We start from the raw sequence: 288,358 nt of genomic DNA on the forward strand, positions 1-288,358 counted from the left end.
CTGAAAGAGATTACGGCATTTTACCTGCTTATTGACAGTGCCACTTGGGAGAAAACACTCAAGCCTCTCCCATTGCAGGCAACAAGTCCCAAAATAAGGATCAGCTTATTCCTGTCCATGAACAGTGCAGTGTGGATAAACTGGTCAAGCCTCTGTTATTGCAGGGCCAGAAGTTTCTTTATGCTGAAACCGACGGAAATCACATTAATAACGATAGGACGCGCACCATAGCACCTCGTCCCTTGTTGCCTTGCCAAGTAACAACAGGGTCTTCTATTTGATCTCACACATAGCAATTCCTGGACGAAAATAGAACAGGAATACGAACTGCAGAGATTTATAAACTTTCATGCCAAACAAAGGGGTGATTTATCAGACCCCCTGTCACGACAGACGACAAGAAAGGTCTTGAAAAAGGTGGAAACTATCTGTTTTAACCACCGAAATGCGTCGACGCCTAATCTCCAGTACAATTCAAGTCTCCATCACCAATGTTTATATATAAAATTTGTAGCGATAAAACATAGGTGCCAGCATCTGGGAGCCACGAATGTACAAATTGTATTTTACAATTCTTATGTTTTACAGTTTATGTCTGTCTTCCCAATAGTGCAGGTCATAATTGATTGTGTAGTTTGTTTTGCTTTTTAACCATTGACTAGGGAACTAGAATACGTCTAGTAATGTTATTATTTGTTTTTAACCATTGATGTATAATAAATGATTTGTACTCCATATATTTGTGGTTGTAATATAATTGATTGAATTGTGAATATTTAGGCTATGTTTTAGCTAAATCCTGTTATACTTTCAAGGGAATACTTTCTTTGACTGGATATATAAAAATACATACATAAATAACACAGGATAAAATACTCAACTGGTGCTTCTAAAATACGCCTACCCCAATGTACCTAACCTAGGTCTAGTACCAGGGAAGACATAGGTGCTGTCTTTTAGCTAAATTTAGTTTTGCCAAGAATTGCCTAAGGTTTCTCTAGGTTCTAATAAGCTCCATACCTTAGAATGAGAGAGGTTGATATCTCTGTCTCGGGACTCGATTTCCCAACACCCCGCAAGGGGAGTCAGAAACACTGGAGCTGGATTCTCACTCAGCAGGAGGATGACAGCTTCTTGGTCAGTGCATCAGCTGGAGAGTTGTCTTCCTTCGGCACTTGCTGCAGCGAGCTGCGTTGTGCAAGTAGGTAGTCAAATTGCACCGCACCACACCGTGCTTTGCCATAGCAAGTGAAGGTATATTTATACCTTGAAGGTGTTTAGGAATGCCAGCTTTGACGTAAAGTCAGGCATATGAACGTCATGAATGAACCCCTAAGTAATAGTTGTTCATGCATAATAAATGAGTTCTTGGAGAAATCAATATCCAGGCAAGGGGAAGTCCCTTCAGCTTAAGAGTCTGGTTTTCCAAGAAATCGTTGTGACATAGATGAACGGATGGAAGTAGCCATGCCTGTATTTGGGTAGCATGGGCTATGCCTAAATAAGGACTGGTTTTCTATGCCTATATATGGGCAATATGAATTGTACCTATATAAGAGCATGAATCAGGAAATTCATTTGGAATCTAAAATGACATACAACAGTTCAAGCACTCTAGATCGAAAGCTCCTACCTCCAGAAATGGACTTCTCCATGTCATCATTAGTGAGTCCCACCCACTGGTTAACATACTTGCACATTCTTTTTCCATATAGGTGGTACATAGCACAGAGTCCCTTTTGCCGGGGGCTTTTTTGGTTTTGATTTCTTAGCCCCATCCTCCTTTTATATTGACACTGAAGAACACATAGGGGCTAATGGTTTAGCACCTCTATGAGAGGGAGTGGGGAAATTGGAAAAGAGAGATAGGAAAGAGATTACAGGTAATTCTTTATCTGCCCTTATGGCAAAAAGGTATCTTACCCACATGCACACCGATCCCATTGCTCTTGGAAAGTCTCTGGTTGGAGCCATGAAGGTAGCAGAAAGTCTGGGAGGCTAGGTTAGTGAGCCTCTTTCTTCCTCACACTCATCCTCATTGGGTCTGTGCTCTGGTCATAACACTACTGGCTATCTGCCCTTCCTGCACTTCTTCCAGGGCCCATATGCTCTATACCATGGATTGCAATCATACCTCTCCTTTTTGGGACTCCTCTATTGTCTACCTAGACACCCCAGTGTAGTTCATTTTCTCCTACAAAAACATCTTTTTCTTTTTAGCCACTGCATAGTAGCAGAAAGAAATGAAACATGCACAGACCTCTAATTTCACAATTAGCCTTTGCTAATGCTGCATGACCTCATCAAAGGGCTAAATGCTGAACCACACCCCATCCCACTTACCCTGGAGAAACCTCACCCTTTCCATTGGCGCCTGGGATCATAATTGGTGGTCGGTCCCACTTTCTTCCGATCTCGTCCAAGTGTGGCACTTCCTAGTCAGTGTACCAGATTCTGTTGAAGAAAAGTAGGTTTCAGCCCAACTTGAATCTGAACACATATATTAGGCAAGCAAATTAATAAATTGTTATGCAAAGGGTTAATGTTTCCCTCTCAAAGTTACTGATTATCCAATGCTGCCTCCGCTTTACTGGGACTTTCAGTTGTCCAATCCAGAGCTCTTCTGGGATGGTGCCAAGACCAGTCACTCTCCTACTTGGCACATGTTGACAAGTGTCTCAAAGTAGCAGCATTACTTCCAGCAGAGTAGTCACCAACACAAATGATTGGCAAGTGCAGTGCTAATCACAATATCAATCCTTTCGGACACACCATGAGCAAGTGCCATTGCTTCACAGGTTTCTTCTTGAGTGGCACAGACCACTTGCAAACAGAAGCGCGGAGAAGCGTGGCTCAATGGTTAGAGCGGCAGACCCTGATGCAGAGGTCTGTCCCGGAACCAGGGTTCAATTCCCGCCTCGGCGGTTCTTGGACTCAATTTCCCTCGACCTGATCATTCTCGCCTCGGTGCATAGTCTAATCATGGGTCCCACTCTATGACTCTGGGCAATAGCTTGCTTAATCTCCACAAAGGCCCCAGCAGCGCTTGGATGCCTGGCTTCACCTTGGGGATGCCCAGGAGTGGACATTTCACGGGAAAGCCAGGATGGGTTCCACAGCAGTATGAATACATCGCTACGAGACCTCTGGGTAGAAGTGCGCTATATAAATACAAACACTCAGACTAGTGTCACAACTGCTACAGCAGAGTCTAAGGGGTGATCTGCTTTGGCACATTTCAGCAGAGCTGGAAATCCTCCTTTTTGGTGACAGAGATATGCTCCAAGTCAGAAGCGTGCCACTCACATTCTTCATGAGTCTCTGATGGACAGTCAGTCAGTCAAGTTTGCTTTATTCGTGGTAAAACTCATAAAAGCATACAGTATATAAACAGATGTATTAGTTGCTAAAATATTTACAAATCACAAAGTTCATCATATATATTAATACAATTTAAAAGCATTACAAGAAAGCATACTGACTACGGTTAAAAAAAAACATTAAAATAGACAATAATTATATTGATGCCCACAAAAACACAGTCTGAACATTTAAAAAAATTTCTACAGAGACACACAAATTAAGGAAGACAAATCAATCACATCAAGGGGGTCAAGCCCACCACAAGTTTTCTTCTAATGGCCCATGCCTACCCCAAGTATTTGGCGACGGCAACTGTAATAACCAGCAAGGTATTAGTGCAAATTATTCTTAAGGCCACCTTGCTGTCCCTTGTGCCTAGCAATTTGCACATTGCCTTTAGCCAAACACGTCGGGAGGTTAAATAGGCCCTACAAACAAAAAGAAGATGGGCGATGGTCTCACTTTCACTTTTACACGCCGGGCATATTTTAGAATTACCTTCACCCCATCTACCGGTTACTGATCTTATAGGGAGTGACCCTGCTCTGAGCTGGAAGTAGAGCTTCCTATCCTCAGGCTTTGTGATGTTGTCCCAATAAGGCTCTAAGCTAGGAGAAACTTTTGTTTCCAGAAAGCGACCCTCCATAGTGGAGGGATCAACATCATTCCAGTTCCGGTAGGCGACCATTTCCCAGTACCTTTCTTTTAGGGCGTCTTTGGATGGGAACAGAGCTGTGTCGGGGTTCTCCCACAGCCCCTGCATACCCATTATCCCCAATACTTTGTGGAGTTCTTTGAGCCAGGATATCTTGTGGAATATGTCAGTTTTGATTACATCCAGGAATCCCAGAGCATAATGCGTAAGTTCAGGAGTAACCCAGATACGGCGCCAATATAAAATAGGTCGTATGCCATATCTGAGAGAGATTTCCTGCCTAGATCATAACGCAGCAGTTGCATTGGGGTACTTTTAGGGAGGCCAACAAGATTACTCAGGAATTTATTTTCCACAAGCGTTAGTGCCGCTAACTTATCATAAGCCCATATTTCGGCACCATAGAGGGCCGAACCAAGGTCTTGCACCTAATATACTTGCAGTGCCGGTTGTACCGGCTTGGTCAGGGACTTCCTGTGCTCCCGACTTATAGCTCCCGCGTTTTGGTGGAGTTTTAATGCCGCCATTTCTATATGTTTCTCCCATTTTACTCCTTTTGACACATGGATACCTAGGTAAACAAAGTCCGATACCATTTCCACTTTTTGTCCATCCATAGAGAAGTTCCCTCTGAACCTGTGGTGGGGGTTAAATACCATACGCTTTGTCTTTGTGACATTAACTTCCAACCCCCGGTTAACACAAAAAACCTCAAAAATCTTCAGGGCTCGCTGTAAACCGCTAGGGGTTTTAGATATAATGAGCGTGTCATCTGCGAATAATACAATTAGAGTTTTCACTCCAGCCAGGCTAGAAGCATCTACTTTTCCCAGCAACATACGCTCAACTACCCCATTAATGTATAATGAGAAGAGCGTGGGGGCCATAGCACAACCTTGACGCACCCCACGCTCTACCGGGAATTCAGAGGTTACTTAGCCGTGACTCCCCCACTGTATTTTTGCATAGTTTGACTCATGTAACCTCATCACGAGTGTTAGAATCTCTAGCGGCATACCCATCTCGCTTAACACTTTCCACATCTGGGATCTAGGGACTAAATCAAAGGCTGCACGTAAGTCTATAAACGCTGCATATATGCTGCCTTTTCCTAGTACTACCGTCTTCCAGTATAGTAATGTAAATCTGAATATCTGGTCTGTGGTACTAGTTAATTTGCGGAATCCAGCCTGGAAGGGGGACAAAATGTTTTTCTCTTCTACCCAGGCCAATATTTTCTCTAGGGTCATTTTTCCAATCACCTTTTCTATCGTGTCTAACAGGCTAATTGGCCTGTAGTTCCCAGGCTGTGTTTTGTCGCCTTTCTTGTACACCGGGATTATGACGGCCCCTTGCCAAGACTTTGGTACTGGTGCCCCTAGTGCCACGGCATTGGCCAGCTTTGTTATATAAAGTCTCCAGTGCTTTTTATCGTGACGAAAAACATCCGCGGGGACCCCGTCAGGTCCTGGTGTTTTCCACCTTGAGACAGAGTCAAGTGCCACTGCTGTGTCATTAATATTAAAGGGTGCGACTAAGTATAAAATGTTTTTCATAAGTTCTCTGTACATGTCCTCAGGACGGCATGCGTATTGGGGGCCAAAATGCTCTTCCCACATACTCTGCATTACGTGGTTTGTTGGTGGTTCAGGGTGTCCTCCTTTCCCCCACTTAACAATACTCCAAAAAAGTTTGGGGTCACTAGCTGATTTGAGGTCTTTCCATCCCATTGTTTCTTTGCTCTGTGAATGCTTTTTTTGTAATCCTGCCTTGCTACCCTCACAGCAATAGGGTCTCTTCTTTTAATTGCAGTTCCAAGGATTTTCTTGCAGTTCTGCAATCATCGTTATACCATCCCGTGCTCTTGGGGCATTTATTTTTTCTCCTGGTTTTGGGAGCTACCTTAAAAAAGTGGCCCTTTATGTTTCCAAAGAAGCTATTGTGCAGATTAGTGATGTCTCTCAGGTCTTTTCCTGTCACATTTTCTGCCCTCAGTATGGTATCCATGTCAGATGTGGTTTTATTCAGCTCATCACTAATATTCTCCAACACTGTGTTGTTCGTTACAACTTGGGGCCACCTCACTCTTCTCATATCATTTGTTGGGACAATATTGGCTATAGCCTCCTCTCCATGGTCGAACTCCTCTAGCTCCCCTTCCCAAAATTGATGAGTAATGCATAGGGGGTTGTGATCGCTCTCCTGCCTGGGAACAACCATCATATCTTTTATCAAGTGCCAAATTGCCATGTTACAGATAGCATAATCAATCCTACTTTTTGAGTGGCCTTTATCAAAGGTGTTTTCTCCATGACCATCACTCACCTTTCTTCCGATTAATGCTCTAAGTCCTCTTTCATTACATATTGCATTTATCTGGATTATGCTATCTGTCCATCTGTCTATTGGTTTTAGATCCAATTTAGGGATCCCCCACTGGGAATCCTCTTCTTCCCCTGGATACCAGTTAGGGAGACCTACATATAGAGATGAAGAATTGTATACAACATTGACAGGACTAGGATCTTATGATTTGCTTGACATACAGGGGCTGGGGCAAATGACCAGTTCCGTCCAGAAAAACTTAATTCACAATACACTTACTACCAAGCAGTGGGCCTTAGACCGGTTTCAACCTTAAAAATACACCCATGCAGATTTAGTAATTGATACTTATACTGTGCAGAGTCAAGAATATGTAGGCTTAAATCTACCTGGCCATAGGAAAAGGAAAGTAAATAAAAAGGAAAGGAGAGTTAGAAGGGAAATGGAATCCAGCTCTAAAAGGCAGTCTAAATTGCTGGCTTTGTGGAACTACTGTCAAATATCTTATCTATGTAAGATATATGTACATTCTTTGTTTGAAAATGCTAAAATAAGAACAACTGCTGAGGCTGTCAGATACTGTATTAGTTTCAGAGAAGACAGTGAAATAACAATGATGATTCCTTTTTTAGATCAGGCATATGAAGCATTATGTGCGTAAATGTATGTATACAATGGGAAGCAGTACAGAGTTTATCAACAAAGTATTGGACCCTCCTTTAAGAACCAATAAATCAAGCTGCATAAATATAAAGAATACTATGTACCTCGCAATTCAGACACATTGGAACTTTAGTACATTTCAGAAAGCAATAGATTAAGCAAAAGAAGAACAGAATATAAAGGCAGATGGGTGAACAACACAGGTTTTATTCAACAGAGTGTCGAACCCTCTTTTAGAAATGAACACAGCCAAGTAAATTTAAAGAACTTTATGTGCTTTGCACATCTGGTTCGTCAGCACTGTATTACATTAGAGAAGACATAGATTGTGCTAAAGAAACCTATAACATAGAGCCTAATGGTTGAGCATCACATATTTTATTTAGCAGAGTACCGGATCTTCCTTGAAAGATGAAGAAACCAACTGTACAAATACAATGAACTATACATGCTTGTATATCCTGCACATTAGCACCTTAGTACATTAATGAAATTATAGATTAAGCCAAAAAAAATTAAAATACATTGACAAATGGCTAATTAATATATGTAAATTACTGTAGAAAAAGAAAAACGAACTGCATTACACCTAGTAGGCGAATGTATTGAATCTCTCACTGTAAACACGATGCCTATATTTTTGCACATTTAGCACATGAGCAAGTTATCTTTTAACAAGAATAGACTGAGCTTAAGTAAATAGTAAAACAGTGGTAGCTGGATGAACATGGCATAAGTCAGAAATATGCAGAATTGTATTCCTTTGAGTGTTTGTACTGAACAGGCCATTGCAGGTTTGGATGGTAAATTTTAAATACTGAAATTGTAAACTGCGTATAATTGTAAATGATATATATTATGTTCACACATTTATTTATTACAACATAGCATTTACTACTACTACACCCTGACACGTAACCTTATCACCTTCCCCTATTCACCACCAGTACTTAGCACAGTCTTGGATGTGTTCAGCATTGTCAACTAGGGAGAAGCCTTCCCCATCATTACAACAGCAACAAAGGGATCTATGGCTTAGTGAAAACATAAGTCTGACAGGGAGAAGGGGTGAGTCCGCTGTTTCTAGGCAGGGCATGCCTGTTCATCTGTCCCTGATTTCTACTCAAATAAAGCCAACATCAGCCAGGTGCAGCTTCTTCATACTTTACGGTAGCTATGTTTTGGAGTCAGCATCATATCATCGCTACATGCTATGACAGCTATCACTTTGCACAAAGGATGTGCAACTGTAGGAGAAAAAGGCTTGAAATGTGGAGCTTATCCCCTCTCCACAATAGTGAATAACTGCTGTCACATGCAATGCTTTTTTCCTGATGCTTCTCGCAGCTGATTGGGTAACATTGAAGGTGGAGTGGATAAATCATTGCACGGCTGACTGGGTTTGCCATGGATTTACCCACAGCTGAGAAGGCTGCTCTCCTCTTTCTCTAGATTGTCTCCTCTTGCTGTTTTACTTGATTATGCTTGCCTTGCTGTTGTTGCTACTGAAAAGGTTGATAGTAGTGGTTTTGAAGCTGCTGGCAGAATCATGAAAAGAAAAGCTATATCTAGATCTGTTAAAGTATTTGCGTCTCTCCAACTCAACAAACTAGAGAGTATTTACTTCGACCTCCATCGTCTTCATGAAAGTCAAACAAGAACATGGCATGCTGGTAATGTGTTGTAGAGTACCAGGTTGAAGGCCTGTGAGGCTCAACCATTAAGATGTCCTCTTGTAACCCCTTGGCCGCGGTGGTAATTCCGCCACGGTGCTAGGAGGGAGGGGGGGGCCACGTGGCGCCACCATGCTTGTGACGGAACCACTCCGCCACGAGCCGCGGTGGCGCTGTGCTTGTGACGGGATGGTTCTGTCACGGCCCCGCCCACTTAATAGAACGTGCCGCGCAGGCGCGAAATCAGCACCATGCAGGCACAGCGGCCGGGCCGTGACAGAACCATTCACCAGCACAGCCCCACAGTGGCTCGTGACGGAATGGTTCCGTCACGAGCGCGCAAGGGGTTAAAGGCCATGGAAGTAAACATGTGCTGCTAAATCAGATACATAAAAAAGAGATGGCTACACTGATCTACGCGTAGATTCGGTACACATGTTCGCAACCTGCCTGAAACTTGCACCTTTTCAGGGAAAAATACAAGGGGGCAGATTTATGAAGGCCTTGCGCCGCCGTGCGTCACTTTTTCCCATGTTAAAAATGACGCACCGGCGGCGCAAGGCCTTCATAAATCTGCCCCAAGGTTTTTTAATGAAAGTCCTCTCTCAAGATATCCAGCTAACTCCTACGATCATTCTGCTAGGGACACAAGATAAGGTCAACAGAGAGAGAAGAGAAGCACTTGTTTTTGTAGCTATGACCATACTACATATTTGTATAGCTTTGTCTTGGATAGATTCAAACCCTCCACTGTTTTCCTAATGGCTTGCTCGTCTCGTAACGACTTTTCATACCGAGAACGCTATCTTCGCTAAGAAGGGTATCCGGAGAAAACAGAAGGGTCTAGTTATTGGGGAACCTTTATTTGCTTGGCTCATAATCCTGGGGTGCCCAACAAATAAAATTCCCTCCTCTATATGTGAGGTTTGTTGACAGGAAAGATATGCCCTAACTGATTGCTTTAAACTCTATGATAGGGATATCACTCTTCCCATGCAAACATTTGCTATGTATTGTTTTACAACTCATTACTGCTGCTAAAAATTAGCTTTCTCGCATGTGATTATGTTTTAAATCATATATTGTATTGTTCAAGAAAGGACATTATTAGAATGTATGTAATAGGTTCTTTTTCACCACGAGACAATTTTGCTGTCATTGCACATAGGGTGGGGATGTGGGGGGAGGGTTGGGCTGGTTGTCTGTTACGTGTCTTCACTTTTGTACCCGCTTTTTGTACTTTCATAAACAAAATAAAAAATTAAAATAAAAAAAATAGAGATGTCATTGTTTGGTGAGCCACCAGATGAGTACCTCTTCATTGAGTACCACAATAAATCATGCTTCGTTTCACTTGGTAGTATAGGAAGCAGCAAAACACAAGATGATGGATGGAATGTTGCACAATGGCAAAACATTCACCCCCAGTCACAGATCTGGGTTTAATCCATCGTTATTTTGCTCACCAAGCCACCCCAGTTCAGACATGGCCATATGCAAATCAGTCTTGGCCCTGTGCCTCATGGAAACAGTCCAGCCCGAACTGCCAAGTCATGTCTTCCCTGGACCGGAATCAAGCACCCTATGACCGGTTTCTGGCTATCAGCCATCATCAGTTAGGATAGCTTGACTCCAGTGGCGTAGTGAGCACGGGACCCACGATGGATTAAACCCAGATCTGTGACTGTGGGTGAATGTTTTGCCATTGTGCAACATTCCGTCCTTCATCTTGTGTGTTTTAATATAGGAAGCAGCTCAATTTGTTACACAAAGAGTAATCATAACTTCTGTGAGATTACAAATTGTCACTAATCTTGTTTCGCAGAACTAGTCCAACGATGCAAATCCACCTATTTCTCTAAAACATGGTGTGAGCAGTCGGCTGATTGCAACTTGTCAAAAACGCCTATGGGGGAAAAAGGAATGGGACCTAAAACCCTTAGGGGCCTATTAGGATGGAGGACGGACCTGCGTCCGTCCGCCATCCTCGAGGTGGAGGGACTGTCCGCAGGGCAGCGGCGGTTCCTCCGGTGCAATTAGGATGTGACTGCCACCCTGGCGGTCACATCCCGTATTTTTAACCTTGCGGCGGGTGCTGCCTGAAGCAGCACCCGCCACCAGGTTAAAAATCCATGTTTTACATTTACATGCACAAAGCGGCAGGCACCGCGCGGTGCCTTCCGCTTTGTGCATGTAAATGCTGGGGGGTACCATAGGTACCCCCTATGTGCACCGCAACGGGCCCCCAAACACCAAAGACCACATGCTTTTCCACGGCGGAAAAGCCGCCGTGGAAAAGCATGTTTCTATGCACATCCTAATTTGGCTGACGGTGTCTTGCAGACACCGCCACCAAATAGCCCTCCACACCCCGCGGATCAGCGGCGGACGGACCTGCCGTCCGCCGCTGGTACCACCGCAATCTCACCGCCATCCTAATCTGGCGGTGGGTGATGTCTGTGGCCGCGGTGGTGAATCCGCATCCTCCAGGCCGGCGGTGGCTTCCGCCGGCCCAGGGGATGCGGATTCACCGCTATCCTAATCGGCCTCTTAGTTTGGTAACTCACCACCTCCTGCTTTCACTGGCATAGCTAGGCACTTCGCAGCCGGCCCCAAAACTCGTGCTGCACGGGGCGGGCCACCCCCTGCCCCCTTGCTACCCCACTGCCTGCTTTGCAGTTTGAGTTATGAGCATAGTCAGACACTATTGTAATAGACCTTCACCAGAGTTCAAACATAACTATCTTACAACTCTGGTGGTTCTACCTTTCAATCCTGGCCTTCTACTCATTCATTTGGTTGCACTTCTCTTTAATTCTGTTTTACTGTTCAACACAATAGAACAGGTCGTATTTCCCTTAGTGTTTAAATTGTTACACAGCACAAGGTAAGCTGTAAGCACTGCGTTAATTTTAAGTGCTTTATTTCCAGTTTGTCTTAGATGAGGTCCAGTCAGTTACTCTCTCGGGATTGTTGTTTCTGCTTTCTGTTCTTGCTCACAGAGCTCATTTTTTTGTGTCTCTTTCTTGATAAGTACTTTATAGAATCCTGTTACTTCCCAGAAATTATTCTTCGCGACTTGTTTGATGATTCAGATGATAATGTCTGACAATAGTTCGGCATGCTGCTGCTGCTGTCGCTATTATTGCTCTGAAAGTTTCTCTTAGTAATAATTTGCATGCATGCTTGTCTTTCTCTAGACGGTTAGTGAAATTAATTCCTCGTCAATTGTTATCAGAACCTCTTTTCTCTTTAAGAAACTCATAATTCACCGACTTCAGTATGGCAAACAAAGCTGAACTGGGCAGTGGGCAGATGGAATTGTGTAGTGTTCTGTTAGGTTTACTGTCTAGTCTTTCCAGAACCTTTATCCTCTTTGTTCTTCTCCTTCCATCCCTGTATTCTATTTAGAATGTAGTTCAAATTACCAACTGTATTACTGATGATCTGCTGGCTGTGTGAGCTGCTGCGCAGCACTTGTTCCAATAAACCTACTTTACAATCAACCCATCTGTGAGCTGATTACTACAAAAAACGTGGCGACGATTTTTGAACAAGTGCCTGCTCTCCACGCGTGTATCCATGAAGTGAGATTCGGCCAACCCGAAGATTCAGCCGTTCATAAAAAACAGAAGACGTCGAGTGCCTTGGAGAACCGATTCACTCCTCGAGAGGACGTCAAGTACCTTGGAGAACTGGTATACCCTCACTACCTTTCCTCAACCTCACCGAACATATCACAGAAGGTACTGTACCTCTTTTTATCTACTCACTGGAAGCGGCAGCAGTCTCCTTTCGTCGCGGGCATCGGCTTGCTCGCCTACGTCAATTGCGCTCCAGGCGTATCTGGGCTACGTACTTGGCGTATTGAATAACGCCCAGCCATCACTTCCAAACGCAACCAGCGTACCTTGCATCGTGAAACGTCACTGGAACACAACGTCCTGACGTTGAAACGCAACGTTGGAAGCCATTTTGCAGATCATTTTCGGTTTTTTTTCAACGTCTCTTTATTGTCACACCACTAACGTGCAGTTGGAGAAAAGTAAGTTTTCGACGCGCTACTCAATGCGCAATATTACAGTTACCTCGTGCGGAGCTGCTCACGGGGCCATCACTGTTTAACTATCACGAGGTGAGTGACGGCAGAACCCCTAACAGAGTCGCTTTGTCTGGAGTTTTCTTGTTGTCACGAAGCGGGGAACAGTTTTTGTTTCTCCTACTTACTTTTGCCATCAATTACTCTTTTGTTCTTCCTTGACTGTGCGTCCCTCCAATATTTTTGGTGTGAAATCCTAAATCTTCTCTACAAACATGAGTCTACAAGCTGTTTCTCCTCCACCACCGTTTCTTGACCTTCCAGGCGACCCCCCCATCGTCTGGAAAAAGTGGTTTGACGCATTCACCACTTATTTAGGGGCCATTGGTGCATCCAGGTACAGGGCAGAAAGGAAGAAATATCTCCTGTTGAACAGTCTGGGATTTGAGGGACGTTCAATTTTTAAACATTTACCCCCCCTGGTACTTGCTCCTAATGAAGAAGATTTAGATGACTATAATCAAACTGTTAAACTTCTCGAACTACGCTTTGATGTTAAACCCAGTTTAGTTGTTGTCAGGCATAAATTCTTCAAATCTGAACAGAAACATGGGGAAAAGGTGGAAGATTTTATCTCTACTCTCAGAATATTGAGTGCGGAGTGCGAGTTTGAAAATTTTAGGGACCAAATGATAAGAGATCAGTATATTTGCAAATGTTTAGATAAGAACATCCAACAGAAGTTGCTTTCGCTAGATAATCCTTCTCTCGAAGAAACTGTACGAGTAGCAAAAAGTATTGAATTCTCCAAACTCTCTGTCAAGGAACTAGATGGTAGACCTTTCTCATCCATTACTAAAGATGAAACGGTGGTCAGTTCTGTAAAAGTTGTTGATAATAAGATGAGTGCTTTTGGTCGCGCTGACAACAAATTTTTCAAACAAACTAATGTATGTTTTAAATGTGGCAACTTTCCTCATTCAAAGTCTGGTCGTCCTTGCCCGGCCAGAAGTGTTACATGTAGACTCTGTGGCAGGGTGGGCCATTTTGCAAAAGTGTGCCAAAGTGTGAAAAGAAACTCTTCTTTCCCTCAGTTTAGCAAACAGTGGAACAGTAACTATACTCCCACTCCTGTTGCTTATGTGTCTGATTTTCCTCAGGACGACACTAGCATACAGGATGATCTGAGGGACATGGTTGCTGTGGTTAGCATTGACGATCCCGAGTCAGAGTGTGTGGATCCTTACTCTGATTTTGGTATCGGGGATAAGATTGTTTGCCTATTAGTAGATTCCGGGGCCAGGATAACCATGCTAACTCAGGAACTTTTCGAGGAGGTTTGGGGTGATCGCAAACTCTTTCCTCCGGACAGGCTGCCTCTGAATTATGAGGGCAGGAAGATTGAACTATTGGGATATTTTGAAGATTCAATTGAATTCAGAGGTAGGAACATTTTTGGCAAAGTGTATGTCTCAGTCAAAGGGTTGAACATCCTTGGTTGGTTCCACCAAGGTTTGTTTAAGATGGTTCTCCGCCCTGGAACCAAAGATTCCATCTCCATTGCAGTTGTTCAGACCGACGATCTCTCCCCTGCAAACAATATCCCTTCCACTCAGAACGATGATTTTGTCTGCACTTTAGCCAAAGATTTTCCTTCTGTTTTTTGCAATAAGTTGGGAGAGGTGAAAGGATTCATGCACACCATTCGTATCAAGGACAACGCCATCCCTATTAAACACAAACTGAGAAACGTCCCATTCAGTGTGCGAGAACAGCTCGAGTCAGAACTTCATGACCTTTGCAGTAGGGGAATAATCGAACCCATTGAATCCTCCCTATGGCTTTCCCCTCTAGTGGTCGCTAAGAAAAAGAATGGGGAGCTTCGTGTCTGTGTCGACTTACGCAGCCTAAATAAGAATATTTGGGTCGATTCCTTTCCTCTCCCTAAGATACCCGACATGTTGTCCCTTATTGATGGTTCCAAGTGGTTCAGCAAACTGGATTTGGCATCCGCGTACCACCAAGTGGTTCTGGATCCTGCTTCCAGACACTTTACTGCTTTTGTATCCCCTATAGGTTCCTTTCAATACTGCCGTATGCCCTTTGGTTTGGCCTCTGCGGCAGCCGTCTTTCAAAGGATCATGACCAATATTTTGAAAAACATCAGTGGGGTTGTTGTTTTCCAGGACGATGTACTCATTCATGGTAAAACATGTGATGTCCATGATGAAATTCTGAGAGAAGTTTTGAAAGCTCTGAGTAGTGCTGGTGTTGTCTTAAAGAGAGAAAAGTGCATCTTCAGAGCGCCAAAGGTAGAGTATCTTGGACATGTGTTATCTGAGAATGGAGTGGAGCCCAGACCTGGTCTAGTCAAAGCTATTGTCGATAGTCCTGCACCCAAAGACAAGAGTGGTTTGAAGTCTTTCATTGGACTTTGTGAGTTTTACGCTAGGTTCATACCTGATTATGCCACAAAGGTGCAGCCTCTGTCCAACATGCTTAAAAAGGAGGTTCCCTTCCTATGGGATGCCAGTTGTGAAAAAGTTTTTTCTTGGATTAAACAAGAACTTACCGGGTCTAAAGTCTTAAAGCCCTTTAATCCCAATTTGTTGTGCACTATCACTGTAGATGCCAGTGGGTTTGGTTTAGGGGCTGTTCTTACTCAGGAGGTTAGTGGTGTTGAGCATACTCTAGGATATGCCTCGAGAGTTCTTCGCCGAGCTGAATCCAACTTTGCAGTTATTGAAAAGGAACTCCTGGCTTGTTGTTGGGCAATAAGGAAATTTAATCCGTACATTTGGGGTAAGCATTTCCGCCTGAGGACCGATCACAGTCCTTTAGTCTCCATCCTTACTGGGGTTCGGATTAAAGAGCATTCCCCTAGGATTGCCAGACTTTCAACGAAACTACTCCAATACGATTTTGAGGTCAGCTACATACCTGGCAATAAGAACGTAAGGGCTGATTACCTTTCAAGGAATCCTGTTGATTTTGACTGTGACAGGGGTTGCGAGGAAGATTACGATGAGGAGGACTGTTTTGTGGCCTTTGTTGGCATTGACGATATGCGCTCTATTAGTGAAGGAGAGTGGAGGGAGCATTTGTCTAGTGATACCCTGCTCAGTGAAGTGATCAAATTTGTCAGAGGAGGGTGGCCCAGGGAAAAGAATGTTCATGTTTCTCTTCAGACCTTTGTCAAAGTCTCTGATGAGCTCTCTATTGAGGGTGGTATCCTCATGCGTGGCGACTAATTGGTTCCTCCCAGTGATCTTAGAATTAGGATTGTCAAAGGTGCGCATGAGGGTCATCTCGGCAAAACGTTGACCAAAAGAAGGGTTAGGGAACACTACTGGTGGCCCAAGATGGATCAGGACATAGATACTGTTGTTGCGGAGTGTGTTGTCTGTTCTGGTGCTGAGAAGTGTTTGAAAACACGTTCTCCCCCTCTTCAACCTATCACTTTCCCTGATAGGCCGTGGGAAAAGATAGGTATTGATCTTGTGGGTCCATTCTATTTACTCCCTCCTGCCTCCAGATTTGCGATAGTTGCTGTCGACTACTATTCTAAATGGCCAGAGGTCCGTTTTGTAAGTGAGGCCAACTCCAAGAATGTTATTGACTTCTTGAAAGACTTGTTTTTGCGTGAAGGTTTTCCTTCCTCCATCGTAAGTGACAATGGCTCGCAATTTGTCAGTCAGGAGTTTGGTTCATTTGTTGATTTGAGTGGTATTGATCATCTGAGGAGTGCACTTTATCACCCTCAGACGAATGGTCTCGTTGAGCGCATGAACAGGGTGCTCAACAATTGCATTCAGTGGGCCATTGCTCAGCACTGTCATGTCCCCAACGCAGTTAGATCCATGTTGTGGTTCTATCGTACCACCCCCCACTCTTCCACCAAGGTTTCCCCTTTTGAACTGCTACGTGGGAGAAAGCCATGTTCGAAGGTTTGTCCTGGGTGGATGTCACGTTGGGTGAAAATGAATTCCATTGACAATGTGGATGAAGTTGCCAGGTCTAATGTCTCGCATGCCCAGTCCAAACAAAAGAATGTTTTTGACTCCAGGAAGAAAGTGATCTCTCAGCCATTCGTGGTGGGTGAGAGAATTCGGATCAAGTTTCCCACTCACTCCACCAAGGGTAGTCCCAAGTTTTCTGAACCTTTTGTCATTGACAAAGTTTGTGGCAACTCTGTGAGAGTTAACATGAAAAACTGGTGGAATGCTGCCAGGGTTGTTAAAGTGGGCAAACCTGTTGTTCATCTCCAATCTCCTCATGATATTCCTGTGTTACCCTCTTCTCCTTCTGTTCCTGTTCTACCTTCTCATGATGTTCCTGCGTTGCCCTCTACTTCTTCTTCTCCTGTCCTACCTCGTAGGAGCTCTCGTACTCGAGTCACTCCTGCCAGGTTCCGCTAGCTTCCTTGTTCTTTCTCCGTTCCAGTTCTATTTCTATTCTTCCCTTCTTCTCCTTTTGTTTTGTAGGAGAGAGGATAATGTAGTGTTCTGTTAGGTTTACTGTCTAGTCTTTCCAGAACCTTTATCCTCTTTGTTCTTCTCCTTCCATCCCTGTATTCTATTTAGAATGTAGTTCAAATTACCAACTGTATTACTGATGATCTGCTGGCTGTGTGAGCTGCTGCGCAGCACTTGTTCCAATAAACCTACTTTACAATCAACCCATCTGTGAGCTGATTACTACAAATTGCTACATTTGTGTTTGCTTTTAAATGAATGTTATAGGCAGCCAGTCAGCCTCCTTCGCCATAGATGCAACTTCTTGAAATGCGTATAGTACAAGTTCACTAAATTGTATACTTTTGTATGAAAATGTGGCTCTGCATTTGGCTGACTTGTCCTTATTATCTTATTAGTAGTGTTTTTGAGAAAACTGAATGTTAACTTGAGGGATGGGGCGAACAGTTTTTCTTGATGGATTCCCGAATAGAGGAGACGTTCATCATTTTAACTGCTTTCTAAACTTCACTGCAGGTGAAATTAATTTAATGTTTTATCAGTAATTTTTGGGCGAATTTCTGTATTTGTGGAATTAACCTCTGTTATATATTTATGTATTTTGGACAAACACGGGGGAATGAGCACAGTGAAGCTATTGACATGATGTGATAAATATATAAAATTACATTTTCAACCTAAATGCCAAGGTGATTATTTAAACTGACAGTAAAGAATGAACAAATGCACAACATAGGCTCTAAAGGTTCACCTTAGAAGTAGAACATGCTGGCTAAGTGTACGAAGCTTACCCAGAACTCTTTGCCACATCTCCACATTTAGTTCTACATCTATAGTTGCACTCACATCTCCCAGGGTTTCCACACATGGAAATAAATGCATATTGCTTATTCATGTCTACTCATCCTACACTAATGTGTATATAAATGTGTGTTCTTCAGCATGAACAGAGCAACTGATACATGCGTAAACAAGGATTACATTCCTTTGACCTTCTTCTGTCCTGTTCCCCTCCCCATAAGATAATTCTTGGTGTTCGTTTCTGATTTAAACAAGATGATATATATTTTGGGGAAAAATATGCAGACAACCAATGAAGAACTGGAAGACAAGATGGCAAAAATCTCCATGGCTACCATGAACTTTCCCTTAGTACTGAGGTAAGCAGGAATAAAAGAGAGCCAAACGCTGAGGAAGGCGAGCATGCTGAAAGTGATGAACTTAGCCTCATTGAAGCTGTCAGGCAGTTTTCTGGCTAGGAAGGCCACTATGAAACTTATGGTGGCTAGAAGCCAAAGGTATCCCAGCATGCACCAGAAAGCAACAGGAGACCCTTCGTTACATTCCACTATGATTATTCCAGGCTGGGAGTTAATGTTATTTTCTGAGAAAGGAGGAGAGTGAATCAACCAAGAGGCACATAGAAGAACCTGAAAGAGTGTACAGACAATAATTAGTGTGAAAGATAATTTTGGTCCAGTCCATCTTCTTAGTCTACTGTAGGGTTTTGTGGCATTAAAGGCAATGACCACCATGATGGTCCTGGCCAAGATGCAAGAGACACACAGAGCAAATGTGATTCCAAATGCAGCCTGACGCAGGAGACATTTTGGAGGTGTCGGAAAACCAACAAACGCCAATGAGCAGAGAAAGCACAGGGTGAGAGACACAAGCAGGAGGTAGCTCAGGTTGTAATTACTTGCTCTTATAATGGGTGTGTCCTTGTATGTAATGAACAGTCCCAGAATGACAGCAGGGATCACTGATGACAAAATGCTTGTTGCCGCCAATGTGACCCCAAAGGGTTCTGTGTAGGAAAGGAACTCTGTGATCTTTGGGATGCATCGGTCTCGTTTCTCATTGGACCACTGATCCCAAGGACATTTGAAGCATTCAACGGAATCTGAAAGATAAAAAGTATAAGAAAAACATGAGTGTCTTTTTCATGACCAGTAGCATATCATTCTTTAAGGCTCCTTTTTTGCAGGTTCCCTTACCACTTTGGTTAGTGATCTCCCCTAGTAGACATGGGACACACTGGAAGCAACAAATGGGCTTTCCTGGTACAATAGCTTTTCTGAAACCAGTGGGGCAGCTGGGACTGCACACGGAGATGGGCACCTGAAGTAAAAAACGCACACTCAGACTATAGATAAATATCAACCTGTTGCTCAAATGTAGATACACGCTGAAATACTTTTACTGCACTAGAAGTGCTCATTACCTCATACCAGACAGCACCAACCAGATACATCCTAACGCCAGATTTGACTGCCACATACAATTTAATGCCACCCCAGGCCATACTATAAAGCATACCATTCCACAGAACTTCACTAAACCTCTAAGCAAAAATAGACCATTCCATTAACCAACCATACAACACAAATATTCCTTCAACGCATCACATCTGAAACCTCAGTCCACAGCACCATAACCAAAAAAACAAAACATTCACCCATGAGCATATCTCCTCGAAATACACCTGGTCTAACAACACCACCACTGTACATGACATCTCGCCAGCTCTCCATTTATCTTGGACTCTGGGAAAGTCTGTACATCAGCCCTGATCATTCCAGCTCCAGTAAGTATACTGGTATAGATGGCACTGGCTTGTTATTAAATTCCATGACTTTGGCTCTCTTATTTCAGTCCAAAAAAGGGAATTGAGGTCAATCTGCTGAACTCTATCGGCACTTAGGTTAATTAGATCAATAATAAAATTAAGAACTTATATAATTTGATTGTGCGCAAACACTCAGATACACAGCAATACTCTTAGGAATTGCATGTTGTGAGAAATTGAGTTGTTGGTTAAGTTTGGTGTTAAACCTGCCCAAGCAACAGCCCCATTTCCTATCAAAGTAAACCATAGAAGTCACTAAATTAACTGTGCTTAAATCTCTTCTAATTTGGCACAATAGCAGCAATGCTTAACTTAGAGGCAATGTGTAAAGTAGTTATGCTGCACACGAACAGCAATAAAGTTGAAACACAGCACCAGAAAAAAACACAATAATTCAGAAAGTAGATAACATTTTAATAAATTATTTAACACAAAAAAGTTAAAAAACCCAATCAGTAGAACTGGAGCCATGCAGTGTTACAGTTTAAGGTAAAAACTAGCTTCTAAAAGATCAAAGGACCAACAGTGGACATCTAGTCACGTCAGAACTAGGTCAAAGTCGAAAAATATGGCCAAATGCAATGAAGTGCAATACTGATACAAGAGGTGGATTGGGTCCGGTCAGTGCATACCTTTGCACTTAAAATACATTTTAGCATTATTGTCTGTGAAGTTAAAACTCAGTGGGGGGAAGAAATTTAAATAAAAGTTGTCTAAGATGTTAAAGTTCAGTGGGGCACGGCTGCAGGTGGTGTCCAAGGAGAAGGTATCATTGTAAGGGAGATGCTGGAGGAAGATGCAGAGAAGATTTCCATGTTCAGACTTAGTCTCATTTTTGAAAGTCAGAAAACTCCTGTGGGACGAGGCTAGAGATTGCAACTGACGAGGGCTCCACAAGGCCGAATACCCCCTTTGCAAAAGACAGCTGAACAGGAATTGCTGCAGCAGAGAAGAACATCACAGGAGGTGATGAGAAGACAGTTCGTTGGCGATGCACCGTGGGTGGATAGACGAGCAGGGAGGGCCTGGTCTTCTCTCAGTTCTTAGAGCAGTTTATAGGCAAAATGTTTGTCCCAAGTTTTGGATTTTGGCTATCTGGGCACCTTGAGAACCACTTTCAGGGGTCCAGCACTAGAGATGCCCAACTTAGAGGCTCAGGACTCAATCAAGCTGGGACTAGGTTCATGTTCAATATAGTTTGAGCCTTTTCTGTCCCTGAGGCTCTGAATAGGAGGCCAGCCAACTTGCCCTTAGAGTCACTCTGTTGGTCCTGTGTTCAAGTAGTGGAACAGGGCTCAAGTAACATGACAGGCCTCTGAGGCTTCAAGACAGGCTTCAGGCGACAGGGCAGTCCTTCCAGGTGCAGCGACACAGTCTTCTGATGTGCAGAACAGGCCACCACAGCCAGCAATACTCCGGGAGTCCTTCCACAGGTCTAGAAAGTGAACTGAACAATAGGTTTGAAGGTCCCATTTTATCCCTTAAAGCAGGAGAATTATCTAGAGAATTCCATTTTAAGTGCTTGAGGTTTTCAGCCTTCCCTGACCTGACTCCAGCCTGACTGCATAAACAATAATGTAGTGTGAAATGCTTTGTATGAAGGCAGGACACAGCCTATTGAATTAGACATAGGGCTGCGCTTAGCTGTGCTCCTCCCTTTCTCCAGTGATGTCACATCCAGGCACACCTACTCCCTTTATTGTGTGGCTGTGTGGAAGGAATATGCAAAGTTTAACCGCCAACTATACTCATGTGATCCAGGAACAAGCAGCAGGCACCAAATACTAAGAGCAAGAAAATACCAGCTTTCTAAAAATGGCATTTTCAAAACTGTGACTTAAGTTCTGACTTTACTATGAAAGAGGATTTTAAATTACAATTTTTCAGACACAAATATGAAAGTCCCACTTGCTACTAATCAAACATTAGTACATTTTAAATGTAATAAGGCAACCCAATGTTATGCTATGGGAAAGGTAGTGAAAAGCAAACTTAGGAGTTTTTCATTACCAAGACATGAAAAACTTGAAAGTACATGTCCAACCTTTTATTTACAATGCACCCTGCTCTATGGGCTGTCTATGGTCTACCTTAGGGGTGACCTATAAGTAATAAAAGGGGAATCAAGTCTTGGCAAGGGGGTTATTGTAGGAAGCTTTCTCTGTATATACTATACCTAAGTAAGGTATAGTGTGCACAGAGGTCAGTGGAACCCCAAGAGTAGGCAAAGGTAAAAATAGATAATACCTCACTCTCTATTTGTGGTAGTGTGGGAGAGCAATAAGGCTTTATCAGAGGGTAGTGTTAAGCATTAATTGTACACACTCAGGCAAGAAAGTATGTCACACACTCAAAGCCTGAACTCAGAACAATTTATTTGTATGAAAATATTATTTAGTTATTTTGTTTCTAGAACCACGCCAGGCCTGGTGCAGGTAAATGAAATAATACTTTTGCAGTTATAATGCAGTTGAATTCAATTGAAATGCAGTTGGATGCAATTGGTTTGTTTACGGGTAAGCCAACAGTCAAAATTACTTTCCAATTACTTTTGATATTTCTTTGTATGTTACCTTTCAAATTACTTGTTAAGTTACTTTTTTCTACTTAGTTTGATATGCCTATATATCACACTGGGATATTTCCTAGAGAAAATGTAAGTAATTCATTTTTTGTATTTTTGCAGTTTTTCAAGGTTTCATACAAACCAACTCACACTTTTTAACAGAAAAGCAGTCAATGCAGTCCAATGGGGAAAACAGTGTTATCGGTTTAACAGTAAGTACATAGTTTTTAGGGTTGGTATTCTGGGGTTAGAACCAGGGTTCCCCCAGGGTGGAGGATGCATTTTCAAAGCACCCTCAGTTGCACTAGGGCAGCCGAGTGTGGGGTGCTGAGGCCTAATGCTATCCAATGTGGGATAGTGGCTCTTTGGTTGGTGGCTGCTCACGGGCAGGCCAGAGGGTTGTGGGAGCAAAGATCCTGGCGTTAGGGTCAGGGCAAAGCTGGATACGATTTAGCACACAAAGTACACTCACAACGGCACAGGGGAGGCTGGGTGCAGGGTGTTGTTTTGGCATTGGGTGCCCTGTTGATTTCAATGCGGATTCTATGGTTGCAACAAACACTGCAGGCTCGGGAACGAAGATCTTCTGGAGGCGACCACCAGTTGGAGAGGTAACTTGGGATGCTTTGGGATGCTGTGACACCATAGGTTGTCTTTTGTCATTGGGTTGTTCTTACCGGCTCGGTCGTGGCCAGGGGCATCCTTCGGAAAGAGGCCGCAGGCATTGGTTGGAGACTTGAAGCAGGTCAAAGATCACCAGATCCCAGGTCAGGATCGCCAGGAGACCTCCTTCTGGTGTTGGACAGCTCAAACTCAGGACATGGGGTACATTGACACATTGTAACAAATTTCATCAGATGCTAACATTTGTAAATAATAAAGTTAGAAAAGTGGATTCTGGTTGTTAGTCAGTTTGTGCCCTGTACAAGCAGGAACCCCATTTCTAACATTGGTGGCCAACAATGAAGCTAAGACTTGCCTGAAGTACAGTGATTAGTGTACACTACAACCATACCGCAGACCATTACACAACCACATACTGTTCTTGTATGTGCAGATTTTGAGCTCCATACTACATCATGTCTCTGTTTAGAGCATCTTCAGTGGCATCCTTGGATTTAGTACTTGAGGAGAATAGGCTGGATCTCTACACGCTTCCTCAATTGAAGGCAATTTGCAAACACAACAAAGTCTAAATGAAGAGCCTCACCAGGAAAGTGGAGCTAGTAAAGGCGCTGGGGTACTGGGTAGCTGCCAGAGATGAGAATGAGATCATAGAAGAGCAAGTTGTGGATATGGAGGTGGGAGTCCTGTCTGGGGACCAAGTGAAGGTCCAGGATCTGCCTGAGGCAAGGTTGTCTCCGGGGCAGGCAACAGTGTTTCTCCCAAGAGTTTGTCCCCAGAGAAGCTGGAGGACAGGCAACAGGCCAGAGAGCATGTGCTGGAGCTTGAGAAGCTCAATATTGAGAGCAAGAAATCTGAAACGGAGCAAAAGTAAAAGGATAAAGCCTTTGCTCTGTAGGAGAAGTTGCTCTCAGCTAATTAGTTGAATTTGAAGGAGCTGGACCTCAAGGCCAAGCAGGCAGTGTCCAGCACAAATAGTGTCAGCGCACGTCAAGTGCAGTCGGATGGAAGGTTGTACATTCCCAAGGATCTAGAGAAGGGTTACAGATGGGAGGATGACATACACACGCGGTTTTTGGGGTATGAGTCAGCTCTCCACATGAACCATTCCCTGACATACACTGTGGGCGAGTCCTTGGAAGCACTTTGAGGTAGAGGGGACGGACTCTTTGACAGTCCTAGGGCCAGTCCAGGGTCTCATCTAATCTACCATGAAGGACTCCCCGATTGCTAGGTATTGTCTCATTCCTGAGCAGTACATGGTAAAGTTTAGGTCCTTCAAGAAATCTGATTCTCACACTTGGGTTGAATGTATAGATTATTTTAGCAGAACACTGGATGGTTGGGTGAAGAGCAGTAAGGTAACAGACTATGAGGAGCTACACAAATAATTCCTTGGGAGCACTCGTCTAGTCTTTGTTTTCCATAGCTGTGCCAGCACTTGATTGACAAGAAGCTGACTGACCCCAGGGAGCTTGCTCAGGAGGCGGACTGCTGAATGAGCAGCAGGGTTCCCAAGAGGCATGAGGGATACTCTGCCAAGGGTAGGCAGGGTCCTCATCAGAAGATTGGGCGGTACAAGGATAAACAGAAGGAGTTCTCTAACGGGCCCCAAACTAGGGGCATACTTACAAGCAGCTAGCCCCATTGAAGCATCACCTTTTTGATGCTACTATAAAGTGACACTAGAGTCCCTTTTTCACTGTTAGCGCCAATTTCTTTTAGCACCAGGTTCCCTAGGGGCATTTTTTGGTAATGATATGCAAGGGAATGGATACCCCGGAAAAACCATCACAAAACTGAGCATAGATGTTTTTAGAAGGACTTTAGGAAAAACAGGCCCCATTAGCAGCAGTTTTTTACCGCTACAGAAAAGCATGCGTAAAAATGAAACATGAACACTGGTATAAAAGTATAACATACCCAAATCACTTTGGCAAGCTCAACTATGCCCTGGCTCTACTATTACAGTTCGCAGCACCAAGGAGATTTCCACCACCACCACCACTACGCAGAGGCAATGCAGGAGAAGGGAGTGGACATTCTGCCAGAGGATTACCCTCATTGACCTCAGGGAGGAAGACATAATTGCCCATTACAGGCTCAGGGGGGAGTCCATTGTCCTGCTGTTGCACCATATAGCACCAAGAATGCAATAACATCGCAGCACTGCACCAACATACCTCCGTAGGCCAAGCTACTGGCTGTCCTGCACATGCTGGTGTCTGGAACTTTCCAATCCACAACAGCCGGAGTGGCAGGAGTATCTCGGGCATCCTACTTGAGATTCCTCCCCTCCGTCCCGGATGCTATTATAAGCCTCACACCCCAGTGCCTCTATTTCCGCAACACAGTGCAGCAACAACATGTGAACAAGTACGGTTTTGTGCCATTGCAGGTTTTCCACATGTGTTGGGGCAATGGACTGCACCCATGTGCAGCTTTTGACTCCAGCGGCAACATCACACATCTACCGAAACAGGAAGCACACTGAGTCGGTGGACTAGGGGGACCAACTGGCATTTGTGCAAATTCAGGACGGTGAGTGTAAAAATTCAGGACAAAGGGTCAAAATTCAGGACACAATTTCAGGACAGGAGGTCAAAATTCAGGACAAAACTTCAGGACAATTGGATATGTTTTACAGACACATCAGAGGTCGCGCAATAGTATATAAGTAAGCCCAGTCATATCTAGACATATTCAGCCATTCAGCCATGTATCCTTCCATCTATCATTTCACTCATCCATCCCTTCATCCATCCTTTCACTCGTCCAACCATTATCCATCCATCCACCCTTTCACCCTATCCATCTGTACACTCATCCATCCACTCTTCTACTCATCCATCCATTCACTCATCCATCCAGCCATTTACCCTTTCACCCATCCAGCCATCCTTTCTCTTACTCATCCATCCACCCAGTCACTCATTCTTCCACCCATCCACCCTTTCAGTCATCCATCATCCTCCCTTTCTCTCTCCAACGACTCTTTCACTTAGCAATCCTTCAATGCATCCACCCACCCACCCATCCATCCATCCATCTACACATCCACTCATGAATCCATCCATTGACCCTATCACTCATCCATCCTCTCTTGTCCATTTATCCTTTCACTCCTTCACTCATCTTTTCATCATGTTGTCCATCTACCTTCCCTTTCACTCACTCATCCATCCTTACATCCACCCTTTCACTCATCCGTCCATCCATTCGCACTTGCACTTATCAATTCATCAATCCATCCATCATTTCACTCATCCATCCACCCACTCACTCACTCACTCATCATTCACCTTTTCACTCATACATCCTTTCACTCATCCATCCACCCTTTTACCCATCCAGCTACCCTTCCACACATCCAGATACCCTTCCACCCATACATCCAGCTATTTTCCTTTTCTCTCTTCCATCCTTCCACTCACTCATCAATCCATCCATCCTCTCCCATTATCCATCTATTCACTCTTTCATTCATCCATTCACCCTTTCACTAATTCATCCAGCCATCCCTTCATTTACTCACTCGCCCACCCATCAAGAACTTCACCCTCGCTGCAGAAGCATCCCAGGACTCGGACAGAATCCACCCAGGGCAGAGACAGGAGCCATCACAGGTGGGGGTGGGGGGGGGCAGGAGCCACCACATGGGGGAGACAGGATCCACCAGGGTGGGCACAGGGGTGGGCATGCAGTATTCTAGTATCATCTTGGTCTCTTCCAGGGTGGGGGAGGGCTCCTCACCCCCTCCTGGACAAGACAACGAGAAGACAGGCTGCGTTTCCAAAATGTTAATTTTGCCCCCCCTCATCCCCACCACGCTGATGTACAGTACTGAAAGGAGATACTCCAAGAGAACTGATTTAACTAATTGTCCTCCATACTTTGTTAATCAGTGTGGGTGCGATTGTGCCATTTCTTTATTTCATTACAATATAGACTGCATGTTTGAAGAATCGAGGTTTGTTTACAATTTAGTGAATAATTAAGCTCTGTGAAGAGAACCACGTGCTGCCTCGGCCGGTTCTAGGATCTGTGGGGCCCTGGGCAGAAAGGGAATGTCTCACACCAATTGCAGATACAAGATGCATTCAGCGCTGTTCGCATCTGAATAGATGCCCCAGCTCCTGAAGCTGCAGCCCCCCCCTCAGTCACCTTCAAACACCTCTTAACAGCTCATCAAGGGCTGGAGGTGTGAGAGTTGCCATCCCGCTGTGCCTTCCAATGCTGCTGTTACATCGGACATCAACAGCATCAGAGTCAAGGAGGGAGGTGGGGGCCAGCTGTGAGACCAGTTAAAATTACGGACAAATGGTGTCCGTTAAAGAATCCTTCACGGACAACGGACAGACGGCCGAAATTACGGAGAGAAGTGTGGCTCAATGGTTAGAGCAGCAGACCCTGATGCAGTAGTCTGGCCGGGACCAGGGTTCAATTCCCGCCTTGGCGGGTCTCGGGCTCAATTTTCTCGGACCTGATAATTCTCGCCTCGGTGCCTATTCTAATCATGAGTCCCACTCTGCACCTCTGGGCAATAGTTTGCTTAATCTCTACAACGGCCCCAACAACGCTGAGGATGCCTGAATTCACCTTGGGGGTGCCCAGGAGTGGGCTCCTCACAGGGAAAGGCCAGGAAGGGTTCCTCGGCGGTATTCATACAAGCGCCGAGATGCCTACAGGTAGTCGTGCGCTATACAAGTGCGTATTCATCATGCATAATTAGTTGGTGTGGGCCTACATACTTGTACCATACTACATAGCATATGTGCAACATATTCCTGCAAGTCACTCATGTTGAGATCACCCACGCCAATGTAGGCAACATTAACCCTGGGCGAAGTAGTACTACGCTACGCTCGCATAGTTTGCGAGGTTTGCGCTACTTCACACTAGGTGAATTGCATGTAGCACCGTGCAAATACGTGTAACATAGCTAGCAGTCATTTTTTGGTTGCTCGCGGTCCTCAACGTCAAGTTGGCGACCGTGAGCGAGCAAAATGACATCCCGGCGAGGCTTTTTCCTCGTTCGTGATCAGCAACATCAAGATGCCGATCGCGAGCGTGGAAAATAAACCTCCTGGGGAGATTCTCAATGCGGGGAGGTCAGTTTTCTCATTGCGAGTAGTTGCATATGTTCGTGACCGCTCGCGATGAGAAACTATCATTCCGCGTTGAGAAAGCTGCTGCTCGAGTACAAATCTACTCGAGCGGCCGAAAACGACCGCTTGCACTGTGCAAGATGCGGTTTGCACTGATTGCACAGTGAGGACAAGCATCCCGCACTGTGCAATCAGTGCGAACAGCATTTTGCACAGTGCACTACGCAGTTCGCGTAGCTATGCATTGCTCGCATAGTGTGAAGTGCACTTCGCGTAGCTACGCGTAGCGCTGCTACGCGAACTATGCCCAGGGATAGGCTGTTTGAAACAACAAGGGAACCCATTCGGTTATCCGGGGACCGTGGGTAGCTTTAATCTAGAAACAACAGTGGTCCCCAAGAATATGTAGATTCAGAATCAGATAAAACAATAGTCCACAATGGGAGCTATATTGGCCACTGTCCAGCCGGACAGGGTATTTTATTTTTTACAATAGAACAAATATTGGGGTGTGGAAGGGCACAGTCCTGTACCGTTTTGGGAACAAACAGGGAAAGTTTTTAGGCAAGAAGGAGCATAGTTGGCCACTTGTAATTCAGTAGAGATTGAAAGTAGTGCCAATACAAGTGCTAGACACAGCGTAAATCAGACATAATAGTGAGGCTGTGAAAACACTTAAAACAAGTCGACGTTTCGATCCCTTATGCTCAATATTGTGGGATCATCATCAGGACTAACAATACATACATTTGCTTGCCTGGTATATACATTTAAACACACAACCGCCTATAGGGAGAAAAAATTAGGGAGGAAAGTTGGGAAACAGAAGAAATAGGAATGAGCCCACTGTATTAGACTCTGAAAAAACTGACAATGCACTATATTCGGAACCGACTTATCGTGTTTGCTAAATCCATGCAAGTGATATCAATAGCCTTGAATCACGTGAGTAGTGCAGTCTGTGTCTGTAGCCTTGAATCACGCGAGTGGTGAGGCAAGTGACATGTGTGTGTGAAAGATATCACTCTACTTTAATTACTGAGAATAGTAAATTTTAAGAATTACTTAAATACAATTCGGGCGTGTGCACTACATAGCCATTTCCATGCAAGGTCCGCATTTATTCAGCATTTGTGGGCATTCGTGTCCGCTTTTGTATCATGCACATTCGTGCTCATTCAGTCAGTGCCTCTCAGTGTGAACGCTTACCCATATGGGTCGGGGGGTTTTTTCAGGGAAATTTAAGTATTGGAATGGATCCTCGTTTTGTTTGTCTCCTGAAAAATGAGGGTGGGGAAAGGCCATAAGTGAAGGGTTCTTTGCGCTGATTTTGTGAGAAATCTCATGCAACTATCAGGGCTGTTACCTGTTTAATACAGGTTGTCACGTTATGTCCACCACATTTCCATTTGGAAGGAATTTTTCTACGGAATAAAAAAGGGGGCTTTCAGTGAAGGGTTTGTCATTTAGACTAAAGTTTTTAAAGGCGGAAGGTCGGGCTTACCTTGCGGCGGAAAAAAGGCCTACGAGGTCAGGTGCTATTCCACAACGAGTCTGTAACAGAAACTCCGTTTCAGTATAAACTTACACAAAAACGGGGGGCCAGCATAGCACAATTTGCTCGTTTAGCTTACCTTTGGGAGGGAAATCCTCCGCGGTGTCTGTTGCCCCTGGGTGCTCTGCCGAGTCGCAGTCACTGGGGACAGTTGGCGAGAACGCTAGATAAGCGTGCACCATGGAAATGGAGGTAGGACAAGGCGCACATGGGCGCCATCTTGGAGTGGGGTAAAGTTCGTTACAGGGGATTCTACCGGAGTGAGGGTAGCGGGTTTTGAGTTGTATCGACGCAGTGCGAAGGTGATAAGGTATATCGGCGCAGTGACAGTGTGATCAAGATTATCATTAAAAGCATAAACACGAAATATTTACATTATATACAAATCATTAATTTTCGTTTACATACTCATGTGCAAAGAATTAGTGGCCAGTGGGGCAGAGCCGCTCTCTCATTATTAAATGCACAGTTTCCAGTCCATCAATATTTCACATTCGAGTGTTCAAGACATTTCAAATTGAACCTTTCATAATAATGTGGTCCAGTCCTCAGCGCGATTTAGGCCATCACGGATAGTGTTGAATTGGATCATAATTCTCAGCTCCTCTCTGTTGAGCATCTGCGTCAGGTTTCCGCCTCTTGGTGGCGGCTTGACGACTTTCAAAATAGTCCATTTAATGTCATTTTCATTGTGCCCTGCTTCATTGTAGTGATCCACAAGCGGTGCATTGATGGTGCGGCACCTGATTCTGCTCCGATGTTGGCAGATGCGAGTCTTCACTTTCTGTGTGGTCTGCCCTACATACATTTTTGGACATGGACATTCAATGGCGTAAATCACATTCTGCGTGTTACAGTTTGACAGTGAACGCCTCTCATACGTGATACTATTGTGGGTGAAATCTATACCCTCCACCGTGAAGTCGCAGACGTTACAACAACCACATTTAACATGTCCTGTAATTGGGGGCAAGCCCCACAATAGGTCAATAGTAAGATTCTGAACTGGGGGTGGCAATGCTGCTCTTACAAGGTGGTCCCTTAAATTTTTACTCTTCTTGAAAGCAAAAAGCGGCTTTTCAATATTAAGGATACCTACATTTAGCGTTGGCCAATGTTTTAGGACTGACTTCCTGATTTTGTTAGAGATTGGTGAGAAAGTTGTTACACACGCAATAATCTCTTTTTGGGTTTTATCCTTGGGTGATAGTAATACCATGCACGTTTTAAGGATTGTTTTTTGATCCTTTTTGGGTAGCCCCTGTCTTTCAGTTTGTTTGAGAGGGTTGTGGATTCCCTGAAATAGTCTTCTCTACATGAGCAGTTTCTTCTAATCCTAAGAAATTGCGAGTAGGGTAACGCATCCCTCAGGGCTCTGGGATGGTTACTTTTATAACTTAAGAGGGTGTTTCTCTCAGTGGGTTTTCTGAACAGTCTCGTGAGGAGCTTGCCTTCTGAATGGTATATGGTGAGATCTAGAAAGGGTATAGATTCCTTGTCCCACATTAATGTAAACGTTAGGCCACAACAATTATTATTGAGCCAGTGGAGGAACTGGGTTAGTGTTTCAACTGGTAGGCTCCAGATCAGGAAAATATCGTCTATATAACGCCTCCACATCTGAATCCCGGAGTTGAAGGGGTTAGAGTCTGACAGAATGGAACCAGTCTCAAGTTGATCCATGAACAATATGGCTAAGTTCGGAGCAAAAATAGCCCGCCATGCTGGTCCCCTTGATTTGTTGATAATAAGTATCATCAAAGAGGAAAAAATTCCTAGTGAGACAGAGTTCTAGTAGCTGTAATATAAACAGGGTGGGGACTCTGTGGGGACGGGGTCGTGTGTCAAGAACCTTCTGGATGGTAAGTAATGCTGTGACTTGTGGGATATTTGTATACAACGATTCCACATCCATTGTACATAAGGTCTCAAGATGGGGATCGAAATCGAGATGTTCTACTAAATTGATCATTTGCATGCTATCTCTCACATAGCACTTAGTGGATTGCACGAATTCTTTAATGAAAAAATCCACATACGATCCTAGAGGCTCCAGAACTGAACCACATGCTGAAACAATAGGTCGACCTGGTGGATTTTGGGAGTTCTTGTGTATCTTCGGTAAGGTGTATATTACCGGAATACGTGGTGACTTGGTGTTGAGGAAGTGGAATCCTTTCTTATTGAGGAAGCCATCTGATAATGCTTTTGATGTGACTTTGCTGATAATGTCTTGAATTTGTTTAGTGGGGTTACCCGGGAGTTTCTGATAATGGTCAGTATTATTGAGTTGGCGCAGGATTTCAAGTTTATAATTGTCTATCTCTTGGAGGACGATTCCACCGCCCTTATCTGCGCTCTTTATGACAAGATTTTTATTGATTTTCAGTGTTGAAATGGCCTTCTTCTCATCCATGGATATATTATACGGAATGAAAACCTTAGTTTTTTCAAGGGTATCAAGGTCTGCTAGTACAAGTTTCTCAAAAGTGGTAACTTCAGGGGGGATCATTCCTGCTGAAGGAGAGAATGTGGATGGGGGGCGAAATGGAGTATTGACCATAGGAGCATTATTGGGGTGCAGTTGGAAAAAAGCCTTCAACCGAATCGTTCTAAAAAATCTGAGTAACTCGGTATGTAGTTCCATAAAGTTTGGAACAATAGTAGGCACGAATGATAAGCCTTTTTTAAGTAGCTCAATCTCTGCGTCCATTAATGTGTGTTTTGAGAGATTAAAGATAGGAATTACCTCTGAGGTAGTATTTGTTACCATTGGTAATAGTTGTTCCTTGTCCTCCTCTCGCCTGGTGGGTTTTGCCATCTTTGCGTGCGCTTTACTTTGCCACGTTGGGGAGTGTTGGGCTGGCCTCTGCCTAAAAAATTGGGCTGACCACCACCTCTTTCATTCGGGATACTTGGTCCTTCGCCTGGGTCTGAGCTTTCTGATGAATCAGCCGAGGTGTCTGAAAAACCAACAAGGTTTTTGCGGCGATTAAATCGACCCCAGGGCCTGTTTGATTGAGGATGGGAATAGGCTCTATTAGAGTAGAAATCTTTTTGGAGATCCCATTATCCATCTATTCACTCTTTCATTCATCCATTCACCCTTTCACTAATTCATCCAGCCATCCCTTCATTTACTCACTTGCCCACCCATCAAGAACTTCACCCTCGCTGCAGAAGCATCCCAGGACTCGGACAGAATCCACCCAGGGCAGAGACAGGAGCCATCACAGGTGGGGGTGGGGGGGGGCAGGAGCCACCACATGGGGGAGACAGGATCCACCAGAGTGGGCACAGGGGTGGGCATGCAGTATTCTAGTATCATCTTGGTCTCTTCCAGGGTGGGGGAGGGCTCCTCACCCCCTCCTGGACAAGACAACGAGAAGACAGGCTGCGTTTCCAAAATGTTAATTTTGCCCCCCCTCATCCCCACCACGCTGATGTACAGTACTGAAAGGAGATACTCCAAGAGAACTGATTTAACTAATTGTCCTCCATACTTTGTTAATCAGTGTGGGTGCGATTGTGCCATTTCTTTATTTCATTACAATATAGACTGCATGTTTGAAGAATCGAGGTTTGTTTACAATTTAGTGAATAATTAAGCTCTGTGAAGAGAACCACGTGCTGCCTCGGCCGGTTCTAGGATCTGTGGGGCCCTGGGCAGAAAGGGAATGTCTCACACCAATTGCAGATACAAGATGCATTCAGCGCTGTTCGCATCTGAATAGATGCCCCAGCTCCTGAAGCTGCAGCCCCCCCCCTCAGTCACCTTCAAACACCTCTTAACAGCTCATCAAGGGCTGGAGGTGTGAGAGTTGCCATCCCGCTGTGCCTTCCAATGCTGCTGTTACATCGGACATCAACAGCATCAGAGTCAAGGAGGGAGGTGGGGGCCAGCTGTGAGACCAGTTAAAATTACGGACAAATGGTGTCCGTTAAAGAATCCTTCACGGACAACGGACAGACGGCCGACATTACGGAGAGAAGTGTGGCTCAATGGTTAGAGCAGCAGACCCTGATGCAGTAGTCTGGCCGGGACCAGGGTTCAATTCCCGCCTTGGCGGGTCTCGGGCTCAATTTTCTCGGACCTGATAATTCTCGCCTCGGTGCCTATTCTAATCATGAGTCCCACTCTGCACCTCTGGGCAATAGCTTGCTTAATCTCTACAACGGCCCCAACAACGCTGAGGATGCCTGAATTCACCTTGGGGGTGCCCAGGAGTGGGCTCCTCACAGGGAAAGGCCAGGAAGGGTTCCTCGGCGGTATTCATACAAGCGCCGAGATGCCTACAGGTAGTCGTGCGCTATACAAGTGCGTATTCATCATGCATAATTAGTTGGTGTGGGCCTACATACTTGTACCATACTACATAGCATATGTGCAACATATTCCTGCAAGTCACTCATGTTGAGATCACCCACGCCAATGTAGGCAACATTAACCCTGGGCGAAGTAGTACTACGCTACGCTCGCATAGTTTGCGAGGTTTGCGCTACTTCACACTAGGTGAATTGCATGTAGCACTGTGCAAATACGTGTAACATAGCTAGCAGTCATTTTTTGGTTGCTCGCGGTCCTCAACGTCAAGTTGGCGACCGTGAGCGAGCAAAATGACATCCCGGCGAGGCTTTTTCCTCGTTCGTGATCAGCAACATCAAGATGCCGATCGCGAGCGTGGAAAATAAACCTCCTGGGGAGATTCTCAATGCGGGGAGGTCAGGTTTCTCATTGCGAGTGGTTGCATATGTTCGTGACCGCTCGCGATGAGAAACTATCATTCCGCGTTGAGAAAGCTGCTGCTCGAGTACAAATCTACTCGAGCGGCCGAAAACGACCGCTTGCACTGTGCAAGATGCGGTTTGCACAGATTGCACAGTGAGGACAAGCATCCCGCACTGTGCAATCAGTGCGAACAGCATTTTGCACAGTGCACTATGCAGTTCGCGTAGCTATGCATTGCTCGCATAGTGTGAAGTGCACTTCGCGCAGCTACGCGTAGCGCTGCTACGCGAACTATGCCCAGGGATAGGCAACATGCACAAGTGAACTGTGCTGATGGAGTATCACTGTTCATGATGCTCTGGTGGAGCAGAGCCCCAAATCATATCAATGTCACAATGCAAATTGTGTCTGCATGGCCTTTTTACTGCAGGTTTCAATCATGATATTCCCTTTTGGGCAACATGCTTGAGCTTGCTGTTTGATAGGTGTATTAAAACTACAAATCTTCTGAATGATTGATAAGAATTGATGCAGATTGTAAATTGTATGCTGCATTGCTACTTGAAGATCGGAAAGAATAGGCCTTTGAAAGACAACGTATCCCCTGGTGTCAGACAGGTTTTCTTGATGATGAGGGTACAACTGATAAAATACCAGCCCAAGCAATGCTGGTTGAGCCCCATACCACTTCTGGCAGCACTCAGTTATAGGTATGTTTCTTTAGATTTTCAAATTGCCTTTGAAAGCATAAAATTAAATTTGCTATGGAGTCTGCTGCATTGAACAATTTAGGACTATATCGCAAACATGTCATGCAAAGTGGGTCACTGTCAAACTTGGGAGATGCAAATGTATTTCAGACCCAATAAAAACAAACAGGGACCTAAATTAAGGTTTTGTACAGTCCCTTTGGTTTTTAATTTGTATTTTTCAGATTTAGGAACAGCTTTTAAGAAGAATATATCATAATTCATTATTTGAGATTGAGGGTTGATTTTTTAAAATTTAAGTGAGGCCACTAGAGTTCGAAAAATGAGGCACATTGAAATCAATGATTTTTTGCAACACCAGATCAATCAATCTGAACCATGTCTCATTATTCTTTCTCTAGCTGGCCCTAAAAATCAACCAAAGCAACTTTTTGAAGCTAGCATTTCTCAGGGTTGGAACAATAACATGTAGGGAGGCTTTTGAAAACTGTTTTAACTACAATGATGTACAGCTTTGGTGGGGTGTGAAGTTCATGCAGATTGCGTAACAAGAATATCTGATTGCGTTAGTGGACCCAGCCAAATGTCAAGTATGCCATACTTCCCTAATGACATTAGTGCTTGCCATGGGATTGGCCTAAGTATTGTGATCACTTGAAATGCATTTTTTTGCTATGATTTTTGAAGTCAATGTCCACCTAGGAATGTGTTATGGTCCAAAATTTGTGACTAGCTCTGAATTTATGCTCAAACCGGCTCTTTGGGTGTTATTGTTCTTCTTAAATTGATTTTATTATCTTATTATATTTAGTATTGTATTAGTTTAACCTAAACTTTACAATAAACGGTATCTCAATCATCAACTCAGGCAATAATTCTCTTGTAATGCAGTAGGAATATATCTGGAGGTCATAGGGTAATAAGATAACTTAAAACTTGACAACGTGCTCAAATTTAATGTCATCAGTAAGTGAAAGGAAAGGAAGTGATGCATGTATGTTTGTATTTGGACAAAAAGTGAAAGGAATCTATATGTAATTTTCTCCGGGCTCTTCATATAAAGATGTCTTAATGCAGCTGTAGAGCACCCTAATAAATGTGTCAAGGTGCTTATTCCTAGGTGTGGAAAAAGAAGAAATGTATTCTTTGTCATATCTAGTCAAAGAGGCTCTTCATCTATTTCAATATATTTTTGTCTCACTTCACTGTTTTGAGTGGTGTAAACAGTGTTTCTTGTCTGTATATTCTAATTGTGACCAATGCTGTGCAAATTGGACTCAACCTAATCACAACATAGCTGCTGGTGCAGTTTTTCATTGAATGTACCAAACCAAAGTACTACCCATTGCTAACCTAGGAATAAGCTGAGATTAAAACAACCTGCAGGCCTCACCATCACGGCATGGTGCTAATACACGACCTTTGAGGTTTTATTGTGTCGATTTAATAATACTTGGTACAAGAGGAGGGGAGGGTCTTTGAACAAGTTTTGAACTATCTCATTCACAATGAGAAGAGATATAGCCATGAAATTCCAAAGGAAAGTTTTGGAAATGAGGGGATTGCCACCATCCTTGTTCATTGGTGTCCTCTTTGAGACAGAATTACATTCAAGTGTATACATGTTATCTACAGGTGTCTGGTAGCACTTGGGATAAATCACCCCTTTACCACAGGCATATTATGCACTCTGTTGATTTTGAGCTTCTGTCTATGCCCAACCTCTAGGCACATTGATAGAGAATATTGCCATTTTACAATACCAATGATACCTACGCACTTCTGTAGCTAATTAATGTTTCAATGATTTTTTAAATACACACCATTAAAAATTGCTGGTATCAAGTAATATGACTAGAATACTTGCTATATGCTTACAATTGTTCTCTCCTACCTGCATGTTCCCTGATGCCCATTGAATAGCGCTGGAATTGATGCTCAAGGTCTTTCCTGAAGGGGCATTGGCATCATAGGTGCCAACCTTCACATGCCTGATGGTGCCTTCGGGATCCCGCTGCCAGTTTACAATATCAAACCGTGCTGGGATGTTGCCATATCTATCAAAGAACAAGTCTGTGTCTTTATGTTGCAAGTGAACCTTCTTGATGTAGTGAAAGAGCTGGAAGACGAGAAACGCTAGAATCAGTTTGAATATGTTTCTTTCTTATATCGCATGTGCAGTCTGAAAGAAATAATACTTTCATTTACATGTCTCCATTCTGGTACCCCCAAATGTATATTATATGGACAATAGACAAGATCAAATTAACATAACTCAAAAACTTTTACTAACAATAATGACACTTGTGTTCAAACAACCTTATGGATACTCATTAAATACTTGTGAAATGTTTTACGCTTATATGATACATTTCTTCTTTGGATGTATATGTTGGTATTTTAGAAAACCAAACCTACTTATAGGTTTTAAACTGGAAAACCTCAGAGCTTACTGAATTTTCACTAAATCGTCTATAAAAGGCCTTAGATAACGATCCTCCCGCTGTACACAGACACTTAACTAGTATTGGTGAATGCAATATTTCTAACTGAGCATGCTTTTACATGGCACCATGTTCAATCAGAAGAAGGTCTTATATTAGGGGGAGGAATTGAACATTAGTCACAAGTTTGTGCCAGTCACCCCGAGTGCGTTCTCCAAAATGATCAGAATGTTTGTTGTAGGCCCTTGAGTTTTGAAGGGCTGTATGAAAGAACCAGCCATTACCACACTCGCATTTAATCTGCGGTCATTACAACAAACGCTGCACTACCATGTATATGCCTTTACCACGAAGGCCTTTACACTGAATTTTCATTGTAAAGGCATGTGCTGGGTGAAAAATTAACAGGAAAGAATAACCACAATATATATATATATATATATATATATATATATATATATATATATATATATATATATATATATATATATATATATATATATATATATTCACTGAAAAAAACATAGGTTTCAGGCCTTATATAGTTAGGAATTAGCTTTTAAAAAACCTTTGAAATTCACTCAAAAAACTATGGGGCAGATTTATAAAGGCCTTGCGCCACCGGTGCGTCACTTTTAACATGGGAAAAAGTGCACCGGCGGCGCAGGGCCTTCATAAATCTGCCCCTATAAGTTTTAGGGGTGTTATAGTTAGCTGGACATTTCACTCATACAAAACCATTGAAATTGCTCCTATATAGTTAGTTGTACTAACTATATTTCGCGCACCCGCAATCCACTGCTGATGATGTCACATATTAGATCATTCATGACATGGTCAGTGACATCACTGATGACATCTCAAATGACATCACTGATGACATCACTGATGACATCATCCACGTGACAATCACATACACCTTTTCATACACTATTAAAATCTTTCATCACTCTTTCTAAAATACAGAGTATCATATTTGAATCCATAGTCACAGCAATACAAGTATCTAAAAATCCACTCAGTGATTCATAGATGTATACACACATCTAATCACTTACCTGTAGATTCACTCATACATGCTGTCAATGAACAATAGAACACTATCAACAATACTTATACACCTATATCGACATTAAACAACAGCACACATCCTATTCACATAGGAAGTCATCCCACTCACTTATGCAAACAAGGGACCATCTCACTCTCACTTTTGAATATGCACGGTTCCCTACCCTTTTCTTCAAATGACTGAAATGTCTCCAGGCTAAGATAAGAAAATTGCACTTCTTTATAGGATTAAGTGATTTAAGACAGGGTTTTGTCTAAATATTGGATTTTTGTGCACTGTGTTACACTTTGGATCTTTGTTAGTGAATTGAGGTAGAGGTATATGCTTGGTAGGCCACTTGGCGATAATACAAGTTACTGCTTGGCGTAGCATGGCCATAGAACACAGCACGGGCACTAGTCCGCTAGTATGGTAGTAGATGAAAAAGGACTGAAAACGGCACTAGAACGCTGCGTCTTTCATGCAAGTGGATTTTCAATGCTCTAGCTTGTGGGAAGTGGAACGTTTGCTGTGGCTTATTGGGAGCAGTAAAGCTATCACCAAGCCGCAACAAACGGCTAGGTCTCTGGTGGGCTGCCCTGGACATAGCAGGAGCCAGCACTATAGGGTGATGGTCCCAGGGTCATGTATGGCTCTAGGAAGGGGGTCGCATGGCACTCCTCCTTTCTTGGATTTTGCCCCGGGAGGTGGAGGTACCAGAGCCTGTGGGGGGTCCACGCAGCCCTCACATCCAATGTTACAAAGCCCCAGGGAGGTGGCTACCCCCACACTCAATGTAAAGAAAGGCCTAGGGAGGTTGCCGTTTTCGGGCTGCGTGGGGGTCTGCGCACCCCCACTCATTCAATTTCACACAGCCCTGGGGAGGTGGCGGTCCTTGGGGCTATGGGTAGGGCCGTGTGGGCACCCTGCATCAATTTATAATTCTTTGACCTGGAGAGGTGGCAGTCCTCAGGGTGCAGGTGGGTCCAGCTGGCCCACCCACAACCATATTTCACTGTACCTCGGGGAGGTTGCGAATTATTTATTAAACAGTTGCTCTGGGGAGATGGCAGTCCCTGGAGCATATGGGTGCTGTGTTTGCATCCCCGCATAATTGGAAAACAGGACTTAACCTACCTAGGGAATTCATTTAAAAGAAACATGGGAGGCATGTTTCTTTTTTAAAAAAATGTTGATGCAAATCCGCTGATCCACCTGCGAACAAAACAATGATTTCAACCCGCAGTTCTAGGGGTAAGGGAGCCCTACTCTGCCCCCTTTCTATACTTTTTAAAGTTTTTTGTGGGACTCAGCTCAAGTTGAGTCCCAGGATGGCTGCCAACACTTTCTGACTGAAGTGTTGGCGGCCAATAAGATTTCAACACGGGGACTGTTGGATCCATGGAGGATCCGTGTCCCTATATTTACAAACTTGTTTCCCAGTTAATATCTCTCAAACTCCATAGCAGATTTGCACCAAATCACAAAAAGCATAATATGGGGACCACAGCCTACCTTTCCACCACATTTGATGTAATTCCGTCCAGAGGTTTGGGCTAAAAGCTTGTTCAAAGGTCTTATGGGAATTGACATGTTGAAAATGTGTTTTGGGATTCCCCTTCTTTCTCAGCCTCCATTTGATGAGCCATCCCAAAACTTTCCAGACAGTGCCTGATTTGTCAACTAGCACCAAAGATGTAGGCAACTGAAAGTCACCTTTGTGATCAAAACTCTGTCCGAACTATAACTACCAACTGGTGACTGATATATATATATGTGAGTGTGTGTGCGTAAAAAAACACTCAATAATTACCTGTAGTTATTTTTAAAACTTTTACCACGCAATGCCTTTAATATTCATGCCATTAAAACAAAATTAGCTGTAATGGCATGTATGTTAAAGGCATATTCGGTGTAAAGACATGCATGCTAATGGCATTCATAGTAGTGTTGCATGCGTGGTAAGGCTGTTGTTGTAAGGGCATGCGGAGATCTGGCTTCCTGATAAAGGCTATTTCCCGCTTTGAAGTGCACTGCTGAGCAGGCCATTAAAGTGCGCAAATCACCTCCTAATATTATTCTACAATCTTTAGCGACTTGGTAGAGCTGACAATTGGTTGCCAGAGAAAGAGATCTACAGCTGGGATCTGTTTGGCACTTACCCACATACCAGAGCCGCAGGTCATGTTGCCCCAACACAATGTTTACCCCTTTGAAGAGTCACAAGACAAAAAATGAATGTGAAGAACTATGATGGGTAAATAACATATTACTGTATTTTTAAGCATGGGATAGATGGCTAATTATGGGATCAGTATGGAACACTATTGTTTGACTCTATGCTTGGTGTCAGCAAACATTATAATATCCTTAGTGCCTAATTTGAGCTGGTGGGGGCCACCAACACTCATTTATAAGGACGGACACTCATTTTTCCTTGTCAGACATTTCCAGAGAGAACAAGAGGGTAGAACAAACAAAAGGAAAGAAGGAAGAAGACAAAGGCAGAAAAACCATCATAAATGGGAAAAGCAGATACCTGTGCAAGCTAGATAACGGGGCAGGGGATGTCTGACAGTGAATTAAAGAGGCATGAGGTAGGTTCTAACCTATACAGCCTTGGTATTCAGTGTGGGGACATTTAAAAATGCCGGCCAAAGGCTTCTATGCAGAGCATTGGGTGTTAACAATCATTCTTTTACAAATGAAGTACTGAACATCCTCAACAAATTCCATGCACAGGATACAAATGCTATGCCAGAGACCAATCAGTAAAGATTCTGTATTGAGAAATGAGGCTATGTTTCGTGTAGGGCCAGTATGTTCTCTCCATATTTTATGCCACTTTCCAGGCTTATCCAGTGTCAAGGTCATGCTGCCTAAGAGAGGAAGACAGCATTAAAAAAAATTACCTGGTCAGTAGTTGAGCTGGAGGTCTAAGGGAAAAAATCAAATGTTTTTGAATGTTACGAAAACGTTTGAACCAAATCTCTGTCTGGTCTTGCATTGTCTTCGAGGAACGAAATTCTGGTGGACATGAAACTTAACTGCAACCACCTCTATTTATGAACCATTATTCAACCTGGGCGTAATTAGTGATATCTGTATTTTTTACGGTTTAGTTCTGTTTTGTTCTATATTTTAGTCTTTCTATTGTTATCTATGTTTTGTATGAGGATGTTGAATTTAGACTGAATGTATGGGTTTATTTTCAATTGCATGTATGTAGGTATTGTGTTCTGATCTGTGACTTTCTGAAGGGTTCTGTCATAGGCAGGGAGCTGCCAACGCTATGGGGTGTTCTTAAATAACATAAATGCCATCTTACTATTGACAATTGCTGTTAGGTAACAGGGTGGGGTCCAAACTCACACATCCACAGCACATTGGATTAGCATTCAATCCTTATTGCCACTCTACACTACAATTAGTGTTATATTCCAATTAGTATTGTGATATGTTGCTGCTGGCCTCAAGGAGAACTGGGGGCTTATAAGTAAGCTAAGCTTTCAGAAGACTTATAAGCTATATAGAAAAAATTTCAATAAAGTCGAATCCAAGTTAAAGTCAAAGAAAAAGCACACATAGAGATAACTATGAACATATACTTACAAAATAAAGATTGTAAGGCAACATATAAAAACACAGATAAAGACAAATTAAGATAAAAACCGTGATGAATGTAATAATTATAGATTTGCTGATAAAGTTGAATTTAAAGTCAAAGAAAAGGATGAAAAAAATAGGTAATTAAGGATTAGGCGAAAATATGTTTTGGGGGGATTTCCTGAGCAGCTTATAACTGGACATGGCTAGGCCATAATACAAATAGTTCCCTTTCACTTCCTATATCTAATCTAGGGCAGTTCTAACCTCACAACTACTCTTTTTAGTCTTGTATGTGACCAAGGGACCCAAGTTAGATGGGTAGATAGTTAGTAGCAGCAATGAGGAAAGAGAAGGTTTTGAGACATATTTTGGTAGAAGCATTCACATTTTTGGATTAGAAGAACACTAGACATAATCTTAGTTTGCAATTCCTCAATTGGTTCAACCAAAAAAACATTAAAGAAGCCACCACATAATTTCTACACCAGTAGCTACCAACACAATTATAGATATATGATTGTACTCAGTATAGAAATGTCAACTCCGTATACATCTGTTATGACATCATGAGTCACAGACAGTTCCTTTAGGACACAGATCATGTAATAGAAAGAAGAGTGTCAGATCAAGTTTTGTAATAAGTAACTAGCAAAACTGTTGCTGAAAGTCAGCACTCAATAGTGCGATAGCAATCATAAAAAATAATCAGGTGACACAAGGCACAGGGCGGGTTTGGGTAGTTTTAAGAGGTGTGGTGACTGTGCTTTAGACTAAAAGTATAACAAATTAATATTCATGTCAAACCTACAGTATTATTGGGAAAGATTAAATTGATTTCGGCCTCATTAATTCCAATTAAAACATCCTTTCTTCAATGCAAAAACTAAAACAATATAAAAACCTCTATTACTGCAGTTGTATTATCACATGCAGTTGCTCTTATGTATTTATGTTTAAAACACTGGCAAACATAGTGATGTATGCAACTTTTAATCCATCTTATGAATGTAGAACTGCTCATTAATTATATGTATACTTTAATTAAAGGTTGCAACTTCATCTCCATGTTGATAACTTGCTGATTTTTCCTAGAGATTCTTGAATGATTTCTATGGGTTTGACACTGGGAGGCTAAGAAACCTTTATGTTAACAGTAGAAACATTTACATCAAGATTACCATTGGTATGTCCTGCAAGATTGTAAAATCATATTTAGTTACAATAGTGTTCTCAAGAAACGTAGAACGCAACCATTCTATGTGCTGCCAGGATGATCTTTGTGGCAACCCATAGAATGTCTGGTCCCATGCTGGCCTATAGTCATGGCATCCTCTTATAAATAGTCAAAATATTGTCCCTGGTAATGTGCACAATCATGTCCTTTGCTGGTGTCAGCTAATTTCTGCAAGGGGGCATCGTGTGTTGTCCTCCTTACTGTACTTTTGAAACATGGCTAATGTATTCTATTCTTTAAAGTAACACATACCTGCCATGGATGGAAGTCAAAGATATCTGCACATTTTTCTTGAATGAAATAGCCCTCATTTCCTGTGCATGATCTCAGGTCTTTTAAAGCCTGAACTGTGGCATACACTGCATTGTAGATATTGTAGGTGATTCTAAAGTCCATCATACTTTTGATTGGAAGGCTGTATAATGTTTCGTCCCCTGTGCATTTCTTAGTTTTGTTGTCCACAATCTGGGGATCTTCCAAGTCCAACCATTGGCAACCAAAAGCTTCCTCCCAGAACTTTCTTACAAAAATATCACCTGAAAATGTAGATGGGTGAATGTTCATGAAATGCTCCTGAAAGCCCACCATCTCTCCACTATGGATTGCAAATCCAATGGTGCCAGTTAGGACTTCTGAATATTTATCTATGGAGAGGAGAGAATATGTTGACCAGGACTCACTGGCAATCCAGGTTTTCCCAGTGACATTCTGTCTCACCAACTCATCCAAGAGGGAAGCCATGTATGAGTAAGTTGGAGTAAGGACAATTGCCTTCGCAGTCGAGTTTCTGATAACTTGGACAACATGAAAGACATTTGTGTCTACTCTACTTGTGAAGATGTTCTCAGTGAAGGCCACACAAGCTCCAGCCTTGATTATTTCATGCCGAACCAGATGACTGCCCAGCTGCCCGTAGTTGTCCTCAGTGGCTACAATTCCAACCCAAGCCCATCCAAAGTGTATCACCAGCTGTGCCAGTCCATGGGCTTGAAAGTCATCACTGGGGACTGTGCGAAAAAATGATGGAAACTGCTGCCGGTCGCTTAGGAGTGGACTAGTAGAAAAATAGCTGATCTTTCGCAAAACAAGAAAAGAAAAGAAAACAAGCATATTACTACAAGGTGTTTCAAATGTGAATATTCTTCTCAAATGTTGAGCTGCAATGATTGGCGGCCTGGGAACCCATTACATGTTTAATTTAACCTTTGGTAGAATACTGGTCTATCTTGCTCAGCGCATGTCACATACTTATGATGCGTAAGGTACTTTGATTGGCGTACCAAGAAACACCGGTACTGTGTATTTACTAAATATCATAATCGATACAAAGTGTAGCACCCCATCTTTTGCAAACTGACACCCTGAACTAAAGTTGAGTATTCTGACAAAATTACTGCATGGGAGACTCTTGACCCCAAAATCTCAGTTGTCAGAGATATCAGAAAAAAATAATTGTAATATCTATAATGTTGTTCCGTATAAGCTAGGTCACATATGTTCGATGCACCAATCTCACATTTATTTTCTTATATTTATCGTTTTCCTATAAAAAATCCCCTACACATGATACACAGTTTTCCAGAAATGTTTGAGGAAGCAACAAGATACAGTGGTTCGCTTGCACAATGGATCAAGGTGAAGCAGTGTCAGTACTGCTTTAATCAGGCCGGAGTGCTACCAGTTTAGATAAATATGCATAATAAAAAGACAAGCCCTAAAGAAGACTCTGGAATGGTCACTACACTAAAACACAATGAGATGGAAAACATCAGATTAAAAGGAGCTCTAAAAAAATACTTTTAAGAACAAGCAGTTATTTTGGGAAGGTAACTCTCCAGTAAAACTAGAATGAAAGACAGTCTCATTAAACAATAGTAGACAGGAGCATGTTCTCAACTTTTAAAAATAGGTTCATGATTGACACATTAAGTCAGGAATCTTGAAGCAAATACAATAGACAAAGAAGCTGATGTGAAATTGAGAAATACACCACAATCTTTGTAAGTTACCAACAAAGACATCTGAAAATAAATTATTTCAAAATCAGAACATGCAGACTTGTTTGCCTAAGATTAATTCAGCCTATGATACAGACTTGTCAACAGAATTCCATAAGTGATATCGCAGAATATGAAGAGAAATTGGGAGGTATTAGGGAGGTGAGTGTTCAGTGCTAAAGGTGCACTCTCATCACAGCAGCTATCCCCTGCTGTATGAGGACACGAGATACAAGAAGTAATTTTTAACACTAAGGAAAGGCCCACAGTTTAAGTCCTGACTATCGGGACAACAGGCATTTGGGCCCCAGAGAAGGCCAGTTGGCCTGGGTCATTTTGAGTACCTGATGTACTGGTAGGGCGCAAGGCCCTAACATGAGGCATACTGTGTTTGTGCCTAAATATGAGGTATGCATAATGTCTTATGCTATGTTGATACTGTGTGCCCTCTGAGAAGGGGTAGGATGACCGGCTGATGCTAATGCCTAATATGTTTTATGCATAATATGCTGATGCTATTTGTACCTATACCAGTAGTTACTGGGTGTTCTCACGAAGCATGATGGTTGCCAAATGTGATATATGCTCATGGACTTTATGCATAATGTGTTTATGCTAGTGTGATATAATGCTGAGGTCATTATTTTACCAGTAGTCACTGGTTGCATTTTATATGTGCTACTAGTGCTTTCTAAAAGTTCTAACAGTGGCCTGATTGGCCGTGTCCTGTATATAATCCCCTGTGAATATTGCCTAGTGTCAGTTAGCACAGTGTATATGTGTGATTATGATTCTAATGTGTTGTGGATAATACAAAGGCTATTTTTTATATAGCCTTGTGTAGAGTTTCTTTTGTGATGTGCCTAGTGGGTTGCTGCTGTGTGTGTGTGTTGTGCAAACGCTTTACACATTGCTTCTGGGATAAGCCTGACTGCTCGTGCCAAGCTACCAAGGGGGTGAGCAGGGGTTATCTTCAGTGTGTGACTCCCTTGCCCTGACTAGAGTCATGGTTTCTGCCTGGCTCAGGCGCATGCCCTAGCCAACCAGAAATCCAATTTCTAACTCAAATTATACCACCCCGATTTCAAATCCTTTAGGTTAGACAAAATTGGGTCCTCGAAATATTATGTAGCCAAAACCTCTGGCCTAATAAATGTGTTGAAGTATGGAACTGCCAGCAATGAGGTCCCCAACTGGTGTCAGAGTTGGGCGAACAGAGTTTTGCTCTGGAGCTCCAGGCGGTCCCTTGAGACTGTTCTTGAATTCCATGGGAAGCTCCAGGAGAAAATTAATCACAGGTCATCCTTGAGTGCTAAAGACGAGATGGTTTCGTCTTCATCATCATTGGAGCTGCCTGAGCTGATGACAACACCATCTCATCTTTAGCACTCAAGTGGCTACAGGTGCATTTCCAGAAAGTGTTTAAAAATTGGTGTGAATTTTCCATTACCAGCTGTATATCATAGTTGACCTTTTTTGAATACTGTGGATTTCATGGCACTTTATGTGAATTCCCAAGTTTCAGTCTGCAGGAAGCCACAATGGGAGGTCTTCATTCTTTTTCTCCTCAGATCCATTCAGTCACGGTGTTCTAGAGCGGCTGTAAGTAAGATCAGACGTGCAAGCAAGGCTATCACCAAATGTGCAAGTTACTGTACATGTGGAGTTTCGTTCTGGGTGGCCCATTCTTGCATGTCCTCACTTTGCACTACCTCATTTAGCCGCACAACATTTTAACCCTGGATGATTCCATTGCACAGCACACTTTTCGTAACTCGACCTCACTGTTTGTCCAGCATGGCCTCATTTTGCACCACTTAGATTATATTTGAAAACCTTCCATGTGAAGACCGGTGTAAGTTGGCTAATGTATTATATATCCTGTTTACATTGATATTTTCACCGTGAAAATATATACCTCAGAGGCGTGGCCAGTATCTGAGCAAGAAGGATGTATCCTGCTGGAGCTGCAGCCGATCAAAAACAGCAACAAAAAGCTGAATTGGGATTTCCGAAACTAAGGATGATGATTCAAGAAACATGTCCCTTTCAAAGTTTTATTTGTATATAAAAGTTATTTACCAGTAGCAACGGCTGAGAGCAATAACTGGGCGACTACAAGCGCTACAAGTCGCTGAGGAGCAGTTCAGAGAATGGGCTTCACAGAAAAGCATCCAAGAATATCTGTGAGTGAGGGGCATGAAACACATCAGTGAGGCAGAGCTGAGACTGGTAGAGCCTCATAAGACTGTGGACTAAGAGTAGGCGCTCTCAGCAACAGAAACAATGTGCCGACGACTGATCTCTGGATAACAAGCGCTTTAAATCATTATTAAAAAGCAGCAGAAACATTCCTTATCTTAACACTTTCCAGCTTTCACATAAGCATTGATCACAGGTGAGCAGCATTTGTTTTTAAATGACAATGCACTGAGAATGGAACATGTTGAACCCGACAGTCCAAATCCTGTTTTCTAATGTGCATTCTGGCAAATGTATGGCGAGGGCCAGCCTTAGGGCAGTGCAAATGATGCGGCTGCCCTGGGCGCTGACTTGGAGGTGGGGGCGCTGACCTCAGGTGGGGGCGCTGTCTAGCAATAATGTACGATTTTAAAAGCAGCTGGTAGCAGTGTTCCTTGTGCGTACAGAGTTTGGGCAGCAATACAAATGCCCAGATAACTCTTGTGATTAATGTGCCTGCTAGAGAGAGAGAAATCAGCTTTTTTGTCTAGTGCCAGTTTTGACTCGCCATAAAGTGGCGCAGAGGGTTAATGTGCCTGCTGCAAAGAACAGATCTGTATTTAAAGTGGAAAGCTGAGATTACTCAAACTAGCTTTCACCAGCGCTTTAAAACAAATGAAATGTATGGGAGAGAGGGGCTTTGGAGAAATGAAAGACCCTTTTCCCGGGTGGTAGTGAGGGAATCTGAGGAGGAGGTCATGGGGGAGGAATGGGAGGGGGGTAAATACGATTGTCACACAGGATGCCACCAGTGGTAAAGCCGACCCTGTTTATGACTTACAAGACTACAGAACTACAGAGTAGTCTGCCTGTTAAAGCAATTGATCACTTTACTCCATAAATGCTGCTCACCTGTGATCAAGGCTTCTGTGAAATCCGAAACGCGCCAGGAAAAAACATATAGCTGCTGATTTAAATGTTGAATAAAAGCACTTCTTATCCAAGCATCATGGAGTAGACTTCTTTGAAAGTCACTTTTAAATTAATTTCTGCTCATCAGCTTAGTACTTAGTGTCAACATATATAAGTGTCAGGTGGGACAAGTGCTGGTAACTTCACATCACTATTGTGGGTGATGAGGCTTATGTCCTCACCTGCCTCTTATGTTTCCCAATGTTCTCATCTGCAGTACTGATAGCCACTTATTTTGAGTGCTGTAATCAAGAGATACCGATCTTAATTTTGCAAGTGAAGTCCAGCATCATTGCACCTGGAGACGTCTGCTGGTGGAGGCTCTGCCCTTGATTACCACTCCCGTGCACACTCCTTCGGTCTTATCTTTACTCCTCTGTACATTAATGTTGTACTGGGTTGGCTTGACCATGTGCAGATCCTGTTCCTTGCTGTCAGTCACTTGCTCTCTGTTGCCCATTTAAGCTGTGCGAAGAGAACAGCTTCGCAATTTCATGGAGTTTCTGTTTCTCGACCTAGCATGAATTTACCAGTGGGCAAACCTTCGCACAACAAAAAGGTTTTGGCGGGAGATGTTTCTCGGATACACTAAGGGAGAATTCTCCCACAAAACACGTTTTGCTGACCTTATCTACCATAAAATCAGATTATTGCCAGATTGTTTACCAGCTTTTCATTTTAAGATGAAGTAGGAAAGGGTGAAGATGGCCAAGACCCAAATTGGCACAGCACCTTCACATGTTGCCAGGAGCTGGACAGCCACCCCACTTGCTTCAGAATGGTTGTAAAGGTGGTGAACCCCTCTGGACCTGTTCTGCGTGTTAAACTGATGGCGTTGCTAGTCAAAGGCCCTCATAGTGGCCCACCTCTAAGGTAGAAGATGCCCACTTCTGCGCTCTGGAGTATGCTGGTTCCAACGAGTCCTCAAGGTGTTTACCTTGAGTGATGGGAGGGGCACCGTTAAAGGATTGTCACCAAGGGTGTCGCTTGGGGATCAAAGGGAGGCGGAGAATAAAGTACAACTGACTACCAAATCTACTGAAACTGGACACACCGCTAATGGAAGCATGACTATGAAAGGATGAGACAGGGAGATCTTCTTCACCTGAGGTTTACAGGCACTTGTTTCCCACCAACAGAGGTCATGTGACCCACCTTGATTGGTGCACTGGTCTTGGCCAATTAAGAAAAAACAAACGATTGAGTTGTGTATTTAAATATCGGTCTTTAGTGCTCACTCAAAGTGTCAAGAGGTCTGAGAAGGCATCCTTCCCAAGACGAGAGCACTGGATCTCTTTGTTGCAATTTCACATTCTACGACTGAGATACCGAGCACCATATTTTACATGTGTTTGCCACAAGAATTTAATGATGAATATTGAACTCCATTGATCTGTTAATGTAGGTTCTTCCTACTGTCAATCATTAGTCACTCGAGTCCCACTGCTTGTGCACGGCTTCTAGTTTTGTACTTTCGAACTAGCCTGAGCCACATAAATCTGATTGTTAATTGAAAGTGATCACATGAATGGCTTACCTGAGGGTATCTGTACAGACCCAGAATGTGCGCTAGAAGCATTGATGGGGTGGATCCGGTGTCTCCTATGATGACCGCTGGTGGCAAGCCTGTCTGACACCGGTAGTTAGGGACCGGCTCCTCCTGACCTGATAGAATCCACAGAGTCCCTTTGAGTGACCACTGGAGCATCGAGCATGTGTCGTAGATCTGGAACCCCAGGGTGATGTTGGGTAATAGGGCAGAGGTGTTGTTAATCTCTTCAATCGCAAAGACCATAGCCTGGACCCACTGGTAATTTGGAAATGCAAACCTGGAATAAGAAGTAAGACCTTGAATTTGAAGAACATTCAAAACTGTCACCAATTGGGGAGGTCCCTAAAAAGTTACTTTATCATATTTCCTAATAATCCTTGCCGTCCCCTGGTTCCTAAAAACCTTAGAAATATCAAGTGAAGACATGAATCTGGAGGGATGATCGTTTTTTACATTTCCTCCTTTTTATCTGCCAGCAGAATGCATGGTTTGGAAGGTAGACATTTGGTAAATTTATTTCGACTGCAATGTAAGAGATATTGACCAAAGAATCAGGGTCCACTTAGCTAAGCTCACAGTTGTTTGAAAGTAAACTCAGCAGCATCACAAATATGTATCACAGCAGGGCATCTGGAAACTCTGCCCGCATTTCACACCATGTTCGCTACTGCCCAGTGTGAATATAGACCGATGGCCACAAGGTATATTAGTATTAGAGATAAGACTTCTGCAACATAACCATTCAGACACTGTGGGTGGTGTCGCAGACGGGACAGTATATTAGCAGCCTGGTCGCTATTTTACATGCTGGACTAGCTTGGTGAGGTGGCAAGACCTTCTCCAAGTGTGGACCAAAGCTGTGGAATGACCTCGCTAAGAAGATACAGGACATCTCAAGCTTGGTATCCTTGAAGTATGCAGTAAAAAGTTTGTACTTTCCAAGTTCTAGTTTGGATTCTGGTTCCAGTGTTACTCCTTTCTGTTGCCTTTAGTTCAGTCCTCGTTCACCACCCCACTTCTATGTTTTTCAGACATCTTTAGCCTCTTCTCTGAACCCCAATTTTTACTTATTTCTATTTCACTCTGATTCTCTTTTCTCTCCCTCCACTCCTACCATCATTTGGTATTATTTCTTCCATTATATTGTTGTGTCCCTCAAAGCGGTACCACCTTTGATTTCTTTCCTTTGCACTCTTAGATGGCTTTCAGCCCCTCTTTTGATATTTAACACCTCTGCCCGCCCTTTTCCTGCATCGCTTCTCATTTTAGTCTACACCACTGATTTATATGGAAATATAGGTGTGCATGCACTTGCTCTTTACAGTGCATGTTTCTTTTCCACTAAATGTATTGAATTAGTGTTCAGAAATTGAGGTATCTTTCCCTTTCAAATTAAAGCAGTGTAGGTACTCAGTAGCGGATAGTACCTGCCTCATATATGTGCTGGTACACTGTTCTCGGGGTTCTTCATCCAAGCATATAGCCCACCCTTTAAGCCTGCACAGTATGTGCGAGAGGCCAGAATGGGGACTTGGGTAGCAGCTGAGCATTCAAGGTCATCCTACCAGGGTTTTTGGAAAAGTGGTACAGTCCAAAGACTGCACTGGAGTTTTGTGCTCTTTTTCAGCTACTTTTGTAGCCCAACATATATGTAGACTGCCACTTTGGGTGGCAGTCACCATTTTGTCTTGGAGGCATGGTGACTGGGACCCAGGCAGGAGCATCTTTGTCCCCTCCCTCCTGTGCCGAATTTAAGTCTATTGGAGGGGGAGGGGGGGGCGAATTCCATAATATTCCCTCTTTTGGGGCACGGGTTAGTTTTATCGGATCAGGTGAGCAGGCGAATCTATGTGTTTAGGTTGTTGCTTGTTTCAGCTGCACAGGTGGTTGGCTGAGAAGTTGCCATGCTTTACAGAAGTTTATTGTTTGTCAGCAGCAGCTCAGGCTGAAAGTGAACGGGTAGGAAGTACAGGCCTGGACAACACAGGAAGTTCAAGGTTAGGTAGGAAGTTGAATGAGGTTCAAAGGTTAATTGAGGTAGGAAAAGGGAAGGCATTTTAGAGGTCCCACTTACAGTTGATCAGTTCTGATGCAAATCTGTTACTGAGTTTTTTAAGTTGTTATGGAGGGAGGATTCATTTAAGGGTGGGGGTAGTTTAACATGGCTGATTCAAGATGTATAGTGAGGTTATAGTTTGCCAAAGTCCAACCTTTTATTGTAAAATTCACCTGTTTCAATAAAGCAGCCCTTTTCACACAACCCTGCTGGCAGTGGTTTCTATTTTGTCACCCTCGTCCCAAATGCACGCTCTAACGTCAACCATAGGCCTACCTCGCGCCGCCACTTTTTACCCATAATCCCCAGCACTGCCCTTGTGTGAGGGCGTGTTTGTCACCCTCCCAGCTCGTGCCTTCTTTGGTCCCTGACAAGTATGTGTGCTGGCAGCTGACCGCGCAAGGCCCGGTCATGGAGAATTTGATGGGCAGATTTACAAGCCCCTTGCGCCACTTTTGCGTCAATTTTCCCATATTAAAAGTGACGCAAAAGTGGGGAAAGTGGCTTGTAAATAGGCCCCTTCATTTTTATGGCTCTTGCATGCTTTGCACAGAATGTCCCTTGGTTCGTCAAAGGAAAGTAGCAACTATTTGTAATTATTATGTCTTTCGTAATGTCCTGCTTCCTTTAAGATATTACCAAATACCATGGCCTACTTTCTTTTCTATTTCCCACCGTTATTGCTTTTCTTTCTGAAGTGCAGTTCATAATACACGTTTTGTTAAGTAAGATGGTTTGCTTACGCTTGGCATTTGGCGGGCACAGGCTCTTCCCGGAAGGTCAGTTCTCGTTTCACTTCGTCGATATGGACGGGGAAGATGCCACCGAGCACGATGTCTCCGCCTCTGGTGAACCCGCGTTCTCGGGCTCGGAGGAGGTGGCACGCGGGCGTCCTGGCTCTGGCAGCGGACGCCGTCATCAGCACGCCGAGCAGCAGCCTCAGCACAGCTCCCGGGCAGGAGGGGCGTTTGATGACCCTCTGCACTGCCAGGCTCGCGATGGAAGGTGCGGGCTCCCGGTTCAGCGCACACCTGCAGTGTCCATTTGTGGTATGTCCCATGCTACGTTCAGGACAATGACGTGATTAAATAGAGCACAGAAGCTATAATGACATATAGAAAGCTTAATTTAGGTGCAAGTAATTTGGAAAAATCTGTACGATTACTCCTTATGTTTCGGCAGCTCGTTAGTGCCTAGTATCTGATTGTACCTACAAGATGCGCTATCATTTTGCCATCATTTCAGCAGTGGCATAAGTAAATGTGCCACGGCCTTTAAAATACCACGCAGAGCTTTTCAGGTCAGAGCGCTAGTCTGGCTCTCATGATGTGAAGGTGTGTCGAGGCTCTTTAACCACTTTTAAAGGCCCTACTTCCACAGGCTAGGCCACAGGGGACGGCGGCAATTGTTCAAATGCGCACAGCTGCCCTGGTTGGTAATCACCACCTTGGGGACTTCCAACCAGCGGGGCAGCCTCAGCCTCTGGAGCATAAAAACCCTTTAAAATCACTTTTATTAAAACATCACAGAGGTTAACAAAGTAACATATTGAACAATTTAATTACATATTAACACAACTAACAGCAGGACCCAGATTCCAAGTACATCCATTTTATTGGACGTAGAGGCTACATGCATACTGGATACATGTATGGATCCAAGGCACGCCAGAAGGTATCATCAAAATGTGAAGACTGAATCATGCTACTATTCATGACTTCACTGAATGACCATCTCTTTAATCTCAAGTAGACCTCATCACAGCAATGCCACCATAGTGAAGGTTAGTGCTGCTTTTCTTAGCATCAGGATCTTTTCAGGAGACCTCAGGCCTAGCGGCTAAGATGTCTCAGCTTACCTTTTCTGCCATCCTATACAAGTCCTCGATGCTGTGATTCTATTTGTGCATCAGAACATACATTTCCCTGCAGATAGAAGAACTCTCGATTTAATGAACAATGGATTCTATGAATTGGATGGCATGCCTGATGGAATTAGAGTAGTTATTTGCCAGAATATTGATGAAAAAAATATTAACTTGCACAATTGTCATTGATTAAATATTGCTTCTAAAAATAGTGTTCCATTGGGTAATTGTTTTTCTATTAATCCCTAAAGGGCAATATTTTTGTAAACAATATTGCTGTAAATTACCTTGTTGTGCATGATGTACCCCCTGATGTTGCTTACTAATGAGGGGTAAAGTGCCTGGGCCTCCACTTTTAACCTGATGACATTGACATACCCTTAATTACTATAGTTAAGGTACCTAGTTTACGGTGCAAAGTGTACCCAGGGATTTTAAGTTTAATGTTACCAGGGGCTGCAGCACACAGAGTGCCACCCACTGCAGTGACAGTGCAAACTGGACAGCAGGCCAATCATTTGCAGCCATGTTGTTCAGTTTCAAAATTGAAAATTTGAGTAGAGTCCTCGTAGCTTTGGCATGATACCAGTCACTACAATGCTCCAGTGCACTAATGCTCATAGATTTTAAAAAGCGTTTGGATGTACCATGAGGAGGTGCTACAGATGCTGGGGTTTGGCCCTAGGTTCCTGTCATACGTCCATGCAGCCCCAGGCTCAGGTCCATATAAACCGGGTCCGTTCCCATAGATTTTTTATTCGCAGGGACTCTAGGCATTGCTGTCTCATGGCACCCCTCTTGTTTGTGTTGTCTAAAGGTAGGGTTTTGAATGTGCCAGGAAGTATGGTGCCTTGCTGTGTGTGCGTATGGTATTTGTGGTATGGGTGTGACACAGTGCTATCAGGTCGGAGGATTTACCCTATAACCTCCGTATGTGTGCGGGTGCGAACCCACACGGATTACAGAAAAGCAAAGTCCTGAGCATACGTTTATGTAATAAAGGCAATGATTATCGAAGTTTCAAGCATTTGAAGAGTTGTCATTTAAAGTCCACTCAAATAATCAATGTTTTTAGTTTAATCTTAATCTCAAAAGGACACAACCATCCAACACGTGTTTCATCACAATAGGGAAGTATCCTGTGACTTCTTCAGGACTGGGAAGGATACAAAAGGTAATATTAAATGTAAGGCCTGAAAAAATGCTGGATGCGCTGGAGCAGCATCTGATGTGATGGAATAAGACACCATTACATGTGGAAACCCTAGAGGAACAGTGTAGAGGCATTTATTAGTGACTTCACACAAGAGAAAAAAATAACACAGACCTCGTAAAAGTAAGTGGCATTCTAAAATTTTAACGGGTATTTGTACCTAAACTGACAAAAGGATTCTTAAAATAACTGATTCCTGAGGGAGCGGCATTCGAACAACAACATGGTGTGATGCTCGGTGAAGTGAAAAAACACGGTGACTCTAAATGGCAAGGACGTTCATGACATAAATCCTACACAAATGATATTCTAAAATAGAGTACCTGTAAGGAAAACATTTCAGAAAAACAGTATAAGGTACACTTAGTGCAAGGTAGTGGCCGGTCTGACCATAAAATGTACAACAATATGAAAATACCCAACAAAATGTAAAGGTGGAGAATTCGCTGCCTAAATGGTGAAGATTAATAAAAGATGATAACTGAACTGTCGGTTGGTGAAGTATCTACCAGGGCTGGAGTAGGAGTGTGAGTCTCATTAATAAAATGGTGCAAAAAGTAAGGGCACAAGAAATGCAAAAGAAGTAACAAGTTAAAGAAGGTGAAAATACTGTAAGGGGCTACCTGTTATAGGAAGTGTGCCCCTTTGCGATTAAGATTAAACTAAAAACATTGACTATTTGAATGGACTTTAAATGACAACTCTTCAAATGCTTGAAACTTTGAAAATCATTGTCTTTATTACATATACGTGTGCTCAGGTATTTGCTGCACCCCTCTTGTTTGAGCTGGCCATCGAGACGCTGGTGCTGAGGGTATGCTGTGATGTTGAGGTGTGGGGCCTTGATCTGGGGTATAGACGGAGGTCAGGATTTCACTCTAGGAAGACAGCATACTGCTGTTTTTGACCCGTCCATTCACTACAGGCCCACATTTGAGTCATATCCTGGAAACGTTTGTGAAGGTATCGGGACTATGAGTTAATTGAGCCAAACATCTGATGTTGATGGAGCAAGGTCTCAGAGAGAAGAGACGTTCTCGGAGATATCCATTCGTTTAACTTACTTACAAGTTATTAATAACGTTTTGGGGAAATTAATACGCATTTACACAAACACATTTGGGTTAGCAAAGCTTGCACATGAACATACTAACACTGATAACATTAAAGAAGGACTAATACCACTTTAAACAGGAAATCTGTTTTGTGCATGCGTCAACTACATCTACGTAGTATGAAGAGGTAACGCTTGGAGGGGAATTTTACAGCATGAGCAGAAACTATTGACATGGCGTCTAGAAGACTCACATGCTTGGCACCTGCTTATTTAAAATTAGAGCAAGCTATTGTACTAATGCTAACGCGGGATAAGTCTAATTAATAAATTGGGATAGAGTGGAGGTGGGTGGTATACAGCGCATATACCTATTTAGAGAAATTAACGTCTGTCTTTTGACTTTTATTATTAGTGCGTATTTGAGCCTTACTCGCATAACTGAATGACGCGAAGTCTGCGCATGCCCACTGAAGAAAGTCATGAAGGTCAATGACACAGCAATTGAAAGAAAGCCAAGGATCGAGTGCAATAGCCTGGGAACAGATGGTGAAGAGTTCAACAGAGAAATGTCATATTCATTGTAATGTTTTAATGTTACCATATGGATACATGTAGTGGATGAAAATAAAAAATATGAATAAAAAGCAAGGGGTTGGGTTTGCAAACAATGGGACTGAATTATGTGACTTGTATGCATGGTGTGATGAAGACCCGCCTTTGCTGGACCAATCGAATTTCGTATTTTTACGATATTGAAACCTTAATGGGTGGAACATGCAAAACGAAAGGTATAATTAAGATAGCTTTAGTTAGTTTGTCAGATGGAGCCTTGCCGAATGCTGAGCAGAGATGCTGATGTTGTGAAATGCTGATGAAGAGCTGATTGCAGAACCTGAAGCAGAAATTTATATCCTCATTTAATTAGGATTAGATGTGAAGATCGCATAAGAATCTCGAAGAGGAAGAGTGTCAGAAAGGGGTGCGGCACAACCGTTGGTATCTATCCTGTCAGGATTCCTGTCCTGAAGTCTTTGTCTCCTGAATCTCTGGGGAACCCCACCAGCCCTTTGGCCAGGGGGTTGGTCTTCCATACCATCTGTGGTAATTATATTTTTGAATCTTTTTTCTCTGTCCTCTCCCTTTCTGGCACAAGTCATTGTGCGAGTCAGAGAAAAATGCATTGTAATTTATTCATTTAATTTTCTCTCCTATAAATGATGGTTATTGCATTGTATTGAGATTGTTCACATGTAACTACAATTTAGATAAAGGTTTTGAAAACTTCTTGAGTCTTTCGTGATTTATTTAAAAGTATAGAAAAGTTAGTTAGTTAATTATCGCCATCACCCAGTTTCAACTAATGGTCCATCGACCAGAGGAAAGAACTTCTAAGCAAAGTTTGTCCAGAGCATCACCTCGAAGCATCATTTACACGGTCCATATTCTTCGTGGTTCCTTAACAGTTGTGTCCAGCAGTATACATCAATAAGTATATAAAGAAAAGCAATTTTCAAGTTCTTTAATTGTTCCCAATTCAGCTTGATAACACAGCCGACGTGTGTTTCGTCGAATGACGACGTTTTCAAGGCTTAATCATGTGGTAGTTGATAGAATATGTGGTATAATGAGCTGATATATTTCTCATCCAGGAATGAGTGGACACAGTTGTATTAGGCCTTCATAAAGAACCAAATATTCTTGTATACTAGAACAGTGTACAACTGAAGACCAGGACCTTGATAAGTCACTAGCCCTTATTATCAGCAGCTTCCGGAACTAAAAAAAAACGTGTCCGTCTCGACACAAGTTCATCTTTGGACTGAACCACTCTTTCCTGGATGAGAAATAAATCAGCTCATTATACCAAGTACTCTTTCAACTACCACATGGTTAAGCCTTGAAAAAGTCGTCATTCAACAAAACACGTGTCAGAAGTGTGGCTCAATGGTTAGAGCGGCAGACCCTGATGCAGAGGTCTGGTCCGGGACCAGGGTTCAATACCCGGCTCGGCGGGTCCTAGGCTCAATTTCCTCGGACCTGATAATTCTCGCCTCAGTGCCTATTCTAATCATGGGTCCCACTCTGCAACTCTGGGCAATAGCTTGCTTAATCTCCACAACGGCCCCAACAGCGCTGGGATGCCCAGGAGTAGACATTTCACAGGGATAAAGCCAGGAAGAGTTCCTAAGCGGTATACGGACAGCGCCGGGACACCTCGGGTGAGGTAGCTGTGCGCTTTACAAATGCCCTCATTTCATTTCATTTCATTTCAGCTGTGTGCTCAAGCTGAATTGTGAACAATTAAAGAACTTGAAAATTGCTTTTATTTGTATACTTAATGATATATACTACTGGACATAACTGTTTAGGAACCGCAAAGAATATGGACCTTGTAAATGTTGTTTAGAGGTGGTGCTCTGGACAAACTTTGCTTAGAATTTTATGTGCCGCTTGGTCACACATGTGACACTATTTTGGTGACATAGTGTCCTCTGTTCCATTGAGCACACCTAACCAAAAAGTGCACATTTGGACTCTTTCATGAATAACTTGTAGGTGCTAACAATTCTATTCCATTGCCATATTTTGCTTTTTGTTCAGAGAAAAGAACTTGTTGATCTGCGAAGGGTTAGTTGTAAAATTAAACAGAAGTTTTGAATAAACTCATTCTAAGCAGTTTGTGAATATTTATAAAACTTGAACCCCACCAGCGGTTTAACCACGGTGTGTTTTATGGGCCCAGGTGAGTATGTGGTAGTGGAGTATCTGTAGTTGGTGGACCGCTGGATCATTGTGAGTGACAAGACCTGGCACCCTGAACGAGGCCCCCTTCCTTATTGCATTATATTAACTGTCATGCCTCTGAAACTATAACATAATTATTACTATTATGAAATCATTCAAGTATTTACAAATTGATTTTTTTAATTTAAGGTCTGTGGGGCCCAAATGTACACTTAGTTTGTTTCTGGTACAGGTGTGATGTATGTATTTGTGGGGCAGTATGAATCTGGTTTTGAGTCTGAGTGAATGCTGTGATAGAATGGCTGGTAATTGGGATCTTTATTTAGCTGTATTTGATTACATTTGCAGCGATGTGTTAGTCATTTTAATGTATCATTATTAGGGCTCCATGTTTTATGGTATTTATTTTTTTGCCATTTCCGTCTGTATTTATCCGCATTTGTTTTTGCCACAAACAAAAGACGATGCTACAGCTAGTATTTTTCCACATTTATTTAAATTGACAATGCACACATGCACTTGGTTTTTTATTGGTCAACACTATACATTCATCTGAAAACCTTGCCATTTCCAGAATGTCCCAAAGATGCTTAAAAGTGCTATCCCAAGCCATTTGTCTCAGAGCCTTGCAGTTTCTGTCATAGGCAGAGTGCCACACCCGTTCCCGCATTGAACACCATACTGCCCCACTGAGAGGAATTCACACTACCTTCTACTACAATCCAATTTGATCTGCTATAAACACCTGGATGCGACTCAATTCAAATTATGCCCTAGGCAAGAGCAATATGCTCCCTAAAGGAAATAGTAACAACACTCTGGAATAAGCAAACCTTCATAGGGAATGAAAGATTAAATAATGAAATATAAGCAGGAACAACATGGTTAACTTAACGTTTTTACACTCAATATTCAGAAATCAGTGAGTGCTTATACCAGAAAACTACAGGGCCCAGAAAGGACCTATTTCAATGTCCACGAATTATATGCTTACAAAACATAAACAGTATTGTTTAAAAAGACCAAATTTGTGAACAAAAAGCCGCTGTACACATTTTGTTTTCCAACCCACACATCAACCAGGTATTGCCATAACTCCAAGTTTGGCGCACTTCCCCACCAGGGGAAAACAGCGCTTCACTGGCAAACTCGGTAAAGTGACACTAATGTTGTTGGAGTTTGAATAAAACCGATCCGGCCACTTCAAGAACACTCCGTCTTGCTCTACTTAGTTATTGATTTTTCATATTTTGAACCTTTTATTTCTGTGGCTGCACTTTGGAATAGAAAAATGTCAAAACGTCATTTCCATCAAAAGTGGTTTACTTTTTTGGATCCATTTCACAGGGGAACAATGAACGTCAGGAAGAAAAAGAGGGTCAGAACCATTTCTTCAGTCACGGTTTTTGGTAAGTGATTAGGAGTTAGACAGACAGAGATAGAATAAAAGTAAGAAAGAGACGGGGGGCAGCTGCCAGCAGCAGAGCAGAAGTGGACACCTTCCTTGACTTGTCTGGGCAGGAAGCAGGAAGCAAGAGACAGAGACCTTTTCCTTCTTGCTCCCCGCCCGTTCCTGAATAGCCACTAATGCCGAGTCCTCTCTGCAGGCCTTGGATATTTCTTATTTCCAAGTATACCACCTGTATGTGCGTGCATCGCAAGCTGCCCTTGTAAAATCCAGTCTGCGAGGAAAAGACGGGTGCTGGTGCAATCGTCAGAGGCTAAGGGTGAAAGAACATCAAAGCCTCATTAACAACTAAACGGTCTTTCAAAGACCTGTGAAGTACTCGAGTGTGTGCCCGGGAAGCTGTCCCAGCCCGGGCTGACACCTCTTCACCCTCTAAGGAGGGGGAGAACCCAGATGGTCAATAACAATATGTACTAGTATTTTTCCGTTTTATATATAAATACAAATGATGGAAAACTTGTTTTCCATCTGTATTTATATGTAAAAATCCGTTTAAATGGAAAACCAGGAGCCCTAATCATTATCTATCAATTGTCAGTACATGTCTTATCGGAACTGTTCTCTTTGTTTAACAAAAATATGAACAATACAATGGATGTATTTTCCATCATGGTCTAGATAATTTGTTCCTTGGTCCAGTCAGAGTGTCATTAGTTGAGTATATGATACATTGTACAAATTGAAATATAGAGGTAGAGTACATTCTCTGTGTGAATTTTGAAGCCAGGTCTACTGACCCATGCCTTAGTTTCCACTATCTAGGAATACACATTGGTCTTGAACCCAAACAGACCGGGAACTTGAGCCTATAGCCTCTACTCCTTAATAAAACAGAATGACCTGAATACATGATTCAAATTGCCCCATAATGTTCTAGGATGGACCCCCTTTTTAAAAATGATGGCACTCCCTTACCTACTGTATGTTCTGCATAATTTACCCTTCAAATCTGGTTCCCTGGTCTGATGACCAAAATGCACACAATTTATGGTGAGGCAAGCTCCCAAGATTACCCTTTTGTAAATGTGTACAGTCCACGTTTGATTGTGCATTATCAATGGCAGATATCTGAAAGCCTGTGCTTTACTCTCTCCTTCTCCCCGACCTGCACACTGTCAGGTATTCTGATGTACCGCCCCCTGGTTCTTGTGGGATGTTTATTGAGTCCCTCACGGACATTTCAGCAACCATGGCTTGCTCAGCATCTAACTGTATGATCCACAGAGATCTTAACCTCCATTTCGGAGACTGCACTAAAACAGACGGACACAATGTTACTCAGAATCTACAGGCCCTGCAGCTACATCAAAAGGTCACTAGCCCCACACGAGAAAAGCCACATTCTAGACCCGGTATTCTCTAACCTGGAAGATTTAATAACTGACCGTCCGACCCCATTTCCTTGGTCAGGCCACTTTATTATTCCCATTACCTAGACCTCCTCATCTCCAATAATCCCTCACCAAGCTTCAAAATACTGGGATCGTATGTGGCCCAAACTTGACCCGGAACTCTGGGCAGATACATTGATCAACCTTAGCCCAACAAGGAACATAGACCCCCTGATTTCCTCACAGAACTTTAATGACTGGATTACAAACCTCCTTAGACTCCATCATCCCACATAAATGGAGTACTAACATACTAAGAGAAAACTGATCCCCTTGGTTTACCCCCAAAATTTGAGAAGTCAAACAAAAATGTAAAAGGCTCGAGTGGGCCTGGAGGAAAGACTCCAGTCCCGGGAAGAAAGAGATATATAAATAAATGATTATACAATATCAAACTGAGATTAAAAGAGCTCAGGCACAATATTATGAGGGGAAAATTAAGGGGTCCGCCAATGTACCTAAGGAAATCGCTAGGATTATGAACAAACTGATTAGTCCCCCCCAGCCTGACACTTTATCTGATTCCTCACCACTAAGATGCACAGAACTGGCAGAATTATTCAACAATAAGATCCTGAAGATTTATAACGCCTTCCCTCCGGTCACGATGTCTGAGAACTTGAACTCAGCTCAAGTGACGGTTGAGAAGCACTCTGCAGTTCTAGAAGAGTTCCCCCTGATAGATCTTCCTACGCTATCCCAACTTTGGAACTCTATTAAATCAGCTTCCCCCTGTGACCCAGCCCCAGTACATTTGTTGAACAAAGTAAAAGGCACTAATTTCCCCCCTCTGTTAGATTTTCTTAATGCCTCCACCCGTACCTCCTTAGTTCCCAAAACATGGAAACATGCTATGATCAAAGTACTTTAAAAAAAATGAATTTAAATCAAGAGGCGTGGAGCAACTTCCGCCCAATCTCTCTTCTTCCCTTGACTAGTTAGATTCTGGAAAAACATGTTAATAAAACACTTTACAATTTCCTAGAATCCTACGCTAGTCTGCACACCTCTCAGACTGGTTTTCGCCCCAATCATGGGACGGAAACCGCCTTGCTTACAGTGCTTGAAGAGGCACACCAACTACTCAATCTGAGAGGTATGGTAGCAATCATCCTGTTGGACTTAAGTGCCGCCTTTGACACTGTAAATCATACAACTTTCATTGACTGACTGAAAGCAATAGGAGTGGCAGGGAATGCTCTCTTCTGGTTTCAATACTTCCGTATGGAGAGAACTTTCCAGGTGTTTGATGGTACTGAGTCCTCTAATTCTATTTCACTGCTGTGTAGGGCCCCCAGGGCACCTATTTGAGGCCCACCCAGTTTAACGTGTACCTAAAACCTCTGGCTGACCTGGTATTGCCTTTCGGAGTGCAGATAGTGACGTATGCAGACGACACACAGCTTGTAATGTCCCTCAACCACCCAAAAAACACAAGATCGACCTAGAAACCTGTATAAATGCTGTAGCCAATGGATGGATCACTCCTTCCTCAAACTGAATGGGGAAAAACTGAGTTAATGATCTTAGGAAACTCCAATAACTGGCCTCCACAACTGCAAAGGTCCAGCAGCTTAGGTGATCCCCCCATTCCTAAACATGGAATCTAAGGCCTGGGAATGTGGCTGTACAAAGCCCTAAATCTTGAACATCAAGCAGTACAGGTTGCGCCCACCTGCTATGGAATTCTAAGATAACTACGGAAAATTCTGCCTCTGCTTCCTGACTCAGCTCGCAAAACACTAGTCCAAGCTCTGGTACTGCCGCAACTGGACTACTGCAACTCCTTATATCTGGGTAACCCTAAGGCTACTACGAGGAAACCGCAGGTTATGTTATGTTATGTTAAAAGCATTTTTATAGCGCACAGCTGCCCCAGCCAAGGGGCGTCCCGGCGCTTCATAGAGAATAACAAACACAACACAGCAGCTACGGATAGAAGTGCACAGAAAGGAGGCTAAGCTGAATGAGGGAAGAGATGTGTTTTAATAGCCCTCCTAAACTTCAAGAGCTCATCTATTTCACGGATATGGGGCGGGAGGGAATTCCACAATTTTGCGGCCAACACCCCAAAGGACCGACCTCCAGCTCTGCACAACCTAAACCGAGGAACAGCTACCAGATTCTGTCCCAAGGATCTCAAGGTTCGGGCCGGCACATAAGGCATCAACAGATTGTGGAGATTCTGGGGGGAGGCCAGCTTGAGGATCATAAAAGAGAGGCATAGGGTCTTAAAATGAATCCTCTGTGCCATAGGCAACCAGTGCAGCGAACGGATGGTACTTTCCGCAGAGCAGAATCTAGGTAAGCTCACCAGGGCTCTGGCTGCGGCGTTCTGGACACATTGCAACCGAGCAACCTCTGCCTGATTGGCTCCCAATAGGAGCGAGCTGGCATAATCAAGCCGTGGTACAGAACTGTGCAGCCAGACTCCTCTACAATGTCCCCAGGAAACAATCAGCCAAGCCTGCACTTAGGGCTCTGCACTGGTTTCCAATCTTAGACCGAATAAAGTTCAAATCCCTCTGCATGGCTCATAAAACTTTGTGGGGCACGGGACCAAAAATCCTTCAAAACCTGTTGTCCTTCTACCTACCAACTCGAAACTTGAGATCTTGCCTCACCTGTTCTCAGTCAATGGCTCTTTTATCTGGAATACACTTCCAATCCAGCTCCGCCCCTTGAACAATCACGTCGAATTCAGGAAGAAGCTAAAAACTTGGCTCTCCATGAACTTGCAGTGAGCTTCTGTTTTGGATGAAGGCTGGTGCAAAGCACTGGAATGGCTACGGGTAGCCATGTGCTATATCAAGAATGCACCAATAATATTAATAATAATATCCAAAACTATTAGTAGGCACGCAAATCTTAGTCATTAATGACTAGCTGACAAGAGGTTAGGAAGATCTGGTATTCAGAGGGGAAGTGCTATTATTGTGCACAGGCTGCATTCTCGCCTTTCGCTATTGTGCCCTTATTCCACCGTCCCTACCTGAGGTCACTAGAGAGGTGCTCCAGGCTTGAAGGTCTGCTCCAATGGATTGGGTGGGAAAAACGGATGACTCTTGAGACCCCCCTCTGGGAAGGCAGATGGTTGATATATGCAGAATGCCTGGAGGGATTCCATAACTGGGACCTGATTGGTATATCAAGGGTGGGGGATGTATGGGGAGGTGTTCAGATGAGGTCCTTCCAGGAACTCCAGAAGGACCTCAAATTACATAAATCATATGCCCTGTCTTGCCACCATGGCTCCTTGTTAGGCCTTCCTGAACGTAGTCCTCTTATAGGCCCCATGGGGAAAAGAGGGATTTTACAGATCTACAAATCAGTGGTTATCAACTACCTGACATTATGATGGGCCTTAGAGCATGCTGGAAGAGGTGGATGGGCCTTTTAGACAACAAAGACTTGAGGCGCACCTGTATAGCTGGGTGTACCCTTGTTTTTCCTACCAGACTGTGCCTTCCTCAGAGCAAATACTTACACATCATTTATCCTACACCCAAGCGGCTGTGGCAGGTCCACAGATTATCTGAGCAATCTGAAGTTTTTCAGATGCCAAGAGGTAAATGGAGATTTCCTCCACATGGTTTGGACCTGACCAGTTGTACCAGATCCATCGTCACTTCTAGCACTATTAGGAATCTTGAACAATCTAAGTGGCCCCAAAAGGAAGCGTTCTTTGATGGGGTTTGGAACTGTGATTGTGAAACAAGATATTGCTAGGAATTGGAATTCTTCAAGAATTCTCTTGAGTGGCGTGCGGTAATTGACTGATGTGCAAAGCAGGATACATCCCTATACATGCAAAATAGCCTTTACTGCACAACCAGAACTATGCAGTACCATTACAATACATGCAATACAACTAGCGCGCTGTTACCTCGCCTTCCATTACCACGCAAGTCCTTACTATGACTTGCATTAGTGAACATATTGTTGGATTTAAATCCAAAACCTTCCCGACTGTTGCACAGACTAGAGTTGGAATAGCAATTATACTATTCCAAACTCCAGCGCTTCCCAAAGGCTAGCTGTTGTAATGATGTGCGTGGTAATGGAACGCGTGGTAACAACTTGTTCGTAGTATCGCCCGCATTGTACTGGCAGAAATTGCAAAAGCATGTGTGATGGTGTCATACATCCCTATGCACGGCATGAGGATATCCCAGGAAACATGGCAACATTTACATGGTACATGGGATTACAATTTTGTTGGCACCACAAAATGAGCGGATTGTGTTATTGTGACTCATTGTATGTGCTGATACTGTTTATGAAAACCTATAATATTTTGTTATCAAAAAAGCAAATTTCAACAGTCAAAATAATCCCTTTTGACAGTAATAACCATTACTGTTAATTTATACTAAGTCACCCCTAATTAGGTCTTACTACTTATAAGGCAGTAGGACTTAAAAGTAGGACATGCAAAATGTTAGTGTTTACATATATCCTTGCAGTGAAAAGTAACAAGAAGCTATTTTCACTGTAGCGCTGTTGGCTGTTACCCAAGGAAGCTTTGCGGTACACTATTTCATTTAATAATGTAATTTCTGACTAGGAAACAGCTGCACGTTTCATGCTTGGACTTTTCTAAATATTTATAAAAAAAACAACTCAGTGGTGCAGTCAGTTTTGTAATAAATACTTTGAAAAAAGTACTTTTAGAAGGGTGAATTTTCCGCGCCTAAAGCCTCTGAAAGATGATTTACATGAGCACCAGCTGTCACCTGACAGTTGATAGCCCACTTGAGGAGGTGTGAGAACTAATTCCAGAGCAGGTAAAAGGTACAGGGTGTCGGGAGGTATAGCAATTTCTCTGGCATGGTGACCGTCAGAACTGTGCCAGGGAACCTGATTAAATTCAAAGAGGTCTACCCTGTCACAGGCAAATGTTAGCTGATAATTGGGCAGGGCCCTTCTTTGTTGTGCCCCTAGAACTGGTTTAAAGTGACCACAGAAAAGGGGTTGCTCATTTCCCTGGCCACATCTCTGTGAGGGTGCAGGGGGTCAGCAAAGGGGTAGGATGTTTCTGTCGTCTTGATTCTGAGTAGCAAGGAGCACTGTGTTTTCTTGCAGTAGGACACACAGGAAATGCTGCAACAATGGGTAGGGTTACACTTCGGAGCATTTACCCCATTGGTAAGGGAGGAGCTTGGAGTCACTGCCACCCACACGCTAATGCCGGGCATAAATATAACACTCACATCCCCCTCCTCAGAACACGTTCTGGACCTGCGGAAAAAAAGAATTAGATTGGACATGTTCCTGTGACCGGAAAAGAGCCTTCTAGAGTAAACCTGTTCTCCCTTTTGTGCCCATGAGTAATAATTGGACTTCAGGGGTAATGAAGCTGACCAGTACAAGCTACAAGAGACCTTTTTCTGCAACAGCCCAGTTAATAGATGCAAATGGACCTGCCCAGTATCCTGCTGCTGGACTCTGAGTCTGAGTGAGTCTTGACCCTTAAGTGCTGCCCAAAAGTCTGGGACCTTTAACTGGTGACAAAGTGTGCTCTTCCTTTTGCCTGAAACATGGAACTTAGAAACATTTTGGCTCCAAAGACCTCCAGAGGACCTGGATCACCCAGCCAAGCTGATTTATTGATGGTGAATTGCTGCCACATGGCCCTGCAAGAAGATCTGAGTTTCAAAAAAGTGTCTAAGCCCAAAGGTAGAAATCTTGACTAGGTGAAAGCACCCAAAGTGTTTGATTGGAGAGATCTTCTATGGGTGCAAAATAAAAATGTCTCCCATTCTGATCTTTCCTGCCAAAAGTCTACTGCTTACTAGGGGCATTAAATCAATCAATAAGGTTTTGTAAACTACTAACCTGTGAGGGTCTCAGTGTGCTGGGAGGGGGGGCGGCTCTGTTCAGTTCTGGGGTCATCAGAAGAGGCAAGTCCCTAGCTCCTTCCTGAATAGTGTCAGTGTGGGAGCTTGCCGGAGGTGGAGGGGGAGGTCGTTCCAGGCCTTGGCTGCGAGGTAGGAGAAGGAACTTCCTCCTCTCCTGGTCCTGTGGATACGTGGGACAGAGACCATAGCGAGGTCGGCTGATCTGAGGTATCTGTTGGGCGCGTGGAAGGAGAAGCGGTTGTCCAGGTATGTTGGTCCGGTGTTGTGAAGGGCCTTGTAAGCTTGGGGAGGAGGTTGAAAGCTATTCTTCTTTTGACCGGTAGCCAAATGGAGGTTGCAGAGATGTTTGATGATGTGACTGCGGCTGGGGTTGTCGAGGATCAGTCTGGCTGCAGTGTTCGATATGGTCTGGAGTTTGTGAAGGACTTTCTTATTGACTCCGATGTAGAGGGCGTTACCATAGTCCAATCTGCTGCTGATGACAGCGTGCTTGACAGTTATTCTGGATTTGGAGGGGATCCATCTGAACATCTTTATTAGCATGCGGAGGGTGATGAAGCAGGTCGAGGAACATTGATCTGGTGGTTCATTGTGAGCAATGAATCTAATATGCTGCCAAGGTTTCGTATGTGGTCCGGTGAGGTGAGGGGATTTCTAAGGGCAGGGGGCCACCAGGCCTTGTCCTAAGTGAAGGGGGTGGAGCCGAGGACGAGGACTTCTGTTTTATCAGAGTTGAGTTTCAGGTAGCTGTTCTTCAACCACGCAGCGATGGCTTTCATCCCTTCTTGGAAGTTGTGTTTGGTGGTGTTGGGTTTGTTGGTGAGGGAGAGGATGAGCAGGGTGTCGTAGTACTGTAATGGAGGTGAGTTTGCAGAGTGGTGGAGAAAAGACATCCTTGATGATTTCACAGGTAGTGCCTGTATGATTCTATGAGTGCCATTACCAAGGACACACTGCAAATACCAGGTGGTTTTTGACAAAGTGTAAAACATATATATAGACATATCTTACATAAAATCTCACTGTAGCTATTTATTAAGATACTAATTTAACTTTCCTCTTTGTATAATTGGTTGAAATACCTGCATAAAAAAAGCATTTTCCTTCTTCACAGCAACACCAAAGGTCACAATGACGTCAGTAGTCACAAACACAAACAACAAAATGTAAAACACATATTTAAATATATTTTATACAAAGTTTGAGTCTAGCTGTTTAGTAACATAATTGTTTCAGTTAATTTTAACAGCATATTTAATATAAACAACAATTTCAAAAATAATTTTCAACATCTGAACTCACGAATAGAACATAAGTAAAAAACACCCATAACACTACCCATTCTTACACAAACTCAACAGGAATGAGTAACTGCTCCCAAACTAGTACTATGCACTCTCTATGAAAAGAATATGCATGTGGGATGATGTCTGTGGTGTATCATCTTAAATCCTAACATATAAAACAACTCTAACTGGCAATCAAGTAGAGGGAAACTGGAGGACCATCTACATCAGTGGAGCCAGCAACAACAATTCCCAGCAAGAAAGTCCCCTTAGAGATGCAGACTAACTACTGCAACAGATATGGCTCCAGAGTTTTCAAGAAAGGCCAAGTATTGCACAGACTGTATGTTGTTATAACTGCTGGTGAGCAGTGTGTTACAGCTATTCACCATGTTGCAAAAAATCATACATGCTAATTTGTTTCCCCTTTTATAGTTGTTGCACATTTCTCAGTGCACATTTGTCAAATTCTTCCTGTACCAGTTGCCGTTTTTGTAACCATAAAAAAGAACCAAAAGAAATATTTAAAACAAAACAGAAAATCATGTCACTGGGAAATAAAGGAATGTCATTGGAAATACACTTTTCAACTAAAACAAGAAAGAAGAACATGCCCATTTATCTATCTTGAACATTCTGTAAGAGGAGTTCATAGTGAGCAGATTGATTGATTGATTGAGGGGGCAAAAGAGAGGTCTGTATTCTCAATCCCAGAGGACCTATTTCAGTTTAGGTGATGCCCTTTGTTTTGAAGAATACCCCTGCCACCTTACAGATGTTGTTCAACAGGATCCTAGCTGGGAAGAAGGCATTCTGTGCCACCTACCTTAATGATATAGCTGTATACATCTCCAGTTGGGAGGTACACCTGTACCAACTCCAGGGATGCTACAGGCCCTGCACCAGGCAGGCCTGACTATCAAGGACTGTAAGTGTCAGGTGGGGCTGGGTTCCATTGTTTATCTGGATCACAAAGTAGGTGGAGGCAAGGTGCAGTCCTTCGATGCCAAGTTTGAGACTATCATGGGTTTTCACCCCCCTTAAAACACAGACTGAAGTGAGGGCCTTCCTTACCCTCCCATAATACCATAAGAGGTTTGATAAGGGATATGGCAGCATTGTTGCCCACTTAACTGAGCTGGCTTCAAAGACAAGCCCAGACAGGTGATCTTGACTGAGGCCTGCCAGAAATCATTTGATGCCCTCAAGGAGGCCATGTGTACAGTACCGATAGTCTAGGCTCCTGACTTCTCTAAGCAGTTAATAGTGCAGAGAGGCACATCAGAGCATGGCAATATATCAATAAAGACCTGCTCTGAACGTGGACCAATATTTTTCCAGGAACCCATAGGCAAGGTGCTCAGCTGTAGTACTAGCAAATAGCTTAAAAAAAATGCTACTCGGAACTGGGTTTTACTGTCCAATTCTCAAATGTTTGTCAATCAACCCCACTTAAATCCACATATGTAAGTGCACAAGAGAAAAAGGTGTGCGAAGGTCTGAATGTACCTCACGTAAGCACCACCATGGGAGCTGCTGGTAGGTACTCAGCAGTCTGCTCACTTATTTATCATCATTGGTAACTTTAAAGAACAAAAAATGAAATCAGTAAAAAAATGTGAAACAAGGAAAACCTAGTGGTGAAGAGGGATGCACCGCAAGCACTTGTCATGTGCTATCCCACTGTGATCCCATGGTGAAAAGAAAAAGAAAGTTGTCGCTTCTCCAAGCTAAAAATGAAAGAGGACCCACTGGCAACAATGGCAATTTGAATAGATGCTGTGAGCCTACTCAGATTAAAAAGTCTATAAAAAACACACAATGTTGCAAACCACTGCAATTAGGGAAGGCCAACATGTTTCATTGCCAAAGTACTTTGCAGCAATTTCGTCAGGGCTCAGGGTCAGTCTTCACCTCAAACTGCATTTAGGCAGTTTGAATACTTCTTTATAAATTTTGGTTTGTAGAGTATTTAGTAGACCAATCTCCCCTCCAAGCCATGTTACCAGCCCATACGATAATGTGGGTAAAACCTGAGCGGCCATTATTTTTAAAAGATGGGTATAATTTGGACCATCCAGTTTTGGCAAGAGACGCCTGTATCCGTAGATTAACGTCTGGGACTTAGCTTTTAACACCGCAGAGTGTTGTTTTTTTAAATTATCTTTGCCAATGGTGACCCCCAGATACCGATAGTGCGGCTGTTCCCCTATTGCAAGGTGGTTACATGTCCAATTGTATTTGATTGATTTTCGCTCTACAAGACGTATTACTTTTGTCTTGTCTCTATTAAGTTCCAGATGTTCTTCCTCTAAGTAGAGTTGTAGAGCATTTATCAGCCTTTGCAGCCCGATTGGAGTTTGGCTTAAAAGGACAATGTGCTTAAGTGAGGTACTTTCAGACCTTCATACACCTTTTTCTCTATGTGCACTTACATATAGGGATTTAAGTGGGGTTGATAGACAAACTTTTTAGAATTAGACAGTACAACCCAGTTCCGAGTAGCATTTTTTAGAAGCTATTCGCTAATACAACAGTTGAGTACCTTGCCTTTGGGTTTCTGAAAAAATATTGATCCAAGATCAGAGCAGGTCATTGTTGAGATATTGTTGTTATGAGTGGAGGGCCACCTACTTTTTAATTCCCTCTGTTGCTCCTTATTGTATATGACATCAGTGCACAGCACAGGGGCAGTCATAGCATAATTAAATGAGGACAGCCTAGAACAACCAGTAGACTTCATAATCAGGAGTTTGCCTTCACTGGAACAGAGGTGAACTGCGATGGAGAGGAAGGTTTTTGCTGTGGTCTGGGCACAGAAGAAGCTGACCATATTTATTTGGGACACACTTCTGGGTTCAGATAGACCACAGATCCCCTCGGTGGCTCATGCAAATGAGGGGTGAAAATCCCAAACTGTTGGAGTGGTCTATCTCCCTGCAGGGAATGTACTTCATGGCAGGACAGCATGCTGGGTCAGACCACGCCAATGCTGATGGTCTATCCACGTGCATCCGCCTTAGTGATGAGAACTCGTAAAGGGTTAGGTAGCTTTTGCAAATTGCTTCCAATGTCTTTGCCAAGCCGATACTCCCTGGCATCTTGCCTGTTACCCAAACTTATTTTAAAGAATCTTGACTATTGCTTTTAAATATCTAAAGAACCTCGCTTCTCTCCTGAGTTTCTTTTTCCACCCTGTCCTGCACTAGGTAGGTACAAGGCCTTTTCTTCTGTTTAGAGCTAACCTTTTTTAATTGCATTAGAAGCAGCACGTCTAACATGAACCAGGTCTATAGGCACTTGTGATACATATTTTTGATTTTTTCTGCTTGTTTTTCACTTTCTTTTAACTTTTGTAAAGGTTTTTTTTATCAACCATACAATAATATACAATGGATACAATGGACAATGGGTTAGGTAATTCTTCCCACTTTCAGCTGGGGGGGACAAAATTTAGGACTGTCAGCTTTAGGGTGGTCTTACCTCCAACGTTGTGCCTTCCTCTTCCATTTTCCTGACCTTGTGTTTGTTGACCGTAGGACTCTGAGCACCTTTAGCACTGCTAACCAGTGCTAAAGTGCATGTGCTATCTCTTCTAAACATGGTATTGTTGACTCATACACAATTGCCGCATCTAATTTGTTATGTTATGTTAAGTTATGTTATGTTAAAATGCGTTTATATAGCGCTCGGCTACTCCAAGAGAGTGTCCCGGCGCTTTCCACAGGCAACGAAGTGTAAAAACAACATAACAAGAAAGACAGGTTCCAAAGAAAGAAAGGCCCACCTAAGCAGAAAGATTAAAAAAGCCAAGTCTTCAGATTTTTCCTAAATTGAAGCAGATTGGGGGTACTGCGAAGTGCCAGTGGGAGCGAATTCCACAGCTGGGGAGCCTTGAGGCTAAAAGAGCGCCCCCCAATGCGGGCCTTCCTCACACGCGGAACAACAGCAGTAAAAAGGGATTCAGAAAGGCAGCGAGCGAGCAGGACGATAGAAAGCCAATCTCTTCTGCAGATATCCCGCACCTGAGCCAAACAGAGCTTTGTGCATCAGTGTTAGGGATTTGAACATAATCCGCTTCCGGATCGGCAACCAATGAAGCGTCCGCAGCAGCCCAGAGGCCCGTGCTCGCCTATGCAAACCAAAAATCGCACGGGCTGCAGAGTTCTGTGCCACCTGCAGACGCTGAACCAGGTAATCTGGAAGGCCTAAGAAAAGGGCATTGGCATAATCTAGCCTGGATCCGATGAGCGCCTGCACCGTAATCCGCCTGTGCTCCGCAGATAGTAGAGGGAGAAACTTGCGGAGCATTTTAAGAACACCGAAACAGGTGCCGGACAGGCCGAGAACGTGCGCTCTCAATGAGAGCTTATTATCCAGCTTAACACCAAGGTTCTTGGCAACCAAGGAGGATTGCGTCGGAGGACACATGGCAGCCGGCCACCATTGCCGCCACTCGGGATCGATGGCACAGCCGAAAAATAGAACCTCCGACTTACTGGAATTGGCCTTCAGACTATTCCGCCGGAACCATCCAAAGACCATGTCCAGACAGTCCCGAATTCTCTCCCCATCAAATGGCTGATCTTTGCCACAGGTGAAGAGGAGTTGCGTGTCGTCGGCGTAGGACACGGTCTGGGCTCCGTAAACCTCCACCGCAGCCACCAGAGGGGACATAAAGATGTTGAACAACGTCGGGCTCAACACAGAACCCTGTGGAACCCTGACTCCCAATGGCGGCATCTCGGCGGAGCTCTGGGACACCCAGACCGTCTGGCGACGGCCATCCAGAAAAGATGTAAACCATCTGAACACCGTCCCCCTTAGGCCGATGTCATAAAGCCTGGCGAGAAGCGCCTCATGGGGGACGGTGTCAAAGGCCGCCGACAGGTCCAACATGACTAACATGGCCTTGCCACCCACATCCAAGGTCTCCCTGATGATCTCTGAGACCTCCACCAATGCCGTTTCCGTACTAAAGTTCGGACGGAAGCCGGATTGGGATGGATGGAGCAAATTGTTGGATTCGAGAAAACTCGACAAGACGCCATGAACATGTTTCTCAGTGATCTTAGCCAAAGCCGGGAGAAGTAAAATTGGCCTATAATTGGCCAAAACCTCGGCATCAAGACCAGGCTTTTTCAGGAGGGGGATCACCATCGCCCTTTTCCAGGTGCGTGGGACACTCCCCTCCCTCAGGGAGGCATTAAGGATCGGGTTGACCAGAGGGTTCACCACTGCCGCCATCCCAGCCAAAAATTTGGCGGGGCAAGGGTCAAGAGGCGAACCAGATTTAAGACTGGCCAACAACATCCGAGATGCATCACTGGAGACAGGTGGAAAGTCCGCCAGTACTGCCGTTGACATGGAGGATGTTCCGAGTCCTGCCCCGGGGCCACAACAGCCCTCCTCTGAGCTCTCCAAGAAGGAGGCCCTAGTAAAGTGTACTACATGTGCTCATGGCCTGAAAATTATATGCTATTAGTGGGCCTGAGCACTGATTGTGCCATCCACTTAAGTAGCCATTTAAAAATGTCACAGGCCTGCCATTTTAGATCCTCTGTGTGTTGTTTAAACTGGCAATTTGACCTGGTAACATAAACCTTTTGCCAGGCCCAAACCCTTCTTTTTTTAATACATATAAGTCACCCCTAGGGAAGGCCCTGGAAGGCCCAGAGGGCAGGGAGCAATGTATTTAAAAAGCAGGACATGTATTTTCCAGTTTTACATGTCCTTGTAGTGAAAACACTTCAATTCCTTTTTCACTACTGCAAGGCCTATGTCTCCCTGGGCATAACGTTGGGATTACCTTATTTTATAAGTGTAATTTTAGAAATGAGAAGATATAACTGGTTCACGTTTGGTGACTCTGGAACCCTAATTTAAAACCCTAAATTATGTTGACTTTGAATTTTAAATTACAGTTCTGCAAATGCACTTTTAGAAAGTTGCTGTTTTTTGCCTTAGCCAATTGATGCCTGCAGCCTGTCTCCTGTCACGTGACTCAGTATAGTTGGCAGTTGGGCTTGGTGTATTCCTCCTAGACAGCAGCACACGATGGGAGCTTATGTGTGACTAAGTGGATCATTACTGGCAGGATGGGAGGGAGAGGCTGGTCCCCCCGTCAGTGGGACTACTGTGTAGAAAAGGACTTCAGACACCACCACTTTGGTACACTGCTGGACCTGTAGATACTCTGCCGGAAAGAAGGACAGCTATGCTGCTGAAGAACAGTCAAACTGCTGGACTGCACTCTGCTGGACGCTTGCTATGCTGTGCTGACCTTCTGTCCTCTTACCTGGGTGTGAAGGACTGGACCTGCATCTCTTGAACCCAGAACCTACAGTGACTCCAAGGCCTAGTTGGCTGACCTTCTGATCTGAAGCCTCATAACAGGCTTCCAACTACCTTTCACCTGCACCTGGACTTTGCCATCTGTGAGTCTACTCTGCCACCCTTATCGTGGACCCTTGGAAGTGAGCCTAAGGTGCTTGCCAGCGGAACTGACACATCCTCTCTGGTGAGGGACATATCCAAGCAGAACCAACACATTCCCTCTGCTCAGCTGCACATCCCCTAACAGAACAAACCCATCACCACTACTGCCTATTGCAAAGACCTGTATCACCCATCGCAGTCCTCAGAACCAACACATTGCCCAACCGCATGCACAAATCCATAGCCCAGGTCCTCGCATATCTTATCGACGGCAGCCTCGACGCATCACCAGCTGAGTGCTGCATCCCAGACTTCATCCTTCACATTGCAAGTCCCGTCGATAAGATCCTCGATGACACAACAGGACCTCACAAAGCAGAATTGCTATATCTCAGACCCAATGGATTGCTTTGACTGTGCAACAAATCTTTGACAGAGGTCCACGCAAAGCTCCACAACAAGGATTTAAGGTACTCTGTTCAGCTGGCCTAACTAGGTCCCTGTAGCCAGCACATGCTCTATCGCAGTCAGCATGAACTTGTGAATTTGTCCTGGTCCGGCTCAACCAGATATCTCCAATTGGCGCTTTGTGCTCTTCAGAGCTATTTTCACTTCAAACTTTAGAATTCGATATCTCCAGTTCTATTGAATTAATTTTTGTCATTTTGATTGTATTTGATTGATTAAAAACGTACTCTAAATGTCTAAAGCTCCTTTTGGGCTCCTTTTGTGGTGTGTTTTTACTGTTTAAAGTGTTGTGCAAATGCTTTACACATTGCCTCTAAATTATGTCTGACTGCTCTGTGGCAAGCTACTAAGGAGATGAGAAGAGGTTTATTTGGGGTTTGTCAATGCCTTACGTTTGCAAGAATTGTGGTTGTTGCCTGACCAGGGCTTACATCCCAGTCAACCAACAGCCTAGTTTCAAACAAGAACATTACTTCAAAAACGATCCTTTGGCGGAATCTAAACACATAGTTGTTTTTAGGCAAACACATTTTAGGTCACTATTTAGCTGTGGAAATTTTCAAATTACTAATCAAGCACTGTCCTGTCTGGCAAATGTGCTGTTTTCACTGGTCACTCTTTTCATATTAAACTACACTGTTGTATCTATTAGTGCCTTATAGAAAAGCAATGGTTACACATTTAGCAATGCAGGGTATTATTTGGGAGCAAGTAACTTGAAATCAGTAGTTAACAGACAAAGTGCACTGTTAAATTGTTCTATATGATACAGAGGATAAAACAATCATTATTCTTGTTAATCCAGTTTTGTATGACCTTCCCCATACCTACATTTCCTTGAAAGACTCAACTGGATGACACAACATTCATGGAGTAGATGGTAGAAATTCAAAGATACAGTGCAGGACAAAGTGGTAAAATACTGTCAGTTGCTTGCTACAGGAGTCATGAAATATTTGACTTCCAAACAGTGAGTAAGGGCAGCATGTTGCATTTTAAAATATTACTTTATTTTCATAAACGGAATATATCTGTTTGTTGGGCTTGATAAAAGGCGGGTTTTAATGAATCCGGGCTGGTGATAACAAGCCATTTTGAGGGCAGACATAGGTCAAGACTATCAAAGAAAAAAGTTTAAAAAATTGCCAGCTTCTTGACTTCCTTAGTTCTAGTCCTTCACATCTGACATACATTTAAAACTGGCACCTAAAGGCTGTAGAATGTGTGCATGTCACTTCATCTTCAAATTGTCTGGGTTAAATGTGCAGACCTTGATCTCCATTAAATTGACAGTACAAGCAAATAGTTTTTACAGCCCCTTTACCTTATTGCTCTTTCTTGCATCCCGTCCCATTAGGTATTCCTTTGTGTTCATCTCTGACCTAAATAGGATTATATAACACTTTGGGAAATATATGCAGGAAACTAAGGAAAAACTAGAAGACAAAATAGCAAAAATTTCCATTGCGATCATATACTTTCCCGTTGTGCTGAGGTAGGCTGGAATAAATGAGAGCCAGACACTTAGGAAGGCGAGCATGCTGAAGGTGATGTATTGAGCCTCGTTGAAGCTGTCAGGGAGCTTTCTGGCTAGGAAGGCCACGATGAAACTGATAGAGGCCAGAAAACCAAGATATCCCAGCATGCACCAGAAAGCAGTAGGAGATCCCTCGTTACATTGCATTAGGATAATTCCAGGCTTAATGTCAATATTATATTCAGAAAAAGGAGGAGCCAAAAGCAACCAGATGATGCAGAGCAGAATTTGAATAAGTGTGCTGACAGAAATAACTGTATAGGACAACTGAGGTCCGACCCATTTCCTTAAGTCACTATTGGGTTTTGTGGCATTAAAGGCAATGACCACCATTATGGTTCTGGCCAAGATGCAAGAGACACACAGAGCAAACGTGATTCCAAAAGCTGTCTGGCGTATGAGACATTTTTCTACTGTGGGATAACCAATAAATGCCAAGGAGCAGACGAAGCACAATGTTAGCGACATGAGCAATATGTAGCTGAGATTAGAATTACTTGCTTTGATGATGGGGGTGTTCCTGTGATGAATGAAGAGTCCCAGGATGGCAAAGGGGATCCCTGATAATGACATGCCGATCACTGCTAAGGTCATACCAAAAGGTTCTGTGTAGGCAAGAAACTCTGTGACTTTTGGGATACATCTGTCCTGGTTCTTGTTGGGCCACTGATCCCAGGGGCATGGCATGCATTCAGTAGAATCTGAGAAATGAAAATGATGAAAACATACATTATTAGAGCTTTTTCCTTAACTAAAGGACAGCATTCTATCAAATGCCCACTTTTGCTTGGTCTCTTACCTAGCTGGTAAGAAATCTCCCCCCGTAGGCATTGGACACACTGGAAGCAGCAGATTGGTTTTCCAGGTATGACACCTTTTCTGAATCCAGTGGGGCAGCTAGGAGTGCATACTGAGACAGGGATCTGGATGGAGAAAACAAGGTCAAATGAAATTAGAGTTACATTTTGAACCTTTAAAGTTAAGTTGAACATTTTGGATTTAACTACCCAAAAATATTATGTGACTCAAACATTCATATGAAAATTAAATGGCAACAGTCGGGAGGCATGACAGAAGTCCCAAATGCGACACATTATGAAGCTCCAGGATGCACATTCTCTTCTAATGGTGAGAGTATATTGCAGATGCTAACAACGACAGATGCTTGCTGAAGGGAACCAATTTAAGTGGGATTAACAAAGGAGCAAACAGAAATTTACATCACTGCATTTCACAGGAAGTGGTATCACTGGGTTCCCCCCCAAAAACATTTTGACAAGAAGATAGACAAGAATACCTCAATTCTCAGTATATTTTCAAAGGAAGTGATGTTACTTCAGTTCTCTGAATGTATCTCTATTGACAGTAACTTCAAGGCAGTTGACAGTGTTCATCTGTAACTGAAACAACATCTCGGCATTTCCCACCAGCCAGCTCTACCAGAAGTAACATCAGTGTGTTTCCCTGTATCCATCTCTGCATGAGTAACATGAATGGTTTCCAACCAGAATCACTTTTAAAAGAAGAAACCAGACAAGCAGACTTCATTCCCCAGCATCTTTTTCTCTAAAGGAAGTGAAATCAATGTGGTTCTTGCATAAATAGGGAAGCAATGGTTCTTCTGGACAATGTATGAATTCTTAATAGTCAGCATGCACAATGGCAATTAACACTGGGAATAGGATGTCAAAAGAACAACTTTAATACAGAAGATAATCAGGAGACCAAATGCTGTTTGCACAAAATAGCGTCTGTATTGAAAAAGCATATAAACTGTGCTCTGTGACCCAAGTGAAAAATAGAACCAACACATTAGTGACCAATTGTAATATACAGCAAGGTTTTTAAATATATGAAAATAACCATTTCTGAATAAACAATTTCCTAGAACAGCCTCCGTATTAATTTAGAGAGGCTGGAAATAGTTCCTTTAAAATGTGAGCTGACAACGTTTCGACCCAGCAAACAATAGGGAGTCTCATCGGGATCTAAAAAGGAAGAACACCTTGATCCACCAGTGAACTAGCAACAGATACTCCAATACCATATACTCACCTTTGCCCATAAACACACATACATGCACAATCCAGTAAAAATCGCTGGAGTCAAAGTTTTTGTTGATTCTTACTTCCAGATTACTTACCTATCATTCCTAACTAATATTTCACTGATTAAAAGTTCTTTCCTCTGGTCAATGGACCATTAGTTGAACTGGTGAAATGACATACATTATTTCTCTTTGCAATGAAATGACCACAGACTCTGGAAAATCTGAATTAATTTCAAGTGAATCACTTACAATGTAGAGTACAGTTTCCGTCACTTATAGGAAGGAAGATTCAATTAATCAATCATCAAACAAATATATATCACTCTCTGCAATGACTTTGCTTAGAAAGGAGAGGATAGAGAGAAAAGTACATTTGCACATTCATGAAAGCATAGTACCTAGGATGGAGTGAAAAACAATCCTCTGGCCAAGGAGCTGCGAAGGGTACCCTGGGAAAGATCAGGCAACAAAGGCTTCAGTACAGGAATCAGAGAGAATAGATGACATCTCTAACACCGAAAGCACCCCTCTCTGATACTCTCTTCCTCCTCGAGATTCTTCCGTGATCATCTTCTAAATTAATTAAGTTAAAGTTGATGGTTCTGCATTTGATTCTTCGTTAGTCCGACAGCATCCCGAGCTCTTTAGCATTCAGCTAAACTCTGTCTCCATCTCTCTCAGAATCATCATCTGCATCACATCTGCGTCTCTATCGGCATCTGACTAACTAACTAAAAGCTACCTCAATTTTACCTTTCAATATTCATGTACCACCCATAAATGTTTCAATATCACAAAAATACTAACTCTGATTGGACAGGCAAGGGGAGGTGATCATCACACCATGCTTATTTTTAAGTTTAGTCTTTCAGTCCATTTTTCAAAGATCCCACCCCTTAATTTTTATTCATAAATCTTTATTCCCAGCCGTATTCACATTTTATTAAACACAAACGTATAATTTTCATTTGTTCCCATTCATTTCAGAGGACTTCGGTGCTGGTTCCCAGGGTATGTATCTCTTGCGTCCTTGGACTGTGTTCAAGAGTCACATCACTTCTTCTGGCTCAATCACACCAAGCATTTACTGAGGTCAGGTGGGTTATAGACTTTGGATTTGTACCAGAGGCCCAAATACAGACTAATAGGAAAGTCAAAAAGACAAATATTAATTTCCATATGAAATGGTTTCACTGTATACGACCTATCTCCACACTAACCCCATTTACTTATAAATGCTTTCCCCGCATTAGCATTATTAAAACAGCTTTGTTTAATTTTAGCAGAGCAGATGCCAAGCATGTGAGCTTTCTAGCAGCCTTTATTTAGTTTCAGCAGAGTAGATGCCAAGCATGTGAGCTTTCCAGCAGCCATTTTAATAGGGTCTGCACAGGCGCAGGAAATTCCCTCCAAGCGACAGCTCGTCATACTGCATAGATGCAGTTGACGCATGCGCCATGAAGATCTCCTGTTAGCAGCCATGTTAGAATCTTGTTTGAATTACTTATTAGTAAAACACATAAGCAAGCTTCCCTGTGTTTTGTGTTCAATGTTGTGCCTATTAATTTACACAAAACAAGGTTAATACAATGTTAGAGGATGAATGAGAGATTTGCTTCTGATCAAGTCTCTTTTCTACGAGTCCTTGCTCCATCAATCCCCTCTCTGATGGCATTTTTGAGCCATCATAAAATCACCCATCCAATGAGATGGCAAATTTAGCACATCTCAATTCCCTTTCTATTGTTTTTGTTCTTATCCTCATCTTTAAGTTTCAAATCTTTCATCTTTTTATATAATTTTCATTTCATCTCTTCTAATTGGATCTCCTCATACTTTCTTTTCGTTCCGTTCCCATTTATGTCATATCTATTTAAAAAAAATGTATTTGTGCAACAATTACACCATATCACTATTGTTAAGACTATTATCACTATACCAACTAACCAGAATGCTATTTGGCCTATAATACCTTTCCCAAGGTTAGTAAACCAAGTCTCTATTGAAGAAACATCTTTTGTTAGTCTTTCCCATACACAGAATTTCCGTAATATTCTTTATATATCCTCTCATTTCTGTGCTTCTATCTGGTATGTAGGTGCAACAATGTTGCACTTTCAACATTTTACAGACACTGACTTCTTTTGCTAATAATATATCAAGTGCAAGTCAATTTTGTAAAACCATAGATCTAATTGCAACCATTTCGATATTGATAGTCAAGAAACCTCCAGCAGTTATCAGTCGATAGACGATCAACTACTGTTGACAATTGACAGATTCAATGCGAATACAGAAGGACCCCCACTGAAGGTATCAATGTACCAAATATGTCACCTATTATTTCTGAAAAACTAGCTCTCTTTCTTCATGTTAGTTCATTAGTGTTTTCATTGCTTCCGGTTATTCTTATTACATGATATATCTTCGGAAATACTATTGTGAAGTAGCAACTACCGTATCACTTGCAGGTAGCTTATAGTAAGCGTTATTCACACACACACGTAATAAACACCAGGAAATACTGGATCTGTTCCCCCTTTTAGTCCCCAACCTCAGAGAATTAGGAAGTTATGTTCACACTCACTGGAACCAATACATACATTGTTATAGACTGTCTTTAATCTATGGAGGCAGGTTTTCCCTATCTTCACAAAGTCTAGCATGAGCTTTGCCAATATAGTGTTCCTGTTCAGTAGCTTTTCTTTGGAAATCCTGTCTCATTTCTTCAACTAAATTAAAAAACACTCACTTTTGTGTGCCTTTTCTATATATATTGACTTCATGGTTAAAAAAAATTCACCCATAAACTGCATCTGGACTACTAAGCACTGGATTCATATTCTTTTTAATAAGAATGTCAGAAAATATTACGTCTAAGTTTGAATAATAATATTGTAGTTTTCTGTTCTATAAAATAAACTTGTCAGTATGCTACATGAAACACCATAAGTTAATGGTAAATGATGATCGGTGACTCTTTCTGCTACTGAAGCTGGTAATTTCATACAAACATAACAATCGATAATCTCCATAGTGTCTACATACTGGAACAACAACTTTGTGAATACGTTTAAAGATGTGTCATTATCTGTTACTGCTTCTAATTCTACTCTATCTCCTTTCAGGTTAGCTATCTTTTCATTAGTGTCTGTGTAATTCTTCTTGTCTGTTATCATAAGATAAGGAACTGATATTGTTAGAAATAGCCATACTATGACCAGTAATATAATGCTACATATGCAAGCCCTGCAGCATTTCTTTGCACAATTTCGTTTTGGTCTTTCAGCAGAATATTCCTCTTCTTTTCTTTACTCTATGAATTTTATTTCTTTGTTACTTAAAGGAGGCCTCACTTTCCCTTCGCCAATCTGTTTTGCATCTCCTTCTTCATCCGTCTCGTCATTTAAATTGAGATTCTCAAATTCTTCAAAAATCACGTAGGTGCATTCAGGACCCTTGAACTTACTGTTAATGATTCTCAGTCTTTGGCTTCTTTGACTGTGGTTGCCCAGACTGACTAGTAACATCATTCACTTGTTCATGATTTTCACTTGTTTTCCTCAAATGATATTGTAACCTTTTGACTCCACCTGGCCAGTTATCTCCTTTTCTGACCCTTTTAGCATGCACTGCACTTTCACCTTCTATGTCACTATCAAGAGCTCTTTTATTCTTGTTATGTTGTGGCACAATCTGATTTTCCTCTTCAGTAGAGTCCCTCTCTATCTGTCCTTGTTCAGGTCTTGTTATTACGGCTTCATCTGCCTGAACATCTTCTTCTTCTTCTTCTTCTTCTTCTTCTTCTTCTTCTTCTTCTTCTTCTTCTTCTTCTATCTGTTCTTGTTTGGGTGTTATCTCATACTGTTCTTCCAGCTGAACTTATTCTTTTTCTCATAACTGGTCCTGTTCAGGTCTTACTACAATTGGTTCTTCTGCAGCCTGAGCGTGTGTGTTCTTCTATACCTGTCTGTCCCTGCTCAGGCCCTTTTGTTGGTTTGCTTGCCTGAGTATGGTTTTCTTTCCCTATCTGGTCCTGGTCAGGACCGCCAGTAGTATTGTTTCTTTTTTCCTGAGCGTGTCCTTCTACACCTATCTGGTTCTCACTAATTTCTTTTCTTTCTAATCTGGTTCTGCTTATTGTTTGAATAATCACATCAGGTATGTCAACCACTGGTATCCAGTCCTCCTGACTTGTGCTTGGTTGTTCTTTGTCAGCCTCTTCAGAATCTGTTACTCTAGATTCTTCAACTGCACCACCTTCAGAAGCCTCAACTATTTGGGTCAGTTGCGGTCTCTCTTTATCAGGGGCTAGAACCCTCTTTGTGTGGCTTGCATGAATCCAATTTGGCAAACCTACACACTTCACTGCTGTAGTAGTGACCAACGCGGCCTGCTGTGGATCATCCCACCTGGGTTCTAGGCATAATTCTCTGGTGTGCTTCTTTACTACCACCCAGTCTCCAGGATTCAAATCATGCGCTTGATATGGCTGCCTGGCAACTGTGTCTTCTCCAATCTGGTGAGAGACAGAACGCACTAGGTCAGCCAATCATTTGCAATAGTCTAATACCAGATCTTCAGATATATTCAGCAATGTATGTCCTGGTATAATTGCTTGTCTCATTGCTCTTCCCATTTGTTTATTTATTTATGCAATTTATACAGCGCACAAATACCCATGGGTGTCTCGGCGCTGTGGACTGGACCAAGAGGGCTGACATGACAGGCTATTGATTAAAGAGCCAAGTCTTTAATAGCTTCCTAAAGGTAAGTAAGGAAGGACTTGTTTTAATGTGGAGGGGAAGACTGTTCCAAAGTTTGGTGGTGGCGACCAGAAATGATCTGTCGCCCCAGGATGCTTTTTTTGTCCATGGGACAGTGAGGAGGTTGGCTGTGGAGGAGCGTAGACATCTGGTGGGATTGTATGGGCAGAGGGATTTTTTTAGATATGCGAGTCCGCTGGCGTGAACTGCCTTGTAGGCGATACATAGGGCCTTGAATTTGGATCTGCTTCTGATGGGCAACCAGTGCAGCTTTCTAACCATGTTAGATATTGGTTTTGATTTGGGAGTGCCTGTCATAAATCTGGATGCTGCATTTTGCACTAGTTGCAGTTTATTAAGAACTCTTTCTTGGGCATTAATAAAAAGGCCATTACAATAGTCTACTTTAGACCTGACTAGTGTGCTGATGATGGTCTTGGCCGCAGTGGTTGGGAGATAGGGAAGATGTTTCTTTAACATTTTGATGGTATAGAATGATGAGGAGACGACTGCGTTTGCATGGTGCATAAATGACAGCTTAGTGTCAAAGATGACTCCGAGGTTTCTCACTTTCGAAACTGGTGATGGAGGTGAACCTAAATTCGAAGGCCACCAGGAAGGGGACCATGCGGGAGAAAGATTGCAGAAGATCATCACCTCCGTCTTGTTGGAATTCAGTTTAAGGCATTTGTTTGCCATCCAGGTGCTGATGGCACGCATTCCCTCCTGGAAGTTAGCTGCCACCTTGTCGCCGTCATTATGGACCACTAACACCAATTGGGTGTCATCGGCGTACGATCTCAGGCCCAGGTTGTGAGATTTGATGACCCTCCCCAGGTCCGACACACAGATGTTAAACAAGGTCGGGCTTAGCGAGGATCACTGCGGCACACCGCATGGGAGGGCAAATGGGGGATAGTTAAAGTTGCCAAGCGTGACTGATTGAGAACGGCTGGAGAGGAAGGATGAAAGGAGGGCTCCGGCCCTGTGAGTCATGACCACAGCAGCGAGACGGTCGATCAGGATGGCATGGTCGACCGTGTCAAACGCCACAGAGAGATCCAACAGGACCGCCGCTCCTGCTCCATCCACGATCTTTCTTATTTCGTCCGATGCTTTGATAAGGGCAGTTTCTGTACCGTGTCTCTTTCTGAAGTCAAACTGTGTGTCGTCCAATAACTGTTTTTCGTCGATGAAGTATGCTAATTGGGTGTTCATAACTTTCTCTACTATTTTTGCTGGTAAAGGAAGGCATGCTATAGGCCTGTAGCTAGAGGTGTCAGTAGGTTCGAGATTGTTCTTTTTTAAGAGGGGCTTAATAACAGTTTTTTTCCAAATGGAAGGGTATATGCCAGATTTGAACATTTAGTTAAATTTGAATTTGAATTTAAAAATATTTCTATAGCGCACTTTTACCACGCGGTTTCTTGGCGCTTTTGAATAGTAGGAAGGCCAACAAGAGCAGAGGGAAGACTAAGCATTATAAGCTCGAGAAAAGAGCAGGGTTTTTAGACCTTTCCGGAACTCAGTGTAGGAGGGTGTCCCACGGAGTTCCGTCGGGAGGGAGTTCCAGAACGCAGGAGCGAGAACTGCGAATTTTGTTCCGCCTGCCTTTTTCTTTCTGAAACGAGGGATGGTTAACAAGGCCTGATGAGAGGAACGAAGCTCTCTGCCCGGCGTGTAGGGCATGATGGCGGAGCAGATGAACTCCGGAGCGGTGCCCATTCTGGCCTGAAAGGTGGTACAGCCAAGCTTAAACAAGGCTCGTTCTTTCACCGGCAGCCAGTGCAGGGCCTGCAATAAAGGAGTGACGCGATGGAATTTAGGCAGGCCATGAATCAGGCGGGCAGCCTGGTTCTGCACTAGCTGCAGACGGCGAATGGCATAGGCTGGGGCGCCGTTGTAGATGATGTTGCCGTAATCAAGGCGCGAAAGCACCATAGCCATCACTATGATCTTTAGAGCGGGTAGAGAGAAGAAGCGAGAGATCTTCCTAATGGTTCTAAGGGAAAAAAACCTGGAAGAAACAACTGAGTTGACCTGGGAGTGGACAGAAAGTGAGGAATTCAAAAAAATACCAAGGGTTTTGACCTTAGGGACCGGGATAGGAGGGACACCAAGTGAGGGAGGCCAGTGGGAAGAAGACCAGGGACTGCAACCACCTCCGGTCAGGACTAGTTCCGTTTTGTCCGGATTGAGTTTGAGGTGGTTGCAGTTCATCCAATCCTGAATGAACAACATGACGGACTGGACGTTCAGGGATGAGGAGGAAGAATGGGAGAGGTTAAAGATAAGCTGGAGGTCATCGGCGTAGTTAAACACCGTGACCTCCAGCTGCTGTAACAACAAAATAAGGGGGTAGATGTATAAATTAAACAAAAGGGGAGAAAGTGAGGAACCTTGGGGGACTCCACATACGACCCCACGAGGGGCAGCAGTGAAACCAGCTAGATGGACCGCCTGAGCCCTATCACTCAGGAGGGACTCAAGCCAGGCGAGGGCCAGGCCCTCTATGCCCGCCGCCCTGACACGGGTAAGGAGGATGAAGTGGTCCACCGTGTCAAAAGCGGCGGACAGGTCTAAAAGAATGAGGGCCTGCGGAAGGTTGGTGTCAATGCCCTCGCGTAGGCAGTCCATCACTGAGGTCACCACCTTCTCCGTAGAATGGAGGGGGCGAAAACCCGCCTGCCGAGGGGAGAGGCAGTGATTAGCTTCCACGTAGGTGCTCAGGGTGCTGGTGACATGGGTTTCTAGAACCTTGCCCAAGTAGGGCAGAAGGGAGATAGGACGGTAATTAGAGGGGGATGAAGGGTCGGCACCGGGCTTTTTAAGGATGGGAATAACAGCCGCGAATTTGTGAGCGGTGGGGACCACACCATTGCTGAGTGAATCATTCAGGAGAGTGAGGGGAGGGGTAGGACAGTTTAGGAAGATTTCTCTCAAAATATGAGCCGGGGCAAAGTCTAGGGGGGAGCCTGACTTTATCTTGTGAAGCAGGGGAAGAAGCGTGACCTCGGTGAGGGGGGGATGGAAGTAAGTTTGGAAGTGACAGCAGGTGGGGAGGGATTGGTGAAGGTAGGGGAAGGGAGGGGGATGTTGGCCTTGATCTTTGCGACCTTGTCAACGAAAAAATCGTTGAGTGAGTCGCGGAGCAATTGGGAAGGGGGGATCGAGGCCGTGACTCTATTAGATGAGGCAAGCTCGTGTACCGTAGCAAAGATCTCTTTAGTTTGGGATTCTGCTGCCAGTATCCTGTTAGAATAAAACAGGGTCTTGGCGTCGAGGATGCCTTGCTTATATGCTTTGAGCACAGAGAGATAAGTGATTTTTTTGACAGGACAATAGTCTCTTCTCCATGCACGCTCTGCTCTACGTGCGGCCAGTTTCTTCTCCTTAAGCTCAGAGGTGAACCAACGGTTAGCAGCATGGGCTCGCTTGACCGTGATCCGCCTCAGAGGGGCAAAGTCATCGCCTGCCTGGGTCAGCCAGCTGTCAATAGTGGCCATTTGGACCGGGGCGGCGAGGCCAGAAAGGTCGGGGCAAGAATTAAGTAGAGATGAGCAGAAAGATGGCATATCTGCCTTGCCCCATTTCCTAACCCAGGTGTTCTTGGGAAGGGGGGGTTTGGTCGCTGGAGCTAAAGCAAGGGAGAAGGAAATTAAAAAGTGGTCCGACCAGGAGCAGGGGGAGATGGTGAGGGGAGTGGTGGGGATATTCAGAGTCCAAATCTGGTCGAGTGAATGGCCATGCACGTGGGTAGGGCTATGAACATGGGGAATAAAATTGAGGCTGGTCATAAGATCGGTAAATTCTTTGGATAAAGGGCTTTCGGCCGGATCGTTGGGCCAGAAATTGAGGTCGCCCAACACCAAAACTGATGAGTTGTTAATGACCAGTGTTGCGAGAATATCCTGGAGGCTGGAAACAAAAGTGGGGGTGGGTTGGGGGGGACGATAAATGAGGACAGCAGTGAGGGGGGCCGAATAAGAGCTAGAGCGGATTATCAAGCAGTCCACTTCAGAGATGGGGGTAAAAGGAAGAATCTGAAGATGAGAGTCAGTATGAGCTATCAAGGCCACTCCACCGCCTCTTCGGCCCTCCGGTCGGTCCGCTCGGATGATGGAATATGAGGGAGGGAGTGCGGCTAAGACGTTGGGTGTGGAGTCGGCCTTAAACCAGGTCTCTGTTAAAAACAAGAGGTCCGGATTATGAGTGTCAAGGTAGTCAAATAGCTCATACTGGTGGCTGACTGCTGATCGGGTGTTAAGAAGCGCAGCAGTAGTGTTAAAGATTGGCGTGTGGGGGGCAGGAGGGGGGGGGAGAACAGGGGCAGGCGTGGCGGCAGGTGGAATGGCCGAGGGTCTCGAAAGGAGATTTAGGTTTTGCAACCGATTGCGCACGAGCGTACTGATGGTACCTGGGATCCAGTGGGATATAAGGGCGAGGGATGAGTATGACAGCGGCGGGGCATAAGGAGGTGCCCCCTGCCCCGACCTGTCGCGGACGGGCGCAGACGGGCTTAACTCAGGTGCAACTCCGGCGCGCCTCCGTCGCGCCCGCTGCGCTCGTCCGCTGCGCTGACGCATGAGGGACGTCTATGTAGACTACGACGCGGTGGGGGAGGAGTCAGGAAGGCGGGAGGGGGGGAGTAATTAAAAAACCAAGATGCCCGTCCGCCGCTCGCACTCAGCGGGACGGTGATGTCAGCAGGCTGCTCGTAGTCAGCAGAGTAAGGTAAATAAGATTTTTAAAAAAAATGAAAGTCGCTTTCAAGCGCTCAGCGCGCAGCCTCTGCCCTCTGCCACAGGGCTTCGACCTACGCGAGAGGGAAAGTGGGCGGAGCCTATGTAGGCTACGACGCGGTGGGGGAGGAGTCAGGAAGGCGGGAGGGGGGGAGTAATTAAAAAACCAAGATGCCCGTCCGCCGCTCGCACTCAGCGGGACGGTGATGTCAGCAGGCTGCTCGTAGTCAGCAGAGTAAGGTAAATAAGATTTTTAAAAAAAATGAAAGTCGCTTTCAAGCGCTCAGCGCGCAGCCTCTGCCCTCTGCCACAGGGCTTCGACCTACGCGAGAGGGAAAGTGGGCGGAGCCTATGTAGGCTACGACGCGGTGGGGGAGGAGTCAGGAAGGCGGGAGGGGGGGAGTAATTAAAAAACCAAGATGCCCGTCCGCCGCTCGCACTCAGCGGGACGGTGATGTCAGCAGGCTGCTCGTAGTCAGCAGAGTAAGGTAAATAAGATTTTTAAAAAAAATGAAAGTCGCTTTCAAGCGCTCAGCGCGCAGCCTCTGCCCTCTGCCACAGGGCTTCGACCTACGCGAGAGGGAAAGTGGGCGGAGCCTATGTAGGCTACGACGCGGTGGGGGAGGAGTCAGGAAGGCGGGAGGGGGGGAGTAATTAAAAAACCAAGATAAATATGTTGGCTAAGTTGGTCTCTATGATATCTGGAATCAGTTTAAGGGTGGTAGGGGGACAAGGATCTTCAGGGGATCCAGATTTGATTGTGGAGAGAAGTTGAGAGATGTGTTCAGGGGATACTTAACTGAATTCCTCTAGTGAGGGGGAGTGGTGATTATTGATCGAGGTGTATTCCGGGGGGTCAGAGGAGCTAGTGGATTTGAAGGGAGCTGAGGTGCCTGTGTCAGTTGAGGTATGGGATGTAAAATTAGCCTAGATGGCACTGACTTTTTCTTGGAAGTACTAGTGAGCGAGTTACAGAGTGATTGGGAGGCGGTAGTGAGAGGGGTAACTCCTTGTCCAGATAACTTAGAGACTACCTAGAACATTTGCTTGGCAGAATCTTGCGCGGATTCTATTTGTTTAAGAAAAAGATGTTTGTAATTGGCTAAAGTCTGTTTGTAGAGGGTTTTTTGAACAGGATCGTAGTTTAAGAGCCAGCAACATTCTTGGTGTCTACATTTTTGTTTATCGAGCCTGAAAGTCTCGCTGAACCAGGGTCCGGAAATAGTATTCCTCTTATTAGACCTTTTTTTGATGGGGACTGCTAGATTGACTGCGTCCAAAATTCATTTTGTGTAGTGATTGGCTGCGAGATCAGGGTCGGTAGGGAAGTCTTGCTGAGTTAGGAGTAGATTTCATTTAAACTCTTGCAGTGCAATGTTGCTCCAAACTTTGTAATGTCTAGGGGCTGTGGGGTAGGAATGAGGGGGGGGAATGTTTTAGATTGGATTTAGAAAAGGACTGCATGATGATCTGTCCAAGGTAATGGGAGGATGTTTCCTAGGATGAGGAGCTTATGGTTGGAGAATAATCCATCAAGAGTGTGTCCTGCGGAATGTGTGGGGGACGTTAATAAATGTGTGAGGCCTCCCGCATCCAGTTCGGGTAGTAGGGCTGTGGTGTCTTGGTCGTCCTGGGCTTCCATATGGAAGTTAAAGTCTCCTAAGATGGAGAAGTTGCTTTTTCCAGCTGCTAGCTCTAATAGGCAGCCTACAGAGGAGGGGAATTCCGAGTGTGAGCCAGGGGGACGGTATAAGAGGATACCTTTGAATGGGGGAAAGTTGGTGACCATAATCGTGAAACTGAAGGCTTCACAGATCTTGGTGGGGATTAATGCAGTTCTGAAGGAGTATTTTTCATGATGGATGAGTGCAAGGCCTCCTCCTTTTTTTTTTTAGATCTATCGAATCTACAAACTGAGTAGCCCTCTGGTATTGCTGTGCAAAAATCAGGCCCACTGACAGGGCCGCCCCACGATTCGGTGATAAAAAGCATGTCCAAATTGTGGTTTTCCAGGAGATACAGGATTTCAAATTTGTGTTTGAGCAGGGAGTGGTCATTTATGAGGGCAGCGGATATTTTTGAGTGGGGGAGGGATGGTTCTTGATAGGAGGGGGAGGAGGTGGGTGGAGAATGTCTAACGAAAAAGGGCATTTGAGACAGCTGATAGAGGGGTAGGGAGCTGTTGTCAATGTTGATAGAGGGGCAATTCTGTGAATATTTGCTGGCGGTGAGAATTATTTTGAGCTATTCCGAGGTGTAAGTTATTTTCTTAGTATGGGTGGCTCAGGTTGGAGGATCAGGGGGGTGGACCTGGGCCTGGTCCAGTTGCGGACGGGCGCAGACGGGCTTTAGGGCGTAGGGAGTGGCATGAGTTCTTATGAGGTGAGGGTGGGGGAACAACTAGTCTGCTGACCTCTGCACTGCTTGTGAATCTGAAGTGTAGTAGTCACTTCCAGTGCGTGCGTGGTTTCAGTCTTCCCTCCACACAAACTGACTAATTCAGGGGTGGTCCGGGGAAGTTAAAGCTCAAGTGGTGAGAGCAACTTTGTACAATAAAGTTAAAATAACATTTTGCTGCTTTGCTGATGAGAATCAAAGTTAAAATAACATTTTGCTGCTTTGCTGATGAGAATCACATGGGGAGTCAGTCCTGTGTTTATGTCAGGAATACTTCTGAGTCCCATCAGTACAAGAGGCAGTGCGTCTGGCCAACTCAGTGATATGGATGCACACACCTTCGCCAGTCTTGTCTTGATTGTGCCATTCAATTGCTCCACCACTCCAGAAGCCTGCTGGCGGTATGCAGAATGCAGTTTCTGTTCAATTCAAAATGTTTCACAGATTAATCAAATTATTTCATTATTAAAATGAGGTCCTCTATCTGATTCCAAAGGTACTGGAAAACCAAAGCACGGAATTAACTCTCTCAACAATAATTTGGCAACTGTTATACTGTCATTTCTTCTAGTGGGGTATGCCTCCACCCAGCGTGAAACAAACACTATGACAAGGACATACTTCACTATCCTGCATGGTGATAACACTATAAAATCTAGCTGTAATCTTATGAATGGTCCTTCTGCTTTTCCAATTTTTCCCCAACTGACCACTATCTTCCAGCCTGTATTTATTTGTTGACAAATTAAACATCTCTGGCAAAGACTTTCTGTGACTACCCTAAACCTTTTACTATAAAAATATTGTTTAAATAGTCTGATCATAGCGTCCCTGCCCACATGAGTGTCTCCATGGTACATTCTTGCCATTTGTGAGAGCAAGCAGTCTGGCATGACTGGTCTACCATCAGGATATATCCACATGTCATCTTCTGCCCTCCTTTCACAACCCAATTTTATCCAGTTTTCCTTTTCACTTACTTCTACCTTATCCTGCAACAGTCTCACTTCATCCCATGTTTCAAAAGCTGAGAATAGAATAAGTTGGCAGCTGATTCCACTTGTTTCAATTTTCTTGTTTATAGACATATTATTTTTCGCACAGTATTGAGCAACCTGGTCAGCGTATCGATTACAAGCCGCCACATAGTCATTCCCTGACTGGTGAGTAGCTCACTTGACCAATGCTATTTCATTTGGCAATTGTATTGCTTCCGATAGTTCTTTCACCAATTTCACATTTCTTATAGGGGATCCTGAAGAAGTCAGAAATTCCCTCTGCATCAAATGCTGGCCAAAGACATGCACAACCCCGTAACCCTATTGGCTATCACTAAATATGGTCACTTTCCAATTTTTCCCAATTTTGCATGCTTTTAATAAAGCTATCAATTTGGCTACTTGTGCAGACTTGACTCCCGGTAAATAGGATGCTTCAATGACCCCAGATATTTTGCAAACAGCATAAGCTGCACTCAGTTCTCCTTCCTCAAGCATCAAACAAGAGCCATCGACAAATGGTTCATGGTCGGGCTCTTTCAGAGGGTCTTCCTGTAAATCAGGGTGGGGCTTAGTACACATCTCAGTCACATCCAAGCAATCATGATATACTTCATCTTTCACTTCTTCTCAATGTTCAACTGGCAATAGAGTAGCAGGGTCCCCCATTGTGCACCTAATCACTGTCACATTCTCTGCTCCCAAAATTATTATTTCGTACTTAGTCATCCGACTAGGGGTAAGATACTGTGTTTGAGTTCTTGTTAGCAGTATCTCAATGGAATGTGGAACATGGACTTTTACTGGTAGTCCCAGTCCTTGACTCACTTTGCTCCAGACTCATACAGGTAGCAGCTACTGCTTTTAAACAGTGAGGCAATGCTGAAGCCACAGGATCCAAGGTAGCAGCTTTGTGTCTGTGGTAACTGAATTTGCTTTATTATTTTAATTCTCTCAGGGGTCACTTTCCTCACTCCCTTTCTATCTGGTGACCCAAGTATTTAACCCCTGTTCAGCAAAATTGAAATTTTTCTGGTGACACCTTGTGTCCTCCGTCAGCCAAATGATTCAGTAATGCTTTTGAATCAGCAACAGTAATCTCGAGATTTCGATGCCACAAGTCAGTCATCGATATACTGCACTAAGACTGACTTTCTGGGCATAATTAATTTCTCTGGGCACTTTTTCAAAATTTGATAGAAAATTGAAGGACTTTCTGTATACCCTTGAGGAACTTGGTTCCATGCCTCAAATTTAAAAGAAAACACATACTAGCTCTCGGGATGTAAAGAAATGGAGAAAAATGCTTGACACAAATCAATTACAGTAAACCATCCTGTATTCCAGGGAATCTGATACAAAATCAATGCTGGATTTGGTACTACAGGACAACATGGCACTACAAATTTGTTAATCTTTCTTAAATCCTATACTATCCGGTACTTTCCACTAGGCTTTTTGAGTGCTATTATGGGTGAATTAGAAGGACTACTCATTATTTCTTTTAAGATGCCCGTTTAATCATAAGGTCAATTTCTGAAGCCACTCCTGCTTTCACTTCTGCATTCATTTTGTATTGACTGGTGTTGGGGTAAACTGCACCTTCTATCACCATCACTTTCAAGGGGTCTACATTTGCCATTTGCTCTATTTCTCTTCCGGTGAAATCTCATACTTCTGGATTCACAGTTGTTTTTAGCTCTTCTGGTAAGTCATCTTTTGTCATCAAAGAATACATTTCATCTATTTCTGTGCCTTGTTTAGCCAACATTGTCTTGTATACAATATCCTCATCAGGGGTTTCAAGAGTAAAACCATCCTGTGTGCAATAAATTGTGCAGGTCATTTTGCACAGCAAATCTCTTCCTAGTAAATTCACTGGGCCAAAGTCGCACACCACGAATCTGTGCATGACTTTAAAATTTCCGATGTGTACCTCCATAGGCTCTGTAATTGGGGCTATAAACTGCTGATTCGAGACTCCGACTACTTGGATTGCTTCTCCCGAGAAGGGTAGGTTTGAGATGTCTGCTGTTCTCACAGCAGAACAGGTAGTACCAGTATCCAATAGGAAAGTGATATCATTGCTTTCCAATTTCCCATCAATAAATGGACCTGACTGATCTACCGGCAAGGATCCACCAAGTACGCACTCCTCTTCCTCTCCCCTCAGGCGCCATCATTGCCCATTCTTACTTTCATAGTTATTCTGGAAAAGGTATTGTGAAATTCCAGAATTTTTCTTACCACTTCCTTGAAATCTGGGCGTCCGCACTGTGCTTTGGCTGTTTCACAAAATGGGGCATAGGGGCAGGTGGCACCTGTCACTGCTGATTAACTACCTGCTGCGGTTGATTCATAAGCACCTCATTCTGCATCTGTGGATTTAAATTTTGGTTTGGCCCATTATTATTCTGTATTACTTCCTCCACAGGGTGTGAGGTCCCAAAGGAGTTTTGAATAGTTTTATTATTATCGGGAAAGAAACATGTAGGTTTATCCACTTGCTGGTGGGGGTGAAGGGTGTAACCGTTATGCTCGGAGACAGAAATGTTTTACAATTTTAAATATCTCTTTACTTTTGTTTCCTGCTGACTCGATTTTAGAAGAAAAGAAATGTTTTTTTCCCACCCAAATTTTGGTATAATGGATTTTGAGAGCCTATTTGTATTTAATTTTATCTTCGAGTATGATGTTTATTCGCCATGCTCTCTCCAGGCGTTTGTAGGTGCTTTTCCTCTTTGATCTCACCTGCTGTGCTGCCCGGTCATGCGTCATCATTGAGCGAGTAGCGTACATTTAGATAGCTCTGCTCTTGTATTGGCAGCAGTGATCAAGACAGAGAAGAGCAGTGCTCGCTCCTGGTGTTTGTGTTCCAAAACACTAAACTTGCTCACTCCCAGGGTTACTCGCAGGGTTGTAGGCCAAAGCTAGGAACCACCCAAGTAGCGACGCCAGGCTTTCCCAAAGATCCTCTGCTCACCCCTCACTTCTACTAGAATTGCAGTATGAAGGACAACAGCTAGAACACCACCACAGAATTGGGAGAAACGTCACCCATTTTCGGTCGCCAAGAGGGCGTCCATGGTCACTGCGAGACAACGGACAGTTTTACAAAACAAACACGGATAACGGGAGGGGGGCGGGAACAGGAAACTAAATAAAAAGTATAAATACGGTGTAACAACCAAGAAAAGGGGCCAGTAGCCATAGGATGTTACAAATTTACGACATGGCTGTGCTAAGGAGGGAGTAACAAGCCTCATAATGAATCAGACGGCAGCATTTACAAAGGTCAAAGACACAAGCCAATGACAAATATGGGTGGGAGAGTAGGCAGTGCTTCTCTCCCGTACTGAACTACCACAGATCTTCGCAGAGCAGCGCTTGCACGCTGGCCCTAGGCTCGAAATAAAAGTGGGGGGAGAGGAAGGTGAATGCAGAAAAAACAAGGTAAAAGCACACACAAATAGGGAAAAGCACAGAGAAAGCAGTAAAACAAGGCAGAAAGCAGGAGAAAGCACTCAGGGAAAGGGGGAAAGGAAGGAGAAAGCAGTAAAAATGAGGCAGAGAGCAGGAGAATATGCTCAGAAGAATGGCGGAAAAAGGCAGGAGGAAGCAGGAAAACGAGTCAGAAACAGGAGAAAGCGGTCAGAAGAACAGGGACAAAAGCAGGAGGAAGCAGTAAAATGAGGCAAAAAGCAGGAGAGAGCGATGCAACACAGGAGAGCTGGGCTTGGGACGCCATAATTGATTTTTTCACATAAGGTGTCCATGACAAATTTTCTTCCTTTTTTTCCAACAACCTGAGTATTCTAAAGGTACCCAGGGTCTATGGATTCTTCTCAAAGGGACTGAGAAAATGACCAAAATAAAGCTACTTTTGATGTATTGGGCATACATTGGAAAAAAGTGTTCTGCAAAAAAGTGTCTGTTTTTCCTGAAAAATGGCATCAACAAAATAGTTGCTGTGCCAACGTCACTGTATTTCCAGCTTTCAATACCACGCAGAACTGAATCAAAAAGCCTGTTGATTTTTACCACAGTTGTTGTGTTTTTTTAAAAAAAGAGGCAGCCTTTGGGGCAAAAGAAAGTGGCACAGGTGTTGCAGTCTGGCATTGACCACACTCCCACCACAAACCATAGTGCAACACCTGCACCAAAGGCAAAATCGCTGATTTCAGGGGAACATTCTATCTCCCCGGGATATATTTAGGGAAACCTCCCTATCTGGGCCAAACTTCCTAACTGCCCAAAGGGGGCAGAACAACACTATGGCCCTTCTGGGGAAGGATATGGCCACTCTTTATTTTTATTTTGGCACTATTCTGAGATACCCGGTGTTTGGTGGACTTTCTGACCCCCCATGGGGGCAGATTGAGGGTGAATACCCCTATCAGCCCCCCCGATAGTCAGAGAGTCTATTGGACCTTGGGGTAGGGAGAGCACATGTCAATGCCCAGTAGGGCTGCTCCCCACCAAAGAAAATATTGCATAAATGCAGCTCAGAGTGTCTAGTGGGCTTTCTGCCTCATGGGGGAGATTTTTTGGGGTAATTGCCCTATCTGCCTCCCAGGGTGAGAGAAAGACTGTGCTCTTTTAGGGTAACCAGTGCCTACCCCTATTTTTTCCTAGGTGTCTAGTGGGCTATCTGACCCAGAGGGGCTGATTTGGGTTAATCATCCCTTCCACCCTCTGGGGTGCTGAAAGACTGGCTGCATCCTTTCTGGAGTGGGGACATGTTCATGACCATGGTAGGCAGCCACCAACTTTATGTTTGTTTTAATTACCCTGGTGTCTAGTGGGCTTTGTGCCCCCACTGGGGCATATTGGAGGACATTTCCCCATTTGCCCCCCAGGGAAGCAGAGAGACTGTCTGTGCCCTTTTTGGGTGGACACATGGCCATGCCAATGATGGCCAACTCTCTCCCCTTTCTATTTTCCCCTTAGTGTCTAGTGGGCTTTCTGTTGCCCCTTGGCAAAAAGACTGCCTGGGTGATTTCTGGAGTGGGTGCATGGCCATGCCCATGGTGGGCAGCCCCCACACCTATTTTGTTTTAGAAATATAGAAAAATTACCCTGGTGTCTAGAGGGCTTTCTGACATTCTAGGGACAGATATGGTTGATCACCCCAGGGGCACGAAGACTGTCTAGTTTGTTGTTGGAGTGGAGGCATGGCTATGCCCACGGTGGGCCCCTCCCACCCATATATTTTCTAAGAACAAATGCCCTGTGATGTAGTGGGTTTTCAGCCCCCCAGCGTGGCAGATTGGAGGTAATCACCTCGACCCTCTTCCTGGGGGGAGTAGAAAGACTGTAAGGATATTTGAGCATGGCCATTCACAAAGTGAACATACCCCACCACTATATTTAATATGCCTTGATCTCTAGTAGGCTTTCTGCCCCCGGGGCATATTTGGGGTAATCACACCCCATTCACCACCCTGTGAGGCAAAAAGACTGTTTGCCTTGGTATTGGGTTAGGGGCATGGCCATGCCCATAGTGGGAAGCCCCGACCCCTAAATTTGTTTTTGAAACAAATTCCCTGGTGTTGAGAGGGCTCTTTGCTCCCCACTTGTAGTAATCACCACCATTTGCTCCATCAGAAAGACTGCCAACCCATTTGTTTGGAGTGGGGGCATGACCATGGTGGGCAGCCCCCCCTACTCCTAATTTTTTATAATATGCCCTGCTGTCTAGTGGGGCAGAAAGGCAGTTGCCACATTTTTTGGGATAGAGCCATGGCCATGCCCTTGGTGGGCAGTGTCAGCCTCATACATTTTTTAGACAGTTTGTCCCTGGTGTCTAATGGGTTTGTTGCCCCTTTGCGGGAAGATTGGGAGTAATCACCCCTGTCTGCTCCCAGGGGGTACACAAAGACTGTTGATGCATTTTTTAGGGGTGGGGATGGTGATAGTCTGAAATCCCCTAGCTGTGTTATTCTTGCACTGTGCTATATTAGGTAAGCATTATAAGGCTAAGTTAGTAGCCGCTGCCACATTTGTATGCAACCCACTGAGTTATCCTCGTAACATGTACGTTTTAGCTAGCACGTGTGACTCGATTTTGTATTTCACAATCATTAGACTGCTTGGGCTGTGCTTGTGCTAGGCCTCATTCTTTAATCTGCTCGCTTCAGCAGAACACTTTAGTTCGTTATTATTTTCTCTCCTGTTCAAGGCTGTACCCTGACGTGATAATGAGCTGATGTTCTGTCCCCACATTCCAATGTTAATGTGTAACTCTTCTCCCACGTTAGGAGACGCTGAGACTCGTGACAGTGGCCTTGGTCAACTGATAGAGTGTACCCATCTGGCAGGTGTTAGCTCATACTTGTATGCCCCTCTTTGTCTCCTGCTACCTTCTGTGGACATTTTCTGGGTGGGTGTGTCTTGTGCTCCTGCGGAAATGTATAATTGCTATTCCTATGCCTAGGAGGGGAAGTCCCTCTCTGGTCATCTTATGGTGCAGGTCATGATGGACTCCTCTGTAGAGTATATATTGAATAAAGTTAGTTTGTATTCTCTACTGTCTGACCGACTCTTCATTTGGGAAGGCATTGCAGGTGGTTGTGTGTACAACCCGTGGGCCCCTAGAGGGGCCCTCCATCAATGGAAAGCCCATTGTTGGGAGACCCCACTCATATATAAATATTTTTAAACAACATTTCCCTGGTGTTTAGTAGGCTTTCTGTTCACCTGGAGGTGGCAGCTTGGGGCTAATCATCCCTATCAGCACCCAGGGGGGCAGGAATACTGTTGCCACCTTTTTGGGGATGAGGTCATGGGAACGGCCATGGTGGACAGCCCCCATCCCTCTAGATTTTCTTATAGCAACAGTTATGTGGGGCTTAGTGGACTTTCTCCCCCGGGGGAGCTGATTAGAGATAATCACCCCCATCTGCCACCCAGAAGGACAGACAGACAGTTGGCACGTTTGTTTGGGTCTGGGGCATGCCCATGCCATTGTGGGCCACCCTAATCCCATCATTTTCTTTTTTACATTTTCACTGGTGTCTAGTAGACTTTCTGACTCCTTCAAGAGGGCAGATCAGGGGTAATCACCCCATTCAGCCCCAGGGGGACAGAAAGACTGAAATGTGAGTGGGGGTAGGAGATCACAAGCCCTTGACTAAGGGGCCAATCCCCCATGTCCTTGGGACCTAGTGGGTGGAATCTTACTTGGCATCACTCTCCTGTACCTATACCCAAGCAGGAATCCACCGGGCAGAGATATCATTGGATATGGGAGATTCTCCCCTTTCCAACAATACCTCTCTCAAAACAGTCAGTGCTCGGGAGCTGAGATGTGCCCCTGAGCTCTTATGCAGTGAAAGTAAAACAAGGCCATCCCCTCATTTACTTTTACTTTAATGCAATGACGTCAGTGCACTCTAAATAAGGATCATCATTGCAGTAACAAAAGACACTGTGGTTGCTCAGGAAGCTCTTCCTGAACAGCCCAAGCTAATAATAAAATAAAGGGAATCCTCTGGTGCAAAGCAGCAATGGGACCTTTATACCCCTCCTCAGTATCGGCCAGTGACCAATAGATACACCGAGGAGGGTGTACAGGTCGCAGTCAGTGACCAAGAGCCCCTCTTAAGAGATTATGACATTGTGTTTTATTGAATAGCGTTTTAAAGCTAAAACAATAACGGATGGATTGATTGATTGATTTGACAGTGTACTTTCACAGGATGCACACAGTGCCCACTCTGAGTATTCTGTGGACTTTAGAGGAGTAATCCCTGCCCGTTCAGGTGAGCCTATTGTTTGTTCCTGGGAAACATTCAACACCTTGTTCACAACTATTCAAGGCTGAACACAGGCTGGGATAAGCTGAATAGCTAATGCAAATTAGCCCCTGGGAACCTCAGGCAGGGGAAAAGTAACTTTCTAAAAGTTGTTTGTCTTTAATATTTATTTTAAAAAAACAAGTTTGTTTTGGATTTATAAACCTATTTGTAGCTAGTCCCTTTCCTGCATTTGTGGCATTGGTGTTTTAATCAGCACCTTGGTTTTCTACAAAGGACAGCCAGGCCTGGCACACTGAATATAGCTTTGTAGGCCATGTCAATGTAGGGACATGGTAATGTTCATTTTCTACATGTTTCACTCTTAAATGCTATGCAGTCTGCCTTGTTGGCTACAAGGAGTACATAGGAGTGACTTACTAATATTTAAAAGTAGGTTTTTTCCTGTCAAAACGTTTTTTTTAACAGCTCGCACTGCAGCAGTCAGGTTACATGGCGTCCGCCTGAAGTCATGTTTTCTTTTTTTTTGCACTAATGGATGGCACCATAAGTGCTGCAGTCCACAGGTGACAGCTAACTTTTCATGTTGTGTGTCAATTTCTGTACTATATACTACGGTCTTATAGAAAAGTAAAAAATGCCAATTAGGGATTAGTCAAATCAAATCAAATCAAATAAGCTTTATTCAATTATCGCAAGGATATCATAAAAGCATACATTACAAAAAAATAAAATCCAGAAAAAAAATCATAAAAGCAACCACAGTACAGAAAAATACATCGAAACATTAATACATTTCATTTCATAAGAGAATTAGATGAATTTTAAAATAAATTAAATCAATAAGATGAATCGGCTAATCAGTATACAAAATACAGCGTGAACAAGTTAAGAAACAGGAAATTACTCTATGTTATCTGACATTATGACGGCACATATAATGTTCTGGGGTAAAAGTCACTTAGAGACCAAACTGATATGGGACCATCCCCTGTTTGTGGCTGCCAGGATTGCAGGTATGGTACGACATATTTATTTCTAAACTTTACCAGTACCAAGTCGCCCACAGTGTTTTTTATGAGAGGTCCTAGCCAGCCCACCCTACGGACACTTAATATGGTCCCGTCTAAATTGGAGGGCAGTGGTCTATTTTTGGTGAGCCAGTACACTACCTTATTCCTTAGGTCCTGCTGTCTCTCGAGTTTTCCCTTTGGGAGTTCAGGTATTCCTGATAGGACACACACAATAGAAGCTGCCTCAGGAGGCAAATGTAAGTGATTAGTTTTGTGAGGAAAAGTATCATAACTAGACACAAATCTTTTATAAGGTGACTTGTCTTTATTCTGCCCAGCCCTAAGGTAAGAAAATTGTAATGGCCTAGCGGCTTTAGCTACTTTTGGGGTATTTACAGCTTTCATGTGTGGGGCAAGTGGTTGTATACTGGAGAGCTTGCTTTGTGTGGTGGAAATTGGCGTATCTCTAGGGGCGGGATGCTGTGATAGTACAGGTCCTCCCGTAGATTTAGTAACTACTGACTTGACTTTTATAGCTTCCTCGACTCCCCTAAGCCTGTCCTCTAGGCTAGTTATTTTATCAATCAACGGAGTTATGATTGACTTCATCATGGTTTCGAGCTCCAATAATAGGGAGGCCTGTTTAGGTGTTTTCGGAGTCGCAGTGCTGAGAGTATTACATGAGGGTGGATTACGATGTAATATTTGTAATTTGGCCTGACTGCCTGTGTGTATAGCCTCATCTCTCTTCCTTTTTGCAGAGAGCACCTGGTTGGGGATTACCGGTAGAAAGTTTGCTGTTGGTGGTATTATGTGAGGCGTTACCTGTGGAGTGTAAGTTAATTGGAAAGAGCAACTGGACTCATGTTTAGGCGTAGATAATGAGGAAATTGGAGCTTTTTCTGGAACCAAAGGGGCGTAAGAGCATTTGCACAATAGATTAAGTTCATCCAGCAATGATATTGCCTGGGCTATATTAGCAGTCTGAGGCGGAGAACCCAGAGCAAAAGAGCTGTCTAGAACTGGGAATCGTTCTGTTCTATCTACATCACTTGCAATGGGCAGTATAACACGCTTAAAGTACGAATCCAGTGATCCCCTATGCAGATCACCCTGGGAGGAGAGGTTTATAAGGTCCACTTTGCAAGACATAGCGTTGAAGCTATCACCAATAAGGAAGTTTTGTATTATATCGAGAACCTTGGAAAGGGCCTCTTTGAGGGACCGGAAATAGTCAATGGGAAACAGTACCTTTGGTCAGTGTTCCTGGAATATTGGCATGAGGACTCAGGGGGTGACCCGACCTGGCCTCCTCTGGCCTTTGATGGCCGCAGATGGCCCCGCCCTTGTCCCGGGCTTCTCCCGGCGCTACCCGCGATGCGGGGGGCAGTCCTTCCTTTAAAGCGCCTTCGGGCGCACCCTGGTTGGTGGAGGCGGCGTACAGCCGCTGAGGTTCCTGGGGGGTGTAGTTCCCTGGTCCGGCTGCCGCGCTGCGGTGTCCTGGCAGCGGCGGCGATGGCGGGGACAGAGAAGCGCTAGGGTATGGGGCGCAAGTCAAAGGGTGGCCCCACGGAGCAGATACAAGAGCCTCCCCTAGGGATTAGTCAATTTCTCGATGTTGTAGGGGTCAGAGCACACACAGTGAGCACTGGACAGCAGCAGCACCCAAAATGGTGAGTCTGAAATCCAGCAATAGCATCAAGCAAAGGGCAAACAATCTGTGGTGACCATGCAGAAAGTGGATTTCCTGTACACGAGATTCACTAATAGTAAGTGGTCTAGTGTTCCCTGCTCCAGCTCTCTTCAGTCTGTCATCTAGCCTGAATCCTGACAAGATACACTTGGCTATGTATAAAAATTAACCCAGTGTAGCCTACTCCATATGTTTCATGCAGACTCTGTGTACATGCGTACAGGTACACACATAGAAATGGGGTCTCTAGTTAGCAGTGATATGTACCCTGTCCAAGAAGAAACCCTCACGTTAGTCAGGGAAAGTAAGTTAAACACCTGAGATAACTCCTGCTTACCCCTTTGGTAGCTTGGCACAGAGCAGTCACATTAACCCCAGAGGCAATGTTTAAAGTAATTATACACACACAAGGTCTCCACACCAGTTTAAAAAATAGCCAATATTTATCTGAATCAAACAAGACCAAAACAAAAACAATCCTACATACACAAATCACAATATGAATTTTCAAAGCTTAGATAAAGTTGAAGCTCTTAAAAATCAATAGTTGCACTTGATTAGGGTAAAGTACCTTACATGCATCCAAAATTAAAGAGGATCTGAGGTACAGGGGGGTTAAGCATAAAAAAGACAGGTGATGCATTGGTTCCTTACTGCTACGCAGGGGAGGTGATAGGTGATTTGAGGACATGATACCTCGGCCCCTTACTGCAGTATAAATGAAGAAATTGGCGCCCAAGGGTGATGCTCTAAAAGCCAGGTCATGCTGCATCAGTTTCTCAACATTGAAACAGGTGCTGCATCCGAGTTGGAGTGATGCATCATGGACTTCGGTCATGTGGTGTTAGAGACTCACACAGCGGCGGTACTTTGGATGTATTGCGATGAAATACTGGGGCCTGTATTGTAAGCCGCAGTTATACTATCAAGTAGGGACAATGGTCCGGTGCAGGCAACGGTGATGCATCAAATTGTGCCGAGGTTGCGCCGGTTCCAAATGACTCTTGGAGTCAATGTGTGTATTTTCTTCTTTATATTACCAGAACTCACTTTCGAGGGCCAAGGAACTTGATTTGGCCCCACTTGGCAGAGCAGGACTCACAGCAGCAGAGTCCAGGTGATATCAGGTGAAGTCTTTGATGGCCCTGAGACTTCTTAACAGGAGGCTAGTTCAACTCAAGCCCTTAGAGAACTTGAAAGCAGGATCTAGAAATCAAAGTCCAATCCTTTTACTGCCATGACAGAAGCAGCAAGCAGCAGGCCAACAGAGCAAAACAAGCAGCAAAGTGGCAGTTCCTCAAACAGCAATCCTGCTCATCTTCCTGGCAGTATGTCCTTAACCCAGAATTGTTCTGCATATATGGTGTGACCTGTCCAGTATTTATACCTGCTTCAGACTTTGAGGTAGGCAAACTTCAAAGAAAGGTCTTTGTAGTGCTCAAGACCCTGCTGCTTCCTGCCATGGCCCTAGACACATTACAGGGGTTGGACAGTTCTTTTTGTGAGGACAGGCACAGCCCTAGTTAGGTGTCAATGTAAACTCCCCCCACCACTAGTTCAGAAAGGCCCCTCAGCCTCATGGTGGGCAATCGGAAAATGCAGGACACACCTCAATCCCCTTTGTGTGACTGTCTAGAGTGAATGCGCAAACAGCCTAACTGTCACCCTGACCCAGACATAAATTTAGAGACAGACAGAGGCATAGAATAGTTAAAGTAAGAAAATGGCTACTTTACAAAAGTGGGATTTTCAGACCTGCAAATTATATAAGAACTTCACTAAAAGAAGTATTTTTAAATTGTGAGGTCAAAGACATTAAACTCTAATTTACTATCAGCTCCCAATTGGAAGATACACTTGTAAGATGTTATAAGGCAGCTCCAATGTTAACCTTTGGGAGAGATAGGCCATGCTGTAGTACAACGTGAAATTAGCAGTATTCCACTACCAGGAGATGCAAAACACAACAGTACATGTCGTACCTCTTAAATACCCTGCACTCTGCCCATTAGTCTACCTAGGGCCTACCTCAGGGGTGCCTTGCATGTAGTAAAAGAGAAGATTTGGGCCTGGCAAGTGGGAGCACTTTGACAAGGTTTGCAACATGCTGTGATTTTAATTTGAGTAAGCTCACAAATGTGAATAAAGAGGGCTAAGCTAACTTATCTCAATTTTATTCCTGGGACACACTGTCCTGAATAATTGACGGGGGTTTTCTGTTTTGGAGATACTCATCTTTACTCTTTCACTCATTTCTGTCTTCTTGCTGGACACAAATTCTGTTTTTTCAGTGAGTAAGCAACCAATGATAATAAATGTGGGCATGCTGGTAAGAACCTGCATGTAGCCTCCCTGGTGTTGCGTACTTGAGGTGCTTTCTCACTCTTTCACATATTTCTGAAGTATCCTATATTCACATATTGTGGTTGAGGGTATATTTTTTGTGGATTGTATTGATTTCATGAAATTTGACTGGTTGGGGTATCTAGGACTAACATAACCTGGACAAATTGCCAGCTATTGGGTGGAGGAAGACACGCCCTCTATAGACGACTGTCCTTTGTTAAAATGTCTGCCCCTCTTAAAGCCAGGTCTTTTTGTTCAAGTAAGTAGGAGCACATGCCACGACAAAATGGAACTTAAAACTGCACATTAAGACATAATAGTGGCAGGTCTAAGGCATGTTTACATGTTCATGTGGAAGGCACAATCAGTGCTGCAGGCCCACTCGAAGCATTTGGTTCACAGACCCTGGCACACATAGTATGCGGTACTGGGAACTTACTAGTAAATCAAATATGGCAATCATGGAGAAAACAATTACCTTACATTTTGGGTAGAGACCATATGCACTTTAGCATTGTTCAGCAGTGGTAAAGTGCCCAGAGTGCTAAAGCCACAAAAAAAGGTCAGAAAATACAGGAGGAAGGCAAAAGATTTGGGGAGAACCCTGCAATATTGGCCATGTCCAACACACGCCATACACATTTCCCACATAAATGAGTGAAGGACCTACTTGGCAGGGGACACTAGAAATCCTTCCAAGGCAGGGACATGTAATAAAGCCTGCTTTATACTATAAATGGTATCAGTCCCACCTATGTCAGTTGTTTACAACCTATTGAGCTAACAGTTACTCCTCCCTGAGCCCCATCCTCTTCAACATCTACATGGCCCCTCTCGCAGCCATCATCAGGAACTACGGACTTAACATTGTCTCCTATGCTGACAACACCCAACTGATTCTCTCCCTCACTGACAAGCCCACAACCATTAGAAACAGCTGTCATAGCAAGATGAAAGCCATTGCCACCTGGATGAAAAACAACTCAACTCAGACAAGACCGAAGGTTTCATCCTGGGACCCACCCCCTCAGCATTGGATGACTCCTGTTGGCTCTCTGCATTGAGAACACTGCCCACTCCCACATACCACACACAAAACCATAGCATCATACCGGACTCCTCTCTCACGATGAAAAGTCAGATCATCTTACTCCCACATGCGTTGCCTGCTTTGAAAGACATTCAGATGTATCCCCACTGAATCCATAAAAACGGTCATCCATGCACTCATCAGCATCGGACTAGACTACATCAATTCACTGTATGCCGGCGTCATCCAGAAACACCTTAGGAAACTACAGGAAGCTCAAAATGTCACAGCCAGACTTGCCCTCGTTATCTCTTACCACAGCTATATCACTAAATACCACCAAAAACTCCACTGGCTGCCAGTCAACAAAATAATCACTTTCAAGCTCCTCACACCCGCCAACAAAGCCTTCCTCGATGCAGGACCAGCGTATCTGAACCACCCCCTCTCATTCCAAGTACCAAACAGACACTTCACTCTTCCCAACTGTCCACGGCCACTGTCCCTCAGATCCACAAGACTAGAAGTGGAGGAGGATCCTTCTCCTACCTCACTACCAAGACCTGGACCACCTGGCCTTCCACCTCGGAAAATCCCCATTGCTTACCAAGTTCAGGACGGATCTCAAGACCTGGCTCTTCGACTGAACCCCAGCCCTCAGATGGTTCAGTTGCCACTTCTTCCCCCCCAAGCACCTTGAGACTCTCACAGGTGAGTATACACTCTTTACAAACCCTAATTAATTGATTGATATTTGACACAGAGATCCCAAATGGTATGCTAGTGACCAAAGAGGTCTTTTGAGTGCCTATTCATGTCATATACATTAACTTAAGTGCACACAAGTAAACATTTGGGTTAAAGGGTTTCCCATTTGCTTTGGTGAACTTGAAGCAGTGGTGCATGCTATATTAAACTATGCAGAGGATCTTTATCATTTAAATATGTATCCTTCGTCAAAGGCCTGTTCAAAGAAGTTCTGTCTAACCTACTTTGATCACTGCCTTCTTTCCTCAAGGTATCTTTATAGAAGCTCTGAAGATATTTGTGATAACCTCACCAAATTCAGTCCATTAAGTCACCTACACTTCTTCACAATAATCATTAAAGAACAGTGTATTTTCAATGCTCCGATCACATCAGTGCTAACGATCTCCTGCATGACTTCCAGTTTGGTTTAAGATTGGTTCAAGCTGCCGAAAAAGGAAAACCCTCTAGATGGTACCCTCTTGACCAGAGATAAGTATAACCCCACCTCCTGATAGCACTGGACTTTTCAACTGACATCAACACTATTGATCACGTCAAACTCCTTGACACTCTAATGTTTCACATTGAGTTTATTCTTTCCTGGTTCATCTCCTTCCATTCCAAGCAACACGAGAGATCCCTTTCACGTGCACAGACCCTCCGGGTACCCTAGTGTCCCCTGTCATCTTTAACCATCACATTCTATTCACAGAGAAAATCAAAATTCATCAATATATCAATGATACACATCTTTGCTTCAAACAGTACCTGTGTCTCATTTACACACACAGTTATGCATCACCTGTCTAAAGCTCAACCCCACAAAAATGGAATTTCTACTATTCACCAGGAACAAACTCGTTCAAACCGAGCTTAATGACATGAATTTGAGCAAATCTGTATCCAACATTTAATTTTTGCCAGTTCACTCAGATTCTCTTTGTGCGCCAACCTTTTCCTTCATCATCACGAAACCCTTGATTTCCTGCCTGGTATTGTCTATCTCTTCTAAAGAAATTGAGAGTGTTCCTCCAAGTGTTGACTTCAGAATCTTATTTCTGGAAGGGCCTGAAGAAATATAACCACATAAACATATCTCCCTACTCGTTTTCCCTAGCTGCCCTCACCATCTTCAAAATCAGCTTAATCATCTACATAATTAGAACCCTTGCCTCTCTTACTGATACGTTCATCACATTCAGTCACCTACGATCATTTAAAGTTAAGTGATAAAAAAGAAATACAAAGCAGAGTGGCTTTTTTATTTATAGATATGGGATCTGGAGTGAAATCCCTGCAGTGCTTAATCTGAATAAGTGGTTGTAAGTGGGGCCCCAGCCAGAACGGGGACCAGAACTTTTTGGGAAAATGTAGGAAGAGAAAGATGAAAAACATTGTCAAAGGGAGGAAGGAGGTATGAAAAGAATCTTACAAGTCTATCATACAGCAGAAGGGGGAGAATTGGTGGATGAAAAAGGCATGAGATGAAATAAAGGCTAGCCAGTGTTGGTATTTAGCAACCCTTATATTTAGCAAGATTTCTAGCAGATTTTTTAGACTAAATTTGGTCCTGTACTTATTCTTTCACAAATTAAGCACTGTATCTCTATATCCACCAGGACTGCCCCAACCCCAATTTAAGAAAGAGCTGTCGACATTCCTCTCTAAAGAACACCACATCACAACAAAGTAACAGTACACTTTTACTTTTAGATCCCAGCTATGCCTACCACCACTCAATAACTGTATCTTTGTCTTTGACCCTGTAGGATGCTTCACTGCCTTTTTCCTCAGTTTGTGCTATCTCAATATGACACACATGTTTACAGTTCTGCTCAGTTGATGCAGAGCAGCACATTCCAACTCATGTGGCTTGGAATGCCTCCCTTTATTCAAGATAGAAATGCCTTTTTTCTCTTTATTAAAAAGATTTTTATTATTTCATATCGACAAGGTCATTATAAATAGGCATATATGGGAGGAATTGAGTACTTGCATCAAATACGTTGTATCACAATGTTACATACATTAGCATTTATGCTTATTTCAAAACAACAGGATTTTTGTGTCATCAAATAATTTCAGATCTTTGAAGCTTGTCAGAGATCTATTATATCTTCCTCAAATAGTCTATCAGGCATTTCTTGCTATTCTTGTATGTCATCTGGCTTCCGCTCAACATTTTGTACCATCTTCATCCATTTTTCTTTGACTAACAGCCATTCACACTTATCTTTTCCCCGATGTTCTAAAGGTTAGTTGTGGTCAATGTTTCATTGTCCTCTATTTAACAATCAAAGTAATAATGCCGCAAATTTACAATGATTCTTACACTTTTTAGGTTTTGGGTATAATCGAAATATAGAAAATGTGCTTTTACTCTTACACCAGGCAATCATTCTAGATGTTATAGCATGGTGAAATACCTGACACTTAAACAATTGTGAAACCTGATTTACATAGGGGGAGTGGTCATCAATTGTAGCACAATTGAAAATTAGCTGCTTTAGCTTAGCCAGTAATATTTGATGGCACATCAGTGTAGCACATTTGTCGGCTTTGCACTCGAAATAGAGCTACCCTGGATGAACTGACTCTTGAGCAATACATCCCAACTCCAGCTTCTTAAATTAAGTTAAAGTGCCTGGTAAACACTCTATCCATAATCCCTCAAATAAAGAAGCTTACCAATCTTGTTAACTTCTACATCCAATCAGCGACAAAGAGCAAAACCCTTTATGTCTACCACAAAATAAAGTTGGCAGGTCATGCTTTGATTATTTCTTGCTAGGACTCTGTCAATGCAGTCTTCGCAGGCATTGCCCAGTCATCCTTGGCTGCACTGGAATTGGTCAATCATTCTACATCAAGACTAGTTGCAGTTGGAAGAAACTTTGAACACATTTCACCAATTCTGAGGCAAAAAATTCAAATCTTAAGTTTAGTGCATGACTAATACAATTGCCCACAAGACAAAAATACTCATCTGCCTAACCTGTTGTTCATATCCTGCAGGTTGAAATGGTCTGCGGCGCAAAGACCTTCTCTACTAATAAATTCTAAGATTATAACAGCTCAAGAATTAAAACATTTGTTTTCAGGGATTGCTGCAGATTTTGGGCTAGATTTTTGCAGGCTGTGAATCTGCCCATTGAACAAAAAAAAGATTTTTTTAGTGGACAACCATCAAATCGTGATTCTGTAACTTGTTACGGAATCATAGTTTGGGTTCACGAACTAAAACAGAATCGCTATTTGGAAAGGGTGTGTTCTGGGTTTTCGGTCCAAATCGGGAATCTGAATGGTATGTGGTAATGTTTTGTGACTGAAATGCGGTAGCAAAACATATGCACTTCAACACCAACTCAAAGTTCATGGTAACCTATTTGCATATAGGAAGTGGTCCCAGAATGTTTTAAAAATATTTTTTAAGAGTAAGCAATTGACCACCGGCTACTCTTAAAAAATAAAAATGAAACATTTCGGTTTTTATTTTGAAATGCGTCCCATTTTCCTTAAAGGAAATGGGCTGCTTAAAAAATTAATTCTTTATTTTATTGACACCTGCAGGCCACCATTCCTGTAATGGCAATGATTCCTAGTGCGTCACAAACTGCCACCTACCATATTATGTTGATGAAGTAGGTCAATTTGTGACCCACTTGGAATAGCTAATTTGGAAATCAGGGCTGGATTTCACAGCGCACTGGTAATAACGATTACTGAAAAGAGATTCGCAAACAAACACTATTTGGTAATCGCTATTACTAATCTTAATGTAGGCTATTACAAAAACTTCACATATCTGAAGTTTTTGTTTAAAAGGGTTGTTCCTTATTGCTACATTACTTCATGTGATTATACTTTTACCTTTAATTTATTTTCCTTGTTATCAATTGTGCTATAGTGTAAAACATGGTAATAACATTTAGTGTAGGTGCTCTATAGACGCATATTAAAGAAGAAGTGACTTGCTTCCCTTAACGCTGAGATGAGCTGGAAGGACCTATCTATTATAGACTTAAAGCGTGCCATAGTGGGCTCTACTGGCCATTAAAGGCCCGCTCCAGTGGTTATGGATTAAGCCAAAGGCGAGGGCCTTTAACAAGAGAGGGGGCCTTTAATGGACGGTAGAGCCCGCTACGGAGAACTCTAAGGCTATTAGAACATTCTGCAGCTTGAAGCCAAAATGTTCTAATTTGTAAAACAAATGACTCACAGAGCCCAAGGGGGTTAAAATCCCCTCAAACTCCGAGAAGCCTTTGTTCACAGCTGTTTCTGTGAACAAATATTGGAATTCTGGAGCTCTGGGCTTCCACCAGCCATTAGAAGCCCAGAGCACTGAATTGTTTTCAGTGGAGCTACCAACCTTCCAATGTTCTAATTCATATTCAAAACTATTTGCTCTTTCATACCAAATGTTGTATTAGCTAGTCACTTATTTTGTGTTTGGATGCTTGCTTTGACCACGCTATTGAATTAGACACAACTTATGTGACATGCTTTTCCTTATACATAGTATTAAATCAATACCTGAAAGTTGACATTTCCTACCTGTGTCTTCCCTGCAGCCCATTGCACAGTGCTACTGTTGATCAAGAAGGTTCTCCCTAGAGGGGCGCTGGCATCATAGCTGCCCACCTTCACATGCTTCATGATGGTCTCAGGATCCCGTTGCCAATTTACAATGTCATAAAGTGCTGGGGGGTTGCCATGTCCGTCGAAGAACGTCTCGGTAGTTTCTCTACGCAAGCGCACCTTCTTTATGTAGTGAAGAAGCTAGAGGAGGAGAGATGTTGGAGAAGATGTAAGAAACATTCTGCATTTAACTAAATATGTATGCATGTTTGTGAGTTTTTTATAGCCAAAAGGCAGTGGAGTGCTGTACATGGCCTGAGTGTCCCAATTATTTAGAGGAGCAAATCCCACTTAGCTGTCTTCTGTTTCTGCTACTATGATTACGTTCCTCAAAGGAAAAATATAGAATTAAATATAACACAAACCTGAAATTCACTGTATCTCTTTGAGACATTTCTCTTGGCCGATTAAAAATCAAAGATGTCACAAAAAATAAGGATTTGGATCCTAGCACATTCCTCTGCTACAGTGGACAGGGACTTTGCAGCTAGTATTACACAGTTTGTTGTTACATTAAGACTTCGGGTTTTTCCGTTGTACACTTCTGTCATCAAGCCAACCCACCCCTTTGTAAATTGCAGAATTATGATCTAGGCTGTGTGGATTCCCACCAGATTTTCAGGATAGCTGACACATAAGACAAATCCACATATAATGCATGTTAAAAGAGTTTATTTACAAAGTGACAGTCCTGCACATCTGTCAGGGAATTATCATTGATCAGAATGTAACTAGGATTCCACATATTTCGAAACTTGCAAAACCTCAATCCTTCTGATTACATCTGCTTAATATCAACTACCCTTCCCTCCCTCAAACATCAGGACAGCAGTACAAGCATTGCTATTTCTTGGGGTATCATAAATGTCCCAATTTAGCAGCTTGAGCGGGGGTTGGGGGAAAGAGGGTAGTTCTCTGTAACATGAATTATTCAATCTGGTATTTATGCGCTCCTTTAATAAGAGCTCATAAATTCCAGTTCTTGCAGAGGAATGAGGGGAGGGTTGTGGGAGGGAGAATTAGAGAGAAGGATGGGGAAAAGGAGGGTATATAGAAGGATGGAAAAGAGGGTGGGTGGATGGATAGATAGATGGAGAAATAGAGGAGTGGTCAAAGAGATGATGGCTGGACAGTAGGGTGGATATAGGGATGAAGGGAGAGAAGGATATATTGGAAAAGGATTGTGAGATGGATGCATAAAAGAGTAGATGGATGGAGAAAAGTGTGAATGGAAAGAACGATGGAAGGATGTCAATGTAGGATGGAGGGAAGGATGCACAGATGTATAGGAGAAGGAGGGATGTGTGTATGCATGGTGACAAGGAATAATGCTTGGATAAAGAAAGAAAGGACAACATGATGGAGGGATGAATGGATGTAAAAAGACAAAGTAAAGTACAGAAAGCTTAGCAAGAAGGAAAGAAAAAATATGGAAAAATCATCAGAAAGAAAGATTGAGAGAAGGAACACATTTTCACACATTCAGAATTCCCTCAGAGGGAGCAGTGCTCCCAAATGACAGTGGGTGTGCCTCACCAGCTCTCGAAGTGCCATTTTAAAAATGATACTAAGTAGGGGCTATACAATTTTGCTAGCTACTACCTTGGCCGCTTCAAAATTAGCCAACAGCAATACAGTGCTAGCTAGCATTCCTAAATCTACACTAGATGTTCGAAGTCCATCCGGCATTCCACAGTTAGACTCATTACAGCAGCAAAGAAATCTGACCATATCACCCTACCTTCCAAACAAACCATATTGGCCTCAACCTGCATCTAGAATTTCCTTTGAAATGCCATGTATCATGCACCAAACATATACATTGGATCACCCACTTGCATGAAGGAAAAGCTTGAAACTACAGGAGTGAAATTGCAATAGACAGATCCAGTCTTTTTCCTGAACTCCACAAAACCAGAAAACTACATTTCACACCCAGGTTTCTTCCTGTCTGTCACCTAGAGTCTATAATCACCTGCCAGAACACAGAAGACTGAGTCCTAAACTGCTCCTCTTTTAGTAAGAGCTAAAGACTCACCTATTCAGGGTCCACCTTACATTTACCAATTGTTTCTCAATACTGTTTTGTTTCTCTGCCCAATATAAACTGTTGACTGTTGCTGTTGCTAATTGCACAGTGCTCTGCTTATCATGTGCTCCTATCTGTGCTATACAAATATGATTAAAAAGTACATAATTTCCTGTTCTGGACCAGTACTGTATTCCCCAGCAGTTATTGGTCACTTTGTCATGGTTCAAGATCAGAATACCTACATTTATTGACAAATGGCAAGGAAAAATGACAGTGACAGAAGGTCAGTTATAAGAATCTTTAAGGCAACTGTGTATCACATAATTGAACAAACACACTAGAGAATGTATTTAGTTACTCTAATTTAGATATTTTCTATAGTCCAAATGTGTCACAAATAACACCCCTGAGTGGGCTGGGGATGCTCAGACGTGAGTCCCAGGCTCTCCACACCACTGGAGTCAAGCTATCCAGGCTGATGAAGGCTGATAGCCAGAACCCGGTCCTTGGATGCTTGATTCCGGTCTGGGAAAGACATGGCTTGGTAGTTCGGACTGGACTGTTCCCATGAGGCACAGGGTCAGAGCTGATTTGCATATAGCCAGTGTCTAACCCAGGGTGGTGTGGAGTGCAAAAACACGATGGATTTAGGCCCAGATCCTTGTACTGGGTGAATGTATGACATTGTTCTACATTCTGTCCATCAACTGTGTTTTTTTCAATTTCACCCCTGAGTGGGCTGGGGATGCTCCGACGTGAGTCCCAGGCTCTCCACACCACTGTAGTTAAGCTATCCAGGCTGATGAAGGCTGATAGCCAGAACCGGTCCTTGGATGCTTGATTCCGGTCTGGGAAAGACATGGCTTGGTAGTTCGGACTGGACTGTATCCATGAGGCACAGGGTCAGAGCTGATTTGCATATAGTCAGTGTCTAACCCAGGGTGGTGTGGAGTGCAAAAAAATGATGGATTTAGGCCCAGATCCTTGTACTAGTGTGAATGTATGACATTGTTCTACATTCTGTCCATCAACTGTGTTTTTTTACAAATAACAGTGGAACTCTACATATTGAGGAATACTGGTCACTAGGTCAGCCGCAATTGCTTAGGCGAGGATGAAAATCTGCATATATATATATATGATCTGGGCAAGAATTAAAGCGAAGAGGACCACATTTACATAAGAAATGACAATTTCTTTTGCTAATAAGTTTGACACCATTCCACAAACCCTAATGAAACTTTTTTAAATACTACTTTTTGCCTAGTTTGTGCATGGAGAGTTTTAGAGTGATCCATCAAGTGGAGGTTGAGAAAAGAGTGGGTCCCAAACCATCTTTTCCCCATTCATTTTCCAATAGGAGCTTTAGAAATGTCAACAGTCCAACCGCTGAAAGGATTTACACCAAGTTAAGCAGAAAGCTAGCTCTTGGTCCAGAAATAGTGCTTTTTGTGATTTGGTGTATATCCTGTCAGTAGGTTTTAAGCAGTTAATGCTATAAAAAACGTCCACACTGTGGAGGATCTGCAGGGCCATCAGATATCAAGGGTGAGATCTGATTGGGTGCCACCACATCAACAAGAAGGTGGCGACAGCCATCTTAAGACTCGGGACTGAGTCCTGAGTCTCAGAAAAAAACTTACAAAAAACATAAGGGAGCTGTGTGGTTACAACCTGACTTCCTAGGCCTGGCGCCTTGTGACAAAATGAAAATAAAAAAAATAAACATTTTGCTGCAAATTAGTGAAGGATATAATGTTTGTTTTAAACCCCCCCAGGGATGTGCTGGGGCCCAGGTGGCGTGGCATATATGTAATTAAGGGTGAGAGTGCCCCTCCCCAAGCCTCTAAGAGGTCCAGAAGACGCCATCCCTCAGGGCTGACATTTAATTAATGGTCTGGGATGTCCAGAGATAAATTGAAATAAATGCGGGCTCCTGCATGAACTGAGTAAGGGAGCTGCTGGGAAGGAGCCGGCAGGAGCATGGGGGTCCTGGTACTCCCCCGCTGCTCCCAACAGGAAAAATGGTATGGGTTAGCTTAGGTAAGCACCATGGCATCCCTTAAATACAAAAGAAATACAGGCTCCTATGCAACCCCAATATATGCAGGGAACCTGAGGGGCCTCAGGCCCTGGGGCTCCCTTTGTAGCCCCTATAAAAAAAAAGTAGTGGGTTTCCCGGGTGAGGGTGGGACACCCTGGAAAAAAATAAAATACACAAAAAGTGAATGATAAATGCCCGAGGATAAATTGAAAAAAATGCTAGCTCCTGCATGGCCTGAGGAATGGGGCTGCTTGCGATGAGCAGACAGGACCATATGGCATGGGGCTTTCCCGCTGCCCCCAACAAGTATGATGGTCTAGGGTGGCCTAGATGGGCACTGTGGCATCCCTTAAATTAAAAAAAATATGGAACTCCGAGGCATGGGGCTGCTTCCAGGGAACTAGAGAGGCCACAGGGCCCTGGGGCTCCCTTTGTAGCCCCCCATCAAAAATAAAGCAGTGGGTGTCCGGATGCGGCTGGGACAACAAGAAAAAGTGGGTCATTGTCACCATGACCTGAAGATCACTTAGAATATTTTTTGGGTCGAGCCTGAGTCAGTGCGCATGCATTGCTCTGGCAATCTCCTGTAGTAAAAAGTGACGCAATAGCGGCACAAAAATTACGCAAGGGGCTTGTAAATCTGCCCCATTGTAGGCTATGTTAAATTCCGATTAAGGACACCAGTTTCTTGATATTCCAGCCTTGTCTCCTAAAGATTTAGTGGAATACTTCCCTATTGTTTACAACGTTGCACTCATACTATACATACCTATCCCTAAACCCTAAAACTACCCCTGTACCCCATAACCCAAAACTATATCTGAACCCTTAAAATACCCAAACACCTCAAAACATATACCTCAGTACCCCAAAACATATACCCCAAGACCCATACTTACCTTATCCTAACAAAAAAAACATGCTTTTACCATTCATGCATTTACAACGAATTTCGTTGTAAATGTATGCGTGGTAAAAGCATATAAAATGTAATGCCATGCGTTATAATGGCATTGCGGAGTCATGGTACTTTCGTAATGAAAGTATGAGGAGTGATGGTATGCGGAAAGAAAGTTGCGGAATAGTGGGTGTTTACCCTCCCCCGGGAAGTACATTGGTGGCACGGCGGCCCACATCTCCAGCAACATATTCATATTTTTTCACCACCCATTTGAAAAATGCTCAGGTCTCTCTCATTGATGTCCAGCACTGATATACACTTTTATACACACCTCCCGCCACAAGTTCTAGAATTGCGAACTTTAGAGCTGGGGAGCTACGTTCAAATCTCGGCATCAGCTCACCATCCTGTGATACCAGGTAAATCGCTTTGTTTCCCCGTGCCTACCACAAATAAATGTGTTCTTTGGTAATGTAAATTGTGCTCATGCCATGTTGTCTAGTTCGCACTATATAATATTGCAAGGAAAAATAAAGTAGGGAAACTCGAGTTCACACACTACTGAACGTGCACTCTTTAGTGCATCAGCAGTGCACTGTGAATCGGAGCGTTTCATAGGCCTGTCACAGGTAAGAAATGCTATCAAAACAAATTCCTACAAAACAATATACTACTGGCCGGCAGCAATTCATACCCGGACAACGTCGGGACGGGCTGCTAGTGTAAGATAAGGCATTTGGTTTTCAGCAGGCATGGGGGATCAACATAAACAGATACATGCTATATCAGGTGAGTGCCCTGCAAGAGCTGCAGAAAACAATGAAAAACACAGATTACAGAAAATAAGCAGAAAAGGCAAAACAAATATACACAGGTAGGATGGTTAATTTATATTCATGCAGAAGTACCAAAGTCTATCCCACACCTTACACTGAGCCCCTAAACATAGGAAATAGGAACCAACACAGATATAAAGAAGAGATGCCTAAAAGGGAAGAAAGTTTGTGGCCGGGGGAAAAAAGACTGCCAAAGCTATACTGGCAGCCAGTCACTAAAGAGATACATTAAAGCAACAAAACAGGAATTACTACAGTAGGATCTGTGCAGTTTTCAGCTATATGGAAAAGAAATCTAGCAATGTAGAAAGGTAGGTTGGGGGAGGCGTTGCTTGGCTTGCAAAATAATGCTAAAGTATGGCCAGAGACATGCAGTTTAAAAAAATTGAGTCCAATGTTCTTAATATCTGAGAAAACACTTGCCAAACAGCAGTGGGCCCGAACCATGCAACTCTACTCCTTTAGCTAAGGTGAATCGATTGGATCTTGGTTAAAGAGATAGTTGAATGCAAGACTCTTGCAAGATGATTTCCATCATCCACAAGTCCCTCCCCAGGTACCTAACCAAGCACTTTTGGTCTTCAAAACACCAATTCAAGATCTACCTCCCTTTACCTATTGACTACCTACTCACACACGCTCAGTGTTTGGCAGATCACTCTATGTGCATTGATATACTTTATGGAATGCCCCCTTGCATCCCAGCAACCCTCCAGCCCACAGCCCATCTCCTGTACAATCCCTTCTTCGCCTCATCTCTCAAGGTAGGACAATTCTATCTGTGCTCCCAAACATCTGCCATTTCCCTAGAGGTTTGAGATTGTTTGTTATGGGGAAAGGTGCACATCATACTGTGCATGCCCAGGCCGGCCCATTGTCATTCTGCACATGACAATGAATTGGCTGGCTATGTGTGCATTGTCAGATTGACTACGCACACCAACCCCAAGGCTGTAGCATCCATTTGGATTTGGCACCAGCAGCCAAGCCAGCTCAAGCAGGGAGCCGTGTTTATCCACAGATATAAATAAATCACTTCACCATGTGGCCTGGCCATAGCCCCATCAGTTAAATGTGAATTCTCTTTCGTTCCTACTTGAATCCAGCCCCTTCCTTGGGCCTTGCAGCATGTAACTCTTGCAGGGTGTACTAGTGTCCATTATCACTTTGCAGGACGCTTTGCACACACAGAGATATTGTAAGATGTTTGTTGGGTATGGGAGACTAGTAGTCATAGAACACATTTCTTGTTGTTTCATTCCCTTACCAACCGATCTAAATCAGTCTACTTTAAAAGCATAGCTAGGCTGGTTGGATATGTTGCTTAATGGGTATGATTTAAGTGACGTATTGTATTTTACATCCCAAACCTTTATCACATCTGGAAGTAAACTGCTCTCTATTGCCACCACTGGATAGACAAGTTGCTAAAAGGAATACCTCTTAAACAAATACATTGAAATAGCCAGCTCTGAAAAAGCAATTACAAACAACTGTATCCACACATGATGCTTCCAATAAATTACCTATTGCTCCTGACCCAAATAAAAGACCTCCCAATGTACTTCAGCTTTTCCCCTCTTACAGAATAATATTGTGGGACATTTGAGGAAAAGGTAGCTAAGAGATGTCAGAAGATGCAGAAAAGTTTTGAGCCTGCTGAAGGTTTTTTAAGCAGAGAAACAGCCATTGCTGGAATGTTTGATGAGGTTAGCAAGATATTGCACAGGGAGTTCAGGCCAGGAGCTGTGGTCTCTAAATCTCCAATCAGGACATGGGCAGGAAAATGTCCCACTGGGAGTAGTATTTAACAGAAAGGAAAAGATGGGTAATGGAGTACACAGAAAGCAGGCTGAAATTTAGCAGACACATTGAGGATGATTCACGATCAAAACCCTATGTGAAGGATGACACAAGCATATCAAAACAAAGACAATGGTTTTACATGTTTTAACAGGAAAATAAAGAGATAGGAAACTGCAAACTTTAGCAGAAGACTCAATGGGTATAGTAGTATTCAATGGTTAAACAAAATATTTACCTGTTCTCCAGACTTTTACTCTTTTTGCTGATTCTGCCCAATTACATCTACCTCTCCCCTCTATGCTCTTCTTATCACAGTATTTCTTGCACATACTATTGCCTACTCTTGCTTGTTCAGCCCCCTCTTATATCCCCCTTACCCCTGCATTGTCTCCTTTACAGTTAGCTCTCCCCAAACACCTTGCCTTCTCTCTTTGATTCTGCCCTCAATTCTCTACTCCTTTCTTCTCATCCCACCCAGCCCCTCACCTTCTCTTGCCACAACTTTTTTGCAGGTTCTGCCCCCTTTGCATCAATCTGTACCTTTTACCCAGCATCCTCTTGCTGGTTCTGCCCTGCCTACATCCACAACACCCCTCCATATTCTGCTCTTTACCACTCTTCTCCCCCTAGCCTCTTCCTTATTTCAGATGTTCTCTTTGTTTACATCCATCTCTCCCGTACCAGAATCACACTCTCCAAACGTGTTTTACCTTTTTGCATGGATTCTGCCCTTTCTAACATAACTCTCTTTTGAAATACTATTATAGGTGGGAAAGCCACTGAAACCTAAAGCCTGTTGCTTGGCTATGTTCAGCTGAAGATCCCTCGGGAACCTCACGCCCAAAATTAGCCAAGCTTTCACAGGAGGCGAGGTGCCCTAGTGGCTACAACTACCCACCATGCATTAAGGGCAGCCAGGGTTCAATCAAGGTCTTGGCTCAGCTTCCTGTGAATTCAGATACATTTCTATGCTGGAAATAAATGACAGCAGTCTGTGTCTGTTTTGAAGCATTTTTATGTCCATGACCAAAGTTTGTGCTATGCCAAACTGCCAAAAAACAATGTGGACCCTGCCTGTTACCCAGACTTTAGTCTCATGCTCCAAGAATTAAAGATGAAGCTTTAAGCTGTAATGCAATAAAGACATACCCATGTAGTGGCTGAATTGCACAGTGAGAAACTGAAAAATCAAGGATCAATTCCAGCATCCCTGCTTGACCCAATTGTGTGATCCTAGGCAAATGCTTTATTTCAGCAAAACCACATTTTGTTTACTATCACACGTCAGACCACATTCCAATATGTGCAGTTATGGTGTGTGCTGTAGAACACTGCCTGTGTTTGATGTAATAGGCTATATTTGGCTGCATGATTAATAAGAATGTAGCCCGCTTATAGAGTGCACAGGAACCCTGATATGCCTCTTATCCAGGGCCACTGGAATATTTAAATTTGCGGTCACTACATCTTTCACATAATTATGAATTTGCTGCATAAGCCATCGGCTACATAATCTGTAGCTTTTAACTAAAACAAATGTTGTTTCTAGCTCAAAAGGACCAAATGTTGCCACAGTGGAAAGCCCTTCACAAAGGTTAACTGATAACCTTGCTGTGCTTATTGCTGTATTTGGGCCGCAAAGGGCCCCCAAAGGAAACATTGCATGCCTTTCCAGGGAGGAGTCTCCGCCATGGAAAAGCATTACACCGCCACCATCGTAATCACCGCCACCATATTGCAGGCCTTTTCCACCCGGGAGGGAACCATGACTATTGCCTATTGGCAAAAAAGGAGCGGTAGGTCTTTCCGTCCACCGCGGTACCCAAGCCATGCTGATGTGGCGGGGGGTAATAGGTCATCCGGAGGGGTGTTTTGGTGGGGGGATCGCCAGCGCCGGAAGGGCGGTAGCAATTTGCCCGCCATTCTAATGGACCCCTAAATGTTAATAAATTAATAATTATAATTCAAATGTTATAAATTAGGTGTGTGTTGTATTTCTAGGGGGATAAGGTGGGAAGATTTTTAAGAAATAATTCATTAACAATTAATTATTCATTGATTATTAACTATTTTATTAATTACTTAATATTTTAATTGTGTTATAATGTTGTAATTAAATTTATATTTAAAATTGGGCTGCAACGTTTGTGGGAGTATAGTGTGGTAAGTTAAATAATCAATTAATGACATTTTTTATTTAAAATTAATAAAAATGTATAATTATGTACATTGTTTAATTGTTTTTCAAATGTATATTTATATATATTTTTTTTATAGTAATAGTTTTTATTTTTTTTCAATTAATACATCCAAGCCACCTCCACAGGGCTTTAAATAAGATGGACGGGAGCCGTGCGGCCCCCCTCCTGGAGCCCTAGATGGCTCTGGAGACCTCCACCCCACAGGGCAGGCTCCAGCAATGTCACAGGGTGCCTACCCCCGGGACATTACAGTTTGCTATGGCAGGGCGGGAGCATGGTTGTCAATGCAAAACCTGCTCTCACTTCCATGAAGCAAAGCAGGGTGCTTTTGGACAAGGGGAGCTGCATGTCAGTAGCTCCCCATGTCCAAAAGCAATGCTCCCATAGGAGGTGGGAAGGCCGCTGGGACCGCGGAGGCATTGGGACTCCACCCGCGGTCTCCAACATAAGACCATCCCTGGGGGATGGGGTCCACGGGGCTATAATTGGCCCCAGGAGGGGGGCGGCCCCTGGGGCCAACAGTGGCCCAGGGAAGGGGTCCACGAGGTTCCCTCCCATATAGGTAATTTGTTTCTTTTTTTTAAACGAGACCAGGCCCCGGGGGATGGGGTCCCCAGGGCCAACAGTGGCCCAGGGAAAGGGGGCCACATAGCCACCCTCCGGAATAAATAATAAAAATAAAAATAGAAAACACGTCCATGCCCACGGTGATGGGGTCCCCGGAGCTGAAATCAACCCAGGGACAGGGGCCACACAGCCCCTTTCCTGTTTGTTTTGTATTCAAAATGTTTTTTTAAAAAGGCTCATACCCTGGGGGATGGGGTTCCCAGGGCCCAAAAATTACTAAGAGAAGGGGGCCACACAGCCCCCTTCTAAAAAAATAAATAAAAGAGAAGCTGGCATCTCGCCAGAGGCCCCACCCCATCCCTGTACCACTCTGCAAACGCGCCTCCTGGTGTGTTCTGGCTTGGGGGATGAAGTCCCCTAGAATCTTAAGGGTTCGTAGGGGCCAACTAGCCCACCAGATGCTTTCTGGTGGGATTGCTGAGAGGTGGGCCAAGGCCACAACCCTTTTTAAACCACTTTTTAAACCACTCTGCAAACGCCCCTTTTGGAGCACTGCTGGTGGTGCGATGAGGTCCTCTTGTGTCCTGAGGACTTCAGGACTGTAGTGGACTCCATCCCCCGAGCAGCAGTGCACTATGAGGCGCGTTTGCAGAGTGGCATAAAAAGGGGGCGTGGCATCGGACCACTCTCAGCAATCCAGTTGTGTGGGGCTTACTAGAGATAACAGGAGTGCTAGTTGGCACCCAGGGACCCTCAGGAGACATGGGGACTTCATCCACCAAACAAGAGCGATCAGGAGGTGTGTTTGCAGAGCGGTGGGGAAAGGGGGCGTGGCCTTTGTCCACGTCTCAGCAATCCCACTATCTGGGGCTTACTGGAGGTGTCAGGCAGGCTAGTTGGCCCCTAACGATGCCCAGCAGCAAAGGGGACTTTAATCACCATCCAAGAGCGCTCCAGGGAGTGCGTTTGCAGAGTGGTGGGCAAAGGGGGCATGGCTGCTGGGTGGGACTTACTGGAGGTGCATTGGTCCCCATGATTGTTCTTTGGGGGCCATCTACCCCTCCTGTTACCTCCAGTAAGTCCCACACAGTGGTATTGCTAAGAGGTCCTCGGAGGACACACCCCACTTTATCCACTACTCTGCAAACATGCCTCCTGCACACTACGGGTTGGGGGATAAAGTCCACTTTATTCCTGAGGCACTTTGGGGGCCAAGAAGCCCTCCTGGTACCTCCGGTAAGTCCTACGCAGCGGATCTCCTGAGCACTGGTCGGAGACCCAGCCCCCTTTCAACACCACTCTGCAAACGCAACTACTACATTATAGTTATAAATTAGCATTTAAGAAACCTTAGAAATTCACTGAATAAAACCCTCCCTCTAAACAAACACAATCTCAGCTGATATACTATGAGTAACCTCCCGCCATTAGCACTGAACTGCTTGGAGAGCTCCTTCTCCTCTATAAATAGGTCAACTTCCCCTATACTCCTTAACACCAGCTGCCAGTGATGCCAGTTCTCCCTAGTGCCTGAACCTGAAGTAACACAGCACCAGGTAGGGCTATTAAGGCTCTATCCATTGCAACAATCACCTTGTTATACCGAGGCCTATCAGCAAGGCACTTAAATGGGACCAGAGGCCCTTAAACAATGGCACATTTCTGCTTTCTGTCCCAAATTAAGGCTGCAGGGACTAACCAAAGGACAGACAGCTTTAGGCCTCTGTATAGTCACTGACGAGGTGGCTTTCAGTTAACACCTTGTTTTCTTTTTGCTGCTATCTTTCTTGAATTTGACAGACTGTGTCAGCTCTCCAATCCTCGCTTCATTCATTTAAGAGCTGTCGAGAGGTTTTAAAGTGGCATATTTTGAGTTGTCTGAGAAGGCAAACTGTTTTCTACATACAACAAATAAATTGAATGGTCTTTAGATGAGGCAGCTTCAATAAGAGATTCTGTGAATGTTCAATACATACATGTAATGGACCGTAGGTATAGGTGAATAATTATGGTGAAAATAGACATAAGCGTAGAGTGCAAAAATGTTTTGTTGGTGTCAGTTATCACAATACTCAGCTGTGCTCATTTGATCACCCTCAGAAGTATGACAACTGAAGTAGGCCCAGCAGAAACTCAGTCATGAATTCTATGTATCACATGCTCATCTCAACAGTGGATGCATTACCCACTGAGCAATTTTAAAATACCTGTATCTTGGACATATAGATTACACCTGGATTTCTGCAGCAAATGACCAATTGGAGAGTCTTCCTGAAATTAAATCTGTGACCCTGAACTATGTTACTGGTATTTCAAAGTGAGGCATACTAAATAGATACAGAACATTGTCCTATGTTAGCAGCTGTCCACCTGGACCACAATTTAGCTATTACATTGTTCAGTGAGTTAACATATATACTGTGGAAATCTGTGGACAATGGATAAGTTTCAGGTTCACTAGGGCCATGAGAGAGGCCGAGAGAGAGCGGGGCAGACGTAGGTGCTGGAAAGAGAAGGTATGGGGTGGTAGGAGAGAATACTACATAGTAATAGTGGTGAGCAAGGGATCCATGGCTACTGAATCAGTCCTCCAGTAACCCAATTTTTAAAAACTACCCAGATTTCTGGTCCGCCCAGCTTATGCCGCTCTTTAATGAGATCTACACACAGTCTAACGTTCCAGTTTCCTGGAAAGGGAATATAATCCATCCTATATTTAAACAGGGAGATCACCGTAAGCCGAGAAACTACAGGCTGAGCTCTCTGATAGATGTAGAGGCCAAGCTTTACGCTTCTTGCCTTCTAGTCCAGCTCCGAGATTGGATGGACGAAAAAAACATAAATCCCAAGTTCCAAACGGGCTTTAGGCAAGGGATGGGCACTATAACAAACTTGGCCATTCTAGCACTCCTAACTGAAAAAGCGCTAAAAAAGAAAACACGGCTGTTCGCATGTTTTGTGGACATAAAATCTGCCTTCGACCGAGTGAGTATGATGCGTCTTTGGAAAAAACTAAATGTATGGGGATTGCCTAGTTCAATACTCAACGCAATAACCGCCTTATAAAGTGATACCTGGGCAAGAGTAAAGCTGGGCAACGGGTGCAGTACAACCTCAAGTATCCATATGCAGCAAGGTCTGAAACAAGACTGCGTCCTTGCGCCAAGCCTATTTAATTTGTTCCTTTCAGATATTACTACGCGTATGGAAAAAGCCGATTGCCACCCGCCGAACATGGTCAACGAGTCAGTTTCTTTCTTACAGTATGCTGATGACATTGTTTTGTTGACCCAAACCCCTATTGGATTACAAAGAGCAATAAATAGCCTAGAAACCTACCTGGATCAGGAAAAATTGGAACTAAACAAAGAAAAAACTAAAATTGTTTGTTTAGTGGACTCCAAAACATCTAAGTTTAAAAAGTCGGTGAAAGGGGCAACTGTGGAAGAGCGAGGGTCCTACAAATATCTCGGGTTAACAATAGGGCAGGGCACAACACACAAGGAACATAAACTGGTCATAAAAGCTAAAGCACAATCGCTAATTTATACATACAGATTACTATGCAAAAAATTGGACTGTCTGAACTATAACCATCTGTTATTTATTTTATTTATTTATTCAAAGTTTTATATAGCGCGAACAAGATCCTTACAGATATCAGAGCGCTTCACAGAGACAGGGGTAGGGGCAGCAGGAATGAACAAGATAATGGGAGCAGTATAGTAATCACTAACATAATAGGATAACAGTAATGTACAGAAACATATCAATATACAATCAGGTAAACAAGTAATATAAGACGGCACAAGTCATTGATCCCACTACAGAAGGGTTCAGGTAAAACCTTGGATGTGTGGATGGCTTATACCAATTTCTTAGGATAGAGAAAGCACTGGGTGGGGGCATCAGGAGGGTGATTCAATAAACCAAAGTGTATCATATATTGGTCGGTAGTAAGAGAGTAGCGTAGTAGTGACACCATCAAGTAGGAGTATAGTGCCAAAGGACAAGGTGATCAGTGATACAAAGCGATGCAGAGTCTCAGATCCAGCACCTCTAAAGTTCAGGAGATCTTGGCCAGAAGGATTGTTTTCACCTCTTTCTTGAAGAGTGCAGTGGAGGAGATAAGCCTGGTTTCCGGAGGGAGCGCATTCCAGATCCTGGGTGCCATTCCTGAGAAGGAGCGCTTGTATGTTTTTTCTTTCCGGAATCTACAAGGTTTCAGGAGTAGATTTTTTGTACTTCTATTGGATCTCGACCCTCCTGATATAGACAACTTTTGAGCGAGGTAGTTGGGTGCATTGTGGTGCACGGCCGAGTGTGTCATAACTACAATTTTTAGCTGTATTCTGGCTTCAAAAGGCAGCCATTTTAGAGACTTTAAGTCTGGGGATATATGCGAATGTTTTCTTGAGCCAGTAATGAGTCTCGCGGCAGCGTTCAGGGAGGCTCTTAGGGGTGCTGTTGTGGATAGCGGGCCACAATTCCGTAGTCTATGCGAGGGATGACTAAAGCTTGTACAGCAGTTTGGAAATCTTTGGCAGGGAGGAAGGGTTTAAGTTTCCTCAGTGTGTTGATTTGTAAATTAGCTCCTTTTGTGGCTTTGCTAACGTGCTGTTGCATGTTGAGCTTGGCGTCGACTGTGATGCCTAGGGATTTCGCCGAATCCACGATGGTAGGTTGGACATTGAGTGCTGTTAGGTTATTGAGCCAGGTTTGGGTGGTGGAAATTTTCGCCGGGGGTGAGATGAGTAGAAACTCAGTTTTCAGCGCATTTAGTTTGAGGTGATTATCGGCCAACCAAGATTGAGTGTTACTAAGTGTGGAATTCAGAAGTTTGATATCTTCCGGGGATTGTAGCTTTAGGTAAAGTTGTGTGTCATCGGCGTACATATGGAATTGAACATTGGATGCTTGGAGCAAGGTGGCGAGCGGTTCCATGACGAGGTTGAACAGTATGGGGGAGAGGGAGGATCCTTGTGGAACACCTAGATCTGCAGGCACCGGTGTAGATAGCACATTGTCGATCTTGAACTTCTGAGACCGGTTATGAAGGAAGGAAGAAAACCATTTGAGAACAGTTCCCGATAGACCCATTCTAGTGCTTAGCAGCTCCAGTAAGTTCTCATGTTTGACCGTGTCAAATGCTGAAGAGAGGTCGAGAAGGATGAGGAGGCAGGACTCATTGCGATCAACGATTTGGAGGGCGTCATCAATTATGTGTGTCATAGCTGTTTCCGTTCTATGTTTCGCTCGGAAGCCTGATTGGTGAGGGTTGAGGAGGTCAAATTGGTCAATGTGTTTTGTTAGTTGGAGTTGGACACATTTCTCCAGCAGTTTGGCCAGGGTGGGGATATTGGTGATAGGCCGGTAATTGTTCAGGTCAGACGGGTCAGCTGTGGGTTTCTCGATAGGCGTGACTTGCCCCACCTTGAGGGAGTCTGGAATGAGACCTTGTTGAAGGGAGCTGTTGATGATTTTGGTCCAAAGAGGGAGGAGCAAGGGGATGAAGTCTTTTACTGCATTAGCAGGTAGGGGGTCTGTGAGGTGATTAGAGGGCTTCAAGGTGCAGAGCAGTTTGTGTATTGCTTCTTCCGAGTAGGTGTCGAAGTACAGCCATGATGCGTTGTTTTTAGGTTGAACGTTACACATTCTGGTGTGGTTGGGGAATCGGCTTACATCCATGATGAGGTCATTTCTTATGTTGTCGGTCTTTAGCTTAAAGAAAGCAGAGAAGGCTTCACAGTGTGGGGTGTCGCTTGTTGCGCTGTTTGATTGTAAGGGTTGTGTCTTTGTTTGAGTTTTGATTAGTTCGAACAGTTTTCTTGGCCTGTTTTTTGCTTGGTCCAGCTGGCGGCTAAAGAAGTCCGACTTTGTGCGCTTTATTTTCCTAAAGTAGGCATTTCTCTTGTTTTTAAGCGTTTTTAGATGCAGTGATGAGGGGTCAGATCTCCAGGTACGCTCTGCCATTCGCATAGTACGCCTGTCGTCATTGAGTCTGCCGTCATACCAGGGGTTAGAAATTTTGGTGGAGACTCTCTTCAGTTGCAATGGGGCGACTTCATTGACTATTGAATTCATAGAGTCAAGGTAGTGGTCGGTCAGTGATTGAACATCCGAGGCACCTGAAGGGGGAAGGAGGAGACTGCCGATGTGGGGAGGCAGGGTAGTGGGGTTAAGATTCTTCAAGTCCCTTTTCCAGGTTTCGGATTTGGTGGGTTGAGCCGGGTTAGGTTTAACTTTTTCGTTGATAAAGAAGGTGATAATGTTGTGATCTGACCAGTCGCAGGGTTGGATCGCCTCCAGTTGGGTAGAGTCCTCTTTGGCGATGATGAGATTGAGTATCGAGCCTTTGTCGTGTGTTGGTCTATCGCATATTTGGGTGAGGTCAAGCGCATTAAGGAAGGTTTTGAGACTATTCACCACTGTGTCTTTCTGATCATTCCAGTGGAGATTAAAGTCACCCAGGTAGACTTGGGTGATCTGCCGACCGGTATTGGATGTGATCGTGTCCATGAGTTGTTGGGTGAATATGAGGTTGTCACCAGGCGGGTGATAGATGAGATGTAAAGCACAAACTTGTTTGCCCTCGCTGGTGATATCGAGGCAGAGGAGTTCACAGGAAGTAAGGGAGGGGGAGGTGGCTTTAGTAACGGAGAGGTTGCTCCTAAAAATGCATGCAATTCCCCCGCCCGTCTTGCCAGGCCTGTCCAGTCTGATGATGTGATAATTGTGGGGGACTAATATGTCCATTATCGGGGTAGAGGCTTCAGTAAGCCACGTTTCAGTCAGAATGGCTAGGTCCAGATCCATTGCTGAGACGAGATCAGCGATGTCGGAGGAGTGTCTCTGGGCCGATCTGCAATTGAGTAGGATGCATTTGAGTTTGGGAGTGAGAAGGGTGGTCGAGCCTTCTAGAGAGAGGGGGACTTTTCTGAGGTTGTTAGGGATGGAACCTCTGTTGCTATGGGTTGGGAGCCTCAGAGGATTAGAGAGAATTGTGGGTATGGGGATGTGTGTGTTGGATATGTGTTTTACCGGACCTGGGCCATAAGAGCGTAGGAGAGAGCATAGGTCGCGGTCTGACAGTGAGTTGAGGACACGGCGGGGGCGGTCGGAGTTATTGCGAACGGGGATAGTCGGCCATCGCGGGGGTCATTGGAGGCGAGGGTATGTAGGGAGGGTGCGTCGTTTGTAGGGTAATGGGATGGTGGGAGGTAGACTGGGCTGTGAGAAGAGAAGGTCTTTGATTGCGTGGAGATCTTTTTTGACTTGTAGGAGATCCTCTTTGACTTGTTGGAGGGTGGATAAAGTCAGGTCAAATGGAGGATTGGAGATGGCGTTGGTGGTGAGAGCCATTGGTGACTGGTTGAGTAGTGAGCTGGAAAGCGGGCAGGGTATCGAAGGGGGGGGATATGCTAGCGTTGTTGGAAGGTTCTACGGTGATAGTGAGTGGGATGGCATTCGAAGTGTGGGCGGGTTTGTGGGCGAGGGGTGTGGGTGAAGTAGGGGCATGGTGGGAGGCATAGGTAGTGTCGTCAGTGGGAGACGGTGCCGGTGAGTTGAAGAGTGAGTGAAGGCTGAAGACCGTGGGGGTGGCAGGAAGGTAGTGGGGGCTGAGAATGGGAGGGGAGAGAGGGGGGGATGCTAAGGTAAGGGAGGCGGTATGTTCTGTGGGACTGGTTGGGAGGGTGGGGGTGTCGTGAGTGAGAGTGGGGAGGGAGCTGGGAAGGGAGATGGATCTGCCATGGGGGGAGGGAAGGGGGGGAGATAAACTCCGGACGGTGGTGTGTTCAGAAGCGTTCATGGGGGGTGTAGCGTGGGGGGAAGGGGGCGTGGGGGTATTGAGGATGTGGGTGTATCGAGGATGTATGGGGGGGGTGTACTCACGTGGGGACTGAGAGTGGGGGGGAACAAAGGGTGGGATTTGTCATTGTGCGTGCTGTTCTGGTGCTGATCTAGGTAGGAGGTGTTGTGGGTGGGGGTTGTTATGTCAGGGGAGAGAGGGATGGGAGAGGTGTGAGTGGGGGTAAAAGGGGTATTGTTAGAGGGGCGGATAGTGTATGAGGGGGAGAGATTTGTGACTGCGCTTGGGGAGTGTGGGGCGGTAACAGCAGGTGGGCGATTGACTAGGGTTCTGGGGGTAGAGGTGAGGTGCGTGTGGATCCGACGCTGAGCTATGTTAGAAGTGTTGTGGGTGGGGGCTGCGACGTCAGTGGTGATAGTGCTGGTGGAGTTCTGGGTGGAGGTCCGCAGCTTGGAAAGGTGCTCTTTGAACTTGGGGAACAGGTTGTCTAGTAGTTCCAGGTTCTTGTCTGTGGATTGAATTAGGACAATACCGTTATTGTAGACAGTAATGGTGGTTCTGCCAGGGAAGAGTTGGGAAGGTGTGATAGTGAGAGTTATGCCATGAGCTGTTTTCCTGGTGGTGGAGACGGTGAGTAGGGTTAGAAACGCTTTTCTCCATTGGGCTGTGCGTGAGGTGTGGAAGATGATATCAATGTTCAGGGTTCCATTGCCCGGTGAGAAGTAGGTGTCGGCAAAGGGTGTTTCAGGGTGCGACCTCAAGAAGTTATGTTTAAAGCGTTTAGCGGCTTTTTTGGTGAGAGTGGAAGGGTAGTTGATTCTATATGTGTGCCTACCGATGAGATCCATGATAGGATGGCTGTAACGTTGGGTGTGGGAGAAGAGACTACAATAAAACTGTCAGCCGTTGGTTACAGGGCATAGGAGTGACACTAGTGAGTGGCCAAAAGTAGCCAAAAGTATAAGAGGTAGCAGTCGATGCAATCCAGGAACAAACAGTGTGTAGGTGCAGCTTACACAGTGTACAATATATGAGAGGTAGCAATCAGTTTACACCATGTACAATATATGAGAGGTAGCAACCAGTTAGGTGGAGCCAAATTGACACATCATAATGTAAGAGGTAGCAACGGTGTAATCCAGGTGTAGAAAGTGGCTGGGTGCAGCTTACATGACTAAACGAAGTAAATGAGGTAGTAATCAGTGCATCATAGTGGTAAAGTGGTAAAGTTTACAGTAATGAACCAAATAATTGAGGTAGCGATCAGTGAATGATAGGGATAAAAGTGAGATAGGTGCAGCTTACCACATATACAGTATACAAATAGGGCTAAACTACTAATGAATTACTAGATCCAATATAGGTGCAAACAAATTACTGCAATAACAAGTATGGCACTAGTGAGCAGCCGGTAGAATATGGGGTAGCAATCAGTGCACTGTCGGTGAGGAAAAGTGAAAAAGGGTTTAGGTTACATAAGGTGTAGAATACCAATAGTAATATAATACTGCAGTAAAAGGCAGACACTTAAGCACATCAAGAACACCAGGTTGCATAAAGTGCAAAATACCAATAGTACTATAATACTGCAATAAGAGGCAGACACTTAAGCTCACAAAGATTTAGATACAGAGCTATGCAAAGTCTGTAGTACCGATAGTAAATAATAGTCAGAAAGACTAGTCCATGATGGCCGCCAAAGAGAGAAAGAGTAGTCTAAAAATGGCCGCCAAGTAGGGAGGATAGAATCATTAGTCCTCTTTTAGTCGTTGCTGTTTTCATAGCAGGGAAGAGCAGTTTCAGATTCTATTCCGGCTGGCTCAGGATCTTGCATACCATGGGGAGTCTTATCTCAGTTTTGTTATCTTAAGTGGAGCTGCTGAGGGGCCTCGTGGGTTCAAGCGGTACAGGAGGGGATTAAATGCTCAGTTTATGGCCCCGGCCATTTTGAGCAAAAGAGGTTTTTTTTTTCAAAACGAAAACGAATGGGGCAAAATATGTAACTTATCCAGCAAAAAACGAGTGGGGCACAGTAAATACCTTTATCAGCCTTCACTTCAGCATGCGTTCTGCAGACCCAGCCTCAGGGGCAAATACGATCTTCAGCGTTTACATATCAGCAAAAACGAGTGAGACGAGCTGCACTGAAGCTGTTCAAGTCAGAATGCAAAAGGTATATTTGTGCAGATGAGGGTTACATAGAGGTAGCCGATGTTAGTGCTATCATAGATCTTTTCAATTGTTCAACGAATTTCCTGGGCATTTCCTGGGGGGGTGGGCTATTAGGCGTCTTCTCTGTGTGCAGGCTTCGTGACGTTCAGCCGCCCCACCGCCCAACTCTCCCGCCAGCTGCCCCTCACCTCCACAGCTCCCGGTGTGCAGTCGGGAGAGGCCAGATACACCTCCGTCGTGAGCCGCGCAGACCGGGGCTCCAGTGCGGAGACCAATCCTCCAGTGCCTCCGTCGCGCTCGTCGTCTTCCACGTAGGCTCTCTCAGCAGAAGGATCGGCCCCGTCGCCCCGCTCCGCACTACTGTGCTGGGGCACCTCCTCAACCACCACAGACTGCCCGCCTCGCCTACAGCACCTCCACAGTGCCCGTCAGTGGCTGGCGTCCCGGCAGACAGTCCCGACAGTCTTCAAACCGTCAACAGGGGGAACCGGAGCGGATGTGATGACCGATCCTATGCCCGCCAGTGATCGGCGACCACAGCAGACAGCCACGGCAGCCTCGGCAGCGTATGGGCACCAGACAGTAGCGCCTCTCCGACGCCCACAGCCTCCCGATCCCCAGCCGCCACCAGCCTCCAGCAACCGCAGCATTCACCGTGGCTCTCCCCCGCTATCTCGTGCTCTGCCGATGCTCCGGTGACAGTCGCAGGGGTCCCAGCCGCCAGTGACAAAGGTAGGTGTCTTTTATCGATGTTGCTGTCCAATCCAGTTACTTTTAAAAACCAATCCAGTTACTCGGTAAGAATCCAGTTACTCGTATTTATTTTTCACGCAAGAAGATGAGTGCTATCTGGGATAAATCCAAACGAGGGATCCCGAGCACTAGGAGCTCCGGACGAGAGCTCCTACCGGGCGGCCATCTTGATGCTAAAAGTAATGGCCGCACAAATTCAGTCCGGCCTGTTATATGGTTTAGTCTCGTAGTGTGGCAAGGAAGCTGATTTATTAAATGAACTTCAGACAAGGATTTATAAGGCTGTTTTTGACCTGCCAAAGTCTGCCTCCCCAGCTCAGGTCCAGCTGGAATTCGACCTCCAGAATCAGAAATTTCGGGGCATGAGCAGCTTTGTTAAACTATGCTATAAATTCTGCTTTTCCAATCCAGATACAATGAATAGATCATGCTGGGAAGAAATCAAGCACCAGATGGACCTCAAAACACCGAATTCCTGGGGAAGCTACCTGAGAACTTTATTGACTGAGTTGGAATTACAAACAGCATGGGAAAATAGGGTTGATAGAGTAAGCTTCAGTAAAGCTGCTAATGATGCAGCTAAAAAGAAATCTTTGCTGGAAGACAAAAAAGCAATTACCAAGCGCCAGCATGGGTGGACTGTCATCAACTCTTATGAATCCTTAAAGCCACAAGCATATCTATCTGCTCACTTCAGCTTGCAGTTAAAAAAGTGCTTCACAGATTCTCGAATGGGCTTGCATGAATCAAAAGACCTGCAACCATCTTGGAAAAAGTCCTACCAAACGGCGAACTGTCGATTATGTGGTTTTCATGCAGAATCTTTAGTCCACTTATTATGTGTATGCCCAGCAGTCACGGATCAGAGGAGACAGTACTTAAAATGTATTTTCAATGATCTGAATATTCGTAAGTGCAGGCAAGCTATGACATGCTGGTAGGAGGGTACCTTCATTATCCTGGCCTGCCGGGGGGTCAAATATATGACAAAGGTTGGAAGACTTTTACGGCAAGCCAAAGCGGAGCAAACTAAATAAGTATGACCTGCTCGGCAAGGCCACAGCTGACTCATCATTGTAATTAAATGTATTGAACGAAAATCATTATGAGACCCTTTCTAGTTGTAGGCCCCTAAAGCAGGACTGAAACATTATACTTTTCTAAAAAACAGTGCTCTCCTAAAATAAATTTGCCTCCTTTTATGGTTCTCTATCTATTAATTAGGTGTAAATGTAAATGTGCTGGACTTATAAAGCGCACAGCTGCCCGTGAGCGTCCCGGCGCTTGCTTAGGGAACCCGTCCTGGTATTCCCCTGTGATTAACCCCGGCAGGGTGTCCACAAGGTGAAAGCCAGGCATCCTGCCACGAGGGGCCGTAGTGGAGATTAAGCAAGCTATTGTCCAGAGTTGCAGAGTGTGACCCTGTAAGTTGAGTAGGCACCAGAGCGAGAAATGTCGAGTCCGTGGAATTTTTGAGGCCGAGGCAGGGAACCGAACCCTGGTCCACGGTCGATCTCAGCTTCCGGGTCCGCCGCCTCTAACCACTGAGCCACGCTGTTCTTGCTTTAAATTGTAGTATCTATCTTGATGTCATACTGTGCCGACTAACTAAGTTAAAGTGCTATCATGGTTTTAGCTAGGAAAATGAGGTTGTTAGCAGGTATCTCGACAAATGCGTTCCTAACATTTTGTATTGAAGGAAAGCACTTGCACTTTAGCCATATAACTAACGGGATTGTGTTAATGTCTTCTGGTTTTATATTGTGAATGTAATGATAGTCTTTTTTACATGTTTTTTATCCATATTGGGGGGAATTGTAAAGATTTAAATTATTCATACAATAAACTATGACTGACTGACTGACAGTCCTCCAGTAATTACATTCCGCACCAGTCGGAAGCTAGTGACAGAGAGTATGCTGATTGAATGGATGAGTGATTGACAAGCCCCCTGTGACAGACCAAATTATCTATCCAGTCCAACAAAATTAAATACAAAGTCCAAATCGGACTAGTGGCGTGCAGAGGACACTAATTAAAACTTTGTGAGCAAAAAGGTGTGATTCACAAATGTGAGCCTGTTTTTGGTTTTGCCCAGGTGTTTATTTGATTCTAATACAACCCTGGCTGTCTTTTGTTGTCCAGTTATGGGGAATGGGTACATTTTCATTGCTTGTGTTTGGGCCCATGTCCCCGTTGCTGAACCATGCTATTTGTTGGTGCAAAGGGTACAAGGACCATGGTCATCGTGGGAAATGTCCAAAGGGTCTGTCAGTGATTGCCAATATGTGCATCCACTTTTAGGTTACAGCTGCTTGCCCCTTTCAACTTATCTTTCATTTGGTTGCTATATGAAATAATCAGCAGCAAAGTAACTTACCTGCCATGGACGGAACGCTAAGATATTTGCACAGGTGCCTTGAAGGAAAGGCCCGCCACCTTCCAAGCAGTTCCTTAGATCCTGAAGAGCCAGAGCTGTGGCATAAACTGCTTTGTAGATAGTGTAGGTAAGTCTAAAGTCAAGGATGCTGTTGAGGGGAAGGCTGTCCAGTCTCTCAGCCCCAGTGCAGTTCTTGATTTTGTTGTCCTTGGTCAGGAGATTTTCCCTGTCCAACCACTGACAACTAAAGGCTTCTTCCCAGAACCTTCTCACAAAAGTATCCCCAGGAGTTGCTGACGGGTGGATGCTGGTGAAATACTCTTGAAAGCCCACCATCTCTCCACTGTGGATTGCAAAGCCAATGGTGCCTGGTAGGATGCCAGAATATTTCTCAAAAGGGGCAAGAACAGAAGTTGACCAGGCTTCACTGGCAATCCAGATCTTCTCGGTAATATTCTGCCTTATCATCTCATTCAAGACAGGAATCAGGTACGAAATAGAAGAAAAGATCACAATGGCATTGGCATTCGAGTTTTTGATAAGTGGGCCAATATGAAAAGCATTCTTGTCTGCTCGGCTTATGAGGATGTCCTCGTTGAAGGCCACACAAGCCCCAGCCTTGATTAGCTCTTGCTGTACTATTTGACTGCCCAGTTGTCCATATTCATCATCCGAGGCCAGAATTCCAACCCATGTCCATCCGAAATGTATCACTAACTGGGCCAGCCCACGTGACTGGAAGTCATCACTGGGAATAGTGCGGAAAAAGGAAGGGAACTGGATCCGATCGCTCAGGAGTGGGCTTGATGAAGCATAACTGATCTTTTGTGAAATAAAAACAGACACTTGTTACCATCTGGCAATTTCAATTAAAAGTATTTTCAAATGGTGAGCTGCATACGATATTCTCCAAATTGTTTTTGTATCTTTGGTTTGCTGTTGGCTTTTTATATTCATATATAGTCTTTCATATGCATTTACTAAATTACTTTACTTTAAATACACTTAGATACCACTATGATAAAATAAACAAACTTAAATAGCTTCTAAAGTCTATCATTGACTGAATTAGCAAATCACACAAGTATATTCATTTAAATCGCAGTTTATATTGTACAGCTATTGAGAGACAAAACCCCAGAGAGTTTGCTTCCTGCTTACCTGATTGTGTTCCCTACTCAGGACCTCCATACTAATGGGCAGAGTAATCCAGTATTGGCAACCCACCATAAATAGGGCTGTTCTATCACCACTTCCTACTTGCTCAATATACATGGGTATATGTATGTGTTTATTTAATATGATGTATGTAGGATTTATTTTCATTTACTTAGAATTGTATTATAGTTGTATGCTATTAATAGATTGATTTCAGTGCTTCATATATAATGGATAAAAACGAGATCTATTTGAGATGTATCTTTGTATATTTGGAAGATCTTTCTACTGATGTGTTGCAGTAATGGTATAGACAAATTATTAAAATATGAATTAATTATGGAGGGAGAGGGTGGGACGAGGAGGGTAAAAGCATTGCATGAGGGAGAGAGCAACACAGAGCGGTAGGAGAAGCACAGAGAAAGAAGAACACAGTGTGGTGCGGGGACAGAAGACAGCGGAGACAGAAGCATACAAGATAAAAAGAAGCACATGAAAGGGAGAGCAACACATGGAGCATGGGAAAGCACATTAGGCTGAGAACGGAGTGTGAGGAGGTTTAGATGGAGAAGTACATGAGGGAGAAATACAACGCGCAATTTTGGATATTTGTGGGGAGCAAACAGGAGAGAGAGGGCTGGAAAAGACATGCACTCTGATGGAGTGCTTACCAACAAAAAGTTGAACCAGAGCAGCGAAACAACAGAAGTCAACCACTCAGAAAGATGGTACAGAGGCTATGTTCAACACGAAGAACAAACATAAGCTGGACAAGCTGGGACAATTAAATCAGTTGAATAAGAAGCCAGCAACTGGAAGTGACAATAAAGGTAACCAAGGGTAAGCAATGAATGGGCTGAAAGCCCCTGTTATTTGTTGGTAAGACCAGAATACGTTTTCTGTAACCAGACAGCTTTGGGTGTCTTGTAGGCTGAAGACAAAAGGGGAAAACAAATCAAACTGTCCACTTAGGCATCACAACGTATTTGAATGCATATATGGCAATCCAGGAATGCTTTTTCTTTTAATATGCGCAAAGCCATAACAAGACGGCCACCATTGAATCACCACACATGTGCAGTCATGGACGCTTATCCTTGAGTGTTTTTTCTGATAAATAAAAAGCATTCAGAGATGGCCACCTATACATGCTCATGCATATTGAAGCACCAGCGATCATTTTGCCATTATTATTAAAAGTTGCATTTCCTCTTCCCAGATGTTTTTCAGCCTTTTGTGAATGATACGTTTAAAATAAAACATACACAGTCCACGGAAATATATAAAGAAGTGGCCCAGGAGAAGACAGCAACTGCTGTGCCCTCATAAAAATAATTTAAAATAAAAATAAAAGTGGAGGAATGAAAAGGGAAGGGCTAAGAAGGGATGGAAAAGCAATGGATGATTGCGCAGAAAGTAGCTCGTTGGTGTGAGGATGCTGGACCCTAACACAAGCAGGTGTGCAAAATAACTATTAAAAAGCCAGTGACGCAGGTGACAGCAATGGTGAGGGAGCAACAAAGCAACGGAGAAGTCAGGATAGGCTATTGAGGGTGGCTGTAAGTAGATAGGGAAGAGAATAAGGAAAGCTATGCACTACTACAGTCGCAATTGCGATGTTGGACAGACTGAAGTCTGGCCAACATCGCTCTGGAAATGGAACCGAAAGACCTCCTGTCGTCGGTTCCAGCCCAGCTATAAGCATGTAACTGAACCCTGTTTGGTCGCAATCCTATTCTTTGGTTTGGGAGCATGCATGCTCTCAGAGCAAAGAGCAGGGCTGCAGTACATCAGCCTGCACCAGCCCCCTAGGCCACCATTCGGCGGCCCTGCAACCATGGGGGCCCTGCTGGGTCCCCCAAAGACAGTTTCCCAATGCATTTCTGTGTCAGAAAGTTAGTGGGAAACTGTCATTGTAATTGCTGAAGGCCTTGCGAATGGAGAACTGCCTCTCTGAGCCCTTCGTAAGCCATTCGGAACTCCTGTTTGAAATAATTTCCGACCGACTCCATTAAAAATGGGTCTGTCAGAAATTATTCCAAACAGGAGATTACGATGTGGTAAGAATGGCTCCAACCAACAGTCAGAGCAATTTCTTACTGCATCGTAATCAGGCCCTAAGTGTGTGAAGTCCATAAATAGCACCACATTCACGTCCCAGTGAGGTTGATGTAGTTTATTTAGCACGGCATTAGCATAGACCCCACCCACAACGAAGTCCCAGAGCAACTATCTCAAGCAAATGACCAACAATTCAACCATTAACATTCCGCATTAGCAACCACCCCACCTTCCAGATCTCTACATCGTAGCTTGGATACAGAACACCACAAAGTGCTAAAAGACAAATGAAAAAAAAAGCTTCCTGATGTCAGCAATGGAAGGATACAACTCATCCAATCAAAGCAATGTTGTGGAAGCTATGGTGTAGTGATAGGACTAACGAAAAATAGGGAGAAAAGCCATCAAATTAGAAGTATGGGACTGAGATAGACAAGAAAGCCAGCACATCATAAGCACGGGGCTGGTCAAAAGCCCATTCTATGTATTATTACATTTTTTACAATGTAGGTTAGACTTAAAAAGGTGTTCTTGCTTTGTGTGACATGTTATATATTTCGATTGCAGAACGCGCAAAGTATATGTTTAGTGAGATGCGTGCCAGATAAATATGTTTTGTGTTGAACCACACCCCAGCTACAGAAAAGCTATCTAGTCTTTGATTGCTGAGAATGAGAAACTTGAGCAGCCTCTACATATGTCTGATTTAAGATTTGGTGATTAAGACACACTCTTCAAGACCCCTATATGTTTATACAAGAAAACATCCTATGTGTATGTTTTTGAGCTAATTCCCTTTGGGACACTATTAGGAATTACAAATTGCCTTATGGTTTCTTAAGTGGATGCATTATCATTTTAACTTTTTTGTGTCATACATTTACAGTGGATCTTTTACAAACCTCCAATAAAAATGTCCTATAACAACCCTAACTCAAACTATCCTTGTTGTTCAATCAGAAATTCTCTACTGCTCTTCTAAAACACTCATGAGAATCCACTAGGAATTATGGATCACAAGGAAAAATAGCAAATTCTAGACATCTGCCTGATTTAAGACTGAGAACAACATATTTGTCCAGCCAGACATTTTACTGCCATTGCACAAAAACAATAATGCGAACAATGTGGACACCCTTGCACCATGGTGCAAAGGTGCCTGCGTTGATGCATGGCTGCTAATTGTGCACCAGTGTCTTGTAAATGTTCCAATACTCCCCAGTCTTCTCATAGGATGCTATGCCTAGTTTTTGTTTCGACTGATTGAGTCTGCCCTGCAGTTCCCAACATCTGACATGGTTTTGAGGTGAGGCAGAGACAAAGCTGTTTTCTTTGCATCACCCAACTCCCCACCTCGGCCACCCTGGCACCCCTCATATGGGGTAACTGGGTGGTGGGCCAAGACTACCAGTAACCACGAGGGCTTTGCGAACCCCCCTGCATGCCCGCCCATGTAGAGCCGCAAGCAGGAAAAACCTTGGCTGGAAAAAAATGCAGTGGCCGGAAAAACACAGTGGCCAGAAAGGAAGACTGCCAAGGCCCGGCATAGGCTTCACAAGACGAGCAGAAGCAGTGACAAGGCAGGTAAAGCTCAGTCAGTGGCATCTCCCACTTGAGGTGGAAGCGGCCGACGTCAAGCCGGTGCAGCTGTCTCAGCGAGGAACCAGCAATCCCCACAACCCACACCCGGAATCCAACTGCTGCTCCGCTTCTCCCTGCACCTTAGCCCTCCCTGCCAGCCTGAAAACAGAGTACTCGTGAGTCTTGTGTCGAGTCCCATGCAGCTTCTAGAAAGCAGCACAACAATTCTTACCACAAGCTGCTAAGAGTGTATTCAGAGTGATTGAGTGTGTTTGAGCAGGGAAAGCACTCCCAGCAGGAGCAAGAAAAAGGCACAGAGCAGCAGCAACAGTTTCCAACATAAGCTGCTAAAGTGATTGAGCATGGAAAAGCATTCTCAGCAGGAGAAAACAAAAGAACAGAGCAGTAGCGAGGGAGGGGTGAGGTAAAGGTGACAAACAACATGTGCAGCAAGATTGCAAAGTCTTGAGGTGAGGCGTAGAGTTGCAGATTTCCCACTTGGCGCAGAAGCTGTCAGCATAAGGCCGGTGCAGCTTGCCCTTAGTGGGGGGGCCCTGTCCAGCACATGCTTTTCCCTCCTCACCCTCTACCAAAAAAACGAAAACATAATACCGGACCATCAACACCAGCTAACCTTAAATCAGGAGAAAACTGACATTAACCCACTAAGAATACCCTGAACATGGGCAATAAACAAAAGAATGAGATCAGGAAGGATAAGACAGTTGCCTGGGCAGAAGATTTCCAACCAGAAACATTTATGTAAAAAAATAAAACAAACAATAAAAGTCTGACAAGAAAGGCTAGTGTCATCCAACGGAGCCAACTTATATCACCAATTCTAATCATGCTTGGTAAACCAAATACAAGTTCAAAATTCCACTTCCTACAAGTCCCAGTAGCTGCAATTTACTAAATGCAAGGAAACATGACAGGTTTCTTAACACCCCTGCCCACACAGAAAGTAAATCCCCAAGTGAAACAACCTCACTCGAAATTCACTGCATCAAACAATACTTTGTGCAAGGGAATCAGCTACGGGACCAAGCAGACCGAGGGTTATGGTATCCCACTGATAGAAAAGGGGGATACTGAGGTATCTAGCAAAATACTCTACAACCTAATAACAACAGAGCCCCCCGGGGTAAATCTGAAAGAAACAACGCAGAAGAGGAAGAAAAACCTATTGACTCATCAGCAAAGAAAACTGAAAGTGGGATACTGGAAAACAGAAAACGATAAAAACCCAATAACTTTGACTAAATTAAACAGGGCAAAAAACATACATTCCACGCTAAGAACAATAACAACACTGGAAAAACCTCAGATGTTAAATACCTGTTGCTATGTTACAAATGGACGACAGAGAAAAAACTTGACTGAGATCTTTCCCTCTTTCAGGTAACGAGGAACACCTGCAGGCAGTGAACGAAAAAACGATCATTCATGAATATGTAACCAAAAGACTGGCAATTTCAATCGAGGACACAGCATCAACAAAGGTTGATATGGTATCACTCAATATTTGACCCATCTCTAGCATACCTGCCCAAATATTGATTTACCCTGAGATGGAGCCCTAACACCCATATATGGAAACAACTAACTTAAAGCAAAATGATAGTACTAGAAAAAAGCAAGAAAAGAAGGAAAGCACTTAGCAGAACACATGTTCAGCTAGCCTGGCCTCTTCATTTCATTATTACATACCCTTCAAGCCTCAACAAGGGGAATGGTAATGCAATCAGACAAACTAGATCTACAAATAGACCTAATAAGTATAGTGGTAAGCACATTTCAGGAATTAACACCAAACTTGAAAAACTCACCAACTTAGTAACAAAGGTACAAGCGACTCACGCCTCAAAACAAGCAACTTGCCACTGTGGGCAAATCAAAGATCAGCTAAGTTCCCTACGAGACATTTTAGAAGAAATAAGAAGTATTAAAAAGCACACCTAGTGAGCAAAAAGCACACCTAGTGAACATTTCAATGGCCAACAACTGCCAACCACAAAAGGACAATAAAGACAATGAAAACCGGTAAAAAGAAATTATACGAACCCTGTGAGGTAGGAAATACAAGGAAATGGAAATCCAACCAATCATATGTACCCACAGAAGGAGTAATAAAAATCCATTGCAGTAAAAACAATTGAATACAGCACATACGAATGATGAACACTCGTTAACAACAGGTGTAAACACACACATGACCCAAAAAAGACAAGGCAAAGGAAAAGTGGCAGGAAAATGAGGAAAGGAATAAGTCAAGTAACAAACCAGAATGGATTAAGAAAATATCCCATTTTTAAAAAAAACTCAAAATAATATAGCGGAACTTAGCTCGCTTGACGCACAAGATGACAGCATAGTAGATGGTGTGGAAACAGCCAAGTGAGGTATGGAGGAAGCAGATGTTTTAGAAAAATCATGTATAAACAGCCCCACATCACAATCTCTGTCAAAAAGAACATTGGACAGTACAACAACAACAGGCAATACCATTGATGACTGAAAAGTGGCAATGAAAGAAACACGACTATTAATAAGCAAAAAGGCACCCAGCTGTGGAATACAATCTAATCCAAAAATGCAACATCAAAACTCACAAAACTGTGCCAACCACTGCGGTGGTTTAGGTAATTGCTTCAGAAGCAGGGAAGATATAATATTAAGCAACACCCAAGACAACCACTCAGTACGTCCGGCCAATAAAACCCCCAACATACAGCTATATGGAGATTGCCTGTGGTGACCAGGAATTAAACAGACAAAAAATCACAAGGTCAGCCTAAACTCCACCCCAGGAGAAAGAACGCAAACAGATCTACGCCACAAACAAATCTTTGAGAGGTGATACAAACTCATCAAAAACAAACTTCACTAGAAAGCGTCTGGTGCACTCACCTGATCAGGAACACCCCCCCAAACAACAAGGACAAATAACAAATCATCTTCAACCCACTATATATCTCACGAGGCCAAAATGACATTCTTAAAAGGGGGAAAATATTAAAATTGACAGCCAAAATTCCAGGACTGACACACATAGAATTTATAGATTTGTTATCAGTGAAATTCTTACCCAACAAGGACGTTAAATGGCCAGAACACACTTTAACTACATGACAGACTAAAGACATAGTACAACTGATATTGAACCACAAACAATATTTTGAAATTTGGGGCCTAAAACTAACAAAACAAATGAAGAAGTGCTACCTCCAACCCCAAATGGTAGAAGCTCACCACCAAAAACCACAACCCCCAACAAAACTACTGGGAAAAACTCAGGTCTACTCGGTCCTGAAGAACACGCGGGGAAGTAGCCCAAACCCAGCTCCAAAGAAGAGTAACTTTGACATGCAAACTGACTCTAACCAAACACAGTGAAACTGGCTTGCCACTACACTAAACGCGCACAAGGTAGAATGACCCAGGGAGATCACACAAAGGAAGACGAAGAAAGACGATCTACATCTCTTTCTCATGAAACATAGCGGGAGCAAAATAATTGTTAGAGGTCGCCACACTGTCCCAAGATTGAGAAGTATATGATATATTAGCATAGTATTCCAAGAGACATGGGCCTTTTTTAACTTGCCTTTGGAAGGTTACATTCACTACTTCGTAGAAGCAAAAAATAAAGCAGGGCAATGGCAGCCCAAAATGAGGATTGGCAGTCTATGTGTCTACATCACTCTACATCAAATCCAAATTACTCAAATCTCCAGATCCTAGCCTGCAATCAATTAAACTCATGAAAAGGATGAACTGCAAATTTAGAACAGCACTACTGATCAATGTATACATACACCCATGTTCCAACAAGGAAAAAACACTAAACTTGTACTAAAAACAGAGGTAAGAAATGTGTATCCTCTCTGGGACATAATCCTAACAGGCGACTTTAATGCCAATCTGATCCACACACCGGATGAGGTTGAAAAACTGATGTCAGACAACATATACTCTGACGTGCCATCGGAATACCTACATTTGACATACTGTCCAGATCGTACAGGCTGAGCATTTGTGACAATGTTAGAGTATCTGGGAAGGTGGGTTATTAATGGGGAACAATGGAGGATTCTCCCCAAAATTCCCATTCCAAAGAACTAGTGCCCAATCAATACTGGACTATACAATCATCTTGCTATCTCTGATGCCTCACTTAGTTCAATTTTCAATCAACTTTTCGACTCTGAGTGATCATAGCCACCAGCATATATATTTTGGGATAAACTCCACAAGACATATGAACATTCTGGTACTGGAAGGCAACGTATTCACAACCGTAAACACAACAAACTTAAAACTCCTGAGATGGACCAATGCATAACTACAAGAGCTAAATTGCATGATTACGGCCCTATCAATAACCAACTGCAATAACAGGGAAGGAAAATAATGCTCATTCATGTAAAATGAAAACATTAAACAAGAATTAAGAAAGGCCGTCAGGAACACCAAAACCACAGACACAGATCAACTAGAAGGGAAAAAGTAAGCCAGCTGTGAAAGGAGTACAAAAAAACTACACTGGGAAGAAAAAAATAACACAGTACGAAGCAAACTGGACAAAATTAGTATTCAATGCTGAACAAACCAATATTTGTGTTTTCTGGGGCTTAGTAAACAATCTGAGCAGGCCAATGAAAATTCTAAATACCTCGAGCGTTCAAAAGGAAGTCTGGGCAGAGTTCGTGACCAGAACATTTGAAGGGAGGATTCTGTCAAAATCATCGCCATCGCTGCAAACTGAACAACCACCTAATAATGGAAATGATACATGAATAATGACAAAAGCAACATCAGGCTCAGTGAGAAAACCCCTTCTCTCATAGAAAAAGTCCACATTTACAAATTTTTCATTGAAGACACCATCAACACAATAAAGAGAGGAAAAAGCGAAGGGGCACCTGGACCAAATGGCATGCCCCAATCCATCTTCAAAGGAGATGCACAAGTTTGGGGGGCTAATCTCTCTACATTATTCAATTAAGTAGAACTAATAGGCAGCACTCCACCTAGCTAGCTAGGTTCAATAATAAACCCAATTTATAAAGAGGGAGACCAAACAAACCCGACAAATTACAGACTCATCACAATACTCAATGTCAAAGCAAAATACTATGCATCAATGATCCTGGTAGACTTGACCAAGTGGTCAGATAAGCTAAACCTGATCCCAGATTTAGGAAAGGGACGGAACAACAATACACATGTTAACAGTCTCACAAATCACCATGGAAAAGTGAACCATAAAGATGACACCTTTGCTACATAGATCTAAAGGCAGCCTTTGACTAAGTAGACCAACACAAGCTGTAGAAAAATCGGTTTGGAATATCCCAGAAAACATATTGTGAGGAATAATGCTACTCTATAGCTACACCTGGGTAAGAGTCAAATTGGGCGATGACACTAGGGTCTCAAGAAAGATCCTAACTAATAGTTGTTTGAAACAAGGATTCATGCTTTCTCCCCATCTTTTTAACCTGTTCATGTCTGATTTAGCACAAATGCTCAACTGGACAAATTCTCATCCGCCCTGACGGGGCTCATTAACCTTGTCACATATTTCATATGCCGATGATGTGGTATTAATGAGCCTAACACAAGTCGGCCTCCAGAGGCCGCTAACAGAAATGCAGGATTATGTCACAATCAATAAACTGGAAATCTGCACAATAAGTCTAAAACCATGCTGATCCAAAACTGATCAGGCTGAACGGTAAGATGCTGGCGGAAGTCCCAAGTTAGAAATACTTAGGATACTATTGTTTAGGAGTCTACCTAGATAATAGATTCGATCAACTAGAACATCGGAAATGCATGAAAAAAGGGCTGGTGCACTAGCATTGGCCTTTAGCACACTTGCAAAAAAACCTTGAATGCCCGTCTTTTAAACCACTGCTCTCCATGAAAGCTGCAAGGCTCTTGCCAACACTTTCATATGGTAGTGTCACCCAATATGGAAAAGCCTCAACACTTGTAAACAAGCTACTTGTTACCACCTGTAAACCAACCTTCCAGCTACCAAAAAGAGCTTCACCAGCACAGGTATGGCTGGAATTTGGACTAATTAACAAATCATTAGGAAGGATGATCTCCACCATGAAAAGCTGCAACAAAATAAAACTTAACCTAGAACGCTCACTAATCACTAAAGCACTTTGGACAGAAGTGGAAAAAGAAAACAAATCCTCATACAATAAATATCTATACAAACCTCTCCCAACCACCAAGACGGGAGATCTGTATGTAAAAAACATGTCTTTCTCAGCTTTTAGACATATTACCAACAAAATTACAAGACTTCAATCGCTGGTAGAAGATAAAAATATGTTTAGCCAGTGTACACATGCATGGATGATAATCAACACCTATGACTCTCTAAAACAAGCAACTTACCTAAACCTTACATTTTCTGTATTTTTAAAGAAACGACTGATGGCACTTTAATTCAGTGAGCTACCAACAATCGTGATCCAACCTAGTTGGAAATACAACAGTCCCATAGTATGCAGATTCCGTGGACAAAAAAAGAGGACTTTATCCATCTAATTTGTAATTGTTCATACTTCTGTCAAGCACACTTCACCTCATTGAGGCCGGTTTTCAGATCGAGAAAGATCAGGACGTGCAAATCTGTCATCATTCAGTGCCTCAACCCATTGGATCCCCAACTGAATTGTAAGCTGTTAAAAGTTTTTAAAGCTTTGTGAACTTGCCCTGAAAACATGGCCTAGACTACCCCCCCCCCCCCCCCCCAGCACAATCAATATCGCAAATGGAACATCCGTACCACATTTAATTGTAATTTTAACTTTTTTAAATTTCTTTTAACTGTCATATCAGGAAGGTTATTTGTACTGTATGGATTTATACTTATATATTTCAAATGTTATATGTAATATTTTTATGATTTTAATTAACCAAACAATAAAAGTTTACTTACTTGTAAATATGGTGCATTCCTGCCCTTTCGAATTAGTGTAGTGCAGCCAGGGCCGGACTGCGAACCACAACCAGCCCTGGCAAAGTGCTCGGCTGGCCCCCCTCCCCACTGGAGGGGGGAGGAGGGGGAGAGGGTTGGAGCTGCCGCCGAGCTCTTTGCCGGGGCCGGGTTTCGGACAATTTTGGTACAGGGCCGATTTTGCAGCTAGGCTGCAAAATCGGCCCTGTAACAAAAACGGCCCCCAGGGGCCCAAAACCGGCCCCCACCCTTGCGGTACCGGGGGATTGCCCGGTGCCCGCTATGGCCAGTCCGGCCCTGAGTGCAGCGCAGCAAAATAACTTGCCGCGTTGCCCTACACCAATTCTCTGTAAATATGCCCCTTTGTGTTGTAGTCAACATTTATGAGTTAGTATTGCTCCCGTCTTACTGGTCAATATTAGTGTTGTTGTCTTACCTGGGGGTGTCTATATAGACCCAGGATGAGCGCAAGAACAATCGAGCGTGTGGATCCAGAATCCCCTATGATGGCCGCTGGTGCTAAGCTTCTGCCACACTGGTAGTTTGGAGTTGACAACTCTTGTCCTGAAAGCATCCATAGGGTTCCCTTGAGTGATTGCTTGAACGTTGCACATGAGTCGTAGATCTGGAATCCCAGAGTGATGTTGGGTAACAGAGTTGGACTGTTGTTAATTTCTTTAATCGCAAATACCATAGCCTGTACCAACTGGTAATTCTGCAATCCAAAACTGGAAGAGACAAAGACAGTCTCAATTGAGACACATACATAATCCATTTTTTTAATGGCATCTTGCCATCAATTAGCGAATAGCAATTAACAAGGGAAAAGGAAATTGATTTATTTTGTGGCTTCATTAATTGAGTTTTATACTTCTTTTTTTAGTGGATCTATTGTAGTGAAATATACTAAACATTACATTAGTTATTTTCTAATTTCATGATATTCAATTTACTTGAAACGTTTTAGTTTCAACTTCAGGCAGAAGAATCCCTCACATTTCTACTATCTGTATTACTGAAACAACATTTAATATGCCTAGCTAAAGCCCAATTGTCACTAAATCATGAGTGTTCCTACCTCTTCAATGTAAATTAGAGATTAGAAAGACCTCTACACATTGCTTAGACTATGTTTCCCCCTGGGTTGTTTCTGGGTTGTTAAAGAGCATCAGTCAAATTAGACTTCACTCAGACTGAGAGATCAGTGATTTCTTATATTGTCATGGCTTAATATTTCCAAAGCCTACTGTTCACAAGCCTTCCCTTCAGAAAAAAAGAGATTTAAATTAAATAAAAAAATACAACTGTATTTAACAAATAGCATAATGGAATTCCAGGGCTGTCTTACCTGTAGCATCTATGGACTGCATCGCTCCCCGTAGTCCTGATTTGGGGCAGGCTAAAAGGGCTGAAAAGATGTTCACCATGGACTTTGGAAAATGTTCCTGCCATTCAGAAACCAAGTTCAAAGAGACTTAGGAAAATGACAACTGCACTAGATAAGGATCCTTGAACTCCAGGACTGATTCAGTACCATTAGATGCAGTGCACACCTGTCAGCATGGGCCCCCTCCAGCTGGTTGCAATTAGAGGAAAGTCCATGGGTTTGTGGAAGATCCAGGAACTGCTAAACTCAGACCTGACATTTAATAGTGCTGATGATTGGTTTGCTTCTGGAGTAAGGTAAACTAGTGGTCTCACAGAATCATTCTAAGGCAGAACACAATCAGTCATACTATCTTGGATTCAGATGCTCTGCTGCTCTTATATATATATGTTCTGGAGAGGAGAAATGACCATGATTTGTCTGTCATGGGATTTTCTCTGATATAAACAGAATGTCTCGGCACATGCAGTGGGTCCCCGGGAACGGTTTTTTAAAACAAATATTTTTTCTTTTGAAAGTGATATTAAGAGGCACATTTTTTTAATTTGGTTCATTTACATACAATTAGCTAAATTGAAAGAAAAGTGCACTTGGATGAAAATGCTACAATATTAAAACCATTTAATAAAAACAAAAAACAAATGGTAAAAAACCTCCCAAAGGAGGGGCACTAACAGTTAAGTGTACCAAAATTAGAACTGCTCTCTCCAGGCTGCCTGACATTCCCATTATTGTCCCTCTACAGGTCCTTCTAGTGAGAAGTTGGCCTGGCATATGCTGTCCACTATTCTAGTGGGCACCTTGCACCTGTCCAAACAACCCTTATTGGTGGTAGGTTTAAAGACAACCTATATAGAAAGCTATCCTAGTGGTAGCTGTGTAGAGCAGCCTTCAGGCTAAGTCTTGAAGGAATGTAAAGCAGCTTGTTTTACCAGTCTAAAATCTCATGAATGACCAAATGAAAGGAGAACCACACCAGGTATATATATAAAATATATGTATTTATTCTAAACACATCCCTCTAGTCTCTTTATGAGGCTAGAGGCAAACGTACATTCAGTAAACTTATTTAGCACACAGTAAATTAGCACAATATACATTGAGCCCTAGGGGGTGTACCAAAACATATATAAAGAGAGTGGTATAAGAACCATGCCTGACATAGATACAAGGCCTAGAGCCTTTAGAACCGCTGGGGCCACCAGGAACCACCCAAGGTAGTGACACAGGGGACCCACGGGGACGCGTGCAGTGTCTAAACACAGCCACAAATCATCATTAACTTCTATGGGGAAAGTCACGGATGGAATTTGAAAGATTAAGGACACTTAGAAGAGGACTTGGAGCAAACCCCTTTAGAACTAAGAGGTTCTAGAGTCAACACCCACAGGAGCACTGGAGTACTCGAGTTACCTCACCCAGGGAAGCCGGGTGCATAGGTGTGTTTTTGTGTCGGGTTTCGTCATCGATTTCAATGGAGAGCTGCTGAAAAATGCTGCAGGCTGTTAAGTACGAATTGTCCGGGTGGATCCAGGGTGGATCAGAGATGTGAAGAACCTGAAGGCAGAGGGGACAGAGTCTGGGTCACTTGCCAGTGACCAGGAAGGCGATGAGTAGATGCTCAACGATGTCGGGTGATTTCAGGTGAAGAAGGTGAAGCTTGACTCTTCAGCCATGAGGACCAGAAAGTGTTCAGGATGATCAGGAGCCGGATTTGCAGGGACGTGTTTTTGAATCCTCCGCAGTCTGAGAAGGACACTCGACCTTCTCCCAGCATCAGCCAGAAGGGCCCTGGTCCATGCCTTGGTTACATCTAGGCTGGACTATGGGAATGCCCTATACCTGGGAGCTAACGCGAGTTGCATCCTAATACTGCAGCATATCCAGAACGCAGACGCGCGTCTGCTGCTGCAGCTGCCCAGGAGATCCTCCTCAAAAAGGGCCTTGGAGACATTGTATTGGCTCCCCATCAGGGAACATATCAAGTTCAAAGCACTCCGTGTCAGTCACAGGATCGTTCATGGTAAGGGTCCAGGCTTTCTGTGCAACCTGCTTCTCCCGTACAAGCCCACCCGGCTCCTGCGCTCTATGGGTGCTGGCCTGCTCTCGGTCCCTAGAATCAATAGGGCAAGAATGGGAGGGAGATCCTTCCGCTCCTTAGCCTTACGGAGATGGAACACCCTCCCACTCAGGCTTCGTGTGGAGCCCTCGGAGGTGGTGTTCCGGAAGGAGCTGAAAACTTTCCTGTTCCCTTAGCCTTCATTTTTGTCGGCGCAGGGCTATCTCTATGCTATTTCTATCTGCTCAGGGTGCTTCTCAGTCCTTTGATAGCACGGGGACACACTGGCAAGTGTAACCAGGCGCATTAGAAACTCAGAATTATTATTATTATTATTTGAGCTGTCCCACAAAGCATGTCGAGTGCTGCAGAGTCAGTTTCTGGATTGGACCCAACCAGACTTGGCAACAGCAACCCATGCAGAAAGCAAAGATTGGCTTCGGTGCAGACCAGGAGGGGCTGATGGGCTCACCCCTTGGTGGGGAGTCAGGGCACATCGGGAGCAACCAGGGAAGCCCAAAGGAAAGAAGAGTTACCTTCGTGGGGACTCACCAGTTGACGGACCAGGGCTCGCGAAGGGACCTCGAGCAGAAATGCTAGAAGCGGGTTCACGGAACACTTGTGGAGTGTAGGCCCACTATCTTCGGTGCAGATGGTGCTCGGGGATTGGACTACAAGTAGCCAATGCACAACTTCAGGAAAGCTTGGGAGGTTGATGCACTTGCAAATGTACACGTGTCCAGGAGTTCCGGTCCCATGTCACTCTTGAGGGCTGCGGGTCTCAGCTTTGCTGGGATCTCGTGTCGGCCTCTGAGAAGTCTGGAAGTCTGTGTCCTGAGTCACAAATGCTTTGGGGTCTGGTGGGAGCCTCGGGAATGCAGACCGGCAAGATGCTTCTTTGGTGCCTGTTTAAACAGGGGAGTCCCTCCTTGAACCCAAGAGAGATTCTTCCATCTTCTAGTCGATTTAGAATGTCGAAGTTCCAGGATATATGTTGCAGAGGTGTAATCTGAAGTCCTAAGGACTGGGGTCCCATACTTATACTAAGTTAAGGGGTTGGACATACTCTGGGGACCCACCTATGGGAGGATCTAGGGAGGGGGTGGCTACACTCCGTTCCCTTTGTCCAGTTTCGCGCCAGAGCAGGGGCTGCAGCATCCTTTTTGTGATGCTGGGGTACTTTAAACTATTACCGGTTAGGTCAGTGTGCACATGTCTCTTCCTCTAAAAGGGTGGAATTCTACCCCTGTTGCCAGGACTAGCAGGGGGGGTAGGATTCTAAAGTGTGGGCAACACGACATGTTTCCATGCAGCCATTCCGAAGTTAGCATTTACTGCGATGTTATAATGCACTTAAGAGTATGGCTGCATCACAGAACAGCCTCAGAGAATAGATTTGAAAGCTGCAGAGGGGTCCTGCTCATGCATGGCCACCCTCTCACACAAAACCAAGCACTCTGCCTTCAGGATTGATAAGGCCTGCCATAGGAGTGACTTATAGGTTTATGTGTCAGTGATTAAAGGTAGATATAGGTAACCTATATCTTAGTAAGGGGTGTATGCACCACCTTATCCAGGCTGCAGTAGCAGACCTGTGGTGCCATTTTGAAAGGCTTCACAGGGGTGGCATGATACATGCTTAAGCCCCTGGTAGGCCTCTGGAGTACCTATGCCCTTGGTACCTGATGTACCATATACCAGGGACTCACAAGGGTAACCCATTAACCAATCTGGAGTGTACCTAAAGTACATGCAATCATATTAGAGAGGAAGCAGCTAGGCTGGGGTCCTGGCTAGCAGGGCCCCAGCCAGACTAAAGTCGAAAAACAGGGAAACACCAGCAAAAAGTGGGGGTAACAATAGTTAGCAGATCCTACTCTCCTACACTTCTTATCTAAAATGAATTTGGCAAAGTAAAACAAAGTGAGTAAAAAGGTTTTAAAAGGACATTGCGCCCTCACTCATTAGTTAGTGGCATGGTTCATCATCAGGTTCATTCCTGAGTGGGAAGTCACATCCATTTGAAGTCCAAATGTTTATCTGGGTAGTCAAGAGTTATAGGTCCATCAGTAGAGAGAGTCAATCTAATCTTACCTTTGGCTGCTTCCTATTATCATAGAAAACCACTTATGGCTGCTGCCTTAGGTGTTTGTGGGCAAAACAAGGGAAGGGTCGAGCTTTGCACATGTAATTGGGCACTCAGGCGAAGGGCTGAGCTGGTGAATAAAGGGATGAAGTCCTGTAGGCTGTTACCAACCGCATGATAGCCTTCAGTAGGACATAGGGGCATATGTACAAGCCCCTATCCCTATGGGAACGTCACTTTTTGTGACATTCCCATGGCGATAGTGGCCTTGCCTTATGTACAAGGCAGTGTTAAGCCACTTAACGTGGCTTATGGCTGCCTTGTATATAAGGCACCCTGTCACGCTATGTTTAGCGTGAAAAGGGCATTGAGATGGTATTGTGGTGGGCGTTCCACCGAAACACCCATTGTATTTGAAGCTGTCCCCTATGTACAAGGATAGCGTATATAGGAGGCACCGCCACATTTAGGACCAGATAAACCCTGGTCTTAAGGTGGCGAAATGAGGAGAAATACATTATTTCTCCTCGTTTTTGCTTTTTTCCATGTGTGGCGCCTTATGCAGCACACATGGAAAAAGCAAAATGGCGTGGTTTGTTTATGTACAGGAAGGTGTCACTTCCTGTACATAAACAAACCTTTTTAAAATGCCATTTTGTAACTTTCATGTGTGCTACATGATGCAGCTCACATGTAAATTATAAAATGGCATTTTAGGATTGGTTATGTGCAGGAAGGGACAACTTCCTACACTTAACCAATCCTCCTCTGCACACAGACACCCTTGCACTCTGGTGCAAGTGTTCCTGCGTTGGCGCTAAGTTGTGAAACTTCCCTCCATCGCAGGGGGAAACGCAAGGATGCACCACATCCTTGTAAATATGCTGCAGCCTTGCGTTTCTGAAGTGGCAGAGTGTGTTAGTTACGCAGAGGAGGCTAACGACACGCTCTGCCAATTTGTCGTACATATGGCCAATATTTTCTATCCTATGTGTCTCTGACTGAATCTTTTTCTTTCCATAGCACACCCACTATACAAGGTGCAAATTTGGGACAGTTCAGAATTTTGCAACCTCCAATATTATGGGATGTTGCCAGGATAACCCCTGTCTGGGAGGCTCCTAATTTTGTATTCACAAATAATCACATACATTTATATTTAATCGGAGTTGCAGAGTATAGATTCATTTATTCTTCCATGCGTTTGTCCTCAGCCTCTACTACATCCTCTCGCTGTATATGTAGCTGCATCCTGTATCCTCACTCTATTTACCCATACATAACATGCCACAAAACTACAATTATCGAGGTTTGGTGAAATTAAACATTATCAAAGCCTACCTTCGACAAGGTTAAAAGCAACCTGCCCTTAACCTTTGGCCCTCAATGTCATGTTGAACATTTCATCAGGATTTTGAGGTTTCTTTATACAGTCAATATTATTTATTTATTTTATTTAGGGGATTTGTAGAGCGCGTAGTCACCCAGTGGGTATCCCAGCGCTGAAACCATATTACTCACGAGGGGGTGTAGTCCGGGAAAGTGACAGTTTTAGGGGAAGAGAAGAGTTTTGAGTGCTTTTCTGAACCGAAGGAGGTTAGGTTCTGTCCTAAGGCTCAGGGGGAGTGCATTCCACTTCTTTCCAGTGTTAACTGAGAAGCGGCGGCCACCTGTGCGGACCTTTTTCACTTTAGGGATCGTGATAAGGTTTCCGTGCTCCGAGCGGAGCGCTCTGGTGGGTCTATAGGGGGTGATCCAGTTGTTTAGTATAGGAGGGCCAGTGTTATGAAGAGTCTTGTGAGCAAGGCAGAGGGCCTTAAAAATGACCCTTTCCCTAATCGGGAGCCAGTGCAGCTTCCTGAGCGCAGGCTTGGCAGATGATCTGGCTGGGGTGTTTGTGAGGAGTCGGGCGGCGGCATTTTGAACCTTCTGAAGAGTTTGAAGGGTGGATTCTGGGGCGCCCAGGTAGATAGCATTGCTGTAATCCAGCCTCGATAGAATTAAGCCCTGGATCAGCATGAGACGCGACTGAAAAGGTAGAAGTGGAATTACCTTCCTGCAAGATTTAAGTAAACCGTAGCAGGTGCCGGCCGTCTTTCTAGCCTGGGTCCTGAAGGTGAGGTCAGTCTCCAGCCACACTCCAAGACTTTTGACCTCCTTCTTGGGAGTGGGGGGTTCGCCCATGCAGGCGGGCCAGATGTGAGAGGGGAGGTTCGCGGTTTTTTGTCCAAGGAGCAGAATCTCTGTTTTGGAGCCATTTAGCTTCAAAGCAGAGTCACTCATCCACTGATATACGTTGGTAAGGCAGTCGTGGAGATTGGAGGGCTCAAGCTTGGGGTGGGAGAGTGTCACCACCAGTTGTGTATCGTCGGCGTAGCTGACGATAGTGACTCCAAAGGGTGAGACGAGTCCCTCCAGTGGGGCCATGTAAACGTTAAACAACGTGGGGCTCAGGGAGGAGCCCTGAGGCACGCCACACTGGAGGGGGATGGAGGGGGAGCGGCTTTCGCCTTCCCAAACTTGGTAGGAGCGGCGGGAGAGAAAGGACGCAAGCCACCTCTGAGCTCTGCCTTTAACCCCAACAGTCCCAAGACGGTGGATTAGGACCTGGCGACTGACCGTGTCAAAGGCCGCACTGAGGTCTAGGAGGACCACTGCCACTGATCCTCCTGTATCGATGATTTCCCTGGTTCTTTCTACTGCCACGAGGAGGGCGGTGTCCGTGCCCTGACCTGGTCTAAAGCCTGTCTGCGAGTCGTTGAGAAGATGGTTTGACTCGAGGTAGTGTGACAGCTTTTTATTTACCAACTTTTCGGCGACTTTACCTATCCAAGGTAGAAGTGAGATAGGTCTATAGTTGGAGAGGTCTGTGGGGTCAAGCGACGGTTTTTTGAGCAGCGCTTTGACGACAGCTTCCTTCCAGTTAGATGGAACCTCTCCCTGTTCCAGTGAGATATTGATCAGGGCTGTCAATTGGGGCACTATAGTATGCGTGATGTTTTTAGCGAAACGTATGGGAACTGGGTCGCTAGGGGCACCGCTCTTAGTTGAGGTAAGTATGACTCTCACTTCTTCTTCTGAGACTGGGCCAAGTGCCTCCAGGGAGGGTTTGTCGTCGGGGGGTGTCTGCTCTTTGGCTCTCACCAAGGAGTCAGAGTTGGGAGGTGGGAGGGAAATGAGAATTTTTTTTATTTTGTCGTCAAAGAAGGTGGCCAGCTTGACGCATTTTTCCTCGGCTTCATTGGGGTCCATGGGTTTCTGTGGGGGTTCCGGGACGTGGAGGAGTTCTTTGAGAATGGAGAAAGTCTCCTTGGATGAGCAGGCGGAAGTTTTTATCTTTTCCTCATAATAAGTCCTTTTGGTGTCATGCAAAGCTAGTTTGTAGGCTTTCATGGAGCGGTAGTAGGCGCTTTTCTCTTCTGTTGACTTGTTTTTCCTCCACGAGCGTTCTGTCTTTTTACATTGTTTTTTAAGGGCTGTAAGGGCAGGTGTGTACCAAGGGGAGTGGCCGGTTCTTTTCACGTGTTTTAGCGTACTGGTCAGCGGAATGGAGCTATCTAGGGGTCGGAGTAGCCAATTCATGAATTCTCTATCTGCGCTGTTTGGGTCCATGGACAAGGGGGTGATGGTATCGCGAAGTTTGGCCTCCCATTCTTCTGGTGCTAACTTGTGCCAACGTCTGGCTTGTACCCTTGTTTTTTGTTTGGGCGCTGGTGTCGTGTCGAGTGACCAGTGCATAGGAATCAGCATATGGTCTGTCCAAGGCAGGGGGGTGGGGTCCTGGGCACACAGGTTCCCAATGTTGGAAAAGATAGGGTCTAGGAGTTGACATTTCTCATGGGTTGCTTTGGGGTTTTGCAGAAGGAGGTCAGCTGTGGTAAGATCCGCGAGCAAGTTTGCTGCGGTATTGTCCATAGGATCCAGAAAGTGCATATTAAAATCCCCTAAGAGGAGAAAGTTAGAGACCGAGATAGTCTTCAGTAGGATGTGGTCCATCAGTGTACTAGTGAATTCGCCTAGAGGGCCTGGAGGACGATACACAAGCAGTCCCGAAAGGGAAGTGGATGGCGTGATCTGAATTGAGAAGTGGCAGTTCTCGCAGTTTTTAGCAGTTCCGGTCTCGATTCTACATTTGAGGTGATCTTTGTAGATTATAGCTAGGCCACCGCCTCTACCGATTGGCCTATTTAGAAAGCATATTTGGAAACCGGGGGGGATAGCAGTGGCAACATCAAAGTCACTGTGCGGGGTCAGCCAGGTTTCCGTAAGAAACAAAAGATCTAGCAGCGAATCTTGGACGAGGATGTTAATTTCGTGGGCATGCTTTACTAAGGATCTGCAATTCAGAAGGCCAAGCCGTAGTCCTTGGTGGCGTTCCGCTTCCTCAGATTTATTGCAGATGCTACATCCTACATAGGGGGTGTCCTCCATGTGGATGTATTTGCACTGGGGATGTTTTCCCGGGTTCAAGGCAAGCAGTGAGTCTCTGGAGTATGAGATGCGCTTTAGCAGATCGGGCATAGTGGCTAGGCCTACGGCCGTCTGGGCCCGGACGGGCCCAGACGGGCTTGCCTTTGGCGCGCCTTCGGCGCGCTGACGGCGCGCCCGCTGCGCCCGTCCGCTGCGCTTCCGGCTGGTGCTCATGTTTTATAGGAAGGTGAGGAGTGGGAGGGGGGGGCGTGGCCACCCGATGAGGGCGTGTCCCTCACGCAGGGAATGGCGGCGAGACTCGGGTCAGGGCGGGGAAAGCAAGCAATCTGCTTCCCTGCGCCGACCAGGAAGAAACCAAGAAGTTTGTGCAAAATAGGCTTTAAAGTGAGGAACAGAGTAAAAACACAGTATCAACACAAATTTAAAATTCAAAGTGCTCCCGGCTACTTTGCCTCAGGAGTGTCTTTCGAGTAATGTGGGAGCGGCGCTTGCCGTCAGCGCGCAGTTATAGGTACCTGGGAGGGGGGGGCGTGGCCACCCGATGAGGGCGTGTCCCTCACGCAGGGAATGGCGGCGAGACTCGGGTCAGGGCGGGGAAAGCAAGCAATCTGCTTCCCTGCGCCGACCAGGAAGAAACCAAGAAGTTTGTGCAAAATAGGCTTTAAAGTGAGGAACAGAGTAAAAACACAGTATCAACACAAATTTAAAATTCAAAGTGCTCCCGGCTACTTTGCCTCAGGAGTGTCTTTCGAGTAATGTGGGAGCGGCGCTTGCCGTCAGCGCGCAGTTATAGGTACCTGGGAGGGGGGGGCGTGGCCACCCGATGAGGGCGTGTCCCTCACGCAGGGAATGGCGGCGAGACTCGGGTCAGGGCGGGGAAAGCAAGCAATCTGCTTCCCTGCGCCGACCAGGAAGAAACCAAGAAGTTTGTGCAAAATAGGCTTTAAAGTGAGGAACAGAGTAAAAACACAGTATCAACACAAATTTAAAATTCAAAGTGCTCCCGGCTACTTTGCCTCAGGAGTGTCTTTCGAGTAATGTGGGAGCGGCGCTTGCCGTCAGCGCGCAGTTATAGGTACCTGGGAGGGGGGGGCGTGGCCACCCGATGAGGGCGTGTCCCTCACGCAGGGAATGGCGGCGAGACTCGGGTCAGGGGGGGGAAGCAAGCAATCTGCTTCCCTGCGCCGACCAGGAAGAAACCAAGAAGTTTGTGCAAAATAGGCTTTAAAGTGAGGAACAGAGTAAAAACACAGTATCAACACAAATTTAAAATTCAAAGTGCTCCCGGCTACTTTGCCTCAGGAGTGTCTTTCGAGTAATGTGGGAGCGGCGCTTGCCGTCAGCGCGCAGTTATAGGTACCTGGGAGGGGGGGGCGTGGCCACCTGATGAGGGCGTGTCCCTCACGCAGGGAATGGCGGCGAGACTCGGGTCAGGGCGGGGAAAGCAAGCAATCTGCTTCCCTGCGCCGACCAGGAAGAAACCAAGAAGTTTGTGCAAAATAGGCTTTAAAGTGAGGAACAGAGTAAAAACACAGTATCAACACAAATTTAAAATTCAAAGTGCTCCCGGCTACTTTGCCTCAGGAGTGTCTTTCGAGTAATGTGGGAGCGGCGCTTGCCGTCAGCGCGCAGTTATAGGTACCTGGGAGGGGGGGGCGTGGCCACCCGATGAGGGCGTGTCCCTCACGCAGGGAATGGCGGCGAGACTCGGGTCAGGGCGGGGAAAGCAAGCAATCTGCTTCCCTGCGCCGACCAGGAAGAAACCAAGAAGTTTGTGCAAAATAGGCTTTAAAGTGAGGAACAGAGTAAAAACACAGTATCAACACAAATTTAAAATTCAAAGTGCTCCCGGCTACTTTGCCTCAGGAGTGTCTTTCGAGTAATGTGGGAGCGGCGCTTGCCGTCAGCGCGCAGTTATAGGTACCTGGGAGGGGGGGGCGTGGCCACCCGATGAGGGCGTGTCCCTCACGCAGGGAATGGCGGCGAGACTCGGGTCAGGGCGGGGAAAGCAAGCAATCTGCTTCCCTGCGCCGACCAGGAAGAAACCAAGAAGTTTGTGCAAAATAGGCTTTAAAGTGAGGAACAGAGTAAAAACACAGTATCAACACAAATTTAAAATTCAAAGTGCTCCCGGCTACTTTGCCTCAGGAGTGTCTTTCGAGTAATGTGGGGTAATATTAGCTGCGTGTAACTGTCACCTGTGTTTATGATTAACCCTGGGCAAAGCACTACGCTCTGCTCGCGTAGTTTGCGAAGTTTGCGCAACTTCGCACTACGCGAACTGCATGTAGCACAGAGCGAATATGCGTAGCCTAGCGTAGCGTAGTGCAGCGTTCATTTTTTGCTTGCTCGCGGTCCTCAAAGTCAAGTTGGCGAATGCGAGCAAGCAAAATGACATCCATGCGAGACTTTTTCCTTGTTCGCGATCAGCAACATCAAGTTGCTGATCGCGAGCATGGAAAATAAACCTCTCGGCGAGATTCTCAACGCAGGAATGTCAGGTTTCTCATTGCGAGTGGTTGCGCATGCTCGTGACCGCTCATGATGAGAAACTACCAGTCCGCGTTGAAAAAGCTGTAGCTCGAGTAAAAATCTACTCGAGCGGCAGAAAAGTACAACTCGCACTGTGCAAGATGCCGTTTTCAATGATTGCACAGTGCCGGATGCTTGTCCGCACTGTGCAATCATTGAAAACGACATCTTGCACAGTGCGAACATGCTATTACACAGTTCGCGTAGTGCTACGAGTAGCTCGCGTAGTGCGAAGTGCACTTCGCGTAGCTTTGCGTAGCTTCGCGTAGCGCTACTTCGCGAACTACGCCCACCCCTATGATACAAAAAAAGGATGTCGTCTGATTCCTGCCTTGGTGTTGCAGCTTAGGGCTCTACTTTCCTACACAAGACCAAGCACGCAGGGCCTGATTTAGAGTTCGGAGGTACCATGTGTCAGCCGCTGCGATGGCGTAGCCTCCTCCGGTGACATGCTTAAGATACCTCCATCTGTACATCAGACCTTGTAGGACCATCCACAGAACTACTGAGATACCACGTTTCCTCTAGGTTCACAATCTCATATTTATATTGTCAACATTTTTTTTTCATCTTAATGCACTTAATTTAAACACATCATAAAGGTCGGGGAAAGTCTTGCTGGTAAATTAATTATTTTTAAACAAACATTGGAAAATGCAATAGGTTTTGCCTATGAGATTAAAAATAAGCAGTTTTTTTTCATAACTTGTAGCTTGGTGAGCATTTGCTCATTTAAGTTACTGAAACTCTGTTAAAGTGTTATAAAATGTTTATTCAGAAAGGCAATATACTGTGCTGTTACTGGTAGACCAATAAAGCAGGAACATTAGCTAATTGTTCTTTTCACTCAAATAGTATCCATCTCACTGGTACTGGACTGGGAAGTTGTGATCTACGGGCAACACATATAGGCTTAGATTCACCAAACTGTGTATCCGTGCTGCTTGAATAACTGCAGCGCTGCGTTAAGGGTAAACAAGAATTGTTGACTTTATAAATGTGTTTCAGCCTCACATATGACCGAACAGCAGCACCACTGGAGTAACAAAGCAGCAACACACCAGCATACAGTAACTGAGTTACAGCACCACCAGGAACACATCTGTGTGAGTAACTGAGCTGCAGCATCACATGAAACTGAGCAACAGGGCTTCAGCATTAACTAAGGGGTATATTAACAACGGCCAGCGATAATTATCGCTGGCCGTGCTTAGCGATAACTATATTACAGCAGGCTATCTCTGATATTTATTGCCCTGGTAGCGTGTTATTAACAACACGTTACTCCAGGGCGATAAAAATTCCAGAGATAGCGAGGTCATCGCCCCCTTTTGCAGGGAACATCGCTGGTTTTACAGCAATGTTCCCTGCAAAAGGGCGATAACCTTGCTGATACGACCCACAGGGTCGTACCAGCATAACCTACCCCCAATTTTAGGGATGGCTAAGTCAGGAATTTAGCAGACGTTAGGTTTTGGCAAAAACGTCCGTTTTCGCCAAAATCTAATGTGTGCTAAAATCATGTGGGCTGCCTTGTAAATATTGCGATGTGAACATCAGCGATATTTGCACGGTAGTCCATCTTGGGAACGCCCAGTAATGCCCACTTTGCATCTCATTGGAGATGCAAAGTGAGACATTGTGAAAAAGGGTGCTAACATGCGATTATGCATGTTAGTACCCTCTTGTAAATAAGGCACTGGCTTTATCTCCGCTTATTTGGCTTGTAAGCCACAAAAGCAGAGATAAAGTCCTTGTAAATATGCCCCTAAGTTACACTACAACAGGGTTAACTGCAGTTACAGCATTACTTGATTAAGCGAGCACCAACACTACTAATATACCTAAGCAGCATATTGACTTAACTGTGTGATGCCTTGACACTATTCTCAGTGGTCTACACCAAGAACATTTATGTACTACTTGGATCCTTAGATATTCTACGAGAACTCCAAATTTTACCTACAGTAATTCGATAAAAAGTCTGGTTTTGTGCAAATTAATAATATTTGGATTACATTGGCGTGGAAATTGTGATGAGCAATATATTTCCTGGCACAGTATTTAACACTGATATTATTTCTTCTGAGACTCGATTTGTGAAGGGATTGTTTCCAGTGAAGCATAATATATCATTTACCATTTATCTCAAGCAGTAAACATTTGTCTGCTGCACATCAGTTTTTTTAAGAAAAAAACACATATTTCAGATGGGTACACAAATGTTTTTATTAATAAAAAATTCAACTTAGTGAAAGAAAAAAAACCTGAAGGCATTGGAGTATGTCTTGTTTTTGATTTCCTTTAATTTGATTTAATTAATTTACAAAGTTCTTCTCTAAAATCAAAAAACAAGCTAAATGAAAAGTGCTGCATACAAAATGGGAATGCCATAAGAAAAAAACATATTAAACTTAATAAGAGATCGATGAATGAAGGTGGTCATTTAGACCGGATCAAAATGAGTTGCAGATGTATCCAACAATTCATTGAGTTATGACCTTAACTGAAAGGTACTTACGTGCCCCGCTGTGCCATACCTCCTCCTCTGATGTGACTGGTCACATTTAATAGGCTTGCTCAATCTGTATAGCATGAGATGGTCCAGGGGCGACCTTGGGCATGTGCAAGCTGTGCACCTGCACAGGGCCGCCAAACCCCAGGGGCCGCCACGCCAATATATATCCTTAATATAATAATCCTCTGAGGATGGATACATATTTGCGTGTTGGCCGATGGCAGGGATTTGGCAGCCTTCGGCTCTGTTCCACTTCAACGTTTTATTAAAACACCTTTCTGAGCTCCGGGGGCCCCGGACCCCCTCTTCCGGGGCCCCCTACCTATGCTCCCTGCCCAGGGCTGCCATGAGCCTAGAGCCGCTCCTGGATGGTCATTAAAAGATTCCAGAGCACTGTTGGTTCTAAGGCTGGCCCTGCTTTAATTGACAACTTTAATCACAAACTACCAAAATGGCACGCAATCCGACTTTCGGTTCAGCACTAGCAAAACAAGATGCGTGAGCAAGGGAAAAACTCTGCGCGCTCCGCATTTTTGCAAAATTGATAACAGCATGCCCTACTCATCAACTGTTTGTGAAATACAATGACGCTTACTAAACAGGGGAGGCTGCAGTTGAGAAAACAGTTCTAGAAGAGAAGCTACAGAACACAGTTGATGGAGTCCTTTGACCCTTCACTGGAATTCCTCTTTTCAATCGATGAACCTTGGTAGTAGCTTGAGAGGTACGAGGGAGTTAAACACCAATCTCAATTTACATTAACAGTGTAACACACTAGGTTACACAATAAGACTAAGACTACTTGGAGAAGATTAGATTTTATTTATAATAGACTCAAAAACAAACTGATATAAATGAATCTTGAAAGACTATTATAGACATACAGAATCACCAAAATAAGTCAACATGAAGCATACCAAAAGCTCAGTAGCAGCGATTCAGATTAGAAGGAACAAGATTTGCAAATTAGATTGTAGATTTAGATCCTCTTGTCTAATAATGAATAAAATATTTGCTAAATCAAGTTATCCTACACTATTCTATTGCACGGAAGACCCTAGTTGTCAGGGAATCCAAGAATGGTACCAGCATACCCGAGACCTCAGTATAGGTACTCCAGCCAGAAAGAGTGTCTAGCATATAGCCACTCTCAAAGATATATTCAAGATAGGTCTGCACCTCAGGACAGTCTAAAGGGATCTGCTGTTCTTCCTAAACACAATACAAACTAAAGCACAATGGTCAAGGAAACATTCGTCCTTAGCTCCTGTACCTTTCCCTCTTCCCCTGTACATTCCTCATCTCCTCTTCTCCAGCTCCCTCAGAACAACAATTGATCTTGGGCACTTCCTTTCCTATGTGAATCCTGTCTCCATCCTCGTTAACATATCTTTGCTAGCCAAAGAGCAACCTCATACCATGCTTATACTATGGTAAACAATGGCCCTTTCACTATCTACCAAAAGTTATCCACACTTCAAAGAAAATGGAAAACTATATGCAAACAGATACTTTCATGTTAAATGTTGATCATTGAAACCCAAAAGGCTTAAGGCCTTTTGCCACGCTAACTTTAGCATTATGGGCACGACGCACCCAAGAGTTGAATGTATGTGCATGTGTTACCACAACATCTATATAGAAATATGAGTATACTGTATATAAATACACCATGGTTATAAGGAAATCACACATGTATCACAATTATATTAAAGCACACACAAAATCATGAAGCACTCATAGTCACAACCCATATTTTTCATTTTCTCTAGCCCTGACAAATGTACAGCATTAAATGCATTTTAGCACATTCTCTTACAATGCAGACAAAATTTAGGTAGTAGTGTTCCCGAAGGAAGCGTCCGCACAATTCTTTATAGTACAATTAATATATGCACTTAATACACGATATATATGGAGCAACAAAAAATAATTAAATAAATAGAGGGTGCTAAAGAAACTCAAGACACCTACTACCTAAAGGTGCTATATGCATACACAAGAAGTGAATGCCACAAAGACTATTGAGAATTTGAGATTCTAATTACAGCACTCCGAACAGTCACAATTTGTTCAGTCTGGGCTTAAGTATGGAGCCCTCAGCACAGACGCTCTATCTGTCATAGAGATTGAAATTAAGAGAACAGACAATGTTCCAATAGATAACCAGGATCCAAACAATCCAAGATGAATTCAAGTAGAGTTCACTTTAAGTATCTTCAAAAAATTTTCTTTATTGATATTCAAATTTCATAAAATAGATTTTCCCAGCATGTACAGCGCCAACACGTGTTTCGTCCCACACAAGGACTTCATCAAGGCACGAGTATCGTGGATAGATATCTTGTATGTTCACCGGGTTAGTAGAAAATAAGCTGCAGTCTATACACGACAGATCAATAAGTTTTAGAGATGAGTAAAGATCTGCATACAAATCATCAGAAAATATTTCAGTACAGTAATGGCGTCAACATCATTTCATATATGGCGGCGTGACCAAACAATAAGATTAATGATGAATATAAATCTGCATGCGAATCAAGGTGGTTCTCAATGTAGAAATACCAGCCACATCAATTCAGGTACGGTATCGTAACCAGCAAGTAAATGCAAGACGGGCTCAGAAATGTTGATCCCAAGTTGCAATCTGGTAAGGTAAATGTACCAACGACCAGCCGCTATTCAGTAAATGTTCATTTTCACAACCCTGATAAGTTGCTGTCAGCACAATAGCAATCCCGCTTTTTGCACAACCTGTAGCCTGGGCTATTCAGTAAATGTTCATTTCCGCAACCCTGATAAGTTGCTGTCAGCACAATAGCAATCCCGCTTTTTGCACAACCTGTAGCCTGGGCTACTGGTTGTGCAAAAGCGGGATTGCTATTGTGCTGACAGCAACTTATCAGGGTTGCGAAAATGAACATTTACTGAATAGCGGCTGGTCGTTGGTACATTTACCTTACCAGATTGCAACTTGGGATCAACATTTCTGAGCCTGTCTTGCATTTACTTGCTGGTTATGATACCGTACCTGAATTGATGTGGCTGGTATTTCTACATTGAGAACCACCTTGATTCGCATGCAGATTTATATTCATCATTAATCTTATTGTTTGGTCACGCCGCCATATTTGAACTGATGTTGACGCCATTACTGTACTGAAATATTTTCTGATGATTTGTATGCAGATCTTTACTCATCTCCAAAACTTATTGATCTGTCGTGTATAGACTGCAGCTTATTTTCTCCTAAACCCGGTGAACATACAAGATATCTTTCCACGATACTCGTGCCTTGATGAAATCCTTGTGTGGGAGGAAACACGTGTTGGCGCTGTACATGCTGGGAAAATCTATTTTATGAAATTTGAATATCAATAAAGAAAAAATGTTGAAGATACTTAAAGTGGACTCTACTTGAATTCATCTTGGATTGTTTGGATCCTGGTTATCTATTGGAACATTGTCTGTTCTCTTAATTTCAATCACTATGACAGATAGAGCGTCTGTGCTGAGGGCTCCATACTTAAGCCCAGACTGAACAACTTGTGACTGTTCGGAGTGCTGTAATTAGAATCTCAAATTCTCAACATTCTTTTACAATCTAAGCCTAAAGTAGTTTAATATCAGCATTCCAGTGTCACAGTTCGCGGGGATAACCGCTCCCGGCCACTCGCCATAGCACACACAGAAGTACCTGATTACCCACTTCCGGGCGGAAGTCGTGTCCCGGTCTAGTCCTGGGCAGTTGACCTTTGAGCGCTGTAGCACTTCTGGGGGAAACGCTTAACCATAGCGTTTCCCGCCGGCTCAGTGCTTCGGATTCCTGACTGAATGCTCCTGATTCGCGGAAGCCCTTACCGGAGCTGTGACGCGTCTGTCCCCTGCTGAGGTACGCCGCGCAGGAGCGCTTGTTTTGTTTCTTCCAAGCCGCGCTGGGCGCTGTTTGTTTGCCAAAAGTACGCCACGCAGGAGCGCTTGTTTTGTTTCTTCCAAGCCGCGCTGGGCGCTGTTTGTTTGCCAAAAGTACGCCGCGCAGGAGCGCTTGTCTTTGGTGTCATTCAACTCGCGCAGGAGCGCTTCTTTCAGTACTATTCAGGGCGGTATCTGTTTTGCCACCCTTAACCCTTGCCACGCCGGAGCGTTGCATGGGGGGCAAGGTTCCATTGCACAGGAGTGCTTTCTTTTGGGTTTTGTCTTTGTTAACTGTGGTTTTCCCCATTGCGCCGGAGCGCTGTGATGAGGAGGTGCTCGCTAAGCTGGAGCATTGTAAATAGCTTGATTTGGTCACCAGGGATGCCATAACATTTGTGGCTACATACTACAGACACACTACTTGCGCAGGAGCGCTTTTCATTTGGTTTGCAGTACTTAATGCGCAGGAGCGCTTTCCTTTGGTTCATGCTTGGGTGCACCGCGCAGGAGCTCCTAACCTGCACTATCCTGATCAGGAGCTGATCTGCTGTTTGGATTTCGCGACCTCCAGAACCACTGGTGAGTCCACGGAAGGGCAGTAGTTCTGTGTGTGTTATGTGGGGTGGTTCATTCCTGATCTAGCTCTGTTTCTGATTCGGTTCTTTTCTGGTTTCCAGCTGGCACCGAAGAACCACAAGCTCCACACCCTCGTTCAACCCTACACCCTGGCTCCCTTCCCTGCGTCCATCTCATCCCTGCTGGCTTTTAACCTTCCACGAGGGTCAGGTGGGTTCAGGGACAGGTGCTCTTGTCGTCTCTGCGGAATTGCTTCACAAGCAAGGGTAAGTCTTGTGGGGCACCTGACATCCAGGTGTTCATGCAAAAAGAAGAACGTCAGCATACACCTGCACAAATCAAAATTACATCATTGATACATTTTAATAATTCTATGCATCATTACTTGATTGTAAATACGGCGTCACACACATACATGAGACCAAAAACCAAAATATATAGGGGCCTAATTAAACACACAATAATTGAGCCAATATTATGCTGTTCCAATCCCCCCACTGATGTCGAATCAAGCCATCTCATATAATCACTAAATCTTATCATATAAGATTTTATTCAGATGAACTGTTGAAAACATTGTTGTTTTCACTGATTTACACCTAGGCTCCTCCAGACGTTTCATGTAATTGTAGTAATTTCTCTGACTCTCTTCCAATTTCACATCCTATCTCATTCTTTTCAGTCCTTTCCATACCTTTATTCTATTGTAGGTCTTTAAGGACACCATCCAAGCTATTGCTCAAAGTGCAAAAATCACAGGACTTTTCAAAATATTTCCCACTATTCCACTTTCCAGATCGGCAAACCAATTCCCCAATGCCTTGAATCTTTTTCAAATGTCTTGCCCCGCACCTGGTGCAGTCAGGTGACTCAAACTCCCCTGAAGACCAGTAATATGTTTTATATACTTCTGCAACTCGTTGCTTTTATCCAGAATATATATACAACATTGTTCAACCTTCAACATCTGTCGGACTCCACCTCCTTTTGGGAGCAGAACATGTAAAGCAATTTGATTCTGCAAACTATAGTCCCAAAAGCAAATATTTCTGTATTTCAAAGCCCCAGCTGTACTTGTGGCCAGTACATCTACTTCTATAGACAATCTTGTATTATTAATGTCATTTAATATCACTCCCACATTCGGTATCATTGCTCTACAAATGTGTCCTATAATATTCCCAGCGCTAACCCCTCTTTTGGATCTACTCTTTTGTTCCCACACAGGATGATCTAGATTCTCCACATGAATGATTTTGGGGAACCCCGTTCCTAAATAACAAGTACTGTCCAATTGTTTGGGCAATTTAAAGTTGACACATTTCCCACGAATATTATCATCTCCATCTAAGAACAGTTTCCAATTTCCTCTAATCTCAAAAGTATGATCACACTCACTCCTCCCTACAAACAATGAATCCTGTTCATGATTATCATTGTGTATGCACAATTTGCCTACATACTTCCAATCTAACGGTAATGACCCTGAAGGTTCCTGCAGTCAGGTGATCTTTCTCCTACTATGTACATACAGGTAATGTTGTTTATTTAGTTGCATTTGACATTACTATTCTAAATCTATCCTCTACTTGATTCATGACTTTCTTCTCTATCTTAGTTAATGTACATGTAAGATTGTGTGTATGAGCATGAGTAGTGTATAAAGCATTAACTGGTGCATAATATTTACTAGCTCTGTCATCTGCCTGAACAAATGCATGCCCACTCAATTGTTTAAGCATCAAAAAGTCTGAAAGAACCAAATCATAATTTGAATAGTAATATGGAAAATGTCCCTTCACATAGAAATAACTAACAAAAAAAAAAGCTACACCAAACACCATATGCCAAAAGGATGTGATGATTGGTTATACCTTCTGCTACTCATGCAGCAGCAGCATACAGACATAGCAGTCTCTTGCATTCATGGGGTCAACGTACCCATGAAGTAATCAAGTATAAGCATACAGTGAGTAAGTAAGTAATCTTTATTGTTTACGTTATTTAAAACCATAACAATGGCATAGTACAAATATGATATCCCTATAAAATGTTAAAAAGTATTTTAAAAGACAAAAACAAACATGTTAATTATATAGTCCAAAAGGCCGGAAGCGGTATCCTTCTCATGATGCCATTTTGAAGTATGTTAATAATTCTGCGACGTCATATTTTTATCGATTTATGTTTTTTGCACGTAGTGACATATAAAACTTTTTTAATGTTTCTTATAAAATTGCCATAAAATTCTAAACATTATTGTTTTGGAAGTGCCACATAGTTTTTCTCATAAAACAATAGGAATTTCATTATTTTACAGGTCAGCTGAGGGTCTGCAGTGCCAAGTCCGCTAATGATTGCAGATCTACAAGTTCGAATTCCTCTGTCATTAAAAGCCTTTTTTAGTAGTACAATGTGTTTCGTTTTTAGGCTGGGGCAGACACATATTAGATGGATAATGTCTTGCCAGGCTTCACCACATAAGCCACAGGATTTGACGCCGGTATACTTCCACGATGGTTGTTCAGCCAGGCTTGGTAATACCCCAAATCTAGTTGCCATTAGCTTGCGTTTCAAGTGGGGCGAGTATGTTGCGCCGAGGTATTCCACCGGTCGGAGTGAAGTATAGGATTGTAGAACCATCCAGCCATGGGATCTTTTTGCTAAGGTACTTTTATCTTCCAATAATGATTGTAATTTTGCCGCCTTGTTTGTTAAGCTACGGAAAATTTGGAATGAAGAGTTCTTCGCCCATAGATCCCTTGTCTCGGTGTCATTTAACGCCGTTTTCAAGAATTTGCCGTAGCTTGAGTTTGGATCCTCCTGGGCTTGCCACAAAGCGTCATTTAGTATATTAGATCGATTCTGCCACAATTTATACCAGGTTTTGATCACAGCATATTTTCTCCCAATTTCCTGCTTGATAAGGCCAAATTCCAGTCGGACCTGTGCCGGAGCTGCTGACTGTGGAAGACTGAAGACTTTTTTGTAGGCCTTTATTTGTAAAGAGTATAAGATTTTTCCATCTTTACCATTTAGCACTCTGCTAGCATAGGTTTTTGCAGGTAGTAGCTTCGCGGCCATCACCAAAATTAGTGGCGTGAATGAAGGACCTAATAGCTTCTAAACGATAGCACAAAGGCATATATAATTCCATTTCCTTTTTTTTCAAGATATTGTTTCTGAAATTAAAAATTCAGACTTTTGTCTATGTATACCCCCAAGTACTTATAGGTATTTACTATTCCGAGGAGCGTCTCTCTCATTTTGAATTGAAACTGATAGCGTGTGCAGTTCGTGAATGACATAGTTTTTGTTTTGGTATTGTTAATCTCCAGTGTGTTGGTATTAGCAAACATCAGGAGTTCGTTAAGTGCTCTTTGTAGGCCTACTCGGGTCAGGCTAAACAAAACGATGTCATCTGCTACGAGAGATGCGCTATGGGCAATGTTCCCAAATGCGGCGGGTGTGTATTTGCTTGATCCAGTTGAGGTGACAGGTCGGACATAAAAAGGTTGAATAAATGGGGGGCTAATACACAGCCTTGTGTTAATCCAATCTCAGTTTGTATGTTTTTGGATACTTTAGAACCATTCGTCATTTTTACACGGACCCACATGTGCGTGTACAGTTGTATAATGGGACGTAATATTGTTTCCGGGAGACCCAGGTTATGTAATTTGGTCCATAATAGCCCGCGATTCACTCGATCAAATGCGGATTTGAAGTCTATAAAACACACTTGTAGAGTTGTAGTGGTCTTCGCTGGCGTTTGCATTTATCAGCTATTGTGGCAAGGGCTAAAATATTTGTTGTAGTGCCACATCCTTTGCCGAATCCGGTTTGGTTTAATGGAATCAGGCCGTTTGTATTTGACCATTCTACCAGGTCCTCCAGGATTAATGAGGCAAAATATTTCGCTTCCACGTCCATAGGTGCAATTAACTAATAAGTTGCCGGATCTGCCCTGTCAACCCCCTTAAAGATCGGATTAATGATTGACCCCTTCCAGCTTGTTGGAAGGTCATTTGTTAAACTGATTTCATTGTAGAAACCTAATAGTGATTTTGCCCTGCCCTCTAGACAAATCAATGTGTAATTCCTGATCCCCTAAAGTATATATATTCCCACTACCAGTGTGTGAAGGTTTAGAGCCAGTGTTAGTTTTCTCCTCTGTTATACTAGATGTGGGAAAATACAATCCAATAAGTAAACCAATTAGTAGGGTTACTGAAATGAGTAAAATGGCTCCGATTACGTATCTACACCTATGGTAATAAAGGTTAGTTTCCATGACTTTGTTAGAATTCGACCAATGAATGGAGAATTCCCAGCTACAGAGTCGTCTCTATTGGACTCCACCTGTGCAAAAGCAAAACCAAAGTTTGTGAGAAATGCAATGTTTCTTTATTCACAAGCTTTGTGAGACTTCCCTATCCCTATTGCATGTCCTTCTATCAAGAAACCCCAATTGTATCTAATTTTATGTGTCTTCCACTCGGCCCTAGTTAATCTTCTTTAATGATTCAGACCAAAGTGCATTCAATGTCTCTCCAAATAAAATGCCCAAGCTCGCTAACTATGAACTCCAGAACAAACTGTTTCAGTTTTTCCACTATCACAAGACATTCCTTTGATTCCAGATAAGGAAATTCCACTACATCCAGTATGAAAAGTCGTAAGTTACTTAATCTATTTAATAAAGCAACTTCTAAGATAAGATGATATTGTCGATCAAGGTCTGAAAATTTCAAATGGATATTCACTATTATTCCAGGACTCCCAGGATTTCCCCCCTTGTCCATTTGTGGCAAAATAAGTCCAATCAGGGGAAGAATACCTTCAACTAGGTACTCTTGGAAGGAAAGTGCCCCTTTTTGCATCGTTGCCCCCCACTTTTTGCCTGTTGTTTGATGCTTCTTGACTAAATGTGCCCTGGGTTTCTGCTAATCAGGTACCCAGGGCCTGTGTTCTTTCCCCAAAATGCTACCTTGGCTCCCAGATTGTCACTCCTCTGGCCTACATGTGAGTCCCCGGTAAAAGGTGCCAGGGGCACCAAGGGCCTTGTAGTCAGAAAAAGTCTGTGCGGGCTAAAGCATATATTTTTCCACCCTCAGAAACTACTCCCCTGAGGCATACACACTGCCAGTACCGAATGTGTGCTAGGGTAGACCCTAGAACTACAAGCCAACATGGCACACATCCCTGTGTGCCATGCCCAACAAAGCACGGCCTGTGGTATAGGTCAGTCACCCCTCTAGCATGCCTTACAACCCTGAGGCACGGTGCACTATACCACAGGTGAGGGCACAGTGGCATGAACCCTGGGCCTACAGTACCTGTGCCATTCACAGGTTTTGAAACTGCAGTACAGCCATTTTAAACCATGGGCTGTGATGGCGCGTAGTTACCGGCTCAGTTTATCATACTCACCTGGGCCCATAAGCATTCACACTTTGAACCGGTAATCCAACTTTACTTCCTGCCTATCAGAGTTTTATTCACCTTAGGACTTATACCTGTACAACATGACTTCCCAAACCCTTGTCACTTGTGGTCTAAGTCCTAAATCTAAGGATCAAGTGAGTAAGAATAATAGGAAGATAATAACATTTACTTTTCATGAAATAACCACAGACTCGGGAACAGTTTTAAAACTTTATATATGCAATATTTTATGAGTCAAGAACCAAAGCAATGCGGTCGAGGACTTTTCAAGAAAGAAAATAATTATTAAAGCAAAGATCTTATGAAACTTCAAGCAAATAGTTTTAAACATTGGTACCTGGGAAGGGTGGAAAGAGGGAAACGGTACAAGGACACACCAAACAGATTCTATTTACCTAGAATGGTGCAAAGACCAACCCTTGCCACGGGCTGGGACAAGAAAATGGCTCCCGACTAATCAGGTGCCCACAGGACAGGACAGGTGTGAGTCAGGACAGGTAACCTCTGCTAAGTGCAACACCAGAATCACACCCCTCTCTGTGGCTACTCTCGAAATCCCTTATGAGTGACAGAGTCTCCTCCTTCAGCAATTTGCCGATTCTTCCTTCAGAATGCTCGACCAGCCTTCTGAGGTCTGCGGCATCTACGATTCTTATCCAAAATACGTTGGGTCAGTGACAGGTCTGTGACAAGTAGGACAATCTAACAGACTAAGCCTACCTTAGTTATACCATTTCGGAGTGTGTACAACCCCCCTAATGTTGCAAATTCTAAGTGTTCCCTTCATTTGATTGGTCAGAAAGACAAGGAGAGGTCATCACACCATACCAGCATGAGGTCATTTTGTATTGATTCAGGTTTCCACCCATAATTTACTTTCCCATGCATCTTTATTAATCCCAGCTATATTATTTCCTTGTAAATATACAATGTATAAAGTTCTGTGCTTTCTCTTCCGCTTGCTCTGGGTCACTAGGTAAGATTCCCACGAATGTCGTGGAAAAGATGGAAACTGGCATCAGTTCAATGACAAAAGCTTCGAGGATTTCGATGTCATCTGCGCATGACCAAAAGTTTCAATATGGAGTTTGTGATCCCCTTCAGGCCCAAATACGAGCTATCAGGAAAGTTAAAGAGAGACACATTAGAATACAAAAATAAATGAATGCACTGTATACTCCTTATTTCTACTCTAACCCCATTATAATGATTAAGCAGAACACACAAGGTTTAGTTCAAGCAAGGCATATGTTTTAGCATGTGAAGTTTGAAGCGGCCATCTTTGGCACTACTGCACAGCTGCAAGAAATTCCCACCAAAAGCGAAAGACGTCATACTACGTAGATGCAGTAGACGCATGCGCAAAAGGGTTCCCGCGTTTTCAGCGGCCATTTTAGGACACTCGGATTACTGGTTAATGAAACACAAAAGCAAGCTTCCCCTAGATACTAAAAATGTTGTGTAGTGCGGTTTTAGTATCACAAAACGTGTTGGTTAATAAGTTACATGTTATTTTGAGAAGGCTGAATACAAGCAAGTTTCTTTACGTATGAAACCTTGCTTCATCAGCTGGGAATTTGACACCCCAAACTCCACAGCTCCATGATGGCTCTACTGAAGACTGAGGAGTTTAGTATCAAACCTCTCAGGCCATTAAACCCACACTGATGTCAGTGTTGGATTTATTACCAAATGGACTCAGAGGGCTCACCAGCTGCCACCCCAGATATCTTTTTGGACCCCTGGGTAAAGAGCCTCCCACTCTCTGGGTCCTGAAACAAAGCAAATCTAGGGCAGAGGTGCCAATCCTCTCCCCCCAGGATGGGCAGGGTCCACAATAGGATGCTTTAAAGTCGAGCTACCTTTATAAGCTGACCCTGCAATTTGCTGCTCTCAGCAAACTGGCCCCCCATTGGTTCAACCTTCAGGAGGGAGAATTGGAGGGAAAACCAAGATAGGAGAAGAGGTGTGCCCACCTTTGCCAACGCCACACCTCAGGTGAAGAAGGTGAGCCGAAGCATACCTCTCAGTCCGTGACATCTTTAAGATGAAGTGACCCAGCCTACCAGAGAGAGACTTATGCCCCCCTCCCACTGGAGGGTGGCATAATAAGGGGTGTACTCACACCAAGGAAGGGACCCATTGGTCCTGATCTGTAGCTAGCTGAAATGCCCCTAAATTTAGTATTTAGGGGTGACCCCAACCTTCTCTCCTCAGACAAGCAAGTAGAAGAAGAAGAAGGACTGAAGAGTCGTGCTGAAGGGAGAAGAGGAGGACACCAACTGCCTTAGCCCCAGCCCTACTGTGAAAGATGAAAAATCAATTAGCCCCTTCGGTGAATGGATATATTAAAGTGAACCAGAGTTTTACATTAATTTCTCAGTTTCACCTGCTTACAAATAATATGTGCTCACTCATCAGGTACAGCTTCATGATATACGAATGGTTCAACTAAACTGTCTGAAATTCAGCAAGAACCAAATGGATTGCAAATGTACTGTGTTAGTGTACATGACCCTTGCTGGGCCTTGATCAAATTCTGAGAAATGGCTCATTAGCCTTCACTTGTGTACAGACGCCAGTTCAACGAGTTGATTCTTAGAAATAGCTCTCTGAACTGAAACATGTCAATCTGCTCAGCCCCTGCTTGGGTAAAGTGTTTGTTCATGGCAAATATCATGTGTGGAAATTGTGCATAGAAAGCAGAGAGCAGGAGCATCTGCTGACTAGATCAAACAGTCCTTGTTTGACAAAAACAAGATAACTGACTTGAGCTCTAGGTCAGGAGGCAGTAGCATAAGGAATCAGCTACATAGTAGCATGATCATGTGCGTCACGTCCATAGCAATGTACACGTGGACATATTTGTGAAATGCTCACACCATGGTGCTGATGTTAATGATTAACATGTTTGAATGTTCTGAAAACAGTATATAAGGACTGATTTTTCTTTCTGTAATCAGATCTCCTTGCAGTCTTGTCTTCAAATTATTTCAGCTGCAATTCATTGGCAATAAAGCCTTATTAATGAGTCTTTGTGTGTGTCCATTTTGTCTATCCTTACAGATTTCTGCTTTTACACTGTCCCAGCCATGACCTGCTCCAGTGGAACCCCAGCATGTCCAGCAGTCAACAGCCCCCTCCAGAACCTGAAGGATCTGCCCTGCCTTCCTTGCAAAGACTCTATTTCCCGTGAGCACCGGACTTGCTCAAGAACCAGATTCTGGCTCTGCCTGAATCCGTGAGTCTGCACCACTCTGCACCTGATGACCATGGCATGAGTTTGAGTGGCCCAACACCATAAGGAGGTACACCCAGTGAACCTGACCTGGGATCTGGTGATTCCTGACCTACCTAAAGACTCCTGACAATGCTTGCAGCCTCTATCTGGAGGTTCCCCCCAACGGCGACCTGAGATGGCAAGGAAACCCGACGCCTAAAGACACCCCTGCACCTGACACCCCACAGCCTTGAGTGGCCCAACCGACAGTGTAAAGGCATCCCCCTGCATCCCAACTTGCCTCTCCAATCGGTGGTCGCCTCCAGGAAGCCTCCCTGCCTGAGCCTGCAGTCTTTGTTCTGACCACAGATCTCACAATGAAAACAACAAGGAACTCAACGCCAACTCACCACCCTGTAGCCGGGCGGCCCCTATGCTGCTGTTGGTCCACCTTGTGTGCTAACTAGGATACCCTTTTGCCCTGAGCTTAACCCTAGCAGCTTTTCTCCCTCAACCCCATGGCTTTCCCGATAGCAGCCACCAACCAACAGCCCCCTAGCCCCATTGACTAACATTGGGCCTCAGCACTCTGCAACCAGCCGCCCTAGTGCCGCTGAGGGTGCTCTTTAAGTGCAACCTTGACACCGGGGGAACTCTTGTTCTATCCCGAGAAAGTCAACTCTCAAAACCGATTGCTCACCTGCAAACCGATAACCACATTCTCTTTCATAGGATTGCATTGACTGTTTTTCCCCTGAAAAATTTCTAAGTGTTGAGTTGTGTTTGTATGGAAACCCAAGCAACCGTGTTTTAATGTCAAAGTGCTTTACTTACCGTTGTCTAGGAAATGTCCCAGTGTGATATCAAGGCATACTACACTCAGTAGACAAAGTAATTTAACAAGTAATCTCAAGAGTAAGCTAAAAAGTAATCACAAAGTCATTAAAACATGAACTTTAATTAAATGTTTTGCAAACCTATAACAAAATCAATTTCACCCAGCTGGCATATTCTTATCAACCTGTTTTGAAAAGTACAATTTTACTTACCTGTACCAAGTCCTGCTTGGTTCTAAAAATAAAATACAACTAAATAAATACTTTTTTTAAAAACAATTGTTCTAAGTTCAGTCTTTGATAGTGTGACATCATGTATTGCCTGACTGTGTACAATAAATGATTAACACTACCCTCCGATAAAGCCTTACTGCTCGCCCACACTACCACAAATAGAGAGTAAAGTGTCATCTACTTTTACTTCTGTAAGCCTTTGGGGATCCACTGGACTCTGTGCACACTATACCTTCAGGGCCGGACTGGGAACTGAAAGCAGCCCTGGCAAATTTTGCAAGACCAGCCTCCGTCCGGCGCGTAGCAGACCAGCCCCCGTCTAGCGTGTAGCGAGCGAGCGCAGCGAGTGTGCCCGACGGCCACTAGGGGGGTTTGGGGGGGTTCTCCCCCCAAGAAAATTTTGAAAAACGACAGACCAAAATGGTGAATTTTACAGCATATTTTTCATTACATATTCAAATTGTATCAACTTTCAAAGCACAGTAAACAGTAGATGATGACCTTAAAGAACATCAGGTTACCCACCCAGTCATATGTATTCATAGGCATTCTTTCAGAGAGCACCAAAAATACGTCGATGTTGGTGTCACTTCAGACCACACTTTAAATAGCACTGACCCTAGTACTGGTTGTACTTTACACCAGGGGCAGTATTATGCATAGGGCCCCGGGGGCAGTATTGTGCATCGTGCCCCGGGGGTACAACCGGCATATGCGCCAATCTGTGTGCCCCCGGGGCACTATGGCATTGCAGAAGGGGTTTCAGTTACTGGTTACTCTTTTTCTGATGCTCCTTCTATTTTTGCAAGCACCAAGGTCTGATATAGCACAAATGCACGTCTTTGTGTGCCACTAACTACATGCAGTGTCCAGTTTCATTACTTAGATGAACACATATCCAAAGATATTTACGGGATGCTTATTACAAGCTTGGTACCAAGGGATGCGACTGTGGAGTCAGCGGCCAGGGCGGCTGACTCCGGAGCACTGTAAATTCTTTTATTGTATAGTTAGTAAAAACCGTTACAATACGAAATGCAATATTATTTTAAAATATGTGGGAAAATACATTCTTATACAAGTGTTAAAACAACGATTAATTAAAATGGTAATTAACCCCGGAGCACTGGGCTCATGGTTCGATTCCAAGCTCCAGCAGCAGCTCAGCGCCTCTTTAGGGTGAGTAGTTAGCGCTTTACCAATACTGGATTTAGGAGTGAGTACACTCCACAACCACGCTGCGGCCGGCACAAGATTTCTATCTGGGCATCGAGCAATCTTTTAATTACAAGTAATTTGTCTGAGCATTTCTTATGGAGGCAAGCAGCAAAAGGGAATACATAATTAGCCTGTGTACTGCGTCCTCATTGAAGTCACCGTTCAGATATGCTATCAGAAGGGCTGTGCAGTTCATAAAGTGCACGCTCTCATGCCAGGCACATTACACAGTCTGCTGCGAGCCAGAAGACGCTATTAGTTTCACATCATAAAGTGCCATTCAACGAATTGGTCTACTGGAGAAAACCTCTTAAGAGCCACTGCTAACCGAGCTTGCTAGCATTTTATTAACTTTTAAACCTTTGTAATTCATCAAATGGTTTTTAAGAGCCTTATTTTACCTTGGGCAAGAGAGAAGACTCCGAACACAGCATAAAAGAAGAAAGCAAAAACTTGCATTCCGAACACAAAATTATGGGACTAATCAGATAACACTGTGGAAGAATGAACAATGAGAAAATAGAGTTTTGAAGGAAAATAAATCTATAAGAGCTGCTTCCTGCATGACGAAGAGGGCAATAATTCATTCACTTCAACCACCACAGTCCTACTAGGCCCCAGGCATGCCTGCCTGCAAAGGAGGACTAACGTGGATAACACAGGGATGACCATTTAGGCCTTCAGGGTGCGCCATTAAGCATGTACTCAAGAGTATTGGAATTGGATTTAAATAGCACTTCTTACCCCTACAAGGTGTTGAGAGGTTTTACAGAAAGGAGTCCGCCCGTCTGGAAAGCAGGGTTACTGGTTAATGCAGTAGTTATTGAATAAGGTTCATTCTTAGGGAGCAACCAGGGACGTCAGACTTTATCACAGCATAAGCAAAGTGAAGAACAAAGGAACATTCACTTTTTTTTTTTAATAGGGTGCATAAGGAGAGCAAAACACTTTTCGAACACGGAGTATATGTTGATTTGAGAATAATCCTGCAACGCTCGATAGAACTAGCAACAGCATAGGATACCTGCTCTCTGCATTACAACTAGTACCAGCATCAAATACTTTGCAATGTGCTTTAGAGCTGGTACCAGAAAGAGATACTCACTATGTATCAGATTATTTCAGGATCAAATGCCCGAAAATTGTGCATTAGAAGTAGAACCAACTAGCAAGCATCAGTAATACCCAAGGAGCGGTGCTGGTTGTAGGGGTGGAAAGGCTCCCCGTGGAGGGACTATGTACCTGATAAGTTATAACCTCAGTCTCGGGCCGAGCTGAGCCGAGAGTTTATAACTTAATCAGGTAGTGTTACAAGTCAGTCACGGGATTTGAGCTTGGAAACAGGGTTGTTTGTGAGCACTAACATTTCAAAGTTTGCCAGTCAGTGTTTTTGCAGCTTTCACCCCTGTTGGCTTTTCACAACAACTGCATACTTAATTCAGTGTAAATGGTTCCTGGACACGCACAATTCAAAGGAAGGTGACAAGAAGGAAAGCATGTCATTCAAGGTGGGCTTGTGGACAGCGCTGGCGGTGTATGATGCCAGAGTGTTGTAACTGTAAGAGCCATTGCCAAAGGTTTAACAACCCCAAGGGGGCCTATCATAAAAGAATCACCTGTTTCTAGTGTATGTATGGTGTGTGCAGCGCTCCAGCCTCCTGGTGGTGGTGCATCATATGCTAGCAGTTGTATGGCAGACTTTAGCTTGCTAAGGGTTTATCTTTCTATTTTACTGCATCAGAACCTTCCACATGCGCCCTTGTGTGTGAGATAGTACATTTAAAGGCTTTAATGGCAGTTCACAGTAATTCCGTGGTGGCTTCACAGAATGGGGGAGCTGGATTACCGTTCCCCCCAAATTGGTCTTGCTGTAGAGTTTTGGATCACCTGAAGACAGGGCATGCTGTATATTGTTAGTCTTTGAAAGTGTGTTTGTGTAAATGCAGTTTGTGTTGACATACCCTGATGGGTCATGTTCGTGCTATATAAAATCTTTCAAATAAAATATAAAATAAAATAATTCTACAGCATGCCCACTCAGCTTGTGCATCTCTGATACACACACTATCACTCCAGTAAGCTTCTTATAGACAAACTAGGCGCCAACCTGTTATAAGTGGAGACTGAATGCTTCTTACGTCTACTGACAGATATAATATGAGTGAAAACTGAATTCCCCTCAGTCCAGAGGTGGGGATGTTATTGATGGGGACTGAACTTCTCTCATGTCACAGGGTGGGCCTTACCCCTCCTAACTCCCTACAGGCAGACATGCTATGCATGTGGACTAAACTCTTCCCAACCACAGAGGTGGAGATGCCTTTGGTGAAGGCTGAACACTTGTTCTCTCTACAGGAACTTTTTGATAGATGAACCCGAAGTCTTCTCAGCTTTAGAGGTGGGAATGTTCTGGGTGTGCAAGAGAGCACATAGAGGAAACATCAGCGCCCAGGAGGGCTTGCAGAATGATTTGGGTTTCCCGCCTCCTGTGGAACCCTGGAGGCCAGTTTGGACAATCACTGGGGCCTTTCCATGGATTCTTTTTTTTTCAAGTATAACTTTTATTTGCATAATCATATTCATGGTACCAATACTGACAGAGTTAGTAACAACACAATATTTAAACAGGAAAACATCTCTTGTGGCCCCCCTCACCTCCCTCAGGCGGCCTCTCCAAGGAGGTAGGCAAACAAATGTGCGTTCTCTGCTGTCTCTCCCTGTCCCTCACCACCCTGTGTCTAGCCTAGTAACGAAGACTTCTTCCCGCGGGGCTCTGTCCTGATCTGCCACTCCATGTGCTCCCAATTCCCATTTACAAAACAGACACAAAAAAAGCAATTACAGCCACTGTGCGAGTGTGCGTCCAATCAATAATGCAGAGAGTGTGAACCGCCGCAGAATAGATAACCACTTGTCTTTCATCTTCTGGGCTGAATGCTAGTATTTGGTTGTAGTTGTAGGAGGTGAATGATGATATGACCTGACTACTACTTTGAGTGAGTGCTGTATCGGGATCTAGAATAACTGCCAGTCTTTCCTCATTAGAACACAGTTTGATGATTTGGCTCAATATGATGGGTGTGGGGGCGCCTGGAAGCAGAGGTTTTTTTTTTTGGGTGTCATGGAATAAACGTTTTTTCGACTTTTGCAGAGCTCATGGCTTTCAGCAATTCTGTAGCTTGAAGGTGGCGTCCAAGTTCTTGGTGTTGATTGTGAGTGCCTTAACAACAAAGCACATTTGGGTGGGATGGGAATGGGATTAGGTGAATTGGTTGTGGTCTGGAGTGTGTGTAAGTATATATTGAAATAAAAATGTGATTTTATGAGGCAGGGAGGAATCTCAGGACTGTGCATTTTATTAAAACTGTACAAGTGCTTTGTTTTTGCAGCTGTATATTTTATAGAGTGCTGCTGCGCCGCGCGTCTCGTTTCAGTTACTTCAGAGAGGTCAGAGCCTAGAGGACGACTAGTTGGCGTCACACGCACCATCCATACCATGCAACAAACAAGTCCTGTGACTCATGTCCACCTCCGTCGTCCACTGCCACCAGGGCCTGTCTGGTCAAGTTAGCGCTGGAGAAGCAAGCTGCTTGCTTCTTTACTTTCTCGGGGGGCTGGGCGGGCAGAAATTAAAAGCGTCATCGTCACTGACTCACCTCACTCAGGCGGCGCCGGCGGCCCTGCTGTCCACCAGTGTCTGCTGTGCCACTGCTGCTGGGGTCGGACGGGTCACGGTCGGACCGGTGGGCGACACAGGGGGGTCGGGCTAGGCCTAGGCGGCGCCGGGCTAGTAGCCAGGCAGTCCACTAGAATAAAGTTAATTTATGGGCCTGGCGGGACGTGCGCACCGACTGGCTGCAGGCTGCTCGCTCCTCTCGTCACTCACGCGCACTACTAAATTGCCAATGCGCATGCGGGAGGAGGAGAAATGACACCAGCCGCACCCTAGGCGCGCCGCGCGCAGACGCGGCAGAGGAGGGAGGGGGCAGGCATAATTCTGCGTGCTGCGCACAGGCACCTCCCTCCTCCTCCTCTATTCTCTATTTGTTTATGTTAGTAGGCGGCTAACAGTACGGACCCGACTTAGTGTCAGTGAGTGCACAGCACACATACAATCAGGCTTGCAGCGCTTGGGGGGGGGTCCGTTCGTGCAGGCCTGCTGCCTGCATGCAAATTATAAGCGAGTGCGTGCCGGGCTGCCGGCCGGCCCTGCCCTGATTTCAACAAAGCCTGTGAGACTGAGTGACCACACGCTGTGCCGCCGCGGGGGCAAAACCGGCCCCCAGACACAAAACCGGCCCCCTTTTCGGAAAAACCGGCCCCCAAAACCCTCCAGCCGACCGGGGGATTGCCCGGTGCCCGGAAGCGCCAGTCCGGGCCTGTATACCTTACTTTTATATAGTATATACAGATCAAGTTTCCTACACTCTTGACCTTCTCAACACTGTTCCTCCCTCTTCATCAATACTAAGATCAGATTCTCCAGTTGTTTTAGCATTTGTGGGTAGTCCGTTCTCTGTGGATAACTTTAGTCTCTCCCTCTCTTTCTTCCTGGACCAACGTTCTCTTGCCGCCACTTGCGATTCTACAGCATCAAGTCCTGAGTCAGGGCTTTGATCTCCCTCATCAGTCACATCGGAGCTGGCCTTGCCCAACGCAGCTCATCCTATGGCTTTGTCCGGCCCCTCTCAGACTGTCCACGTGTTGCTTCTCAATCTGTAAGGTCCCCGACAGCTCAACCAACCTGTTCCCATGGCCCCTTGACCACCACTGGTACTTCTGGGACAGGCTTTGTTATCTCATCAAGGGGACCTGGAAATCAGCTGGATAGCACATTGCTCTCCTTATGATTATCTCATTGGGCAACAGCCCAGTTATATAATCTGGAATACTATGAAGACTCATTAACACAAGAGTCTAAGCATCCAGCGATGCCAAAGACGTTGATGCGCACATTTTCGCCATTTGGGATTTCAATGTACCATTAACCTGTTACACGATGTCAGAAACTACAGGTCAGTAACTCAAATGGAGTCTGTTCCACTTACAAAGCTGCGCACAACATTCTCAAGACCTCATTGTTAAAATGAGGTCATCGGTCTTACTCCAAAGAAGTCAGAAACCTAAACCTCAGAATGAGTTTCCACAATAGCAGCATAGCCACTGTCAGACTAACATTCCTCCTTCTGGGGTATGCTCCCACCCAATGTGAACAAATGCATTGGGTCATCTCGGTCCATTGCATATGAGCATCTCAATAAAGTCTAACTGCATTCTGTTAAAAGGCCCTCTAGAGCTCCCTGTGTGACTCAAGAGAAACCACAGTTCTCTACCCCACATTCATCTGCTGACAAACCACACACCTGTGACATAAAGCTTCTGCTATGAGTCTAAAATTTCGGTTGAACTAAATCTGTCTGAACAGTCTAACCATAGAATCTCTTCCAACATGTGACTGTCCATGGAAATATGGGGCCATTGGTGGCAACAAACTATTCAGTATTACAGGTCTACTGTCTGCTGATACCCAATGTCATCCTCACTCTTCAAGCAACGTGCTCTCACACAACTCTTTTGTTCTGCCTCATGACCTCTTCTTGTAATCTCTTGACTTCATCCCACGTGTCAGCAACTGTCAACATGAGGATATAATCGGTTTCATCTGCATCAATACTTTTCAACCTCATCTGCATATCTGTTGCCAACAGTCACATAATCTTCCCCTTTTCCATGCACAGAACAATTCACAGCCCCAATCTGCACAGGCATTTGTATGGTCTCCTAAAGCTTCTACACTTGTTCTCCATTTCAGACAGGAGAACCTGACGATCTCATGAACCCCCTTTGAGACCATAACTGTCAGAAATCATGCCCCGCACCATAGCCTGTGTGAATTGTCACCTTCAGTTGGTCTGAGATGCAACAAGCTCTTGTAAGAGTAGTCAATTCAGTTATCTGTGCGGAGACTATTCCTTTACATCAGGCAGCTTTCACTACTCCTGAGACTGTAAGAACTGCATGAGCAGCTCTCATATTTCCTGAGGAATCGCATAAGCATGAACCATCAACAAATAAGGCATGATCGGAATCAGGTAGTTGTTCATATTGGATGTCAGGTCTTGTCTTGGTGCAGAGTTCAGTAACATCATGACAGACATGTTCCTCATCTACATCTTTCATATCACAGTAAGGGAATGGAAGTAAAGTAGCAAGGTTCAGAACAGCACAACTTTTCAATCTTATGTTTTCTACTGCCAAAATTACCTGATCAAATCTACTGAAGCAATTATTGGTGAGGTGTTGGGTATGAGTTCTAGTCAGTAAGATCTCAACTGATTGTAGCACGTATACAGTCAACAAGGTACCCATCACAATACTTTCACACCTTTCAATGGTAATACCTGTGGCTGCCACAGACTTGAATCATCCAGGCAGCAGTGTGGCAATAGTATCTAAGGTAGCCGAGAAATGTTCAACTGGTCTGTGGGCACCCCATATATCTGTGTAAGTACTGATAGAGTGCAGTCCTCTCTCTCACTGCAAAACAGCAAAAATGCTTTGTTGTATGCAGGCATTCCCGTGCATTGAGGAAAACAAAGGCTTTCTCTCAACTCTACTTATTAAACCTTTCTTATAACTATCACAATATGGTATCGTAGGCACATGACCTCTGTCAAGCAATACTGTAACTTATTGAGAGACACCTCATGTCCATTCTCAGCTAAAGGATTTAGCAGGGCACTAGTGTCAGTCTTACAGGCTTCCCAAGTGTTTGACACAATTATTACATTGTCAATGTATTGGACCAACACTGAATTTGAGGGCTTAACCAATGGCTCCAGGTTCTTTTTCAAAACCTGGTTAAAAATGGACGGACTTTCCATATACACTTGCGGTACTCAGCACCATACCAAAACATGACTTCCTAACCAATAGGTGAGATGCTAGATTGCCTCGTTCAATGACATGGAGAAAAAAAGCCTAGCACAGATCAATGACAGTGAAACATTCAGCTTCACATGGGATTTGGAATAGTATCACAGCTGGATTTGGTACCACAGGACAACATGGAATCACAATATTATTAACCTTCCAAAGATACTTCTACAATCCCACAATGGGAGAGTTGCAAGGACTTTCCTTGATTTCCTTCAATATTCCCTGCTGGATCATGTCCTCAATCACCGGGGTAATCCCAACAATTGTTTCTGGTGTCAAATTGTATTGGGGTGTTGTTGAGTACTCAACATTTGGCTTCACTTGGATATGGACAGGCTCCACTCTTTTAATGAGTCCAATGACTTTTCCAGAAAAATCCCATACCTGTGGTTTCACAGCATCTCTGAGATCTAATCGCAAGTCCTCTACAGTCCTCACTGGGAACAAAGTGATGCCATGTTTTTATTTGCTAGCTTGAAAGCAATATCCTCATCACTAGACTGTAGTTCCATGCCGCTCGGCGTGCAGTAGATTATGCAATTTAACTTGAACAATAAATCACCTCCCAAAAGACACCCATGACTTGAAACACCCACCACCAACTAATGACTATCTACAAAAGGTCCTATTCTCACAGGTACTTTCTTGGTCAAATGTCTAGACATCTGCTTATTCAACACACCTAGAACTTGTATTGTTCTGCCCAAGAGGGGTAGGTTTGGAGCCTCTGCTGTTCTCACAGTGGAGTTGGTAACACCAGTGTCAATGAAAAAGGTCATGTTGTGGCCATCTACATTAGCATTTAACAAAGGGCCTCACTGGTCTACCTCTAAGACTGCGCAAAGTGCAAAATCTTCCTCCCCTCTCAGGTACCGTCAGGAGGATTGATCGGAACCATAGCCAGTCCCTGCCTTAAACATAGGAAGCTGTAGAACCATGTTCTGATTCTGGAAACAATGTTGATTTACATTTAGTACCTGTTTTGCATTAAACCTCTTGTTATTTTGCTGTGGCATCGGGAGTTGTGGGACCTTGAGGCCCATTGAAATGTGTAAATCACGCTCTCTGTACATTCTGTTGTCGAGCCAGATTATTATTTTGAGACTGTACAACTCCCAAATCCTGCCCTTGATTAGCCAGATTTAACCAACATTTTTGCTTCCAATGCTCTAACCTATTATAATGTGACAAGGATTTGACTTCTTCGAAGTGGCAACATCAGTTCCAGGGCTTGGATCTATCGGAACACCACAACCTTTATCCTGTGTCTGGAAACCTCAATCACCTTGCATCACAGGAGCTCTCTGCTGAGGGACTCCTTGCATTTGACCCATGTTCCCTGCATAAGGCTGATTCACATTGCCTCTCTTAACAGCCTTCATCTGTTCAATTATTAACTTATCTTTAAGTCGTTTGTGTTTCATTTTGATCTTATAATGACAATACTTGACATAATGTAATATTTTGTTGATGGATTTGTTCTGCAAACTTGTTAAATGTTATTGAATCATGATACTGATCTCAGATCTCAATCCTGTCACAAATCTAGACACAAAATGTCTCTAGATTCCAATGTCTCCATTCCACTATACTGTTTTAAAGCTTGTAACAATCTCTCATAAAATACATGCACCGTCTCCATAGGTCCTTGCATAGTTCTGTCAATCTTAACCCAATCAATATCTTGGGGGGTATTTTAGCTTTCAGCCTAGTCAACACCTAATAATTTTTTTTATTACAGTGGCTGATGAACCATAGTTCACCCAATCCCTTCTGGATCCTTGCCTGGCCATTCAATGCCAATTTTACATGCAGACGACAAATCACTGGGAACAACAATATCAAATAAAGTGTTTAAGTCTCTCCACAGCACCTTTGAAATTTTCACAAATCACTCAATTTGATTGTACCATTCAAGGGATTTCTCCCTCAATTAGTAAATGACACAAGATCACTCCTACTCCAAGTTACATGCACATAGCCTCTTCTCTCAAGGGACAGCTCATTACACTAGCCACTGCCCCTCCTTTCGGAGTTGGACGCCCCATTTATCTTTTTTAATTCCTCCCACATACGCAACATATTTCAAATTCAAATGCTCTGCACCAATGCTCGAATTTGTATCTTCAATCCTTATACTCCACATTTTCCACAATAGTAATCTGGGAAAGAGAGTATATGTTGTTTCTGTAAACTCTTGATTCTTCCCACATCTACATCATACCGCTTGTCTACTACCACCAATTTATCACGAGCCTGTCTCGCTCCCCTGGTAACATCCTTACTCATGAACAAAAGCTTCTCATGTTCCATGGTATCCACTCAGGCCACTTCGAAAATAACAGCTGTCATCTCATCCAGTTCAAGCTTTAATTTGACACTGTCCACCAAATTCCCCTTCCTTCAAAACTGATCTGAACGTCCCTTGACTCAGTTTGGTACTCTCATTCCCCTTCAATGTCCCACAACAAGTTTTCAGCCAATCTTCAAATTCTTTTTTTTTTTTTTTTATTTTGTCCTCATTTACGTGCATAGCTCCAATCTATCAAAACCAAAGGACCGCCACAGAGCAAAGAAAGAATGGTCGCGTGCGGTGCTATCTCAGCTTATAGCTGGTAGGAGAAAGTTCATTCGGGAGGGAAGAAGACCAGTTCCCCACAGCACCAATCACAGCAGCCAAACATGATTTTTGCTTAGGGATGTGCCTCAGGAGATAGTGTCCAAGTTATCGAGACCCCCATAGCTCCGAGACTGTTAGTCATGGCAGCAAGGATAAGCAATGTACGTGTTAATCATAGGACTTGGGGAAAAAAAAAAAAAAAAAAAAAAAAAAAACCCCAAGTTTATCACTGCTATCCTAGCAAAGCCCAAAAGGCTCTCCTATTGGGGTTTCCTACTCTGGCAAGATCGAGTTTGGAAATTTGAAGAAGTGAGGCTCGCCATTCATGCTCTGTAGGTGGTTGAGCGTCTTTCCAATGCCTACATATCTCTCTACGCGCCGCTAGAATGGAGTAGAATATTAGATTAGTTGCGGCATTGCGGATTTTACTCTTGAGACCAAATATAACAAAAGCAAGGTCTATGGAGATATGTTCACCCAGAAGTTGAGAAAGCTTATTACCAATGGCTTCCCAATAACCGGATAGGTTTGGGCATTCATAAAACATATGGGTATCTGATGCTGCGATTAACCCGCATCTTGGACATAAGACTGGGCCTGTTAAAGAAAACTTAGTCAACCTCTGAGGGGAATAATATGCCCTATGTATAGTAAATAGATGGTTTCTACGAAGCCATGCAGGTTTAACTAAGTCCCAGAGCATTGAGCAAGAAGCTGTCCAAAGTTCTTCAACATCTACACCTGGCATAAGTTCAGCCCATAATGACGTTGGTAGGAGAAAGTTGGCATCTATTTCATCAATTATTTTGTTATACCAACATGAAATTTCTTTTTTTACGGCTGGGCTGTCCAAGAGGCAAGTTACCAAGTCGCTGTTGCCACCTATAGGCAGCTTACTGATCCGTGCTGGCTGCTCTTTGTATGACTGTAACCAGCTAGAGATCTGAATATATTTAAATCTCGAAAATCTTGTGCCTACTCTGTTTATTAGGTAGTCCCATGGAAGTAATGTCCCATCCATAAACAGGTCATCCCATTTATTTATGCCCGCCTCTATTAGCGGGTTAATAAGGGCATCTGTTGTCCATGAGGGGGGGATGGGTAGATCCCATATGGGAGCCCTCCCAGAGTAGTATCCAACATTTGTCGCTTGCCTCACTTTATACCAAGTAGATGCAATCCCTTGTAGAACTTTCAGTTTTATTTTTTTGAAAAATTTGGGGTCACCAAATTTGAACAAAAAAGCTGATTGGTCTACTCCTTCACATTCAAGTAACGTAGAAAAAAGAAGGCCCAGCCCTATTAATGTAGGGGTTTTAAGTAGCATACGGGTGTGCGTGAGCTGAAACGCCCATGCGTAAATTTGGAGATCTGGGCCAGCTAACCCTCCCTTCTCCCTCCGTCGCCTGATTTTTTTCCACGAAATTCTTGGGCTCTTACTATTCCAGATAAAGCTGGTAATCGCGCTCTGTAGCTTTGCAATCAATTTTGAATCAAAAAAAAGTGGAATAGAGTTAAACAGAAAAGAAACTTTAGGTAAAATACTCATCTTCACTAGGTTAACCTTTCCCAAAACAGTGAGAGGAAGATGTGACCAGTCTCTCATATGTTTCCGGCACTCTGCGGCTATTTTATTGAAGTTAAGTGAAGCTATCAAATTAATGTCTTTAACTATATTGATCCCCAGATACCGAAATTGGGTTTTGGATGTCCCATTGTTGCCACTTGAGTTACTATTCCAGGACATTGATTCTGTCTTTTGGGCATTAATCTCATACCCAGAGACTTTACCAAATTTCAGAGCCTGGTCAATTATTTCCGGGTATGCCTCATCATAGTTCGTTGTAAAAATCATAATGTCGTCCGCGTAAAGTGCCACCTTTTTGTTCCAACCACCAAAAATAAAAGGTTTAATGAGTATGCTGTCTCTTAAAGATTGGGCAAAGGGTTCGATATATACATCGAAAAGAAGGGGTGACAGGGGACAACCCTGCCTAGTTCCCCTAGTGACCCTGAAGGTCTCGGTCAAACCCCCGTTTATCAAAAGTGAGGCAGATGGGCACCTATATAACAGATTCAACGTTCTCCGAAATCTGTCCCCCACACTGAACTTCCTCAAGGCCTCCGACAGGTACAACCAATTCACCCTGTCGAAGGCCTTGGTTGCATCCAACGTGAGGACATCCAAAGGGATGACCTCCTTTATGGCGATGTCTATAGAGCCTAATAATTCATACGTAAGCTCACAAAGCTGTCTCCCCTTTATAAACCCTTTTTGGTTATGTGCGATAATATCTGGCGCCACCCGACCTAACCGTTTTGCCAATATGGTGGCAAAGATTTTATAGTCGGCGTTTAATATAGAAATAGGCCGATATGAACCGCAGTCTGTAGGGGGTTTGCCGGGCTTCAGAATAAGAGTTATGGAGGCATTGTCCCATGATTCAGGTGGCATTTTGCCGTATCTTAGAATTTGATTAAAAAGAATGACTAGGATTGGAGAGACCTGAGTGATAAGTTTTTTATATATTTCGCTTGGCAGGCCATCAGTGCCAGTAGCCTTTCCTCCCTTTGCTTTCTTTATTGCCTCTTCTACCTCTGTGATAGTTATCTCCTCATCCAAAGAGTGGCTCTGTTCTGGTGTTAGAGATGGTAGAGAGATACCTTCTAGCCAACTTGTGATGTCATTCTGGGTAACATTTAGGTCGTCCGTATAGATGGATTGAAAGAAATTTCTAAAAACTGCTCTGATTTCATCATCTCTCGAAAAGGTGCCCTCCGGGGATGTAACAGACGAGATGTTGTTGCGAACCCGGTCAGATTTAATTTTCCAGGCGAGTAGTTTCCCTGCTCATATTGGAAATGCGAAAGCTTACTTGCCTCCCATCTCTGAAGGACACGTTTCTCTAGAACTGCTGATAGTGAATGCTTTAGTCTGTCCAACTCAGCGTGTTTTCCGGCGAGGCTGTTATCGTTATCGTTGTCAATTACACCTGTATTGTCTATATCGGCTTGTACTAATAAAATATTGTTTTCGATAACGGTTACTTCCTCTGCATATTGTCTTCTTCTATAGGCCACTTTGTTTTTAATAAGACCTCTCAATGTACATTTATATGCATCCCATAGATTTCCTATTGGGGTTGTACCTTCATTAATGTTAAAGAAATGGCAAGTTTCAGACTGTAGAAATTCGATATCCTCTGTTGTTGTGAGTAGAGACCTATCAAAGGACCACATTCTTGTTGGAGGTGACATGTCCAAATTTAATTCTATCACAATTGCGGAGTGGTCAGAGAGATGCATTGGATTATAATGTATTGAGGTAATATTATCAGCCAGAACTCTACTAGCGAGAATAAAATCAATTCTTGATTTGTGTCTATATTTAGAGTTCCTGAATGAGAAAACCTGCCTCAGACCTTCCCTAAACCGCCAAATGTCGATAAAATCGTACTGGTTCATTAGGCCTAATAAGCACGATCTAGATTTAGAGGTGGTTTTTTGTCTGCTGTTAGGGGATTTATCTAAAAGTGGATTTAAAGTGATGTTAAAATCCCCAGCTATAATCACCGGGTCAGGGAAATTTAGCAAGTGATTGAAAAGAGTTTTCAGTACAGAGGGGTCATCGATATTTGGACCATAGTAGCCCACTAATGTTACCTTCCTTCCTCCTAACTCAACTGCTACAATGACCCAACGCCCTCCAGAATCCACTTTTTGTTGTTTTATCTTAAACCTTACTGATTTTTTGAAAAAGATCGAAACCCCCCGTATGTTAGAACCTTGTGTTGTAGAAATGGAGGATTCTATCCATCTATTCCTTTGGACCAACTCGTGTATCTCACTTTCTGTTAGGTGTGTCTCCTGGAGGATAATGATCCCCGCATCCGTATCACGAAGGTATTGCATAATTTTATTCGCTCGGGGCTTGGTGCGGAGACCATTAACATTCCAGGATAATAATTTGAGTTTACTCATTATGTTGTGGTTTTACGTTGCTTGGTAAAACAGACTGTAGGACTAGTGAAGTGTATGACTGCTTGTATAGATTCATGTTATCTAAGATGAGATGAGTATAAAACCTTGTATCCACACACTTAATTAAACACAAAGAATGGAGCTCTTCTATGAAAGTGTGCTTATGCCCCACCACCCCCCCGTGCCCCACCCTCCCCCCCTGGGAAAACCCTGTACTCACCACCCGGAAAAGTTTCCGGAAGTAGTGCCCCTGATCTGAACGTCCCTTGACTCAGTTTGGTACTCTCATTCCCCTTCAATGTCCCACAACAAGTTTTCAGCCAATCTTCAAATTCTTGTATCACAAAACTCATTTGTTCTTCGGGAGCCCTTGAAGGCATATTACTATGAACATTTAGAGGGTGTCCCCACATCATCGTATCTACCCCTGTCAATCTTTGTATAGTCCATAACATACCAAACCCTGCCTAGCTCCTTGAAGGATCCACAGAGGGACATCACGCTGGTGATGCAACATCAAACAAGCAAAATCCTAGCAGGATTCTACTACCAACACGGTGACGCCACAGCTGACATTCTGAACAGGGTTGAATAGATATCACAGTACAGGCACTTTAACCAAGCACAAAAAAATCTCCATTCTTGTAAAGAATATTTATTTATTTAAGGTTTTGTATAGCACAAACCACATAAAGGTGATGTCAGATTAGCTTACATTGGAGAGAATATGGAGAACCACTTGCTTGGGATTATAAATATAAATACATAAGTATATCATAGCATGCATGTAGAAAGTGAACTGTAAAGAGACTACTTGTCACAGAACATTGGTTTAAGCAGCGCAATAGTCAAATTTGGACATATAAACCAGCGGATTTATTTCAGTGGATATTAGCCTTGATATAGAAATGCAAAATGACTAGGTACAGATTTTTGTTGAATGTTGTAGTATAACTGTTGACAATCGGGTATGTCCAAATAGAGGTCTGGTGGCTACATGGTAATTTAGTGTTAATATAGTATTTGTGACATTCCTGTTTTGCATACTATGTGTTAGAGGCCCTTATTCAGGTCCGGAGGCAGCCAATTCTTATTTGACTTCGCGGAGGTGCTTAAGGCAAAACTTTACACCAGAAATATTGAAGCAGACATGCAATACTTATTACTAAAACAACTTTAACTATGATACCTCAACCTATGTGCCTTGGTCCCAGCAGATCTATTGCAATACAATATCTCTGTGCTCGTTAGATATAAATGTAGTGACATAAGGTTTCAACTTCTTGCGTCATCATATAATTGTGATGGTCATGTAATTATGCCACCAGCAATTGGAGGGAAAGTGATCATTTCAGTTTTAAGTTTGAGTCCTGCAAATTAAAGTGTTCTTTTGTCCTTGTATTGAGTCCAACTGTAGACTGAAAGAAACCAACCCTGAAGAAGGCTTGGGTCCACTTGAAGCGGTTTGATTCTAAGGGGGAAAGATCTGCAATTGGTTGGGTCAGTAGTGCAGCATTTTCATGTAGAGTTTGAATGGTACTCCTATTATTTTAGTGATGTCGCTGATTGATGAGGCTTGGTCCTCAGGCCCTAACTGACTATTACTAGCAGGTGTTCCATTCTAGGGTTCTGGAAAATATGAAATGCACTCCTATCCTTCAAGTGCACATGCCATGGCAGTTTATGTTTGCCTACAAAAGATTTGCATGGCATCAAAATGGAGCAAACGTCTGGGTGACAAAGTTAATTCCACTCACAAAATAGGTGGATTTTTGCAACTCCGCATTACACTTACGGTGCAGAGTTCCCGCCAAATTCCACAAACCCCTGTATGGCAGAATGATTCTCCTGTGAGGATCCAGAAATGTAAGCTGGTGAATGCGAGTGAGATTTGGTATCCCATAAAGCAATTTCCAGTCACAATGAGAACTTTCTAACGGGGGTCGTGAGTGGTCACAGTCAGAGGGCTGTTTCTCAAGTACATTTTTAACTCAAGTAGCAGCAAAATCAACTTGAATGGCTGCATGCTCTTGCATACAGGTTAGTGCCGTTCATGCTGATTTTTCTGCACGGTTTTCAACACAGAATATGCTACCGACACTAAACTGCACACCAGCAGCAAAATGTGCATATTTCTGCCCATTGGTGGAACTTCACGGAATCACGCAGAGCGTTTATGTACTTTCACTAAATTCCATGGAGTGAAACTCCGCAAGTTCCACCCACCCACCAATTTTATGTTGTAAATGGCTGTCTTAGGAATGGTATTTTACATTTTCTTGGTTTAACAATTAATTTGAATAATCTTTCATTGAAATACTCCTTGCAAAGTTATGTTTGGATTGTCATGATTTTAAATATTCAACAAAATATGTATTTACTTGCATAGTAAAATTGCTGTTCCTTTTTTTAAAGCTGCCATTACACTATACGGACATCAATTATGAAAGCATCTGCTTCACAAGGATCTGAATTCCTCAAATACTGTCACCTCCAAGATCCCAAATAGCAAGATCTTATATCTTAATTATCTAATGTTTAGGTAGAAGCCACTCTGATACTTGGAAGCCCGCATGGAAATCGTCTTTTTCTTTTGACCATGTTTTATTGGAGGGGAGATTGAAGTTTCAACTATTGAAGGAGACAGAAAGAAAATCGATTGCATGATTGAGATACGGGATCACACTATTTGTGATCGGTTGTAAGATGGAACTACGCAGGGAAATACCCTGCATGCCTTTACCATGCATTTTTTACCCCAGATTGGTTTAGATCGCATATGCTTTTACAATGTATGGCTTTACCACGCATTGTTTATATATACATATTTATATATATATAAAATGTATTTGTGGGGGAGACCCTCACACGCCGAACTTACCTTAAATGCGTGGTAAAGGCATATGTTGTAAAAGAATATGCGTTCTAAAAACATGCTTGTAAAAAATTTGTGGTAAAGGTACAACGAGTTAAAAACCTCGATGTAAGGCTGTTTCCCTTTGTGATCTTGGGGGTGGGGGTGCAGGATTTGAGAAATTCATATCCTTGGAAATCTACTGTTTCTTTGAATCGTGTGTGAAGCAGACACTTTTATAATTGATGTCCATGTGGTGCTTATAAGTTAGGAAGGAAGTTGAAGCCCTGAAGAAGAGGCTTTGTTAGCTGCGAAACATCTGTTGGCTGATGCAATGTTGAGTATGGTGGCTGTAGCTTAAATATAATGACGCCTTTCTTAAAAGGAAGAGCAATTTTGCTATGACTGTTTCTACCATGAATGTTTCTAGCTAAACTAGCAATAATTAATTAGGTTGTGTTTTCCATGATGTCTTAACAGTGAACAAGAATTAGTTTATATATCATAATCAATGACTGTTTGGTTTATGTAAAGTAAAGACAAAAGCTCCCTACAAAAAGAACTGTTTACTTTGAAATTATGAACCAGGTTGGGCACCAGTGTTGTAGTTGAGAGTTAGCGCAGGGCAACCAGCACCCGAATGCCTAGATCTATGAAGTTTAAAAGTATTTACTTGTAATCAGGGTCACACTGATTGCATTCAGCAGAGATATAACTGGGGCTGCAGTGTGAACCTAAGTCTGTAGCCCTGTGGTGTTAGCCTGAGGATGCTAACAGACAGGGTGGGATGTGAGTCTCTAGTCGCACCTGATGGAGCAGTGCAGGCCAATGTTGTTATTGGATCAGAGTGATGCAGCTCTTTTCATTGTCGCGGAGGTGACAGTGATGTTGTACTGCACATGTATTCATTGTCTTGCTTGTGTGCATTCGCTTTGCTTCATTTTTAGATGAGTGTAGTGATGTGTCAGGGAGAGTAGTTCAGTTGTGCAGTGCTTTGGAGCTTAGATTATTTTGCAATGAGATCCTTGCACAAAGAAAGGCGTCTTTTGCACACGAAGGGAGGATGTGAAATTTAAAAACATTGATGAACCTTGGCTAATAATATATTCGTTTATAATAAAAGATGTTTTAAAATATTTCGCGTTTGGTACTATACATTTTGGTTCTGCACTTAGAACTAGAATCACCAAAGATTATTTTTTGGCCCTTTTGAAACAAATGTTTGAGTGGCCTTTAGGATCCCTCCTCCCGCTGGTACCAAGGACTAATCTCTTTACAATGACAGGTGCCCTGGGAGCGGCACAGAGATCAGGCTCAGTTACATTTCATCAGCCATGGTCAGATTGTACTTTGACCAGAGGATTGAGTCATCCTTTGCACTGTTAGCCAATTTACAGCTTGTTTTCCATTTTAGGTGATTACTTAACCCCTCCCCTGCTGATGACGGAACCACTCCGTCATCAGCCGCGGTCGCGCTGTGCTGATGACGGAGTGGTTCCGTCACGGCCCGCTCGACACACCTGCGCGGCGCGGATTCTGCGCCTGCGCTGAGCGTTCTATTGAGCGGGCCGGGCCGTGACGGAACCGCTCCGTCATAAGCACAGCGCAACTGACGCTGGTGACGGAGCGGTTCCGTCACCAGCATGCGCCCGCCGCTCTTCCGCCCCGCCCCCTTAGCACTGCGGCAGAATAGCCGCCGCAGTGAAGGGGTTAAACAAGACAAGCGAGGTGAAGCACAATAAACATGTCAAAAAGAGGATAACAACTGTTGAGGGCTTTGAAGATTTAATGGTAAAGGCCAAGATATCCCTGCCTTTAATGAGAGAGCATAAGGCTAAACAATCCATAGTGCTGCAATAAATGCCATCTTGTGATGTGCAACGACCCATAGCATACACGCGACCTACAATTTACTGAATTCAAGGAGTCCACGCTACCAGAGCTGCACAACAGACCCAAGATAGAGGCAGAAAGGTGCTAGATGGCCATGTGACCTTCATCCAGTTGTAAGAGAGGGAGTGGGGAGATGCTGGGCCACCATAAGGTGGTCCATGTAGATCTAAAGGGGAGGGTATAAGTGGTGCAGTGCTGCCATCCAGCCCGTAATGACTGAAGGCGGTGGAGATTGTGGGTAGAGTAAACGCAGATGAAGTTAGAGTGGCGAAAACATGGACTGTTGACAAGGAAGACATCAACTAAGACGGGTTGTCAGGAACAACTATGTGGCTAAGTGACAAGAGAGCTCGGCATCTGCCATCTTAGCATCTGATGTTTATTGGTTGTAAGGAAATGATCTTAACAGTGACCTAACTTTGTGGCAAACAGAGTAAGATTTCAACCTGGCACCAGACTGTAGTGTAGTATGCAGCCAGGTCATTTTGTTTGGGGTATGCATGGGTATTATTGCTCCTAAAAATAAATCTTTGTGAAGCTATCATTTTGACATTATGTGGTGTATTGTATCAGAAATAACAACACTTCACCCAAAATATGAGAAGTTTGACTACCAATCACAACTACTTTGTGTGTGTTTGCATGTGCGGACATGTGTGTGTAGGTGTGTGTGATGTGGTGTGCTTACGTCTGGGTGTGTGTATGTGTTAGTGTGTGCATGTATGTGTCTGTATTTGTGCGTGTGCTTGACTTTTATTTGGGGGTAATTTTTTTTATTCGAACTTGTAATGTGGTAACATACCTGGGAATAGTCTTGACTCTCCTAGACCCTGTGTTGGTAGGGAGGTGGACTGGCCCCTGGACAGCCATCTTCACTGCCACTTAGAGCAGAAGGGACATGGCCTTCCTGTGGCATTGTGCCAGGGCGAGCCTGCAGCAGCGCAGTGCACATGATGTGCTCTCATCAGGAGCCGATTAGGAAGGGAGAATCCATGAGAAAGTAGGGAAGAACGTTTACATGGACAGAGCCACTGAGCTATATTCGGAAAGCCAGAGAGCAGAAAGCCTGAGTAAGGCTACTGAAATAAATGGGAGGCCTCACACTGTGTGCCTGGCAGAAGCCTTCGGATGCAGTACTTGAGTCTTCAGTCTGTTGGGCTGGAGCCTTCGGCTGTGCATGTTGCAAAGGAGTAGAGCATAAGGGGGCGTGCCCTTTATGCATAGTGACATGGCCCCAGCATAGGATGGAAACTTTTGTATTATCACCCAGGCGGGGCTTTAACTGGGATGAAAAAGCTGGGGTCTCTCTCAAAGGGGCGTGGCCGATGAAGATAAGGGCATGGCTTAAAACACCTAAGCTAAAAATCTGTGCAGAGCATAGTATGCCGCCTGACCGGCATTTTGCTGCTTGTGATTGAATCCAGAAACATAATACAATAAGTAAGATTGCTTACAACAAGCTAGGGCTATTGGCTTTGTCAATGGCTGTTAGTAGAATAAGATACGTAAGCAAAATCTAAGGCTTTGTTGCATATAATATTGAAAATACTTCCGTTTAAAATGATGAGACTGTAAAAGAACTATAACGAATCTCTTTGAAGTTACCTCAAATGCAGTGAAGGGTTGTATTGCTGCATGGCTAAGTTTTTTTCTCACCCTGAGGATGAGGGAAAAAATGGAGAGCCCGAAAGAGACACGTTTCGGCACCTAGGGCCTCATTTATGAGGCCTTGCGTCAGTTTTGCACTTCCGATGCGTCACTTTTTGTGACGCATCGGCGGCGTAAAACATGCCTCCTGTTGCGCACTATTTACAAAGTGACGCATCTAAGCAGATGCGTCACTTTGTAAACCCCTGCGCTACATTATACCTGCGTCAGGTATAATGTATGCAGAGGGGGCGTTCCCCCGCAAAAAGCCTCCTAATATTGACGCAGTGAAATCTATGAGATTTCACTGTGTCACTTTTAGGATGCTGTTGCGTCAAAATCTTGCGCCTGCCTCACAGCAGGCGTAAGACTGATGCAGGCCCTTTCACAGGGGGCTTGCCCCATCCCATGTCAAAGGACGCATTGCTGGAGTTGTGTCACTTTTGTGACACACCCCAGCAATGCGTGACTTTTGCGCTTACAGATACGTCAGAAATACTGACGTATCTGTAACTCCTTGCGACATGATGCGTCATACGGTAAATATGACGCATCACTGGTCTCGCAAGGAGGGCGCAATGAAAAGTGACGCATCGCTGTTTTCACGCAGCGATGCGTCACTTTTCATAAATGAGGCCCCTGCTTTTTAGAACTGCCGGTGCTCAGCACCGACAAGACACGGCCCACTTAAAGCCCGGTACCCAGGCTATATTAAAGACATGGGTGCAGGGGCAGAGATGTCAGGAGGTGCACCGATTGAGCCCCACACAGAGGTGCAAACAGTGAGCCCATCCTGCAAGCATCCCCAGCCACGAACTGCACCTGGCACATCCAGGTGTAGGTGAGCCAAGGCACAAAATAGGACAGTGTGCTCTGTTGTTAATACCACTTCTGATTGCCAAAACGGTGCCAAACTCCCTCCTAATTTGGGATAAAATTAAGGGAATCATTTTCGTACTAAAACATGACTCAAGGAAGTCATAAAAAATGTGTCTTATTAATACAATTCGTATTCCTTACCAAAATACTAAAGAAGTATGATCTAAATGACTAATTTGCACTACTTGAGAATTTCTACCGGTTCAAGGCGGCTGTATTATCCTGAGGTGCAAACTCGGCCATCTCAAAAGCACAAGGCCTGCTTTCAGGAATATCATTGTGCCTTTTTGACACACACAGGTGTTTCCAGCACGAGACGCCTCTTCAAGGTATGAACAAAGTATAATGCATCTAGTTCCTGCAATCCCCAAATTCCACTTCCGACGTAAGTAACAATACACTTCGCGCTACCGGACTGGTGCCAAAATGGCAATATTTACAATATGCAGTTTTGAGAAAGAATTAAAACGTTCCACGCCCCTCGCATGACCAGCTCCTTACGTTTTTCACGCCTGATACCGGACAGAGCTGTGCATTGCAGGTGGTTTGTAAGAACTTTGGCGCTCATGCATAAGCAGGGACGCAAAACCTGTTTCTCGCGAGAGGTGGTTTGCTTACGTCTGGCACGTGGCTGCTGCAGGCTCCTCTCTGAAGGTGATCTGTGGCTGCAGCGCTGAGAAGTGGACACGAAAGATCCCTCCCAGCAGGATATCGCCATCTCTTGAGAATCCGCTCACACTGCCCCTCTTCAGCTGGCATCCGGGCACTGCGCTCAGGGCAACACACACTGGCATCAAACACGAGAGCAGGGGCGCTGCTGCTATGAAGCAGAAAAAAGGCTTGAATGATACCCTTCGGATGGCGGGAGTAAACACTTCACCCATTGCACCTCTGGCCTCTGGTCTGAATTCACCGCTAGAGGGCGTGTGTGTCTCGTCAGAGCGTGCCTTCGTAGTATCTTGTGGTCCATCTATGCATGACTTTACTCGTATGAATTTACTGCGTCCTCATAACCAACATTTGTGTGCAGCCAAGCCTGGCGGCCGATAGAGAATTAAAACAGTGCACTCAGGCTTTGATGGTGATGGATAACCCTGAATATGAGCCGGACTCAGTGAACCCTAATAAAGGTGTTCAGCCTCTGTGCATCACTGAACTCAGCCGTGGCAGGTTCATGCCTCGCACGAGACCTTTTATAGGAGCCAGAGTCCCTGAGGGAGGGGCAGGCGAGGGGGCAGAGGATGGCTCTGATTGCTCTCATTCCCTCAGCGAGCTTCCGTGTTAATTACTGAGGGGACGTGGGAGGCGAAGTGCACGAACAGCGCTCCTGCAACTAACACATTATATTAAGTGAGAAACAGCCTTTAAGAACTGTCAGGTGGCTACAAAGTTGTTAAGTATGCCAAGCAGGCCACAATGAAACTGCCTGATCACTGACACAAGGGTCAAGACTGATTTGCATATGGCTGGTTCCAAACAGAGGTGGCATGGTGGGCAAAATGACAATGGACTGAGATGCAGCAGAGTAGTTAACTAGTGGCTGAAATTCATTCAAGCACTCCATCCCTCACTTTTTATAAACTTTAGTGTGTTGCCCTAAGAGGGAGTGTATATCCAGATGTGGGTCTCATGCACACTGTGTCACTGGAGCAAAGCTTTACTTTGCTGATGACAGAGGCGCAACTAGAGTCAAATTTCGGGGGGGGGGGGGCAAGAAAAAATTTGGGGGGGGGCTAAATCTTTAGAAAATCGGCAGAGTCGAGTTGCAGGGCCTCTTAGAAGGGGTGAAACAACAACAAAGACCCATTAACATGCACAAGGCCTTTTGAAAGACCTGTGAAGTGCTTGGGTTCGGCTGTGAGCGGGCCCGAGAAGTGTCTCATCCCGGGCTGCCACACACGACAGGGGGGGGCTGAAGCCCTTTGAGGCCAATGATTGTTGCGCGCCTGGCTGATGAGAACTAGCGAGGTTGAAACCGTTTGTAGGTTGCTTGTGCTCCTTTTCAGGGAGGATCTGACCTGGCAGTTCTGGCTGGACAGTTCACATTGAAGAAGGGTCAAGACTGATTTGCATATGGCTGGGTTCTAATCAAGGTCGTACAGTGTGCAAAATAGCGATGAAGTGGGATATGGCTCAAGTAATTACGAGTGTCTGAGAATAATTCAAGCATTGCATCCATCACTTTTTTTTGTATGCATTATTTTTAGAAAGGTGGCATTTTTCTGTCTAAACCAAATAGGTCTTCTGCCAATGTCCAGGGTTACATGACTGTGAATATCTATCTTGTGGTGTGATGTGTATTCCTTCCACACAAGAGACAAAAAGGTTTGGGTGTGGGGAAAGGTATTCCTCCACAGCAGGATGGCCAGGGGGTTAGTACTCAGCCCTTATTGAGCTTCAAAGGGTAGCCCAAGGGTGCCTACCCCCTTCTTGTTAATGTTAATGTTAATGTTAATGACATTTTTAAAAGTGCGCAAACACCCGGAGGTGTCTTGGCGCTAAATGACCTCTGTTCTTTCCTGCTCTATCGCTGGTAAAAACAACCCACACCAGGGCCTGTTAGGCCCATTGTTTACCTCGACAGGTGGGATCCAAACCCAAGAGACGGAGCAGAACTGATCAGAACCAGTTAGGGTTAGACTAAGAGAGTGACTTTCACGCGCAGGCTGGCACTGGGTATAAAAGTGGCCCCTTAGAACATCTCATCAGAGAACATCTTGGCATGAAAAGATTCACAAGAAGGACTGCCCTGCTGTCTGAACAAGGACGCCTGGGCCTCCTTGCCTTGAACCTAGGATCCCAGAGTGACCGCAAGGGTCAGTTGGTTAACCTCCTCTTTGAGCTGCGGGGACACAACAAGCTTCCAGAGGCCTCCTCAGCAGCAACTGGACCTGCTTGGGCACTGATTCTGGGCTCCGCTGGAGTAATTTTTGACCCCCAAGAAGTGCCTCCCAATTTCATGGATCCTTTGCTGGTGTCAGAGTGTTATTCCCCCAACCTATAAACATCAAGGGATAGCCAACATTTTTCAGTACCGGCACCAACAGAATAGCGAATACTGCCACTCGTCTAGACCCCCTGCTCAGTACACCCCTATCCACCTAACTACCCCATCATAGTGGCTCCCCGCCTTCTCTCTTGCATGCTCCTAAACTGCAGATCAGCCGTACAACACGCTACGGACATTGCTGATGCTCTTCTCGCAGAAGAAATTAACATCGCCTTCCGCACGGAATCCTGGCTCAATGCCCACTCCACCCCCATTCTTGACATTCTCACCCCTCCAGGGTTCAACCTCATCAGACAAGACAGGCCAATCAAAACTGGGGGGGGGGGTCTAGCCATCTTGCACAGAGATGGAATACAGATTACCAAACTCAAACCTGCAGTATACCTTTTGTTTGAATATCTAGGCGTCGAACTCACTACCAAGGGCACCCCACTAATCAAATTCCAGACTATCTACCATCCTCCAGGAGAGCGTACCCTCTTCCCAGAAGAACTAACAGACCTCAAAACAAGATTCTCCTTGACAGACACCAAAGACGTGTTATTGGGTGACCTCAATATACACTGGAACGACCCAGAAGACCACTGTCCTGAACCTTTCCAACCTTCTGGAAATATATAACCTCAAGCAACTCTGCAATAAACTAACCCATATTAAAGGTACAACTCTAGATGCAATCATAACAAACAACGATCTGATCTCCTTGAGAGAGATTGCTCCCATTGACTCTTCCGGCCACCACCTCATTCTCTTCAAGATTGACACACCTGCCAACCTCCAACCTACCCGTGTTGTCAAACCCAAACTCTTAATCAGGAACATCAAAGAAATACCTCTATCCGAACTTGAAGCCAAGATTCTTCCCCATCTTCAACTCCATCCCTCATCATGGTCAGCTGATGACCTCACTTCTCACTTCAACTCAAGAATGACAGAGGTCTTAGACCAAGTAGCCTCTCTCAAACTCAAACAACTGAGGAGAACCAAATCAAAACCCTGGTTTAACGTGGAGCTGAATGATGAACGACGCCAACTCAGACTACCAGAAAGGTCTTGGAGACAAAACCCCTCATCCCTGAACCTAACTCATCTTAGATTTAATCGACGGTCTTACAAAAAACACATCTTCGATGAAAAGGCATCTTTTTTCCGCAGCCAACTAGATCTAGCAAAAAACAGACCAAGAGAACTATTTAACATTGTTAAAAGCCAAACTAATTGCACTCCTTCTCAAGAAATCGAAGCCACCAATGAGCGTTGTGAAGAAATTGCCACCTTCTTCACAAATAAAGTCTCTAAAATTGATCAATCCTTCTTACCAACTGCTAACCCACCTTCCCCCTTAACCGGCCACCCTTCAACCTCCCTGGACCACTCGGAAAGAGCTCTTAACAAGCACAATCAGGCCTACCTCCAGCTCAGCTTCAGTGACTTAATATCGAGGGATATAATATAGAATGCCCAAAATATCGACTCCAAAATATCGAAGTACAGAATAAAGAATCCCTATCTACAAACAGGTAAGTACTAAAATATCGAATCCAAAATATAGAATGTTAAAATATAGTTAACTAAAATATCGAATTTCTTAAATGTATAAAATATAAAATAAAATTAATTAAATATTAAAAACAATTAAATAAAACATACTTAAAATAATATACAAAAGCTTAAAATGTAAAAATAATAAATGTAATGAAAAAAAGTAGAGAATGTGTTGGATAGTGAGAGGGTAAAAATTACTATTCCCACTCCAGTGAGTGCAATAGTTGGGAAAGCGTTGGATAGCGTAGGGGTAAAAATTAGCATTACCACTCCAAAGAGTGCAACAGTAGGGAAAGCGTTGGATAGCAATACATATAAATAAAAATAAATATTTACTTTATTACAATTAAATTACTTCCCACCCTATTCCCCTACAAACCCACAACCCGTTCCAAATAATAAATAATACAATTAACATAATTATCAATTAAAACAAATTAATTACCAATTAATAAAAGTTAATTACCAATTAATACAAATTAATTACCAATTAATAATTATCAAGCAATTATTTATCAATACATATATAAAAATATTATCTTTATTACAATTAAATTACTTCCCACCCTATTCCCCTATAAACCCACAACCCGCTCCAAATAAATAATACAATTAACAACTATCAATTAATCAAATAATACAAATTATTTACCAATTAATGAAAAATAATTACCAATTAATAAAAATTCATTACCAATTAATAATTAATTATCAATCAATTAATTATCAATACATATAAATAAAAATTAATATTTAATTTTCTATAATTAAATTACTTCCCACCCTATTCCCCTATAAACCCAGAACCCGCTACGGACTTAAATTACGCAAAAAATTAATTATATACCATTCATTACTTTAAAAAAATTAAACATACATTACAAAATGTATATACCTAATTTTAACACATATACTACCATACATAACACTAAAAAAAATATTATGGAAATCAATATTTTAAATTCGATATTATGGAAATTGATATTTCCTACCCCAGTTTCGATATCCTGACTAACTATATTTTGGTAATTCGATATTCTGTCCTATCTATATTTTGGAGTCAATATTCTGTCCATACTATATTTTGGATTCTATATTTAGGTAGTTTACTCTCAAAAACAATGCACATTGGTCCGACTTTGAGCTAATATCGGAAAATGAGGTCTTCAATATAATTTCCAATCTAAAACCTTCCTCCCACACCATGGACCCCCTCCCTTCCGCAATCATAAAATAACTCAACCACACCATCTCTCCTTTCTGGACAAAAATCATCAACGCCTCTCTCACCTCAGGCTGTGTCCCAGACTCCCTTCAACTAGGACAAATCACACCCATTCTCAAGAAACCCAGAGCTGACCCAAATGATCTTAACAACCTCAGACCTATCTCTAACCTCCCATTCCTTGCAAAAACATTAGAGAAATGTGTTCTCCTCCAACTCAATAATCACATTAATGAGTTCAACCTCCTTGATGCATTCCAGTCGGGTTTCAGAAAAGGCTGTAGCACTGAAATAGCTGTGCTCAACGTCACCGACGACATTCACAAGGCCCTAGACGAAGGGAATGCCTGCCTACTCATCCTTATCGACCTCTCTGGGGCATTCAACACTGTAAACCACCCAGCCCTCTTGGAGACCCTGTCAAAACGGTCCGGCATCATTGGCACAGTACTAAAATGGTTCACCTCCTTCTTCAACATCGCTCGCAACAAATTAAAATTAACTCCTGTCTCTCAAAACCAACTCAAGTTACACTGGGGGTTATGCAAGGCTCGATCCTCTCCCCGTCCCTCTTCAATCTCTTCATGGAGCCCCTCACACTCATATTGAAAAAAGGCCGGAGTGAATGACCACCTTTACGCGGATGACACCCAAATCTATTTCAGGATCAAGTCTCCCAGCGACATTCAACTCCTTAATACTACCCTAACCGAGATCCAAACTTGGTTCTACATTATCCACTTAAAGCTCAACCCTGACAAAACGGAACTAATCCTATTCTCTCCAAAAAGTAACCATCGCCCAATCCAAGAGTGGCTCAAGAATCTGATTGGCCTAAACTGCCCCCTTACCCTATCCGACTCAGACAAGTCTCTAGGCATCACCCTTGACAAGAACTTATCAATGGAGGTCCACATAAAAAACTCTGCAAAAAGTGTTCTTTTTGCCCTAAAACACCTCAAGAAACTAAAACCTTTTCTACCTCATGATGACCTCAAGACAGTGGTCCAATCCCTAGTTCTCTCCAAAATCGACCTACGGAAACGCCATCCTTACAGGGACTCCTAAAGCACACCTAGCCCCTCTAAGAGCAGTGCTGAACACGTTAGCTCAACTAGTATCTGGAGTTAAAAGATTTGAACACATCACTCCAGCTCTCAACTGCCTCAATTGGCTTCCCATGGAAGGGAGATGTATCTACAAATTGGCCTGCATCACACACAAAACCCTTCACTCTCCTACCCCTAACTACTTAAACAACAAACTGATTAGAGCAGGTCAATCCAGAACACTAAGAAGCACCAACTCACTCCTCCTTATTCCTCCAAAAGTGAAAAAGAAAAGTACCCAATACCGATCGTTCTCTGGCAACACTCCCAGGATATAGAACGCTCTCCCTGGAGTCCTCAGATGCAACCCCTCCTTCTCCTGTTTCAAAAGGGACCTGAAACTCCATCTCCTAAACAAATACTTTCATGACCAATGTCAACTAACCCAGTCTTCCTTATCCAAGTTGTCTCCCCTCTCCCTGGACTTTCTTGGATAGGGGGTGACTGGACAATGTCGTTCTCACTCTTTTTTTTGCTCTCTCCCCCTCTGCTGTACTGCATATTCATTCATTCCCTTGTTGATTTTGGGATCTATGGCTTGCTTCCTTACTGTAGGCCTACTATGCAATTGTAATGTACTCCTGCTGTTGTTCTGTGTGTATGTAAAGTGCTCTGATACCTACGGGTCGAGCTAGCGCTATATAAAACTTTAAAAATAAAAAAATAATATAAACTTCAGAAAAAAATCTATAGGGGTTTGGGGTCTTTGCATCAGAAAAGAGCCATCCCTGGTCATCTCACAAGCATAAGAGGACTTTACAGAGACCAATGTAGGACCTAAATCTAACTGCTGATGTGACCTTTCTGGTTACAGGCTCTGGAAATCAATGCATGGTGCACTTTACATCGAAAACAACCACCCAAGTGCTTTCCGCCAATGAGAAACTCTGCCTGGTGCTCAGCATTTCAAGCTGCCCACAACTGCACTGCAACATGAAGCTCCAACAGAAGCTCCTTGTTAGAAATGAGATTTCTGGTTGGCTAGGGATTGCGCCTTAACCAGGCAGAAACCACTACTCTAGTCAGGGCAAAGGGGTTACACGCTGTAGATAACCCCTGCTCACCCCCTTGGTAGCTTGGCACGAGCAGTCAGGCTTATCCCAGAGGCAATGTGTAAAGCGTTTGCGCAACACACATACAGCAGCACATACTAGGCACACCACAAAAGAAACTCCACTCAAGGGTATATATAAAAATAGCCTTTGTATTATCATAAACACATTAGAATGGTAATCACCCAATATACACTGAGCCAACTGGCACTAGGCAATATTTACAGGGGATTATATACACATGACAGGACCAATTGGGCCACTGTCAGAACCATCACTAAGTGAAAATAGTAGATGTAGAACCAATAATAAACGCGGAATACAAACAGTAATTACTGGCAAACACAATAGGGGCATAAATCACAGTAGAGAATAACCTCACAAGCATAAACCACAGTCTGCAAATAACCTCATACCTAAACCACATTAGAGGCATAAATCACGGTGCATAAATCACAGTACATAAATCACATTTCCTACACACCACATAAATCACATTAGGGACTGGTGCCCTATCAACAAAACAGTCCCTTTGGCAACTGGCCTTCTCAGAGGGCTCAAATGCCCTATGTCCATAATGTCAGGGCTGCCAATGCAGTAGAAACCAAAAGTGCGCAATTGCGCTGGGGCAGAGGAGTGTATCTCACTTCTGTGTCATCCAAAATGCCCCCAAAGAAATGATGGGCTAAACGTTGCAGCTGCTGCTAATTGCAGTGCAGCTGTGAAGCAAAACGTGGGCACTGGCACTGACTGTGCCCTGGGAACCCAACTGGGACTCTCTTAAAACAAATGTGTGCAAGACGTTCCATCTGCCCGCGCTGGTGGGCACAGCTGGGAAGAAGCAAATAGGCCCTGGCACAACTGTGCCCTGGGGGCCTCCACTGGGGCTCTCTGAACCAAGACTGCCCCCATTGTTGCAGCTGTCCTCTCTCAGGCGGGCAGCTGTAAAAATTACATCAGGAGGCCTCGGCACGCTGGGGCCCCACTCTGAGGCTCAGTAACACAAATTGTCCCAGCACTGAACACTGTCACTGTGCCTCGATCGGCACAAACAATGGAGAAGCCCTACTCACTGAGGTTGGGGGGGAACTCCTCCTCTGGTGCTCCTCTCCTCGGTGCGGCATGCTCAGGAGAGTCCCCACTCCTCGGGGACTCTCCCTCCTGCGCTGGTCTCCCTCAGTCCGTGCAGCAACACGCTGGGCTCTCCCTCCACCACGGGAGCCAGGCTGACGTGCCTCAGCGATTCTCCCGCTTTCTGGTGGCACTGAAAACTGTGGGGCAGGGATTGCCCTCTGGACTCCATTTGGGCTCTCCTTTTCGGGTCGTCAGTGCGGGGTGGGCTCCCGCCTGGCTACACGCGGGGCTCCCACAGCTCACGGGATCCCTGCTCGCTTCCGAAGGCACGCAAAAGGCCCCACCCACAACCAGGCAGCTTACCTGGCCTCCGGCCAGGAGAGGAATTCTTTGGCAGCTCGGGACACGGCAGTGATTTTGCCTAGATGAGGGGTGTCCACCTTCAAAAATAAAAGCATAGGCGGGGTGGGCACCCGCCATTTTCAAATATTCATAAAGCAGGGTAGGCGCCCGCTAAGCAGGCAACATGTGGGGTGGGCTCCCACTTTTCTCCCCTCCAGTAATGAAATGAAATGAAATGAAATGAAAACAATATTTAATAAAGCGCACTGCTGCCGAGCGGCTTCCTGGCGCTGGGGGACCTGGAACAGAACTCACAGAAGGAGACACAAGGGAACCTAAGAAGGGAAAGCCAAAGAAAAAAGAAAAGTTTTTAAGGCTTTACGGAAATGGCTGAGAATAGGAATGGAACGGAGATGAAGTGGGAGACTATTCCAGAACTGGGGAGCCAAGACGGAGAGACGAGTGCCCCCGGATCTGGATTTGCGAAAGCGGGGAATGTGAAGAAGGGAAAGAGAGGAAGACCGGAGAGTGCGACTGGGAACATAGGGAGAAATGAGGGAAGTGATATTGACAGGGGCAGAGCGAGAGTGGGCACGAAAGGCAAAGCAAGCTAGTTTGAAAAGGGATCTAAAGCGGATGGGCAGCCAGTGAAGGGATTTCAAAGCCGGGGTAATGTGAGAGGATTTGGGGAGGGAGAGAATTAGACGGGCAGCTTGGTTTTGGATGGCCTGTAAACGTCGGGATTCGTGGGAAGGGATGCCCACGTACAGGCCATTGCCATAGTCGAGGCGAGAGATGACTAAAGCCAAGACTATGGTTTTCAGCGCGTCGATGGTGAAAAAGCGAGAAATTTTCCGGATAAGACGGAGGGAAAGAAAACATGCAGACACAACAGAGCTGATCTGGCTGTGCATAGTTAAGTCAGAGCTGACTTTAATGCCAAGGGTGCGGACAGAGGAAGAGGGCGTGGGGGGGGGCCAAAAGAAGGGGGCCAATGTGCAGGAGACCAAGGGTTGGAAGGGCCACCCGTGAGGACAAGTTCAGTCTTATCGGGATTGAGCTTAAGATGGTTAGCGCTCATCCACTCAGAGATAAAAATAAGGGTGGAACTGAACTTGGGGATAGAATCGGGAGAAGAAGACAGATCAAAGACAAGCTGAAGGTCATCTGCATAATTATATACAGAGACCCCCAGTTTCAGAAGAGAAGAAACAAGGGAATCCCCACATCAGGATTCTCTCTGGAAAGATCGCAGCTAAGCGCTGCAGAGCCCTCATTCTACTTTTCTTTAGCAGATCAAAATAAAGCGCTCACAGGGTCCAATAGGTCCTAAAAGTCCTTAGGGATCAAGGGGGCAATGCTGGCCCCAGGGAGGCAAGCCCTCATGGCGGTTCCTCCTGGGCCCCGGCAGCAGCACACTCCAGCAGGTTCAGGAACAAGCACCAGCACACCAAACATAGGGTCACAGCCCCTACATTTAAACCGCAAAATCCATTGCCTGCTGTACAGAGTTTGGGAGAACCAGATGCAACTGGTTCAGGGAGGAATTGGAGCACTTTGTTTACCAAGCTCCTCTTCCCCTTTGTCAGGTGGGGGCTAGGTGATCAGACACCCCACAGGGGAGGAGCCAGCATTGTACAGGCTAGGCACAGATCTATTCATGGTCAGGGGATTACTCCACTGACTACTCCCAATGCAGATGTCCCATTCAGCCTAGTGCTGACTCACCCTGCCCCTCCTTGAGCCACACACACCTCCCAGCCCCTGTCACTCAGAGGCCAGACATGCAATTCACATCAGACAGGCAGACACATAGCACACAGAAATCGCAACTTCTAAAAGTGGCATTTCTAAAATAGTTATGTTATGGTAATGTTAATGTTAATGTTAATGTTAATGTTAATGTTATATGTGCTTGTATAGCGTGCAGCTGCCCCAGCAAAGGGGCGTCCCGGCGCTTACTGTATGAAAGGGTACAGAGGATAGGAAGTAGAAGGGGGGGAGATGTTAACAGAAGAGGTGTGTTTTTATTGCTTTCCTAAAGGTCAATAGATTTTGTATCCCTCGGATCTGGTCTGGGAGGCCGTTCCAGAGTTTGGCGGCCAGGTATTTGAAGGAACGACCACCCATCCTGGATAGTTTGATACGAGGAACCGTTGCGAGAGTTTGGCCTTCTGAGCGTAGGGCGCGCCGAGGGACGTAGGTTGACAAGAGTAGGCAAAGCATGGGGGGGGAGGCCGTTTTTAGGATTTTAAAAGCTAGGCATAGCGTTTTGAAGTGTATCCTTTTCTCCATTGGGAGCCAGTCGAGCTTGATAAGGACGCTAGCCACAGACGTGTGGCGAGGGAGACCTACCAGAGCCCTGGCGGCAGCATTCTGGACTCGCTGGAGTCTATCTTTTTCTGCAACGTTCGTTCCTAGCAAAAGGGAGCTGGCGTAGTCCAGCCTGGAGAGGATGGCTGCTTGGACTATCGTCTGACGGGTTTGGTTGTCAAAGAATCCCAGGATGGGCCTAAGGTTCCGTAAAATGCCGAAGCAGGTTGCTGCCACTTTTTTAGTATGGTGGGTAAATTTGAGGGCAGAGTCTACCCATACTCCTAGGTTTTTGACACAGTCTTTGGGCTCAGGTGGTTGTCCCAGGTTTTCTGGCCACCAGTTGTTCCCCCAAGTGTTTGTCTTTTTTCCCACCAACAACACCTCTGTTTTACCAGCGTTGAGCTGGAGGTAGTTTGCTGTCATCCATTCTGTGATGTCAATGAGGGTTTGTTGGAATTTGTGGACGCTGTGACCACTTTCATCGTTTAATGCCACCACCAGCTGCGTATCATCAGCGTGGGATACAAGAGACATTCCGTGTCTCCTGGCTACCTCTGCCAGGGGCTGGACATACACATTGAACAGGGTGGGGCTAAGAGCTGACCCCTGGGGTACGCCCTGCTCTATGGGACATTCCCTGGAGAGGTAGGGGGGGGTGGAGATTTAAAATGATCGGCCAGAAAGAAAGTCTCTAAACCAATCAAGAGCGAGTCCTGATATCCCGACCTCTTTTAGCCTGAACAGCAAAACTTTGTGTGACACCGTGTCAAAGGCAGCACTGAGATCAAGTAGAATCAGTGCTGCCGTTCCACCAGAATCTAAAATGGTGCGGAGGTGTTCTGTCACACTTAGTAGGGCTGTCTCAGTGCTATGTCCCGCCCGGAAGCCATGTTGTGACCAATCTAAGTTGTTATTAGATGACAAGTATTTGGTCAGGATGGTATTTACATGGGCTTCTGCTACCTTGGCTGGCCATGGTAGGAAGGATATAGGTCTACATTTTTCGGCAATGTTAGGGTCCAGCGTAGGTTTTTTGATGATTGGTGATATCCAGGCTTGTTTCCACTTGGAAGGGATTATAGCTGTAGAGAAAGATTTGTTAATGATGTCTCGCAGGGAGCCTAGGACAGTCATGTCAGCTTCTCTGAAGGTTTCAGGTTTGAGAGGGTCTGCCGGTGAGCCAGACTAGATTTTATTACAGATTTTAGTAAAATCTTCTAAGCTGAGGGCCGGGATGTTAGCAAGGTTGGGTCTGCTGGGGTCATTGGATGGGATGAGGTCAGAGGTGGAGGGAAAGGTGATATAAATGTTCCGTATTTTTTCTAAGAAAAAAGAGGCCATGTGTGGGCGTGGGAGTAGGGACGACCGTGACACCAAGTAGTGGGGTTAAAGATGGCTTTATTTTTATAGGTCTAGGGGGTTTTGACATCAGCGTCTTTCTATGTCGTAGGGTCAGTCTTTCTCGGGCGAACGCACTGGGGTCCGTGACGGTGGTCTTCTCCTTCTCTGGTTGAGGGTTGGTCTGTTGTTCCTACAGCTGTCTCCGGCTCCGGTACATGCAAGAGACCAACAGAGAGGGAAGCCGTTAGTTCGCAATCCTCTACGGGAGTTGCACCAAGAGGGTCCCGGGGTAGTGAAGGCAACCCAGTGATACGTGCTTTAGATCTGTACAGTGCTCGGTGAACAGGGGGGGTTTGGACGTGAGGTACTGGGGAGGAAAAGGGGTACGGAAGGGAAGGGTAACCACAAAGGGAAGGAACAAACCGGGAGTTTTACAATATTTACACGCTATCACTACGCCTCCCCACCCAGGCTGCCCAACGCCGCCGTACCTGTGACATCCACACTCCTCCCTCGGGAGTGTGGCACGGCGGTCCACTGGGTCGTTGGCCTCCTGGCTTTCCTCCGTCCTCCGTCTCTCCGTCTCCTCCGTGATGTTCCTTCGGGCTGCCTCCTTCCTCGTCTTCTCCGCTTTCACCACACTCCTCCATACCGCTCGCTTCCGCCTGTCTCTCCTCCGGGGTGCTCGCACACCCGGTGTACATTACTTCCCGTCTTTTGACCAATCCGGTCACTCTGACGTCCGTCGGGGGCGTGTCCTCCTCCTCCGTGGCATACGCCCAATTAAAGGAGCCACTATTGTTGTCCTCGTCGTCTGGTCCGCTCCGTCCTTCCTTCCACCGTTCAGACTGCAAAGAAGGAGTCGGTGCATAGTCAGTGGGGTATGGATTCCACCAGTCGCGAGTGGCCTGTTTCCCTACCTCGTTACACCATGTTATCGCATAATGCAGATGAGGTGCTAGGATTAGCCACTGTTTTCTTAGCACTGAGTTCTTTAAGAATGTTAAAGATAGTTTTAGAGGCATTATGACTGTTCTTAATCTCAGTGGTGTAGTAGGCTGCCCTGGTCCTGCATATGTTACGGTGGTAAGTTTTTTGCGATTGTGTGTACAGAGTTTTTAAGGGCGGGGTCATAGTTTTTCCTCCAGCATCTTTCGGCTTTCTTGCACTCTTTTTTTAGTGCGGAGAGTTCCTTGTTGTACCAGGGACTGGAATCGTGGGCGCAAGCTTTGATCCATTTAGTTGGGATAAGGGTGTCTAGGGCTTGGTTAATCCAATCGCAAAATTTGTCGTATTCATGATCGGGATCTCCGCTAGGTGGGGGGGGGATAGGTAGTGAGGAGTGCATGGAAGTCCTCTATATGGAGCTTTCTCCAGGGTCTTTTTCGAACCTGCTGAGTGGGCTTAGTAAACAGGATGTTCTTGCAGGGTATTAACATAGTTACTAGACAGTGGTCAGTCCAGGTCATAGGGCTGGGCGTTTCGACCTGCGCATTAATTATGTTCGTAAAAATGGGGTCCAGGAGATGGCCGCCACTATGGGTAGGGCCCTGTATAAGTTGGTCTAGTTGAAGGGCCTCAAGATCAGCTAGTAGAGTATTGATCTTTGAGTCTCCCTGCAGTCGAAGTGGATGTTCAAATCTCCAAGAATAGTGAAGTAATAAATCTGCGCACACCATTGCACAGCATTTATTACGATACTTCCAAATATACTAAACTTGACCACGCTGCTCCTCCCATATCAGGAGTTACCTCTGACACACTGATCAGGGAATCCCCAGTGCAATCCTATGGGAGGGCAGGCCATCTTACCAAATGGACACAGAAAGAGCACACACTTTACACTGGACAGCAGTGCTAAAGTGCCCAGAGCCCTCAAACCACCAACACCATGTCAGAAATAAGGCCAGGAGAAAGGCAAAAAGTTTAGGGATGACCCTGCAAAAGCGGCATAGTCCAACACTCTTCATGTGCAATAGGACTAAGTTATTAGGTAAACTTCCTCTTTGATGAACCTGACCCCTGCTTCCTACCTGCACTCCATTGTGGTTGGCCTGATCTTTTGACTTTGATCCAGTCCAGCATGACCAGATAACTGGAATTGGCTTGTTGCGCTTCTCGTTGCTATGTTTACTTACAAGTTATAAGCATTCATAACACCAGTTCTACTTCTTATATTTTTGTCAATTTATTTATTAACTTAGCATATTGTTCTTTCTTTTAAGGTGTCTTTTCTGAATGTTTGAAGACAAGACAGGTGACATCACTGCTAAAGGTATCAACCCTATTTGCATATGTCAATTAATTAGTGTCCTATTTCTAACCTTGAATCACAGTTACCTTAGTTGGTAAATGATAGCAAACTAATGTAGCTTTCCCCTCTGACTACTTTACTAGCTGCTGCAGGCAGCTAACACCCTCCAGTTGTTGGGCACTATGTGTGCTTGATCTGTGCCTGACAACAGATCTGCCAGTTCTTCTCAATCCTTTGGCACTTTTGGATACAGAAGACCCTGCCTGGTTCCCTGTGTGCTAGGCATTCCTGGTGTACTTTTGGGTGGTGTTTTTGGAAACAGAATTGGTCAGTAAGATGCATAGGTTATGGTTGGTCAGGTTGATTCAACTCCCCCTGGAGCTATTACAACATTGTGACAGATGAAAATCCAAAGTACGGTGCCGACCGCAAGGTGCGCAGCATCCGTCGCAGAGTCACGCGGACCCCCAAAGTACAGTACCTTGGCAAATTGTGAAAACAAAGATGGTGCACGGCATCGGGTGGTGATGCATCGTTGGCTCCGAGCAGCGTCAGTTCCTTATGACCACAGGGGAGGTGATGTATCGGTTCCTTATGACCCCAGGCGAGGTGAGGCCTTGGTTCCTTACTGGGGTGCAGGCAGGTGAGTCATTGATTCCTTACTGCTGTGGGTGAGGTGAGATGTCGGTTCATTACTGTTGCCGGGGAGGTTGATGTCTCGGTGGCGGTGAGGCATCGGTTCCTGTTCTGGTTCAGTGTAGATGGATTCGGGAGGTCACCCACATTGGTTATTGTCTCTGGCATGATGAAGCACCAGCATCAGTCAAGTCCGGGCTGTGGTGCAAGTTGGGGCAGTGTTTTGTGAGCGTCTCAAGCGGTGCCCTCATCTCCGGTGCAAGCAGCAGCCTTGGTGCTGGCTTTGGAGGCGATACAGTGCGGCAGCGGCAGGCATAGGGGCTGCCGTGCAAGTCGGGGAAGTGTGCCGTGCACTTCAAGAGCAAGGCCCAGAGCTTCGTTGCAGGTTAGAGCATTGCTCACTGGCTTTGATTTTGCAGGATGAAGTCTTTGTGTCCCAAAACTTCAGAACAGGAGGCAAGCTCTACCTCAAGCCCTTGGAGATCTTCTACAAGCATGATACACAGCATACAGCAATGTATTTGTCCTCTCCTTGACAGAAACAGCCACTGCAGACAAACCCCAGCAGCACACAGCAAAGGGGCAGTACTTCTCCTTCAGTTTTCCCAGCTCATTTCCTCGGCAGAGGTTCGTCTTGAGTTCATAAGTATCCTAAAGTTATGGGGTCTGGGTCCCAATATTTATACATCATTTCCCTTTGTTATCTGGTGGCAGAGAGTCCCTGTCCTTAGTTCAAACCAGTTCTGTCCTCTCTGGTCCAGCTTCCCAGCAGGAGGTTGGGACAACATTGTGTTAGGAAGACCAGGCCCATTCAGGTGCAAGAAAATCTCCTTCCCTACTCTAATTGTTGCCCAGATCTACTCAGCCCAACCCTGAATCATCCAGGAGAGGCAGGACACACCTCTACCCCCCATGGGCTGTCTACAGTGAATGCACTGCCCCGGCCCCTGTCACTCCAAAGCCAGACAGTCAATCCACAAACCAGCACCGGCACACAGCATGGCTAAGCAAGACAATACAGACTTTCTAAAAGTGGTATTTTTAAACACACAATATAAAATTAATCTTTACTAAAATATGCATTTTTATATTCTGAGTTCAGGCGTACCAAACTACATCTTTCTATCTGGTCCCAATGGGAATTTATACTCATGAGATGTCATAAATACACTCCCATTCTAGCCTTTGGGACAGATATCCTTTCAATAGTGAAAAACGAATTACACTGTAGTTCACTATAAGGACATGTCACACACACCAATACATGTCCTTTCACTCACACTCCACCCTGTCCACACGGGTACTTTGGGCCTGACTTAGGGGTGACTCATATATAATAAAAGAGAAGGTTGGGTCCTGGCAAGTGAGTGCACTTGCCAGGTCGACATGGCAGTAGAGACTGTGCACATGCATAGCAATGACAGGTCAGACAACCCTTTTTAGGGCTGCTTGTGTGGGGGGCACAATTAGTGCTGCAGGGCCACTAGCGGCGTTTGACTTACAGGTCCTGGGCACAAACAGTGAACTGTACTAGGGACTTAGTAATAAATCAAATAAGCCAAACATGGAAAGACCAATCCATAATAACAAATTACTTGGAGAGCATACGCACTGTAGCACTGATTAGCAGTGGTAAAGCTCCCAGATTTCTAAAACCAACAAAAACTGGGTCAAAAACAGGAGGCGAAAAAGCAAAAATCCCTTGGGTAAACCCACTGAAAAAGTCAGGTCTAACAGTACCCCAATTATTCTTACATTTTCAGATGTTGTTGATCCTGTTTATGGGATCAGTGGAGTTGTTGATGGATGGGCTGAGGATTGTCAGGCATCAATATGTGGTTGACACTCAATTATTGCACCTGGATACCCTCATGGTGCATAACTGCATTATACAAGAACTGTTTGATTGATTGGTTTGAGGTATCCTTCAATTGAGGCACAGCTCAAAGGCTTTGAGAGTTTAGATGGCCCATTACATGTTTAAGGAAACCCTCTGTTGCTTCTTATGTCATGCACGTTACTTAGCATTCTTGGCTGGAAGAGCTGGCTTGGAATGGTGTGAAATGGATTTTGTCTTTTAAGGATGGGTTTTTGTGTTTCATTATGGTCTCAGAATAGACATACGAATCTGATATCTAGACTAATGGCAATGCAGCCAGCTATCATCTTATTGATTCATGATATAGTCGCACGTTGACTATGGAAATTAGTCCGGCCCAGCCTGCCAAACAGTTTGCTCTAACCCCTCAAGACGCTACTACAGACTTCTACATGGTTGAGTCAAGTGCTAGAAAGATGCTCATATCACCCAAGCGCTGTGCAGTGCCACCACAGATGGGGCCCAGAGGGCATTATGCCCCAGGCCCTTTGCTTACCTGGGCACTGTGCACCTTTGGCAAAATGGTCTTCTAGATTTTCAATTAAAAGCAAGCTGCGACCTTCATTAATAATTTTTCATTAATAATGAGTCAATTCAGGTACCCATGGCATTAGATGGTGCCAGATGCTATGTTGTCTTGTAAATACTTAAGACAAGTTCTTATGGCACTTGGCAAAACAGAACAAGCTTCCAGATGGCCCTGCATTAAGGTTTCGCCCCAGCTTTTTCAAAATTCTTAGACAAGCCTGCTGCTGTGCAGAGTTTATTGTCTTTCTCTTTACGTGAGCAGTATTTTCATGACTCCGTGGCTGCCCTTCAAGCAATTCATTTTCGGATGCATAATGTCCCTCAGTACAATTATTTTTGTAAGACCAAAGACAACAGAAGCCTTTCATTTTGTTAAGCTGCAGACTCCTTTTCTCAGGAAAGTTCAAACTTGTGTCCATGCTTTGTACTTGCTTCAGATGTTTGGAATTCTCCTCCTTTTTTATTGCTCTAGATAACCTACATTTTAACATTTCACAAAGTCTCAAAATGTTGTTTCTTACGTCTGTTCTGGAAGCTGGTGTTATTCTGTTTTACGTCATGTATATGTTTTTTAAGGACAGTAGCTTTGAGTGTTGATTTTTAACTCTGGATTTCTTTGAATAAATCTGTGTATTTTTTGCTGCAGGGTTTTTCTCTGTGTTTATTTCAGCTTTATTTCAGTTTAGCTAGAGAATAATGTAAAAAAATAATTAAAATGTTTACATTACTTAATTTTCCCTCGTGGTCATCTGTCAAATCCCGACAACCCGGCTCCACCGCCCCACGGCTCTTACCTGCAGGGGCCGCATCTGTTAATAAGGAATTTGGCGTGTCAGAATAATAAACCTAAACTTAGATTAGAACATTATAGTAGTGGCCTTCTGAGAGCCTTGAAGGGATCCAGCTTTCAACCAATGGCACCTGCAGTGCAAATTTGCAATCTGCAAGTTTTGGGGGGAAGGTCTTTATATGGTGAAAATCGTTTTTCTCCGACTCATCACCAATCTTCCTGCCAGTACTCCATTGGTATCACTTTGTTTAGATTTTGGCATTTGCACACTTACCCATAAAGTCAAACTTAGACCCTTGATGTATTGGAGGAGGATATGGTCCTCAGCAGATCTATTACCCTATTGGCTGGGCTTGGAAGACATTATGAAACTGCCCAGGGCCATTAGAATTCCTTGGCTGGGGTACATGAATAATTAATTCATCCAGGTGTACTTCCAAGTTTACTTTCAAGGAGCGTTACTGGAGACACATAGATGGTAGGTTGCAACAGCATGGGGGGCAGGCGGTTAAACCTCTACCTTTTTGGTATTTAAAGATACTTATCTTCTGGAAAGGTATATGGGCATGATTGAGCCTCCTATAATAGGCGTTCTAGTTACTTTTAATTTCAGGAATTCAGGGATTGTTAAAAAAATCTTTCTATGTCCTTCTTCAAGACTTCTAACTGAGGGACGGTAGAAAATATATGCACTAGATCTACTTCTGTACTTTGACAGCGAGGGCACCGAACCCCAACAAGCCCCCCCCCAATTTGGATATTTTAGCCAGTGTATAATAAAAATTGAAAATTGTTTTATGATGGTGTGCTTGCAACCCAGCTGAGCACAAAACTCTTGTTCTTGTTCCTTACGTTATATAGGCTATGAGGTTATATCCTAGCTGCTCCAGTAACCTCTTCTTAGCACCCTCATCATGGGTCTTCTGCAGACAGAGAATATCTTCATGCAGGGTTTTTAGGTCTTCTTCTACCTTGCTAGAAAGCAGCACACTGGCAATGTGGGCTCAAAAAGGTGCACTGGTGTGTGATTAATTCAAATTCAATTTCCTCCAATGCTCTACTTTTGTGGCCCATCTGCCAAGAAACCACCTCAACACAAGGTCAAAACAACAAATGAAAAGGAGTGTTAAATTGTGTGAAAGATAATCTGTCCAAAATTCACAGATGATTATGTATTTCTCAAATAATAGATCAAAAAGTCATGATGCAGTCATTCAGGTGTCTTGCAAGTTTCTTTGAATCCTCTTTTATTCATCAAATGCAAATGTGACAGAAGCAGTCTTTAAAACATGTAAATTGACAGGAGCAGTCCATCCTGCCCAGCCAATGCATTTTGTCGCTTTGGGACTTCCTCAGGGCTGTTAATTTAAAACATACATATCACTAATGGTGTTTTGTATATACATAATTATCAAATGGCCCATAGATCATTGACAGAAAGAAAACATGCACACAGACCCCACCAAGACTCCCTACCTTTATACATGCTAATTCAATCTATTTGCTGAGTGCTTTCACAATCGCGAATTGACACATAATCCATTAGCAATCATAATTCATCAATTATTAAAGTGATTACATTTCCAAATCCATTGAATAATTACTCACAGAAGTGTGCCCTCTGTATAAAGATAAGGTGTCGATTTACTACCCAAAAAATATAAATCTTCAAATTCCGATATCCACATTAATGAAAATAAAATGTATTTTAAGGGGAAAAACAAGTCATGTCGTCCTTCCTTCCTCCCTGGTGTGATTTCCTGGCCGAATAGTAACTCTTGATCAACATCTTAATGTTGTATTCCACCTGGTGTTAGGTACCGTTATTGTTCCTTAAATCCTCATGGATACAGTCTCGTACTAATAGACAACGTTTTGTGTTACCATCATGTCTACAACAAAGGAATTAGGTTCAGAGTCCCCTCTTAAACTCGAAAACACTTTTGTCTAATATTATCCAAGACCAACCTCACCTTTCTAGCAGACCCATAACCAGAACACAGTATCAATGGAAAAAAGACAACAATCACGTCCTTTTTCTAATAATATATAGCAGATATATATTGGCACCATATTTTGTCTGCTAGAAACCATTGTACAACATTGTATTTTCCATATCTTTCTGGTTTTTGACACCACTACTAGCTGGGTTAGTAGTTCCTGTTCTTAACCGCAATTTTTTATTGGTTTGTCTTGACAGTATGGTAGATATATGGGCATGATTGAAGCACAATTGATTTAATGAGTGAATGGTCTTGTGTGTAATGACACGTTGTTGTAGGTTTGAATGTTTTTGTTCTTATCCACCAGGGAGGGGGGTTATGGTTGTAAAGCATCATTGTTTATGTGGTTTCGCTTTGAAAAAGAATATGTAAATGTAAATGTAGTTGAGCTTATATAGCGCACAGCTACCCGCAGTGGGTGTCCCAGCGCTTGCTTAGGGAACCCTTCCTGGTATTCCCCTGTGAGATAGCAGGTTATCCACAAGGTGAAAGTCAGGCATCCCGCCGCGAGGGACCGTTGTGGAGATTAAGCAAGCTATTGCCCAGAGTCGCAGAGTGTGAACCCGTGAGTCGAGGAGGCACTGGGGCGAGAATTATCAAGTCCGTGGAATTTTTAGCCCAAGACCCGCCGAGGCGGGGAATTGAACCCTGGTCCAGGACCGATCTCAGCTTCCGGGTCTGCTGCCTCTAACCCCTGAGCCACACTTCTCCATATGCATGTGTACTGATCTGTGTTATGACATAATCAAAACAATCCAAAAACAACTGGGGGGAAAATAAATAAATAAATATATATATATATATATATATATATATATATATATATATATATATATATATATATATATATATATATATATATATATATATATATATATATATATATATATATATATATATATAAAATCCATTTTCAATTAAACATTTTTGCATAAAGTATATTTGACATCTTAATCTCTTAATATTATTTTGGGTTCTGCTGCAAATCTCTCTGTTTTCCTCCTTGGATTTCTTCTAGTTATTGTTCATTCTGAGGCGCAACACGCTCATGTTGTATCATAGGCAGGTGAGATTTATTCCCTTCTCATGGAGGGTTTTGGTATATTGTTTGATGTTCCCGAGCCACCTGCCTGTATTTATTTATTTCGGGATCCCTCCTCTGTATTTGGTAGTTTTTCATCCAATGTTTCCGCCTACAGATTTCCAGCGGCTGCTGCCATGGCTGGGAAGAATTCTGTAATTGCCTGTTGCTGCTTAGAGTCTGGTTTCTGACTCCGCACATCTTGGTCACTGCTTTTTATATCCATAGGAATTGCAGCTTCCGAACCCTTTCTGTTTTTAGAGCCGTTTTACCAACATACAGCCTACCAGGACTTGGAGCCCTGGTGGTGAGAGCAGCTCACATTTGCCATTACCGCTGGTGGAGTCTTGGTGATCCAATCACCCATGGCGCGAGCCGCTTTGGGTGGCATCCTGGTTCTAATGCCGATCGAAGCGGTGAGTCTCCTGGGGCTCACAGCGCGCCCACCCAGGAGATAGGTGGTCACCAAGAACACTCACTTGCTCGGCCAGCGAGCCGGGATCCTGCTGCAGTTAGCGCCGTCCATGCTTCACCACAAGCCCGAGCCACTGCAATCATTTTATTTGTATCTCTTTCACTTTTAATCACACCCTTGTCTCTCTCCTCATCTCTCATCCATATCCCTATTACATTTGCTCTTTTCCCTTTTCTCACCTCTAACTCCTCTGCCCATTTGTCTCTTTCTGTCCCTCGTTCCTCTCCTTTTGTCCCTGACCCCTTCACTCACCTTTCTGCTTCCCTTTTAATCTTCCGCCCTCTCTGCCCTCCATTCTGAACAGTTGGCATAACAACAATACACATGTTTTGACCAGTTTGGGTCCCCTGATTCGTGCCATTGGTTTACAAATATGGATTAAAATTGAATGATAAAAAAGTTACACAATAAAGGCCAAGTTTGATATCCTTCCTCCATTAGGGCCAAGAGTAATATAAATACCATGGGGCATATGTATGAAAATCCGTTTTTGCTATTCTCAAATAGCGATTTTTTGAGAATCGCTAATGGAGAATTGCAAAACGGGATGTATTTAAAAATGCGATTTATTTTTGCGATTTCTTTGTATTCCTTAATTGCGATTACCAAATTGCGAAAACGCAATTAAGGAATACCTTCCCATTCATTCCTATGAGCCAAGAGGCCCATAGGAATGAATGGGAAGTCATTCTCAATTTGCGATTCGCAATTTGAGATTGGCAAATTGAGAATAATTTCAAGGGTGTCATAAGGACACCCGATGCACCCCTGAAATGAGCATGTGTGCGCATATGGCAAACATTCATGCACTAAGGGCATGTATGTGCGCCACATGGCGCTTTAAAAAATGCCAAAAAGTGAATTTTTGAAATAAATCGCAAATTACCACCAACTTGGGTGCTTGTTACATAGCATTTAAGGAATCGCAATTTGCGATTCCTTAAATGCTTAGGCAAAATTAAGGAATCGCAATATTTGCGATTCCTTAATATTGCGATGCGATTTTGCTCATACATCGTGTTTTGCGAATTTTTATTCGCAAACGCTGTTTTTTGCGATTTGCAGTGTTTGCGACTAAAACTTTTTTCATACATATGCCCCCCCAGGCGACTGAATAATTAGTACTGACAGCTGCAAATGTCATTCCCAAACTTTCTACAGTGAGCTACATGCATTCCTGGTGTTAACAAATGAATTGGCATGGTGCCTGCAATCTTTAAAGCCTGGTAGTGAAACCAGTTTTCTGTCCTATTAACCTTTCTTATTTTAAAACTATTAATGACTTCAAATGTTTTTTGCACTTAGAAAGAACATAAATATTTAGGGCCTCATTTATGAGGCCTTGCGTCACTTTTGCGCTTCCGATGCGTCACTTTTTGTGATGCATCGGCGGCGTAAAACATGCCTCCTGATGCGCACTATTTACAAAGTGCGTCACTTTGTAAACCCCTGCGCTACATTATACCTGCGTCAGGTATAATGTATGCCGAGGGGGGCGTTCACCCGCAAAAAGCCTTGTAATAGTGACGCAGTGAAATCTATGAGATTTCACTGCGTCACTTTTAGGACGCTGTTGCGTCAAAATCTTGCGTCTGCCTCACAGCAGACGTAAGACTGATGCAAGCCCTTTCACATGGGGCTTTCCCCATGTGAAAGGAAGCATTGCTGGAGTTGCGTGACTTTTGTGACACATTCCAGCAATGCGTGACTTTTGCGCTTACAGATACGTCAGAAATACTGACGTATCTGTAACTCCTTGCGCCATGATGCATCATACTGTAAATATGACGCATCATTGGTCTCGCAAGGAGGGCGCAGTGAAAAGTGACGCACCGCTGTTTTCACGCAGCGATGCGTCACTTTTCATAAATGAGGCCCCCAGAGTCTATAAGGAAACAGGTTTGAAGTATGTAGGACAGTTTTTGAACATGGAAAAAACACTTCAGCTGATGCACATCATTGAAGGAGAGGAGGGAGCAAAAAGCATCTATGGGATCCCTTGTTCTTCTGTTAAAGGCTGCACCTGTCAAACAGCGAAGCTGGGAAAGTTTTCAGAGTTGGGGTGCTGCCATCAATGGCACATGACTGAACACAATGGGATAGAGGAAAATCCAAGCATCACACAAAGAACAACTGTAGAAAATGAGCCAGGCCATTTCAGCAAGAGATTGGGAAGGGTCTAGTATATAGCTAGTGGTGCCGTTTGGAACACACTGTCTCAAAATAGTATCACAGCATGGTGTGGTAACTCACTGTGATTTACAGACTGCACCTTCTGCACTGAAATGTCTACTTAATTTATACTGACATATTTTATTGATAAAACTATATAATGAACAAAGAATGATGTGTGGAAATCCACTTATATATGTCATTTTGGCAACAGCAAATAAAGTAATTAGATTTGTGTTGATCTTAGTGAAATCTGTGCTTCTATCATACTTCAGTGTTACAGAAAAGTGCTTATTTTATGCTTTCATGGCTGTTGATCTAGTCTGAAATATTTGTACAGTTCATTTGTCGGTATGTAGATTTTGTAGTGTATTTGAAAAAAATTACATCCTGCAGCCTTTCCTTTCACATCAGCAAGATTATCACATATTTGAGATAAAAAAATCCTCTTACTGTGCAGCCAGACAAAGAAAAGTAAACACTAATCTACATGATAAAAGAATAAACAGACATTTGTAAGAAGACAGAGCCAGACATTTGGCCTCTGTCTCTGAATGCACAGCAAATGTGACAAGATGAAAATACCATTTAAATCCTTATTTTTAACTCATCCAGCATGGATATTCGAGGGTGCTAGAGCACCCCCTACAACCACACCTATGCTGTCAAATCAGAACAACAATATCAGTGATGCAAGCTGAGGCCCTCTGTCTTGCTGTCCCTTTTGGAGATGAGGTAGCCTTTGGAGGCCCTTTAGGAAGAGGAACAGGCCTTTGAATTTTAATCCCATCAAAACTCACATACTGCAATGAGCGAACCGAGCATGTGCTGTTTGTTGTAGTAACACGATCCACTCGGTTCAGCACAAAGTGTTTTGTAAACCCAGTAGCATCCTCCCCATCTCCTGCTCCAACTGCTGGTGTGGGGGGTAAAAATACCAATGGCCTTCGTGCTACAAGAAAGGCAGTGCTCAAAGTAAGTCACTCCAAAATTTGGGTTAGCAGACCTGGGTGACGTACATAACAAATATGCAGATTTCACTGTTCATGTAATTTTATAACAAATTCCTTTATGATATATAACAACTTTTCAGAAAGACAATGGCTACAAACAGATCTCTTTATAATATAATTTTGCAACAGATCAACTGGATACAATAGTTAATTGACTATATGTAGCACTAAGTAGTTCTGCATGCTGTAGAAAGTTTAACCCTGTGGTGTGGCCTGCGCAAGGCCTCCAAGAGGATGTATGACGTTACAACGCATACTTTTACTCCGCAGACCATTACAACGCGACTTTTACTCCGCATACCGTTACAACGCATAGCGCCTTGGGGCGCTGGATAGTGGTAAGTATAATTTACTATTCTAACTCCAGTCCCCGTGGACCCTAGGGAAGGTGTTGGATAGTAAATTATACTTATTACCTATCCTAGAGCGCCCCCCAGCGCAATGCGTTGTAATGGTATGCGGAGTAATGGTCGCGTTGTAATGGTAGTGCGGAGTAAAAAATGCGTTGTAACAGGTGTATACCCCTCCAAGAATGTTATTCAGGTGATCTGTTAATCAAGAACATCTGGTTGCCAATCAGTGACAAAGGGGAACATGCTAAAGGTAGTATGCTGACCTTCATTCATTAGGTCCATCTTAATTTGGGCTTACTTTTTGACTTAATAGTTCTACTGTGGTGAGAAGAAGGCTTTCCAATGCTAAGTGATGATTCTAAACATCTGAAAGAAGATGAGAGCCCAGGTGCCAGTACTTCCACAACCCCTCTATGAATCCTGCCCTTGCCCCCTCATTTAAATTCAAAGGTGGAAACTAAAGGATGATTCATTTGTTGTTGTATGATGATATTTCAGTATTAAAAACGATGGGCCAGATGTACTACGCATTTGACTGGTCGCATATGGCCCATTGGGTCTTTTGCGACCATAAAAAGCATTTTTCTATATACCAACCCTATTGTGCAAGTCAGTAACCTATTACTGACCCGCAAAATAGGGTTTGCAAGTCACTATTAGGAAGGGGCATGTGAAGGGCATCGCTTCCTAATAGCGAGTCGCACTGGTAGGTATGAATGTTTTGGGACCGGGAATGCGTCCGCCACACATTTGCATATTGCCACCAATTTCAAAATGGTGGTAAGCCATTCCCAAACAGGAGGGGGTCCCCAGGGGACCCCTTCCTCTTTGTGAAGGGGGTAACAAACATTTTTTCAGAGCAGGCAGTGATCCCAAGGACCACTGCCTACTGTAAAAAAATGAAAAGAAAACGAAATTTTTATTTTTGAAATGCATCCCATTTTCCTATAAGGAGAATGGGCTGCATTTAAAAAACTGCTTTATTTAAAAAGCAGTCACAGACATGGTGGTCAGCTGACCCCAGCAGGCCACCATCCCTGTGAGGGCCAATCATCCCCAATGGGTCACAAATTGTGACCTGCTTCATGAATATTAATAAGGCAGTCTCTTGCAACCCATTTGGGAATCTCAAATAGTGTCTGGGACACTGCTGTACATCAGATTTTCTGACTCCTAAATCGTTAGTTGCCAAAAATCGCGATTCGCAAAACTCGTCGGTTATACATGTGGCCCTAAGTCCTTAATGCAGGATTATAAGTCACTAAAACACATTCTTTTTATAACCCCTTCATCTTGCTGCTCTGCCTTGTTCCCCGTCCCATTAGATGACCTTTTGTGTTCATCTCAGCTCTAAACAAGATCACGTAGCATTTGGGGAAATATATACAGGCAACTAAGGAAGAACTAGAAGATAAGATGGCAAAAATCTCCATGGCCACCATGTACTTGCCCTTGGTGCTCAGATAGGCAGGAATAAATGACAGCCAGACACTGAGGAAGGCCAGCATGCTGAAAGTGATGTATTGAGCCTCATTGAAGCTATTAGGCAATTTTCTGGCCAGGAAGGCAACTATGAAACTAATGGTTGCCAGAAGCCCCAAATACCCCAGCATGCACCAGAAGGCAATGGAAGATCCCTCATTACACTGGATTAGGATAATTCCAGGCTGAATGTCGATATTATATTCTGAAAATGGGGGAGTCACGGCCAGCCAAAAGACGCAGAGCAGAATCTGGATAAGTGTACAAACACTGATGATCATATAGGACAACTGAGGCCCAACCCATCTCCTGAAGTCACCGTTGGGTTTGGTGGCATTGAAGGCAATAACCACCATGATGGTTCTGGCCAAGATGCAAGAGACACAAAGAGCAAATGTGATGCCAAAAGCTGCTTGACGAAGAAGACATTTTTCTGCAGTTGGAAAACCAATAAACACCAAAGAACAGAGAAAGCATAAGGAGAGTGACAGAAGCAGGATGTAGCTGAGATTAGAATTACTGGCTTTGACGACAGGGGTGTTCCGGTAATAAATGAAGAGGCCAAAGATGACAATGGGGATCATTGATAAGGAAATGGTCGTTGTTGCTAAGACTGCACCGAAAGGTTCCTGATAGGCAAGAAACTCTGTGACCTTTGGGATACATCTGTTCTGTTTATCATTGGGCCAGAGATCCCAGGGACATCCAAAGCATTCGTTAGAGTCTGAAAGGTAAAAATAATGGAAACTACATAAGAGCCATTGTTAAACCACAAGAAGATCATACGTTAAATGTCCTTATCTGCTGGTTCTCTTACCTGTTGGGTTAGAAATTTCCCCAGGAAGGCATTGAACACACTGGAAGCAACAAATAGGCTTTCCTGGTATGATAACTTTCCGGAATCCGCTGGGGCAACCAGGACTGCAGACAGAGACAGGTATCTTAAAAAACAAAACAAGGTCACATGGGATGCGAGATAAATTATGAATGTTAAATATCCCATCAAACCTTTTTGATATCGTAACTGAAAATTATATCTGATTCAATCAGCCATATTGGATATTAGAGTCTATACAAGGGAGGCTTGATAGTTGTTTTACTTGGGCAGAATTTGAGGATATTGTAGTGATTTGTACTAATAATGATAAATGTTCCTAGTTGACAGGAGTTTGGAGCAAGCCACAGGTATGGAGAATTTGTCAAAGTAGCAAAGGGATCTTCTCAAATGATGCAAAACCACAAATTCCAAAAAGGCTAGTAGGTTCTCACCAAGTCTTGTGCATCTCTTTATTGTGAAAGTGAATTAATTCTTATTAAAGAAAATGAGGCTTGATACCACTGCACGATGCAAGTATTCTGAAACTGAGACTCGTGTCCAAATTTTAATGGGAACAATGTGCACAACAGTTGACTGATACCATACTTTAACATGCACAGTAGTGTTCTGAAAGCAAGTTAAAGCAGTGAAAGTCCTTGGTTTGTGCTACAGAAGGAGCTTCCAACATCTTTTGTTGTGTCACTCATAATCTATCTCAGTTACAACTTATGCTGTCACCATGAACTGTATAGGCCATCGATCATCGGGAACATTATGCCAATATTATAATTTTTAGGAAGACTGCACCACAAATGATGTGTAAAAGTGATATAAAAGTAAAATATCTTGAAAGGACCCAATTTTGACTTTTTATCACGTAAGGCACAATGAAATCTGACTACCAGTGCACTGGAAAATATGCGGATCCTCTTCTTCCTGCTGTTCATGACAGTGGTGGCCATAGATGGGCACCCAACAATATTCTACTGGATACAGGAATTTGCAACGTCTTACAAATGAGGCTTCACCATAGAAGTGTTCAGCTTTTAAGATAAAATTAGACATTTATAAACCCACCAGATCAAGCCTAGGGCTCCAGATAGTCCCAGTACAGATCTGCCCAGCTCTTATTTTGCAGTTCTCGTTTGCACTGTGCTACTTAGGCAGAATGCTTTACAGGAAAATAAAACCCGTTCCATAAGACAGCCTGAGTCCAATACTATTGCACATTTGTTGCTCATGGCAGTACTGCTGTGTGGGCTGTTTTGCACCAAGAACATAAAATGACAATCCATAATGTTGATCTGTATTTGCCAAGGATTGGACGCTTGAACCATCTCTTGACTTCACTTATAGACTGCCCAAAGAAAGGGCAAATCCTTCCAATAGTGCGATGCCACCCTTCAAGGAATGGCACATTTGAATGATGTGAAATGTCTCCTGAAGAGGGTCCCAAGCAGGACGTAAACCCTACAAAAGGGAAAACCTCCTTGGCAATCTTGTGCATCTCGATAGAAGATTAGAAATGAATAGTGCAAAACACCAAGCTGCTGAAGAAGAAAAAGAAGGAAAAAAAATCTGGACCAAATTCCAGAAGCGGAATTCAGGAGAAAGTTTCAACCGCAATAAGCAAATCAACAGGGACAGCAATGGAAGCAGAGGGAGTAAGAATGTGAACGAATAAGGGGAGGAACGCGTTGTGACGCATCCTTCCCTTAAACTGCCTTCATATGTGTGGTTTTATCAGGGACTTACATCACGGGAAAATCCCTTACTTATGATGCACTGGGAAACTCAGAGAACATCCTATGGAGAGACCACCATCTTGGATAGGGCATGTTGTTGTAAGGCTTAACCTCGCCTTTGTTTAGGAAAATATATTCCCCTCTCTCCTCTTAGAACAAGGCCTAATTTAAATGTGAACATTCGATTTGATGGACAAACTTACTACAAGAAATATAGTCTTTGCATCCTTGACATTCTGATTCAATAGCATTCTGTAATTGTTAAAAGCTGTGGGTTAAGCACATATATGTGGGAATGCGTTTTGCATGGATCTCCTATGAAAGATTACACAGTGCTCCATGATGATGGAGGAGAGAATATTTTAAGGTGGAACTAGAGCTTGGCCTGAGACAGACGTTTGAACTGGTCTAAGTACAAGACTAGTGTATGGCATGACATGGTTTGCATAGGCAGCCAGCACCCCAGTAGTCAGTCAATGAACTCAATGTGTCATTTACTATGAATGTGTTGTTATTTGGTCATGTTGGTCAAGGGCAAAGGTGTGCCATGGTTCAACGATGCTCTTAGGCTACTGAAACGATCTTTGTGCAAGAGCGAGAGAGCCTGGCGTAAAGAGTATGAACCCAGCGCCCGGGCCTCATATGCGCTGGCATTTGCCACCTACAAACAGGCATTAATTTCCAGGAAAGCTGAATTCTATGAGGACAGAATCCCTGCAGCAAGTAACCGCCAGAAAGAAACCTTCAAGGTCCTGACCGAGCTAAGGAAAAACAAGGAGCAGAATCTCTCCTTAACTCAAGAAGACTGTCACAAATTTCAGTCTTTCTTTACAAAAAAAAATCGGATCTCCTGACAGAAATCCATCATACCCCGAGGTTTAACTGCCCTGAAAGCCCCTCATCGACACCCCCTTTGATTGTCCATGCTCTTAGCATGCTACCCCCACTCACTAAGGAGTCTCTGGCAGGCCTGATGGGGCGAGTGAAATCAGGGTCACCAGCAGACCCCTGCCCACCCAGGATATTTAAGCTAGCCCTGCTAGGAATAGAGGACGACGTACTCTCCCTCCTTAACAGTTCCCTGGAAACAGGACAGGTCCCCACTAATTTCAAGGAGGCTCGCCTGATCCTGCTTTTAAAGAAGCCTGGTGCAGACACCAAGATCTTGAAAAATGTTAGGCCTATATCACAGCTGCATTTTCTAGCCAAAGTAATCAAACAGCACGTTCTCCCACACCTCTCTCGCCATCTTGAAAACAACCTCCGATTAGAACCGAACCAGGCCGGCTTTAGGGCCCATCACAGCATGGAATTGGTTATGCTTTCCGTGCTGGATGATCTGAGACTCAGGGCAGACAAAAAGATCCCGTGTGCCCTGGTGTTGTTAGACCTCTCCGCGGCATTCGACATGGTCAATCATGACCCGTTACTGTCGCAGCTGGGGGACCTCGGCATTCAGGGCACCGCGCACGCCTGGCTAACTTAATTTCTCAAAAACCGTTCCCAGAGAGTCCAACTGGCAAATTTGGTCTCCAACCCAGCAAGTCTCTCATGTGAAGTTCCCCAAGTCTCTGTACTTTCACCTCTTCTTTTTAAGTCTTATCTGCAACCTTTGATCTCTGCATTAAACCAGATAGAGTGCCGGCTCTTCAACTATGCCGATGACACTTACATTATTATTCAAATTGACAACTCACCCTCAGCATATGTTAGATTGCAAAATATACTAAAATTTACGGTCACTTGGATGTCAGCCAATTCGCTAAAGATAAACCCGGACAAAACAGAGGTGCTGGCGATTACCACAGCGTCCAGCCCCTGGATGACCTTCTCTGGCCAAAAGAACTGGGGCCCTCTCCGGAACCAGCGGCTGCTGTGAAAAGCCTGGGCATTCATATAGATGCCAAACTTTCCATGACAAAACAAGTCTCATTAGTTGTCAGTACTTGCGTAGGCCTACTAAGACAACTGCGGAAAATATCTCGACTTCTGACCTCGGCCACCCTCAGATGGGCGGTATCAGCTATGATCCTGTCGCGTCTGGGTTATGGCAACTCGCTGTATACTGGCCTCCCCGAACAACTGTTGGCCAGATTACAAACAGTCATGAACGACGCAGCAAGACTAATCTTTAAAAAACCAAGACAGGCACACGCTACACCACTGTTACATGAGCTCCATTGGCTCCCAATTAGGCAGAGAATCATGTTCAAGGGCCTCTGTACCACACATAAAGCCCTGTACGGATAAGCCCCAAGATACATCAAGGAGCGCTTAGTCCCCTACGCTCCCAGCAGGACTCTCCGATCAGCAGATGCCACCCTTCTGGTTTGTCCCGCTTTAAATTATCCGCTATGGGAGGGCGATCTTTCTCCAATGCATTTCCCGTAGCCTGGAACAACTTTCCAGGGAACGTGCGCAAGGAACCTAACCTCCTGCCGTTCAGGAAGAAAATTAAAAATGTTCTCTTCCTGGAGGCTTGGGGTACGTCCTAGCAGCTCCCGGCCCCTCCATCGAACCTGTGTGTACCCTCTGACAAGCGCTTAGAGACCCCTGGGTGATAAGGAGCATTACAAATCTAAATAAATAAATAAAAATAAGGACCATTACAAATCTAAATAAATAAATAAAAATAAAATTGTTCTCGTATGGGGCTGTGATTCAGCTTGATTTGGGGGCTGCTATTTCTGAATGGCATTTGGACATGTGTGATCTATATTGAGTTCTGTGTGGTCTGCTGCACTAAATTGAATTTACTTTCTTGTAAAATAACTGCTATCTCTGACTTGTTGTAATGAATCCTTGCTCTATCCTATCTCAGTATAGGAATTTCTATATTTGCTTGCAAGCATAGAGTTCAATTACCGGAGTAGCTCTTTGTGCATCCCAGTGATGGGCTGAATGGATGTTTTTAATACACATTATGCATTTCCCCCACTTCTATACCAAACGTGTTTAATTGCTAAATGGGTCTATTCTTGTGTTCACGATGTATATCCGAATAATGTGGCCATGTTACTGAATTGGACAGACCCTAGCCAGTTTCAGTACAACCCCTTGCATGTGCATATACCCAGTTATCTGAATGTCCTTATACTTGTGCTCTTAAAAAAGGTACTGGAACAGATGTGATAGACTCCTACCTGAAAGTTGCAGGCCCTTACCTGTGTCTTCCCAGCAGCCCACTGGACAGAGCTAGAATTGATCACCAAGGTTTTCCCTGAAGGGGCGCTGGAGTCATAGCTGCCCACCTTCACATGCTTGGTGATGGCATCAGGATCCCGCTGCCAGTTTACAATGTCATACAATACTGGAGGGTTGCCATGTTCATCAAAGAACGTCTCAATGGTTTCCCTTTGCAAGCGAACCTTCTTGATGTAGTGAAGAAGCTAGAGTCAAAGAGAGGCTAAAACAGATTTTGCTACATTCTGCATTCACTTTCATATATTACAATTTTAAACTTCCTGTGTTCTATTCATGCCCATGTGATTGGTTCTCCATAGGGACTTTGCATGAAGTGTGCATTAGCATATCCTATTAAACAGTGCTTAATTTGTGAAAATGAAGAGCCATGGATCTGGTCAGGAGGCCACTGCAGCTTGCACCACACATTGCCCCAACCATACTTCCAATGATAGTAACAAAATAGCTACTAACCATAGTACTCCTATCAGTGTGACAATTCGGACTATTCCAGGTACCCAAATCTATAAGAATGGATTAAGTGGCATGTAATAGTCCTTTGTAAAGTATATTGAACTAATATTTAACTATTGTTGTGGTCATCTCTACATTGTGCAGACAGTGCCACCTTGTCGCAGACTATCACAAGCACCGGTATTGACAATTTAGTGCCGGTGCCGAGCACCGGAAATCACCGCCTCGAATTAAGCTCTAGCATTGGAGGACATTCCAGATACATTTTAGTAGATATGTAGACACTGTTACTGTTAAAACATCCATAAAATAGGCGATTAACTGTTTTTCTAGATAGATGTTTCTATTACCCAGTCCACCTACCAATTTCTTACTTGCAGAATTACCCCCTAACTCTGAAATGTACAATGTAGATCCAGGAGGGCCTGAGCTAGGTCATACTTTCACCATGCCCAACACAATGTGGTGTTTTGGGCCCCTCTCATCTCTAATGTATTGAGGGAAGCAGTGAGGGAAAATCTCATTAACTCCTGGAGAGAAGCCATTATATGACCATTTACTAAAAATAGGACCGAAAGTCAACTGCATGTTGCCACCTGATCTCACTAATTGATTCTACAGCAAAGGCTCTGAAACAGGTAATATTGGACAAACTGGAGGACTGGGCTGAGACAAACATCTTTTTCTCACCAGTAGAATATTGTTTTCAACCCAGTTTAGGACTGTGGAGGAAACCTTAAATCTCAAACTTATTACGGGCAAACTCATCAAATCCACGGGAGCTCTCCTGTGCTTTTGACCTAGTGGACAGGGGTATGTAGTGGGAGCTCTTGGCCCAGGCAGATGTCGATGTTCCTCTCCTAGATCATGTAAAGTATTTACATTAGGACTAAACAACAAAAGTCCACTATGCGCCGAATTGGGATTGTAGTGGTCCGATAAAAGTTGCAAGAGGGGTCAGATAGGGCCATATATTAGCCCCCTTCCTCTTTTTATTCTATATCAATTCTTTGAGAATTGTTTTAAGATCATACGGCAAGGACGTCTTTAGAATAGGTCCCCAGCCAGTCCTGGCACTGCTCCATGCGGATGATGTGGTTCTTTTAGTATAAACTGCTAATGGTCTATAAAATCTTTTAAATGTTTTTATGATTTTATGACCAAAATCAATCTGAAGGTGAACCATAAAAAATTATTCATTTTGACATGCGGTCCAAAAAATATTAACTCTAAAAAATGTAATATGAAAAGGTACCTGCTTTTAATTACCTAGCGATACTTTTGGATGTTAACGGGATAATGGACAGGTTAATAAATCCTAGAGTACAAATGATGGGGGCGTCTTGTGACACTATCTTTAGATAAGCTAAAAGATTAGGCCATAAGCCAATCAAGGAGATGACCCAGCTCAATAAATGCAAGTGCCTTTCAGTTGGCATATGCAGAGATAGAGTCTGGGGCTATCTTTCCCCCGGCTAAATATAGGTAGTCGAAAACAGATTTTTGTGTATGCTTTTAGTCAGTCCGAAAGCTACATTGAGTCTTATCTCCCATCTGGAATGTGTATGAGTTTTGGGGAGGACCACGTTAATATAGCCCCTTTATTATTGTAGTTAAAGCTATTGCATACTCCTAGGACAGAGTTTTCAGAGCAGTTGCTGGCAGACTGCCTTAGTTTAGATACCATGTCTGCTATCCCCTGGTTGGCCTATGTTAAAAATACCTTTCATACTCTGGGACATAATCATCTTTCCAACTCGTCTGAAAGTATTACCTGTAAATCTAAAGAAATAGTCAAACAATTTGGAGGCAACATACGTTTTAATTGGACTGAGGATACAAGGAACCCATTACCGGCTTTAGGCCTTATTTGTGGAGACAACATCCACCAACAGGGACATTTTGCAAGTATACTTATTGCTGGATACATTACAGTGACACAGAAATCTGGCTACCTTATCTTTGCCCTGAAGAAGCCCTCGTGAAGGGTGGAACGCGTTGGCTGTTTTCCACATGTGAACAAAGGGCTTTTGAAAAACAAAGACTTGCAACAAAACTCACAACAGATGATGAATGAACTTTGCTTTGTGTGCACTTTAATTTGCTGATTTTGTATATTGCCTCTAATCAGCCTTTTCTCTTGTATTTATTTGTGGTCATGTGGCAGCTGGCCATTTGAGGTGGGCAATACGAGTTGAATTTACTTTTTGTGACTAGCCTAGTAGCCTAGGTAGTGCAGTTATTGTTTACCCTGCTGCCTTTTGCCTTTGTTGATAAACATTTAGGGGCTTGTCTGGCCTTTGGTTAGAATGTGCCTCTTGTTGGTTGTGAGGCCCATTATTGGTTGTCACCATGGGCATTTCAAACAGCCATACTGTAGACCTGGGGTTTCCAACAGGTCGATTGCGAGCTACTAGCACTGTGTAGGCTGCCACTGAGTAGTTCACAGATGATAAATGCCCGTCAACAGTCTTGATAATGTACAGTTGGCCACTTGATAAATGCAGCTGTTTAACATAAGGAAAAGGTTTCTGTGAGATCTCGAAGGCTGACAGTGGAGGATGATTCAGCCTGGCCTCTTCTGAAAATGTATTTATTTGCTTCTTTTTCTACTTTCCTTCTTGTCTCTTCTTTCTTATGTTTCCCTTTTTCTCGCTTTCATGTCTTTCACTCCCTTTTCAATTTTTTTTTATCTCCTTTCTTTGTTTTTCTTCCTATCTTTTTACCTTACATATTTCTTTCCATACTACTTTTTCATTTCCTCCTTTGATGTCCACTCTTTTATTTTCTTTCTCTTTCTGCTTTCTTCTGGTCTATTCTTCTCAACTTTTAAGTTTGTTTCTAATTTCAACCTCAACTTTTCTCCATTAGCTCCTTTTTCCCTTTCTTTCTTTTTTCAATTTTCTGTTCCATTATCTTCAGTCCTTCTTTTTTCTCTGCTCCTTTCTTCTTCTTCCTTTTTATCTTTAATTCTTTCTTCGCCTTTGATTCTCGCCTTCTTTCTCTTAATAATTATTTTCTTTGCTCTGTCATTCTTTCCTATTTACCTCCCCTTCTCTCTTTTTCCTTTTTCCACTTATTTTTTCTTCTTGTCCTTTATTGATTTCTCTTCTTATTTACTTCCTTTCCTTTGTCCTATGTTTCTTTCTCTACTTCTTTCTCTGCTTTTTTCTTTACTCTTCACTTCTTTAATCCAGTCTCGCCTTATCTTCCTTCTTTGTCTTCACCTAATCGTCCCTTCTGTTATACTTTTATCTTTCTCTTTTTGAATATACATATTGTACTTTTTCCTTTCTTTTCTCCATTCTTCCTCTACTGATGTTCTTTTCCCCATGCATTTCCTTCCTTCCTTTCTGAATGTTTTATCTTCTCTTCCTATCTCTTTTTTCTCGAATTTTTCACTTCTCTACTTTCTATCTTTTTCTCATTCTCTTCTATTCTCTTCTATTTTTTCTTCTCTTCTCCATCTGTCTTCCCCATTTTCTTCTTAATGTCCCTTTCTTCCTTTATCTCCTTTCTTTCTTTTGCTCTTTTCTCTGTTTATTACTTTGTCTTATTATTTCTCTCCTTTCTTTTGTCACCTTGTTTCCTTGTCTTTCTCAGCTTTCCTTCTTTTTTCATTTCTTTCTCTCTTGCCTTTTTTTCACTCATGCTGTCATTCTTTAGTTGTTTGTCTCTTTGTCTTCCTCGCTTCCTCTAATATTTTGCCTCGCTTATTTTTCTTTCATTCTCCTTTTCACTGTCTCTAGAGCAAATGGAAAAAATCCATTGGGACCGCGAATGTAAACCTTTTGCTTTAAAGCTCATGTGCCATTGAGGTTTTATTCTCTCTTTGTTTAAGTTATTTGACATTTGTGTGCATTTGTTGTATACTTGTTAGGCAGTAGCTCATGGCAATTTTCAATTAACAGAATTAGCTCCCAATATTAGAGAGTTTGGAGACCACTGCTGTAGACATTTGCTGATTTGCATGTAGAATTTAGTAATGTGTAATACATTACTTTTCATTTTTATAGGAAAACAAACTGACTGAACACCAATTTACAAAGTGTTGTTGATGCATTGCTGAATTCTGAGTCTCTAGCCCACGTCAGTTCCTCTGGATAAGTCTTGGACAGTTTGCCTTGCTCCTTTGAGTGCTAGAAATGGGTAATCCTAGAACACCAAAGGCAAAATACCCTTGTATTCAAAAGCATTGCAGCACTCAAAAAGAGGCATTAAAGTTAATGTCTACTGGCTAGCTTTTAATCAAGGCTTTCCAGAATACTTAAAAGGAAGGATAATCTTTATATGAAGAGTCATTCCATAAAACTTGTTACTAAACATTTCATCACTTATGATCAACACTCATTCCAGTTGTTGATGAGCATTAGGTTTTCTAAAATGATGTCTTTTTTATTTTGCACCTCCCTCCTCCACAGAAATGATCACTCAGTTGTCCATGCTAGGGTTCTGTGAAGCTTCAAAAAATGTACAAGAAAACTTTGTGCGTGACTTGCCAACACTCCACAAGATTTGGAATAGGTGCGATGGTTGTAATATTTAAAAAATACTTTGTAAGAACAATCTAGCAAAAGTGGATTTTGGAAAAAAACACTACTCTTTGTGGAAAATGTTTTAAAGGAGTAACAGCCTGATTCATGAAGCGAAATAGCGCCCGCAATGGCTGCGAAAACGCAATTGCGGGTGCAAAACACGGAATCGGCATTCAAGTACGAAATAGCGAAATCGCTAAAAAATAATAGCGAGCGGAATAGCGATTACGCTGTAAAAGTCGCAGACTCCGGGAAGTCGAGCATTAGCGATAATGAAATAGCGACCAACCACGGAATCTGCAAATTGAATAGCGAAACGCAATATTGTCTCATTCGGCATTCATGAAAGAAATACATTAGCGAAAAAGCGCTAAATCGCACATTAGCGCGGCGCAATTTAAGGACAACTCAAAGCAGGTGGTAACCATAAAAGCCATGATTAACCAAAATTTGAAAAACTGTTAGCCAATCACCAACAGGTCCAGGCCTGACCAATCACACATAAGGACATTCAGCAGCAGCAATAGGCGTTCCACAATGCCTGGGATGTACATGGTGGTGAGGCGGCGAAGGCTACAGCGAGCAGCACGGAGGAGACGCATGAGGCAGGCAAGGATTTACCGGCAGCGGGTCACCTTGCTGGGGCAAACCAGAGAACAGATTTAAGCTAAATACAGGCTGAATGGGGAAATGATCACCTGGCTGATACAAGAACTCGACCCCATCATGCAGCACCCAACAAGGCGAAACAATTCTGTGCCCACACATGTGCAGGTATTGTGCAGCCTGCACCTCCTGGCATCCGGCAGTTTCCAGGGCATAGTAGCCGCTGCTGGGGGGATATCCCAGCCCACCATGTCACGCTGCCTCCACACTTTTGTTGACGCCATGCTCACCCAGCTCCACCGGCACATCACATTTCCCACGAGCCAACAGGATTTGGACCTCACAAAACTACAATTTTATAATGTTGCCCATTTTCCCCATGTCCTTGGCTGCATAGACTGTACCCACGTCGCCATCTGCCCACCAGCTGGCACGGAGTATATGTACCGCAACAGGAAGTCGTACCACTCCCTCAACATACAGATGGTCTGCAATGCCAAGACCATCATCACTGACATTGTGGCCCAGTACCCAGGGAGTACCCATGACTCCTTTATCTTCAGGCACAGCGGACTCCACACACGACTGATCAGGGGAGAGTTTGGGGAAGGACACCTACTTGGTAAGTACACTTTGTCGACAATGTCACATTGCTATGAAGTAACTGCGCTGCACAGGCAATCAACATCTGCTCCTCTCATTCAGGTGACAGTGGCTACGCCCTACGGGAATACCTCCTGACCCCTTACCTCAACCCTGCCACACCTCAGCAACGCCGCTACAATGTTGCGCACATCCGGACAAGGAACTGTATTGAAAGGACATTTGGCCTGCTCAAGAGCAGGTTTCGTATACTGCACAAGACAGGTGGGGCCATGTATTACAGTCCTGCAGCGTGCTGCCGCATTGTGGCTGTCTGTGCAATGCTTCATAACATTGCAACCAAGCGCCGGATACCAGTTGACATCTCAGGCAGTGAATCTGAGGGGGACGACCGGCCACCAGCACATGCGCACCATGCACGCGGGGAGAACCCAGCTGAAGGCCACAGACGTCGCAACCACATCACAGCTAACAATTTCTAGCCCACCCCCTTCCCCCACCCCATATATCACAATTGCATGCAAACTGTAATGATTACACAAGGCGTATGTGTGCACCAAAATAAATGTATTTGTTATAATCACAAAAAAAAAAGGGTCTTGGTAACAACTATTTACAAAATGCAGTATTCATGCAAACTGCATGAGACGGTCCATGGCAGGCTTAAGTTCAGCCTGCGCCTGTGTCCCTGACACAATGTCATTGGCGCCTCCGGCGCACAATTCCCAGGCGCCTGTGAGGCTCTTCCTCATCCTGGGCAGCTGGAGCAGGCGTAGCCCTTGTGCTGCGCCTAGGTGGGGGGGCCTGCGTGGCAGAGTGGCTGCTGACACTGGAGGCACCCTCACTAGCATCATCACCCCCCACAATTGCCGGTAGCACAGGTGCGTGCAGTGCGGTGACGGCGGTGGTCAAATGCTCCAGCACCCGGGTAATATCCTCGCAGCACTGGACCAGTTGGTGCTGCTGGGTCAACGAGCGCCGCGCAAGCAGGGTGGTGGCATTTGCCGAGACATAATTGGAGCGGCTATAGGTGGACAGCCGGCTCAGCAACTGGTGGTGGCGCCTGCTTGCAACACTGCGGTGCTTCACCAGCGCTGCAGTGTTGTCTTCCATAGCCGCCGTCATGCGGTCCATGGCCGTCGTCATGCGGTCCATCCTCTCCCCGACTCCAGCCACATTGCGGCCTATCTTATGAAGCTGGAGCTGGATTGCTCCTTGCTGCTGGGACTGCCGCTGGTGTATGCGGAGCATGCGCCGCTCCACGCTCATGCAGGCATGGAGATGCCCATTGCCCCGCCTGCTGTTGGGCCGCTGTGTAGCGGATGTGGCTGGCCCAGATCTTATTGGACGTGCTGCAGGTGTTGTAGCAGCTGGTGTTGCAGGTGCGGCAGCCACTGGAGGCACATTGGTGGGGTGCCTGGCTCTGGCAGACGGTGGGCCTGCAGGTGTTGTAGCAGCAGAGGCGGGGGGCCTGGCCTTGGCAGACGGTGGGCCTGCAGGTGTTGTAGCAGCAGAGGCGGGGGGCCTGGCCTTGGCAGACGGTGGGCCTGCAGGTGTTGTAGCAGCAGAGGCGGGGGGCCTGGCCTTGGCAGACGGTGGGCCTGCAGGTGTTGTAGCAGCAGAGGCGGGGGGCCTGGCCTTGGCAGACGGTGGGCCTGCAGGTGTTGTAGCAGCAGAGGCGGGGGGCCTGGCCTTGGCAGATGGTGGGCCTGCAGGTGTTGTGGCAGCAGAGGCGGGGGGCCTGGCTGCTGGTGTTGGCGCTGCTGCAGGGGCTGGTAGCTGTGTATCAGGTAGGGATTCCTCCTCCTGGGCCTCCTCATCGATCAGCAGCCTCTCACTGTCACTGCTGTCACCCGCACCTGTGAAGGTAAGTGGATACTCATTAGGTGCATGTGACTGTCAGACGTGCAGATGCTACATGCATGCTGGGTGTCATTCCCTGGGTGGCTGTGTATTTGCGCACTTTGGAACCTTTCTGGGCGCATTGTGGTACTACTACATTGTGGACATACTACGTCTCCCACAATGCTTCAGGTCATTTCCTGATGCACAACATAGGCATGACTAAGGGCCAATGAGTGAGCCTATTTGGTCAGGGGCGGTCATAGGGGACAGGGTCGCAGTCGCATGCCACTTACCTTGGGTGTCTTGGGTGGGGCGGGAGGAGTCCAGAGGGGTCACGCCAACACACGCCTCCCTCTCCAAGGTGTCCTCTACCTGGTCCTCCAGGGGGGTGTTGGGTGGGACAGTCGGTCCACCACCTCCGGTGCCTGATGCCTCACCAAGGCGCTCCGCCACCCTCTCCTTGGCACGGCCTCGGAGGTCGTACCACCGCTTTTTAAGCTCCTCCAGAGACCTGTCCGCAACGCCCACAGAGTTCACACTGGAGGCAATCCCCACCCATATCCTCCTCTTCTCCTGCTCTGGGACCCTCCGGGAGTTGGCACCAAACAGCTGGTCGTGGTTGGCCACCACCCCTTCGATGAGGTTCTCCAGCTCCTGTTCGGAGAATTTCAGTTTGCGCTTGCGGCCAGCGCTGTTGCTGGGGCCTGGCTGGGGTTCGTCCGACATGTCGGTCGCTATTTCGGCGGGGTTGTGAGTCGCTAACGGCGGTTTAGCGGCAGCTTTCGGTCTTCAACACTCGACTGATAGCGTCACTGTGTTGTTTGGGGGTGGGATTTGGCTGCTTCCTGGTTGTGATGTCATCACGGTGCTCGTAATGCGTCTTCCCGTTTTCCAGATCCCGCGAGATTGCGACTCGCATTCCCGATCGCACGGGATTGCGAGTCGCTATCCCGTGCGATCGGGATTGCGAGTCGCTATCCCGTGCGATCAGGATTGCGAGTCGCTATCCCGATCGCAGGTAGCCGGAAATAGCGATTTTTCTGCGTTTTTTGTCGGTCGCTAACGGCTTTAGCGCCCGCGTGCGAGTCGCTATTTTTTTCCCGAAAAGTACATGAATGCCGTTTTGCGTTTCCTCAATAGCGAGTCGCTATTAATCGCTATTAGGGACACGCAAAACGGCCCGTACATGAATCAGGCTGCAAGTTCTTACTCAGAAATGTTTACTGAGAGTTGAGGTTCTATTACTTTCTTTGAACTGGTTAAGTTGTGCAGAATTCTACAATTTTTTTTCTGGGATTTACGTACCTTGGATGTATGCAGTCTGCATGTTGAAATATAATTAAATTAAAACTTCTACATTCAGGATTTCCATTGAGTGAGCTACAGAAGTCTTTGAATGCACTGCATTTTCTTCATATTTTGCTGCCACCTTGGTTACACTATGTGAGCTAATGTGACAGATAGGTAAATAAATGTGAAATACGTGTGCAGGTCTGTGAGATTTTTAGTATTAGTACCTGAAATATCTTGGGCTTTGCTATCTTGGGATTCCCATATTACCTCTATTACAGACATTTGTCAGATAAATTAACTAGATTTGGTTGATATTGTTCATCTAATTTGACGTAGAAGAAGCCCACGCTAAAGTCATACTCTATGCTACTACATGATTGTAATTGCATCACTTAGGACCTTCATCATAATTTGCTACAGAGACAGTCCAGACAGTGGTTTGCCATGATATCTGCCAATGTGAACTTACATTTGTTGTTACTATAGCTTCACCTGTACCTATCTTAACTTTCTCAGTATGTCTCTTGAATAATCAACAGCAAGGTAACTTACCTGCCATGGATGGAAAGATGAAATATTTGCACAAGCCTCTTGAGGGAAATGCTCGCCATATTGCATGCATTGCCTTAGATCCTCCAGTGCCAGGGCAGTAGCATACACAGCCTTATAGATATTGTAAGTTAATCTAAATTCCATGATGCTGTTGATATGAATGTTTTCCAGTTTTTCAGCTCCAGTACATTTCTTGGTTGTGTTGTCCCTGGTCAAGAGGTTTCCCCAGTCCATCCACTGGCAATTAAAAACACTTTCCCAGAACTTTCTCACAAAACTATCCCCTGGAGATGTTGAAGGGTGAATGCTGGTGAAATACTGTTGAAAACCCGCCATCTCTCCACTGTGAATTGCAAACCCAATGGTGCTAGCCAGGATTTCAGAGTATTTCTCAAAAGAAACAGGAAACGTAGTTGACCACCCTTCGCTGCCAATCCATATTTTTCCAGTAATTTTTTGCCTCAACATCTCATCCAGGAGAGGAGGCAGGTAGGTGACAGACGAAAAAAGGACAATGGCTTTGGCTGTTGAGTTTTTGATAACTTGGACAATATGAAAAGCATTCTTGTCTACTCGGCTTATGAGAATGTTCTCGTTGAAGGCCACACAAGCTCCAGCCTTGATAAGCTCTTGCTGTACTATTTGACTGCCTACTTGTCCATATTCATCATCCGAGGCCAAAATTCCAACCCATGTCCATCCAAAGTGTATCACTAACTGGGCCAGCCCACGTGACTGGAAGTCATCACTGGGAATAGTGCGGAAAAAGGATGGGAACTGGTTTCGGTCTCCTAAAAGTGGGCTTGTTGATCCATAACTGATCTTTTGGAAAATAAAAACAGATACTCAAATTTATGGCATTTTCAAATGGAAATATAAAAACAATAGTGAGTTGCATTTTGAGCGATCCAAACTCCCCATCCTAAATGTCATTTACACCTTTGGTCCAAAATCAGTTTAATTATGTTTAATGTATTGTTAGATGTGTCCTGCCTCTGTTGCTGTAAGGTAACATACTCAGACACTACTTTAATCAAATAAACAAATTGTGAAAGCATGTTAAACCAAATTGGCTAAATGATACACAAACTAAACAATAATACAATTAATATGACAATCAATCATTTTCTTTTAAATTACAGCATGCATGAAACAGGTATTGAGTGACTAAGGCCCAAAAAGAAAATTTTAGAGTCATCACAACTGTATGCCTTTCAAACGTCTAAACAAAGAAATTGCTGCCTCCTCAATCCCTTTGTAAATAAAGAAAAGCTGTTGTCCAAGGTCCTGATTTTCTGAGGTTTCAGTGCTGCCTCTGGTGAACATAAATATATATAATAAAAGAAGGTTTACTCTGCTTTTGATGAGGAAGGTAATGACAGTCTCCACTAGGTTGAGACATATAGTGGTAAGCCTCACAGGCCCTCAAAACCGCCTTGTGCAAACTCTAGCACAACTATCCCCAAAAAAGTGACCTGCGGTTTACACAAGACAAGAGAACTTGTTTTTTTCCTTGGGTGGATGTGATATTTTGTAGAATAATACATCTTGGAGGCAGCCTATTTGTATGTGTACTTAAAAGATTGAGTAGATGTGTGTATGCTTGTATTTGTTAGAACTTTACTTATTACCCTTTTATGCTTCTAGTTTTCCAAAAATGTATGAATTCTAGAATAAATGGTACAATGGCAGAGCATTTTATTAAATGTCACTAACCACACCCTTCTGATGTGTGCTCACATTGACGCTCTGTTCCACATTCGGCAGCCACGCACACCCAGCAACTTCAGCCACAGCGTATCGCGCCGTGCTGACGTCGGGCATACCGACCGTCTGCGCAGGCGCGATTTGGAGCTTACGAAGGATTTCACGGCGGTGGCAGCTACGCGGGGGAAAACGCCGTCCGAAACACCGAGGCAGGCGGAGGACCCACGGTACGGGCAGAGAGGGCCCGTGAAGCCTGGTAGAAGGTGAACCTTGGGAAATACACCTTTAAAGAGGGCAGAGGACCCGTAGCGTGGAGCGTAGAGCCCCTGAGCAGCCCGGCGGAAGCAGCCCAGTCGAAGGAGGGCTTTGGAAAGTCTGTGGCTCTAGGCTTGCCGGGGTTGCATAGTGAAGGTTAAGTGGGGGCACCTTGCATTAGCCCTTTTACATGTTGTCCTTTAAAACGCTGGGAGAACTCAAGTCAGCGCTTGAACTTTTAATTTGCCGATGGTGGCAGGAGGCTGAATGTGTGCAAAGGCAGACCGAGGAACAGAGGTAAGTGGGGAGTAGTATGTCCTATCCTTAACTCAAAGGTGGAAAGGCTGTAACTGTTTAACCAACTGAGGCTATGATTGTTTATTTAAAAATATCAGCGGCAATTTTAGTTATCAAAATTTAAAGTCAAGAGTGGTAAAAAGGAGCTGTTCTCCCCAGTAATTACAGGAGTCGGGGAAGTACCACCCTACCAGGCCTCACCGTTGTTGCTCTGTGCACTGAGAGGGTCCAAAGAAAAAGAGAAGCTAATAAAAATGTCACGGCCAAAGTAAGAGCCCGCAAAAACTTAAAAACTGGTAAAAAGTCAGAGAAGATCTTATCAGATACCGGAGAAGGCAGTGGAACAGGCAACCCAAAATCGGCGTTAAGTGAGCCAGCTAGAAGGAAGAAACAAACTACAAGAAATGTACAATCCTTGTTACTAACACCCAAATCTGCAAAGCCAAAGGTAACAAGGGGTGGCTCATCAGTATCGAATTCGATCAAAGACTTTTTGGGAAGACACTTTAAGGGGAAGGATGTAACTAGTAAGGAGGCAAGTGTCGTGGCAGATACAAACTCTGAGGCTAGGAGTAATGAGATCTTAACCTCCTTGAATCGGTCTATAATTAATTTAACTGGGGTCCCGCTGAATCCACGATTGTCTTCTTCGCCAACAATGTTCCAGCGGTCACCTGATTGTGAAATCGAGGACGAAGGGTAAGATATACCCACAAGTAGTAAAGAAATAAGCCCAAAAAACTTAAATGGAACTATGTCACAATCTAAGGAGAATGTGGATGTGGACTGCTCTTTTGGTTTATGGAATGATCAATTGCACTCACCACTGCATGGGCTTGAGATTACAGGAACCTCGAGTACTTCCATGCTTGAGGTTATGTGGATCCTTAAAAAAACCCTGCAGCATCTGCTAGAGGTTTCTGTACTAAACAATGATCTTTTAAAAACCCATGGGGAGCAGTCCAAAGCAATTTTGGGAGAGTTGTCCCAAATTAGAGGCTTACAGCCTGATTCATGAAGCGAAATAGCGCCCGCAATGGCTGCGAAAACGCAATTGCGGGTGCAAAACACGGAATCGGCATTCAAGTACGAAATAGCGAAATCGCTAAAAAATAATAGCGAGCGGAATAGCGATTACGCTGTAAAAGTCGCAGACTCCGGGAAGTCGAGCATTAGCGATAATGAAATAGCGACCAACCACGGAATCTGCGAATTGAATAGCGAAACGCAATATTGTCTCAATCGGCATTCATGAAAGAAATACATTAGCGAAAAAGCGCTAAATCGCACATTAGCGCGGCGCAATTTAAGGACAACTCAAAGCAGGTGGTAACCATAAAAGCCATGATTAACCAAAATTTGAAAAACTGTTAGCCAACCACCAACAGGTCCAGGCCTGACCAATCACACATAAGGACATTCAGCAGCAGCAATAGGCGTTCCACAATGCATGGGATGTACATGGTGGTGAGGCGGCGAAGGCTACAGCGAGCAGCACGGAGGAGACGCATGAGGCAGGCAAGGATTTACCGGCAGCGGGTCACCTTGCTGGGGCAAACCAGAGAACAGATTTATGCTAAATACAGGCTGAATGGGGAAATGATCACCTGGCTGATACAAGAACTCGACCCCATCATGCAGCACCCAACAAGGCGAAACAATTCTGTGCCCTGTGGTAAATAAATAAATAATACCTCTATTTTTGAATGGATAAATGAATAACAGATAGCTCAATAAATAAGAGTCAAGATTCGAGGTAGTAGGAGTTTGCAGGTTTAATACAGCATAAAGGACAGGAACAGGACAACCTGCACGGGAACAGGATGGCAGCGCTGCCGGGGGCAGGATCAGAATCGGCACAACATTTAATAACAGTCCACAAATATATATACTAAAACAGTTACATTACAATGAATTACAGTAGGCGGAGCAGTGGGTGTGGTCAATAGCAGTCGCGAAAGATAAGGGTGAAAATGGGTGTAACAGGGGCGTATACATAGACATGTGATGTAAACGTAACAGAATATGTCATAAATGGGGCGGAAACATGGAGGGGGCTACCTAAGGAGCCGGGACCTCTAACCTAATGGTGCGCGTAAACTGACAATGACGTGTTACTAGGAGAAGCTGGGGGCTATGAACTCTGTGCTAGGAGCAGAGACTGAAGTCTGGAGAGTCAGGGCGACATGTACCTAAACAGTATCTAGTATCTGATGTTTAGAGAACATGTTGATATAAACTAAGAGTCAGGAGGGGAGAGGCTAACGGACTCTAAGACTGGAGCATGCATTATTCTACATGTAGTGCGTGATGAAGAATATTAAATGACCATTAAATGCAGTATTTCTCTTACATGGAGACGTAAAGGCTAGACAATGACGGAAACTATTGATGCGATTCAGTAGCTTAGGAATGCAGAGAAGGAGGGCTGGACTGATAACTAGAATCATAACATACTCTTGGCAGACTCGTAGGCAGAGCCAGGCTGAGCCGGGCACTGTGAGGCAGGAAGTAAGTGAAGGGTCGAGGATACAGGTGGGGGCTGTATCGCTCCTCAGCGAGGCTCAGGAGACAGGAGCTGAATCTGGTGTCCGGGCCCTTTTGAGGCCTAGAAACGGGGACTTTACAATGAAATAACGTGCACACTGAGAAACGTGGCAACGTAACTTTACATAGGCCTGATACTCGTAGCTTTCACGAGAACTGGAAACTGGCATACTAGTGATGGACACAACTGTAATTGCGTCTTTAATCAAACATACAGGATACATATGCATATTTAATCATGCACACATAACATAAGATGGAGGACATGTAGGGACACAGAACATGGCAAAATTTACTTTTCCACATTCCCTCCTTGTCACTACGTTTCCATCAGGAAACATCAATATTCATGATACCATCTATCATTTCATACAGTATCATTTGCTCGTCTCGAGTTTTCTTGGAACTGGATTTAGGACGGGACTTGGGACTAGGAACACATGATGTAGCACAAATGCCGCAAATCGCAGGGCCACATTGTAAACAGAGGCTGCAACTGAATATGATCGCTACTGCAATACCCAGAAATGACAATACTTTCCATCCCCAGGCGGAAATTATATTCCAGAACCAACCGGACCATGTCCAGGTGCCTGGATCTTGGTGTAACATATGGGCAATTTTATGGAGTCTGGTAATAGCTGAATAAACAGACGGTGCGTTATTAGGAATGAAAATGCAGCAACTAGATCCGATGACTCTACAGGCCCCGCCCCTATCGGCCAGTATGACGTCAAGGACGAGACGATTCTGGAGCACGACAATTCTCATAAAGGATTGTTCTTCGGTTAAGTTACCTAGAGCAGAAGTAGTCTCAATCACTACTGCTTCAAGTGTTCTGGTTAATCTACGTATCAGTTTACTATTTACAACAGTACCTAAGTAGGGGAAGACACCTTTATTGATATCTATGTATTGTTCTAGAGCAGTTTCAGTATAATCGACAATCGGGAGATTTCTCTTGTGTCTAGTATGTACTAGGTGGGAATTCCTATGATAGTCAGGTGGGGCTAGGAAAACTGGTGGCAGTAGGAAGGCAATGTAACATGTACCCTCCCAATCGAGGGGCAGACGAACATATGCGGTCTGACCACAAACAAAATAAGAATGACGTGAAGCTTTGAAAATAGATTTCCTACTGTCACTATACTTGACAATAGTAGTACAATCACTATGGCCTACATGTATGGAACCATTATTTCGGACACATAATTCACCTTTGACTGGTAGTACTGAAATAGCAGGTAAGTCTGGAGTAGAATCAGACTGAACATTCAGGACCATGAAATTCGAAGAATAATTACCTAGATTATAAACTTCATTCTCTAGATCTAACCCTGTTCTGTGGGGAAGACCTTGCTTGTCTGGGAAACATGTACTGTTCAGAAAAGACATATCTGTTGAGGATGACGTTAACGTGGACCATGCTCCACACGAACCATTATGTGAAAATGGATAAGGAAAGAGTGGCAGAACTCCCTTCGGTGTCTGGAAAGGGGGGAGTCGACCACACACCCAACAATTTGTGGCATTGTTGGTCTGGTGTGAATAATGTAACATGCGGATAAAAGAATTATTTCGCATAGCGAGACGATATGAGAGTTCATGAGGAGGCAGATCACTAAACGTGTGCTCTACTGTAACATTAGCAGACTTATTTACATGAGAAACTGAAAAATACAAATAAAATGCATAACTGGTGCAGGAGATCATAATGCTGAAATATAGCAGAAAACATAAAATAATAGTGCAACTTCTAGAGTTCTCACTAACTCTCTCTCTGTGGGGGTCTATTATATACATGTCAGAAACCGGTCTAACCGTTTCACCTAGGGGAGGACTTAGACAATCAAACTGGCTGACTTATTTTACTAGACCTTAGTTTAAGCTTATACTCCTGTTGCGGAGTTTTCTCTAACAGGGAAGGGTTCGTAGCAATGTCTTTTGCGGGACAGTCCTTAAGAATAGTACTTTGGCAGTCTTTAAGATCCTCGGAAATGTTCTTTGAAACAGGTTTCAATCCAAAAAATCTTTTCACATGTGACAAATGGACCCAGCCCTTCCTGCCTTCCAGCTTGACGGCAGTACGGGTGGCCAGGAGGACCTGTCGGGGTTCCTTCCAGCGAGGCTCCAGCGGACTTGAACGATCAAAGTTCCTGACCAAAACCATGGATCCGGGAACGATTTCATGCGGTGCCACCTCGGTATTGTCTGGAAATGCGGCAGCAACCTGTGAACGACAAGAGTTGAGGGCAGACATCAAGGAAGCTAGGTAATCTGTCAGCATATTACTTGAAACATCGGTAATACTTCGAGGTCTAGGTGTACCCCACATGTTAGGGGGGCGGCCGAATACGACCTCATAAGGGGACAGGCCTGATCTGGAATGTGCGACCATGCGCATATAAAACAAGGCAACTGGCAGAGCTACTAGCCAGTCCACACCTTTCTCTTTACATACTTTTGCGATTCGGATTTTCAGGGTCTGATTATGTCTCTCTACGAGACCGGCTGCTTCTGGATGGCGTACACAATGGAACTTCCACTGGTACCCTAACAAAAGGGAAACATGTTTCATCAACTCGGATGAGAATGGCTGGCCGTTGTCAGAATATACGACTCTAGGGAGTCCGTAGCGGGGGAAGAATTCACGAACCAACTGCTTGGCAGTGGTCGCGGCTGTGTAATCTGGGACTGGATATGCCTCTGTCCACCTGGACAAAGCGCATACCACTACAAGGACATACTTGAAACCTCGACATCGCTCCATCTGAATATAATCCATCTGGAGGACTTCAAAAGGGTGGTCAGGGGGCTGGAATCCACCTTGTTCCACCGGAACACTTTTACCTGGATTAAACTGACAACATATCATACAGGTACGGACTTTCTGCTTGGCTGCAGCTCGTAAATGCTTGTTGAACCAAATGTTCTGGATACTGTCTAACATAGCTTTTTCTCCTAAATGTGCTGGACTATGTGCGGTATTGATAATGACTTGAACCATAGAATCGGGGAGAAACCATGTGGCTTTACCCTTTGTTACCCATCCCTGATCTGTCTGGACCCCTCCTTGTTCGGACCATTTCTTGATTTCATCGGGAGTAGCATGTAACTGGATATCTATGACATCTTGAGTGGGGTCCTTAACTGTCATACAGGTAGTCAGATCTGGAGTGTATGTCGGTGTCTTATTAACTGGAATGTCTGGTGTCTGTGCTGTAAGCTTGGCTGTGCGATCTGTTAGATCATTACCTTGAGAAATAGTGTCAGTAACTTTCGTATGTGCTTTGCATTTCATGATAGCAATGGATGTCGGTAAGTGTATGGCATCTAACAGAGCTTGAATAAGGAGACCATGCTGAATCTTGGTTCCATGAGAAGTCATGAAACCTCTCTCCTGCCAGAGCACTCCGAAGTCGTGTACGACTCCAAATGCGTAACGTGAATCTGTGTAAACATTAACTTTCAGGTTCTTGGCGTGTATGCAGGCTTGTGTCAGAGCAACTAGCTCTGCTGCTTGAGCAGACAGGGTGTCAATACGGTGTGTTTCAATAACTTCAGTGTCAGTAGTCACTGCATACGCGGCTACTAGTTCTCCTGTACTTGTTCTCATACATGAACCATCCACATAAAGTGTCAGGTCGGGATCTGGTAATGGAATATCTGTCAGATCTTGTCTTGGCTTAGTCATAATATTAACTACTTCCACACAGTCGTGTGTGGCAGGATTTGAATGTACTGACGGTAACAGTGTGGCAGGATTTAGAACGTTGCAGCGTCTGATTTCTATGTGTGGCTGGAACAGTGTCAATTCATAACCTGTTAAACGTGCAATTGTCAAGTGCTGAGTCTGTGTTCGGTTTAAAAGAACTTCCACGGAGTGTGGGACTTGTACTGTCAAGGAATGTCCTAATACTATGGAATCACTTTGTCTGATAGCTAGTGCTGTGGCTGCAACTGACTTGAGGCACGCAGGCAGAGCCTGGGCTACAGGATCTAATGTGCTCGAAAAATAAGCACAGGGCTTGTATTGTCCTGCTTGATCTTGTGTGAGAACAGATAATGCTGTACTTTCGCGTTCAGTGACAAAAAGTGTAAAAGGCTTACTGTAGTTCGGTGTTGCTAGAACTGGAGCTTGGCATAGAGCTTTCTTTAACTCATTAAAACTAAGTGTATGTTCAGATGTCCAAGGGAGGACAGTCGATACGGCTGCCTCCTGTGTCGTTAACTGTATCAGTGGTTTAGCTAGAAATGCATACTGAGGAATCCATTGTCTGCAGTAAGAAGTAAGGCCAATAAAAGCACGTACCTCCTTCTGGGTCTTGGGCTGAGGAAGACTCGCTATTAACTGGATACGGTCGGGTGTCAACTGCCTACCCCTCTTGGACAGTAAGTGGCCTAAATAGATCACTTGCTGGACACAGAATTGAAGCTTAGAAGGGGACACCTTGTGCCCCATCTCGGCAAGGAAATACAAGACTGTAAGGGATGCTCGCTCGCAAGCACGTTCAGAACGGGCTGTGATCAGTAGATCATCGACATACTGGAGCAGGGCAGTGTCAGTTGGCATGTGAATATTGTCTAGTTGTCTCTTAAGTGCTTGACTGTAAATACTTGGACTTTCTGTGAAACCTTGAGGAGCGCGTGTGAACATATAGCTCCTTCCATTTAAACAAAATCCGAAAAGAAACTGGCTGTCTGGATGAATGGGGACACTGAAGAACGCGTTCTTGAGGTCTATGACTGTAAAAAATGAGGCTTCAGAATCAATGGCTGTCAATAGGGAAGAGATATCTGGGACAACTGGGTACTGGGGAATAATACATTTATTAAGCTCTCGGAGATCAATCACTAATCGATATACTGGGGGTGCATTTGGATCAGTACGTTTCATGACTGGAATGATCGGAGAATTACATACATTGGAGTCAGTTTCTACAACTACTCCTTGAGCGATGAGCTCGTCAATAATTTTGGATAAGGCTGCTACAGCCTCAGGTGGCAATCTGTACTGCCTGATTCGTGGTAACACTACACCTGGCTTGAGAGTCACACGATGGGGTGTGATTTGCATATAACCAACATCAGTTGGACCTTGTGCCCATAGATGCTGCGGAACATTAGACAATCTCGGATCAAAATCTCGTAATACATAGTGACCCTTGAAGTCACGTAGGAACAATCGTATTCCCTCGGGGGAGCAGCATATGACTGCACCTAATTCTTTCAGTGTCTTAATGCCTAACAGATTTTCTGGACATGACTTCGTAAGTAACAGATCAGTAGTGCGGGACAATGGACCTACTTCTAGAGTAACTGGCTGAGATATCTCATTTACAATAGGCTTTCCTGAAAATCCAAGGGAAACATTTCTTGAGCCTGAGAGCGGAGCCCCTGGAACTTCGGCGTGACTGATGGTGGTCCTACTTGCCCCTGTATCAATCAAAAACTTTCTGTCTCTCCCTAATACTTGACTATGAACATAGGGACCCTCTTGATCTACAGGTATCTCGATGAGAGGCAAGCCTACCTCCCTCTCTAGGCTGTTTCATGAATATGGCTGATACTCTGGATACTCAGACTGCGCATACTGGTACATCTGCTGTGTAACATGCTGTGTTGCAGCAATAGGCTGCGGTGCTGGAACTGTCTGTTGTGCATTCTGTGGCTGAGAAGTCTGTGAAACTTGTTCTTGTCTAGGTGGACGTGGTCTTTCTTTAGTCTTACCAGTAGCTATATTGTGTTTCAGAACTGCACACTCGTTTATAAAATGACCTGGCTGTTTACAATAATTGCATGTCCCTTTAACGGGAGCTGTAGGATGACTGGCTTGATTCGGACCCCTCTTCTGACTGTCTTGAGGAATAGATTGTGCAACTAGTACTTTCGTTTTCGTGTCTTTCATACGTTTTCTTTCATGATCTTGTTCTTCTCTGATTCTATTCTGGTGGTATTGGAGCATCTGTAACATCTGGGACGGGGTATTAGCTTGCCAGGTACTTTCGACTTTCAAAACTCGATTCTTAACTTGTGGACTTGAATTCTCGACTAGTTTAGTAACAAAAAGATGAGGGTATGACTCGCTACTTGTCTTGAGGCCACTGTTTATACTAAAACATTTCTCGAATCTAGAATAAAAATCACTAGTGTCTTCGTCTTGTTTCTGTTTACAGGCTGAGATTGCATCCCAGTCTTCCTTTTTCGTGGCTAATAATCTTGGCAAAACTTGTATTAACAGTTCTGGTAATTCTTTACATTTCTCTCCTAGACCGGTACCTGGTACTCGTATCTTATCTTCAGCTTCGAGAACTGCCCAATCGATCTTTTTCTCTCCCACCTCCCAATCTTTTTCCTTGAGTTTTTCATATACCCCTGCGGGCAACAGGACCTTTAACATTTTAATTATATCTGGATACGTGTATTCTCCCATACGGAGCATGTCCTTTAATTCTCGGTGGAACCCTGCTGGATCTTTATCATGACAGGGAATTAACTTTTTCATCTCTAAGAGTTCCATCTTTGTAATCGGAGTGTAAACAAACACTCGTTGCATTTCACCATCTGTTGTCCTAACTGGGTGTACTTCTCGTAACGGATTCTGTCTGTCTATGTAAAACGGTTTACTTTCTGGAGGTGAGACATGAACAAAATGCGGGTTCAAGAACATACTATATTTGTGGCGCTGTTCTAGAATGACACTAATTAAATCGGTACCTAAACCTTTCCATCTATACTGGAGTAACTTGTTCAGGACATCGTGTAACGGACCTGGATCAGAATGTTGACCCTCATACAATGTAATGAGGTGCTGGATCATATACATACCCACCAGTCGCTGCTCGGCTGGGGGCAATTTCAGGAACATTTGTGCCACTATTTCGTCTGGAAAAGTGGTAGAATCAGTAATCCATCGGACTGCTGATCGGGCTAGTTCTTGTTCATGCATAGTACTTAATTCACTGTAACCGATTCGTGATTTCAGAATGTGATCGGTAGCTTGAAATACTTGTTCCAGAGAACCTTGTTCTGGTGCTGGATGATGTAAAACTGACTTGTGTTCTAGGCGCAAATGGCGATCTGGAAATCTAGATTTTCCTACATACGCTATTCTAGTGGGATTCTCGTCCTCTTCCTCTTCAGTAGAGTCATTTTCTTTCTCGCTTACTTGTGCTGCTTTACGTTGTTCGTGTAACTTTAGTATTTCCTTACGAATTTTCTTGTACATACTCTCTATACTACTGATAGTCTTGTGTTTACCCTCGGCTATATTATCACTCCACCTTGTCAGGATTTTCATTTCGGCCTGATCTTTAGTCGGGGAATCTTGTTCTCTTATTAGACAATTAATCAGAAACTTTAATATCATGAGCTGGATCTCAGCTTTCCTTTGAGACATGGCTTCGCCAATACTTTCTGGATCATCCCCTGTACGGATGAAACGATATATTCTGTCTAGATCTCCTTTCATATCTGGTAGGGTGTCTAAATACCCGGTCACCCGTCTTACACGGATGGAATATATTACTGTACTATCATCACCTGCAACTGGATCATAGCGGCATTCAGTAAGAGCTCGTCGGATTTCTGCAACGGACTTAAATTTGGGCGTACGCTGTAACGCACATTCATGTAACTCGGCCAACGTTCTACGTTGGTGCGGTGGCGGGGTACCAGGAGGACCTCCTCCTGCGGCCCCTAAACTGGAATCGTCGACTGATACTCTTCGTACCAGCGCGGCGGGAAATTGTAATGTAGGCTGGACCGGGGGTACCCTAGCAGGTACTGCAAGAGGTGCCCCGGTGTCTGGGGGAGCAGGAATTGCCTGATTTACAGGGACTGGCGGAACAGGATTTGCATATTCCGGGACTGTGTCGTCCAAATAGGACGAGATGAAAATATCAGCTGCGGTCGGTTTGTGACGTAGCTTAGTCGGAACTAGTGGTGGCGGAAAATTACTGGATGCCTCCGGGGTTGCTTTTGGCAAGCCCTCGGCAAGAAGAGGATACATACCCTTGATGAGGGCATGCCTCTGTCTGTCTGACTGTTCTGTTTTAACTCGTTCACCTATCTCGATTAGTTCCCTTTCCTGGGCTCGTTCCAAGGATTCTCTACTTAGTTCTGGCTTTCTGATTTCTTTTTCGGTTCTTTTATGAGATTCTTTGCGCCATAACTCGATGGCATCTTTCTGTGACTGTCTGGCTTTCTTTTTCCATAATGCTTCTTCTACTCTCATGATGCACTCGGCATCCCACGTACCTGATACGGGCCATCTATACTTTTCCTCTAACTCTTTGGTATACTCTACCCATAAATCTAGATATAATATGGCACTTATGCCATGCTTCTGATACATAAAATGACCTGGACTGTCCCTAGGCGGGACAGGAACTGCTGCTTCTAGCAGACCTTTTCTAGTTTTTAACTGACGTAATTTCGAGAATAAGGGCATGACTGAACTGTAATCTAGACACAATACAATACACAATGAACACGATAATTACTCCACATTCATACCACGACATTAAAATACATGAAGAATATTTAAAATAACAGTTCGAACAGAATACTACCTGGAATACTGAAAACAGAATACATGAATTTTCTCGAGAACAGAACTGACTAGAACAGAAACTAGATGCACTGCTGAAACAGTACGAAACTTACCGGTCTCATAAAGAGACACGTCAGGACCCGCATCCACCGAAGTGGACACTTCGTTTTGGGTCTGTGTACCACCAACCCACGGACCAGAGTCAATTAGATTGACCCTGTCTAGATACTACCCCAGCAATGGTACTCACCGGGCAGCAAGAACGGAAGGCCTCGGACTGGACTGGACTGCTTCGACGCCGGACGGACGAACTTCGAACTTCTGTTACGGGTGGGCCTCCGGATACCTCGGACCTTGGACTCTCGGCTTGGGCTCTGGTCGGGACTCGCCGCGTTCCTCCACCGCCTCGTCTGGATGCTGGACCGCCACCTCCGTCTCCTCCGTGGGCCTGAGGGATACTTGAAGCAGAAATATCTGCACGTGCACGGTATGGTTCCGTCACGGCTGCAGAGGGTCAGGGGGCCGGCGTGGCTTCACCGGCGCGTGGGGAAAGGGCAAGTTCCTGTTCGGGCGCCATTATGTGGTAAATAAATAAATAATACCTCTATTTTTGAATGGATAAATGAATAACAGATAGCTCAATAAATAAGAGTCAAGATTCGAGGTAGTAGGAGTTTGCAGGTTTAATACAGCATAAAGGACAGGAACAGGACAACCTGCACGGGAACAGGATGGCAGCGCTGCCGGGGGCAGGATCAGAATCGGCACAACATTTAATAACAGTCCACAAATATATATACTAAAACAGTTACATTACAATGAATTACAGTAGGCGGAGCAGTGGGTGTGGTCAATAGCAGTCGCGAAAGATAAGGGTGAAAATGGGTGTAACAGGGGCGTATACATAGACATGTGATGTAAACGTAACAGAATATGTCATAAATGGGGCGGAAACATGGAGGGGGCTACCTAAGGAGCCGGGACCTCTAACCTAATGGTGCGCGTAAACTGACAATGACGTGTTACTAGGAGAAGCTGGGGGCTATGAACTCTGTGCTAGGAGCAGAGACTGAAGTCTGGAGAGTCAGGGCGACATGTACCTAAACAGTATCTAGTATCTGATGTTTAGAGAACATGTTGATATAAACTAAGAGTCAGGAGGGGAGAGGCTAACGGACTCTAAGACTGGAGCATGCATTATTCTACATGTAGTGCGTGATGAAGAATATTAAATGACCATTAAATGCAGTATTTCTCTTACATGGAGACGTAAAGGCTAGACAATGACGGAAACTATTGATGCGATTCAGTAGCTTAGGAATGCAGAGAAGGAGGGCTGGACTGATAACTAGAATCATAACATACTCTTGGCAGACTCGTAGGCAGAGCCAGGCTGAGCCGGGCACTGTGAGGCAGGAAGTAAGTGAAGGGTCGAGGATACAGGTGGGGGCTGTATCGCTCCTCAGCGAGGCTCAGGAGACAGGAGCTGAATCTGGTGTCCGGGCCCTTTTGAGGCCTAGAAACGGGGACTTTACAATGAAATAACGTGCACACTGAGAAACGTGGCAACGTAACTTTACATAGGCCTGATACTCGTAGCTTTCACAAGAACTGGAAACTGGCATACTAGTGATGGACACAACTGTAATTGCGTCTTTAATCAAACATACAGGATACATATGCATATTTAATCATGCACACATAACATAAGATGGAGGACATGTAGGGACACAGAACATGGCAAAATTTACTTTTCCACAGCCCACACATGTGCAGGTATTGTGCAGCCTGCACCTCCTGGCATCCGGCAGTTTCCAGGGCATAGTAGCCGCTGCTGGGGGGATATCCCAGCCCACCATGTCACGCTGCCTCCACACTTTTGTTGACGCCATGCTCACCCAGCTCCACCGGCACATCACATTTCCCACGAGCCAACAGGATTTGGACCTCACAAAACTACAATTTTATAATGTTGCCCATTTTCCCCATGTCCTTGGCTGCATAGACTGTACCCACGTCGCCATCTGCCCACCAGCTGGCACGGAGTATATGTACCGCAACAGGAAGTCGTACCACTCCCTCAACATACAGATGGTCTGCAATGCCAAGACCATCATCACTGACATTGTGGCCCAGTACCCAGGGAGTACCCATGACTCCTTCATCTTCAGGCACAGCGGACTCCACACACGACTGATCAGGGGAGAGTTTGGGGAAGGACACCTACTTGGTAAGTACACTTTGTCGACAATGTCACATTGCTATGAAGTAACTGCGCTGCACAGGCAATCAACATCTGCTCCTCTCATTCAGGTGACAGTGGCTACGCCCTACGGGAATACCTCCTGACCCCTTACCTCAACCCTGCCACACCTCAGCAACGCTGCTACAATGTTGCGCACATCCGGACAAGGAACTGTATTGAAAGGACATTTGGCCTGCTCAAGAGCAGGTTCCGTATACTGCACAAGACAGGTGGGGCCATGTATTACAGTCCTGCAGCGTGCTGCCGCATTGTGGCTGTCTGTGCAATGCTTCATAACATTGCAACCAAGCGCCGGATACCAGTTGACATCTCAGGCAGTGAATCTGAGGGGGACGACCGGCCACCAGCACATGCGCACCATGCACGTGGGGAGAACCCAGCTGAAGGCCACAGACGTCGCAACCACATCACAGCTAACAATTTCTAGCCCACCCCCTTCCCCCACCCCACATATCACAATTGCATGCAAACTGTAATGATTACACAAGGCGTATGTGTGCACCAAAATAAATGTATTTGTTATAATCACAAAAAAAAAGGGTCTTGGTAACAACTATTTACAAAATGCAGTATTCATGCATACTGCATGAGACGGTCCATGGCAGGCTTAAGTTCAGCCTGCGCCTGTGTCCCTGACACAATGTCATTGGCGCCTCCGGCGCACAATTCCCAGGCGCCTGTGAGGCTCTTCCTCATCCTGGGCAGCTGGAGCAGGCGTAGCCCTTGTGCTGCGCCTAGGTGGGGGGGCCTGCGTGGCAGAGTGGCTGCTGACACTGGAGGCACCCTCACTAGCATCATCACCCCCCACAATTGCCGGTAGCACAGGTGCGTGCAGTGCGGTGACGGCGGTGGTCAAATGCTCCAGCACCCGGGTAATATCCTCGCAGCACTGGACCAGTTGGTGCTGCTGGGTCAACGAGCGCCGCGCAAGCAGGGTGGTGGCATTTGCCGAGACATAATTGGAGCGGCTATAGGTGGACAGCCGGCTCAGCAACTGGTGGTGGCGCCTGCTTGCAACACTGCGGTGCTTCACCAGCGCTGCAGTGTTGTCTTCCATAGCCGCCGTCATGCGGTCCATGGCCGCCGTCATGCGGTCCATCCTCTCCCCGACTCCAGCCACATTGCGGCCTATCTTATGAAGCTGTAGCTGGATTGCTCCTTGCTGCTGGGACTGCCGCTGGTGTATGCGGAGCATGCGCCGCTCCACGCTCATGCAGGCATGGAGATGCCCATTGCCCCGCCTGCTGTTGGGCCGCTGTGTAGCGGATGTGGCTGGCCCAGATCTTATTGGACGTGCTGCAGGTGTTGTAGCAGCTGGTGTTGCAGGTGCGGCAGCCACTGGAGGCACATTGGTGGGGTGCCTGGCTCTGGCAGACGGTGGGCCTGCAGGTGTTGCAGCAGCAGAGGCGGGGGGCCTGGCCTTGGCAGACGGTGGGCCTGCAGGTGTTGAAGCAGCAGAGGCGGGGGGCCTGGCCTTGGCAGACGGTGGGCCTGCAGGTGTTGAAGCAGCAGAGGCGGGGGGCCTGGCCTTGGCAGACGGTGGGCCTGCAGGTGTTGTAGCAGCAGAGGCGGGGGGCCTGGCTGCTGGTGTTGTCGCTGCTGCAGGGGCTGGTGGCTGTGTATCAGGTAGGGATTCCTCCTCCTGGGCCTCCTCATCGATCAGCAGCCTCTCACTGTCACTGCTGTCACCCGCACCTGTGAGGGTAAGTGGATACTCATTAGGTGCATGTGACTGTCAGACGTGCAGATGTTACATGCATGCTGGGTGTCATTCCCTGGGTGGCTGTGTATTTGCGCACTTTGGAACCTTTCTGGGCGCATTGTGGTACTACTACATTGTGGACATACTACGTCTCCCACAATGCTTCAGGGCATTTCCTGATGCACAACATAGGCATGACTAAGGGCCAATGAGTGAGCCTATTTGGTCAGGGGCGGTCATAGGGGACAGGGTCGCAGTCGCATGCCACTTACCTTGGGTGTCTTGGGTGGGGCGGGAGGAGTCCAGAGGGGTCACGCCAACACACGCCTCCCTCTCCAAGGTGTCCTCTACCTGGTCCTCCAGGGGGGTGTTGGGTGGGACAGTCGGTCCACCACCTCCGGTGCCTGATGCCTCACCAAGGCGCTCCGCCACCCTCTCCTTGGCACGCCCCCGGAGGTCGTACCACCGCTTTTTAAGCTCCTCCAGAGACCTGTCCGCAACGCCCACAGAGTTCACACTGGAGGCAATCCCCACCCATATCCTCCTCTTCTCCTGCTCTGGGACCCTCCGGGAGTTGGCACCAAACAGCTGGTCGTGGTTGGCCACCACCCCTTCGATGAGGTTCTCCAGCTCCTGTTCGGAGAATTTCAGTTTGCGCTTGCGGCCAGCGCTGTTGCTGGGGCCTGGCTGGGGTTCGTCCGACATGTCGGTCGCTATTTCGGCGGGGTTGTGAGTCGCTAACGGCGGTTTAGCGGCAGCTTTCGGTCTTCAACACTCGACTGATAGCGTCACTGTGTTGTTTGGGGGTGGGATTTGGCTGCTTCCTGGTTGTGATGTCATCACGGTGCTCGTAATGCGTCTTCCCGTTTTCCAGATCCCGCGAGATTGCGACTCGCATTCCCGATCGCACAGGATTGCGAGTCGCTATCCCGTGCGATCGGGATTGCGAGTCGCTATCCCGTGCGATCGGGATTGCGAGTCGCTATCCCGATCGCAGGTAGCCGGAAATAGCGATTTTTCTGCGTTTTTTGTCGGTCGCTAACGGCTTTAGCGCCCGTGTGCGAGTCGCTATTTTTTTCCCGAAAAGTACATGAATGCCGTTTTGCGTTTCCTCAATAGCGAGTCGCTATTAATCGCTATTAGGGACACGCAAAACGGCCCGTACATGAATCAGGCTGTTAATGCCTGCTCTAGTTAGACCGATTGGTGGAAATCAGGATGGGGTAAGTAGTAAAGAGGAAGATGTGTTAAAGGTCCCAAGGTCAAAGAAAGGGAAACTATCAGTATATATATCCAGGCAACCAGTGATTGTGAAAAAATGTGGTGAAATGAGATATTATACGAGTAGATTCCAGAGAAGGGAGGTTGCTCACACAAAAAAGATGTCTATCAAAATATCCTGCCAGGAAGTTGAGAAGAGGGGAAGGAGAAAAGATGGAATTAGTAGGTAAAGAGAGGGAAAAAATACAAAGACTAAAGGAGAACAAGGTAAAGTCCAGTCCACAAGGGAACAGGAAGAACATTGGAAAAGTTTAGAAAGATTAAAGATCAATAAAAGTGTTTTGGTACCTACAATAAGGGAGATGGAGGGCAAAGAGGGGAAAAGTTCAAAAAGGAAAACAACGAGACAAGTAAGTTCAGGAGATTTAGGAAAGCCTAGGTGCAGCAAGGCCCCGGTTGAAAATGAGAAGGGAGATCATTTGTTAATGAGAAGGGAAGCCAACTTAAAGAGGGATACATATGGTTCTAGGCAAGCAGGTACTCAAGATCTATGGGTTTTCCTAAAACCTGATAATGATGGTAAAGGTGGAGCATTGGCACAAAGGACCTTAAAGAAGTAGGGTTTGTTACAAGCAGTACAGGGGGTGAAGTGACTAAGGTCCTCTTTTATTCTGCCTGGGTGAAAGATACGGTGGAAAAATCTAAAAATGAGCTACAAAAGGAGGGGATTAGATTGGTAAGAAAGGATGAAATACAGGGACAGTACTTCCTGACGAACCATGCTGGTCTAGGGTTACGACAGATAAGGCTAATAACTCGAATTTGAATAACAAGGAGTATATTGCAATTACTGTAACTGATCGTGAATTTGCAGGGTATGAAGAAGATGTATTTGCCGGAAATAGGTATAAAGACTTAGCATCCCCAGAATTTAGGGAGTATGATGAAGAGGGATTTCTTAGTGAAATCGACTAGGAGCATGGTTCATCACACAGTCTATCAATCCTATCATGGAATATAAATGGTTACAAGAAAATATCGGCACAGATCGAGTTCGATAAACTTATAAAGAGTAACGATATCTTGTGCCTACAGGAGACATGGCTGTGTGACGATACCCTAGAATCCTTAGTTACAGAAGGATTCGCCCAACACTCCAGAGCAGCAAAGAAAAATAATCTGGGGAGGCCATCAGGGGGTCAACTTACGCTGGTCTTCCCACAGATAGTTAGGAAAATTGAAAGGTAAAATTTACTTCGTGAGTGGGCGCTAGGCTGCAGAATCCTACTGCAGAAGGTAGACCCCCGCTATGAGAGAATATGCATCATAAATGTGTATATACAGAAGGGAAAGGATCATGAATATAAGGGGAATTTGGGAAAATTAAAAGAAGATTTAGAGTCCATTAGTGTTAAGCAAGAGAATGACATAGTATTAGTGGTAGGTGACTTTAACCATAGATTAGATCCCCGAAGGGTGGATAGTTGGTATAAAGAATTCTTAGAATCCCACAATATTGAAGTAGCAATCTTTCCAAGGGGGGAGATCTCACAGCAGGACGAGACGTTCACTCAACTAATGGGGTCTCTGGGCATGGCATGTGCAAATGGGAGATTTCAGCTAGACCGGCCAGCGGGACGGACCTTTGTGAGAGGCCAGCAACTTTGTCCAATAGACTACGTGTTTTGCCAGGCTTGGTGTTTTGAGTTAATTAAAAATTTTGAGGTGATGAAAACAACAGGTAGTGACCACTTCCCCTTGAGGGTAGAATTACACATACCGAAAAGTGAAAATAGAGAGAGGGCTTTACAGGTCCACGTGGACTATCCAAAACGGCTAACAACCTGTATATCGGTTGAACATATAGAAAAGTTAAAGTGAATCCAGCAGTCGATCCCAACTGAAGAAATTCAACTTAAAGTAGGAATTCCTTGGTTCGAACTAATCATAGGTAAGGTGGCGGACTCCCTAAAGAAGGTATTCAAGACAAAAAAAACAGGATTGAGTAGCCATGCTGTTAATAAAAACAGGAATCCCTGGTTTGACGAAGAATGCAGGGTAGCCAAGGCACAGATAGGACAGAAGGTGACAAGACTAAGGGCCATGTTTAAGGTGGACCTATGCCAGGCACTTCAGCAACTAAGGTTAAAGTATAAAACATTAATTCGGAATAAAAAAAGGATGTATAAAGATAAGTGTTTGGCAAATATGTTGGAGGTAATTAAAACTAAAGATATGAGAGGTGTTCTGGAAACTAGTCCAAGAAAGTGTGCGTAGGAAGACAGGATCCTTGGTGTGTAAGGCCCCCTCCTACTTGGGAGAAATCTATGGAAAATGGCAGACACAAGAATTGCCAAGAACCCAAGATTGGCCACAGGTAAGGGATGATATAAAGGAATACTTTACCCCAAGATATATAAATGAAATTATAGATAATTTGAAGCTTACCCGTGCTGCAGACCCAGATAACCTCCCGGCAGTGATAATTAAAACGAGACCAGAATGGTGGGCGGAGCTCTTTGCTAAGATGTTCCATGCAATCTTGGAAACAGGAATTGTACCAGAAAGTTGGAAGGGTGCAATTATAAGGCCAATACATAACGAGCATTGGCCATGCCAATCGGTTTCGTCATATTAGTGTATTATGAAAATATGTCCTCCGTGCAGTGCAGATTTGGAAAAGCATTCCAATGACACATGTGTGGCTCAGATAGGGTGGGAGGGGAACCCTTGCCCACTTGTAGATGTCAATCAAACACAATAGGATTTTGTACAACAGGTGCTCTGAACTCACATTTTTTTAAATGCTTTCATAAGGGTTAAATACAATGTTTGCCTACAATCACACAATTTAAGCAGGTAAAAGGCAATTTATACTGGTTTTCTGGTTTCACTTTGTACAAACCATTTGTCTTACCTTTTGGTTAGTTTTTCTATCCTTGTATCTTTTTTTGCAGTATTTATATAGCCAAACTCGATAGGAAGGTTATGAAGCAATGTTGAGCTGATGCTGAGACTCAAACTGAATTGATAGTAATGATAACTGTACATTACCCGCCATATGCCACCGCAGAATGATCCTCCTACGATAGCACCATCAAACACAGAATCAGCACCACTGACAGAAGGGCGAGGGCCACTTTCATCCTCAAATAATGACACTGAAAACATCCATAGCCCCGGGTGACCCTATCAATGCTGTAGCACAGCCCTCAAACACTTTTTTCAATACTAACGCAAGAAGGGCTACCCAGATCCGCAATGGGTTGAATGAAGAGGACTTCGCCAACCATTACTACCCAGGATGGAAATAAGCGGAGCTACGCACCAGGCATGACTACCCGAGAATTCCATCGGAGCATATGAGTACCAGCCACAACAAATTCATCATCTTCAGCCCGCTGCGTCCCCACTGGTCCTGGTGTTGGCAAATGTCCCCCCCTCTTCGTGAAGATCAAAGTGAATCTATAAGACAATTAATGGCTAAATGCCTTCATTAGTTATTAAGTAACATTCACATAATCGAGAGGGGGGAGGCAACTGGCTAACAAAATCATCATGGCCAGGAGAGTGGGATGGGTGGGGGGCCCAAGAAAATCGTTTGGTGGCGATTGTGGGAGTACAGGGGCAGACAATTGAAACTACTCACTGGAGTGAATGAGAATCACCTCTTAAATTCTGGGATTAGCTTATATAATAGATTTGCTGCCCTGTCGAACCTGGAGGCATGCGACTGACTAATTCTCTCATTTCCCAGATTTCCAACTAGGGCAACTACTGCGGCCTTTGCAGAGATTAGTCCGCTGGAGATCCCATCTATTATACTACCCTCTGAGAAGGCCCCTACTGTTGTAAATTTAGTATCCAGTATACCGGAACATGTGCAGACCTTGCCAACATGCATGAATGACATCGAGGAAACGAGGCCTAATATGTTATCGTGGAACGTGGCACGTCTACCTCCAAAAATAGATAACCCTCATTGGATAAATGAGTTGTAGTCTATGAAGGGAATGCAAATTCACATGTAGTAAGATTGCTTAAAATAAAGCCATTTTGGGAACAGGTCGTGGACCTTATCAAGGAGATCATGTATATAGAATTGCCAAAACTAGCACAAATAGCACTCGTGGGCCACATAGAGGTTGAAGACTTTTGTCCCCTTTACAGGGTGGAAGATGAACTAATAACCTCACTTCAGTTGGCAGCTCAACTGGTAGTCACCCAGCGATGGCGCAATTTTATGCTGCTAACAATAGACCAGTGGTGGATAAAGGTATTGATTATTCATGCAACACTCAGAGATTTGGTGTCTAAATTGGAATAGATATAGACCCCTTTCCATAACCATATAAGAGCGATAGAAGAATAGCATGACTCCCGGAACTGGTGAGACTGGCTGCGGATGGAGAACTGGGGGATTGTACACAGGCCCAGATTAGAGCTTTGTATGCTGTTCAGAGAACAGATGCAAGTCTTGGAATAGCTCCCCTCACTATTCTTACAAACAAACGTGGTTAAGCAGCATGTTAAGAAACAACAATATTATACACAAATGGCCAATGAATTAGATATATATAAAGTTGCTAAAAAAAGAATAACACCGTGTGTACTTTCTGGAAAGAACTGTATTTAAGGTCAGGTCCCACTCCCTTTTCACTGCTCATCGTTCTTAGTACTTGATGACTTCAACCCTGACCTAAAGAAACACTTTTTGGACCATCTTTTGAAAAAAAATTTTTTTACCAACACTCACTCTTCAGTGCTTCATCCCACACCACCAAAATTACCTGGATCTTCACTCACTTCCATCCAACAATCAACAATTTCCCCATAGCCACTCCCTTAAAATATGTCTGTAAGCATCCCTCCAACTCTCACCCTAGCAACTTAGGGCCAGATGTAGGTAGCCCTTTACCGGTCGGAAATGGCCGAAAATACCGATTTTCGGCCGTTTCCGACCGGTAAAGGGCTATGGAGATGTAGGGGCTAGAAAAACGTACATTTTCGGTAATTTTACCGAATCGGTAATTTTACCGAATCGGTAAAATTACAGAATCGGTAAATTTACCGATTCTGTACATTTTATTGATTCGGTAAATTTACCATTCGGTAAAAATACCGAAAATGTATTTCGTGATGTAGGTAGCACTTCTAACAGTGCTACAGGGCCTTTAGAATTCGGTATTTACCATGCAATACAATTGCATGGTAAATTACGAATTCTTGTGTACATGCACATCTGTGCATGTACACCTGTGCCATGTGGCACACAGACATGCCCTAAGGGCATGTATGTGTGCCACATGGCGCAAACGCCAGTTACAGGGGTGCAACAGGGTGTCAAAGTGACACCCTGTCCCCCTTAGCAATTCGGTATTTTTACCGATTCGGTAAATACCGAATCGGTATTTGCTATTGAATCCTATGGGCTTCACGGCCCATAGGATTCAATAGCAAATACCGATTTGGTATTTACCGATTCGGTAAATACCGAATCTTACCGATTCGGTAAAAAATACCGATTTTTTACCTACATCTCATTTACCGATTCAGAAATACTGAATCGGTAAAATTCAGTATTTATGAATCGGTAAATGAGATTTACCTATATCTGGCCTGTTAACGCGGGGTTTCTGGTCACTAGTTATCTTACCAGATCCCTAATCATGTCGACTGAATCGTTGGTACCTGTCATTGAGTAAAAGACAATCCACTACTAGGTTAGTCAATTAGGAACTTAGACCACTCTAAAGAACCACTTACCACTGGGAAAGGTTAAAAAGTTTTAATTCAAAGCCAAAAGTATCTGGAGATACAAACATCTCAGAATAAGATTCAAAAGGTGTACAGGTATTAATACAATAAGGTACTCTCTAAATATTCTCAATCGGCAAAAGGAAATTATCAATACTATCTCAAAAAGCATAAGTGTTGCAAGAATCGCTGTGAGTTGCAACCTGAGAGTCATTTACAGAAAGGAAAAGTACAAGTTAAATCTGTCCCTACACTAGACTAAGTGACATCCCTACTTAACAAGATCTTTACCTAAAAAGGTGTCAGCAGTGGTGACTTCCAAAGAAGATCACACACTTCCCTTAGTCTTTGTTTCCAAATTGAAGTCTGTTAGTTCTCTATCTGCCTACCCATCCGCTCTCTTAGGCTCCTCAGATCATCTGCCCTAACTCCTCCCCGGGGTGCTATCCCTAATACCAAATCACATTTCCAATAGGCACGCCCCTTGATACGCCTCTCACGTGGTGCAGTTTTGAGAGGCAAATCCCGTCCTGGTGCTCCTCTGGACTCTTCATTAAAGTTGACCTTGCTTCCCAGGCTTCTCTCCGTCCAAGCGGTACCCCCTAAAATTCCTGAAGACTCCTACAGGCCTGTGCCTGGCACTTCTGAACAAGGGCCTATTCATTATTTCTGATTAAAGTTCCCCTTGCACCTGCAAACAGACACTCTCTCGGTAGGCCCCAAATTCCAGACTCTATCATATCTTAGACCATAAAACATGTATAAGAATTCTCAGTTAGTGCCTAGCACATCTTTCCCCTAACGAGCACATTTTAGATCAAAGAGAATGACTTGGTCTTTTCAGGCCTAATTGATTTACATAAAGCAGGTCTCTGTCTCCTAAAACATTTCCTTTCTTTGGTTTAAACAGTATTTAACTAACACATATTACTATAATATAATGCAACACATCTATGTAAAACATATACTTCAATACTATGCCTAATAATACATTTGCACTCAAATGACATTAGAATCCACGTCACTAAAAGTGTAGCAGCATCTTTCGTTTCCTGTGAAATGCCATGTGGCCTACACATTTTCATGGTTTGCAGAATTACATTTCGTTTTCACTTATTCATTTAACGTGTGACTCCAACATCATTTTAACATTTCTACAACCTCTACATTAGTTTTCCACACTTATATATGCATCTATTCTAATTAAAACAAACACTCATATATTTTCACTATATAAATTGACACTCTTGTATATTCCACACTAAGCTAATACTACGTGCTTGTAAATATGGTGTACTTATACATATTTCAGATTTGTGCTCTCTCAGTCCCCCCTTTGATGACTTTCAGGAGTCATCACCATCAAAACAACATCTCTAAAATGTAGGATCTTTCAGACTGAAGTTGTTGCAATACCCCCACGTTTCATTGTCTCTAGAGCCTTCAGACTCTTATATTGTGTATCCTGCATCGCAGTCAATCTTTTCTCCTGTTCCCTCATGGATCTCTGCAACCTGTTTGCTCTATACCATTGGTACAGTCGCACCAATCCCCACAAAGTGGTTACACAAATCACAATTATGATGATGCGTTTCAATATGTACCAAACGATACCCTTTCCTAGGTTGGCAAACCAACCTCCAACATTACCCATTCCTTGGCCTACTTTTTCCCACACATTTATCTTTGTCAGATCCTCAATTTCATGATGAATCGCAGTAATATTTCGTATGTACTTCTCTAAAGGTTTTGAATTGTCTGGAATGTAAGTGCAACATTCCTGGACCTTCAAGGCCTTACAAACTCCGCCCTCTTTGGCTAACAGAACATCTAAAGCAAGTCGGTTCTGAAGAACCATTGCTCTTATCGATTGCATCTCTCCCTCCACCAGCATTAAGGATCTAGCAGTACTGGCAGATAACCTATCTACGACTGTAGCCAATCTTCTAATTTTGATGTCATTCAGTATCAATCCCAAGAGAGGGAATGCAGCACCAAATACATCCCCAATTACCTCTTCAGCACCTAGACCTCTCCTCCCTCTTGTTGGTATTCCTCTCTTTGTCGTTTCTAAATTCTCAACATGGTATATTTTGGGGAAGACAATTGCTAAATAACATGATCCGTACCAATTATCTGGTAGCTTCACATATGCATTTCTTCCACATACAAAATATACATTTGGAATTGCTTGCATCTCCTTCAAAAAATCCTTGGAGTAGTACTCCAATTGGAAAGCATGTTCACAACTGACTTGACCTACATACAGATTCTCATAATAGGAGTAACTCCTGTGAATGCACAGTTTCCCCCGTTTCTCCTTGTCTAAAGCAATTGGACCAAAGCTACCCTTTCTTTGATGTATCCTTTCTTCCTTGGTCCAATCTGTTTCCCATTGTCCTGAAGCTTTTAGAATCTTCTGCCTCCTGTATCTAGTATCCACCTGCCCTATAAACTTTTTCTCAATTTCTGACACTTGACAAGTCAGATTATTTCTTCGGGCATGTGAAGTATCTAACGTTTTCCATGGAATGAAACATTTCTGTAACCTGTCTTCGCTCTTGTAATAGTCCCACTTATTCAGATGCTTATAATTTGGGACCTCTGGCAATGTCGAGTCAAAATTCGAGAAATAATACTCGAATCCATCTCGTCCATAGAATATGCTCAACAACAAACTACATGTGATTCCATACGTCAATGGAAGATGATGGTATATGATACCCTCATCCACAGAAGCTGGTAATTGCATACAAACATAGCAATTCTTCGCCTCCATGACATCAATGTATTCGTAAAGCAACTTGGCATAAGCATTTGACCTAAAGTTCCCCTTTGATTCGTCAACATGTAATCTTTTGATCTCAGCATCTAACAAAGCCTTTTCTTTCTCAGTGTTTTCTCCTTTTACCTCAGCAACAGTGGTAGGCTTTTGTGTTGATGCTTTCTTTGTTTCTAATCTTGCCTTTGTTTCGTTCTCATGTCCCACTATATATGATATAGTAACTACTAAAACTATAAGAGAAATCACTACCACTAAAAGTGTGCCTACTATGCATTTTGCCCTGCGGTTCGGGTTGCCAGTCTCCATGATCTCAAACAGTGTAGCTCTGGTTGTCGTTCTCAGCAAAGTCTCTTACTTCTTCTCAATGTCCTTTTTGCTTTGCACAAAGACTCCCTTCATTTGAATCACAATGTCTTTCTTTGAACCACACTTGAAAGCTGACAATTCTCTCCCGCAAGAACAGTCATTAAGTTCTGTAGCAATAGACAACCCTAGCCCTTCTCCATCCACTAAAAGGAAAGTCCCTAATTCTTTCTTCTTCCACTCGGCGCTAGGTTATCTTCCAATCAATATTTACAAAGTTCTTTACAAAGTCTTTTTAGCAATCTGAAACTATGCGTGGTCCCAAAAGTTCCACCACTAGCTCAAATATTTCCATACGGAGAAGGACTCCCTCCAGTATTGGACTCCTTGAACAGCAACACGGAAACTCAACAGTCTCAAATATCAATTTTCTTATTCCACTCAGGAGAGGAGGATAGACGATGTTGAGTGTCAGCAGTCTTTCAACCTCCAATCCTGGCAACAGAAATCTTATTTCCACTGTGATGATTGGGTCAGTTCTGGCCAGGGTCACTTCCCTCACCCTCCCAGCTCTGCGTCCCTCGGACATCTGCAGCGAGGTAGGTCCACTCAGGTGTAGAGTATCTTCTGCTAGGCACTCGTACTCTCCTTGATCTCCTTAGACCCTCCTGCTCTTGGTCCGATACACCTTCTTCCAGATCCGAATCTTCGGATATAGGAGCAAGAGTTTCTTCTCGAGCTAGCTTCAGGCTCGGCCTCCTTCTTCTTTCAGGCCAAGTAGCTGCCCCACTTCTTGTCCTCCTATTGCTTTCCCTCCTGCTCGGTTCCTGATCACTCTGTTCCTGATCTGTTTCCAAGTCACATTCACAACAGCTCTCTCCTTCTGTTGCAGCTTCAGTGTCGCTACCGTCTTGCCCTTCTTCTTCTGGATCGGCAACGCTCCCAACTTCTTCAGACACCCCCACAGCTTGACTGATCCCCTCTAATGGTTCACCGTCTTCAGCTGGATTCTCATCTGTGAGAGGAGCTGTTTCTTCCAGGGGTGCTGGAACTCTTCGGGTGTGGGAAGCGTGTATCCAATTCGGCAGGCCTCCACACTTGATAGCCGTATTCGTGGTCAGTATGACCTGAAAAGGTCCTCTCCAGCGTACGTCTAGGCAGTTTTTCCGGACGTGTTTCTTCACCAGCACCCACTCTCCTGGGCACAGCTCATGGCACAACTCTCTTGAAGATGGGACCTCAGCAGCCTGCACCTGGAAGGACACAGAATGAATGGCGTCAGACAGTCCTTTGCAGTAATCCAGGATCAGGTCATCTGTAATGTTTAATAGTGTCGCAGTTGGTACAGAAGGAAGCCTCATTGCCCTCCCCATCAGCACCTCGTGTGGAGAGAGACCTGTCCTCCGGTCGGGTGTGCTGCGCATGCTCATCAACACTAAAGGCAAAGCATCTGGCCAACTCAAGGAAGTTGAAGAACACACTTTGGCAATTCGACACTTTAGTGTCCCATTTATCTGCTCCACAATTCCAGAAGCCTCTGGTCGATAACTACAGTGCAACTTCTGATCAATGTTCAATGCGGCACAGAGCATCTTCACAATTTCACTGTTAAAATGCGTTCCTCGATCAGATTCCAGCACCCCGTAGCGCGGGATCAATTCTCTAAGTAACAGTTTTGCTACGGTGAGTGTATCGCACCTACGTGTAGGGTATGCCTCGACCCACCTGGAAAATATGCATACGACCACCAACACATACCTAAGGCGGTTGACTCTAGGCATTTCAATGAAATCTAATTGCATTCTGTTGAAAGGCCCCCCAGACCTCCCAATGTGACTCATGGTAACTGGTGTTCTTTTCCCTACATTCAGTTGCTGACACGTGACACATCTCCTACAAACTGCTTCTGCTGCAATCCTGAATTTTGGGCAATACCAAGTTTGCCTAAATACTCTCAGCATGGCATCCCTTCCTAAGTGTGTCGGACCATGTATTTGTCGTGCCATTGGACTCACTAATTCCTCTGGTAACACTGCTCTTCCATCTGCTGAAACCCAAAAATCCATTTCACTTCTCACACAACCTGCTACTTCCCAGGACTTTTTCTCTGACTCAGGTGCATTTTCTTGCATTTGTTTCAGATCTTCCCATGTATCTACGGTCTCTAACATCATCTGGACTTCTGTTTTTTCCTTCGCCCCGCCTACTTCCACCTCCGTGAAAGTATACCCTTGCTCCGCACAATAGCGGGCAACTTCATCAGCATATCTGTTCCCTTGTGACACAAAATCTGTATTTTTAGTGTGAGCTGTACACTTGACCACAGCAATTTCAGTTGGACCTTGCAATGCTTCTAACAGTTGTCGTACAAATTCCCCATTTCTGACTTGCGAACCAGAGGAGGTCATGTAACCCCTCTGAGACCACAATTGCCCGAAATCATGAACTACCCCGAAACCATACTGGCTATCGGTATAGATGGTGACTCTCTTTTTGCTACCTGCTATACAGGCATGTGTCAATGCAATGATTTCTGCTACCTGAGCGGAGTGTACTCCTTCCAGGCAAGCGGCTTCCACAACTCCAGTAATGGTGCAAACAGCATAAGCTGCTCTCAACCGACCAGTATCGTCTCTTAAGCATGAGCCATCAACAAAGTAAATTTCATCAGGGTCGATCAATGGCTCATCCACAATATCTGGTCTGGGCTTCGTGCATAGTTCAGTCACATCTAGGCAATCGTGATCTTCACATTCTTCGCCTTCTATATCATTAGGAAGTGGCATCAATGTAGCAGGATTCAAGACCGAGCACCTCTTAAGGGTCACGTTCTCTGCAGCAAGAATAACTTGCTCATAGCGCGTGAGCCTACTATTGGTCAAGTGCTGCGTCTTGGTCCTTGTCATTAACAATTCTACCGAATGCGGTACATACACCACTAATTGGTGTCCCATCACGATGTTCTCACACCTCTCAATGCTGACACCTGTTGCAGCAACGGATTTGAGACATCCGGGCAACGCTGCGGCTACCGGATCCAATGTAGCCGAAAAATATGCAACTGGTCTACGGGCATTTCCGTGTACTTGCACCAACACTGATAACGCACATCCTTCTCTTTCACAGCAGTATAATGAAAAAATCCTCTCATAATCTGGCATTCCCAAAGCCGGAGCACGACACAAGTCCTCTCTCAGTTGTAGGAACGCCATTAGGCACTCGTTGTCCCATGGTACCGGATCACTCACCTCCTTGTGCGTCAGTTTCTGTAAAGGTTTTGCTTTCAGTGAAAAGTTAGCTATCCACTGTCGGCAGTAACCAACCATTCCTAAGAACATCCTAACTTCTCTCTGTGTCGTTGGCGCATTCATTTTCATGATGGCCTCTATCCTGTCTGGAGACACCTTGCGCTTCCCCTTCTCTATTCGGTGACCCAGATACTGTACTTCTGTCAGACAGTACTGTAATTTGTTCGGAGATACCTTATGTCCATTCTCAGCTAAATGATTCATTAAAGCAATGGTGTCTTCCTTACAAGCTTCCTCTGTTTCTGACGCAACAAGTAGGTCGTCTATGTACTGGACCAGAACCGAGTTCTGTGGCAATACCAGACTTTCAAGGTTCTTCTTCAACAGCTGACTGAAGATCGAAGGGCTATCTGTGAACCCTTGTGGGATTCGACACCATGTTAAGGCGCGATCTTCCATTTTAAATGCGAAAAGATACTGGCTGTCCGCATCTAATGGGATGGAAAAGAAGGCTTGACAAAGGTCTATCACTGTAAACCACTCAGCTTGGAATGGTATTTGAAACAGTATCACTGATGGATTCGGTACCACTGGACAACATGAAACCACAATGTTGTTAATCTTTCGAAGGTCCTGAACTATTCTGAACTTCCCACTAGGTTTCTGCAAACCCATAATCGGGGAGTTACATGGACTACCCACGATTTCTTTCAGTATTCCTTGTTGAATCATTGAGTCAATCACAGGTTTTATTCCTGCAATCGTTTCCTGGGACAGTTTGTACTGAGGCGTTCTTGGAAATTCAGCGTTCGGTTTTATCATGATCTTCACTGGTTCCACCCCTTTAATCAGTCCTATCTCTTCCCCAGTAAAATCCCATACTTCAGCTGAGACAGCATCTCTTAGGTCCCAAGGAAGGTCTTCCACAGTCAGAGTAGGATACAGTTCTATACATGTTTTCTCATTGGCAATCTTAAAGGTAGCATCATCATCTGCGGTCTGTACCTCCACACCCTGAGGTGTGCAGTATATGGTGCAATTCAATTTGCACAACAAGTCCCTCCCTAACAGACATACAGGACTAGAATCACATACCACAAACTGATGTTCATTTGTGTAATTCCCTATTTTCACTGACACTGGTTCTGTCAAAGGACTAGTCATTCTTCTATTTGCGACTCCAACCACCTGAATCGTTTCCCCCGACATTGGTAGGTCAGGCAACCACTGCTGATCTCAGAGTTGATCAAGTAGCTCCAGTATCCACCAAGAATGTCATCGGGCACCCTGCTACCTCTGCCTCAACAAATGGCCCTCTCTGATCTACTTCTAGAACTGCCCCGACGGTACAGTCCTCTTCTCTGTTCACACGTTGACCGGTCATTGGGTCAATGTAATAACATTTTTCTTCTTCAATAAAAAGAGGCATTTGTTTATAGACTTTTCCCCCTGTCGCGATCTTTGGTGGCTGTGGAAACTGAGCTCGTGGAGCCGAAGTCCCCCCTTTGACCACCTTGCTTCCTGGGACTGTCGCCCTTTGAGCTGGAACCTCCTGAACCTCCTGTTCTAATTCTAGTTCTCCACTTTCAGGGTTAAAGGGACACTCGCGTCTCCAATGTCCCACCTGGTGACACTGGTGGCACTTTGTCGTTTTCTTTAAAGTGGCAAAATCTATTCTAGGTCTCTGACTTTCTTCACTATCCTTGTTCTGACCATTCGACTTCCGTCCCATTGTCCCCGTTCCCTGTTTCTGCTGTCCGCCTTTTCCGGCTGACTGCATCTGTACCACCATCAGCTTCTCCTTCATTTTCTTTGTCTTGGAATCTATCTCATCGCTACAGTATCTGGCATACCTTCAAATTTCATCTAGTGGCTTGTTTTGCCAACAAATTAAATGTTGCTGAATCATCAAACAAATATCAGGTCTCAACCCCAAAACAAACTTTGACACAAACTGTCCTATATCTTTGGGATCTATTACATCGAGTCCACTGTATTGTTTGAATGTTTTCAACAACCTTTCATAGAACTCATGAACTCTCTCCTTTGGTTCTTGTCTTGTTCGGTCTATTTTTACCCAATCTATGTCCTGGGGTGGTACCTTATCTTTCAGCCAAGCTATTACCCTTTCATACTTTTGCATGACAATTTCAGACGGTCCATTTGTCTGAGCATCCCTCACTGGTTCAGTAGTTGGCCATTCAACACTAGTCTTGCACGATGTCCACAAGTCAGATGGGACCACAATGTCAAACAAAGTGTTCAAATCAATCCACAATACTTTCGAGATCTTTACAAACCTTTCTACCTGCTTATACCACTCTACTGGATTGTCCCTTAACTTCGGAAATGAGTTGGTAAATGCAGCTAAATCTCCTCTACTCCAGGGCACATGTACATAATTCCCATTTGATATTTCTCTCAAAGGGAATGCCTCCATCTGCATTAACCTTCCCTCAGGAGACGTCCCATTCGCACACCGCCTAACAGTTCCCCTTTTGGACCATCTCTCCTCCCATTTGTCCAGATCCCTCCACGCTCTTATTCCTGCTATTAGTTCCCTTATGTGTGTCTTTAACCCTGTAGTTCTTTTCTCATCTAAGTCTTGATCTGAGTATTGTAACCTATGGTTACTCTGTAGGGTCTTTGTTCTGGACAAATCTACCATGTACCTGTCTGCCAGTTCAGACAGTTTCTCATGAGTCGCTCTCGCCTTACGAGTAACATCTTTCGCTATGAACAGCAGCTCATCTTGCTCGTATAACTCAATCCTTTCTAATGGCAACGTACCATCTATAATCTCATCCAAATCAGATTTTAAACTGGTGACATCAAGTCTTTTCGCCTTTATTGTAGCTTTCAGTATGCTAGCTCTAGGGGGTCCATTCCCATCTTTCCCATCCCAGCTCCGAGTCCTACGTCTGGGCTCAGGTGAGTTACGTGGAGTCCTCCCATGCTCCCACCCCTCCAGGTCCCATGCTGTTCCGTCCTCTCTGGGTGGATGATGAAACACTCCATTGTGCCTCATAGTCCCACCTTCCCCTTCACGCCTGGATTCTCTGGGTTCATGGTAAGACATTCCATTACTCCCCCTTTCTTCACAATTGGTCTGTGACCTCTGATCACCCGATGTATGGCAAGATCTTTCATTGTTCCCCCTATTCCAGTGTTGCACATTCTCCCCTGGCGCGTGATGAGTGCACCTAAACCTATCTCTGTATGCTAGTACCATTTGGTCTCCACCCTTTTCAAAGAGCCGAGACATCTCTTCACACTCCGTGCTTCTACCATCTCGCTCCTGCTGGTCCCTCCCATCATTAGGACGTATTACTCCTCTGCTCTCCTGGCTTTGACCCTCACGTCCCTGACTACTTTCGCTAGCCCCGCAGTGAGATACTGTCCCATTGCCTCGATTTCCCCACTCAGCTTCTGCTCTTGACCTATTGCTCTGCGTTTCTGCGGACCCATCCCATTCTCTCAAATCGACCCTCAGCTCCTTAAAGGATTTCGGACGTGGTCCCCTTAGGTCCATCGGTCCTCTTTGACCCCCCTGCTCTGTTGCGGGACTCACTGTCGGTTCGAATGGGGTGTTCCACGTTACCGGTCCTGGCAATTGCTTCCAGGCATTTGTCGTGTCATTCCTCCTCTCCATCTCAACCCTTTCTCTGTCTAACCGTATCTGTTCTTCCTCTCTCACATTCTCTGGGTTGTAAATCGATACTATGGGTCCTATGGTAACAGGTACTTGGAGAGCATCTGGCAATCCAAAAGTTTCAGCCCTCTCTGCGGGTGGCGTTTTCTGTACCACAAACCTTCCGACTACACTCTGTGCAGTACCATGTTGAGGTGTCTCCCCACCTTTGATAGGTGTCCATTCCGATATAGGAAGTGGTACATACCCCTCTATGGCAGCCCCATCTTCCCTTGCGAGTCTCTACTTTCAATCTCCCCAACTCTCGGAGGCGGTCTATCTATCAGCAATCTATTTATCAAGTTGTCCTCCGAGTCGCTCTCCTCGTCCTCTTCCATGAGGTTCTTTCCTCCTTCCACCTCTCTCACTGTGTACAACTTATCCACCTCAATAGCCTGTACCCTCCACCTCTTGGCGTCCTCATCCCATTTGGAATCTCGCACTGCTCTTACTGATCGCGTCAGCCTTTCTTGACGCCTATTCAGATTCCTATCGTGCGCCGCCCTAATCCATGCGTTAAGGGCCTCAAACTGGGTCGGTCTAGGCGGGGGTTTCAATGCGGACATGGTTGCTTTTAACCGATGTAACACCTCTAATTTAAACGTCCCATACTTTGGGAACGACATTTCCTCATTCCCTTCCGTAAGCTTGTTCCAAACTCCAATCCATAATATCGTATGCAGCCCAACATTCGCTGCCATATAATGAGCCGGTGTACCCTCTGGCGGTGCCTCTTGCCCGTAAAAAGACTCTCTCCTTTTTCTTTTAAAAATATCCTTCAAACATTTAAAGCACTTCATTGTCAATCTACTAGTTTCTGTTTTCTCCGGTTTGTTTACTTCCTGATGACAATCCACCAATCTCAGCTCTGTTCTCGCCAACTGGCCTATCAGAACGCGACTTCTCACTGACGTCGCACCAGCCGCCCAATCCCGTCGCGGCTCTTGCCGACGTCACACCAACCGTCCTATCGCGTCGCGGCTCTTCACTCGCCACCCTATCTCAGCGCGGCTCTTGCTGACGTCACTCATCCCCCTTCGCAGCAGTTCCCCTCCTTTTTCAGCTCGTCTCCGCGTTTATGCATGCGTCCCATTCATACTTCGAAAAATGATTACTTCCGTCCAAGCGATCACCTTTCTTTGACTGTACGCCCACAGTCAATCTGTAATTGTCACCTTAACTGGCGAAATGTCTTTCCGTTTACGTCCAGACAATCGCCTTCTCTGATAGGTTACTTACACACAGTAACTTTCGACCAGCGTCCGTTACTCACACACTCACTCTTGCACTCCCCCTATCTCGGTTCTGCGGCGGTCAATGGTACCTCATGACCTCCGTACTATGGTTGGCAATTACTCTGAGTGTTCGATACACCCGGACCACTTAAGCTCTACCTTGAACTTAGGATTTTTACCAGGTTGCGCGCGCTCACAACCTTCTCACAATCACGCTACAGACATTCAACTCCGCAAGACATTACAATACAAATACAACACAAAACACCGCAATCTGTTCACGCATGACCCTTGTTATACTCACTCTCCTCCGATACTGCTGCTTTTCTCGCACCGTCAGCACCCTCTTCGGCACGCGATTCTTCCGCTGCTCATCTCTCGATGTCTAGCCCTAGGGGCCTTGGGGTAAGCTAACCTAGTCTAGATTACCTTCCTCAAGAAGATAACCATCCTAAACTGCTACCAACTGTTAACGCGGGGTTTCTGGTCACTAGTTATCTTACCAGATCCCTAATCATGTCGACTGAATCGTTGGTACCTGTCATTGAGTAAAAGACAATCCACTACTAGGTTAGTCAATTAGGAACTTAGACCACTCTAAAGAACCACTTACCACTGGGAAAGGTTAAAAAGTTTTAATTCAAAGCCAAAAGTATCTGGAGATACAAACATCTCAGAATAAGATTCAAAAGGTATACAGGTATTAATACAAAAAGGTACTCTCTAAATATTCTCAATCGGCAAAAGGAAATTATCAATACTATCTCAAAAAGCATAAGTGTTGCAAGAATCGCTGTGAGTTGCAACCTGAGAGTCATTTACAGAAAGGAAAAGTACAAGTTAAATCTGTCCCTACACTAGACTAAGTGACATCCCTACTTAACAAGATCTTTACCTAAAAAGGTGTCAGCAGTGGTGACTTCCAAAGAAGATCACACACTTCCCTTAGTCTTTGTTTCCAAATTGAAGTCTGTTAGTTCTCTATCTGCCGACCCATCCGCTCTCTTAGGCTCCTCAGATCATCTGCCCTAACTCCTCCCCGGGGTGCTATCCCTAATACCAAATCACATTTCCAATAGGCACGCCCCTTGAGACGCCTCTCACGTGGTGCAGTTTTGAGCGGCAAATCCCGTCCTGGTGCTCCTCTGGACTCTTCATTAAAGTTGACCTTGCTTCCCAGGCTTCTCTCCGTCCAAGCGGTACCCCCTAAAATTCCTGAAGACTCCTACAGGCCTGTGCCTGGCACTTCTGAACAAGGGCCTATTCATTATTTCTGATTTAAGTTCCCCTTGCACCTGCAAACAGACACTCTCTCGGTAGGCCCCAAATTCCAGACTCTATCATATCTTAGACCATAAAACATGTATAAGAATTCTCAGTTAGTGCCTAGCACATCTTTCCCCTAACGAGCACATTTTAGATCAAAGAGAATGACTTGGTCTTTTCAGGCCTAATTGATTTACATAAAGCAGGTCTCTGTCTTCTAAAACATTTCCTTTCTTTGGTTTAAACAGTATTTAACTAACACATATTACTATAATATAATGCAACACATCTATGTAAAACATATACTTCAATACTATGCCTAATAATACATTTGCACTCAAATGACATTAGAATCCACGTCACTAAAAGTGTAGCAGCATCTTTCGTTTCCTGTGAAATGCCATGTGGCCTACACATTTTCATGGTTTGCAGAATTACATTTCGTTTTCACTTATTCATTTAACGTGTGACTCCAACATCATTTTAACATTTCTACAACCTCTACATTAGTTTTCCACACTTATATATGCATCTATTCTAATTAAAACAAACACTCATATATTTTCACTATATAAATTGACACTCTTGTATATTCCACACTAAGCTAATACTACGTGCTTGTAAATATGGTGTACTTATACATTTTTCAGATTTGTGCTCTCTCAGGCCCTAAGTCCCCTATACCCAAATATACCCAAACAGAAATGCTCACAGGATTTCCCCAACATCGTAACGATTTACCTCCTCAGTTTCTGCTCTCACGACCTTACTGGGTTGCACTGTTTTCCATATAGCACAGTAACGCTCTGCTTCACCCAGGAGGTAGGCATTCGATGTACCCATGCGTGCCAATGAGTTTAACATCACTTACAGTGCAACTGTAACCATGATTCCGGCTGTTCACTTAGAAAAATATATCCACATTTTAATGTCAAAATCACTGATAAATATCTGTGTTATGAGCAGGTTTGACTACTCAGGTAACTGGCCGATCGGATGGCAACAGGGTTCGCTCTCTTTCTAGACAAAATATTTCATGTTTCCCTCAAGAGTGCTACACCAAGTCAAACAAAAGTTAAGCTAAGTTAAGTTAAAGTTGCTCCGTACTGCCAGGGGAATTCTTGGTGCAGGCATCTTCCTACTGGTCATATTGGGGGATAAGCCGTTCCTGGGGGCTCAAGGCTGGGAGCCGCCATAACATCCTTTCCAGGTTTCTGCTCTTTCTCCACGTTCATTCTTCTGCTCACGTTTGTGGGGGAGCAACAATGGCCTTCCTGGTATTATTTTGTACGTTTGGTAGCGCAGTATAATAAAATCTGTCATTCTTTTGACTCTAATGATATTGCTCAGTATGGTTTGAAGCAATACTCCTAAGTGCTGAAACACGCAAATGAAATGTTTAAACTACAACCAACATTTCAGTGATTATACACGCTATATAAAGCATGGCATAGCGGGACAGCTTTGGGGTGCAGGGCGATGGGTGGTCACGCAGGTTAACAGAACAAAACAGGCAGCACAAACTTTCTATGTTATACGGAGAAACATTGAGTACAGGAAAGAAAGCTGGGGGGTAGAAGGGATCACAAATGTACTCCAACTTGCATTTTTTAAACTTTTTTTGTGGGTTGCTCTGCGATCCGGACTACTAGTCTGGATCTCAGTTTATGGCACTCTCCAATTAGTCTGCTGACACAACGGAGCCAAGACCTCAATTTGCGCATCTGATACAGGGAAACTGGTGCCTGAAAGACACTGGTTAAGATCAGAAGGGGGACACAGACTATTCGCGGTTTGAGCAGGAAATATATCGGATCCAAGATCTGATAATTAAAGCTCCATTTCTACTCTTGACGGGAGTGTGAAGTACTTACAACAACTTCCTTTCTGTAATGACAGTGAACGTTTTGAATCAGGTGGTCCATGTGGAGAGAGCATTGTGAAGAAAACTATCTGAAAGAATACGCAGTCCTCACAGAAAGCAAGAACTGACCGACCATGTGCAAAGGAGCGCTCTCTTAAACGCCTCCTGCCTCAACCAAGTGCTCACTGTTTGGTCCTGTTTTGTACAAGAGTTTACACAAAGGAGCCTTACACTACAATCCTCCATCTCTCGCAGACTTACATTAAGGAAATAAAGCATCTAAACAAAGTAGAATGCACGGGGGTGGTACTGGTGCTCCTGTGGTTGAACGGGAGCTCCACCGTGCAAATGGCGGCGAGTTATGTTACACTGTTGACGGCATTGCGATTCATGTGATAGCCACCCGCTTCATATAAACAAAGGGGCAGATTTACAATAAGTGACGCATCCCTGCATATTAGCAGGGATGCGCCTGAAAAGGGGGGGCCCTCGGCCCCCCCGCACGCATGGCGGCGCGGCGACCGCCTCACCTCCTCTCCCCTCGGGTCCTTCGACGGTGGGGGCGTGCCCTGGGGGCGCGGCCCACCGCCGATTGGCCGGCGCCCCTCCTGACCCAGATTCAATGGACTGGTTCCGGGTCGGGGGGGGCGGGCGTTAGGAGGGGCCACCCGGCCCCTCGGGAATAAGAGGTAGGGAGCGCCCAGGAGACCCCCTTGTCCCTGGACGCTCCCTCGCTGAACGTTGTGCCCCGCGTTCGGGGCTTCTTTGTTTCCCACCCACCATCCCTTGGTACAAAGTTTAAGCAGCGTTATGTCCGGTTTAATGGTAAGTTTCAAATGTATGGACCGCGGGAGAGAGTAGGCTGTTGTTGTATTTTGTGATCTGTTGTCAGGACTTTTTTCCCTTTGTAGAAAAGTGATGTGTGAAGTGAACTGTATTTGAAGATATGTGTCTTTAGGCCTTTTTTCCCTTTGTAGATATACGTTGATATTGTGATTTTGAGTAACATGCGTGAACCGAATTGTAATTTTATGCCATGTGTCGTTAGGCCTTTTTTCCCCTTTAGCTATGCGTGGATACTGTTATTTATTAGCCAGTGTAGTTGTCCTTTAGAATTTTTTCCATAGGTCGTCGTATTTATTAGGTATGGGGCATGCGGTAAGGTCATTATCGGTGAGCACATATTTGAGGTCTGAGGGGGCGGGCATCATCCTATGGAGGTTCCCGCCCGGGGGGAGGGGCCTGCGGGCCACTCCCAGTACTCCAGGGGCAAGGTAATATGCAAAGGAGCGCGGGTAGGAGTAGTTCACGCTTTCCTTAGGCTGGTAGCCACCCCGCGCGCGTGGACTCATGACGCCACCGGCGCAGAGTAAGGGCCCTCCTTTAGTGGGTAAATGGAGTTTGGGGCGTAGACCGGGCAATTCCCGGGGTAACACTGCGCATGCGCACTTCTAGGGGGGAGGCGCAGCTTGTAGGACCTGACACCGGTAGTGACCCTGCCATATGGCCAGAAATGTACAAAAATCAAGGTAGGATGTTTAGTTTAAGCTAGGAACAACTTGTATTAGAGTTTTGTTAAGGTCAGGCTCTCAAACTTGTTGATAACGATTGTATAACTGAATGTCCTGCTGATTTTTGTATTCATTGTTGATTATGCAATTAAAACCTTTTTTAATTTCATACTTTAATAAATACGGCCGGGCGACTAGCGCCCGCCTTCCAAAAAGTAAAACACGTCTCGTGTCCACGTTCCTGGGTGTTGGGTGCCGGATTGGGGGGGAGGCGGCAGCTAGTCGCTGACCATGACTTATTGTGCACCATGCCTACGCCACCATGGATGCACCGCATTTACAATGCGGCGCACCATGTGGCAAAAACGGCACAGATGCGTCACGTATCTGTGCCGTAAAAGCGGCGCATTGCTGGAGTTGCGTCGCAAGCGCGATGCAGCTCCAGCAAGGCTTGGGGGAGCCCTATTCTTTCAAAGCTGCGTCAATCCATACGCCTGCTTCAAGCAGGTGCAGGGTTTTGACGCAGCTTGGGCCCAAAAGTGATTGAGTGAAATCTTGTAGATTTCACTCAGCCACTTTTAGGAGGCGTTCTTGCGCCGGAACACCCCCTACTGCGCAGGAACGCCTCCTTCTGGCGCAGGGCTTTACAACGTGACGCATCTCCCAGATGCATCACTTTGTAAGTACCCCGCACCAGGGTGCATCTTTTGCGCCGCCGCTGCTTCACAAAAGTGACGCAACGGCGGCGTAAAAGGGCCGCAAGGGGCTTGTAAATCTGCCCCAAAGAGCAGACAGATAATCTAGTTTCAGGTAATATGTAAATAACCACGCTAACTAATCCCTTTAAATTGAGGAAGAAACATCGTCTCACCTCCAGGACCGATGCAACCTGGCACAGCGGGCGAGGGAAGGTGTGCATGCAAATGAGAAGAAAAGGCAGCTCCAGCAAAGGAGTAATAACCCCAGCCAATTAGGCCCACACTGACATTAGTTATTTGTGGGTAGGATTAGTACTGTGTTTTCGGTCCTTTGCGCTCCCGGATGTTGTTGCTGGTGATGAAGATTAGGCCAATGACGTAAAAAGCAGGTAGCACGGTACCGTCTGTCAGGATGGGCTGCCAGGCGGGCAAACGCTGCTGCTTGAAGGCCGTATTGTCAGGCATCTTATTTTTTAAAGCCTCCCAGACCCTGAGCCCAAGTGGTACCTGCTGCCGCCTTCCACTTTGGCGTTGTAATTCATGGACGGGCGGCAAGTTGAGTCTCTCCTACACTTCCGGGTTTCTCGTCTCCACTAGATTCCTCCTGGTAACCATCGCAGACGTAAAGCTCATAGGAAGTGACGACACAGCAAAAACAAAAAACCCTACAAAGCAGCAAAGAGTAAGAAGCCAGTACGTGTTAAACAATCACATTTCTTGTGTGTTGTTACTGACTTTCATGGGCATGCCCTGGCTGTACATGAGAGCCTGGCGATGCGGGCAAGTGGTTTATTTGTAGTAAAACAAGGAATCCATACCTGCTGAGCTCAGTGGTATGGTCACAGAAACGGATCTGTTTCCTGTTCACCACACTCCTAGAACGCCAAAAAAGAATGCGCAACCAAATGCCACTGTTTTGTCGCGCATGCGCACGATGTAAGGCATCGTGCGCATGCAAGACAAAGAGAGCAAACCCACCCACCAATCATACAGCAAACAAGCATTGAAAATGCAATAATACTTGTATTTACGTGAGTGCTATTGCATTTTCAATGTAAGTGTGGACGTGAAATAAGGCACGAACGGGAGAAGGGGGGAAGAATGTGCTGTCCCAAGAAGTGACAGACTACGGGAGGGAACGGGGAAAGGCAGGGGAACCAAACAGCTTTTTAAGTAATAGGGCCAATAGCCTCGGAAGGAAATACATGACGACATTGCCGTGAGGAGGCGGGAGTAACAATCTAAACACCAATCACATTTCAGAATTCAAGACTGCAGCTAATCAGAAATATTGCTGAAAAGTGGGCGGAGCTTGCCTCGCTATACTGGATACAGCATCTCTCATCGAGACAGCGCATGCGCTGCCTAGGCGAAACCTAAAAAGGGTGATCACAAAATACCGAAAAATTATAGGCTGATAAACCTCTTAGATATAGGGGGAAAAGTCTTTGCAAAAAACATATTTTATGTATTAAAAGACTGGGCAGAGGAAAACCAGGTTATCCCCCGGAACAGGGAGGGTTTAAAGCTGGCCATTCCACAATTGACCATTGCTTTGCTCTTTGGGCTATAGCACGGAAGTCGATGGAAACGCGGGGAAGGTTATTTTGTTGTTTTGTAGACTTCCGTGCAGCCTTTGATCTGGTGGATAGAGAGCTGTTGTGGGAGGCCTTAAGTAGTTATGGAATTCCAAATGATCTCCTACGGCTGATAAAAATGCACCATACTAAAAATTGGGCCCAGATAATTTTAGACATAGATGGCAGTTTATCTGGGAATATAGAAATTGGAAATGGGCTACGGCAGGGATGTGTATTGGCCCCCCTGCTGTTTTCCTTGTTCTTAGCAGACCTGCCATTGATCTTGCGGAATGCCACTGGGGTAAGCCCGAAATTAAATGGCAAGCAGATCGCATGCTTACTTTATGCCGAAGATCTTGTGATCATGGACCAGACTGAGGTTGGCCTGCAAAGGAAACTGAATTTATTTAATGACTATTGTTCCAGGAAAAAACTTGTGATAAATATGGATAAGACCAAAACCGTGAGCTTTGGCCGTAAGAAAACTGGGTTCTCTTGGTGGATAGGGTCAGAGAAAGTGGAATCGGTTACTGGGTATAGATACTTGGGGCTATGGTTCGACAAAAGTTTGAAATAGAATACCCACCTAGAGGTGTCAAAAGTAAGAACCTCTGCATCGATCAGCGGCCTGAAATTGTTTAATAAAGCCTATGGTGCAATGACCGACGGACCAGTGCTAAAAGCATATCTGGCTATTGTACCCCCGCAATTTTTGTATGGCGCTGAACTGTTATTTCTAAGTGGCAAGGAAAACTGGGATGTCGAGTAAGGTAAAAACTTTAAAAAGTTATTTACTCCCCCCTGTCAGCAATGGTTCAGGCCGTCAGACTGGAACTAGGTTTGACTTCATGGGGTATTCAAGTCGGTATGGCCCAATTACGCTTCTGGCAATGCCCAGAAGTAGGCGTAAAACCAAAATATCTCAATGAAATACAGAATAGCGAACTAAAATGGGCAAGGGAGATTAGGGGGATTATAGAAAAGCTATGCAATAAGATGGGAGTTAATATATGCCCCACTGTCCAGGTGATTAATATCGATAAGAAGACACTCAGGTTGATGGGGAAGGAAATATCCAATGCACAGGACCAAAACTACCTTGCAAATAAAATCTTGATTCGTTTTATGGCTGCTGCATGGAAAAATGATCAATGCTTCCCTTATATTGATAAGCTACCGGATTGTCAATTACGAAAGGAGGTTTTGAGGATAAGAATTGGTGTAAACCCTTGTTATATGAACAATCTGGTAAAGCATGCTGTGATAAACAAGACGGGAGGCTGCGCCTGCATCTTGGGCACACAATGTGACCTACCGCATATTTTATTTGATTGCCTGAAGTTCCTGGACTTATGTGTTATGTTCTTAAAACCAATATTCATGAAATATGAGATTAAAACAAGGACCCAGGCTGTGACACTGATGACCGAAATGGCCTATTTAGATATTGCCGTGGCCATGGGGAAATTTATGTGAACAGTGAAGGCAGTTTTATATCTTTGTATTGAATTTTAGCTAGTTTTCACTCAATTTAGGTAATAGTGGGTTTTTAGATTGAACTTGTTTTTAGGATTTATTGATGCGTGTTAATGAAATGTTCTTTTAGATGAATTTTTATTAATGATATGTATTGTTTGTGGACAAACAGTCCGAATAAACGTGAAATAAACTGAACTGAACTAAACAATAATACAATTAATATGACAATCAATCATTTTCTATTAAATTACAGCGTGCATGAAACAGCTCAATTGGGGGTGGGGTCGCACACTACTCACACACCAGCGGTATCGCCCCTAAGGACTATGGTAAATGTAGTTACGTGTTCCGCGATGCATCTTCTTTCGATTCTCTGCTATCTTCGCTGTCTTCGCCATACCTGGACACGTGTTTCGGGGTATCACCCCTCGTCAGCAGGGATAGGCCATGTTCTGGGGTTGCCGGTGGCTGCCAAATATCTGCCAGGTTTAGTACCACTCAGGCGCGTAGGTACGGGGTCCCAGGCTCGTCAGCCAACTGCTCGAGGGAGCTTTAACATTACAATTGGGGGTGGGGTCACACACTACTCACACACCAGCGGTATCGCCCCTAAGGACTATGGTAAATGTAGTTACGGGTTTCGCGATGCATCTTCTTTCGCTTCTCTGCTATCTTCGCTGTTATTGCGTGCTATTGAGTGACTAAGGCCCAAAAAGAAAATTTTAGAGTCATCCCAACTGTATGCCTTTCAAACGTCTAAACAAAGAAATTGCTGCCTCCTCAATCCCATTGTAAATAAAGAAAAGCTGTTGTCCAAAGTCCTGATTTTCTGAGGTTTCAGTGCTGCCTCTGGTGAACATAAATATATATAATAAAAGAAGGTTTACTATGCTTTTGATGAGGAAGGTAATGACAGTCTCCACTAGATTGAGACATATAGTGGTAAGCCTCACAGGCCCTCAAAAACGTCTGGTGCGAACTCTAGCACAACTATCCCCAAAAAAGTGACCTGCGGTTTACACAAGACAAGAGAACTTGTTTTTTTTCCTGGGATGGATTTGATATTTTGTAGAATAATACATCTTGGAGGCAGCCTATTTGTATGTGTACTTAAACGATTGAGTAGATGAGTGTATGCTTGTATTTGTTAGAACTTTACTTATTACCTTTTTATGCTTCTAGTTTTATGAATTCTAGAATAAATGGTACAATGGCAGAGCATTTTATTAAATGTCACTAACCACACCCTTCTGATGTGTGCTCACATAGATGACCAACATTTCAGGTGTCCTGATCGATGTATGGTATATGTACCAATAAGACAAGTAGTGCAACAAAGTATCATTTGTTAGGACATTTCACTATGTGATTCTTTTTTGCATGCTTGTGGTGCACATATTCATTTATCCAGGCTTGGGTATTATGATTATGTTTAGTTCTTGCAAGAGAAGGGTTTCTCATCATCTCCATCTTGTTTTCACATGTTTTTCATGCAGGTGTTATTCTCATAAAAAACAATTTAATTAGACAGTGTCAATGGGAAATGTTTCGGGAAGGGATAAAGAGGAATATATGGTCCATCTTAATTGGTCATCTTCCGATATATAAAAGCTGCCACGTGACCTAGCCTGACCTTCAGGGTCCACCTTCTGATACTGGAGCTCCTAATATCATACACATAGGATTGTAAAGCACATCCATAATCTTTATCCAATCGATGGAGCAGTTTGTTTTTTCTGCTCACATCTTCTAAATCACTATGGGCCTGATTACGATTGGATACACTGTCACAAATATGACGGATATCCTGTCCTCTGTATTACAAGTTCCATAGGATATAATGGAATTGTAATACAGTGGACTCCATTTGAGTCCATTCTTTGTAGTGCATCTGCTATGGCCTTTGCTCTTAGCTCTTGTTGATCAATATGTGCTTAAAAATTAAGATTGTACTTCAAAAGGAGGCCTAAATATCCATACTCTTTAACCACTTCTAAGTGGGCACCATTTAGCCACCATTTCTGATTTATTTTCTGTATAGATCTGTTAGTGAATGCCATCACTTTTGTTTTGTAAGGATTTATTATCAAATCATTCACTCTACAGTATTTAATGCATCTAGTTGCCTATGAAAGCAAACCAGAGTGAGATCTAAGAAACCGTATCCTCAGCATAGCACAATGAAGTAATCGTTTCTACACCCAGTTGCAGTAGGAAAGAACGATCCTGGCTTAAAGCTGTTGGTTCATCAGCAATATAAGGGGGAAAATAGAAAAGCGGTCAATATATATCCTTGCCTTAAGCAGTTAGGGGTATGTATCTTATTCTTCCAATGTAATGCTCTAGTTCTTCCCATTTCTACTATTTTCAATGACCCCTCATGAAGTTGGATTAGCCCTTTTCACAGTCATGACGGATTATTCCAATTGGACACTTTTTTCCGGAGAAGATGTAAGCAATGTTCAACAATTACAGCTGCGTGCAAGGTCACGGCTATTAACTCTTGAACATACACCACAAAAGCTGTAAAAGGAGACTTTAATCAGCTCCTGGTTCTCTCTGGGCTTGGCCAAACTCATTTTACTCAGTCAATTGACCCAGTGAGACCCAGAAGCTAAGTACAGTTCCTGCCACCCTCCTTCTCAGGCTCCGGTGACACTGCGAACTAAGGCAGGAGGGAGCACAGAAAGCTTCTGAGTGTTCTGGCCCACAGCTTCTGACTCTCTCTCTTTCACCTGCCCAATCCACATTTCTTGGTGGTGTAAGGGAAGGAGTGAG

General features: G+C 44.2%; 3 protein-coding genes across 3 annotated transcripts in view; all 3 read right to left on the bottom strand.

Moving 5' to 3' along the window:
* Window positions 1-18,170: 18,170 nt before the first annotated feature.
* LOC144797875 (extracellular calcium-sensing receptor-like) lies at window positions 18,171-53,270 on the bottom strand. Its single transcript, XM_078668677.1, has 6 exons — window positions 52,954-53,270; window positions 50,140-50,431; window positions 43,705-44,526; window positions 37,009-37,233; window positions 19,191-19,314; window positions 18,171-19,096 (listed from the first exon to the last, which is right to left on the bottom strand). The coding sequence occupies exons 1-6, from the start codon at window positions 53,268-53,270 to the stop codon at window positions 18,171-18,173; spliced, it is 2,706 nt and encodes a 901-aa protein (XP_078524803.1).
* A 24,043-nt stretch (window positions 53,271-77,313) lies between these two features.
* On the bottom strand, window positions 77,314-199,165 carry LOC144797876 (extracellular calcium-sensing receptor-like). The gene is made up of 6 exons (XM_078668678.1): window positions 198,900-199,165; window positions 147,445-147,736; window positions 135,224-136,045; window positions 111,629-111,862; window positions 78,341-78,464; window positions 77,314-78,242 (listed from the first exon to the last, which is right to left on the bottom strand). The coding sequence occupies exons 1-6, from the start codon at window positions 199,163-199,165 to the stop codon at window positions 77,314-77,316; spliced, it is 2,667 nt and encodes an 888-aa protein (XP_078524804.1).
* A 26,591-nt stretch (window positions 199,166-225,756) lies between these two features.
* LOC144797878 (extracellular calcium-sensing receptor-like) overlaps window positions 225,757-288,358 on the bottom strand; it is a 140,598-nt gene continuing 77,996 nt past the window's right edge. Inside the window, exons 3-6 of the mRNA XM_078668679.1 lie at window positions 241,615-242,436; window positions 231,688-231,912; window positions 226,779-226,902; window positions 225,757-226,685 (exon numbers count right to left, since the gene is read on the bottom strand). Of these exons, the coding sequence (XP_078524805.1) occupies window positions 225,757-226,685; window positions 226,779-226,902; window positions 231,688-231,912; window positions 241,615-242,436 (2,100 nt within the window). The remainder of the gene's footprint in view (window positions 226,686-226,778; window positions 226,903-231,687; window positions 231,913-241,614; window positions 242,437-288,358) is intronic.

The sequence above is a fragment of the Lissotriton helveticus genome, chromosome 12, assembly GCF_964261635.1.
Source record: "Lissotriton helveticus chromosome 12, aLisHel1.1, whole genome shotgun sequence".
Classification (NCBI taxonomy): domain Eukaryota; kingdom Metazoa; phylum Chordata; class Amphibia; order Caudata; family Salamandridae; genus Lissotriton; species Lissotriton helveticus.

Bases quoted from the DNA above. Each gene is read 5' to 3' on its own strand.
- LOC144797875 (XM_078668677.1), bottom strand. From the start codon at position 53,270: ATGGGACATACCACAAATGGACACTGCAGGTGTGCGCTGAACCGGGAG. The intron at 44,527-50,139 runs GTAAGCCATTCA...GTTTTGCGAAAG, and splicing joins GTCTGTACAGATACCCTCAG to ATCAGCTATTTTTCTACTAG. The intron at 19,097-19,190 runs GTAAGGGAACCT...TTTATCTTTCAG, and splicing joins GGAGATCACTAACCAAAGTG to ATTCCGTTGAATGCTTCAAA.
- LOC144797876 (XM_078668678.1), bottom strand. From the start codon at position 199,165: ATGGGTGAAGTGTTTACTCCCGCCATCCGAAGGGTATCATTCAAGCCT. The intron at 78,465-111,628 runs GTCAACTTTCAG...TTCTCCATCCAG, and splicing joins GGAAGACACAGGTAGGAAAT to ATCCCTGTCTCAGTATGCAC. The intron at 78,243-78,340 runs GTAAGAGACCAA...TTCATTTCTCAG, and splicing joins GGAGATTTCTTACCAGCTAG to ATTCTACTGAATGCATGCCA.